The 225,478-nt window shown below is 41.9% G+C and overlaps 4 protein-coding genes across 5 annotated transcripts; 1 reads left to right on the plus strand and 3 right to left on the minus strand.

Moving 5' to 3' along the window:
* Nucleotides 1-396: 396 nt before the first annotated feature.
* On the minus strand, nucleotides 397-15,936 carry CYP4A11 (cytochrome P450 family 4 subfamily A member 11). Its single transcript, XM_012434764.3, has 12 exons — nucleotides 15,678-15,936; nucleotides 8,688-8,829; nucleotides 7,693-7,737; nucleotides 7,078-7,205; nucleotides 5,921-6,045; nucleotides 5,411-5,565; nucleotides 4,864-4,970; nucleotides 4,588-4,778; nucleotides 4,355-4,488; nucleotides 3,399-3,463; nucleotides 3,160-3,236; nucleotides 397-684 (listed from the first exon to the last, which is right to left on the minus strand). Exons 1-12 carry the CDS (start codon nucleotides 15,870-15,872, stop codon nucleotides 489-491), a joined length of 1,560 nt encoding a protein of 519 aa, XP_012290187.1. The 5' UTR covers nucleotides 15,873-15,936; the 3' UTR covers nucleotides 397-488.
* Nucleotides 9,919-117,375, plus strand: CYP4X1 (cytochrome P450 family 4 subfamily X member 1). 2 transcript variants are annotated; one of them, XM_064372312.1, is made up of 12 exons: nucleotides 9,919-9,932; nucleotides 91,397-91,538; nucleotides 92,717-92,761; nucleotides 94,539-94,666; nucleotides 97,099-97,226; nucleotides 97,310-97,464; nucleotides 99,209-99,315; nucleotides 99,888-100,078; nucleotides 112,803-112,936; nucleotides 114,881-114,945; nucleotides 116,054-116,136; nucleotides 116,631-117,375. In XM_064372312.1, exons 2-12 carry the CDS (start codon nucleotides 91,415-91,417, stop codon nucleotides 116,803-116,805), a joined length of 1,335 nt encoding a protein of 444 aa, XP_064228382.1. In that variant the 5' UTR covers nucleotides 9,919-9,932; nucleotides 91,397-91,414; the 3' UTR covers nucleotides 116,806-117,375. The 2 variants fall into 2 exon arrangements, with proteins under 2 accessions (XP_064228382.1, XP_012290190.1); XM_012434767.3 differs by lacking the exon at nucleotides 9,919-9,932 and adding an exon at nucleotides 85,385-85,710.
* Nucleotides 55,741-57,728, minus strand: LOC105705110 (polypyrimidine tract-binding protein 1-like). The gene is given in 2 exon segments (XM_012434766.3): nucleotides 55,741-56,648; nucleotides 56,712-57,728. Coding segments are annotated over 2 exon segments (1,620 nt in total). The 5' UTR covers nucleotides 57,613-57,728; the 3' UTR covers nucleotides 55,741-55,929.
* Nucleotides 117,376-143,711: 26,336 nt separating the features above from the next.
* On the minus strand, nucleotides 143,712-207,078 carry LOC105704950 (cytochrome P450 4A11-like). The gene is given in 20 exon segments (XM_064372153.1): nucleotides 143,712-143,907; nucleotides 152,493-152,569; nucleotides 152,701-152,765; nucleotides 153,622-153,755; nucleotides 153,857-153,917; nucleotides 153,920-154,046; nucleotides 154,133-154,243; nucleotides 154,682-154,832; nucleotides 155,199-155,296; nucleotides 155,299-155,325; nucleotides 158,547-158,674; nucleotides 159,169-159,213; nucleotides 159,953-160,094; nucleotides 161,507-161,623; nucleotides 161,625-161,874; nucleotides 170,877-171,071; nucleotides 171,437-171,558; nucleotides 199,543-199,670; nucleotides 205,679-205,723; nucleotides 206,949-207,078. Coding segments are annotated over 20 exon segments (2,343 nt in total). The 5' UTR covers nucleotides 207,073-207,078.
* Between the last annotated feature and the right edge of the window lie 18,400 nt (nucleotides 207,079-225,478).

A 225,478-nucleotide genomic window follows, 5' to 3' on the forward strand; every position in this document is an offset into this window, starting at 1 on the left:
CTGGAGCTGAAAAGCCAAGGGCAGGGCTCTCCCTGAGACCTTCTGGAGGGGTTTGGCCTTGTCCAGAACTTGTTTTCACCCAGTGAATCTCATTTCTGACTTAGACCTCCAGAACTGTAAGAGAATAAAAAGGCTTTATTTTAAACGACTGAGGTTATGATAGTTTATTACAGCAGCAGCAGGAAACTAACACAGGAACAGACAAGCAGGCAGGAAGGAGACAGGTTTACTTTCAGACAGTCTGGAGGGCAGGCAGGAGATTGGGAAGTGGGTGGAGATTCAGGGATGCAGGTCGATAGGAGACAGGTAGACAAGCAGGTAGGGAGCCTGGAGAAAGGTGAGTGAGAGAAAGGCAGACAGACTGGGGGACAGGAGGCAGGAGAGCAGGAAGGTGGGAAGAAGGGAAGGTGGGCAGATAGAAAGCAGGATATGGGCAGACAGGCAGGAGACAGAAGCAGGGGCGAGGAAGACAATGGCAGGTGAGGCCCTCAAAGCTGGTCCTTGTCCTTACAAGGGTTAGGGAGCCTCCTGAGATGCAGGTGGATTCCATTTTTGGATTTCAACACAATTCGTGGTGTGGGGATAGGGATCCTGGTGGGATCAGGCAGCAGCTCAAAGCGGAGCAGGGTCAGGGCCACGGCCACCTTCAGCTCATTCATGGCAAATTGTTTCCCAATGCAGTTCCTGGGCCAGGCAGAGGCAATGAATTGAGAAGTGATCTCAGGCCCCATTCTGATCTGAGTAGGTTTTGGCCCCTGGCCCCAGCCATGAGCTGGGCATTCAGTGTCCAACTTTATGTGTCCAGCCCTTGCACACTTACAGCCCATGCACACTTCTACGCCATCCTGGCTTCACACTCTCTCCGGCCTTGGACAGAGCCGTCTTCCTGGGCTAGCTCCTAACTCCTACCTCCCATCTCTGCTCTCAGCAGGCCTGAAACCCTCTAGCAAGAGAGAGCCTGGGCTCTAAGGCACAGAGTCTAATCACATGAATAGATAAAGAGTTAATCAACGGTTTGTTCACTCCTCCACAAACATTTCTTGTTCTCCAGTGTGGAGGCCACTTCAGGTCCTGTAAGGTGAGGGTGGGCCACACTCTCAGGTACTTCCCACGTAGTGGGACATACAGGGACCTGAATCCTCATGGGGGCCCCAATGGGTGGAGGAAGGGAGTCAGAAGGGCAATGGGCGGCTTCCTGGAGGGGCACTGGGTGGGTGGCCCTAGCTGTTGCCCTACTTGCCTCCCACTCCAGGGTTCAGGCTCCTGTCTAACCTCACTCCTCCATTCACCAGCCCCTGTAGCCTTCTAATTCTACTCCAGAAACCCTTTTTCCTTGCCCTTCCTCAGTCTACTCAGCTGTACTTTCTGGATTTCTGCTTCCCCTCTGTGCACACTGAAGCCACAGCCCAGCTCAGATGCTCCCATGCTCTTCGTCACAGTGGGAACAGCGTTCCAATACCCCAACTGGCAGTGAAGCCCTCCATGGGCTGGTGCCTCACCCACATTTTACCTGTCCAGCCCACATCCTAGCCCTGTTCATGTGGAGATGGCTGAGAATTTCCTCCCTTCACCTCTGTCTGCCACATTCTCAAGGCTAAGGCCAGAGCCCAGCTGCCTCTCACCCCTGCCAGTTGTGCCTTTTCCTCCCAGGTCCCCAGGCAGCATTTGTGATATATCCACGTACACTCACAGTCCAGTGCCTCAGACAGCACCAGGGACAGGGGCACTCAACAAGCTACTCAGTGAGTGAATGGATGAAAGGATGGATGATGGAGTGATGTGTGACTAGAGCACAGGATGTATTTCTGTACAACACAGTTTTCTATCTTTTATCTCTGTTTTCTCATATGTTTCACAGGACTTGACTCACAGAGGTAGGTTTAATAAATACTTTCATATTTGAATAATGTTATTTAAGTTTTAAAATGAATAAAATAGAATGGAATACACTGACAGTAGATATTAGTTCCGAGCTAGAAATGGAGCTTAGGAAGGCTCTCTGGTTCTCTAGTGACAGCAACATGAGCTGCAGGCAATGTTTAGGAGGACTTTCTTATGCTGAAATAGACAGACCAGTGCTGGAGAAGGAGTTTCAGGAGGAAACTTTTTCTTAAAACTTATTCTGTGTAAGTGGACTCATCATTTGAAGACGTCATATAATTATATGAAGAAGTCACGTGATTATTTCTTTGAACGAACCTTATTTCTACTAAGAATTTGTATCATTTTTGACTGTTTGTATGTCACAGGGTGATTCCTGAAGCCACGATGATTTCCACAGCAACCATTCTGGAGTTTTCCTCTCCAGCTCAACAGCTGTTTCAAGTGTGTTTTATATTTCACATACCAGGAGCCTTCAAATGTTGTGCATTACATAATAATTATTGGGCTTTTCTTTCCCAAACAGTGTACCATCCACATTTTTATGTTTTTGGCCAATATTGTGCTAAGTGGATTACTGGACTATGATTTAGAGATCCCAATGCATGTGTAGAATTTGCCAAATGGGGAAATAGTTGTAAATATGTGAACACTATATAATGCAGTAAAAATTTCATTGGGCAAGACAGAAAAATGTATGATGTGACATATATTGTTGTAAAACTTTTTCAAAGGGCTACGTTAACCTTTCCCTTTTGTGGCTTGAAAGGTAGGACTTGAAGGTCATCTGTATTATAAACAGATGCAAAGATTTCAATGATTCAACTCTATGGCAGACCAGTGAATTAAATAGGGAAGGTAGTGTGCTGCATTGGGGGTGTGTGGGGAGAGAGAAATCTACTGTTTACTATTCCTGATAACTGAGAAAAGCAAACACCTGAAGTTGAATATACTGGAGAATATCTGATTTTGATAATTCACATCCCTAAAGTGAGGAAAATACATGAATATACTGAAGTTTGTAACATGCACTGACACTGACTTTAGGCTGCTCATTTGAAGAAGCAGAGGGAGCAAAGTCTCCACGGGGTGCTCTGAAATGCACCTTCCTTTTGTACACGGAGACACCCACACCAGGTGCTTGACTTTCCCACAAATACCAACAATTAAGGGCACATCTGAAGATGCCACATATAAACATTGGGCTCACAAAGATCAGAGGTTTGACCAGAGGCTTCCCTGATTTCTCTATTCCAATTACCACACAGGATGTCTCACCTTGCTCCTCCTGAGAAGGGCAGGAAAGCGTGGCGGTGTTGAGCAGAACCCGGTGCAAAACGGGAAGGGTCAAACACCTGCAGAGAGAGCACCAGAGCCAGGACAGTTAAGGATCCAGCCCCTACTTGCCACCCATGAGGGAACGGGACTCCCAGATGGGGATTCCTCTCCAGGTGGAAGCAGGAGAAGGTGTTGGTCTTGATAAATCACCCCATTTCCTCCTCTCAGGGACTACATACCTCTGGGTTGGGCCACACTTTGGGGTTGTGGTGAAGGCCATAAATGGAAAGTACGACGCTGATACCTGTGGTGCAGGTTGAAAATAGAAGATTGATCACTCGCATGGGGTGGCCTGGTCCTTCAGCCAGCAGGGGCAAAAGAAAGCACAAAAGGCCTACTTTCCATGAATTGTCACTTTGACTGGGATGATTCTGCCATTATGCAGGTGGGTTAGGCTTGACTAAGCATGTGAGTTCAGATGATGAATAGAGAACCATTTATCCAGGAATGAGAAGAAAGAAAGAATGGGAGCATTACTCTTTGGAGTAAGTCAAGTGACATTTAACATTCATCAAATATCCTCCAAAGGTCATTGGAAAATATACATGAACTCACTCAATACTCACAACAACACTCCAAGAAAGACATTCTTTTATTCTGTTTTCAGGAGAGGTACTTGAGTCTCAGAGAGGCTGATTATCTTGTCTGTGTTCACACAACTAGGCTATGATAGGACTGGGACCAGACCTGGGGAGTTGAGCCTTCGTGGCCCCAGATCTGGTCATCAGCTGCTCTCTGCCATCAACCTGAGGGTTCCTCAGAGACTGAACAACAGCTGACCCATAAAATGAGATTCCTGATCAGCCTCCTTTGTGCTGACCCCATGAGAAAAGAAACATATCCCTCTCTGCCCTTGTCTGATTCCCTTTTCAGCCCTCCACATCTCAAGGAATAGAATTTTAGGGTTACTGTGAAGGCCACATTCACAGATTAACATTTATTTCTTAAACTTTTGGTAGGTTCAAGCTCTCAGCCAGACATTTCAAATTCTTCATTCTAAATACAAAATATGTTTTCAAATTTTTAAAAGAAAAGGGAGACCCAGAGATGTGCAGGACTCTGAAGCTCACATGGATTTCTGATCCTCCACACGTCCCTGTGGAGAGCTTATGTGAGTGGGTGGCAGAATTCATACCTTTGGGCAAGGAGCGCCCATCAGGGAAGGTGATGGGAGTGCTGAGGTCTCTGCTAACGCTTGTCACTGGTGGGTAGAGTCTAAGTGCCTCCTTGATGCACATGGTGGTATAGGGCATCTTGTCCAGGTGGTGCCTGAAACAAGCCCATCCTGAACATCAGCAAGGCCTGGGCAGACCAGGGGCTTCCCCTGCAGAGAAGGCAGGGAACCCCATCTCTTGATTCCTCACTCACCAGGTGATGGAGGCTCCATCCCCCAAGAGGCCCTGGATCTCCTCCCGGCACCTCTGCTGATGCTTGGGGTGTGTGGCCAGAGCATAGAGGATCCAGGAGATCCCACTGGCTGTGGTGTCGTGGCCCGCGAACATGAACGTGTCCACCTCAGCACGGAGATCCTTGTCTGACAAACTGTTCCCATTCTCCATCTGGGGAGGCCGTGGTGAAAGTGCAGGGCTGGTCTCTCGCTCTTTACTTCTGGGCAAAACTGAGGCCTCTCCTACACATACTCACTTTGGCTAACAGGAGGATGTCCAGGAAATCCAAGTGCCTCTTGTTTCTGACCTTCTCCAGCTCCCCCTGCTCCTTCAGGTGAGCCTTCCTCTGTTGGATCACTCGGTCTGTCCCAGAACAATGGTTACCATGCCGAGCTGAGACTGTCAGCAGCCCCCAGGAGGCCTAACTGCCCAACTGCCCCCATGTGGGTGCCTGGTAGATCTCAGTGGGAATGTGGGTGTGGGTTCGAGGTCAGGGGTGGAAACTCTAGTACTGTGTGAGGCAGGGCAGGCCTCCCCCAAGCGGCACAGCTCATGGAGCATCCACTTGAATGCTGTTTGGACAGGGTCTCATTCTGTTATCCCCACGTGGGGACATAGGCAAACCAAGGGACAGAATCTGGCCCCTCATATCTCAGTTCCCAGACCCTGATGAGAGAATTTCCCAGGCTGAGTGTATTCTAGCTTCTGGAGGGCTACTAAGGGGACTTCTCTGTCTGAGGAGTCAGGGCAGTTTCTTTTGCTTTGCCTGATAAAGGCTGGGAGACAAGAGGAGGAGATAGAACCTGTGTGCTGATGGGCGAGCTGGCAGGCGCGGTGTGACCAGCGGCCAGTAGTGGTCAGGCTGTAGATGGTGTCATTCTGGTGAAAGGCATTCCTCACACGGAAAAAAAACAGGTTGTTCAGGTCCATAATGGCCTGGATGTATGACTGAGAATCCCTGAGGGAGAGTATGAAGAAGAGACTGAGTAATGGGCCCATTACTTGGAGGTAGATTGGGGTCTGAGAGCAGACAGCCTCAAGTAACTGGGACAAGCAGGCTTGAGGCAATGTTTCTTCTGTCTTATAGCCCTATTATCCTCTGGCCTTTATCAGATGGCATGAACAACCAGGGTCCACCTGTGCTAGGAATTAAGTATCTGTTCCTGAGACTTTGGTCTGGACTGGAATTAGATCTTGGTCAGGGACTGAATCTACCTTTATGTGGAGGTGAGCCTTCATGCTGCCCCACCTGCCCCTCACGTATGTCCACTTGATAAGAACAAGGGCCCTGCAGCTAGAGGGTTATCACTGACCTGTCCAACTGAATGCTGCCCTGGTGGCTGAAGGCACACTTCATGATGGTGTCCAGGGTCATCAAGGAGACATGCTGAAAGACCTCCAGAGGGGAGTCCTGGCCAATGAGCTCTTCCCATTTGTCCTGTGGTGGGAGGGGGCATAGATCTTCTTAATCTCCAACAAGTGTTTTGCTAATAATGCCTGGCTTTTTCCTGTATCTGCAGATACCTTTTTTTTTTTTTTTTTTTTTTCCTGTAGCTTGCAGATATCTTGGTTGGGATTCCTCACTTTACAGAGCAGAGGTATTGTAGAAACCGGGACTGTAGAGCTACTGTTGGTAAACTGGTGCCTAATTCTCATACATCTTTAATACAACATTAAACAGGTCCTCTCACAATAGCATGAATTAAATACTGAATTTTGAGATTCAGTTAGGACACATGGTTGTGAAAATGTTGTTGCTGTTGTTCTGGCATAAATAATAGGGGGGCTCTTCAGTGTTCTGAGAGCTGAGCTAGTTCTGAGGGACTAGTAGGACACCAACCTTAGGGCAGAAAGTTTGAATGCCAAAGATAGCTAAGAGGCTAATATGGGCACCCTTTGTAGAGAAAAGAGGGACTTCAGTTCTTTTCCATTCATCAAAATTTGCTAGGCACAGTTAGGTGAGAAGTTGGAGTCCAGTTCAGAGATGATGCCATGGAAGGTATTGCTCTGAGAACAGACCTGGTGTTCATTTCCACTCAAGGGTGGCTCAAATCCATGCAGAAACCTGGGGGCCCAGGCCAGAGCCTTCGTGGGTGACATCTTGGCCTGTCCATGCTGCCACTGAAGCTGCCATTGCTCAGGCCAACCAACATAGGAAGTTTTGCTGTCCAATAAGACTGAATACTTTTCCAGTCCCTTGTGCTGAAGGTTCCAAAGTAGGAGGAGAAGAGCCTTGCATTCACCATGAATCTCTTTTCCTATGATGGTGAACAAAGTGATCCGATCTGATGCCTGTGTGTTCTCCTACCTTATACAATTCTGGGGAACTTTACTCTCACAGCAATGACATAAGAGTATTGTTACATGTGTCTATGTCTATGGCTGTCTGTGGAACACAGAGTTGTGAGTGGAATTGGTGACAGTGTGTGCTGTGAGTGGGCGTGGGGAGAGGAGAGAGACATGGACTCACCAGCATCACTCTCACAGAGTCTGCCATGAACTCCACATAGGGCTTCAGGATGTCATAGTGGAAGGCTGGGGTCAGCATCCGTCGATGCTGGAACCACGTCTGGCCATTCAGCAGGAGCAAGCCATACCCTAAGGTAGACATGAATGTGTGTCTGTGTGTGTGTCAGGGGCTGCACAAACCTAGGGATGACTGGTGACCATTTGGGAGACAGAAAGGTGCCTTCTTAGGGGAAGAAATAGCCATAAGAAGCCACATCATGGGCAAATGCAGGAAAAGGAGGTATATTTCAGGCATATGAATTTTCTAATTGAGCTGCTACATCCATGTGATTATAACAGCTGTGAGATAAAGATTGAAAAGTGTTGTGGGCAGATATAAAATAAAGGTGAGGCCAAGGATGTCTGGAGAGAAGGGAGAGTGAAATGGAAGAAGCTGAGACTGAAGAAGGTTTGCACCAACATTAGGAAAGGATGAGAGTCTTGATAGAAGAAGGAAATGAGGCTTGATTTGGGGCTGGGGTCGTGGTAGTGGTGGCCCCTAATCTGTTGTTCTCTGTGAGCCAAAGAGATAAACCTAACTAGGGAGTGGGATGCAGTCCTTGTTTGCTATACATACCAATCCATGGAGCCAGGAATCTGTAGGAACTATGACATTTCGGGTCTGAAAGGTAAGAAAGGACTTTATAAGAAACTATGAGCTACTAAGCAAGGCAGTCCCAGAGGCAGCCATCAGTTCTTGGTGTCTGTCAGGTGGCAGTTTGACCCATGTCACCTCCCACTTGACTCCCATCTCCTTCCATTTCTGTCCTGAAGGTCAGTATGGGCTTAGGAAGACACTCAGTGTTCCGGCATGGAAACACCCAGAGGGCTAGAAAGGTGAATTGGTGAGAAACATGGGCTGCATCTTCAATGATAATGAATAATACAGAGCCATGAGTTTTTCTACATTGATGTTTTCCTAGTCACCTTCTGACCAGGACAGGCAACAATTAGAGCTTCCAAACCCAAGTCAATGTGGGTATGAAATTTGTTTTACAGATCTGGGGCAATTTACATTTCAGAAAACCTCAATTTTCTTAATAGAGAAATAGAGAAAAGAATTGAAAATTGGCCGGGCGCGGTGGCTCAAGCCTGTAATCCCAGCACGTTGGGAGGCCGAGGCGGGTGGATCACGAGGTCAAGAGATCGAGACCATCCTGGTCAACATGGTGAAACCGCGTCTCTACTAATACAAAAAAAAACTAGCTGGGCATGGTGGCGCGTGCCTGTAATCCCAGCTACTCAGGAGGCTGAGGCAGGAGAATTGCCTGAACCCAGGAGGCGGAGGTTGCAGTGAGCCGAGATCGCGCCATTGCACTCCAGCATGGGTAACGAGCGAAACTCCGTCTCAAAAAAAAAAAAAAGAAAATTAAGCCCCACATATTGTTTTAAACATTCATTACTCAGTACATATTTTTGACTACAGCCTGGGCTTGGTGGGCTTGGTGGATGGTTGGGAGAGGTTTCAGATATCGATGTTTGAACAGCCACTCTCTTCAGGAATTTTACAGACCAAGAGGCATGTGTCAAGAGGGAAGAGACATTGCAGTTGGGATGAGGGTTTGATCTTACCTGATCTCATCAGAATCACCTTTATATAGTCAGGGTCATGGAGCTGGACACGAACTCTACTTCCCCATAGCCAATGAGGACAGGCACTTGGGAATGTCTCTGCCCATTTCTGAATCCGTTGTAGCTCCTGGTCCTGTGAATACTGTCAACAAAGGTAGACAGATGAACGCTTTCATTTAGTTCTAGTCTCCGCAGCAGGAGTGAAGGGCAGGGCAACCACAGGAGCCAGGTAGCAGAGGTTAGGGATTTAGGTCTGCTTCTGATGACCTGGGCTGTGATCCAGATTCTTTCTCTCTCCCCAGGACTTGACTTTAGGCCAAGAGGTATGAGCCCTCACTCAATACTTCCAGCAGAAATTTAAGTCAGCCATTGTCTTCATGTTGTGTAAACCCTCTGGAAGTCATAAATACAATAATTTCCGTGGGCAGTGTGTATAACTCATATCACTTGATAAGCAAATTTGTATAATAATTTAGTATATTTAGAGAATAAAATGAATTAATGTAAACATTTAAAATTACACAATAATTTTATATAATCATGCTTGTTATATTTTCAATATTATCTCAGTATTTATGGTAAGATATTTTTGTTAAGATAAAATAGCATTTGGGCAAGGTGGTGGAATAGGAACAGCTCTGGTTCACAGTTCCCAGCGAGAGCAATGCAGAAGATGAGTGATCTCCAAGTTTCCAACCAAGGTACTAGGTTCACCTCACTGGGACTGATTAGTCAGTGGGTGTAGCCTAAGGAGGGCAAACCAAAGCAGGGTGGGGTGTCACCTCCCCCAGGAAGTGCAAGGAGCCAGAGAACTCCATCTCCTAGTCAAGGGAAGCCATTAAGGACTTCTCTGGACACTCCAGCACTCCAGCTCAGATACTGCACTTTTCCCATTGTCTTCACAACCCACAGACCAGGAGATTCCCTCCAGTGCCTACAACACCAGTGTCCTGGGTTTCCAGCACAAAACTGACAGCTGTTTTAGCTACAGCAGTTTTTGTTTTTGTTTTTCTCATACCCCAGTGGTGCCTGGAATGCCAGCAAGACAGAACTGCCACTCCCCTGAGAAAAAGGGGGCTGAAGCCAGGGAGCCAAGTGATCTGGCTAGGTGGGTCCCACCCCTACGAAGACCAGCAAGCTAAGTCCACTGGCTTGAAATTCTCGCAGCCAGCACAGCAGTCTGAGCTCCACATGGGATGTTTGAGCTCTGAGTGAAGACGGGTGTCCACCATTACTGAGGCTCTGGTAAGTGGTTCTAAACTTGCTTGTGTAAACAAAGTCACGTGGAAGTTTATACAGCAATTGAGCATAGCCCACAGCAGCTCAGCAAGGCCTCTGCAGGCAGACTGTGATTAGACTCCCTTCTCGCTGGGCAGGGCATCTCTGAAAAAGGACAGCATCTAGTCAGGAACTTATAAAACCCCCACCTTCCTGGGACAGAGCACCTGGGAAAAGGGGTGGTTGTGGGTTCCACTTAAGCAGACTTAAACGTCCCTGCCCAACAGCTGTGAAGGGAGCAATGGATCTCCCAGCACAGCACTTGAGCTCTGATAAGGGACAGACTGCCTGCCCAAGTGGCTCCTTGACCCCTGTTTATCCTAAGAGACACCTCATACAGGAGAGCTCTGGCTGACATCTGGAGGTTAACCTTCTGTGGCGAAGCTACCAGAGGAAGGAACAGGCAGCAATCTTTGCTACTCTGCAGCCCCTGCAGGTGATTACTAACTAAAAAAGTCCAGGACCAGATGGGTTCACAGCCAAATTCTACCAGAGGTACAAAGGGGAGCTGGTACCATTCCTTCTGAAACGATTCCAAACAATACAAAAAGAGGAAATTCTCCCTAACTCGTTTTATGAGACCAACATCATCCAGATACCAAAACCTGGTAGAGACACAGCTAAAAAAGAAAATTTCAGGCTAATATCCACGATGAACATTGATGCGAAAATCTTCAACAAAATACTGGCAAACCAAATGCAATAGCACATCAAAAAGCTTATCCATCACGATCAAGTTGGCTTCATTCCAGGGATGCAAGGCTGCTTCAATGTATGCAAATCTATCAACATAATCCATCACATAAACAGAACCAAAGACAAAAACCACATGATTATCTCAATAGATGCAGAGAAGGCCTTTGACAAAATTCAACAGCCCTTTATGCTAAAAACTCTCAATAAACTAGGTATCAGTGGAACGTATCTCAAAGTAACGCAGCCAATATCATACTCAATGGGCAAAAAATGTAAACATTCCCTTTGAAAACTGGCACAAACAAGGATGCCCTCTCTCACCACTCCAATTCAACATAGTATTGGAAGTTCTGGCTAGGGCAATTAGACAAGAAAAAGAAATAAAGGGTATTCAAATAGGAAAGGAGGAAGTCAAATTGTTTCTATTTGCAGACGACAGGATTGTATACTTAGAAGACCCCATCGTCTCAGCCCCAAATCTCCTTAGGATGATAAGCAACTTCAGCAAAGTCTCAGGATACAAAATCAATATGCAAAAATCACAAGCATTCTTATACACCAATAATAGACAAACAGAGAGCCAAATCATGAGTGAACTCCCATTCACAATTGCTACAAAGAGAATAAAATACCTAGGAATACAACTAACAAGGGATGTGAAGGACCTCTTCAAGGAGAACTACAAACCACTGCTCAAGCAAATAAGAGAGGACACAAACAGATGGAAAATCATTCCATGCTCATGATTAGGAAGAATTAATATTGTGAAAACGGCCAAACTGCCCAAAGTAATTTATAGATTCAATACCATCCCCATTAAACTACTGTTGACTTTCTTCACAGAATTGGGAAAAAAAACCACCTTAAACTTCATATGGAACCAAAAGAGAGCCTGCATAGCCCAGACAATCCTAAGCAAAAAAAAACCAAACCAAAACAAAAACCAACAAAAAACAAAAAACAACAAAAAAAAAACAAAACAAAGCTGGAGGTATTGGGCTACCTGACTTTAAACTATACTACAAGGCTACAGTAATCAAAACAGCATGGTGCTGGTACCAAAACAGAGATATAGACCAATGGAACAGAATAATGACACACATCTACAACCATCTGATCTATGACAAACCTGACAAAAACAAGCAATGGGGAAAGGATTTCCGGAAAACTGGCTGGCTATATCCAGAAAGCTGAAATTGAATCCCTTCCTTACACCTTATACAAAAATTAACTCCAGGTGGATTAAAGATTTAAACATAGAACCTAACACCATACAAATCCTAGAAGAAAACCTAGGCAATACTATTCAGGACATAGGCATAGGCAAGGACTTCATGACTAAAATACCAAAATCAATGGCAACAAAAGCCAAAATAGGCAAATGGGATCTAATTAAACTTAAGAGCTTCTGCACAGCAAAAGAAACAATCAGCAGAGTGAACTGGCAACCAACAGAATGGGAAAAAATTTTGCAATCTACCCATCTGACAAAGGGCTAATAACCAGAATCTACAAAGAACTTGAACAAATTTAGAAGAAAAAAACAAACAACCTTATCAAAAAGTGGGCAAAGGATGTGAACAGACACTTTCCAAAGAAGACATTTATGCAACCAACACACATATGAAAAAAAGCTTATCATCACTGGTCATTAGAGAAATGCAAATCAAAACCACATTGAGATAGCATCTCATGCCTGTTAGAATGGCAATCATTAAAAAACCAGGAGACCACAGATGCTGGAGAGAATGTAGAAAAATAGGAATGCTTTTACGCTGTTGGTGGGAGTGTAAATTAGTTCAACTATGTGGAAGACAGTGTGGTGATTCCTCAAGGATCTAGAAATAGAAATACCATTTGACCCAGCAATCCCATTACTGGGTATATACCCAAAGGATTTTAAAATATTCTGTTATAAAGACACATGCACACGTATGTTTATTGTGGCACTGTTTACAATAGCAAAGACTTGGAACCAACCCAATTGTGCATCAAAGATAGACTGGATAAGGAAAATGTGGCACATATACACTATGGAATATGATGCAGCCACAAAAAAGGATGAGTTCATGTCCTTTGCAGGGACATGGATGAATCTGGAAACCATCATTCTCAGCAAATTGACACAAGAACAGAAAACCAAACACCAAACTTTCTCACTCATAAGTGGGTGCTGAACCATGAGAACACATGGACACAGGAAGGGGAACATCACACACTGGGGCTTGTCAGGGGGTTGGGGGGCTAGGGGAGGGATAGTGGGGGGTGGGGAGATTGTGGAGGGATAACATTAGGAGAAATACCTAATGTAAATGATGGGGGATGGATGCAGCAAACCACCAAGGCATGTGTATACCTATGTAACAAACTTGCACTTTCTGCATATGTACCCCAAACTTAAAAGTATAATAATAAAAAAATAAAATAGCATTTGGGATGTATATGGCTAAGTGAAAAAATTAACTAGAAAATTGTATGCATACTAGTATTCTACACGTTGAATACATAGAGATTTATGGGCAGAGTCTAGGTTTATGCATATGGCACTGGTGTTGAGCTATAATTTTGAGAGTTGGGTTTCTTATTCTCATTTTCACTTATCAATGAATTTTGAGCTCCCTGCTTCCTGCAGTCATCTTTGTAAACTCTTCGATGTGGATCACAAAGCCCTTGGCCTTCTTTCTTGCCTCCAGTCTTGCTGGCAATTCCACCATCACCCATTTGTTTCAGCTCCAATGCCTCTGCCACCGCTGCTGCTGATCCGCACACCAGCTACACCTGCTCACTCGTCTGGGCCCTGGCACGTGCTCTTTTCTCTACCTGGAATGCCCTTCCACTCTGCCCCAGCACAGCCACCTCTCCTCAGCTTTCAGGACTCAGCTTTCCTTTAATCTCATTTGGAACCCTCACAGACATTGGGTCCTAGTGATGGTCCAGGTAGCCAACTCTTCATTTCAACTGCTTCTAGTAACTCAAAGCAACCGTCTACCACATAAGTGTCTAAATGACATCCATATTCTCCAGCTCTGAGGCAGCTTGCCCTACAGTGGGGCAGGTTCCTTCATTCAGCACAGGCTTACTGCACACACACCATGTGCCAAGTGTGGTTCAGGCACTGTGTTAGGACACAGCTGTGTTCCTTACCTATGTGGAATTTTCAGTCTAGTTGTGCAGTAAAGAAGATTAGAGGTTGTGCAGTAGGAAATAATCAATAGTGAGATGGAAGGAAGGACAAGCATCTGGGGAAGCTTTGAAGAGGGGCCTAACTCAGAACTGAACATTCGAAAGCCGTTTCTCTCTGATTGATTGAGTCATCATTTACTGAGGGACTATCGGGTTACAAAGATAAATCAGAGATAGTCTCTGCCAGAAGAAGCCCACATTTATGACACTGCAGAAAAATAACTGAATCAAGTTAACACTACTCTGTCCTCTTGAGATGGATAGCCCATCGAAAAAACAGTTGGCCCTTCACTACTGGGAGACCCAGGAGGCCTTCTTGGAGGAGGCAGCTTGGTGCTGGACCTTGACAGATAGATATGAGTAAGAAGGTAATTTCAGGTAGCAAGCACAGTGTGATCAGAGGCCTACAGGTTGGAATGCATAGGCAGGTAGTGAGGTAGTGAGTAACATACGGTAAAGGAGGAGAGTGGGAAAGAGGGCAGAGTGGTATCAGGACCAGTCCATCTAGGACTTGAACATTTTCAGGTCCCCACATTGGTTCTGCTCTGCTGAGAACTGTGTTGCCTCCTTTGCTGAGAAACAACAGGCCTCAGCTCCCTAAAACCCCTATCTCCACTTAAGTGTGTTCAATTCATAGCACCTTGGTGAACCCCTCTCCATGCAGTCCCTTACCTTGCACTGTTCCTACTTGTCCCATTCCTCATCCAGGGATAGCAGTGCAGAGGGGATGGTCTGTGGCCCTCCTCAGCCCTCTTGCCGTTCCTTTCTCTTCTTCCTCTGTCCCTCTACACCTGCAGCATTCAATCTTTTGGCTTTTCTAGGCCACATTGGAAGAAAAAGAATTGTCTTGGGACACTAACACTAATGATAGCTGATGAGCTTTAAAAAATTGCAAAATAATCTCATAATGTTATTAAAAATTTTATGAATTTGTATTGGGTCAATTCAAAGCTATCCTGAGCTACATGCAGCTCCACAAGCCGTGGGTTGGATAAGCTTGCTCTGCACACCTGGGCTGACCATCAAGGTGTGCCAGGATTTTGCTGGGTGCTGGGACACAGGGAGGGGATTATATGCTCACCTCCAAGGAGCTCACAGTCCAGGTGTGTGGGAGGAGAGCCAGGAGGTCAACACATACTTTTCAACGTGCAACTTAGACACCAGTCCCCTCACCTAGAGGACATTGTGCAAGCTGTCCGCCTTGTGTGTACCCACAATTGTCAGGTTTCCTGGTCCTAAATCACCTGTTGTGGAAATTCCCTGAGTCTTGGGGAAACTTAGCTAATTGATCCCCTATACCAGCAGACCTCAGCCTCAGCCATCCACCCCAGCAGAGTGAGCTCTTTTTCTGCAATCTGACACCTTCTGAAATTCCTGCCTGCATTTGTCACAGACTGTGAACTCCTCACCACATGGATTTCTAAGATATGGGTATCTGTGCTCCCAGGCAAGCTCAGGACCAGAGAGGATGGCATTGAGTGACTGGGCAGGCAGCCTCTAGAAGCTTTGTTCTTTGAGAAAAGCTGAGGTTTATGGGGTAATCAGCCTGGAGACAATCAGGCATTGCCCTCCACATATAGGACTGCCAAGACACACTTGGTATCTGCAGAAGGAGGGAATGGGTGATAAAGCTGAGGACCAGCACGATGGGCTTCATGGGAGGAGTGAGCTCCTCCTGACTGGAACAAGCTGAGACCAGAGAGGTAGGCTGGGTGTTCCTTCGAGGGCACATGTTTGTTACAAAACAAGGCTTTTCTATATGAGCTTTGTGATCAGGGTCTTGGAGCCCCATCCCTCGTTGCCCTCCCACTCTCCCACTGAGTTCCTCCCTACCTCCTGGTTGTTCCCAAAGAGCCAGTGGGAGGGAGGGCACGGAAACTCCTGGAGGACTTTGAGCAGCCACTGCCTGTGCAGGTAGAACTGGGCTACCTTGATCAGCAGCAGAAGCAGGATGAGCAGGGAGGCCAATTGGAGGATCCCGGAGACATCACCCAGGAGTCTGCTAGGGCTCAGCACAGAGACACTCATGATGCAGCACCTTCTGGATCTCTGAGGAGCCCTACCTGTCCCTGACCACCCCTGTCCACCAGTGATCAAATCTGGGAGGATTGTCCCGCCCACTTGTGGGGAGAGTGAAGGGGGAGGGCAGAGTTTGGACTTCAGAGTTCAGAGTCAGTTGACATTGGATGATCCACCTAGGGGAACTGTGAGAGAAAAGCTTCAGCAGCTGTCAGTGGCAGTGGCCCTGCCACTACCACATTTCCCTGTCCACGTACCTCACAAATATTTAATGAGCATCTACTGTGTGCCAGGCAGTATGCTAGGTATGTGGGCACCACTGCAAGGAAAACAGACTTGAATGTTGACCTCAAGGAATTTGCATTCTGCTTTACTACATTGCAATAATGTTCATTCAGTAGCATTTTTTTGTTGCGTGTTCAAAGGAAATTCTCAACATGATATGTACATTTAAAGTTAAAGTAACCAAGTCCTGAATAATTACTCTTGTCTTATTGCAAATCTAATTTTATTTACCATAAAAACCTCTATCATCTGTATATTGGGTGAGGAGTGGGAATTATGTCTTTCTATTAACTGAATGATTATATGGACAAACAGATGCTAACATGGTAGTCCTTCAAGTACTTTATTTTATTCCACTGGGGAGACTGGTCTCATATCCATGGCATGATTTTTTTTTTCTCAATTCATATACATGACAATTTAAAAAATTTATACATAATGTTAGTTTTTTTTTTTCCCCTTTGATAGGTCTACCTTTTCTACCAGAGAAGATCCTACAGCAATTTTAGTCCTACTTCAGTCTAGTACTATAGCCACAGCAGAAGCACATTTGTGAATTCTCTTTCATCCTACAAAGAAAATAATTATACAATCAGAACTTTGTACTCTGTTTAGGCGCCCTGACGACCTTGTTTAGTACACTCTGTACTGAACAAAAATTAATATTTAAAAATGATTGCTGACTGGGTGAGGTGGCTCACACTTGTAATCCCAAAACTTTGGGAGGCCGAGGAGGGTGGATCACGAGGTCAAGAGTTCAAGACCAGCCTTGCTAAGATTGTAAAACCCCTTTCCCCATTGCTTATTTTTGTCGATTTTATTGAGGATCAGATGGCTGAAGGGGCATGGCTTTATTTTTGAGTTCTCTATTCTGTTCCCTTTGTCTATGCATCGGCTTTTGTACCAGTACTGTGCTGTTTTGGTAACCGTTTAGTATAGTTTGAAGTTGGGCAATACGATACCTCCATTTTGTTTTCTTTGTTTAGGGTGGCTTTGGCTATTTGGGCTATATGAACATTCTTTAAAGCTTTATTATTGTTGTCCTCTGGATTCATTATTCACACTTTAGGTGATGAGCAATATCTTTGAAAATAGAACTATTTAAACCTCTGTCTTTTATCATATTCTAACTAAATATAGAAAGACTTTCAGTAACAGGCATACCATTCCTGACCAGCCTCTATTCTGAAGAAAGGACAACAGAAAAAGGGCCAAACTTTTCAGTGTCACCATATGTTAAATAGATGACATGGTCTTAAACTAAATAATAAGCATTAAGTTAACCCCAACAGGACTTGTTAAGGTCTGGATTTGTGTCGAACTTAACATGAATTGCCCAAAAGGTTTTAAGGCATACACAGTTTTGAAAGGACCTAGTGTTATTGCTCTCTATAGACTGCTACAGCCAATTGCCAAAGCTTTCAAATGGTTTATTCAATACTTCACCATCAGCTTCCTCTATATTATTACTTATCATTGCATCGATCAATCTCTTACCTTGACATTAATAATATAATTCTTTTCCCTATGGCATATCCATTAATTAATATAAACCAAGGGACAGTATTTATTTTATCAGTATCAAGCCTAGACATATATTTCATGCTAAGAGGTGAATGATCTTCAAATTCAAAATATATTTTCTTCAATTAGGGCATGAGGAGCAACAGCACAATTTCATATGAAGTAAGTTTAGCAATCACTTTACTATCATTATATTAATAAGTATGTCCTTTACACTATCTATGCTTATAATTACCCAGTCATACTTATGATTATTTTTTACATCATCACCATTTATCATAAGGAGATTTATTTCAGCTTAGAAGAAACTACTTGAGTGCTCTAGTCGACTTAACTGAGGGAGAAACATAATTTGTGTCAGGCTTTAATGTTAAATATGCAGCAGGACTGTTTGCCTATTCTTATCCGAATAAGAAGAATACTTCTAAAAAAACTTTATTTTCAGGGTCATTTAATAATCTTTATATTCCAGAAATCACACAATTTATTTTTATTATTAAGGCTTTACTGCTAAAAGTTTTATTTCTATGAGTGTGGGCATAATACACACCATTTCATTATGGCCAACTCATACATGTCTTTTGAATGAAATTGTTACCACTAACCTTACCCCTATGTGTGTCATATGTGACATGTGTCAATTTTCATTATATCATCAACTATTCCATTACAAACATGAAAAAGAGTTTTAAGCTTATGATATATAGACGAGATTTTGCACTTGAACTGATACTGTAATGAACTGAGGCTTTTGGAAAGTTGGGATGAGGTAAATGCATTTTGATGGGGAGTGGCCATCTTTGAGGATCGGTAGGAAGATTATAGTATGCTGGATGATGGTGATATTAAGTTTAAATATCTAGAACCTCTAAAGGATATCTTATTTGGGAAGTGATGTGATGAAATTAAGGACTAAGATGGGGAGATTATCCTGAATTATCAAGGTGAGCTCTAAATGTAAGAGATATGACACACACAGGGAAGGCCATGCAAAGATGAGACAGAAAAAGATTTCAAGATGCTGGCCTTGAAAATGGGAGGGATCTAGCCATAAGCCTAGGAATGCTGGCAGCCAGCAGCGGCTGGGGAAGGCAGGTAATAGATTCTCCCCTAGAGCTCTGGAGGGAGGACAGCCCTGCTGACACTTTGGTTTCAGCCAGGATGTTGATTTTGGACTTCAGCCCTCCAGAACAGTGAGATAATGAATTTCTATTTTTATTTTCTCTCTGTCTCTCTGTCTCTCTGTCTCTCTCTCTCTCTCTCTCTCTCTCTCTCTCTCTGTGTGTGTCTCTCTCTCTGTCTCTCTCTCTGTCTTATAGACAGGGTCTTTTTTAAGTTGCTGAGCTGGTCTCAAATTCCTGGACTCAAACAGTCCTCCTGCTTCAGCTGTCAGAGTAGCTGGGACTACAGACTCACACCACTGTGCCTGGCTCTCATTTTAAATCACCACTTTTGTGGTAATTTGTTACAGGAGACCAAGAGTTATGGTAGTAGAGGTGAGGTGTGCTGTAATAAGTACCCACAAATATAGAATTGGGTTTGGAATTGAATAATAGGTAGAGATTGGAAGATTTTTGAAGTACATTGATAAGAAAAACACAGACTGCCTTAAATTCACTATTGGCAGATATATGGACATTAAAATCCTTCTCATGAGGGCTGCAAGGAAACCGAGAAGCATGGATGAAAAGGCTTCTATTGATTTGGAGAATACTTACATTATCATAACAGAATGTTAGTAGGAAAAGAAACATTAAAGGTTCTTCTGCTGAGGACTCATAAGGAAATGAGGAACATGTTATTTGAAACTGGAAGAAAGCAAATCCTTTTACCTATATTGGATATTACTTTCACAGCTCCAGAATTTTAGAGAAATTTTATCCAAGGATGGCTTATGCCCAGCGCCTCACAGGTACCCAAGTTAGATTACTTAGGAAATACAATAATACTTTTGAGCTTGGATATTTAGATGACATTTTGGAGTTGATGCTATAAAGAAGTGAGGCTTTTGAGTTGTTGGGAAGAGACGAATATATTTTACATGTGATTGGATGTGAGTCTTTGGGAAACAGAGGGCAGACTGTGGAAAGCTGAGTGGTGATTCCCAAAGATATCAGGTGCTAATTCCTGAAACTTGTCAATGTTATCTTATTAGAAAAATTGTCTTTGAGGATGTGATTATATTAAAGATTGTGAGACTGGGAGATTAACCTGGATTATCAAGGTGAGCCCTGAATGAAATAGTTTATTTCTCCTCATAAGAGGGAAAGAGGAGGATTTGACACATACATGGGTGAAGGCCATGTGGAGACAGAGCAGAGAGATATTTGAAGATGCTGACTTTGAAGAATAGAGTGATGTGGCTGCAAAGCAAGGAATGCCAGCAATCACCAGGACCAGAAGTGGAAGAGAATACATTTGCCCCTAGAGATTCCAGGGAGAGCGTAGTTCTATTACTACTTTCATTTCGGCCCTGTAAATCTGATTTCGGACTCTGGCCTCTAGAACTATGAGAGAATATGTTTCTATTGTTTTAATCCAACAACTTTCTGCTATTTTTTTTCACAATAGCCCTAGAAACCTAAAATGGGTGGGATAATAAACACTTCTCTGAGTATCTCATAGAATTATTTACTTATTCACTCATTTATTTATTGAAAAACAAAGGTTTTTTTTTTTAACCTCATGGTTCGGTACCTAAAGGCAGAAAAATAAATTATTGTATTAAAACATTATAGAGGGTTCACTGAAGGAATAAATGTGGGCTTGGGTCATTCAGAGAAAGAGAAAATAAGTAAAGAGGTGTTAAGGATAAATAGGAATTTACCAGTTGGTAAATACTAGAAAAAAAAAAAGCACTGGCAGATTCATGGAGATCATACATGAAAGAGCAGAAATGGGAAAGGCTTGTCTTCAAATTACCACTCCTCTCACTTTTTTTCATAATTATCTTTTCAAAGTCATACCAAAGGTCATCAGTTCAGAATGTAAATCAAAATAGATTTCAGAAAGAATTTTTTGGAAGTCAGCTCTCCAAGGGTCCCCATTTCCTCCTGCTCTCTAATCCATCCAAACTCTTATGCCCAACACCTTCCTCGTTTGCCCTACTCATGACAGGTGAATCATTACAGAACCCAGAGAGTTCAGAGTTCTTTTCTTTCTGCCTCAAATTCTGGGCTCCTATCCAAACCAAAGAGTAGGGACATGTAACCAGTCACACTCCATTCCATCTAACCTCCCCCAGTTCTGTGGCTACTTTCCATCACCCATCACTGCCTCCCTAACTGGGGACCGTTGGACTCTGACTCTTTCCCTACTTGGCTCAGCATCTGTTTTTCTCCCATAGCATGAGCAACAGTAGCTCTGAGGTCAGAGATTTTGGCTTTGAATTCTCGTTGTGCTTTTTATTCCCCCCTCCCTGAATTCTTAGTTTCTTTAAAGTTGGGCTCACAGTGTGGTAATGGCCAACATTTAGTGAGCACTTGTTATGTTCTGGCCATGAAGCAAAAACTTTACATGCTTTCTTAACAAAAACTGTACAAAAGAGATTTTTAAAAAATCTTTATACTCTAGGTGAGAAAGCTAAGGTGCAAACAACGTAGTGTCCTTTCCAGGATCCCCCAGTTGGTAAGAGGTGCAGCCAGGATTGTAACCCAGGCCATCGTGCTCCAGAGACTTCGCTGTTACTGATTCACGTAAACAAGGTCGTGATTAAGTTGAGCCTCCATTCCAGATGGCTGCCCCTAAACTTTCCAGGGGGCATTTAATGTTTGCTCTGTTTTATTCAGTGTTTCCAAATAGCAGGGAGTTGTGTCAGATATTAGCTACACATATTTGCAGAAATGTGAGGCTCAGTATCTGGTGCAGCTCCTGTGAGAAAGTGAATGGCAAACATGGGCTAGGTGTAGCATCAGCATTGAAAGCGATGTTTATGGAGAATGTTTAATGATATGAGTAAAGCATATGGGAAACTGATAAAAGCAGAATATAGAGCTGTTTGTAGACTGTGAGCATAACTCTCAGAAAAGTGTGCTTATGACTGTCAAGACTTAATAATAAGTATATATAATCCCATTTATTTATTTGTTTATTTAAAAAATTTTACTGATTTATTTTTGAGACAGAGTCTTGCTCTGTTGCCCAGGCTGGAATGAATGCAGTGGCATGGTCTCGGCTCACTGAAACCTCTACCTCCCAGGTTCAAGTGATTCTCCTGCCTCAGCCTCCCGAGTAGCTGGGATTACAGGTGCCTGCCACCATGCCCGGCTAATTTTTGTATTTTTAGTAGAGACTGAGTTTTACCATGTTGTCCAGGCTGGTCTCAAACTTCTGACCTCAGGTGATCCTCCTGCCTCAGCCTCCTAAAGTGCTGGGATTATAGGCAGGAGGCACCACGCCTGGCCTATCCCATTTACTTACTATTCAGATACCTCCACCAAAACTCCTGAAAGGTGGTAACTCAGCTGCTATGTCCTTTGCTTCCCATGGCATGAAGCAGGTGACTGTGTCTGTTGATGTTGGCCAGGAAATACCTACTGACTGAATCAATGAGTGACAGCTGGAAAGAGCAAAACTTTGAAATGGTTATGTCACCATCCTGAAGAGACTCAGTTCAGTTTTGAATGCAACATTGTGAAAATGAAATTGATATTTTTTGCTGCTGGATGTTTCCTGATTTGATGTTTAGGCAAAACCAAGGCAGAGGAGGGAAAAATTGATCCCTTTGGCAGCATCTTGAAGCAGTTATTCCTGTGGGTAGATCAGTCCAGGGGCTTGATTTCTGGGTTTTGATAAAGGTGCATTTGATGCTGATGTAACTTTACATTTCTTGTTTACCTTTAATCCTCTACAAAGACTGTATCTTCCGGGCACAAACCTTTAAAACTTAAATATTTGCTTGCTTTTCTAGTCTGATGGAAGGCACAAAAATATCATATTTAGTTTTAGCTGAGGACCTTCTGTATCATCACTTCCTACCTGGAACGAGAGGCAGAGGTGATTCTGAGAAAGGGAAGTTTTCTTACCTCAGTGCCTTGCACAGTGCCAGCATGCTGTTAAGCCTCAAAATGTCTCTTCTGTATTTGCTGAGTGCTTAACTGTGGCTAAGCACAATCACAGCTACTTCTTAACTTACTAGGTGTTGTTATTATTAACCTTATATTACAGACGGGTGAACTAAGCCCCCAGAGATGTTAAGTAACTTTCTCAAGGTTACAAAGAATGTGTCAGTGTCAGGATCATCATTTCAAATTTCTAACTTCAGTTTTGCTGACTATCATTTCCTTAGTATAATACTTTCTAGGTGCTTGGCACGGAGCAAAGTGATTTTAGCCATTATCCTTCTTCATTCTTATCATACCCTGATATGGAGCACATGTCACCATCCATGTGATCTCTCCAACCTCTTCTCAGGTGACTGTCTCACCATAGGGCAGCTCCTAAAATACACTATGATCTTTCCCACCCCAGAGCCTTTGTGCCTGCTCTTCCTCCTGCTGTGAACGTTCCTCCCTTGTGCTTCACACAGCCAGAGTCTCACCATCCTGTCTTGTTTATGACAAGAGGCCTTCCCAGATCACCCTATTTAAGCAGTTATTTCCTTTAGTGTCTCTCATAACACTGTCTTTATGCTCAGCACTCACTGCTGTCTGTGATTATTTTACTGAATTGTCTGTCTATTATCTGTATTTCCCATAGAATGAAAGGACAAATGATTTCTGTCTCTTTTCTGAGATGTCTAAAACAAAGCTCTCCACACATAGGTCCTCAATGGAAATTTTTTTTTTTTTTGAGACGGAGTCTTGCTGTCGCCAGGCTGGAGTGCAGTGGCGCAATCTCAGCTCACTACAACATCTACCTCCTGGGTTCAAGTGATTCTTTTGCCTCAGCCTCCTGAGTAGCTAGGACCACAGGCATGTGCCACCATGCCCAGCTATTTTTTGTATTTTTAGTAGAGACAGGGTTTCACCATGTTGGCCAGGATGGTCTCGATCTCTTGACCTCATGATCCGCTCGCCTCGGCCTCCCAAAGTGCTGGGATTACAGGTGTGAGCCACCGCACCCCGCAATGAAAATGTTTTAAACACAATAAAGCCATTTAGGAAAAAGCTGCAGCTGATAAACTGATTGGGGGAAAAGCTAAAAGCTTTTCCTTGAAAAACCACAAGATAAGGATGCCCAATCTCATCATTAGTATTCAACATAGTATTGGAAGCACTAGCTAGAGCAATTGGGCAAAAGTAGAAATAAGGGACATCCAGATTAGAAAGGAAGAAGTCAAATTGTCCTTGTTTGCAGATGACATAATAGTGTATATTGAAAAAACCCAAATGCTCTACCAAGAAAACAAACAACCTGTTAGAACCAATAAACAAATTCAGTAAAGTTGCACAATACAAATCAAAATACAAAACCTGTAGCATTTATATACACGAAGAATGAAGGAGTTGAAAATAAAACTAAAAAAGGACTCCCATTTAAAATAGCAACACAAAATACCTAAGAATAAATTTAACCAAGGAGGTAAAAAATATGTATACTGAAACTATAAAACATTGATAAAAGAAATTAAAGGGGACACACATAACAATGGAAAGGCATCTCATGTTCATGAACTGGAATAATTAATATTGTTAAAATGAGCATATTGCACAAAGTAATCTACAGAGTCAATACAATTCTTATCTTTGAAGATAAGTGACAATCTTCACAAAAATGGAAAAAAAATTCAGAAATTCAGAGAGAACCACAGAAGACCCCAAATAGTCAAAACAATGCTAAAGAAAAGAATAAAACTGGAGGCATCACACTATCAGACTTCAAAATGTATACAAAGCTATAATAACCAAAACAGCCTAGTCCTGGCATAAAAATAGACATAGAACAATGCAAGAGAATAGAGAACACAGAAATTAATTTACAGATCCATTGTCAGCTGATTTTTGACAAAGGTGCCAAGAACAGTCATTGGGAAAGTACACTCTCTTCAGTCAATAGTGCTGGGAAACTGGATATCCATAAGTAGTTGAATGAAAGTAGACCCCTGTTTCTCATCCCTATTTCTCATGCAAAAACCAACTCAAAATGGATTAATGACATAAATGTAAGACACTGAAACCATACAACTACTAGAATAAAATACGGTGGAAATGTTTCAGGACATTGGTCTGAGAAAAAAAATTTATGAATAAGACCTCAAAAGAAACGGTAACCAAAGGAAAAATGAACAAATGAGATTATATCAAACTAAGAATTTCTGCATATCAAAGAAATTCATCAACAAAATGAAGACAGCCAGGAGAAAATATTTGCAAACTTAATCAGACAGCAGATTAATATCTGTAGTATACAAGAAACTCAAACATCTCAACTCAGAAAAAAACTGATTAAAAATGAGCAAATGATCTGAACAGATATTTCTCAAAAGTGGACATATAAATGGTCAACAGGTGTATGAAAATATGCTCAACATCACTAATCATCAAGGAAATGTAAATCAAAACCACAATGACATATCATATCCCATGTGGGATGGTTGTTATAAAAAAGGCAAAACAACAACAATAAAACAATACTGGGAAGGATGCCAAAAAAAGGGAAACTCATATACATTGTTGGGGGGAATGTACGTAGTATGACCACTATGGAGAATAACATGGAGCTTCCTCAAAAACTTACAAACAGAACTCACATATGATCCAGCAATTTCCCTACTGGGTATTTATCAAAAGGAAAGAAAAGGAAAGAAAATCAGTGTACTGAAAGGATAACTGTACCTCCATGTTTATTGCAGCATGATTCACAATAGTCAACATATGAAATCAATCCAGCATCCAACGACAGATGACTGAAGAAAATGTAATATGTACACACAATGGAATACTATTCAGCCATAAAAAAAATAAAATGCTGTCATTGGTGACAACATGGAACTAGATAACATTATATTAATTGAAATAAGCCAGGAACAGAAACTGCATGTTGTCACCCTTATGCAGAGGCTAAAAATAGTTGATCTCATAGATGTAAAAGGTAGGGCAGAGGTTACTGGAGTCTGGGAAAGGAGGGGCAGTGAGGGATTTTTTAAAGGACACAAAATTTCAGCTAGAAAGGAGGAATAAGTTTTTGTGTTTATAGCACGGTAAGATGACTATAGCTAACAACAATATATATATTTTTTCAAATAGAGAGTATATTGAGTGTTCCTAACACAAAGAAATGACAAATGTTTGAGATGATGGCTATGCTAATTGCCAATGATCACTATACATTGTATGTATGAAAACATCATGATGTACCTCTAAATATGTGCAATTATTATGTGTCAATTTGAAAAATATTTTTTAAAATGTGTTGAATGACACAAGGGTGGAATTGAGGTGATTTTGCTATTGCACAACAAGCAACTATTACTTTTATAATAAAAATGCTTTAATGTGGACAAGAAAGTGCTTTCTGGCTGCAGTGCAGTAGAGAGTTGGTGGCAGGTGTGAGGTGGAAGCAGGTTGGCTAGTTTAGAGGTTGCTGAGCTAACCCCAGTGTACTTGGATTTAGAACAGTGGATGTGGGTCTGGAGTGGGCACTGAAACCAGAGCTTTTTAGAAGAGGGATGTACAGGAGCGGGGTGAGAAGCTCCCACAGACTGCCTGGGCAGTCTCCTCCCCTGCCCTCCCAGAGACTTTGGGCCTTGCTGGTGATACTGGATTCCTAAGTGACCTTGGCCTTCTGTCATCATTTCAGATCCAACAGATGGGGAGCTTGAACAAAGTGGTATCTGGGGCCCATCAGTTTTTCTACACTTACCCACTCTGGTTTGAACAGTTCATTGGCTTCCGAACCCAACTGTGCCAAAGCTGTGTATAGCCAAAGGGGTGAGGTGTTCTTGGGAGAGATGCTCTTCCTGAGGTCAAAGGGCTCAGGCTATGATGTGGGGAGGAGGCCTGGATATGTGTCCTATGCCTGGGCAGCTGAGGTCCCCACCCTGCTTATCAAGGTCCCTCCTCTGGCCCCTACTCTCTATTTGACCCAACCAACATCTTCACCTGCAGAGCCTCAGGCCCCAGTGGGTATGACTTCTTCCTCCAGTGGATTCGTGAGTGAGCACCTGCCTTTCTTGCTCTGCCCACCCCAGATTCTTGGTGCTGGGTGACTGGGACTCTGCCCTACCCTACTCAGTTGGTTATCCCATGAAATGGACAGCCTGGCCCCTTTGTGCCTTTTTTTAGGCTCAGCTGGCTTTTGGGGAGTCAAAAAAAAAAAAAAGCAGGAGAGCTTCTGACTAGCTGGCAGGGGACATGAACCCAGGTACTTTCTCTTGCCTGGTAGTCTTCTCCCCTGGATAGGCATCTCTTCCACTGGTCATGTTTCTCTGGTAAATCCCCAATTAAGACACATTTTGGTCCAAAGACTGGTTCTAGAAAGACTGAATCTTAGTAAGAGTTTTCTTTCTTTTTGAGATGGAGTTTTGCTCTTGTTGCCCAGGCTGGAGTGCAGTGGCCTGATTTCAGCTTACTGCAACCTCCACCTCCTGGGTTCAAGCAATTCTTCTGCCTCAGCATCTCAAGTAGCTGGGTTTACAGGTGCACACTACCACGCCTGGCTAATTTTTTGTATTTTTAAGTAGAGAAAGGGTTTCACCATGTTGGTCAGGCTGGTCTCAAACTTCTGATCTCACGTGATCCACCCGCCTTGGCTTCCCAAAGTGCTGAGATTACAGGCATAAGCTACCATGCCTGGCCAAGTATGAGTTTTCTGAATTGATCCTGGGTTTCCTGGAATTTGTTCCCAAATCTGACTGGTTAAAAAGTAAAGAATTACTCTGCTTTCAGTGGTAAAGTGGACACTGTTAGTCCATGGTATGATGTGTCAATAGAGGTTAGCAAAACATTACCATGGGATATGCCTTATCAAATGCCTTATGAAATGCAACCTTATAGAAGGAAAGCTTCTGGGTGACCATATATTTGATACTGTATAACATTATAGTGAAATTAGGGGGCATATTAAGATTGGCTGGCTATAAGCTCCAAATCACTGAAAAAAGAAAACAAAGATTGTCCGGTTTCTTTTAACTGTACTAGATAAAGTGGGGAAAGAAAAAGATGAGATCATCATTCAAATATCCAGCTCAAATGACACGTTAATGACCTGAAAGTTTCTGTGTTTGTCATGAAATAAACCTTTATGTTCTGTAACTGCAGACTGAGATATCCGAAAACTGAATCCAGACTCTAGGGCTACCAGTGTCTGAATTAAAATGCAAATTAAATTCTAAACCTTACAGGGTGTCTTCTATTAAAATGAGAGCATTGATTAAAAGTAATGGGAGCTTGAAATTTGGAATGACGACATTTGGGAAGATTCAAATGAAGCAGAAGATATAAAACCTCTAAATTCTGTTTAATCTTTTTTATCAATTGCTGAGTCTATCTTTTTCAGTTATGCATTTCAGATCCAGAGAAATAACTTCAGAAACAACTGCAGTTTGGTGGCAATACCTTGTAAGACTGGCATAAGGTTCTTCAGTAGGCTGTATATACTATCAATTAATGTCCAATATCTTGTACTGTTTCTTCCATAGCCAAGATTTATGTGTTCAGGAATCCAGGAATGGAAATAGGAATGGAACAACTCACCATTGCTGCTACTGATCCAATAGCAAAATTATTTTTTCTGTTCTACAAAATTGTCGTTTGTGTGCCTAGAGGTCTCAGTTATGAAGAGAGGAATGTTTCCACCCAGAGACACACCAATTATACTCTTGAAGTTAAGATTGCTCCCTAACCACTTTGGGCTTCTCATGTCTCTGAATCACAGAGAGCCATGATACTAACTGGGGTGATTGACACTATCTATGTAAAATTGGTAGGTCTTTTACCAATGAACTCAAGGAAGAGTATGCGTGGAATACAGGAGATACCACAGGGCATGTATTAGTAGTATAGTGCCCTGTGATTAAAGTAAATAGAAAAATATATCAATCCAATTGAGGCAGGACTACTAATGACCTAGATTCTGCAACACTGAAGGTTTGGGTCACTGTAGGAGGCAAAAAAGTATGACTGATTGAAATGCTTGCTGAAGGCAAAGAGCATAGGAACTGTGTTGTGGAGTAAAATATGTATAAATGAGAGCTGTGACCATGTGATCATTGATACAAACAAGGACTATAATTGTTATGATCATATTTTGTTAGGAATATATTTGTGTTTGTATTGATTTTTTCTTCTCTCTTTTATCCCATTCACAATTTTTATTTTTTATTGTTTTTATGTTTTTTCTTCAACTTTTAAGTTCAAAGGTACATGTGTAGAATGTGCGGGTTTGTTAGGGTAAACATGTGCCATGGTGGTTTGCTGCATGATCAGCCCATCACCTAGGTATTAAGTCCAGCATCCATTAACTATTCTTCCTAATGCTCTCCTTCCTCCCAACACCTCCCTGCCCCACCAACAGGACACAGTATGTGTTGTTCCCCACATGTCTATGTGTTCTCATCATTCAGCTCCAACTTATAAGTGAGAACATGCAGGTTTTTGTTTTTCTATTATTGAATTAGCTTGCTGAGGTTAATGGATTCTAATCTCATTCATGTCCCTGCAAAGGATATGATCTCATCCTTTTTATGGCTGCATAGTATTCCGTGATGTATACATACCACTGTCTCAGGATCCTTGGGGTGTCACTTTTCCAGCTGGAAATATTTATGGCCAGTGGCACTTTGTCCCGAGTTTTGCTTGGGCCTACTGGGCTTGTTCTGCACACTCAGTCTGGCAAGCTGTGCTCAGCTTGCACTACCACCCTGACTCCATCCCTGCCAGGGAAAAGCCAGGTGCAGAATGGTGAGGGGTGTGTGAGTGAGTATGGGGGTCTGGAAACTACACAGCTCCTGGGTATGATGGTTGTGGCAGGGTGAGCAGCTTCAGGCACCAGTACAGGTGCTGGCTCCATGTGAGGCTGTGACTGGACCAGGCATACCACAGGCAGCTTCTACTGCAGGCATTGGGGAATACAGTGGTGCATGGAAGCTTGGGGATGCCAGGAATCATGGAGCCCCAAAAAGGGTATCACAGCCCTGGCTCAGAGAGGCCCTAAATCTGGGCTCCCCAAAGGGCTGCAGCTCTTCTCTCTTCATCATCTGCAATGTGGCAAGTGGGGGTCATGTTTCAGCCATGTTTGTGTTACAGCTTTTTCAGTCTCACCATTTGGTGGGTCCCAAGCTCTTGTTCCATCTCTAGGAATCATGAGGTATGCTTACAACTAGAGAGTGAGCAAAGCAGAGGGAGCTTCATTGAGCAACAGAACAGCTCTCAGGAGAGACCCAAAGTGGGAAGCTCCTTTCTTCAGGCAGGTTGTCCCAACGACTGTCCAGCTCTCAGTGGAAAGGAGACCTGCAGTGAATAGCTCCTCTCTGTAGGCAGGCCATCCTGACTAGTGATGACTAGACATCCTGACTAGACACTGACTAGTGTCCAGCTCTCAACAGAGAGGAGACCCATAGTGGATAGCTCCTTTACACAGGCAGGTCATCCCAATGAGCTGAGGAGACCCAAAGTGGGTATCTCCTTCCCACAGCTCTTAGTCCCAACATTTGTCTGAGTCTGAGTGACTCCAAGGTTTTTGTGGGCTCAGAAGAGAGAAAGTGCATGCCAATTGGTCCATGGGTAGCCATGGGTGGGCCCCCAAAAATGCACCATAAGTTCTCACTCTGGGCCATGAACTCTACCTGGAATTGGCAGCCTGGCCCCCTGGCTTGAAGGTAGGGTTTTATCAGGACCCACCCATTTCTGTCCAAGAGTCTGCCTCCTGCTGTCATCAACATCCTGTCCATGGAGCCCAAGTTGTTTGTGCCAAAGGGTGCATGCAGGCCTGCACTGAGCCACCCTTTCCCACCCTTCAGCCTCCCTCCCATACTCACTGGCACCCAAAGTCCAGAGGGGGCCGAGGCAACAGGGGGCTGGCATGTCAGTGCCACCCTCAGCGCTTGTGCACCTGGCTGGGTTGCAGCAGCACCCAGGCTTGACCACAACTTTGCTCTGCACCAGAGTGGGCACTGGGAGTGGGGAGAGGTCAGACAGTGGAAGTAGGTACTTCCATACCTGTGAGGGTAGGAGTTTTCTGGGCCCATGAGAGCACAGTGATCCTCAGGTCTGGAGTCATGGTTGGGTGGCTGCAGCTGCATCTGGGAGCATGGAGCTCCCGCCCCACCAACTTGGTAAAGAGTGGGGCTTCCACCTGTTTCTGACTCCCACCAGACCTGCAGAGCTTACAACCCCAGCCATGCCTCCTTATGCTGCAGCTGGTGTTTTTGCTATGGCCAATCCAAATGAGCCACTGTTGACATCACATTTACTTTATTCAGTCTATCATTGATTGGCATTTAGGTTGATTCCATGTCTTTGCTATTGTAAAATAGAACTGCAATGAATATACATGTGCATGTATCTGTATAGTTGATTTATATTCCTTTGAGTATATACTCAGTAATGGGAATCCTGAGTCAAAGGCATTTTTGCCTCTAGGTCTTTGAGGAATTACCACACTCTCTTTCACAATGGTTGAACTAATTTATACTCTCACCAACAGTGTAAAACCATTCTTTTTTTCTCTGCAACGTTGCCAGCATCTTCTGTTTTTCTTTTTTTGACTATTTTTATGATAGCCATTCTGACTAGCATGAAATGGTACCTCATTGTGGTTTTGATTTTGATTTGTATTTTTCTAATGATCAGTGATGTTGAGCTTTTTTTTTTTTTTAGATATTTGTTGGACACATGTATATCCTCTTTTGAGAAGTGTCTGTTCATGTCCTTTGCTCAATTTTTAATGGGGTTGTTTTTTATTTCTTGTAAACTTAAGTTCCTTGTAGACTTTGGGTATCAGACCTTTGTCAGATGGATAGATTGCAAACATTTTCTTCATTCTGTAGGTTGTCTGTTCACTCTGATGATAGTTTATTTTGCTGTGTAGATGCTGTTTACTTTAATTAGATCCCAGTTGTCAATTTTTGCTTTTTTTGCAATTGCTTTTTGTGATTTCGTTATGAAATCTTTGCTCCTGCCTATGTCCTTAATGGCATTGCCTGGATTTTCTTCTGGGGTTTTTACAGTTTTGGGTTTTAGTCCTTTAATTCATCCTTAGTTAATTTCTGTATATGGTATAAGGAAGGGGTCCAGTTTCAATGTTATGCATATGGCTAGGCAGCTCTCCCAGCACCATTTATTAAATAGAAAGTCCTTTTCCCATTGCTTGTTTTTGTTAGGTTTATTGAAGATCAGACAGTTATAGATGTGTGGTCTCATTTCTGTGACATGGGATAGCCTTATGCCTCCAGCTTTGTTCTTTGTGCTTATAATTTTCTTGGCTATTTGGGCTCTTTCTTGGTTTCATATGAATTATTAGTGTTTTTATCTATTTAGTTTCTAGTGAAGAATGCCAATGATAGTTTAATGGGAACAGCATTGAATCTATAAATTACTTTGGAAAGTGTGGTCATTTTTATGATATTGATTCTTTCTATCAACGAACATGGAATGTTTTTCCATTTGTGTCCTTTCTGATATCTTTGAGCAGTGTTTTGTATTTCTCCTTGAAGAAGTTCTTCACTTCCCTTGTTAGCTGTATTCCTAGGTATTTTATTCTTTTTATAGTAATTGTGAATGAGAGTTCATTCATGATTTGGCTCTCTGCTTGCCTGTTGTTGGTGTATAGGAATGCTAGCAATTTTTGTGTATGGATTTTATACTCTGAGACTTTGCTAATGTTGTTTATCAGCTTAAGAAGCTTTGGGGCTGAGACAATGGGGTTTTCTAGATATAGGATCATGTCATCTGCAATCAAAGATAATATGACTTCCTCTCTTCCTATTTGAGTACCCTTTATTTCTTTCTCTTGCCTGATTGCCATGGCCAGAATTTCCAATACTATGTTGAATGGGAGTGGTGCAAGAGAGCATTCTTGTTTTGTGCTGGTTTTCAAGGGGAATGCTTCCAGCTTTTGCCTATTTAGTATGATATCATCTGTGGTTTTGTCATATATGGCTCTTATTATCATGAGTTATGTTCTTTCAATACCTAGTTTATCGAGAGTTTTTAACATGAAGGGGTGTTGAATTTTATTGAAGACCTTTTCTGCATCTATTGAGAAAATCATGTGGGTTTTGTCTTTAGTTCAATTTATGTGATGAATCACATTTATTGATTTGTGTATGTTGAACCAACCTTGCATCCTGGGGATCAACCAACTTGATTGCAGTAGATAAGCTTTTTGAGGTTCTGCTGGATCTGGTTTGCCAGAATTTTGTTGAGGATTTTTTAATCAGTATTCATCAAGGATATTGGCCTGAAGCTTTCTTATTTGTTGTATCTCTGCCAAGTTTTGGTATTAGGATGATGCCGGCCTCATACAATGAATTAGGGAGGAGTCTTTCTTGTTCTATTATTTATTTATTTTTTGGGGAATAATTTTGGTAGAAATGCTACCATCTGTTCTTTGTACTCTGGTAGAATTCAGCTTTGAATCTGTGTGGTCCTGGGCTTTTTTTGGTTGGTAGGTTATTCATTACTGCCTCAATTTCAGAACTCATTATTAGTCTATTAAAGAATTCAACTTCTTCCTGATTCAGTCTTTTGAGGGTGTATGTGTCCAAAAATTCATCTACTTATTCTAGATTTTCTAGTATATGTGCATAGGGGTGTTTATAGTATTCTCTGATGGTTGTTTGTATTTCTGTGGGGTCAGTGGTGATATCCCTTATCGGTTCTGATTGTTTATTTGATTCTTCTCTGTTATCTTCTTTATTAGTTTAGCTAGCAGTCTATCTATTTTATTAAGTTTTAAAAAACGCTTCCTGGATTCATTGATTTTCAAAGGGTTTTTTTGTAACTCTGTCTCTTTCAGTTCAGCTCTGATATTGGTTATTTCTTGTCCTTTGCTAGCTTTCAAGTGTGTTTGGTCTTGGTTCTCTAGTTCTTTCATTTGAAATGTTAGGTTTTTTTTTTTTTTTTTGAGACGGAGTTTCGCTCGTTACCCAGACTGGAGTGCAATGGCGCGATCTCGGCTCACCACAACATCCGCCTCCTGGGTTCAGGCAATTCTCCTGCCTCAGCCTCCTGAGTAGCTGGGATTACAGGCACGCACCACCGTGCCCAGCTATTTTTTTGTATTTTTAGTAGAGACAGGGTTTCACCATGTTGACCGGGATGATCTCGATCTCTTGACCTCATGATCCACCTGCCTTGGTCTCCCAAAGTGCTGGGATTACAGGTGTGAGCCACCGCGCCCGGCCTGGTTGTTAACTTGGTATCTTTCAGGCTTTTTGATGTAGGCATTTAGTGCTATGAATTTCCCTCTTAACACTGCTTTAGCTGTGTCCCAGAGATTCTGGTATGTTGTCTTTTTTTTTTCCCATTAGTTTCAAAGAACTTATTGATTTCTGCCTGGGTTTCATTATTTCTGGTATGTCTCTTTTTTTTCTCATTAGTTTCAAAGAACTTACTGATTTCTGCCTTGATTTTATTATTTACGCAAGAGTCATTCAGGAGCAGGTTGGTCAATTTTCATGTAGCTGTGTGGTTTTGGTGGATTTCTTAATCTTGAGTTCTAATTTGATTGCACATGGCCTAAGAGACTGTTTGTTATGATTTCGGTTCTTTTGCATTTACTGATGAGAGTTTTACTTTTGATTGTGTGATCAATTTTAGAGTAAGTGCCATGTGGTGAGGAAAAGAATGTATATTCTATTGTTTTTTGGTGGAGAGTTCTGTAGATATTTATCAGGTCCACTTTATCCAGAGTTGAGTTCAGGTTCTGAATGTCTTTGTTAATTTTCTGTCTCAGTAATCTGTTTAATAGTGTCAGTGGGGTGGTAAAGTCTCCAATTATTACTGTGTGGGAGTCTAAGTCTCTTTTTAGGTATATAAGAATTGGCTTTTTGAATCTGGGTGCTCCTGTATTAGGTGCATATATATTTAGGATAATTAGCTCTTCTTGTTGAATTCAACCCTTTATGCCCTCCCCCATTTTAAAAATCTTTTATTAGTCTTTGTTGGTTTAAAGTCTGTTTTGTCAGAAACTAGGAGCAACCCCTGCTTTTTTCTGTTTTGCATTTGCTTGATAATTTTTTCTCCATCCCTTTAATTTGAGGTTATGTGTGTCTTTGCATGTGAGATGAGTCTCTGAAAGGCAGCATACCAATGGATCTTGGCTCTTTATCCAGCTTTTCATTATGTATCTTTTTTTTTTTTTTTTCATTATGTATCTTTTAATTGGGGCATTTAGCCCATTTACATTTAAGGTTAGTATTGTTATGTGTGAATTTGTTTCTGTTATCATGATGCTAGCTGGTTATTTTGCAGACTTGTTTATGTAGTTGCTTCAGTGTCACTGGTCTGTATACTTCATTGTGTTTTTGCAGTGACTGATAATGGTTTTTCTTTTCCATATTTAGTGCTTTTTTTCAGAAGCTCTTGAAAGGCTGGCCTGGTGGTGATGAAGTAGCTCAGCCTTTGCTTGTCTGAAAAGAATCTTATTTCTCCTTCATTTATAAAGCTTAATTTAGCTGGATATGAAATTCTGGGTTGGAAGTTCTTTTCTTTAAGAATATTGAATATTAGTGCCCAATCTCTTCTGGCTTGTAGGGTTTCCACTAAGAGGTCTGCTTTTAGTCTGCTGGGCTCCCTTTGTAGGTAATCTGGTGTTTTTCTCTGGCTGCCATTAATATTTTTTCTTTCATTTCAACCTTGGAGCATCTGATGATTATGCATTTTGTGGTTGATCTTCTCATGGAGTATCTTACTAGGGTTCTGTCCATTTCCTGAATTCCAATGTTGGCCTGTTTTGCTAGGTTGGGATAGTTCTCCTGGATGATATCCTGAAGTATGTTTTTCAACTTGCTTCCATTTTCCCCATCCCTTTCCGGTATCCCAATCAGTCATAGGTTTGGTCTCTTTATATAATTCCATATTTCTTAGAGGTTTTGTTTATTCCTTTTCATTGTCTTTTCTCTATTCTTGTCTGCCTGTCTTATGTCAGAAAGATAGTTTTCAAGCTCTGAGATTATTTCTTCCACTTGGTCTACTCTGCTATTGATACTTGTGGTTGCATTGTGAAGTTCTTGTATGTGTTTTCAGCTCCATCAGGTTGGTTATGTTCCTTTCTAAACTGGAGATTCTGGTTATCAGCTCCTGTATTTTTTTATCATGATTCTTAGCTTCTTTTCATTGGGTTTCAACATGCTCCTTTAGCTCAGTGAAGTTTGTTTTTACTTATCTTCTGAAGCCTACTTCTGTCAGCCTCAGCCCAGTTCTGTGCCCTTGCTGGAGAGGTGTTGTGGTCATTTGTAGGAGAGGAGGCATTCTGGCTCTTTCAGTTTTCAGCATTTTTGCATTGATTCTTTCTTATTTTTTTGGGCTTATCTACCTACAATCTTTAAGGTTGCTGACCTTTGAATGGGATATTTGTGGGGTCTTTTTTGTTGATGTTGTTTTCTGTTTGTTTTTCTTTTAACAGTCAGGCCACCCTACTGTAGGGCTGCTAGAGTTTGCTGGGAGTCCACTCCAGACCCTAGTTGCCTCAGTGTGTCCCATACCTGGAGGTATCACAAGTGAAGGCTGTGAAACAGCAAAGATGGAGGCCAGCTCCTTCCTCTGGAAGCTCTGTCCTAGGAGGGTATTGACCTGTTGCTGGCCTGAATGCACCTGGAGACCCCTGTTGGGAGGTCTCAGTCAGGAAGAGCAAGATCAGGGACCAGTTTAAAGAAGCAGCCTGGCTGCTTTTTTGATGCAGCAGGTGTGCTGCATTGCAGGGGCAGGGAGGGGTGGTGGTGCTTCATCATCTGGACCATTTGTTTTCTCTATAGCTGAGGGGCTGGAATGCCCGAGTTGACCAAAGCACAGAAATAATGGCCACCCCTCCCCCCAGGAGCTCCATCCCAGGGAGAGGTCAGAGCTCCATCCATAGACCCCTGGCTGGAGTGGCTGAAGCCCCCACAAGGAAGTCTCACTTGGTGAGAAGGAATGGATCAGGGTTCTGCTTAAAGAAGCAGCCTGACCACAATCTGGCAAGGCAGCTGTGCTGTTTGTGGGAAACCCTTCCTTGTCTGGACCATTTGTATTCTCCAAAGCTGGCAGGCTGGAATAGCTGAGCCTACCAAACTGCAAAGATGGCTGCCACCCCTCCCCGCTCTTCTCAGGCAGATTCCAAGCCAGTGGATTTTAACATGTGAAATGCTGTGGAAATGGGGCCCACAGCAAGACAATGCTTGGCTCACCAGACTCAGCCCTCTTCCTAGGGATATGTGTGGATAAATTTTCTGCCTCTCCAAGGATCCCAGGGCTGGAGTATTAAAACTCCTGGGTTGCTGTGTGTGCCTGAGTGGCTGCTCTGCTGAGACTTTACACAGCTCTGTGTGTCTAACCCAAGGCCCTGGTGGCTTGGGCTCACTAGAGATCCCCTGTTCCATGGGCTGTAAAGATCCATGGGAGAAGTGTAATTTCCTGGATAGGGTGGCACAATCACTCACTGCTTCTCTTGGCTGGAGATTGGGGTTTCCTTGGCTCTGTGCCACTTCTGGGTGGGCCATTACCCTCCTCTTGCTTTTCTTCATTCTCTGTGGGCTGAATTGTTTGCCTAGTCAGTTCCGAGGCAAGAATCTGGATATTTCAGTTGAAGGCACTGAATTCACTTGCCCCTTTTCATTTCTCTCCACGAGTGCCATGGACCACAGCTGCTTCTAATCAGCCATCTTAGACCAAATCCCATTCACAATTTACATGGTATATTAATAAGTTAGCTTTAATATTCTCTCTTTAGAGAATCACAGTATTTAAGTTACGGAATATCAAAGATAAGAGTGGATGTCATCCAATGACTTTGCATTGCGTTCATGAGGGAAAGGTTAATGTACTTCCAACTGTATATGGGAGAGTTGGCAGAAGGATGACTTTGTCACAGTTTTTATTGGCAGATTAAGTAGGCCCAAGGGGATGTGTATAGATGACAAATTGATGAGGTATGAAATGTGATGTTTAGTTTTATATGTTAACTTGGACAGACTTTAATATGCTGTTATTTCAATTAAATACTATTCCAGATGTTGTGAAGAGATTTTGTGGTGTTAACATGTACAATCAGTTGACTTCAAGAAAAAGAGATGACTTTTGATATTTTACGTAGATTTAATTCAATCACTAATAGGCCTGTAGAGCAAAGCTCAAGGAGCTGAAAAATGGAAGAAAAGAGATTCTCCCTCGAGCCCCTCAATACCTTGGATTTGTAGCGAGAAAACCCAATTCGGATGTGTGACCTCCAGACATTTAAGACTATACATTTCTGTTGTTTTAAGTTACCGCGGTTGTGGTAGTTAATTACAGCACCAATAGGAAACTCATACAAGAGCAGAAAAGCAGTCAGAAGGAATAACAAAGAAATAGGGGCAGACAGGATGAAGGGCAGGCAGGGGTCTGTGATGCAGGTGGATAGGAGAACGGTAGAGCAACAGATACAAAGCCTAGAGAAGGGTGAGAGAAAGAAGGGCAGACAACATGGAATACAGTGTTGGGTGTCAGCCCCAACCTTGTACATGGGTGCCCTTAGTCCCAGTGGTGACAAGGGAGTGAGAAAAGAAATAAAGACAAAGACAAGAGTAGAGTTTCACAGTATGGGTCCGGGGACAAACGCAAGCTTGCAGGGACCACGCTGGCTCTGAGCTCTGGGCTCCAAGCACTTTTATTAGGTGCTTTATCTCATTAGTCTTGGGAGCTGTGGTGAGGGAAGGTAAGAAAGGTAAGCTAAAAGCTATTGTGTGGTAAGATAGCCAGGGGAGAGCTGTGTCTGTGCATTTGTGGTTCTTCTAAGAAATGCTAACTTAGGACACTGAGTTTTACCACTCATTGTTATCAAGGCGCATCTGCATAGAAGCACCACGGATAAGGTGCCACAAAGTCTGACCACATACAATGCATCAAGGGGCTTTTATGTCCCGAGCATTGTGGACACAGAGCAATCAGAGTTACTCCGTATTCTGAGAACCTAGGCAGAGCCTGTGGCATTCTGGTTATCTCTGCCCTGCAAGGCCTTCCTGTCTCACAAGCTCCCATCTGCCGTGAACAGAGGTCACATTCCTTCCCAGAGTTCTTGCACAAGCCCTCTTTAGGAGACCCTCTTGCAGACTCGATGTTGGGAAGAAATCATAGGACCAAAGCAGTCTTTCCTGCCTTGCAACCACACCACTGTGTTCCGTGGTTTTAAAGCGCTCTCAGATGGTCTTTACTATTGCCCTCCTGTTACTACTGGATTTTTGTTTTTACAAGCCTTAAACAATTTTTATTTTACTGCACCATTGTTTGGAGTTTTCTTAACTCAAAATTTGATCCATGGCACAAATCTTAGCATATAAAACACAAAGCAAGCTTGTAATCATTTAACTAGAAATAACATAGGTCTGCCCCAGCCATCTTGGCCCACAATACGGGAGGGAAGACAGCAGGTAGGTGGGAAGAGGGGAGGTGGGCAGATAGAAAGCAGAATGTGGGCAGATAGGCTGGAGACAGGAGCAGGGGTGAGGAAGACAGGATGGCAAGTGGAGACCCTCAGAGCTGGTCTTTGTCCCCATGAGGATTAGGGCACCTCCTGAGATGCAGGTGGATTCCATTTTTGGACTCCAGCAAAATTCATGGTATAGGGACAGGGATTCTGGTGGGATCAGGCAGCAGCTGAAAGTGGAGCAGGGTCAGGGTCATAGCCACCTTTAGCTCATCCATGGCAAATTGTTTCCCAATGCAGGTCCTGAGCCAGGCAGAGACAGTGAATTGATAAAAGGCCTAGTTCCCATTCTGAGCTGGGGACTCATGAATGGTTAATGGGTTAATCAATGTTTTGTTCATTCTTCCACAGTGTGTGCTTCTGCCGTGTGGAGGTCAAGTTCAGGTTACTGTAGGGTGAGGGTGGGCCACACACTCAAGTTTTCCCCATGCAGAGGGATGTAGAGGGACTGGGATCCTTAGGGAAGAACCCAGATGGGTGGGCAGGAGTGTCAGAAGGGCACTAGAAGTTTTCCTGGAGGGGCACTGAGTGGTTCTCAGCTGCTGCTTCCCGGTCTAGGGTTCAGCTTCTGCTTCCCCTCACTCCTTCAATACCAGTGCCTATAGCCTTATAATTCTACTCCAGAATTGTCCCTCCTTGTTGCCCATCAGTCTTTTTGCCTGACTCTCTGGTGTCCCTGCTTCCCCTTTCTTCACACTGAAGCCACATACCAGCTTAGACCCTCCTATGCTCTTCATTACAGCTGAGACAGTGTCCTAATGCCCCAGCTGGCAGCCAGCCCCCCATGGACTATTGCTTCACCCACCTCTTACCTGTGCAGCCCATTTCCCAACCCCATACATGTGGAGATGGCTGAGAACATCCTCCCTCCACCAATGCCTGCAACATCCTCAAGGCTAAGGCCAGGGCCCAGCTGCCTCTCACCCTCTGCTGGCTGTGTCTCTCCCTCCCCAGTTCCCCAAGGCAGCTTTATCCCTTATCCATGAACAGTCACAGTCCAGTGCCTACGATAGCACCATGAACACTCAACGAGGCACTCAGTGAGTGAGTGAGTGAAAGGATGGATGAGGGAGTGATTTGTGTCTGAAGCAAAGAACGTGTTTCTATATAACACATTTTGTCCTTGACTGTACTTAGAGGCAAGAACAGTACCTTCTATCTTTGTTTTCCTATTATGGTGTACAGGACTGTACCCTCAGACACAGGCTTAATAGATACTGTGACTTTTAAATGACATAATTTGGGTTTTGAAAATGAATCAAATAGATTGGAATACAGCGAGAGTATTAGTTCTGAGCTAGAAATTGTGCTGCTGAATACTCTTGGTATGGTTTGGATGTTGGTCCCCTCGAAATCTTATGTTGAAATGTGATTCCATTTTGGAGGTGGGTTGGGTGGGGGTTGATTGGATCATGGGGGCAGATCCCTCTTTATGGTTTAGCACCATACCACTAGTGATAAGTGAGTGAGTGCTCAGTTTGTTCACAGGGGATCTGGTTCTTTAAGAGAGTCTGAGACTTCCCTGCACTCTCTCTTGCCCCTGCTCCCAGCACGTGACATGCTGGCTCCCCTTCGCCTTTGCCATGAGTGAAAGCTTACTGAGGCCCTTACCAGAAGCAAATGTTGGCACCCTACTTCTTGTACAGCCTGACGAATCATGAGCCAAAATAAATATATTTTCTTTATAAATTATCCTTTATAGCAATGCAAGAGTGGTCTTTATAGCAGGTAATCCTTTATAGCAATGTGAGAGTGGTTTAATAGAACTATCCTGTCCTCTGGTGGCAGCAACCTGATTGACAGCTAATATTTTGGAGGAAGTACTCATTCAGGGATAAATCAATGCTGGGAAAGGACTTTCTGGAAGAACAATTTGCTTAAATCCTGTTTTGGGAAAGTACATTCATCATTGGAAGAATTCTCATAATTACTTTTTCTAAAAAACTTGTTTCTACTATTTACATTGTTTCTTGCATTTGTATTTGTCAGGATGATTCCTATAGTCTTTGAAGATTTCCACAGAAGTCATTATGGAGTATACCTGTCCAGTTTAACAGCTATATCATGTATCTTCTGTATTTCACGTACTAGGAGCCATTAAATGCTATGTACCATATCCTAAAAAGGCCTTTTTCCACAGTCAGTTTATTGTCATTTTAATGTTTTTGCTAACAATGTGCTAGGTGAAATACAGGACTATGGTACAGAGATTCTACTGAATGTACAGAACTTGCCAAATGGAAATGAAGACGTGATTATATGAACACTATTATGCAGTGAAAATATTGTTGGGCAAGAGAACCAAGCGTGTGCGACAACACACATGGGTTAAAACTTTCTGCAAAGGACTGTGTTAAGCATTCACTTTTATGACTCCAAAAGTAAGACTAGCAAGGTGTCTGAATTCTATGCAAATAGTTCAATGATTCAACTCTATGCAGACTGGTGAATTAAGTCAAAAGGTGGTGTGCTGCATTGAGAGTACGTGAGGGGAGAGAAAACAATTACTTAACATTTCTGAAAACTGAGAAAAGCAAACTGAAGTTGAATTCATTGTATAATATCTAATTCTGGCAAGTCACATTTCTAAAGTGAAGAAAACACTAGAATACAGTGAAATCTGGAAAAACCCACTGACAGTTAATGTTGGCTGGCCATTGGGAAAGAGGAGAGGGAGCAATGTCTCCATGGGGTTCTCTGAAATGCCACCTTTCTTTAGTCCAACAGACATTTACACAAGGTCTCCTTCTTACAAACAACAACATTCAAGGACAAAACTGAAGATGCCACATATGAACATAGGGTCCAGAGATTCTGCCTACTTCTCTACTCTGATTTCCATACAGGAAGACTCACCTTGATCCTACTGAGAATGTTACAATACTGAGTCTGTGTTAAAGAAAAATTTTGCTTGCTTGAGGATAATTGCTGCTTTAAGTTTATGGACTAATCATTAAAAGCAGCCTCAGAAAAGCAAGACCTGCAACAGTGGTAAAAGAGAAATGTGCTGCCCAGGAATTCTGGAGACAAGAAGACCAACAGTTTCAACCATCAGATAATAGTCTGGTGGCACCTGCAGAAGGTTATAAGATGCTAACCAAGACAGCAATAATTAAGTGCCTGCCTGACATTGCTCATGCAGCTGCTTCACAAGAATGCTTTGACTATTACTTACAGTTTTCCTAATTTCCCTTGAAACCCCTTGTGTGAAAGCACAACTCTTTTTTTTTTATTTTTTAAAAAAATTTTTGATGTTTATTGTATGTTTCTTAAAAAACTTTTATTTTAGGTTCAGGAGTGCATGTGCAGGTTTGTTATATAGGTAAACTGCATGTCACAGGGTTTTGGCATACAGATTATTTTGTCACCCAGATAAACAGCATTGTATTCAATAGGTAATTTGATCCTTAGCTCCCTCCCACTCTCCACCCTCAAGTAGGCCATGGTATTCATTCCCTTCTTTGTGTCCATGTGTACTCAATGTTTAGCTCCCACTTATAAGTGTGAATATGTGGTATTTGGTTTTCTGCTCCTGTGTTCTCTTAGGATAATGACTTGCAGCTCCATCCGTGTTGCTGCAAGGGAAATGATCTCATTCTTTTCCTGACTGCATAGTATTCCATGGTGTATATGCACCACATCTTCTTTATCTAGTCCACTGTTGATGGGTATTTAGTTTGATTGTATGTCTTTGCCATTGTCAATAGTGCTGTGATGAACATATGCATGCATGTGTCTTTATGAAAGAATGGTTTATATTTCTTTGGATATATACAAGTAATGGGATAGCTGGGTGGAATGGCAGTTCTATTTTAAATACTTTGAGATGTCTACAAACTGCTTTCCACAGTGGTTTAACTAATGTACATTCCTACCAGCACCGTATAAGCATTACCTTTTCTCTGCAACCTTTCCACCATCTGTTGCTTTTTGACATTTAAAAAAATAGCCATTCTGACTTGTGTGAGATGATCTTTCATTGCAGTTTTGATTTGCATTTCTCTAATAGTTAGTGATATGGAGTATTTTTTCATATTGTTGGTGCATGTATTTCTGTTTTTGAGAAGTGTCTGTCCAAGTCCTTTGCAGATTTTTTATCTCAGCACTATTTGTTGAATAGAAGGTCCTTTCCCCATTGCTTGTTTTGGTTGGCTTTGTTGCAGATAATATGGTTGTAGGTGTGAGGCTTTATTACTCGGTTATCTATTCTGTTCCATTGATCTATGTTTCTGCTTTTGTATCAGTACAATGCTGTTTTAATTACTGTAGCCTTGTAGTATAGTTTAAAGTCAGGTAGTGTGATGCCTCCAGCATTGTTCTTTTTACTTAGGATATCTTTGGATATTGGGCTCTTTTGTGGTTCCAAATGAATTTTAGAGTGATTGTTTCTAATTCTGTAAAAAATGTTGTTAGTAGTTTGATAGGAATAGCACTGAATCTGTATATTGCTTTGGGCAGTAGGACCATTTTAACAGTATTGATTCTTCATATCGATGAACTTGGAATGTTTTTCTATTTGTTTGAGTCATCTGTGATTGCTTTCAGTAGTGTTTTGTTATTCTTCTTGTACAGACCTTTTACCTCCCTGATTAGCTATATTCCTGGGTATTCTATTCTTGTGGCTATTGTGAATGGGATTGCATTTTTGATTTGGCTCTCAGCTTGGATGTTGCTGGTTTGTAGAATTGCTAGTGATTTTTATAGACTAATTTTGTATCCTGAAACTTTGCTGAAGTTATGAGATTTAGGAGCCTTTGGGCAGAGAGTATGCAGTTTTCTAGGTACAGAATCATAATCTGTGAAGAGAGGTAGTTTGACTTCTTCTTTTCCAATTTGGATGCCTTTTTATTTTTATTTTTGTCTGGTTGTTCTGGCTAGGATTTCCAGTACTATGTTGAATAGGTGTGGTGAGAGTGGGCATTCTTGTTTGCTTCTAATTCTCAAGTGGAATGCTTCCAGCTTTTCTCCATTTAGTATGATGCTGACTGTGGGTTTGTCCATATATGGTTCTTATTTTTTTAGGTATGTACCTTTGATATCTAGTCTGTTGAGGGTTTAACATAAAGGAATGTTGAATTTTATTGGAAACTTTTTTGAGATGATCTTTTTTTAAACAAATTTCTGTGTATATGATGAATCACATTTAATGGCTTGTGTATATTGAACCACCCTTGCATCCCAGGACCAAAGCATACTCAATAGTGGTGTGTTAGCTTTTGAATGTGCTGCTGGATTTATACCTCTGGTAGAATTCAGCTGTGAGTAAGTCTGGTCTAGAACTTTTTCTGGTTGGTGGATATTTTAGTACTGATTCAGTTTAATATCTTGATATTATTTTCTTCAGTGTAAATTTCTTCCTGGTTCAATCTTGGGTGGTAGTGTGTTTCCAGGGATGTATCAGTTTCTTCCAGGTTTTCTAGTTTGTGTGTGTACATGTGTTCATAATAGTCTCAGGGTTTTTGTTATTTCTGTGGGGTTAGTGGTAATGTACTCTTTGTCATTTCTGATTGTTTTGATTTGGATCATCTTCCTTTTGTCTATATTAGTCTAGCTAGTGGTCAATTGATCTTATTAATTCTTTCAGAAAACTAACTTTGGTTTCATTGATCTTTTATATGGTTTTTCTCACCTCCATTTCATTCAGTTCTTTGATTTTTGTTATTTTCTTCTGCTAGCTTTGGAATTGGTTTGCTCTTGTTTTTTAAGTTTCTCTAGGTGTTATGTTAGGTTGGTAATTTGAGATCTTTCTAACTTTTTCATGTGAGTGATTAGTGCCATAAACTTTTCTCTCAACATTGCTTTAGCTGTGTCCCAGAGATTCTTGTATGTTGTATTTTTGTTTTTTTTAGCTTGAAACAATTTCTTGATTTCTGTCTTAATTCATTGTGTGCCCAAATGTCATTCAGAAACAGATTGTTTAATTTCCATGTAATTGTATGATTTTGAGAGTTTTTTGGTGTTCACTTTTCTTTTTATTGCACTGTGGTCTGAGAATGTGGTTGGTATGACTTTGGTGCTTTTAGTTTTTAAGTTTGTTGAGAATTGTTTTATGTCCAAGTGTAGGGTCCATTTTAGAATATGTACCATGTGCAGAGGAGAAGAATGTACATTCTGTTTTTGTTGGGTGGAGTGTTCTGTAGATGTCTGTAAAGCCCATTCAGTCAAGTGTCAAGTTTAAGTCCTGAATATGTTTGTTAGTATTCTTCCTTGATAATCTGTCCAATATTGTCAGTGGGGTATTGAAGTGTCCCACCATTATTGTGCATATATTTAAATCTCTTCATAAGTCTCTGAGGTCTTGTTTTATGAATATAGATGCCTCAGTGTTGGGTGCATGTGTATTTAGGATAGTTAAATCTTCTTGTTGAATTGAACCTTTTATCATTATGTAATGCCATTTTTTGTCTCTTTGATCATTGTTGGTTTAATGTTTGTTTCATTCGAAATAAGAATAGCAACCCTTGTTCTTTTTTGTTTTCCATTTGCTTGATAGATTTTTCTCTGTCCCTTTTCTTTGAGCCAATAGATAGATATCCTTGCATGTGAGATGGGTCTCTTTAAGACATTCAGTTGGGTATATTGTCTCTGTGCTTTTTTAAATTTTAGTTTTTGTGGGTCTATATTTATGAAATACATGAGATGTTTTGATACAAGCATGTAGTACATAATAATTACATCACAGAGAATGAGGTATTTATCCCCCTTAAGCATTTATCCTTTGTATCATAAAAATTATATTATTTTAGATATTTGTATAGGTACAATGAAGTTATTATTAACTACAGTCATCCTCTTGTGCTCTCATTTTTAAGTTGGGTATTTAGCTTGTTTACATTCAAAGTTAATATTGATATGTGCAGATTTTTTTTTTTAATTTATTTTATATTTTTTATTGCATTTTAGGTTTTGGGGTACATGTGAAAAACATGCAAGGTTGTTGCATAGGTGCATACGTGGCAGTATGATTTGCTGCCTCCCTTCCCTTCACCTATATCTGGCATTTCTCCCCATGCTATCCCTCCCCAACTACCCACCCCCCTGCTATCCCCCCTCCCCCCAACAGACCCCCGTGTATAGTGCTCCCCTCCCTGTGTCCATGTGTTCTCCTTGTTCAACACCCGCCTATGAGTGAGAACATGTGGTGTTTGATTTTGTGTTCTTGTGTCAGTTTGCTGAGAATGATGTTTTCCAGGTTCATCCATGTCCCTACGAAGGATGTGAACTCCTCGTTTTTAATGGCTGCATAATATTCCATGGTGTATATGTGCCACATTTTTCCTGTCCAGTCTATCATCGATGGGCATTTGGGCTGGTTCCAGGTCTTTGCTATTGTAAACTGTGCTGCAATGAACATTCGTGTGCATGTGTCCTTATAGTAGAACGATTTATAATCCTCTGGATATATGCCCAGTAATGGGATTGCTGGGTCAAATGGAATTTCTATTTCTAGGTCCTTGAGGAATCGCCACACTGTTTTCCACAGTGGTTGAACTAATTTACACTCCCACCAACAGTGTAAAAGTGTTCCTATTTCTCCACATCCTCTCCAGCATCTGTTTTCTCCAGATTTTTTAATGATTGCCATTCTAACTGGCGTGAGATGGTATCTCAATGTAGTTTTGATTTGCATTTCTCTAATGACCAGTGATGATGAGCATTTTTTCATACGTTTGTTGGCCTCATGTATGTCTTCTTTTGTAAAGTATCTGTTCATATCCTTCGCCCATTTTTGAATGGGCTTGTTTGTTTTTTTCTTGTAAATCTTTTTTAGTTCATTGTAAATTCTGGATATCAGTCCTTTGTCAGACGGGTAGGCTGCAAAGATTTTTTCCCATTCTGTTGGTTGCCGATTCACTCTATTGACTGTTTCTTTTGCTGTGCAAAAGCTGTGGAGTTTGATTAGGTCCCATTTGTCTATTTTGGCTTTTGTTGCCAATGCTTTTGGTGTTTTGGTCATAAAGTCCTTGCCTACGCCTATGTCCTGAATGGTTTTGCCTATGTTTCCTTCTAGTGTTTTTATAGTGTTACGTCTTATGTTTAAGTCTTTAATCCATCTGGAGTCAATTTTAGTGTAAGGTGTCAGGAAGGGGTCCAGTTTCTGCTTTCTGCATATGGCTAGCCAGTTTTCCCAACACCACTTATTGAACAGGGAATCCTTTCCCCATTGCTTGTTTTTTTCAGGCTTGTCAAAGATCAGGTGGTTGTAGATATGTTGTGTCACCTCCGATGTCTCTGTTCTGTTCCATTGGTCTATATCTCTGTTTTGGTACCAGTACCATGCTGTTTTGATTACTGTAGCCTTGTAGTATTCCCTCTTTTTGGATTATTTGGAATAGTTTCAGTAGGAATGGTACCAGTTCCTCTTTGTATGTCTGGTAGAATTCGGCTGTGAAACCATCTGGGCCTGGGCTTTTTTTGGGTGGTAGGCTCTTAATTGCTGCCTCGACTTCAGACCTTGTTATTGGTCTATTCAGGGTTTCAACTTCTTCCTGGTTTAGGCATGGGAGGAGGCTACTGTCCAGGAATTTATCCATTTCTTTCAGGTTTTCTAATTTATGTGCATAGAGTTGTTTGTAATAATCTCTGATGATGGTTTGAATTTCTGTGGCATCTGTGGTGATATCCCCTTTATCATTTTTTATTGCATCTATTTGATTATTCTCTCTTTTCTTTTTTATTAGTCTGGCTAGTGGTCTGTCTATTTTGTTGATCTTTTCAAAAAACCAGCTCCTGGATTTATTGATTTTTTGTAGGGCTTTTCGTGTCTCTATCTCCTTCAATTCTGCTTTGATCTTAGTTATTTCTTGTCTTCTGCTAGGTTTTGAGTTTTTTTGATCTTGCTCCTCTAGCTCTTTCAATTTTGACGATAGGGTGTCAATTTTAGTTCTCTCCTTTCTTCTCATGTGGGCACTTATTGTTATATATTTTCCTCTAGAGACTGCTTTAAATGTGTCCCAGAGATTCTGGTATGTGGTGTCTTCATTCTCGTTGGTTTCGAAGAACATCTTTATTTCTGCCTTCATTTCAGTGTTTATCCAGTCAACATTCAGGAGAAAGTTGTTCAATTTCCATGAGGCTGTGCGATTCTGGGTTGGCTTCTGAATTCTGAGTTCTAACTTGATTGCACTGTGGTCTGAGAGACTGTTTGTTATGGTTTCCGTTCTTTTGCATTTGCTGAGGAGTGATTTACTTCCAATTATGTGGTCAATTTTAGAGTAGGTGTGATGTGGTGCTGAGAAGAATGTATATTCTGTGGATTTGGGGTGGAGAGTTCTGTAAATGTCTATTAGGTTTGCTTGTTCCAGGTCTGAGTTCAAGTCCTGGATATCCTTATTAATTTTCTGTCTCGTTGATCTGTCTAATATTGACAATGGTGTGTTGAAGTCTCCCACTATTAATGTGTGGGAGTCTAAGTCTCTTTGCAAGTCTTTAAGAACTTGCCTTATGTATCTGGGTGCTCCTGTATTAGGTGCATATATATTTAGGATCGTTAGCTCTTCTTGTTGCATTGATCCTTTTACCATTACGTAATGTCCTTCTTTGTCTCTTTTGATCTTTGTTGCTTTAAAGTCTATTTTATCAGAGATGAGAATTGCAACTCCTGCTTTTTTTTGCTCTCCATTTGCTTGGTAAATCTTCCTCCATCCCTTTATTTTGAGCCTTTGTGTATCCTTGCATGTGAGGTGGGTTTCCTGGATACAGCACACTGATGGGTTTTGACTTTTTATCCAATTTGCCAGTCTGTGTCTTTTGATTGGGGCATTTAGTCCATTTACATTTAGGGTTAATATTGTTATGTGTGAGTTTGATCCTGTCATTTTGATGCTAGCTGGCTGTTTTGCCCATTGGTTGATGCAGATTCTTCATTGTGTTGCTGCTCTTTACCATTTCGTGCATTTTTGGAGTGGCTGGTGCTGGTTGTTTTTTTCTATGTGTAGTGTCTCCTTCAGGAGCTCTTGTAAAGCTGGTCTGGTGGTGATGAAATCTGTGAGTACTTGCTTGTTCTCAAAGGATTTTATTTTTCCTTCACTTATGACGCTTAGTTTGGCTGGATATGAAATTCTGGGTTGAAAGTTCTTTTCTTTAAGGATGTTGAATATCGGCCCCCACTCTCTTCTGGCCTGTAGGGTTTCTGCTGAGAGATCTGCTGTGAGTCTGATGGGTTTCCCTTTGTGGGTAACCCTACCTTTCTCTCTGGCTGCCCTTAGTATTTTCTCCTTCATTTCAACCCTGGTGAATCTGATGATTATGTGCCTTGGGGTTGCTCTTCTAGAGGAATATCTTTGTGGTGTTCTCTGTATTTCCTGGACTTGAATATTGGCCTGCCTTGCTAGGTTGGGGAAGTTTTCCTGGATAATATCCTGAAGAGTATTTTCCAGCTTGGATGCATTCTCTTTGTCACATTCAGGTACACCTATCAAACGTAGATTAGGTCTTTTCCCGTAGTCCCATATTTCTTGTTGACTCTGTTCATTCCTTTTTACCTTGTTTTCTCTAATCTTCCCTTCTCGTTTTATTTCATTGAGTTGATCTTTGACTTCTGATAGCCTTTCTTCTGCTTGGTCAATTCTGCTGTTGAAACTTGTGCATGCTTCACGAAGTTCTCGTGTTGTGTTTTTCAGCTCCATCAATTCACTCATATTCCTCTCTAAGTTGTCCATTCTCGTTAGCATTTCATCAAGTCTTTTTTCAGTGTTCTTAGTTTCTTTGCATTGGGTTAGAACATGTTCTTTTAGCTCACAGAAGTTTCTTATTATCCATTTTCTGAAAGCTGATTCTGTCATTTCATCACACTCATTCTCCGTCCAGTCTTGTTCCCGTGCTGGTGAGGAGTTATGCTGCCTTGTAGGGGGAGAGGTGTTCTGGTTTTGGGTGTTTTCATCCTTTTTGCGTTGGTTTCTTCCCATCTTTGTGGATTTATCCACCTATCGACTTTGTAGTTGCTGTCTTTCTGATTTTGGTAATTTTAAGTGTGCAGCAGCTGAACTCATAAACCCCCTTTTCTTCTCCCCAGGTGTTCTGGCCCAGGGGGTTAGTGCTTTATGCTTTTCAGCTGTGTTGCTACCGTTTTCCCTGCCCACAAGGTGGCAGTCTAGTCACACTCAGCCTGCAGAGGCTTCGCTGAGCTGTTTTGGGCTTCGCCCAGCTTCCGTGTGAGCTTCCCTGCAGTCCTGTGGGTGTAGTTAGAACTGCTTCCGCTATGCTGGCCCGCCCCTGTAGTGACGGAGTCTCTGTAGTGGCGGGTTGTCTTGGTTACGGCAAATTGCCCCGGGAACTGCAGGGTGTTTCCCGATGGAGGATGCCCCTCCCCCACATAGCTGGACTGTCCCGGGTTCAGCCGTGTTTCCAGAGGGGCCCTCTTTGCCCGGTAATCTCTTGGCTTGCCTCCTTGCCACAGCTCCCCTTGCTGGCACAGAGGGGACACAGTCTTGTTCACTTTGCTCAAGGAGCCGCTGCTCCCCGCCCCCGGTGCAGGCCGAGCGGCTGCTCTGGTCCAACCAGCGGAGTTGGGAACCCGTGGAGCTTCTCCGCCTGTGAATCTCCTGGTCTGTGGGCAGTTAAAATCTGCTGCCCTGTGTGCCACTGCCTCAGCCGAAGCAGCGACTCTGAGATTCGTGGCGCTCCCTTGCCCGGGGTCTCCTGGCTTGGCTCCCTGCTTCAGCTCCCCTTGCTGGCTCAGAGGGAACTCTGTCTCTCTCGCTCTGCATAAGAAGCCACTGCCCCCTGCCCCAGGGCGTAGGCTGAGCGGCCACACCACTCAAACCAGCGGTGCTGGCGACCCGTGGGGCTTCTCCTGCTGTGAATCTCCTGGTCTGTGGGCAGTAAAAATTCGTCTGGAAATGCAGCGTCCACTCACCCTCTGCGCCTTCTCTCGGAGCTGCAATCCCGACTTCCTCCTAAGCGGCCATCTTGGATCCTCCGATATGTGCAGATTTGATCCTGTCATCACGTTGTTAGCTGGTTGTTATGTACACTTGCTATATATTTACTTTGTAGTATTATGGTCTATGTACTTAAGTGTGTTTCTATAGTGGCTGGTAATGGTCTTTCATTTCCATGTTTAGCACCCCCTTAGGACCTTTTGTAAGGCAGGTCTGGTGGTAATGAATTCCCTAAGCACTTACTTTCCTGAGAAGGATTTTATTTCTCTTTTGCTTATGAAGCTTAGTTTGGCTGGATATGAAATTCTCGATTGGGATTTCTTTTTGTTAAGGATGCTGAATATACACCCCAATTTCCTCTGGCTTGTAGATTTTTTGCTGAAAGATCCACTGTTAGCCTGATTAGTTCCCTTTGTGGATGACCTGCCCCTTCTTTCTAGCTGCATTTAATATTTCTCCTTTGTGTTGATCATGGATAATCTGATGACTTGGGGATGGTCATCTTTTATAATACCTTGCAGGGATTCTCTAAATTTCTTGAATTTGCATGGCAACCTCTCTAGTGAGGTTGGGGAAATTTTTTATGGATAATATTCTCAAATACGTTTTCTAACTTGCTTGTTCTCCTTCCCTGTCTTTCATGCATGCCAGTGAGTCATGGATTTGGTTTCTTTACATAATCCTATAGCTCTCTGATTTTGTTCATTTTAAAAAATTCTTTTTTCTTTTTGCCTGACAGTTAATTCTAAGAACTGGTCTTTAAGTTCTGAGATTATTTCTTCAGCTTGGTCTATTCTGCTGTTAATAATTCCAGTTGTGTATTGAAATTATTGTAGCATGCTTTTTCAGCTCTATTGGCTCAGTTTGGTTCTTTCTTAAAATGGTTACTTCATGTTTCATCTCTTGAATCATTTTACTGAATTTCTTTAATTCCTTGGAATGAATTTCAACTTTCTCCTGAATCTTGTTCTTTGGTACCATTCAGATTTTGAATTCTATGCCTGTCATTTCAGCCATTTCTTTCTAGTTAAGAACCATTGCTGGGGAGTTAGTGTGGTCATTTGGATGTAAGGAGACACTCTGTCTTCCAGAGTTGCCAGAGTTCTTGTGCTGGTTCTTTCTCACCTGTGTGGGCTGATGTTCTTTTAACTGTGAAGTAGTGTAGTCAGTTGGCTTTGTTTCTGGCTCTTTTCAGAGGGCCGAGGCTTTGTGCAGGCTCTTTATTTGTGGCAGAATTGTTCTTGGTTTCACAGAGGGGTATTAGGAAAGTATTTTTGGTGTTGAAGTTTGGGCTACATTCTAATAGTACTTAAGCATAATGGCCAGTAGGAAGGCTCTTGCTCAGCCATGTAGCTCCTATATATTTCCTCACATGTGCAGCTGTGTTCCTTCTCAGTCTTCTGAGGGTGTGGGCTTGCCTCCCACTCAGGTGCTGGCTATAGCTCTCAGCTTGGCACTCCTCGTATACACACTACAATCCTGGGGTGAGCAGAGGCTTTTTGTTCCCTCTCCAGCTTTGGGGCAGCAGAGATGGGGACTTTGGCAGTGGCGATGGCAAAGGACCTTTCACTTGCCTTTGGGGCTCCATCCCAGAGAATTGCATAGCTGCTGCCAATCAGAACGGTCAGACCAAGGTGGTGTGGTTGTGTTGCAGGTCTAAGCCTAGGGGCCCTGGGGACACATGGTGGGGTGGGGAGCCTGTGGGAAAGGCAGTCTGGCCTTTTCTTTATAGAGTGGCTATGGTGTGCTGGAAGGACAAGTAAAGCACTCAGGCTCTTTGTTCCTTCCCCATCCTGGTGGCAGCATGGGTTGGTACCACTGCAGTGGCAGTGGCAGAGGGCATATCTGTTGCCTCTGGCAACTCCACCCCAGAGAGACACAGAGCTAGTGCCTATGGAGGCATTCAGCTGGGGGTGGGGTGGTTGCATTGTGGATCCTAGCCAAGGCCCTGTCTAGTGAAGAGCAGGAAGTTGGGAGCTCACAGGGAAGAGAGACTGGGCTCCTCTTCATCTAGTGGTTGTGCCATATTAGAGGTGCCAGCAAAGTGATCAGGGTATTTTTTTCTTCTCCAGACAGAGGGCAGCAAGGACAGTTCCACTGCAGCTGCAATGGCAGAGAGCCTGTGGATCGTCTCTGAGATTTCCTCCCCCGAGAAAAGTAGAGCTGCGATTGACCGAAGTGCTCACGTCGGGGAAGGGTGGCTGTGCTGGGGACCCAGGTCTGGAAAACCTGCCCAGTGAGGAGTAGCAGGGGCAGGGACCTGCATGGAAAACTGTCTGGACACATTTCTGTAAGGCAGTTGCAGTATTCTCAAGGCCCATGATAGTCCTTAGACTTCTTGCTTCCTCCCAGCCAGAGGACAGTAGAGGTGGGGGCTGCAGCAGTGGCATAAATGGTGGGCATGACCATTACCTCTGGGAGCTCCAGCCCAGATAATGCAGAGCTGCCACTGGTCCGACTGCTGAGGTGGGGAGTGGGGTGGCTTCACTGGAGTCCACGTCAGTGGGCTTTGTTAGGTGAGGTATCGTGGATGCTATGCCTGCAGTCTGTCCACCCCTCAGCACTGTGGGTACAGCCTCTATCGTGGGGGTGTGCAAGAGAGCCTGGTTTTCCTGTTGGCAGAGCTACAGCAGCTGGTGGAGTAGTGCTCAGGAGTCCAAGGCCCTTGGGCTCCACACGGGCCTGAACAGTGGCTTTGCTGAGCAGCTATTGGTGTCAGTCTGGAGGACCAGGGGAGAAAATGTCAGTGGTGGGCTGTGTGTGTGTGGGGTTGTGGAGGTGGAGTGGAAGGGGTGGGTGGTGGGGAGGTGGGAGCATTTCTCGTGTTCAGGTTTGCAAAGGTCTATGGCAGAAGTATGAGTCCTGGGGCTCTTGTTCACTCACTGTTTCCCCAATGGGGAGCCTCCCTTGGTTCTGGGCCAATCTCCAATGGGCAGTTGTCCTATCTCACTCTTCTCTTCTCTCTGTGGGTTGCTTTCCTTCTTGATAAATCCCAATGTGTTCCTCCTGGACAATCCCACTGAGGAGCTAATGTGTAACTCCTCCCTGCCTTGCCTTAAAAATAATAAACCATGTTAATTGAGATAAAATAAAATTCATATGCCATGAAATCTATTCATTAGCTATCCAATGGTTTGATATCTATTAATTTAAACAATTAGTCACAAATACAGAACATAAAGTAGACACTTTAATTTAAATTGTACAATTCAGTGGCTTTAAGGAAATTCACAATGATTTAGAAACCTTATTACTACCTATTTCCAAAACATGTTCTTTGCTCCAACAGAAACCCTGTAACTATTGAGCAATGACTTCCCCAATCTGATTTCCCCTAGTACCTGGTTATATCTTTCTTTCTTTCTTTTTTTTTTTTGAGGATACAGAAGACGTTTATTCAAAGTCCAGGTACAGACTGGCCACCTGCCTCTACAGCGAGCGCAGGGCTACAGAGAAGGGGGGAGCTGGTTATAAAATGGTCTTCGTGGGTTCTCTCCGCATTGCGAGCTGGCGGGATGGCAATGGAACATGCGTGGGGTCCCTGAGGCCACGTGGTCAATACTGAGCCTGGAACTGCTGCTAGCAAAATATACATCTGCGTCTCCATAAAATACTGCGTCGCTGCCCCTCGTGCCTCACAACAGGTATAAAAAATTATAAATATTTACACCCTCGTTACTCCCTCCTTTACGGAAAGGGGGGATCCCGGGAGCCCCCGGGACAGGCCGCACAGGGGCAGGGGAAGAGCACAGCGAAGTGGAGACCAGCACCTGCCTTCCGGGTCCCAGTATCAGAGACAGGCAAAGGACAGAAATGAGACTTTGGTCCAAAATTTGAAGGAAAAAAACCCTGAAGAAGTTTGAGAGCAAGTTTTCTAGGCGACTGCAGGTGAAGGCGTGGTGTAAGGCAACCAGAGGCGATGCCAGAGGCGGCGGTGTGCCTGCCCCTTCCCTGAAGCTTGGGACCAAGATCGGACCAGAGCTCCCTGTACCTGACCTGCCAGGCGGCCCCGCCTGCTCTCTGGAAACTGGGTCCCACCTGTGACTTAATGACAAGGAATAAAATAAAACAGCATACAAGGTAATACCACGAGAAAGTTTAGATTACACTCATATCATTGTATCATCTTGCTATAAAAAGTTACTTAAAACTATTTCTTTTGCATATAAATGAAAAAAAGATTAGAATATTTGGTCAACTGGAAGTATTGCTAGGCTGCAAAGAATATAATACAGAGATTATGACGAAGCTCCTCAGCTGACAGCAGTGGTGGGCACCCTGGGCCAGCGCCTGGGGGGAGGGGAAGGTCCTGGGGGCAGGGCAGGCAAAATCACATCACTTGATTAGAGGGCCAGGGGGTTGGGGTGTGGCAGGCTGCTGCCACACCCCAGGCACATGATCCTGCAGGAGCCTCTGAAGTGTGACCCCTGCCCCTTGGGTCCCCAGGACGCCCAGGGTGGGTGTGTGGCCGCAGGAAGGCAGGTTTTTTTTTTTTTTTTTAAGGCACAAGGAAGCCGAGTCGTGGTCGGGGGGCCCACCCGTAGGCCCCATGCCCGATAGGCCCCACCAAGGCACAGCCCAAGGGTCTGGCCCAGGGTGTGGAGGGCTGGGAGCTCCTGCTGCCACAGTCACCAAGAGCCTGAGCTGTCACCTGTCACCACAAGGTTAGCAAGGTGAACTAGATTTAATTTTTTTAAAAACAGGTAAACTGATTTCTCTTTAAAAAAATAAAATCTCTGGTCTGTTAAGGTCACTTCAGCAGCTTTTTAAAGTGGCTTTTCTCTGGAATGATCGAAGTTGTCGCCAGGGGGCCCGGCCGTGGGGGGCCCGTGCCCCTAGATGGTGGACTTGGAGAAGGAGACCCGCAGGTGGTGGCTCTCCCCGAGGTCGTGGTTGTGCAGGTCGATGAGGGCCTGGACCGCCTCCTCCACGGAGCCCATCTGGATCAGTGCCATCTTGTGGTCCTTCTGGAAGAAATTGAATCCTTTGACAACACCCCCGTTGTTAGAGAAGAGGACCTTGAGATCTTCCTCGGACACTGAGGGCAGGATGTTGGAGAGGTGCAGGGTGGCTGAGGGCGGGAATATGTTCTGGAAGTTCTTGGAGCCTGGCTTCTTGAAGCGGTGCAGGGGCGAGTTGCCGTAGTCCTTGGTCAGGCCCTGGTCCTCCTGGCCCTCGCAGGGAAGCTGCACATTCTGGTGCTTGGAGAGTGTGATGCAGATGGGCTTCCCATGCAGCTTGTGCCCATTCAGGTGGCTCATGGCCAGCTGGGCCTGGTTGCCGTCCGCCATCTGCACCAGGGCATTCTCCTTCTTATTGAACAGGATCTTTATGTGCTGCACGTTGCCGTAGACGCCAAAAAGAAAAAAGAGGCTTTAGGGTGTGACTCTCTCCGGGTTGAGGTTGCTGACCAGCAGCACGGAATTTCCTGCCCCGGCCAGGCCCGGAATGGCGATTCGGCCCGCCGCCGCCGCCACTGCCACCACCACCGCCACCGAGGGGGTGGCCAGGGGGGCCAGGGCTCCGTGGACATTGGGAACGGAGAGGCCTACGGCTTGAGGAATGGCAAAGGTGGGAGGGAAACCAGCTCCTGCATACGGAGAGGCTGAGATTATACCAGGTGCACTGAAGGCCGAGGCCATGGTCTGGTCCAGCGTGGGCTGGCTGTCCCTGGAGGGCAGGTCCGGGCACGTGTAGTCCCGGCTCTTGTCATTGTTGTACTTGACGTTGAGGCTGGTGAGCTTGGAGAAGTCAATGCGCAGCGTGCAGCAGGCGTTGTAGATGTTCTGCCCCTCCAGAGACAGCTTGGTGTGCTGGGCGCTCACAGGGTCCGCGTTCTGCAGCAGGGCCTGGAACTGGTTGTTCTTGGTGAAGGTGATGATCTTCAACACCATGCTGAACTTGGAGAAAATCTGGTGCAGCATGTCTAGGGTCACCGGGTAGAAGAGGTTCTCCACGATGATCCTCAGCACGGGGCTCTGCCTGGCCATCACCATCCCTGCATCCACGACCACTGCTGAGGCAACCAAGGCCAGGTTCCCCGACTGGACCGAGTTCACGGCCTGCAGGGCCACCTGGGCGCATGCCTGGTTGGGAGAGCTGTCAGTCTTCAGCGCCTTGTGGTTGGAGAACTGGATGTAGATGGGCTGGCCGTGCAGCACGGGGGTCACAGAGGTGTAGTAGTTGACCATGGTGTTGGCAGCCTCCTCCGTGTTCATCTTGATGAAGGCCTGGTTTTTCCCCTTCAACATCAGGAGATTTGTGACCTTCCCGAAGGACAGCCCCAGGGAAATGACCTCCCCTTCGGTGACGTCGATGGGGAGCTTCCGAATGTGGATCACTCTGGAGGGGACGCCAGCACTTCTGCTGTCGCCTTTGAACTTCTTGCTGTCATTTCCATTTGCTGCAGAGGCTGAGTTGCTGCTCATGATAAATGGTCCGTTGGTGACACAAGTAGAGAAAAGCTCGTCAGATCCCCGCTTTGTACCAACTGCTATATCTGGGACAATGCCATCCATGGTACACAGAGCAGACCCGCGGGGGATGGAGTGGAGGCACCGGAATCATACCTGGTTATTTCTAATCAACTTTCTGTATCTATGAATTTGCCTATTCTTCTACCTATAACTGAACTTATTGTAATATTTGTCTTTTTATGTCTGGCTATTTTCACTTACATAGTGTTCTCAGGGTCATTCCTGCTGTAGTATGAATCAGAACTTCACTCCTGTTTGTGACTAAATAATATTGTACTGTATGTATGTAGGACATTCTGTGTACCCATTTGTCTGTCGATGGACACCTGAGTTCTTTCTGTCTTATGTCCATTGTAAATAATGGTGCCATGAACATTGGCTTACAAGTATCTGTTCAAATCCCTGTTTTCAGTTAGTTTGGTTATATAGCTAGGTGGGAATTTCTGGATACTATGATACTTGTGCTTTTATCTTTTCTGAAATCACAAATCTGTTTTCCAAATTGGTATGCCAATTTACATTCACTAGCAATTTGTAAGAGTTCCAATTTTTCACATTCTGTTAAATATTTGTTATTTTCCACTAAAAATAATCATAGACTTCCTAAAGGGTATGAAGTGGTATCTCATTGTGGGCTTCCTTCACATTTCCATAATGATGAATGAAGTTGAGCATATTTTCAGGAGCTTATTGACCATTTGCATGTCTTCTTCACAGAAGTGTCTGTTGTCATCATTTGCTGATTGTTGAATGTGGTTTTGTATTTTGCTGTTGAGTGGTGGAGTTCTTCATATATTCTCAATTGGATTGTGGATACATTCTGCCATTCTGTAGGCTGTCTTTTAGCTTTTTTATCTTTTTTTTTTTTTTACTTTATATATAGTGTAGATAAGGGTCTATCTTCATTATTTTATGTGTGAATATTCAGTGTCCCCCTCCTTGTCTAACTTCCTTGGTAATGCTCAGGTTTCCATCTCTCCCATCCAAATGAGACTTTCACTTTTACACTTCACCTCTCTTTTCACTCAGGTACTAGGGGTAGTAACGGGAGTGAGTGTCCAGTGTCCTGGGCTCTGTGAACATGGCCAGCATGAGCCTTATGCACCACCTGTTTCTGGGGGACCCGCTAACCATTGTGTTCAGGAGGTTTCCAACTCACTCTCCTGGCCCAATCTTCCCTCTACCTCCAACTCTAGCTGATCAATGAATGTTTAGATTCCCCCTTTATTAACTGGAAAAGAAGCCTATCATGGTACTAGAATGAGATGTCACATTTCATGCAAAGGAAGGTCTCTCTATGGCATCCAGGGCCCTGGGCTAGGAATGGGGAGGGATTGAAGGGACACCTGTGCTCAGATCCAGCAAGAGAAGCAAGATCTGGATTGAGAGAGGCTGATGCAGTCAGGGACACCAACCTAGTGAAGCTAATGGGAGTGTACGGGGGCCAGGTAATGAAGCAGGGCTGAGGGTGAAGAGCACCAGCCTCCAGGCAGTTGCCAAGTATGAACAGGGTTGAGGATGCTCCTGTTTCCTCAAGGTAGCCAGCCAGAGAGGCAGGGGACCACTTAGAGGCTGTGCTGTGGGGAGGAGCTGCTTGGAGTCTGACAGCCTCTTTTCCCACCTGGGCTCCTCCTAGTGCTTGCTGAACAACTGTGTACTCTGTAAGCTTCCTCAGGAGCATGCAGGTCTCATACATGAGGGAAGTAGACAGGTGCCTGGTGATGTGGGTAAAATGGCTGGCTGCCTTCTCAGTCTCATTTGAGCTGTGAAGAGCTTGGTGCCAGAGGCCCTCATGCCAGACCTCTAAGGCTTTCTTGCTAAGCCCACTGCAGCCCCACTATGGCTCGGATTGTGTCCTTGATCAAACTGCTGTTGGAAATTTTATCCCCAGTGTGACACCATTTGGAGATGCATCATAGTGTGGAGGTGTTTGGATCATGGGGATGAATCCTTCATAAATATATTATTGTCCCCTTCATACTTTGCAGGTGTAAGTGAGTTCTTGCTCTAAGTGGTTATATTCCCAGGAGAGTGGCTCTTGAAAATAGTGTGGCTTTCTTGGTGTCTCTCTCTTGTTTCCTCTCTCATCATGTGATCTGTGCACATGGCTGCTTCTCATTCTCTTTCTATCATGGGTGAAAGCAGCATGAGGACTATGCCAGATTCAACTGCCAAATCTTGGACCTTCCAGCCATCAGAATCATGAGCCAAATAAACCTCTTTTCTTTATCAATTACCCAACCTCAGGTATTCTCTTATAGCTAAAACAAAGCACACTAAGAGAAATCCTTAGCTCAGCCCTGCTCTGATTCATCTTGCATGAGGAAAGTGAAATCTTGAATGGGATAGAGACCTGGAATCTTTCCCCTATAGATGTGAGCTTCTCCCTCTGATCTCCTAGAGAAAACCTTTTAATCTAAACTACCAAGAAAACCTGAGGAGCTGAGCAGGATGTGGGCATCATGGGTCATAAGCATGCGATTGTATGAAGTGGGGTAAGCCGGGACACTCCTTTCTGGGGTCTTTACACCATGGGGCAGATACCAACTCTCTTTTTCCTACTCTGAAGAGACTTGTCTCCTGAGAGACTTATTTCCTCCCCCTTGGTGGCTTCTTTCTTTCTCCTTTTAAGTAAATACAGACACTCATGCACCTTGTGCACTTTATTTCATAAAGGAGTAAAGACAGAGGGGTTCTGTGAATAGCTACCATGAAGGACAAATATAGATAAACATATAGAATGACAATCAGATAGGAACTGTGCTAGGCTGAATCAAGACCCTAGATGATGTCCACATCCTAATGCATGGCATCCATTATTATGAGACTGCATATATCAAGATGGACTTTGAAGTGGAAAGTAATGGGTTTTGAGATGGTGAACTTATCCTGGATTATCTGAATGAACTAGATGGAACCACAAAGGTCTTTATTAGAAGGAAAGAGATATGAGGATAGTAAGAGAGAGATTTGAAAATGCCATTGGTTTCAAAGAGGAAGAGGAGCCAGTACCAAGGAATGCAAAAAAAAAAAAAAAAAAAAAAAAAGTCAGCTCTGGAGCTGAAAGGGCAAAGGGTAAGACTCTTTCCTAGAGCCCCTGAAAGGGGTTGACCCTGTCTGCAACTTTTCACCCACTGAAACCCATTTCTGACTTTGACTTACAGAAATGTAAGATAAAACATTTCTGTTATTTAAAATTACTAACGTTACAGTAGTTTATTTCAGTAGCAATAGAAAATGCCTACAATGTACAGACAAGTAGGCAGGATTTAGTCAGGTGTAGTGGCAGACAGGCTAGAGGGCAGGCGGAGACTGGGTGTTGGATGGAGAGCCAGTGATGCAGGTGGGTAGAAGACAGACAGATAAGCAGGGAGGGAGCCTGGAGAAAGGTGATTGAGAAATGGAAGACAGACTGGAAGACAGAAATAGGAGAGCAAACTGGTGAGAAGAAGGGCACATGGGCAGATCGAAAGCAGGAAGTGGGCAGACAGGCAGAAGACAGGAGCAGGGGTCAGGAAGACAGGATGGCAGATGGAGGACCTCAGAGCTGGTCCTTGTTCCCACAGGGGTTAGGGAGCCTTCTGAGATGCAGGTGGATCCCACTGCTGGACTCCAGCACAATTCGTGGCATGGGCATGGTGATGCTGGTGGGATCAGGCAGCAGCTCAAAGTGGAGCAGGGTCAGGGCCGTGGCCACCTTCAGCTGGTTCATGGCAAATTGTTTCCCAATGCAGTTCCTGGGCCAGGCAGAGACCGTAAATTGAAAAATGGCCTCAGGCCTCATTGTGAGCTAGGCAGGCTTTGGTCTCTGATCTCCACCCTTGAGCTGGGGATTTAGAGTCTTCCTCTATGTGCCTAGCCCCCAAATCCTTTCCTTAAAGGCCATGTGCACCTCTTGCCCAGGCCTTGATTCACTCTTTTTCTTGAGTTTAGATAGAGCCTGCCAGTCTTCCAAGGCTAGCTCTTAACTCCTACCTCTGCTCCGAGCAGGTCTGTGACCCTCTGTCAGGAGGACCATGGCTCTAAGGAAGAGTTTAATCACATGAATTGTTGTAGAGTTAATCAATGGTTTGTTCACTTTCCATGGTGTGTGGTTCCCCAGTGTAGAGCCTAGATCAGGTCACTGTGGGGTTGGAGAGGCTCATTCTCTGGCGCTGTCCATGCAGGGGTACACAGAAACCTGGATTCTTAGAGACCCGGATGAGTGGGAAAGAGGAGTCAGAAGGGTAATGGGGAGGCTTCCTGGAAGGGCACTGGGTAGGTGGTGCTCAGTTGTTGCCCCACCTTTTGCCCACTCCATGGTCCAGGCTCCTGGTTCCCCCTTACCATCTGTCCACCAGCACCTGTAGCCTTCTAATTCTACTCCAGAAATGTCCCTCCTTACCATCCCTCAGTCTTCTCACCTGGACTTTCTGGGTCCCTGCTTGCCCTCCCTCCACACTGAAGCCACAGACCAGCTCAGACTCTCCCACACTCTTCACAGTGGGGACAGCATCCCAAGTAGCAGCCAAGCCCTCCCTGGATTGTTGCCTCACCCAACTCTTACCTGTCCAGCCCACGTCCTAGCCCTGTTCATGTGGAGATGGCTGAGAATATCCTCTCTCCACCTCTGCCTGCCACATCCTCAAGGCTAAGTCCAGGGCCCACCTGCCTCTCACCCCCTTCCAGCTGTGCCTCTCCCACCTCAAGACCCCAGTTGGCATCTGTGCTTCATCCATAGTCAGTCCAGTGCCTAGGACAGTGCCAGGAACAGAAACACTCAAAGAGCCACTCAGTGACTAAGTGAAAGGATGGATGAGGGAGTGATGTGTGTCTGGAGCACAGAATATGTTTCTGTATAATACATTTTTATCCTTGACTATGAACTCCTAGAGGCAGGGACAGTACCTTTTTCCTGTTTTCCCATCATGCTGCACAGTGCCTAACCCACAGAGATAGGCTTAATAAATACTTCTATATTTGAATGAAGTTAATTAAGTTTTAAAAATGAATAAGATAGAATGGAATACACTGAGAGTTAATATTAGTTCTGGGCTAGACATGGAGCTTAGGAATGCTCTCCTGTCCTCTAGTGGTGGAAACATGATTAACAGCCAGTGTTTAGGAGGAAGTTCTCATCCTGGGATAAAGCAGTGCTGGAGAAGGACTTTCTGGAACGTTTGCTTAATGACCATTGTGTAAAAGTGGACTCAACATGGGAAGAATTCACATAATTACTCATTTAGAAAAACTGCTTTTCTACTAACAATTTACGTAATTCTTTGCATTAGCTTTTCATCGGATGCTTCCTGAAGCCCCTGAGGATTTCCACAGCAGTTACTTTGGAGTGTACATGTCCAATTCAACAGCTATTTCAAGTGTGTTTTGTAATCTACATACAGGAAGTCTTCAAATGTTATTTGTCATATACTCAAAAGAGGGCTTCCCTCAAAGTCAGGTTATTGTATTTAAGTGTGGTAAAAAACATATGTATAAGACTGTTTAGAGATAGTCTTTGCCCACAAGAGAAACAAGAAAAGATGTAAAATCAATACCGTAATATCACGATTAAAAGAACTAGAGGAGCAAGCTCAAACCAATTCAAAAGCTAGCAGAAGACAAGAAATAACTGAGATCAGAGCAGATCTGAAGAAGATAGAGACACAAAAAACCCTTCAAAAAATCAATAAATCCGGTTGCAGGTTTTTTTGAAAAGGTCCACAAAATAGATAGACCTCTAGCCAGTCTAATAAAAAAGAACAGAGAGAATAATCAAATGGATGCAATAAAAATGATAAAGGGGATATCACTGCCAATCCCACAGAAATACAAACCACCATCAGAGATTACAAACACCTCTATGCATATAAACCAGTAAATCTAGAAGAAATGGATAAATTTCCAGACTCTTACACCCTTCCTTCCTAAACCAGGAAGAAGTTGAATCCCTGAATAGAACAATAACAAGGTCCGAAATTGGGGCAGCAATTAATAGCCTACTAACCAAAAAAAGTCCAGGACCAGATGGGTTCACAGCTGAATTCTACCAGAGGTACAAAGAGGAGCTGGTAGCATTCCTTCTGAAGCTATTCCAAACAATACAAAAAGAGGGAATCTTCCCCAACTCATTTTATGAGATCAAAATCATCATGATACCAAAACCTGGCAGAGACACAACTAAAAAAGAAAATTTCAGGCTAATATCCATGATGAACATTGATGTGAAAATCCTCAATAAAATACTGGCAAACCAAATCCAACAGCATGTTAAAAAGCAGAAATCACAAACATTCCTATATGCCAATAACAGACAAACAGAGCCAAATCAAGAGCGAACTCCCATTCACAATTGCTACAAAGAGAACAAAATACCTAGGAATACAACTAACAAAGGATGTAAAGGACCTCCTCAAGGAGAACTATAAACCACTGCTCAAGGAAATAAGAGAGGACACAAACAGATGGAAAAACATTCCATGCTCATAATTAGGAAGAATCAGTATTGTGAAAATGGCCATCCTGCCCAAAGTAATTTAGAGATTCAATGCTATCCCCATTAAGCTACCAATGACCTTCTTCACAGAACTGGAGAAAAACACCTTAAACTTCATATGGAACCAAAAGAGAGACCCCATAGCCAAGTCAATTCTAAGCCAAAAAAAAAAAGCAGGAGCCATCACACTACCGGACTTCAAACTATACTACAAGGCTACAGTAATCAAAACAGTATGGTACTGGTACCAAAACAGAGATATAGACCAATGGAACAGAACAGAGGCCTTGGAAGCAACACCACACATCTACAACCATCTGATCTTTGACAAACCTGACAAAAACAAGCAATGGGGAAAGGAATCCCTGTTCAATAAGTGGTGTTGGGAAAACTGGCTAGCCATGTGCAGAAAGCAGAAACTGGACCCCTTCCAGACACCTTACACTAAAATTAACTCCAGATGTATTAAAGTCTTAAACATAAGACCTAACACCATAAAAACCCTAGAAGAAAACCTAGGCAAAACCATCCAGGACATAGGCATAGGCAAGGACCCCATGACTAAAACACCAAAAGCAATGTCAACAAAAGCCAAAATAGACAAATGGGATCTGATTAAACTCCAGAGCTTCTGCACAGCAAAAGAAACAATCACTAGAGTGAACCAGCAACCAACAGAATCAGAAAAAATTTTTGCAATCTGTCTATCTGACAAAGGGCTAATATCCAGAATCTACAAATAACTAAAAGAGATTTACAAGAAAAAAAAACAAACAAATCCATTCAAAAGTGGGCAAAGGATATGAACAGACACTTTTCAAAAGAAGACATATATAAGGACAACAAACATGAAAAAAGCTCATCATCACTGGTCATTAGAGAAATGCAAATCAAAACCACCTTGAGATACCCTCTCCTACCAGTTAGAATGGGGATCATAAAAAAATCTGGAGACAACAGATGCTGGAGAGGATGTGGAGAGATAGGAATACTTTTACATTGTTAGTGGGAGTGTAAATTAGTTCAACTATTGTGTAAGATAGTGTGTCCATTCCTCAAGGATCTAGAAATAGAAATTCCATTTGACCCAGCAATCCCATTACTGGGTATATACCCAAAGGATTATAAATAATTCTATTTTAAAGACACATGTGCACGTATGTTCACTGTGGCACTGTTTGCAATAGCAAAGACCTGGAACCAATTTAAATGGCCATCAATGATAGACTGGACAAGGAAAATGTGGCACATAAACACCACGGAATACTATGCAGTCATAAAAAAGGATGAGTTTGTGTCCTTTGTAGGGAAATGGATGAATCTGGAAACCATCATTCTCAGCAAACTGACACAAGAACAGAAAATCAAACACTGCATGTTCTCACTCATAGGCAGGTATTGAACAATGAGAACAGATGGACACAGGGAGGGGAGCATCACACACTGGGGTCCGTTGGGGGGTGGCTAGGGGAAGGACAGTGAGGGGTGGGGAGGTTGGGGAGGGATAACATGAGGAGAAATGCCAGATATAGGTGATGGGGCAGATGGAGGTAGCAAACCACCTTGCCGTGTATGTATCTATGTAACAATCCTGCATGATCTGAACGTGTACCTCAGAACCTAAAGTACAATTAAAAATAAATAAATAAATAAATGCAAAAAAAAAGCTTATCTGTCATGATAAGTCAGCTTCATCCCTAGAATGCAAGGCTGGTTCAATATACGCAAATTTATAAACGTAATCCCATCACATAAACAGATCATTATCTCAATAGATGCTGAGAAGGCCTTTGACACAATTTAACAGCCTTTATGCTAAAAACTCTCAATAAACTAGGTATCGATGGAAACTATCTCAAAGTAGTAAGAGCTATTTATGACAAACCCACAGCCAATATCATACTGAATGGGCAAAAACTGGAAGCATTTCCCCTGAAAACTGGCACAAGACAAGGATGACCTCTCTCACCTCTCACCACTCCTATTCAATATAGTATTGGAAATTCTTGCTGGGGCAATCAGGCAAGAGAAAGAAATAAAGGGCATTCAATTAGGAAAAGAGGAAGTCAAATTGTCTCTGTTTGTAGATGACATGATTGTATATTTAGAAAATCCCATTGTCTCAGCCCAAAATCTCCTTATGCTGATAAGTGCCTTCAGCAAAGTCTCAGGTTACAAAATCAATTTGCAAAAATCAGAAGCATTCCTATACAACAATAACAAACAGAGAGCCAAATCATGAGTACCTAACTGAAGAGTACCTAATAATGTAAATTCATCCTCCTAAAGTGAGAAAAACACAAGAATACCCTGAGTTTGAAAGCCCCACTGACAGTGAATGTTTGCTAACCATTGGGATAGAGCAGAGGGAACAAAGTCTCTCTGGTGTGCCCTGAAGTGACACTTGTGTTTTGTACACAGAGACATCAGAACCATGTCTCCTTCCCACAAACACTAAAATTTAAGGGTATAGCTGAAGGTGTCACATATGGAAGTTGGGGTCACAAATATCAGGTGTGTGCCCAGAGTCTCCCCTATTTTCCCACCTCCTTAACCACCCAGAACACCTCACCTTGATCTTCTTGAGAAGGGCAGGAAAGTGTGGCTGTGTCAAGCGCAATCTGCATCAAAGTGGGAAGGGTCAAATATCTGCAGAGAGAGCCCCAGGCCCATGGCAGGTATGGACCCAGTTCCTGGGCCAGGCAGAGACAATGAATTGAGATGTGGCTTCAGGCCCCATTCTGCACTGGGCAGGCTTTGGCCTGTAAGCGCCAGTCTGAAGCTGAGTAATCAGAGTTCACCTTCATTTGCCCAAACCTTGGTTCACACTTTCCCCTGACCTTGGACAGACCCCACCAGTCTTGCTCTTAACTCCTACCTCTGCTCTCAGCAGGCCTGAACCACTCTGTCAGAACAGGGCCTAGGCTCTAAGGCACAGAATCTAATCACATAAATGAATAAAGAGTTTGTTATTGGTTTGTTCACTCCTCCACAAACATTTCTGGTTCCCCAGTGTGGAGGCCAGTTCAGGTCACTGTGGGATATGACCTGAGAATAGGGTCCTCAGGTGTTCCCTTTGTAGGGGGACACACGGGGACCCAGATCCTCAGAGCTAGGCCAAGGCGGGTATGGGAGGGGAATTGAAGGGACATTGGAGAGGCTTCCTAGAGGGGCACTGGGCTTTCTAATTCTACTCCAGAAATGTTCCTTTGTCATCCCTTAGTCTTCCTGCTTCTACTTTCTGGATCCCTGCTTCTCCTTCCTCCACACCGAAGCCACAGCCCAGCTCAGACCCTCCCATGCTCTTCATCACAGTAGGGACAGCATCCCAATACCTCAGCTGGAAGCCAAACTCTCCATGGGCTGTTGCCTCACCCACTTCTTACCTGTCCAGCCTACACCCTAACCCTCTTCATGTGGACATGGATGAAAACATCCTCCTTCCACCTCTGCCTTCCACATCCTCAAGGCTAAGGCCAGGGCCCAACTGCCTCCTCACCCTCTACCAGCTGTGCTTCTCCCTCTCTAGGCATTTAGGAAACATTCATGATTTACTTATGAACAGTTACAGTTCAGTGCCTAGGACAGTGCCAGGAGGAGAGACACTCAAGGAGCCATTCATTTAGTGACTGAGTGAGTGAAAGAACAGATGAGGGAGCGATGTTTCTGGAGCACAGGATGTATTTCTGTACAACACATTTTTGTCCTTGTCTGTGAACTCTTCAAGGCAAGGATAGTACCTGTTATCTCTCTTTTCCCATCATGCTGCATAGGACTTGACCCACAGAGGTAGGCTTAATAAATACTTTTAAATTTGAATGAAGTTACCTAGGTTTTGAAAAAGGAATAAAATAGAATGGAATACAGTGAGAGTAATTATTAGTTCTGAGCTAGAAATCGAGCTTTGGGATGCTCTCCTGTCCTCTAGTGGCAGCAACATGATTGGCAGCCAAAGTTTAAGGGGAGGTTCTCATCCTGGGATAAACCAATGCCTGAAAATTACTGTCCATAGGAACAATTTGCTTGATGTCTGTCCTGTGAAATTGGATTCATCATTAGGGAATTTACAGAATTATTTATTTAGAAAAACCTTATTTCTACTATTACATCCTTTTTTGCATTTTTACTTCAAAGGACCATTCCTGTAGCCTTTGAGAATATCTAAAGGACCCATTTTGGAGTGTACGTGTCCAGCTGAATAGCTCATTCAAACGTGTTTTATGTTTTACACACAGGAACCTTCAAATGCTATGTGTTACATGCCAAAAAGGGAGTTTTCCTCAAACACGTTTACTGTTCTCATTTTTATGTTTCTACCAATATTGCGATATGTGGACTATGGGACTGTGCTAAAGAGATCCCACTAGATCTAAACAATTTTGTTGAATTAGAAAGTAGATATAAATATGTGAACATTATAATGCAGTGGACATTTTTTTTTGGCAGGACAGTAAAATGTGTGAGAGAATACACCTGGGTATAAAACTTTCTGCAAAAGCCTGTCTTACCTTTCACTGATTTGACCTGAAAGGTGGGACTAAGAAGGCCCTTCAATTTTAAGTAGACGCAAATATTTCAGTTTTTCTACATGGCATACTGGTGAACTAAGGAGAAAATGTGGTGTGCTGCATTGACAATGTGCAAGAAAAGAGAAATCACAATATTTTGAAAACTGAGAAAAGCAGGGAGCCCTAACAAGATGGCTGAATAGGAACAGCTTCGGTCTGCAGCTCCCAGCAAGATTGACACAGAAAGTGGGTGATTTCTGCATGTCCAACTGAGGTACTCGGTTCATCTCACTGGGACTGGTTAAACAGTGGGTGCAGCCCACAAGCTGAAGCAGGGTGGGGTGTTGCCTCATCCAGGAAGTGCAAGGCGTTGGAGGATTTCTCTCCCATAGCCAAGGGAAGCCATGAGAGAATGTACTGGTAAGAATGGTGCATTCTGGCCCAGATACTGTGCTTTTTCGATGGTCTTGACAACCAGCAGACCAGGAGATTCCCTCTGGTGCCCACATCACCAGGGCCCTGGGTTTCAAGCACAAAACTGGGTGCTGTTTGGGCAGACACTGAGCTAGTGGCAGGAGTTTTTTTTTCATACCCCATGGCACCTGGAATGCCAGCAAAACAGAACCCTTCACTCCCCCTGGAAGCAGAGCTGAAGCCAGGGAGCCAAGTGGTCTGGCTTGGCCAGTCTGACTGCCACGGAGCCCAGCAAACTAAGATCCACTGCCTTGAAATTCTTGCTGCTAGCACAGCAGTCTGAGGTCAAACTGGGATGATTGAGCTTGGCTGGGGGAGGGGTGTCCACCATTGCTGAGGCTTGAGTAGGTTTTTCCCTCACTGTGTAAACAAAGCCACCAGGCAGTTCAAACTGGGCACAGCCCTCCACAGCTTAGCAAGGCCTTTGCAGCCAAACTGCCTGTCTAGATTCCTCCTCCTTGGGCAGGGCATCTCTGAAAAAGATGCAGCTGCTCCAGTCAGAAACTTAGAGATTAAACCCCCATCTCCCTGGGACAGGGCACCTGGGTGAAGGGGTAACTGTGGGCACAGCTTTAGCAGACTTAAACATCCCTGCCTGACAGCTCTGAAGGGAGCAGCAAATCTCCCAGCACAGCATTCTATCTCTGATAAGGAATAGAATGCCTCCTCAAATGAGTCCCTGACCCTCCTGTATATCCTGACTGGGAGATACCTCCCAGTAGAAGCTGACAGACACCTCATACAGGAGAGCTCTGGCTGGCATCTGGTGGGTGCCACTCTGGGACAAAGCATCCAGAGGATGGAACAGGCAGCAATTTTTTCTGTTCTGCAGCCTCCACTGGTGATACCCAGGCAAACAGCTCTGTGGTGGACCTCCAGCAAATTCCACCAGAGCTACAGCAGAGGGGCCAGACTGTTAGAATAAAAAGTAACAAACAGAAAGGAATAGCATAAATGTCAATAAAAAGGTGGTCCACTTAGAAACCCCATCTGATGGTCATCAATATCAAAGACCAAAGGTAGATAAATCCACAAAGATGGGGAGAAACCAGCACAAAAAGGCTGAAAATTTCAAAAATTAGAACACCTCTTCTCCTCCAAAGGATCACAACTCCTCGCCAGCAAGGGAGCAAAACTGGATGGAGAATGAGTTTGACAAATTGACAGAAGTAGGCTTCAGAAGGTGGGTAATAACAAACTCATCCAAGGTAAAGGAACACGTTCTTACCCAATGAAAGGAGGCTAAGTACCTTGAAAAAAGACGAGAGGAATTGCTAACTGGAATAACCAGTTTAGAGAAGAGCATAAATGACCTGATGAAGCTGAAAAACATGGCACGAGAACTTTGTGAAGCATACACAAGTTTTAATAGCCAAATTGATCAAGCAGAAGAAAGAATATCAGAGATTGAAGATCAACTCAATGAAATAAAGTGAGAAGACAAATTAGAAAAAAAGGGGGACCTCTTCAAGGAGAACTACAAACCACTGCTTAAGGAAATAAGAGAGGACACAAACAAGTGGAAAAACATTCCATGCTTATGGATAGAAAGAATCAATATCATGAAAATGGCCATACTGCCCAAAGTAATCTATATATTCAATGCTATCTCCATCAAGCTACCATTGACTTTTCTTCACAGAATTGGAAAAAACCAACTCAAATTTCATATTAAAACCAAAAAAGAGCCCACATAACCAAGACAATCCTAAGCAAAAAGAACAAAGCTGGAGGCATCATACTTCCTTACTTCAAACTATACTACAAGTCTACAGTAACCAAAACAGTATGGTACTGGTACCAAAACAGCTATATAGACCAATAGAACAGAACAGAAACCTCAGAAATAACACCACACATCTACAACCATCTGATCTTTGACAAACCTGACAAAAACAAGCAATGGGGAAAGGATTCTCTATTTAATAAATGTTGTTGGGAAAACTGGCTAGCCATATGCAGAAAGCTGAAACTGGACCCCTTCCTTACACCTTATATAAAAATTAACTCAAGATGGATTAAAGACTTAAATATAAAACCAAAAACCACAAAAACCCTAGAAGACAATCTAGGCAATACCATTCAGGACATAGGCACGGGCAAAGACCTAATGACTAAAATACCAAAAGCAATTGCAACAAAAGACAAAATTGACTAATGGAATCTAATTAAACTAAAGAGCTTCTGCACAGCAAAAGAAACTATCATCAGAGTAAACAGGCAACCTACAGAATGGGAGAAAACTTTTGCAAGCTACCCAGCCGATAAAGATCTAATATGCAGGATCTACAAGAAACTTAAACAAATTTACAAGAAAAAAAAACAACCCCATCAAAAAGTGGGAAAAGGATATGAATGCACACTTCTCAAAAGAAGACATTTATGCAGCCAACAGACATATGTAAAAATGCTCATCACTGATCGATCATTAGAGAAATGAAAATCCAAACCACAATGAGATACCATCTCACGCCAGTTAGAATGGCAGTTATTAAAAAGTCAGGAAACAACAGATGCCGGCGAGACTGTGGAGAAATAGGAATGCTTTTATACTGTTGGTAGGAGTGTAAATTAGTTCAATCATTGTGGAAGATAGTGTGGTGAATCCTCAAGGATTGACAACCAGAAATACCATTTGATCGAGCAATCCCATTACTGAGTAAATACCCAAAGAATTATAAATCATTCTACTACAAAGACACATGCACCCATATGTTTGTTGCAGCTCTATTTGCAATAGTAAAGACTTGGAACCAACCCAAATGCCCCTCAATGATAGACTGGATAAAGAAAATTTGGCACATGTACACCGTGGAATACTATGCAGCTATAGGGAAAAAAAAAGAATGGATTCATGTCCTTTGCAGGGACATGGGTGAAACTGGAAGTCATCATTCTCAGCAAACTAATGCAGGAACGAAAAAGCAAACACTGCATGTTCTCACTCATAAGTGTGAGTTGAACAAGAAGAACACATGGACACAGGGAGGGGAACATCAAACACTGGAGCTTGTTGGAGGGTCAGGGGAGAGACAAAGGTATGCAGTGAATAAGAGCACAAGTTTTGGAGTCAGACCTGAGGCAGAATCTTGGATAGCATTTCTTGCTGTATCCAAGAGGGAAAGCATTAGGCCAAATACCTAATGAATTCTTAAAACCTAGGTTTAAAACCTAGATGACAGGTTGATAGGTGCAGCAAAGCACCATGGGACATATATACCTACGTAACAAACCTGCATGTTATGCACATGTACCCCAGAACTTACAGTAAAATTTAAAAAAATAACTTGTGCAAAGATTCTAGACTGGGCACTATGATGCATACCCAGTTTTGAGAAAGTTCTGGCAAAAAAGGCCTGGCATAGATTTGAAATAATACACATGCCAGTCCGTTTGCAACAGCTGCCAAGAGCCCACTGAGACTAGGCACTAGGGGTTTTTAGCTTATTTGTCCTTATTTGTGAAGTGAGACTTACACGGCCGTGCATTTCACAGGGTGGTCTGGAGGACTGAGAGATAAAATATATGCAAAAGTGACATATTAAGTAAGCTCTTATAGTTTCCACTTCCTGGTACTCAGGAGTGAGTTTTGAAAAAATTACAAGTCTAAGAGTCAATTTGCCCAAAGACCCATTGTATCTAATAAAAAAATCCATGGCTTAGTCTTCCTACTTATTTCTATACGTTTAAACATTTTTTGCTATATTTTGTTGTTGTTGTTTTTCTGTAGCAGCACATACATAAGTAGTTACCAGCTTTCAGCTTCATTCTAGGGGAAAGGCCACCATACCATTTTCTCAATGATAGGCTGTGGTGGCTGGTTCATTCAGGGTGTGTCGTTTGTTTGTTTGCTTGTTTCTAAAGTGAAAGCAAGTTTATTAGGAAAGTAAAGGAATAAAGAATGGGTACTCAACAGGCAAAGCAGACTCAAGGGATGCTGGCTGCCATAAATTTTGGCAAATTTATGACTCACTATATATGTGTGCATAATGTCAGGAAGTGGTAGGGGAGAGGTCTTAGGATGCATTGGAGGCACCATGTGATACAGAAGACAGACTTTGGGAGCCACATATCACCAAGGTCAAGTTACTTCATTTCTCAGGCTTCAACTTGCTCATTTGTAAAGTGAAAACAGTGAGGTCTACTTGGGAGAATGGAGATAGCATATGTAATGTGCCTGGCACATAGTAAGAGTTCAGTGTTATTTGGTATTATTACTATTCCAGATAGGAGTCTAACTTGGCAGAAGCTGTCTGTTACACCATAAGTTACATTACTTATGTGATGCTCAAACACAATCATTCTTTTTGAAATGCACCCAAGTTGGGCAAATATGAGAATTGCTTAAGGCATTTGACTTACTATTGAGTAAGTTAATAGTTTAACTTATTATGCAAAATAACAATTTTGCATAATAAGTAACTTGGGTTACTTGAGCTCTACTCGAGCTCTAAGGATTAGACTGCCTCCTCAAGTGGGTCTGTGACCCCCATGTCTCCTGACTGGAAGATATTTCCCAGCAGAGGCTGACAGCACGTCATGCAGGAGAGCTCTGGCTGGCACGTGGCAGGTGCCCTTCTGGGAAGAAGCTTCCAGAGGAAGGGACAGGCAGCAATCTTTGCTGTTCTGCAGTCTCTGCTAGTGATACCCAGGCCAACAGAGTCTGGAGTTGACCTCCAGAAAACTCCAGCAGACCTGCAGCAGAGGGGCCTGACTGTTAGAAGGAGAACTAAAAAACAGAAAGTAAAATCATCAATACAAACAAAAAGGATGTCCACTCAGAAACCCCATTCAAGGGCACCAATATCAAAGACCAAAGGTAGATAAATCCATGAAGGTGGGGAGAAGCCAGTGAAAAAAAAGTCTGAAAATTCCAAAATCAGAATGCCTCTTCTCCTCCAAAGGATCATATCTCCTGACCAGCAAGGGAACAAAACTGGACAGGGAATGAGTTTGATGAATTGACAGAAGTAGGCTTCAGAAGGTGGGAAATAACAAACTCCTCCAAGCTAAAAGAGCATGTTCTAACCCATTGCAAGGAAGCTAAGAACCTTGAAAAAAGGTTAGAGGAATGATAACTAGAATATCCAGTTTATAGAAGAAAATAAAAGAACTGATGGAGTGGAAAAACACAGCATGAGAACTTAGTGAAGCATACACAAGTATTAATAGCCAAATCGATCAAGCAGAAGACAGGATGTCAAAGACTGAAGATCAACTTAATGAAATAAAGTGTGAAGACAAGATTTGAGAAAGAAGAATATAAACGAATGAGCAAGCCTCCAGTAAACATGGGACTATGTGAAAAGACCAAACCTACATTTGATTGGTGCACCTGAAAGTGATGGGGAGGATGAAACCAAGTTGGAAGACACTCTTAAGGATATTATTTAGGAGAACTTCCCCAACCTAGCAAGACAGGACAACATTCAAGTTCAGGAAATACAGAGAACACCACAAAGATACTCCTCAAGAAGAGCAACCCCAAGACACATAGTCATCAGATTTGCCAAGGTTGAAATGAAGGAAAAAAATGTTAAGGGCATCCAGAGAGGAGGGTTGGGTTACCCTCAAGGGAAGCTCATCAGACTAACAATGAATCTCTCTACAGAAACCCTACAAGCCAGAAGAGAGAGGGGGCCAATATTCAACATTCTTAAATAAAGAGAATTTTCAACCCAGAATTTCATATACTGCCCAACTAAGTTTCCTAAGTTAAGGAGGAATAAAATCCTTTCCAGACAAGCAAATGCTGAGAAATTTTGTTACCACCAGGCCTGCCTTACAAGAGCTCCTGAAAGAAGCATTAAACATGGAAAAGAACAATCGGTACCAGCCACTGCAAAAGCATACCAAATTGTAAAACCATTGACACTATGAAAACAATGAGTCAACTAACAAACAAAATAACCAGCTAGCATTATACTGACAGGATCAAATTTACACATAACAATATTAACCTTAAATGCAAATGGGCTAAATGCCCCAATTAAAAGACACAGACTAGCAAATTGAATAAAGAGTCAAGACCCATCAGTGTGCAATATTCAGGAGACCCATGTAACATGCAAAGACACACATAGGCTCAAAATAAAGGGATGGAGGAAGATTTACCAAGCCAATGGAAAGCAAGAAAAAAAAAGTAGAGGTTGCAATCCTAGACTCTAATAAAACAGACTTCAAACCAACAAAAATCAAAAGAGACAAATAAGGGCATTATATATGCTAAAGGGATCAGTGCGACAAGAAGAGCTAACTATCCTAAATATATATGCACCCAATACAGGAGCACCAGATTCATAAAGCAAGTTCTTAGAGACCTACAAAGAGACTTAGACTCCCAAAAAATGATAGTGGGAGATTTTAACACCGCACTGTCAACATTAGATAGATTATCAAGACAGAAAAGTGACAAGGATATTCAGGACTTGAACTCAGCTCTGGACCAAGTGGACCTACTAGACATCTACGGAACTATCTACCCCAAATCAACCAACTATACAGTCTTAGCATCATGTCACACTTATTCTAAAATTGACTAAATAATTGGAAGTAAAACACTCCTCAGCAAATGCAAAAGAACAGAAATCATAACAAACAGTCTCTCAGACCACAGGGTGATCAAATTTGAATTTAGGATTAAGAAACTCACTCAATCCCACACAACTACATGGAAACTAAACCACCTACTCCTGAATGGCTACTGGGTAAATAATTAAATTGAAGCAGAAATAAAGAAGCTTTTTGAAACCAATGAAAACAAAGACACAGTATATCAGAATCTCTGGGAAACAGCTAAAGCAGTGTTTAGAGGGAAATGTATAGCACTAAATGCTCACAAGAGAAAGCAAGAAAGATCTCAAATCAATACCCTAACATTACGATTTAAAGAACTAGAGAAGCAAGAGCAAACAAATTCAAAAGCTAGCAGAAGACAAGAAATAACTTAGATTAGAGCAGAACGGAAGGAGATAGAGACACAAAAAAAGCTCTAAAAAAAAAAAATCAATGAATCCAGGAGCTGGTTTTTTTGAAAAGATCAACAAAACAGATAGACTGCTAGCCAGACTAATAAAGAAGAAAAGAGAGAAGAATCAAATAGATGCAATAAAAAATGATAAAGGGGATATCACCACTGATCCCACAGAAATACAAATTACCATCAGAGAATACTATAAACACCTATAAACAAACAAACTAGAAAATCTAGAAAAAATGGATAAATTCCTGGACACATGCACCCTCCCAAGTCTAAACCAGGAAGAAGTCAAATCCCTGAATAGACCAGTCACAAGTTCTGAAATTGAGGCAGTAATTAACAGCCTACCAACCAAAAGAAGTCCAGGACCAGATGGATTTACAGCTGAATTCTACCAAAGGTACAAAGAGTAGCTGGTACCATTCCTTCTGAAACTACTCCAAGCAATAGAAAAAGAGGGAATCCTCCCTAACTCATTTTATGAAGCCAGTATCATCCTGGTACCAAAACCTGGCAGAGACACAACAACAACAACAAATTTCAGACCAATATTTCTGATGAATATTGATGCAAAAATCCTCAATAAGATACCAGCAAACCGAAACCTTATCCACCACAATCTAGTCAGCTTCATCTCTGGGATGCAGTGGTGTTTCAACATACTCGAATCAATAAATGTAATCCATCATGTAAATAGAACCAATGACAAAAAACACGATTATCTCAATAGATGCAGAAAAGGCCTTCCATAAAATTCAACCACCCTTCATGCTAAAAAATCTCAAGAAACTAGGTATTGATGGAACATATCTCAAAATAATAAGAGCTGTTTATAACAAACCCACAGCCAATATCATACTGAAAGGACAAAAGCTGGAGCATTCCCTTTGAAAACCAGCACTAGACAAGGATGCCCTCTCTCTTCACTCCTATTCAACGTAGTATTGGAAGTTCTGGCCAAGGCAATCAGGCAAGAGAAAGAAATAAAGGGTATCAGATAGGAAAAGCGGAAGTCAAATTGTCTCTGTTTGCAGGTGACAAGATTGTATATTTAGAAAACCCCATTGTCTCACCACAAAATCCCCTTAAGCAGATAATCAACTTCAGCAAAGTCTCAGGATACAAAATCAATGTGCAAAAATCATATGCATTCCTATTCCTCAATAATAGACAAACAGCCAAATCATGAGTGAACTCCCATTCACAATTGCTACAAAGAGAATAAAATACCTAGGAATACAACTTACAAGGGATGTGAAGAACCTCTTCAAGGAGAACTACAAACCACTGCTCAAGGAAATAAGAGAGGACAAAACAAATGGAAAAACATTCTATGCTCATGGATAGTAAGAATCAATATCGTGAAAATGACAATACTGCCCAAAGTAATTTATAGATTCAGTGCTATCCCAATCAAGCTACCATTGTCTTTCTTCATATAATTGGAAAAAACTTCTTTAAATTTCATATGGATCCAAAAAGATCCCACATAGCCAAGACAATCTAAACAAAACAAACAAAAAACAAAACAAACCATTAACAACAAAACAAAGCTGAAGGCATCACCCTACTTGACTTCAAAGTATACTACAAGGCTACAGTAACCAAAACAGCATGGTACTGGTACCAAAACAGATATATAGACCAATGGAACAGAACAGAGGCCTCAGAAATAACACCACACACCTTTAACCATCTGATCTTTGACAAACTTGATAAAACCAGCAATGAAAAAAGATTCCCTGTTTAATAAATGGTGTTGGAAATACTGGCTAGCCATCTGTGGAAAACTGAAACTGGATCCCTTCATTACACCTTATTCAAAAATTAACTTATGATGGATTAAAGACTTAAACATAAGACCTAAAATTATAAAAACCCTAGAAGAAAACCTAGGCAATACCATTCAGAACATAGGCATAGGCAAAGACTTAATGACTAAAACACCAAAAGCAATGGCAACAAAAGCCAAAAGTGACAAATGGGACCTGATCAAACTAAAGAGCTTCTGCACAGCAAAATAAACTATCATCAGAGTGAACATGCAACCTACAGAAAGGGAGAAAATTTTTGCAATCTATCCATCTGACAAAGGGCTAATATCCAAAATCTACAAATAACCTCAACAAATTTACAAGAAAAAAATCAAACAATCCTATCAAATAGTGTGCAAGACACTTCTCAAAAGAAGACATTTATGCAGTCAACAAACATACGGAAAAGGCTCATCATCATTGGTCATTAGAGAAATGCAAATCAAACCATAATGAGATATCATCTCACACCAGTTAGAATGGCTATCATTAAAAAGTCAAAAAGCAACAGATGCTGGAGAGGATGTGGAGAAATAGGAAAGCTTTTACACTGCTGGTGGGAGTATAGATTAGTTCAGTCATTGTGGAAGACAGTGTGGAGATTCCTCAAGGATCTAGAACTAGAAATACCGTTTGACCCAGCAATTCTATTATTGAGTAAATACCCAAAGAATTATAAATTATTTTACTATAAAGACACATGCACACATGTGTTTATTGCAGCACTATTCACAATAGAAAAGACTTGGAACCAACCCAAATGCCCATCAACGATATAGACTGGATAAAGAAAATTTGGCACATACACACCATGGAATGCTATGCAGCCATAAAAAAGGATGAGTTCACGTCCTTTGCAGGGACATGGATGAAGCTGGAAACCATCATTTTCAGCAAACTAACACAAGAACAGAAAACCAAACACTGCACAGTTTAAGTGGGAATTGGACAATGAGAACACATGGACACAGGGAGGGGAACATCACACACCAGGGCCTGTCGGGGTCGGGGGGCAAGGGGAGAGAGAGCATTAGGAGAAATACCTAATGAAGATAATGGGTTGATGGGTGCAGCAAACCACCATGGCACATATATACATATGTAACAAACCTGCATGTTCTGCACATGTACCCCAGAGCTTAAAGTATAATTAAATGAACAAATAAATAAATAAAAGGGACACAATTTTAGAAAGAACATTTTCCCACAATATATTTTATTGGAAAATACCCAAATAAATATTTAATATTTGATTTAATATAACTTTAGATTCTAAATTATGATGTTTGAGTTTTGATCCCATTACATTTACCTGATTTTTAAATTTATTTGTTTACTTAGATTATTTATGAAAACTGTGATAGCCCTTATTTAAGGTTATGAAACTGCCATTGCAAAATTAACTGAAACAGTGAAAAAGTTCTGACCTAACTGACTTCATCTTTCTTCTAATCTCTAAGAAGTTCTTGTTCATTAACTTAGTTTATATTTAGCTTTGAAACAAAGATGATAACAGTCATTTCCCAGAGCAAACCTCCTTCATGCCTGTGGACTAGACTGTCAAAAGCCACAAGGTTAGAAGTTATGGCATTTTACTAAATAATTTCAATTGTAGCTATGTTTATTAAACCAATATTAATGTTTTATCTAATAAAAATCACACAAGCAAAATTTATTCTGTTTGGGGCTGAGTTTATGGTTTTGTAACTTCTATGCCAAATATTGACACCTTTAGTATTTGGTATAGATAAGCCTAAAGTTTCTTGACCAATAAATGCAAACAAAAATGTACGCTGGCAGTTCTATTATTCTATTGAGACATTTCTATTATTACTTTACCAATACTTTTAAAGTCATCTTATTTATTAAAAATTTTACTTAAGTCACATAAACTCGAAAAAGCATTTGACTAGTCTTTTTTTCTGTTAAAGTATTTGATTTAAGCACTTTTAATTTTCCTTAAGCCAATTAATTAGAGCATTTTATAGTATCAGTAGTGAAACATTGTGTACACAACACATAAATACATAGACATATTAGGCATACCAATAGAAGTACATTTTATAGATTCTTAAGACCTCATTTTTCTTATTTTAGCCTTGCAAACTCTTGATAACCTGGTTTATTACCTAAAGTTTTCAGCTAAATAGTTCTAAATCTGCATATTGAAGAAAACAACTCGTAGGTGAAAAACAGATGTCAAGATTTACATCTCAAGGTACAGGGAGAAAAAGCCTGCTGGTGCTAGAGGAAGATTAAAGGTGGATGCCAGATCAAACATAAAATCATAGAAATCTGTTATCAGACTGTATAAGGAGACCACTTTTATTTAGACAGAGGCTGCCTATCTTTTAATTCTGGGCAGAGCCCACACTGAATCTTGGGTTTTCAAAAAAAAAAATTACTATGAGACTAGACCATGTGATGCTTTTACAGGATACTACATTTTTTTTTTCAAACAAAGACTTTTCTAAGTGTCTAAATGACAACTTTTTAAAAAACAAATCCAAGAGTAACCTCTGTTGCAACAGTTATTAATGAAAAAAACATAATTCAGGCAACTGAAAAAAACAAAAACATGAAGCCCTTTTAATACAAACACACGCAGGTGCGTGCGCGCGACACACACACACATCTTAGATGCTAGCTTTTAATTAAGCTGACTTTTAACCATTGAGCTCCTTTAAAAAATTCTCTTTCCTTCACAGAGGGCTCCCAGCATGGATGGACCTGACACCTCCCATATTCAAGTTTACATGGTACCAAAAGCAACAAGGCAGATACACAAAGTGGACACATTTCAGACAAACACAAGGAGGAGAGCATTCAGGCAAAACAAACTCAAAATCTGATAAGATCAGATTTGGAAACCTGATCTTATCCAAAATGCAAAGTGTGTGTATGAGCAAGTCTTATTGCTCCCCTGGCAGTACCAGACAAATGGCTTAACAAGCCCATACAGAAAAGCAATAGGCTGCTGGCATACAATCCAGTTAACTCACTCTTTGAGTCTGTCCACTCCTGATCTCCATTCTTCCCATATAGTGGCAGGGACATGCAATTTTGCACATAGGACAACCCTCAGGAGGAATTCCTGGGAAAATCTCACCCAGCAGCTGCTGGGAACCTCCTGAAGACTGTCTCATCACAAGCTGCTGAGTGTTGAAAACACCACCATCCTGGTGGCTCCTGGCTGGCTCACCAAATTTGTTCCCAGACCAAACCAAGTGTCAGACTGCTTATTCTTACAGCCCAATAATGAGATGCAGATGAACTGCGGAGGGAGAGAGTTTTTATTTTTGTAACTGGTTATAGGGAGAAGGCCTAGGAAATATCAAATTCAAAATTACAAAGTTTTTTTCAGAGCTTACATACCTTCTTAGCTATTTGTCTATGTGTAAGTGTGCATTTATCTAAAGACATACTTGATTAACTTCATTTATAACTAGGATCTGAGTTTGAAGACCTTCCTTTGGAGCTTCTGTAAATTTACTTAATCTAAATGGGTCCAGGTTCTGGGGTGATTACCCTTATCTTGTCTCCTGTTAAATCATGGAGGTTTGGGAAGTTTCTTCAGACCCCCCAATAAACTTGTTTGTGGCAGCCTGGAGAGTTTCTTCAGACTCTCAATAAAACTTGTTTAATCCTAAATGAGTCCTGATAAGAATTCCTTCATTATCTTGTCATGCTTTGCCAGAAAGGCCTAGGCAAAACTCTTGGTGGGCTTTTGTTACATTCCAGTCTTTGTATAAAGGCACTGGCTCTATCAGTTTCTAATATTTAACGTCACCATTCAGTCAGTACTGAAACAGTTGTTATGGAGGCCTGTATTAGTGAGACCTGGCCTGCCACACACTGTATCACCCCAGTCCAGGTCACCATCCTATCTTATCTGAATATTGCAATAGCATCAGACCTGGTCTCCCTAGTTCCAGTCTTATCACTACCTTCCCCATCCCAATTTATTCTCATAAATGTTAAGGTCTCAGAACCTAGAGGTAGACTGCCTAGATTCAAATCTTGACACCATTTTTTACTCTCTGATGTCCTTGGGCAAGTTGCATAATCTGTGTCTCAGTTTTTATATAGGTAAAATGTGATATTGGTATCATCTACCTTGATTATTCTGAGGAGGAAATAACTAAGTACATGTAAATTACTTTAGAATAGTACTTGGCACTTACTGAGAATACAAGAAATATTTAGCTGTCATTATATTTCAGGTAGCTTTCAGAATAATCTACTACTTAACTATTTCATTTTCCACCTTAAATCCTTTCGGTGGATTCCCATGGCCTTAAGTAAAGTCTAAATTTCTCAACTGGGCCTACCAAGCTCTCATGGTTTGACTTTCACCCTATATGTGTTCTTAGCACCCATCCTTCTCACTGACACTTGAAGCTCCAGCCACGCTAAATAACTCCTACAATCCAGTTAGCTCAGGCCATTTTATGCTCTGTTCATGCACTTTTCCACCGTATAGAATGCCCTTTCCCACCTTGTCCACCTAGAGATACTTTCTGACGTTTTAAGATACAGCTTCACTAGACCCTAAGCCACATGAAGGCAGGGCCATGTTGATTTTGTTCAAGGCCACAACTCCAGTACTGAGGGCGATGCATGGCACATGGTCAGTTCACAATAAATATTCACTCAGTAAATGAATGAATGAATGAATAAAAGCATCTCCTCAGCTATAAAACTTTTCCCACATTTTCTCCTCACCTGCATCCCCCCTAGCCTGGACGGATTGCGTTACTCTCTTTTGTCTGGCATGGATGTCAGCATCACTTTCTGTGAGAGCTACCTTAAGAGTACTTAAGTGACCCTTGTCTCCCCAGCGCATAGAGCTCCCAGCATGTGCCCAGCACAGGGTCTGGGACACAGTAAATGTTCACCCATGTTTACTAACTGGGCACATGAGCAAATCAGAGAGCCGTAAATCTGTGGAATCCCACACTGGTGGGCTGCAATGCTATCCTGGGATATAGCTCCACAAACTTTTAGATTTTTCTCCCCATGGTTCCATGTTCTTCAAATGCATTTATTATTAAGTAATAATATACTTCTATATTTTAATGGATCAAAGATACATGTTGCCATACTGAATTATTATAATTTCAGTCAAAGGTTACTTACCTTGCACTGCCCTGTTTGTAGACAAATATATGGTTTTCTTTGGGGTATGTGTAGGATTGAAGCAGCTTCTCAATGGCCTTCATTTCTTGTCTCTTGTGTCTGACATGGAAGGAGCCATCAGATGAGCACTGGGAGAGGCACAGGCCTCCTTCTGGGAGTCTCACGGGGCTTATTTTCATCTAGAGGCACCACTATCCACGTTGATGGAATATTTTTTGGTGTCTCTGATTCCCTGTACTGTAGCCAAGAAAATTCAATTCAGTGGACATTTGTGCAGGAATGCCAAAAAAAAAAAAAAAAAAAAAAAGGAAGGAGGCACTGCTCTGTTTTTGGTCTCCAGAATCATATTATTTGAGTTGTAGCAAGTTTTAAAACCAGTCTTTGGCCAGAATAATTTTCCAAATTCCTTCCTCTCCCATTAGCATGCCCTGTTGGAGTAGATTACAGAACTTCATTCTCCACCAGGGGCAGCAAAAACACAAGCAATAGCAAGGCTGTTTTCTACCACGTGGAATGGAGGTTGTGGGGAAAACCCACCTCTCACAGCCTGGTGGACTGAGGCAAAAAGTGGCAGAGGCTGGGTGGTCAAGAGAGTATCTAATTTTTCCCCTCTAGGCTAAAATCCTGGGATTGGGGTTTAGCTAGAGTGAAGGGAAAGTTGAGAGCACCGGGGATTTTACCTTGTGTCTTTTCATGGAGAAACCAGAGTGAAAATGGCAGTGAAGCAGAGAAGGCCTGAACTTCAAGCCTCTTTCAACCCCTTCAAGCCTCTCTAAGCTCCTAGATATAATGCAAAAAGTGTGCTGGACAGAGGCAACTGGACATGGAGCAGAGGGGTAACTGCATGGAACTGTCTAAACCTCAGAGGGAGTCACACCACCAGCAAGAACCTGGGTGGGCCTAGGTGAGCCAAGGGGTTCCCAGGCTCTGACCCTGCCAAGAGAACTCACTAGAAGGTCACCAACCACACCTACTATTCCTTAGTCACACGAAGAACCCAGGGACCAGACCAGGCAAGATATCACAACCAGCTGGGACCCCGAGGCAGAGCCTGGATCTGAGGTCTTCAGCCCTATCACTATGTGAACATATGAGGGCCACCACCATACAACCTGCATGATTTGGGGAAGGAACAGGGCATAGAGGAATAATATGAAAAGCTGAAATGCCATACATTATCCAGAAGAAACTGTGTACACCAGAGGATTCTGAGACCCAGTCAAATAACTACATCTAGTTGAGGGTTGGAGTTAGGTAGGAAGTCTGTGGAAGAAGCAGCTGTGTGTGGCTTAATGGAACATGCAAGGGGCCAGGATGAGCTTGGTCCTGATGAAGTCACCACCCCTGGAGCCTGTCTTAATCACTTACCTGCCAAATAAAATGTGGCTCCAGAGAGTGGAGTATAGGCTTAAGGAATGGGGCCGGGGCTGGGGGTAGGGGGTGGTGGTAGGTGGGAGAGGGACAGTGATAGGGAGAACAGAAAATTGTAGTAGAGATTGGGTTTACTGTTCAGGGCTGTCAATCAACACCTCACATATGCCTGTCTTAGCCTAAATCAATGAATAAATGAATAAAATGTGGGCAATACCTATAAAGATTGCTGGGGCAGGGAGGTGGGGGGAGAGAGCAGCTTGGGAAGTCAGGCCTGTTAGATCCTAGTTCACCACCTGGTAGGTTATAAATACTAAAACCATCACTTTCAAATTATTTTTACTACATTTTTCTGTTATCTGTGCTTGAGTTTATTTATGTCTCTGGCATCTAGGGTCAGCCCTTCAGGGGCATGGAACCCGAGCAGCCACACCAGGCTCTGAACCCAGAAGGGCATATGCTTGGTTTAATGTTCTGTCGTCTTAGAATTGTTAATAAAGTTTTTATCCCACATTTTCATTTTGCACTGAGATTCATAAATTATGTAGCAGGCCCTGACTATAGCTGTATAGTAGAATTAGTATCTAGTGGTAATATTATATATATAATATATAGTAGAACTGGGCATACCTTCCCCATTCAAGTGTTCAGTGCCTGGCATGGGCAGCTTGAACTAGCTCATGGTGGGTGTTGGTACACGCTGGGAATCAGGGTGGGAACCAGTTGTAAAGCATTTACTTGCACACCACTAGACGGGCCACAGGATAAAGGAATAATGATGGTACACCTCCCCCTACCTCTGCCCCTGGGAATTTTGATAGAATTTCAGAATGCAAAAGAAAGCCTTTTGCATAGTCATTTACTAATTTGTGTTAAGGAAGAAAAACAATGACCTCAGATTTGGCATTATTTTACAATATAAATTCAGATCCCATGACTGAAAACTGTCCGCCTTAAAAGATGACGCTCCCCGAACCAAGCGTGCGCGCCTTGGTAACCGGCTAGAAATCCTGTAGGCGCGCCTGCCTCCTTTCTCCAGGCCTGAGCTGCCCCTCCCACTGCCCTTCCTCCTTCCCACAAGGCAGGAGCTTCGCGAGGGCTCAGAGACGGGGTGGGCTGCGCGACCCTGCGCCAGCTCTAGGCGAGAGAAAGCGCACCCTCTCCTGCGCCCCTGGAGACCGCGGGCGTTCGGGGCTGCGCAGAGCCATGGAATTTTCCTGGCTGGAGACGCGCTGGGCGCGGCCCTTTTACCTGGCCTTCGTGTTCTGCCTGGCCCTGGGGCTGTTCCAGGCCATTAAGCTCTACCTGCGGAGGCAGCGGCTGCTGCGGGACCTGCGCCCCTTCCCAACGCCCCCCACCCACTGGTTCTTTGGGCACCAGAAGGTAGATGGGAGGGAAGAGGCGGGAGGAGGAGGGAGGAAGGGGCGGAGGAGGATGCCGCAGAGGAGCCGGCCTGGCAGAGAGGTGGCTGCTTCCTTCCGTCCCTGGGGACCCTGACGGTTGCACTGGCCTCTCCATCCTGGCCTATGGCTCTCAGCATCCTTTTTCCTTGCTGTGGACACTTGCTTTCCCGCAGCCCCAAAGGAAAGGGTCACTAAAGAGGAAGCTTTGGGGGCTGGGAGAGAGCTATTTCAAGAACCTGAATATGGAAAAAAAGTGTGGTGTAACTCAGGTCCGTCTCTCATTGTTTCACCAAGCCTTCCACATGTGTTGCTTTAAAAATAGCATGTTATTCTAAATAATTTATTAATTTTAGGAAATATGCAAAATCGGTCACAATCATTGGCACCCTTAGTCCATTTTAACCAGAGAAAGTTTTCTTTTCCTAAGATTCTTGTGAGGTAAGGAGCAGCCCCCGCCAGCCACTCAAGAAATACTGATTGATGGAAAGTTCTAAAGTAAAGGGAGACTGTTAGCTTTGGTCACTCCCGCTTTTTAAATTCACTCCCACTCCTAATTGAGGTTTTTATTCATTTAGCTGACTCTGAGTGGCAGTTGGTGATAGGTACTAAGATTACAAAGAGAAGACAAGTCCCTTCCCTGCACCTCCCAAGTCAGGTGCAGACAGGCCACAAAGAAAATGACAGCACAAGGCAATGGGTGCTTTACTAGAGGCCTAGAGACAAGGGAATGTCAGAGGAAAGTGTACGTCTCCGTCTAGAAGAGGAAGGAAAGTCTGTGAAGGGCCGAGCATTGTCTTAAAGGATGGTTGGGTGGTGTGGGGAAGACATTCCAGCAGAGCTACTAAATGATCCTTTGGTTTCCCCACTTTCTAGTCTTTCTTACCTAAAGCAACCACTTTCAACTCTTTTGTCTGTTTTTTCTGGTATTTAAATCCTTACTTGTAAAATAATATTACTGTATTGCATCTAGTAATTTAATAAGTTTAGACATCTGCTGTGGTTTAGATATGGTTTGTTTGTCCCCACCAAACCTCGTGTTGAAATTTGATTCCCAATGTTGGAGGTGGGGTCTGATGGGAGACCTTTGGGTCATTGGGATGGATCCCTCATGAACATCTTGGTGCAACTGTCTCCTTCTTAATTTCTCACTCTGTTAGTCTCTCTTCACCCCCCAGAACTGATTGTTGAGAAGATCCTGCCACCTCCTCCCCTCTCTCTCTTCCTCTCTTCTTACCATATGATCTCTACACACAACCACTCCTGTTCACTTCCACCATGGGTGGAAGCAGTCTGAGGTTCTCCTCACATGCAGATGCCAGTGCCATGCTTCCTGTACAACCTGGAGAATTGTAACCCAAATAATCCTCTTTATGAATTATCCAGCCTCAGGTATTCCTTTATAGCAACACAAATGTACTAAAACAACATCAATCTATGAAGTTCTTTATGACAGGCAATCACTTACACCTCATCTTCCACTGTCCCAATAACTACATTTTTTTGTTTTTTAGTTAAATAGAAAAACTAGTATTTGTATTATGCAAATGTTATTTACTGCTGATCTAAATGGTCCTTTTCATTTTATTTCTTTTCTCATAGAACTTTTCCCCCACCCCACAGTATTGTTAACTTCCTCCTTTCCTAATCTGCTTCAGTTTTCAATAACTGTTGCTATTTTTTTTCCAAATGCTCTAATGGATCTGTCAAACACATCTAAATAGTATTTCCAAATATCCAAACATGCCAAATAATCTGTCCGTTTTTCTGGAGATATTTTTCCCACAGACCTCTTCTCCTGTTCCGGTCAGGACTGATTGCTCTTTAAGCGTAGTTTGCAGATGTTATTCTAGGACTTCCCAATGATGCTGTCCTGTGTTATATATCTCTACTGTCTCGTGGATACTATGTCATCTGTTGTTTCCATTGAATTGTTTTGGCATCCTTGTCAAAAATCAATTGACCATAAATGTCAAGGTCTATTTCTGAATCTTCAATTCTAATCCATTGATCTCTATGTCTATCCTCATGGACATAGAGAGTAGAGGGATGGTTACCAGAGGCTGGGAGGGTACCAGGGAGCTGGGGGAGTGGGCAGTTTAATGGTTATAGTCAATGCTAACTGTATATTTTTAAATAACTTAGAGTGTAATGGGATTGTTTGCAATTTAATGGATAAATGTTTGAGGAGGTGGGTACCCCATTCTTCATGATGTGCCTATTTTACGTTGCATGTCTGTATCAAAAACATCTCATTTACTCCATAAATATATACACCTACTATATATTCACAAAAATTAAAAATTATAAATAAATAAATGATATGTCTATCCTTATGCTAGTACCACAGTGCCTTACTGTTGCTTTGTAGTAAGCTTTGGAATCAGGAAGTTTGAGTCTCCCTACTTTGTTCTTTTCCAAGATTATTTTGGCTATTTGGGATCCTTGAGTTTCCATGCAAATTTTAGAATCAGTCTATCAATTTCTGCAAGGAAACCAGCCAGGGTTCTGCTAGGGACAGCACTGAATCTGTAGATCAGTTTGGGGATTATTGCCATCTTAACAATATTAGGTCTTCTGGTCCATGAACACAGAAAGCCTTTCCATTTATTTAGGTCATCTTTAATTATTTTAAATAATGTTTTGCATTTTTCAAAGTATACATTTTGCATTTCTTTTGTTAAATTTATTCCCATTTTATTCTTTTTGAAGGTATTGTGTCTTAATTTCATTTCAGATTATTTATTGCATTCATAGTGTTTTAGAGTCCATATTCCCTCTTGACTGTCACTGTTACTTTTTCTGCTTTCAAAAGGTTTCTATCAGAATGTGGCAGATTAGAGATGACTGACATATCAAACTGTCTAATATTACCAAACCTGTCCATTTATTCAGATCAGGGTCCTTCTGGTGATTTGCCATGCAGGAAGTCACAAGGAAACCTAGTCTCTAAGGCTCAAAAGGTGAAACTATTTTACATAGGCAGTAACATTTTATTGTTACATAATAACTGTACATATTTATGGAGTACCTGTGGTATTTTGATACATGCATACTATGTGCAGTGATCACATCAGGGTCTTTAGGGTATTCATCACTTCTAACATTTATTATTTCTTTGTGTTTGGAACATTTCAAATCTTCAAGCTTTTCAGAAATATGCAATAAATTATTGTTAACAGTGCTATTGAACACTGGAACTTAGTCCTTCTATCTAAAGACCGTAGCATTTAAAGTATAGTCATAAGGTTACAGAAGGATAAAGTGTGTGCAGGGAAAATTCCCTGTAAGATAAGAAATCTCATTTCTCACTCTTAGTAATACAGATCTTCTCACTATGCTTCAAACATGCCAAAGATATTCCTCCCTCAGAGCTTTGAACATGCACGTCTGTGGTTATATTGCTCTCCCTGCAAATTGTTCAGGCCTTTGAACAAAAGTTACTTTCTGAAAGAGGCTTGCCCTGACCACTCGGACTAAAACAGAACCTCTAGTACTCTCTGTCTCCAACCCTCATTTTATTATCTTGGCCCTTATCACTCTCGGACTCTATACTGTGTACACCTTTGCTTGTTCATTGATTATCCACCGCCAACTAAAGTATAAAATCTGTGAGAGGGAGGGTCTTTGTCTGCCACTATAAACCCAGTGAATGGTACAGTTCATGATGCATAATCAGTGCTCAATAAATCCTTTGTTGAATGCATAAATATATTAGTTGCTAAGAAAATTCGTTTATTCAGAGATCAATTTACTACATAAATAGGCCAGGTGGTTTGATATTTATTCAATAGGTCACTGAATCCCAGCCAGCATGTGGGACCTAGGATGTATATATGCAAGTGTGTGTGTGTGTGTGTGTGTGTATGTGTGTACTTGGATGTAATGCAAAGAACATCTATGTAGCTAAGTAGTATAAAGCACTTGGGCTCCAGAGTTAAACTGGAGTTTGAATCCTCACTACTGGTCGCCAGTTATACACCCGTCGACACATCATTTAACCTAGTCTGTAGCGTTCAATTTCCTCATCTGTAACATAGGGATTGTAATTATATCTCCTTCATAGGGTTCTTGAAGTAAATATTAAATAACATAAAACATGAAAAGCATTTTGCAGCACTTAGTTCATAGCAGTGCTTGATAAAAGTTAGCTGTTACTATCTGGGGGGCACTATGCATTTTCTGAACATTTCTGAACAATGTTTACTAAATATATGTAGTACCCATTTTCAAGTATATTTAGATGCTTCTCTGGGGATGAAGAAGTATAAATTAAATATAGTACGGGATTCACAATAGTTTTCTGTCCTTTTTGTCTAGTCAGGAGTTACAAAAAGTATAATGAAATTCTTCCTGTGGCTGGAGTGTCTATGAACATTTTTGACCTGAACAATTGTCATATTAGTTTATCATTTCCAGGAGGGCAGAGGCCTTAACTTTCCTATATTTCTCTGTATCTTTACCACCTGGTACATGTGATAGACCCTCAATAAATACTTGTTTGTTTGTAGTTTGTGAATGAATAAATGAAAAAATATTCACATTGTTGAAAACCACTACTCTGGATAGTCAATGGGCGCTTGTCACTGGCTTGGCTATGGCAACATTAGCAAAACAGAGTGCAATATTTTAGAAACTAGATTTCAAGAGTCTCGACCTTTCAGTGGCCTTAACTATCCAGAGAACACTTCATGGGTTAAAATTGGTAAATGATAACAGAGAAAAAGGGGAGCCAGAGTTGTCCACCTCTCCTGAGGATGAGAACAAACAATCATGCAGCAGATACCATGTGATTGCTCACATGACGAAAAATCTGGCAGCCTTAGGATTACTTTGTAGCTGGGGACTCCCACCACCATGCTCAAGTGTATAGATGTGCACACCAAAACACACACATGCAGGTGCCCTCCACTTTACACAAGAAGCAAATGTAAATGAATCTTGTTTTCCGTGATTTAGAGAAACGATTCAGGTGAGCCATTACTATTCTGTTTCTAAAAGGAAAAGTCCTTCTCTGATGGTAGTATTTGCACTCTCATTTGTAAATGTTGAAAGCTAAAAGTTTTGTATTTGAGTTGACTTTAAGCTTCACACATCTGTGTAAATGGGCCTTCTGTTGGTGGGGAGAGAATTTGGATTTTCCTTGTAGATAGAGTTGGCAGTTTTTTAGAGAGAAGCATTTACTACTAAGTCATGAGAAAGAATCACTGATGCATTATTAGAGAGAGGAACAGGGAGAAGAAATGGTGAGTTGGATGTAGGGTCACGCCACATTTAGTAACTGTTAGTTTCCCACTTAGGAAATACATCTTTTTTAGCTTCCAGATCCCACTCCAATCTGAGTGTGTGATGTTGGCAAATGGGGCAGAGAGTGTGACTCGGCTCACTCTCCATTGGGATGGGAGTTCACAGTAAATGTCATTCAACAGTGACTTGGTCTGGGGGTACAGCCTATATTAATATTGAGAAGATAAATACACTAACTTTGTTTAGAGAATTATCCCCCAAGCGTAGAAGTCCCAAATAAAGCACATTATGTCACTTCCAGAAAAGTCTCAGGCTCCTCTGCTTTTGTGACCTTCTCAGGCCCTGATCTCAGCTTGTGTCTGTAAGAGGGGACAGGTCCAGCCTGGCTGGCTCTCTAATTACTTTTACTTTTTTCACTGCAGTTTATTCAGGATGATAACATGGAGAAGCTTGAGGAAATTATTGAAAAATACCCTCGTGCCTTCCCTTTGTGGATTGGGCCTTTTCAGGCATTTTTCTATATCTGTGACCCAGACTATGCAAAGACATTTCTGAACAGAACAGGTAAGAAGAGGGGCAAATCTCTGGGACCTATTCCTCCTAGAAGTGAAATGCACAAAACCCCACAGGCAATATTCCAAAGCGAAGTTTAGTTTTGGGTCTTTAAGAGACACAGGAACAAGTGTGGAGAGGTGACAGGTTTCCTGCTAATACTGAAGGCGATTCCCATGTCCTCCCCAGTCCGTTGTCTTGTTCAGGACTGCATGGGCACGTTGATGTTAGTGTAACCTAAAGCCCAGCTGGCATTACCAGACTTGCCAGGCAAGGGTTCCCTTGGCTTCTCTGGGCTTTATGACTTCAGTGTCAGCAACAGTTCCCACTCCTACCCCTGATCTGGAGGATCAGTCTCAAGAGGTTGGGGAATCAGCAGTAACTCCACTTCTGCTGGTTCAGTATGTAAGCCTGAATGCTAGATCATTAATTTACCCATCAAACCTCTTGATTATGATCCAAACTTTAGTTTTCCTCACGTGTTTCTCAACTATGTCCCGTTTTCAGGTATGAGTCATCTACCTCCCCGACCCAATCCTTGTTTAAGGCTTTCATTGTGGATTATTTTATACCATAATACTAAAATGTCTAGTTTTTTCCCTGTCAACTTTGTAAAATGAGGTTTTTATATTCCAGTCTTTCCTGTGCCATTGTATCCACCACTCCCAATAAAACCTAATAAAAGAAAAGAGCTTTGCCCTGACTATCTCCATGTTTCCAGTCCCCTGCTCTGATTTGTCTCATGTTCACCTGTTAAGGACAAGAACAGTAGAATGCCTCCACTTTGGGGTTCACTAAAACACCAAGAGGCATTGGCATCTCAGTACCTGGTGTCTGCTCTGATCCTTAATTTGCCTTCCATAAAGGATATATGTTGTCTCAGCTATGGTTATGGAAACATTGCAACCCTTGGGCAAACTCTTTTTCTGTTGAAGGAAGTGTAAACAAGGGAAGAATCAGGGTTTCTGTACTTGTTTGCCTCATAGGGCTTGCTGTTCTCTGAAACTGGACCAAAACTAACACAAGTCTTTCCCCAGGCTGCCAAAGGCAGCAGGAAGTAAGCCCTGGGCTCTCTTTTGCTCACTATTTGTGGTTAGTGCAGGAAAATGCAGAAAAACTGTCACCAATGTGAACTGATAATAAATGCTCCCTCTAATGATGTCTTTTGTTTGCTCTGTTTGACTCTGCAGACCCCAAGTCCCAGTACGTACAGAAATTCTTATCTCCGCTTATTGGTATGTATGTGCAAATGGGAGTTATAACCCACTCTCATTCAAAGTCCCCTTTCCATAGTAGAGCATGCCCAAGGAACTCAAATCTGAATTCAGAAGCATTAAGAGTATAAGGTAGAGCAACACTGAAAGTTATCTAGGGGAAAGATTCAAGGGGAGCTCTAAAGTCAACACAACACCACTTCCCAGGAAGCTTCTTCATCCATTTCTCTCCCCTAGAGTCATATTCTCAAGGCAGCAGATATGTGAATCTGTCCCCTCTCTCTTTAAAACTACAATATCGACCTGGCACAGTGGCTCATACCTTTGAGCCACGGTTATCCCAGCACTTTGGGAGGCCGAGGCAGGAGGATCACTTGAGGTCAGGAGTTTGAGACCAGCGAGGGCAACATGGGAAAACCCTGTCTGTAGTAAAAATACAAAAATTAGCCAGGCATAGTGGCACGTGCCTGTAGTCCCACTGCTTGGGAGTCTCAGGCACGAGAATCACTTGAACCCGGGAGGCAGAGGTTGCAGTAAGCCTAGATAGCACTACTGCACTCCAGATTAGGTGACAAAGCAAAACTCTGTCCACCCCCAGCACACACACACATACACCCCCAAACTGCAGTCTCTCCATCTCTATTCTTGTTTTCTTTATCCTTCTCTCATGTTTTCTTGGATGTTTTCCTTTCTTTTTGGAGTTCCCTTATTTCCACATGCAAATCAGTAAAATTTTGCTCTAGAGATTGGCGATATTCTGCCAGCAGATAAATTAAGCTCTTTAATCACATAATTGGTATTTATGTTAGACAAAACATGAATTAAAGAAAAGAATATAGGCTTGTATTAGGAACCAGTTAGATTTGAATCTTGCCCCCTCCTGCACGGACTAGTTAAATAGCATCTTGGGGAAGTCATTTACTCTCTCCATGTCTCAGTTTCCTCATCTTTGACAATAAGGATGAGAGTCACATTGCGGGGCTGTTATGAGAATTAAATGAAATACATATTTTTAGCAGTAAATGTAACAGCCAACATTGTACAAGTGACAGATCATGCATCACGGGTCTGGCATGTTGTAAGCACTCAGTGAGTGGTATCGATTATGTACTAATAAACTTTGAAGTCCTTTAAAGCCAAATCCTAATGATCAGTCTGGCAATAGAAGATTGTGAAGCATTAGCCTTGATAAGTATTTCCACGCAGTATCATTGACAGACCAGGGCTCAAAGGGGGAGTATCAGGGGACAGAGTGGATGTTCTTGTCACAAGTTCCTTGTGAATTTATGCTCATCATATAGTTTATGGATTGGTTTGGAGTGGAAAGGAAAGGAATTCATTTGCTGTGTTTCTAGTGTGAGCTAGGGAGTAGGTTGGCTACCTTATATATTCACTTTCAGTTAATCTGCACAGCAACACAGGGAAATAGGTATTTAGTATCATAGTTCATTGTTGAGAAAACTAAACCTCAGGAAGGTTAAGTCACTTATTCAGTTACTACATAGGTAGTAACTGGTGATTTCAGGATTAACCTTCTCATCTTGTCAGGCTTTGAAACTTAATAGACTTTGAAACTCTTTCTCACAATATTAAATACATCCATCCCAGAAGTAAGCTTCTAAATTCACCTTGATCTGTTAAGATGCATTGTATTTTAATATGAGCACTACTTTGATGTTCCACTATTTCATGACTGCCTGTGGGTCATGGTTACTCCATGCTGCCTGTGTTCCTCATCTCTCCTTCTTCATCTCATCTAATGAAATAGCATAAGATTTTCTGCCTTTTATTTCTCAAGGAAAAGGACTAGTGTCTCTAGACGGACCCAAGTGGTTCCAGCATCGTCGCCTACTAACTCCTGCATTCCATTTTAACATCCTGAAAGCATACATCGAGGTGATGGCTCATTCTGTGAAAACGATGCTGGTAAGTGAAGGGGGAAAGTGCTCTGGTGCCTTGCTAAATGCTCCCGGCAATGGACAGTATTAGGTATATTTTGTGGACCATGAAAATAAAAAACCAGTTTCTAAAAACCAATGTACAAGTACTCATTGAGCAATAGGTGTCTGTAAAAACTTGTTATGTTCTTTGGGTGATAATATTAATAAAAAGAAGATCTGGTCCTCTGTCATAGATATGTTTTGAGATTTTATGGCAGTAAATCGAGTACCAAATGGTGACAGTTAGATAGTAAGTGCTATAGGTTTGTTTCATGGAGCACAGGTCTGTACAAACCTACCCCAAAGTCTGAGGAAACTGAGAGGCTGAAGAAAAAGGCTGACAGTTTCTTATAAAGAAACATTTAATAGAGGCTTTCAAAGAAAAACCATGGCTGTTTCACACAGTGATGAGACAAGATGATGGATCCCTGAACCATTACCCTCCAGACCCAGGAATTGTAGACCATGGGGAGGGGCACACGTGCTTCAGAGGAAATTATTAATAGTAAGAATTTGCCCTAAGGGCAAGATTTATGGTAAGTACATGCTCTGATGCAACAAACAGTAGATCAACTGGAAATCTCAGAGCATTCCCAGAACTAGAGTTAATTGGAAGTCAAGATGGCAGATTAGCTTCCAAGATGGAGCTGCATTAACCTCCACAAGGTGACAGGGAAAGATGGCAGGAGGAGCTATAACAGCTTCAGATTCAGCGGAAACTCAAATCAAGCTGGACTTGAATATGTAGACAGTATGGATGAGAGTATTCAAGGCAGAGTGAGTCAGCATGAAAAAGGTTTGGAGATTATCATGGACTTGCCCAATGGCTATAAAGGACCAAGCAAAAGAGAATGTCTGTATTAAAGCTGCAGATATGAATTTCTTCTTGTAAATGGTAGAGGATCATTAGGCCCTGACCTGCACCTTTCAAGGAAGCGTAAGGACATTGTAGAGAAACATTCCTGTGAGTGGTCTCTGATTTATAAATAAGTTCTATTCCAAAACTCTAAATTTACAGTGGTTTTAATTTTTAAATCATATTTCTTTTGAAATCAGACAAGTAATTCACTAATGCAGTTTCATCATAAACACTTCAAACACCACAAACAAAGGCAAAGTTGTCCTCCCACTTCGTGTGCAAACCCATCCCTGTTCCCATGCAAACCACTATTACCAGCTCGATGACTGGGTTCTCAGCCAAACTCACAGAAGCAGTTTGAACCCAAAGTCGGCCAGGATTGTGGTAAAAACAGTAGTATGAGTTCTCAAGGCAGAGACCCAGAGACTGTGCGGCGCAAGCTAGCGAGAGAGGAGAGCAACTTTTTCTGATTCTAGTGCTGTTCAGCTGCAGCACAATTTCAAACCCTCCTGTGATTGCATTGGAGTTTTCTCTCCATTTCTTGGGCCACTTTCTTCTCCACTCATTTCTCAGCCACATATTTCTCTGGGATTTTTCTCACAACTTCCTTCCTCTGCTGAATCATTCCAGAGTTTCTCAAGCATGGAAGCCTCCTGCTTGCTCTCATTTCTTCTAAATTCACCATTTGTTCTCAGTAAAACTTACATAGCCGAGATAAAGGCTCTTTGACTAAACAATTGGCACTTGGTGAAAAGTTTTTAAAATTCTCTTTGCCTTTGTGGTTGGTTGCCAAGTTCCTGAAATTTTAAAAGTTCAGGTTGACCGATAGATCTTAAGCTAGGTGCTAGGTGCTTAAGATCTCTCAGTCAACCTGAACTTTTACAATTTCAATTTATTTTAAATTTTACACAAAGTATGATTATTATGGCAAATATTCAACCAGGGACTTTGTCACAATTTTAAAATGTCAGACAATGCATTTCGAGCAGTATGAGTAGGTCTGTTTGTGCGGAAGTTAAGCCAGGTCGGGCTTCACTGGGAGCCAGCTCCCTGTAGCAGCTCTTCTCCATACTTGCTCTCTGTTTACCACTTTTGAATCCAAAATGTTTTTGAAAATGTTCCAAGATTATTTTAAAGGTGGTTATGGTGGTTGAGAGCAGTGGCAGGGCATCTAGCAAGTTTGGAATTGAAGATGGAAGAAGCCCTGGGGTAAACCCCTTGTTATTATGGGTCTTGTACTAATGATTATCTGTTTTAATGGAACTCTGGTCTACATGAAAGCAGAGTTATGGTAATAATTGAAAAGTCACAAGTGCTTAACTCAGCCATTTACCATATATGCAGTTTTCTCCATGCTCCTTCTCACTCTGCTGGGCATGTTTTTCCCTTCCTCATGCCCTGTGTAAGCATATGGTTTATTCACTCATGTGACCTTTGGTTCCTGCTGGGTCAGGGTTGTCTCCCTTGGATCATAAAGGCAAGGCTAGGCAGGAGCCTTCAAATGAAGGCAGTTTGGTCATGGTGGTGGTGATGGTGTTGATCTTGACCTCCTATGCCAGGATAAGTGGGAGAAGATTTGCAGCCCTCAGGACACAGCCGTGGAGGTTTATAAGCACATCAACTTGATGTCTCTGGATATAATCATGAAATGTGCTTTCAGCAAAGAGACCAACTGCCAGACAAACAGGTCAGTGGTGGGAGAGCAAAAAACATATTTCCTCCCATTTTCTAAGTTGTTTATTGACATATTATCTCAACTTTCTCTTCTAGCACCCATGATCCTTATGAAAAAGCCATATTTGAAGTCAGCAGAATCGTATTTCACCGCTTGTACAGTTTCTTGCATCACAGTGACATAATTTTCAAACTCAGCCCTCAGGGCCACCGCTTCCAGAAGTTAAACCAAGTGCTATATCAGTACACAGGTATTTGTTGGGTCTGGGTTGCCCACATCCATTCACTGTCATGATTGTACTGTGTCTGTCTAGAGGGATAAACCTTAATATAAGAGAAAGAATATTTGTTGTTAATGGACCTTTATATAGACACTTCTCCGAAGAAATTTGACTGAGTCCTTTAGAAGACTTTGCTTCAACCATAGCAGTAAGTCTTACCAGAATTTTTGTATACTATAGCATATAGTATATACTATTTACTATATACTAAGTATACAGTATATACTATTTACTACATACTAAGTACATAGTATATAGTAAATAGTATATAGTATGTACTAAGTATACTTATTCAAAACTTTAAAGTAAAACCTTTTCCTTTTTTTTTTTTTTATTGAGATGGCATTTCTTTCTGTCGCCCAGGCTGGAGTGCAGTGGTGCAATCTCAGCTCACTGCAACCTCTGCCTTCTGGGTTCAAGCATTTCTCCTACCTCAGTCTTCTGAGTAGCTGGGATTACAGCAGCCACCACCACACCTGGCTAACTTTTGAAAATTATTTATTTTTATGTAGTCAAATTTATCAATATTTTATTTTATTGCATCTGAATTTTTAGTAATCACAAAAAGCCATTCTCTATTCCAGGGTTTCTCAACCCTCGGCACTAATGGCCTCTTGGATTAGATAAGTCCTTGTCAAGACCTGTGCATTGTAGGATGTTTAGCTACATCCCTGACATCTACCCACTCGATGTAGTAGAGCTCTGATGGCTGTGGCAACCAAAAATAACTCCAGATATTACTGAATGTCCCCAGGGCCAAAGTTGCCCCCAGTTAAGAACCACTGCCCCATACCCAGGTTGTAGAGAAAATTATTTATGTTTTCTTGTGGTACTTGTATGATTTCATTCTTTTTGCATTTAGATCAGAGATCTAAATTCCATTTACAGTTTATTCCTATATATGGTGTGAGGTATTGATCTAATTTTTCCAAATGGTTATCCAGTTGTCCCATCATCATTATTTAAAAGTTTATCTTTTCAAGTGATTCAAAATAATCATCTTTATCACATTCTAAGTGGACATTTGTACTTGTATCTATTTTGGATAAGAGTATATTTGGATATTCTTCTGTATTCCATTGGTCTATCTACCAATGTACTAAAATCACACTGTTTTAATTAAGGAGATTTTGTGGATGTTTTTCAACTTTAATAGACTTTATTTTTAGAAAAGTTTTAGGTTTGCAGGAAAATTGGGCAGAAAGTACAGAGAGTTCTCCTGTGACCCACGTGACAAACCTGTGCATGCACCCTTGTGTCTAAAATAAAAGTTGAAAATTTAAAAATAGCAAATAAATATTACCTCTGTTCCAAAGTTTTGTTTTTTTCTTTCAGCTCCTTCAATTATAAATATATTGGCATTTCTTTGCCTGTTTTCTATTTTATTTCATTTTATTTAATAACTTTTTCATGAAAATAAAATATTAGACTGAGGAAGTAAATAATGATGGGTCACTTGCATCTAAACTTGAAATCATCTTAATTTTATTGTCCACATACTGATAGAAACTATGGTTTTGGTCTGTGTTATTTATCTTTGGAGCTTTGATCAAAAGTCCCTTTGATGGGGAAAATAAACCATCTGTGAAAATAAGACCTATTTAAACATCTGGAAATCAGGCAAGATTTGAATCTATACATTAACCATGGGTTACTTTATAATTTATTTGACTTTGCTATCACTTTGGTAATTGGAAATTATTTTTCTACCCAGATACAATAATCCAGGATAGAAAGAAATCCCTCCAGACTGGGGTAAAGCAAGATAACACTCAGAAGAGGAAGTACCAGGATTTTCTGGATATTGTCCTTTCTGCCAAGGTAAATCATCTAAATTTCTAAGCCTGCTCAAGTGACCAGTTAATTATGTTAGTAGGTGGGTAAGTAGGAATGGGATGGGGAGACAAAAATAAAACCGATTGATTAAATTTAACCATACTCTGAATTGATGAGTGGCTTCATGCAGTTTGAGACAAAAAATTCTGCAATTCTGTCTCTAGAGGAAGGTCAGTAAAGACTAAATGAAGGATTTGACAAGATGTGGGGATGGTCGTATGGATACATGGATTTCAGGGGATCATGAAAAAATTGTCACATGGATAAACATATAAAATTATGATGATAAGGTCCTGGGAAATCTGGGAGTTTGAAGAGAATTTCTAGGCCCTGCTGATTGAAGGCCCTCTTTGCAAGGCCTGCTTTTCTTATCTAACCTTGGTTCTCCTTTATACTTTGGGCAGAATATGGCTTATACCACATATTGGTAGAACTGAATTAAAATTTAAGCCCCTATTTGAAACTCTGATTTTTCCCCTAAAATCATTATTGTGTTCATATCTCCAAACATTTATAAACTGATGCTTTATTTAAAATATCTGTATTATATTTCCTAGGATGAAAATGGTAGCAGCTTCTCAGACACTGATGTACACTCTGAAGTCAGCACGTTCTTGTTGGCAGGACATGACTCTGTGGCAGCAAGCATCTCCTGGGTCCTTTACTGCCTGGCTCTGAACCCTGAGCATCAAGAGAGATGCCGGGAGGAGGTCAGGGGCATCCTGGGGGATGGGTCTTCTATTACCTGGTAAGAGCTGTACCCCTAAATTTTTCATCCTAGTTTTCCCCCTGAGATTTTGCTTTATTTTTTGCCCTGGTACCTTAGTGACCCTAGTGCCTCAGGATATGTGTAGGTGGAAACAGACGAAGTAGGCTACTTTTCCGTTCTTTCTGAAAAGAGCTCAAAATTATTCTCTTGTCTTTTGAAAAAAAAGTTTATTCATCCGTAAATTGTCTGTCATCAATTTTCTAGTCAATGGTGTGTGAAACATCTTATTTCTTTACTTCACCTTGGCTCTGATGCATTGGAAGTGAGGACTTGGTCCCTATGCTGGCACTTAGAACTTAAGCAATAAGGTTCAAGTGGAGCTTCTCTTCTGAGAGAGCTGAATGATTAGCTGCATTATTTAAGGTTCATTGTAGACACCTTCTCCCATCCTCTTACCACTAATTTTATTCCTCAGGATTGGTTTTAGACTTCAAACATAATATTAGGTGATATATACTATAGTTGAGTTTATCAAATATGTACTGAGGACATTTAAAATACTGAGACATTTTCTTAATGACTACGATTTATCATGGGCCCTGTCCTCGATGGTCTAATATAGGAGACAGGAGATAGACCTCCATATTGCAGTGCAGCATGGCAAGTCATTGATAGAGATATGTGCTGGCTAACACGAAGACAGGCACCTACCCTGGCATGGGAGCTCAAGGAGACTTCCTTGGGTATATGACACTTAACCTGACTATTACAGGATGAGTAAGAGTTAGCCAGGTGGAAAATGTCATCTCTATTTTGCTAGACTTTAAGCATATCTTGATGTTAATAAAGCCCAGGTTATGCTGTTTGCAAAGATAAAATATATTCCTGACATAATCTGGTCAAAGGGACAGAAAAATATAAATGCTATGAACAACTCAGCTGCATGACCAGATAAAAAACGCCATATTTCATATGCAAAAGTCAGCTCAATTGGAACATTGGTAAAACCAAATTTGCCATTATAAAGGTGTAGTAGAGATCTCATTTTATAAGGAAATAGAAGTTTTCTCCTAGCGTAAACTAAAGGTTTAATCTATATAGCACAAAATACAATGTTGAGCAATTATTTTTTATTTTTTTAAGTGACAAAAATTGTGCATATATGTGTTATGTATGTGTGTATACATGGTGTACAATATATTTTTATTTTATTTTATTTATTTATTTTTTTTATTGCATTTTAGGTTTTGGGGTACATGTGAAAAACATGCAAGGTTGTTGCATAGGTGCATACGTGGCAGTGTGATATGCTGCCTCCCTCCCCTCCACCTATATCTGGCATTTTTCCCCATGCTATCCCTCCCCAACCCCCCACACCCGCGCTGTCCCCCCCTCCCCCCAACAGACCCCTGTGTATAGTGCTCCCCTCCCTGTGTCCATGTGTTCTCCTTGTTCAACACCCGCCTATGAGTGAGAACATGTGGTGTTTGATTTTGTGCTCTTGTGTCAGTTTGCTGAGAATGATGGTTTCCATGTTCATCCATGTCCCTACAAAGGACGTGAACTCCTCGTTTTTAATGGCTGCATAATATTCCATGGTGTATATATGCCACATTTTTCCTGTCCAGTCTATCATCGATGGGCATTTGGGTTGGTTCCAGGTCTTTGCTATTGTAAACTGTGCTGCAATGAACATTCGTGTGCATGTGTCCTTATAGTAGAACGATTTATAATCCTTTGGATATATGCCCAGTAATGGGATTGCTGGGTCAAATAGAATTTCTATTTCTAGGTCCTTGAGGAATCGCCACACTGTTTTCCACAGTGGTTGAACTAATTTACACTCCCACCAACAGTGTAAAAGTGTTCCTATTACTCCACATCCTCTCCAGCATCTGTTGTCTCCAGATTTTTTAATGATCGCCATTCTAACTGGCGTGAGATGGTATCTCAATGTAGTTTTGATTTGCATTTCTCTAATGACCAGCGATGATGAGCATTTTTTCATATGTTTGTTGGCCTCATGTATGTCTTCTTTTGTAAAGTATCTGTTCATATCCTTCACCCATTTTTGAATGGGCTTGTTTGTTTTCTTCTTGTAAATCTGTTTTAGTTCGTTGTAAATTCTGGATATCAGCCCTTTGTCAGATGGGTAGGCTGCAAAAATTTTTTCCCATTCTGTTCGTTGCCAATTCACTCTATTGACTGTTTCTTTCGCCGTGCAGAAGCTGTGGAGTTTGATTAGGTCCCATTTGGCTTTTGCTGCCAATGCTTTTGGTGTTTTGGTCATATAGTCCTTGCCTACGCCTATGTCCTGAATGGTTTTGCCTAGGTTTCCTTCTAGGGTTTTTATGGTGTTAGGTCTTATGTTTAAGTCTTTAATCCATCTGGAGTCAATTTTAGTGTAAGGTGTCAGGAAGGGGTTGAGTTTCTGCTTTCTGCATATGGCTAGCCAGTTTTCCCAACACCACTTATTGAACAGGGAATCCTTTCCCCATTGCTTGTTTTTTTCAGGTTTGTCAAAGATCGGGTGGTTGTAGATATGTTGTGTCGCCTCCGACGCCTCTGTTCTGTTCCATTGGTCTATATCTCTGTTTTGGTACCAGTACCATGCTGTTTTGATTACTGTAGCCTTGTAGTATAGTTTGAAGTCCGGTAGTGTGATGCCTCCCGCTTTGTTCTTTTTGCTTAGAATTGACTTGGCTATGCGGGCTCTCTTTTGGTTCCATATGAAGTTTAAGGTGGTTTTTTCCAGTTCTCTGAGGAAGGTCATTGGTAGCTTGATGGGGATAGCGTTGAATCTGTAAATTACTTTGGGCAGTATGGCCATTTTCACGATATTGATTCTTCCTAACCATGAACATGGAATGTTTCTCCATCTGTTTGTGTCCTCTCTTATTTCGTTGAGCAGTGATTTGTAGTTCTCCTTGAAGAGGTCCTTTACGTTCCTTGTTAGTTGTATTCCTAGGTATTTTATTCTCTTTGCACCAATTGTGAATGGCAATTCGTTCTTGATTTGGCTCTCTTCAAGTCTGTTATTGGTGTAAAGTAATGCTTGTGATTTTTGCACATTGATTTTGTATCCTGAGACTGCGGAAGTTGCTTATCAGTTTCAGGAGATTTTGGGCTGAGACGATGGGGTCTTCTAGATATACAATCATGTCGTCTGCAAATAGAGACAATTTGATTTCCTCCTTTCCTAACTGAATACCCTTTATTTCTTTTTCTTTCCTGATTGCTCTGGCTAGAACTTCCAGTACTATATTGAATAGGAGTGGTGAGAGAGGGCATTCTTGTCTAGTGCCAGATTTCAAAGGGAATGCTTCCAGTTTTTGCCCATTCAGTATGATATTGGCTGTCGGTTTGTCATAAATAGCTTTTATTATTTTGAGATACATTCCATCGATACCTAGTTTATTTAGAGAGTTTTTAGCATAAAGGGCTGTTGAATTTTGTCGAAGGCCTTCTCTGCATCAATTAAGATAATCATGTGGTTTTTGTTTTTGGTTCTGTTTATGTGGTGAATTACATTTATAGACTTGCGTATATTGAACCAGCCTTGCATCCCCGGGATGAATCCTACTTGATCATGGTGGATAAGCTTTTTGATGTGCTGTTGTAATCGGCTTGCCAGTATTTTATTGAAGATTTTTGCATCTATGTTCATCATGGATATTGGCCTGTAGTTTTCTTTTTTTGTTGAGTCCCTGCTGGGTTTTGGTATTAGGATGATGTTGGTCTCATAAAATGATTTGGGAAGGATTCCCTCTTTTTGGATTATTTGGAATAGTTTCAGTAGGAGTGGTACCAGCTCCTCTTTGTATGTCTGGTAGAATTCGGCTGTGAACCCATCAGGGCCTGGGCTTTTTTTGGGTGGTAGGCTCTTAATTGCTGCCTCGACTTCAGCCCTTGTTATTGGTCTATTCAGGGTTTCGACTTCTTCCTGGTTTAGGCATGGGAGGAGGCTACTGTCCAGGAATTTATCCATTTCTTCCAGGTTTTCTAATTTATGTGCATAGAGTTGTTTGTAATAATCTCTGATGATGGTTTGAATTTCTGTGGAATCTGTGGTGATATCCCCTTTATCATTTTTTATTGCATCTATTTGGTTATTCTCTCTTTTCTTTTTTATTAGTCTGGCTAGTGGTCTGTCTATTTTGTTGATCCTTTCAAAAAACCAGCTCCTGGATTTATTGATTTTTTGAAGGGGTTTTCGTGTCTCTATCTCCTTCAATTCTGCTTTGATCTTAGTTATTTCTTGTCTTCTGCTAGGTTTTGAGTTTTTTTGATCTTGCTCCTCTAGCTCTTTCAATTTTGACGATAGGGTGTCAATTTTAGTTCTTTCCTTTCTTCTCATGTGAGCACTTATTGCTATATATTTTCCTGTAGAGACTGCTTTAAATGTGTCCCAGAGATTCTGGTATGTGGTGTCTTCGTTCTCGTTGGTTTCAAAGAACATCTTTATTTCTGCCTTCATTTCAGTGTTTATCCAGTCAACATTCAGGAGAAAGTTGTTCATTTTCCATGAGACTGTGCAGTTCTGGGTTGGCTTCTGAATTCTGAGTTCTAACTTGATTGCACTGTGGTCTGAGAGACTGTTTGTTATGGTTTCCGTTCTTTTGCATTTGCTGAGGAGTGATTTACTTCCAATTATGTGGTCAATTTTAGAGTAGGTGTGATGTGGTGCTGAGAAGAATGTATATTCTGTGGATTTGGGCTGGAGAGTTCTGTAAATGTCTATTAGGTTTGCTTGTTCCAGGTCTGAGTTCAAGTCCTGGATATCCTTATTAATTTTCTGTCTCGTTGATCTGTCTAATATTGACAAAGGTTTGTTGAAGTCTCCCACTATTATTGTGTGGGAGTCTAAGTCTCTTTGCAAGTCTTTAAGAACTTGCCTTATGTATCTGGGTGCTCCTGTATTAGGTGCATATATATTTAGGATCGTTAGCTCTTCTTGTTGCATTGATCCTTTTACCATTATGTAATGTCCTTCTTTGTCTCTTTTGATCTTTGTTGCTTTAAAGTCTATTTTATCAGAGATGAGAATTGCAACTCCTGCTTTTTTTTGCTCTCCATTTGCTTGGTAAATCTTCCTCCATCCCTTTATTTTGAGCCTTTGTGTATCCTTGCATGTGAGGTGGGTTTCCTGGATACAGCACACTGATGGGTTTTGGCTTTTTATCCAATTTGCCAGTCTGTGTCTTTTGATTGGGGCATTTAGTCCATTTACATTTAGGGTTAATATTGTTATGTGTGAGTTTGATCCTGTCATTTTGATGCTAGCTGGCTGTTTTGCCCATTGGTTGATGCAGATTCTTCATTGTGTTGCTGCTCTTTACCATTTCGTGCGTTTTTGGAGTGACTGGTGCTGGTTGTTTTTTTCTATGTGTAGTGTCTCCTTCAGGAGCTCTTGTAAAGCTGGTCTGGTGGTGATGAAATCTGTGAGTACTTGCTTGTTCACAAAGGATTTTATTTTTCCTTCACTTATGAAGCTTAGTTTGGCTGGACATGAAATTCTGGGTTGAAAGTTCTTTTCTTTAAGGATGTTGAATATCGGCCCCCACTCTCTTCTGGCCTGTAGGGTTTCTGCTGAGAGATCTGCTGTAAGTCTGATGGGTTTCCCTTTGTGGGTAACCCAACCTTTCTCTCTGGCTGCCCTTAGTATTTTCTCCTTCATTTCAACCCTGGTGAATCTGATGATTATGTGCCTTGGGGTTGCTCTTCTAGAGGAATATCTTTGTGGTGTTCTCTGTATTTCCTGGACTTGAATATTGGCCTGCCTTGCTAGGTTGGGGAAGTTTTCCTGGATAATATCCTGAAGAGTATATTCCAGCTTGGATGCATTCTCTTCGTCACATTCAGGTACACCTGTCAAACGTAGGTTAGGTCTTTTCACGTAGTCCCATATTTCTTGGAGACTTTGTTCATTCCTTTTTACCCTTTTTTCTCTAATCTTGCCTTCTCGTTTTATTTCATTGAGTTGATCTTCGACCTCTGATATCCTTTCTTCTGCTTGATCAATTCTGCTGTTGAAACTTGTGCATGCTTCGTGAAGTTCTCGTGTTGTGTTTTTCAGCTCCATCAATTCACTCATATTCCTCTCTAAGTTGTCCATTCTCGTTAGCATTTCATCAAGTCTTTTTTCAAGGTTCTTAGTTTCTTTGCATTGGGTTAGAACATGTTCTTTTAGCTCACAGAAGTTTCTTATTATCCATTTTCTGAAAGCTGATTCTGTCATTTCATCACACTCATTCTCCGTCCAGTCTTGTTCCCATGCTGGTGAGGAGTTATGCTCCCTTGTAGGAGGAGAGGTGTTCTGGTTTTGGGTGTTTTCATCCTTTTTGCGCTGGTTTCTTCCCATCTTTGTGGATTTATCCGCCTATTGACTTTGTAGTTGCTGTCTTTCCGATTTTGGTAATTTTAAGTCTGCAGCAGCTGAACTCATAAACCCCCTTTTCTTCCCCCCAGGTGTTCTGGCCCAGGGAGTTTGGGCTTTATGATTTTCAGCTGTGTTGCTACCGTTTTCCCTGCCCACAAAGTGGCAGTCTAGTCACACTCAGCCTGCAGAGGCTTCGCTGAGCTGCTGTGGGCTCCGCCCAGCTTCCGTGTGAGCTTCCCTGCAGTCCTGTTTATATGGGTGTAGTTAGAACTGCTTCCGCTATGCTGGCCTGCCCCTGTAGTGACGGAGTCTCTGTAGTGGCGGGTTGTCTTGGTTACGGCAAATTGCCCTGGGAACTGCAGGGTGTTTCCCGATGGAGGACGCCCCTTCCCCACAGAGCTGCACCGTCCCGGGTTCAGCCGTGTTTCCAGTGGCGCCCTCTTTGCCCGGGAATCTCTTGGCTTGACTCCCTGCCTCAGCTCCCCTTGCTGGCCCAGAGGGGACACAGTCTCGTTCACTTTGCTCAAGGAGCTGCTGCTCCCTGCCCCCGGTGCAGGCCGAGTGGCTGCTCCTGTCCAACCAGCAGCACTGGGAACCCGTGGAGCTTCTTCGCCTGTGAATCTCCTGGTCTGTGGGCAGTTAAAATTCGCTGCCCTGTGTGCCGCTGCATCAGCTGAAGCAGCGGCACTGAGATTCGTGGCGCACCCTTGCCCAGGAGTCTCCTGGCTTGACTCCCTGCTTCAGCTCCCCTTGCTGGCTCAGAGGGAACTCTGTCTCTCTCGCTCTGCATAAGAAGCCGCTGCCCCCCGCCCCAGGGCGTAGGCTGAGCCGCCACACCGCTCAAACCAGCGGCGCTGGCGACCCGTGGGGCTTCTCCTCCTGTGAATCTCCTGGTCTGTGGGCAGTAAAAATCCGTCTGGAAATGTGGCGTCCACTCACCCTCTGCACCTTCTCTTGGAGCTGCAATCCCGACTTCCTCCTAAGCAGCCATCTTGGATCAAATCCACAATATGATATTTTGATATATGTATACATTGTAGAATGACTAAATCTATCAATGGACATGTCCATTAACTCATACTTATCATTTTTTTGTGGTGAGGACATTTAAAATTTACCCTCTTAGCAATTTTCAAGTATACAAATTGTTATTAATTCCAATCACATATTGTTCAATGCATCTCCTAAACTTATTCCTCCTGTCTGACTGAAATTTTGTATATTTTGACTAATTCCCTGTAATCCCCCATTCTCCCATGGCCCCTGGTAACTGCTATTCTACTCTCCGCTTCTATGAGTTTGATGTTGTAGATTCCACATGTGAGATTATGTGGAATTGTCTTTCTGTGCCTGGTTTATTTCACTTAGCATAATGTCCTCCAAATTCATCTCTGTTGTCATAAATGATAAGATATCCATCTTTTCTATGGTGAATTAGTATTCCATTATTTATATATATATATCACATTTTTTAAATTTTTAATTATACTTTAAGTTCTGAGATACATGTGCAGAACATGTGGGTTTGTTACATAGGTATACACATGCCATGGTGGTTTGCTGCACCCATCAATCTGTCATCTACATTAGGTATTTCTCCTAATGCTATCCCTCCCCTAGCCCCTCACCTCCCAACAGGCCCCAGTGTGTGATAATCCCCTCCCTGTGTCCATGTGTTCTCATTATTCAACTCCCACTTATGAGTGAGAATATGCGGTGTTTGGTTATCTATTCTTGTGTTATTTTGCTGAGATTGATAGTTTCCAGCTTCATCCATGTCCCTACAAAGGACATGAACTCGTCCTGTTTTATGGCAGCATAGTATTCCATGGTGTATATGTGCCACATTTTCTTTATCCAGTCTATCATTGATGGGCATTTGGGTTGGTTCCAAGTCTTTGCTATTGTGAACAGTGCTGCAGTAAGCATATGTGTGCATGTGTCTTTATACTAGAATGATTTGTAATCCTTTGGGTATATACCCAGTAATGGGACTGCTGGGTCAAATGGTTTTAGATTTTGAGAAATCACCACACTATCTTCCACAATGCTTTAACTAATTTACACTACCACCAACAACATAAAAGTGTTCCTATTTTTTGCTGTGCAGAAGCTTTTTTGTTTAATTAGGTCCCATTTGTCAATTTTGGCTTGTGTTGCCATTGCTTTTGATGTTTTAGTTATGAAGTCTTTTCCCATGCCTACGTCCTGAATGATATTGCCTAGGTTTTCTTCTAGGGTTTTTATGATTTTAGGTCTTATGTTTAATCCATCTTGAGTTAATTTTTGTGTAAGGTTTAAAGGAGTGGTCCAGTTTCAGTTTTCTGCTAGCCAGTTTTCCCAGTACCATTTATTGAATAGGAAATCCTTTCTGCATTGCTTGTTTTTGTCAGGTTAATCAAAGATCAGATGGTTGTAGATGTGTGGCATTATGTCTGAGGCCTCTGTTCTCTTCTATTGGTCTATATATCTGTTTTGATGCCAGTACCATGCTATTTTGGTTACTGTAGCCTTATAGTATAGTTTGAAGTCACGTAGCTTGATGCCTTCAGCTTTGTTCTTTTTGCTTAGAATTATCTTGGCTATACAGGCTCTTTTTTGGTTCCATATGAAATTTAAAGTAGTTTTCTCTAATTCTGTGAAGAAAGTCAGTGGTAGCTTGATGGGGATAGCACTGAATCTATAAATTACTTTTGGCAGTATGGCCATTTTCACAATATTGATTCTCTATACTAGAGATAGAAGTAATTAACATACCACCACTACATTATTAGGGTATTCTAAATTGACTATGTATTTACCTTTTCCAGTGAGATTTTTATTTTCAATTTTCATGTTGTTAATTAGTATTCTTTTATTTCAAGTTGGAGAATTCACATCAGCATTTTTTATAAGGTGAGTCTAGTAGTAATGAACACCCTCAACTTTTGTTTATCTGGAGATGTTTTCATCTCTCCTTCGTTTTGAAAGATAACTTTGCCAGATACGGTATTCTTGGTTAGCAGGTTTTTTCTTTTTCTTCAGCTTTTTGAATGTCTCATTCTACTCCCTCCTAGCTTGCAAGATTTCTTCTGATAATTCTTCTCATAACCTTGTTGTCATCTCTTGTATTTGATGAGTCCCTTCTCTTACTGCTTTCTAGATTCTTTCTTTGTCTTTCATTTACTTTTGACAATTTGATATAATGTGCCTCCATTTATTTTCATTTGGTTTGGTCTTAACTTAGAGTCCTTTGATCTTCATAAACCTGAATGTTCATATCTCTCCCAATATTTGGAACATTTTCAGCTGGTGTTTTTAAAATAATATTTCTTCAACTTTCTTTCTTCTTCTGTAATCCCTATAATTTGTATATTTGTATGCTTGATGGTATCCCGTAAGTCCCTTAGGTTTTCTTTATTTTATTCTTTTTTGTTGTTGTTTCTTTGATTGATAATTTCAAATGACTTGTCTTTGAGTTCACTGATTCTTTCTTCTTCATGACTGAGTCAGCTGTTTAAGGTCTTTACTGAGTTATTCAGTTCTGTCATTGTATTTGTCAAAATTCAACCCCCCACACATGCACCTTCCAGTGATGTCAGTGGATCAGCCTGCTGGGTCACTGACAGGTGTGTCTCCCCACCAGTTCCTTTGTGGGCAGGACTACTCTCAAGTCACAGCTGAGAAGGGCTAACACTGCTTTTCAGGGACATTTCAGAATCTGATTTGGGGCCAAGGTTTTCAAGTCTACGTTGGGGACACAGACAGGCATGTCGCCCAGCAGGTTTCTGGCCAGGTAAAACTGCTCAAACCATAGTTGAGAGGAGCTTGGGCTAAGATGAAGTGCTGTTTCAGGGCCTACTGGGGGACCAGGGTTGGCAAGTCCGACCAGGTTGTATGGGGAAATGTGTCTCTCCCTCTGGGTTCTTGTGTGAGCAGGACAGATCGCAGACCACAGCTGAGGTGCTGGAACTAAATTAGAGGGGCATTTCTGAATCCAAAGCTGAGATCAAGGTGGGCAGACCTGTCTCCTGAGGCACTGATGTGCTTGAATCCTGCTGAGCCCCTTGGTCAATGGTTACAGTAGTAGGACCAAGTCCAAACAGGGCTATAACTGAGCCTGGAGGGGACAGTGCCATTTCAGGGTCTGGAGCAAGATCAGAGTTGGAAGGTCTCCCACCTGAGTACAGTTCTGCCCTCTCAAAATCCCTCTTAGGCTCCACGGGGGTTTCAGGTACTCCTACCTAAATCCCAAGGCTCCCACAAAGGCACTTTGTAAATAGCTATGAAATTATTATACCTGTAGGGGGATCCAAGTGGGGGACCTCCTCTTCTCTTGTCTTGCTAAGTAATCACTTTTAGTCATTCGTTAAATTTGTAAACATTGTATATCACATTCCAACATGAATTAGATATTTTAATGTTGATTAGCGTAGATATTTATACAACTCAAATATTGACTTTTCTCATTCTCATTTGGCTTAAATGTGAAAACAATTTTAAAAAGTCTTTTCTAGGGGAGAAAACAAAAGTCCAGAAGATTTATTAGCTATATTTCATTTTAATGAGAGAATGGCAATAATATTATAGAGAAAAAAATATTTTTACTTGATAATATGTACTTATAGCTCTGTTTAATGAAATTTACATGTGGCATTCTGATAATTTATAGTTCTTTTAGACAGGTAATAAAACTACACCACAAAGAGAAATTTCTGAGAAAGCCAGAAAGTTGTTCAACTTCCCTTTTGGCTCCTTATCAGCTCATTTCTGTGTTAGGTTAAAATTTCTCTCTTCTTTTTGTTCCATGATTGAAACGAACAAAATTTTTTAAAATTATGCAAAGTGCCAGCATAAGCAGAATTACTCTTTTTTTAATCCTGAGCTTGAGGAAGAAAGAAATGAAAATTAAAATCTCACATTACCTAATGGCCAAAGCCTGCATTCAAAATAAGTAATCAGAAAAACATATAAAAACAGGAAGACAAACAGACTAAATATAGGCCATCATTTTATTGAACCAATCTGACTAGCTAGGATGCAAATAAAAAAAAAACTTTATTCTTCTTCCACTTATAAACTTTAAACTTGCTTTGTGGAGCAAGTTCTTTTTATCTCTGGGGCAAAATCCTGAGTAAGTCTCATAGAGTTCTCATTCTTTTAAATCATAAGAACAGTCTTATGTCCGTCATTAAACTATCTAGCCCAGTGTAGTAATGAAACTTTCAAGTACATATCCACTAGGAGCTTTTCTTTCCATTCCAGCTTGGTACTTCTTTGGGTCTAGAAGCCAGAAGTGGACAAGGGGTTTATGCTTGACTTATTCTTATTGATCCCCAATACCCAGTAGCTGCTGTTTCTTTTTTTTTTTTTTTTTTTTTTTGAGACGGAGTCTCGCTCTTGTTACCCAGGCTGGAGTGCAATGGCGCGATCTCGGCTCACCGCAACCTCCGCCTCCTGGGTTCAGGCAATTCTCCTGCCTCAGCCTCCTGAGTAGCTGGGATTACAGGCACGCGCCACCGTGCCCAGCTAATTTTTTTGTATTAGTAGAGACGGGGTTTCACAGTAGCTGCTGTTTCTAACTCTTCCAGGAATGGTTTTAGGAGGAAACGGGATAAAAAGTAAAGGGCTGGTTCTGTTGTGATCATGCCAAAGGGCTTGGTGGATATACCTGCTTCCCTTTCTCTCAAGGGGATGCTCCCTTTCTTGGAGACTCTCTCACTGGAACTTTCCAGTGGTAATCCAAGGGACAAGAGAATTTTTGTCCTTAGGCAGTCTTTTTCAAGCTGGTTCCAGAGCTCTCCCTCTTGCCAATTCATTGGTTCAAGGACATAGTTGCACATCCTTGCCTTGCCTCTGCTGCTCTCCTCTGCCTCTCTGTCTCTTCTGAGTTACAGCCTTTCACATCAGCACTGTATTCCCCAAACTCCAAGGGGCACAAGTCAGATCATCTAAGTGATCTCTTGAAACCTCTTGTTGTTTAAGATGGGAGAAGCACCCTTCCTTCTCCATGGTACTCTGGCATTCCCACAATACTTTAAATAGTTTTTCTCTCAAAATTCTTAAGCTTCTCCTCTTCAATCCTTAGCCATTTTTATGTATTATTACTTCATATGATGAGCTAAGAGTTGCAAAACTGGGTTTCAGAACTCTCTATAGCAAATGTTTTACTGGTAGTTTAGCAGCTCAGTTTATAGTAAGGATATATGATACACCTTTTTGGTTCCTCTGACTCTGGGACCTCAGCTCATCCTGAGGCAGAGAGTCCCATTTTAACATTCTGTTACATACACCAGTTGCAAAATGGATTTAACCTCAGGGTGATAATTACCAGGAATAAACATAAAACAGAAAAAAATAAACTGGTTATGATATCTGAGTCCCTTCCCTCCCTCATCCTCACAGGGACCAGCTGGGTGAAATGTCGTACACCACAATGTGCATCAAGGAGACATTCCGATTGATTCCTGCAGTCCCGTCCATTTCCAGAGATCTCAGCAAGCCACTTACCTTCCCAGATGGATGCACATTGCCTGCAGGTCTTTACATTTTTTTTCTAAGCATTTCCTAGAGGCTGTGGGATCTTGGGGACCACAGTGACAATGGCTAGTGAGTCTCTTAGCACTTGGTGAAGTTAAAAGATAATGCTAACATGTGGTTTAGGTTTAATCACCTATGAGGAGCTCAGAGGATAATGCTTTGATCAGATGTGAATTTCAATGAATAACCAGTTACACCAAAGGTAAGCCCAGAATCCATGTCTCTGGAATCCCAGCCCAGGGTCTCTTCCATTGTGGGACGACATTTCTAAAATAATCTTTGTTTGACTGACTTTGAGACTCAGCTGAAACTTTATGGAAAATGAGCACCACTATCTTCATCTGAAAGACCAATGGGGATCTTTGGCCTCATCATCTTAATATCACCCTTATAAATGTGCAACATTTAATAGTTATATAGAGTCTTCAAACCCATTATCTCATTTTTCCCTTTGGAATGTGATGTTAACATACACTTATACAGTGATTTACAGTTTTCTAAACACTTTTAAATACTTTTGATGTGACCAAAAATCCAGAGGGGGCCCCAATGTGTACATGAGGTTAACTGATGTGAGCAGAGCTAGAACTCGTGCAGAGGCCCTGAATCTAGAGCCTAGAGCTCTTCAGAACAACACAGGTTTCTGAGCAGGGCTTATAGGAAGCAGAGGGGTCATGTGAGACATATTTTCACTTATCTGATTCAATGTTCTATTAATTCATGTCTTACAAGCCAACAGGATTGCCTGTAGCAAACACCTACAGCCTGTTACTGTAACTTTGCTGACAAACCCAGAACTAATTTACTAGAATTATTTCTGGAAACCAAGTAATCCTTAAATTCTCTCTCCTTTGTTTTCTATATTTTTTATCCTCAAACAACATGGATATTTGCCAGAATTCTACACTTTCCATATATGAACAGCACCAATGGAAATGTGTCACCAGATCTTCATATCTGCACGATGGAATAATAGTTCTGTGCTTTTTTTTTTTTTGAGACAGAATCTTGCTCTGTTGCCCAGGCTGGGGTGCAATGCTTGATCTCTGCTCACTGCAACGTCCACCTCCCAGGTTCAAGCAATTCTCCTGCCTCAGCCTCTTGAGTAGCTGAACTAACAGGCATACGCCACCAAGCTCTGCTAATTTTTGTATTTTTAGTAGAGATTGGGTTTCACCATGTTGGCCAGGCTGGACTCAAGCTCCTGACCTTGACACCAGCCCGCCTCGGCCTCCCAAAGTGCTGGGATTACAGGTGTGAACCACTGCACCTTGCCCATTCTGTTTATACCCAAACTGTCTCCAGGAGGTGCTTAACAGTCCATTAACAGGTATTTAGGCCAGGCACAGTGACTGACACCTATTATCCCAATATTTTGTGAGGACAAGGTGGGGGGATTGCATGAGTTTAGGAGTCTGAGACTAACTAGCCTGGGCAATATAGTGAGACCCTGTCTTTACAAAAAAAGAAAAAAGTATATAGCCAGGCATGGTGTTGCATGCATGTATTCCTGCCTGTTTGGGGGACTGAGGCAGGAGGATCACTTGAGTTCAGAAGTTCAAGGTTACTGTGAGCTATTCTCACACCACTGCTCTCCAGCCTGAGTGACAGAGCCAGACCCTGACTCCAAATAAAAACAAATATTTAAGTAATTTCCAAACATAGCAGAAAACATAAGCATGGTTTATTACTTTAATATGACACCAACAGCTACTTAAGACAGAATCATGAATTAAGTAAATTGTTGTGTGGAAAGCTAAGGTGCCAGCCCAAGCTGTGTCTTCATATGAGTTCCTCACTGATGTCATCAGCTACAGCAGGCAGAGGATTGTCAGGCGCTAGCTCTTCCCTTCAAGAAGATAAGTCTTGTTTAAGGGCAGTGTGACAGTAGCCCACAACTTGCTCTTTCTCCTGCAATCTCTTTTACTTCCCTCCTTTCTCAGGGATCACTGTGGTTCTTAGTATTTGGGGTCTTCACCACAACCCTGCTGTCTGGAAAAACCCAAAGGTATGATTCTCTCTTATACATAAATACTTCCAAGGACTAATGCCGTGCAAGTCACTTTTTGGTAGCTAAGCACACAACTGGCTATATAATTAAGGTAAATGACACAAAGCAAACAAAAATAAACATAAAAGCCAAAAGAAACGTACAACTCTTCTGTGTTCTTGAAACACTCTTGACATGTATCAGTGATTTCTTTTAAGTAAGCCACTAAGGTTTAAGATCTATTACATGTAATAGGAAGCTGGAATATATGTCTCTGTAACAATTGGCCACATAATCATTTTGGCTTGATTTCTAAATGGATGCACATCCATTTCTAGGTGGATGTATCTCCATAGTGAAAATAGTACCACTTGCCATAGTATTTTGGTTTCCCTGGGTATCAGACAAGTCAGTTTGGAGGCTGTGAGGTAGGCAGATCTGAAGGTACAATGCCCAGTGTAGTATCCACAGGACACATACGGCTACCGAGCAAATGAAATGTGGCCAACTGGAATTGAGTTGTGCCCTAAGTGTAAACTACGCATTGGAGTTTGAAGACATAGTACCCTAAAAAAAAGTGAAACATTTCCTTTTTTCCTTTTAGTTATTATTTATATTGGTTACAGTTTGCAATGATAATTTTGGTTAAAAAAAAAAACTATTAGGATTTATTTCATTTTTGTTTTTTGTTTTTTTTTTGAGACGGAGTCTCACTCTGTTGCCAGGCTAGAGTGCAGTAGCATGATCTCAGCTCACTGCAACCTCCACCTCCTGAGTTCAAGCAATTCTCCTGGCCTCAGCCTCCCGTGTAGCTGGGACTACAGGTGCGTGCACCATGCCCAGCTAATTTTTGTATTTTTAGTAGAAATGGAGTTTCACCATGTTGGCCAGAGAGTCTTAATCTCTTGACCTTGTGATCCACCTGCCTTGGCCTCCCAAAATTCTGGGATTCCGGGTGTGAGCCACTGCAATCAGCAAATTTCACCTTTTAAAAATGTGGCCACCAGAACATTTTTAATTACACATATAGTTCACATTATATTTCTATTGATCAGTGCTAGGTAGTAGGTGAAGAAATGTGTTCATGATGTTTGGGGATGGTGGTGGGGTTGTCCTCTCATTTCAGGTCTTTGACCCTCTGAGGTTCTCTAAGGAGAATTCTGATCTGAGACACCCCTATGCCTACTTACCATTCTCAGCTGGATCAAGGTGAGAACAATTTGAAGTTGCTGAAAGTACCCAAAGATGTTTACTTGAGAATAGCTTACTCTTTTCACTCCTCAGCTCTATACATTCTTCCAGGGAACCATAGATCTTGGTGCCTATTTAAGCCCTAGAGGATCAGTTACTTTTACAAAGGACAGTCCTATTCTCTATCACATCCTGTTTGGCCATGTCTCAAAAGCAATCCCACAATGTAAGCTACTGCTCATAGGCTCAATGCAGTCCACCTTCAAAACAAGAGAAATAATTTCATGAGTAACTCCAACTGCCACCTTGTGATAGGGAAGGCATCATGTTGGAGGCTTCCAGCCCACATTCTCACAGTGAACAATTTAAGTCTAGAGTTCAAAAGTTTCAATGGCATTTGGTGGAAAAATGTCACTTTACTGTGTACTTGAGACTTCTTGTGCTAGTATTTTACTATAGTCAGAAGAAACATCATTTCTTCAAGTATCACTTTCTTTTCCTCTTGTCTGCAGGAACTGCATTGGGCAACAGTTCGCCATGATTGAGTTAAAGGTGACCATTGCCTTGATTCTGCTGCACTTCAGAGTGACTCCAGACCCCACCAGGCCTCTTACTTTCTCCAACCATTTTATCCTCAAACCCAAGAATGGGATGTATTTGCACCTGAAGAAACTCCCTGAATGTTAGATCTCAGGGTACAATGATTAAATATACTTTGCTTTTAAGTTAAATTTGCAGCTAATGGTTCAAGCAGCTAGAAAAGAATCAATGTATAGTGGGAGGATTGGAGGTTGGTGGGATAGGGGTCTCTGTGAAGCTATACATGATCCAAAATTATTTCTAGGTACACAGTGTTTCAGCTAGATCTGTTTCTACATGACTTTGGGAGATTTTCAGATCTATTCTGTTAGACTTTCACTACTATTAATGCTATGTACCAATAGAATTTCATCTATTTTCTGTTGCTTTTAGAAATAGTTTTCAGAATTATGCAAGTAATAAGTGCATGTATTCTCACTGTCAAAAATTCCCAACTAGAAAAGCATGTAGAATAAAAATTTTAAATCTCACTTCACATTCCATAGCTGACATTCCATGCCCTGACCAATCCCACTGCTTTTCCTAAAAGCAGAATCGTTAGGTGTGCATTCTTTCAGACTTTTTCCTGTAGACATGTAGCAATGTATTCTTATAGATGTGATCATACCTATATTATTATCGGTTTTTTCACTTAATAAAAATTTACCCTATTTCTTATCATGGCTTCATGGCATTCTATCATATGAATGTACTATAATTTATTTAACTATTTTCCTTATTGGGTATTTAAGTTATTTATAATTTTAAAAACATGTTTGTTGGCCATTTATGTTTATCTTCATTTTGTTCTCTGTGATTTTTGTGCACACTGTCTATGTTTATTTTTCTATGGAATTGTCTTTTTCTTATTGATTTCTTAAAAGTTTTTATGGGCCGGGTGCGGTGGCTCAAGCCTGTAATCCCAGCACTTTGGGAGGCCGAGGCGGGTGGATCACGAGGTCAAGAGATCGAGACCATCTGGTCAACATGGTGAAACCCCGTCTCTACTAATACAAAAAAAAAATTAGCTGGGCACGGTGGCGCGTGTCTGTAATCCCAGCTACTCAGGAGGCTGAGGCAGGAGAATTGCCTGAACCCAGGAGGCGGAGGTTGCGGTGAGCTGAGATCGCGCCATTGCACTCCAGGCTGGGTATCAAGAGCGAAACTCCGTCTCAAAAAAAAAAAAAAAAAAAAAAAAAGTTTTTATGTATTGTGGATAATAATCCTTTATGATTTTTTCCCATTCTGTTACTTTTTATAAAAACTGTATTTATGATGTCTTTTACCATGTAGAACCTTTTAAATTATCATGAAATAAGGTATTTACATTTTTTAAAGTTTCTGGGTTTTGAACATTGGATAAGAAAGCCTTTTTTTGGAATATTATATATTCTACATATTTTCCTGGTGCTAATCATGTACAGCCTAAATGGAAATGTCTTCATGATTTCCAGATTCATCATTCATTTGAGCCTAATCAGAAATTTAGACTTGTTTTTAAGTGCAGAAGAAGGCCTTTGAAGGGCTTTCATCAGAGGTGAGATATGAGGTGAATTACATTTTAAGAAAGTTTTACATTCATTATATGGAGAGTAAGTAAGTGCATTAGAAGGGGCAAGAATGGGGAAGCAGGGAGACCAGTTAGGAAGCTATTGCAATGTACAGAGGAGAGACAGTGGTGGTTTGGCAAGAGTGAAGTTGAAGGAAAATGAACGTGAGATGGATTTGGGTGGCATATGGTAGAGTAGATAGGACTCTTTAATTGATTGGAAATAGTGGGTTAGGCATTGGGGAAAATCTAAGATTATGAAGACTAACCAAGGATGTCCTATTTGGTCATAGGAAAAATTTTGAAAACACTTGTGACTGGTTTGCTCTCACCATGTATCCATCAATACTTGCCTTGCTGGACATTTTGATTATGATTAAATTCTATAGTAAAAGCTGTGTAGGCAACTGAGGCGTCTAATAAGGAGAGAGGCTTACTTTGAAAGAGAAGGTAGCTTGTGAGGCCAAAAATTCCCTTCACCACATAGAAGAGCACCATACTTGGTTTAATAAAACTCATATCCTGCCAAGAGTTATAAGAAGATAGAGAGGATTTAGTTCTCAAAGGTAGTGGCCCCAAGTGCCCCATATAAAAACATCTGGAAGAGTCCAAATGACTGATATAGATACTATTTTCCTGTTGCCTTCTCTGTGTCCATATGCAGTATTGGAGAAGGTCACTGTATTAGTTCATTTTCACACCACTATAAAGATAATACCTGAGACTGGGTTATTTATAAAGAAAAGAAGTTAAATTGACTCACAGTTCTGCATGACTTGGGCAGCCTCAAGAAACTTAAAACCATGGCAGAAGGGGAAGCAGGAACATCTTACATGGTGGTAGGGGACAGCGCTAGCATTTTAAGAAGGAACTGTCAAACACTTATAAAACCCTTGGGTCTCCTGGGAACTCACTCACTGTCACAAGCACAGCATGGAGGAAACCATCCCCACACGATCCAGTCACCTCCCTCCCTCCCTCCACACATGGAGATTATAGGTCCCTCCCTCAACACATGGGGATTACAATTCGAGATGAGATTTGGGTGGGGATACAGGGCCAAATCATGTTAATCACCATTAGTTGGGGGCAGTTTTCCCTGTCCACCAGTTTAATTTGTAACCTATGGCCAGTGCTTCAGCATGGAGTAGGGCTAAGTGGGAGCCTACGGCTCCTGTGATCATGTGTGCTTGGTGCATTCTAGAACTTACAGCAGTAATTATATTTGTGGTGAGCCTTGCCATTTTCTTTATAAATTAACTGAGATGGCCTGCTGGAAATTTGAATGACTCTTGATTACTGAACTGTAAATGATGTGATACCCTTTCTGGTCATTACTGTCCTTTATACTGTTTCTATTTTAAGGGACATAACCCAGTCCATGTTTAAATGATAGGCTGTTTGCAGCAAAGATGACTCAACGTCCCTTCAAAGTCATTTCTCCACTCCTACAGAAATAGAAGTGTTAGCTGAGCTCATGGTTGCCAGGTACAGACCATATTTCCCAGCCTCTCTTTCAATGAGATGTGTCATGTGACTAGATTTTGAGCATAACTGTGAGCGGAAGTGATGTGTACAACATCCAGCTAATATCTCCAAAAGGAAAAGTGCATACTTTCCCTTTTTCTTTTATCTCCTTCCCATTTTCATAAAGGTGACTGTGGTAGCAGGAGGTAGAGCAGCTATCTTAGATCATTAACTGAAAGCTGTATGTTGAAAAGAGCAGAACAACAGAGTAGAGAAGGAGCCTAGGTGCCAGGATGACCTTGTAGAGCAAACTACTTGACTACCTCTGGACCACCTAACTTCTCAAGACTTTTATGTAAGAGACAAATTATCTTGTTGAAACTGCTTTATTCAGAAACTTTTTGTTAAAATCAGCTGTTACTGGGGCTTTCCTTTCATTTTCTATCTTTCCAGATAATCAAGATCAGTTTGCTTTTACTTGGTACAAACAATATATTTCTACTCTTTGTTTCAGAGCTGTTGAAAATGACAATGAAAAATTGCTGGACAGTACCTATATTGTTATTGATTTTTTTCACTTAATAAAAGTTCACCTCATTCCTTATGGTTTCATGATATTCTGTAATATAAATGTACTATAATTTATTTAACTATTTTCCTTATTTAATAATTATTTATAATTTTAAAAACATTTGTTGGCCATTTATGTTTATCTTTGCATAGTTCTCTGTGATTTGTCTGTACACTATCTATGTTTGTTTTTCTATGGAGTTGTCTTTTTCTTACCAATTCTTATGAGTTATTATTACTGTGGATAATAATCCTTGGTTATAACTATTATTTGTGTTTTTTTCCCCATTCTGTTACTTATTATAAAAACTGTTAAGAGGTACATGAGAAAAGAAAGGAGTAGCTTTCATTACCAAATATCTAGTTGTAAGCCAGGAATGGACAGAATGGGCAAGCATCTTGAAGGAGCCACATGGGCTTGGACAAAACACTGTCACTTTCTCTTCTTCCTCCCTCAACTGGGAGGTGACACACAAGTTAAAAAAAAGAGGGCTTAGTTTCTTAAACACTCACCTTAAACTTTTTCCGTAAAGGATAATATGCCTAACCAAGTTGCCAGTTATATCAAGTATCATTTTTATTTTTTACATTTTCTGAATCATAGACATTTTTACAAATAGGAAGATTATCATGGATCTTCTCCAGAAACTTATACATGCTCCAAGCACCAACAATGTGTCTATGATTTCACGGCGTTAGTCAATCATGAACCCATGTCTAGACCCAACAGACAGCCCTTCCTCTGTCTAAATATTAAGAACTTCAGCCTCTCTTATTTCCTTGAGCAGTGGTTTGTAGTTCTCCTTGAAGAGGTCCTTTACATCCCTTGTTAGTTGTATTCCTAGGTATTTTATTCTCTTTGTAGCAATTGTGACTGAGAGTTCACTTATGATTTGGCTCTGTCTGTTATTGGTCTGTAGGAATGCTTGTGATTTTTGCACATTGATTTTGTATCCTGAGACTTTGCTGAAACAAACAAATGGAAAAACTTTCCATGCTCATGGACAGGAAGAATCAATATAATGAAAATGGCCAAATCGCTCAAAGTAATTTATAGATTCAATGCTATCCCCATGAAACTACCATTGACCTACTTCACAGAACTGGAAAAAACACCTTAAACTTCATATGGAACCAAAAAGAGCCCGCACAACCAAGACAATCCTAAGCTAAAAGAACAAAGCTGGAGGCATCATGCTACCTAACTTCAAACTATGCTACAAGGCTATGGTAATCAAAACAGCATGGTGCTGGTACCAAAACAGAGATATAGACCAATATAACAGAACAGAGTCCTTGGAAGTAACGTCACGCATCTATAATCATCTGATCTTTGACAAACCTGACAAAAACAAGCAATGAGGAGAGGATTCCCTGTTTAATAAATGGTGTTGGGAAAACTGGATAGCCACGTGCAGAAAGCTGAAACTGGACCCCTCCTTTACACCTTATAGAAAAATTAACTCCAGATGAATTAAAGATTTAAACATAAGACCTAACATCATAAAAGCCCTAGAAGAAAACCTAGGCAATACCATTCAGGACATAGGCATAGGCAAAACTACTTCATGACTAAAACACCAAGAGCAATGGCAATAAAAGCCAAAATAGACAAATGGGATCTCATTAAACTAAAGAACTTCTGCACAGCAAAAGAAACAATCATTAGAGTGAACTGGCAACCAACAGAATGGGAGAAAATTTTTGCAATCTACTCATCTGACAAAGGGCTAATATCCAGAATCTACAAAGAACTTAAACAAATTTACAAGAGAAAAACAACCCCATCAAAAAGTGGGCAAAGGATATGAACAGACACTTTTCAAAAGAAGACATTTATCCAGCCAACAAACATATGAAAAAAATGCTCATCATCACTGGTCATTAGTCAAAACCACATTGAGATATCATCTCACACCAGTTAGAATGGCGATCATTAAAAACTCAGGAGACAACAAATGCTGGAGAGGGTGTGGAGAAATAGGAATGCTTTTACACTGTTGATGGGAGTGTAAATTAGTCAACCATTCTGGAAGTCAGTGTGGCAATTCCTCAAGGATATAGAAATAGAAATACCATTTGACCCAATAATCCCATTACTGGGTATATATCCAAAGGATTATAAATCATTCTATTTTAAAGACACATGGACATGTATGTTCATTGTGGCACTGTTTACAATAGCAAAGACCTGGAACCAACCCAAATGCCTATCAATGATAGACTGGACAGGGAAAATGTGGCACATATACATCATGGAATACTATGCAGCCATAAAAAACGATGAGTTTGTGTCCTTTGTAGAGACATGGATGAACCTGGAAACCATCATTCTCAGCAAATTGACACAGGAACAGAAAATCAAACACTGTATGTTCTCACTTATAGGCGGGTGTTGAACAATGAGAACACATGGACACAGGGAGGGGAGCATCACACACTGGGGTCTCTTGTGGGGGACTAGGGGAGGGACAGTGGGGGGTAGGGAGTTGGGGAGGGATAACATGGGGTGAAATGCCAGATATAGGTGATGGGGGGATGGAGGCAGCAAACCACACTGCCATGTATGTACCTATGCAACAATCCTGCATGTTCTTCACATGTACCCCAGAACCTGAAGTGCAATAAATAAAATATATATATTAAAAAAAAAGACTTGCACAAACAAACTATAAAACATTGCTGAAAAAATGAAATAAGACACAAACAAATAAAAACATATCCCATGTTTAAACATTGTCAGGCTTAATATTGTTAAAATGTCAACACTACCCAAAATGATCTACAGGTTCAATGCAATCCTTATCAAAATCCCAGTGGCAGACTTCCACCAAGATGGCCGGATAGGAACAACTCTGGAACGCAGTTCCCAGTGAGAGCAACGCAGAAGGTGAGTGATCTCTGCATTTCCAACTGAGGTACCAGGTTCATCTTCATGGAACTGGTTGGACAGTGCGTGTCACCCAAGGAGGGCAAACCAAGGCAGGGTGGGGAACTGCCTCACCAGGAAGTACCCAGGCCAGAGGACCACACCTCTACCCAACAGAGGCCATCAGGGAGTTTTCTGGCCACTCTGGCACTCCAGTTTAGATACTGCACTTCTCCCATGGTCTTTACAGCCCACAAACCAGTAGATTCTCACTGGGCCAACAAGCGCTGCAGGTTTTGCAGCCAGTGTCATGGGTTTCCATCACAAATCTGGGTGGCTGTTTTAGCTGGTGCCTGGAACACCTGTGAGACAGAACCACCCACTCCCCTGAAAAAGAAGGGGGTTGAAGGCAGGGAAAAAAGTGATCTGGCTTGGCAGGTCCCACCCCCACAAAGACCAGCACACTGAAACCCACTGGCATGAGAGTTTCATGGCCAGCACAGCAGTTTGAGCTCTACCCAGGACAGTTGAGGTTAGTGGGGGAAGGGCGTCCACCATTACTGAGGCAGTCTACCATTACCAAGGCAGTTCTACCCTTACCTGTGTAAACAAAATTACAAGAAAGTTTACACAGCAGCTGAGTGGAGCCCATGGCAACTCAGCAATACCTCTGCAGGCCGACTGTGACTAGACTCCCTCCTTGCTGGGCAGAGCATCGCTGAAAGAAGGCAGCAGCTCATCAGGGACTTATAAATAAAGCCCCACCTTCCTGAGACAGAGTACCTGGGAAAAGAAGTGGTTGTGAATTCCACTTCAGCAGACTTAAACATCCCTGCCCAGCAGCTCTGAAGGGAGCAATGGAGCTCGAGCACAGCACTTGAGTTCTGATAAGGGATAGACTGCCTCCTAAATTGGCTCTGTGACTCCAATATATCAAAAAAGACCTTTTATACAGGAGAGCTCTGGCTGACATCTGGCGGGTACCTTTCTGGGATGAAGCTACCAGAGGAAGAAACAGGGAGCAATCCTTGCTGTTCTGCAGCCCCAGCAAGCAGGGTCTGGACTGAACCTCCAGCAGTCTTGCAGCAGAAGGGCCTGACTGTTATAAAAAAAAAAAATTAAAAAACAAAAAAATAGCTTCAACATCAACAGAAAGGATGTCCACTCAGAGACTCCATCCGAAAGTCACCAACTTCAAAGACCAAAGGTAAATAAACCCATGAAGTTGGAAAGAAACCAGTGCAAAAAGGATGAAATCACCAAAAACCAGAACACCTCTCCTCCTCCAAAGGATCACAACTTTTCACCAGTAAGGGAACAAAACTGAATAGAGAATGAGTTTGGTGAGTTGACAGAAGCAGGCTTCAGAAGATGGGCAATAACAAACTTATCTGAGAAAAAGGAACATGTTCTAACCCCAATGCAAAGAAACTAAGAACCCTGAAAAAAGGTTAGACAAAATGGTAACTAGAATAACCAGCTTAAAGAAGAATATAAAGGACTTGATGGAGCTGAAAAAAACAGTACGAAAACGTGGCAAAGCATACATATACAAGTTTTAATAGCCAAACTGACCAAGCAGAAGAAAGAATATCAGAGATTGAAGATCAACTCAATAAAATAAAATGAGAAGGCAAAATTAGAGAAAAAAGAGTTAAAAGAAATGAACAAAGCCTCCAAGAAATATGGGATTATGTGAATAGAACTAATCTATGTTTGTTTGGTGTACCAGAATGTGAAAAGGAGAATGAATCCAAGCTGATAAACACTCTTTTGGATATTATCCAGGAGAACTTTCCCAACCTAGCAAGGCAGGCCAACATTCAAATCCAGGAAATAACAGAGAACACCACAAAGAGATTCCTCAAGAAGAGCAACCCCAAGACACATAATCATCAGATTCAACAGGGTTCAAATGAAAGATAAAATGCTAGGGGCAGCCAGAGAGAAAGGTCAGGTCACCCACAAAGGGAAGCCCATCAGACTCACAGTGGGTCTCTTGGCAGAAACCCTACAAGCCAGAAGAGCGTAGGGGCCAATATTCAATATCCTTAAAGAAAGGAACTTTCAACCCAGAATTTCATATCCAGCCAAACTAAGCTTCATAAGTGGAGGAGAAATAAAATCCTTTATGGACAAGCAATTGCTAAGAGATTTCGTCACCACTAGGCCTGCCTTGCAGGAGCTCCTGAAGGAAGGATTAAACATAGAAAGGAACAACCAGTATGAGCCACTGCAAAAATACAGCAAATGGTAAAGGCCATCAACACAATGAAGAAACTGTCTCAACTAATGGGCAAAACAACCCTTTAGTATCTAAATGGTAGAATCAAATCCACATGCCCTTAACACTATTAACATTAAATGTAAATGGGCCAAATGCCCCAATCAAAAGACACAGACTGGCAAATTGGATAAAAAGTCAAGACCCATCAGTGTCCTGTATTCAGGAGACCCATCTCACGTGCAAAGACACACATAGGCTCAAAATAAAGGAATGGAGGAAATTTACCAAGCGAATGGAGAGCAAAAAAATAGGAGGGGATGCAATCCTAGTCTCTGATAAAACAGACTTTAAATCAACAAAGATCAAAGAGACAAAGAAGGGCATTATATAATGGTAAAGGGATCAATGAAGCAAGAAGAGCTAACTATCCTAAATATATATGAACCCAATACAGGAGCACACAGATACATAAAGTAATTTCTTAATGACCTACAAAGAGACTTAGACTCCCACACAATAATAGTGGGAGACTTCAATACTCCACTGTCAATATTAGGCAAGTCAGACAGAAAATTCATAAGGATATCCAGGACTTGAACTCAGATCTGGACCAAGTGGACTTAATAGACATCTACAGAACTCTCCACCCCAAATCCACAGAATATACATTCTTCTCAGCACCACATCACACTTACTCTAAAATCGACCACATAATTGGAAGTAAATCACTCCTCAGCAAATGCAAAATAATGGAAATCCTAACAAATAGTCTCTGAGACCACAGTGCAATCAAATTAGAACTCAGGATTAAGAAACTCACTCAAAACCACACAACTACATGGAAACTAAACAACCTGCTCCTGAATGACTACTGGGTAAATAATGAAATTAAGGCAGAAATAAAAATGTTCTTCCAAAACAATGAGAATGAAGACACAATGTACCAGAGTCTCTGCTACACATTTAAAGCAGTGTCTAGAGGGAAATTTATAGCACTAAACACCAACATGAGAAACAAGGAAAGATCTAAAATTGACACCCTAAGGTCACAATTAAAAGAACTAGAGGACAAAGATAACAAATTCAAAAGCTAGCAGAAGACAAAAAATAACTAAGGTAAGAGCAGAACTGAAGGAGATAGAGACAAAAAATCCCTTCAAATAATCAATAAATGCAGGAGCTGGTTTTTTTAAAGGATCAACAAAATAAATAGACCATTAGCCAGACTAATAAAAAAGAAAGAGAGAATAATCAAATGGATGCAATAAAAAATGATAAAGGGGATATCACTGCTGATTCCACAGAAATACAAACTACCATCAGAGATTACTACGAACAACTCTATGCACATAAACCAGTAAACCTGGAAGAAATGGACGAATTCCTGGACACTTACACCCTCCCAAGACTAAACCAGGAAAAAGTTTAATCCCCAAATAGAACAATAACAAGGTCTGAAATTCAGGCAGCAATTAATAGCCTACCAATCAAAAAAAGTCCAGGTTCAGACAGGTTCACAGCCAAATTCTACCAGATGTTCAAAGAGGAGCTGGTACCATTCCTTCTGAAACTATTCCAAACAATACAAAAAGAGGAAATCCTCCCTAACTCATTTTATGAGAACAATATCATCCTGATACCAAAACCTGGCAGAGACACAACTAAAAAAGAAAATTTCAGGCCAATATCCATGATGAACATCAATGCAAAAATCTTCAATAAAATCTGGCAAACCGAGTCCAACAGCACATCAAAAAGCTTATCCATCAAGATCAAGTAGGCTTTATCCCAGGGATGCAAGACTGGTTCAACATATGCAAATCTATAAACGTAATTCATCACATAAACATAACCAAAGACAGAAACTGCATGATTATCTCAATAGATGCAGGGAAGACCTTCAACAAAATTCAACAGCCCTTTATGCTAAAAACTCTCAATAAATAAGGTATCAATGGAACATATCTCAAACTAATAAAAGCTATTTATGACAAACCCACAGCCAATATCATACTGAATGGGCAAAAACTGGAAACATTCCCTTTGAAAACTGGCACTAGACAAGGATGCCATCTCACACCATTCCTATTCAACATAGTATTGGAAATTCTAGCCAGAACAACAGGCAAGAAAAAAAGGGGGGAGGTGGTATTCAATTAGGAAAAGACAAAGTCAAATTGTCTCTATTTGCAGATGACATAACTGTATATTTAGAAGACCCCATCGTCTCAGCCAAAAATTTCCTGAAACTGATAAGCAACTTCAACAAAGTCTCAGGATATGAAATCAATGTGCAAAAAATCACAAGCATCCTATACACCAATAACAGACAAACAGAGAGCCAAAAACCATTCACAATTGCTACAAAGAGAATAAAATACCAAGAAATACAACTAACAAGGGATGTGAAAGATCTCTTCAAGGTGAACTACAAATCACTGCTCAAGGAAATAAGAGAAAACACAAACAGATGGAAAAACATTTCATGCTCATTGTTAGGAAGAATCAATATCATGAAAATGGCCATACTACCCAAAGTAATTTATAGATTCAATGCTATCTCCATCAAGCTACCAGTGACCTTCTTCACAAAACTGGAAAAAAACCACCTTAAAATTCATATGGAACCAAAAAAGAGCCCACATAGCCAAGACAATTCTAAACAAAAAGAACAAAGCTGGAGCCATCATGCTACCTAACTTCAAACTATGCTCCAAGACTACAGTAATCAAAACAGCATGGTTCTAGTACCAAAATAGAGATATAGACCAATGGAACAGAACAGAGGCCTTGGAAGTAACACCACACATCTGCAACCATCTGATCTTTGACAAACCTGACAAAAACCAGCAATGAGGAAAAGATTCCCTGTTTAATAAATGGTGTTGGGAAAACTGGCTAGCCATGTGCAGAAAGCTGAAACTGGACCCCTCCCTTACACCTTATACAAAAATTAACTCCAGATGAATTAAAGATTTAAACATAAGACCTAACACCATAAAAACCCTAGAAGAAAACCTAGGCAATACCATTCAGGACATAGGCATAGGCAAAACTACTTCATGACTAAAACACCAAGAGCAATGGCAATAAAAGCCAAAATAGACAAATGGGATCTCATTAAACTAAAGAACTTCTGCACAGCAAAGGAAATAATCATAGAGTGAACTGGCAACCAATAGAATGGGAGAAAATTTTTGCAAGCTACCCATCTGACAAAGGGCTAATATCCAGAATCTACAAATAACTTAAACAAATTTACAAGAAAAAAAACAACCCCATCAAAAAGTTGGCAAAGGATATGAACAGACACTATTCAAATGAAGACATTTATAACAAACATATGAAAAAATGCTCATCATCACTGGTCATGAGAGAAATGCAAATCAAAACCACATTGAGATACCATCTCATGCCAGTTAGAATGGCAATCATTAAAAAATCTGGAGACAACAGATGCTGGAGAGGATGTGGAGAGATAGGAATGCATTTACACTGTTGGTGAGAGTGTAAATTACTTCAACCATTGTGGAAGACAGTGTGGTGATTCCTCAAGGATCTAGAAATAGAAATACCATTATATGGCACATATACACCATGGAATACTATGCAGCCATAAAAAAGGATGAGTTCATGTTCTTTGCAGGGACATGGATGAAACTGGAAACCACCATTTTCAGCAAATTGACACAAGAACAGAAAACCAAACACCACATGTTCTCACTTACAAGTGGGAGTTGAACAATGAGAACACATGGACACAGGGAGGGGAACTTCACACACTGGGGTCTGTTGGGGGGTGGGGGAAGAGATAGCAGGGGGTAGGGAGACTGGGGAGGGATAACATTAGGAGAAATACCTGATGAAGGTGATGGGAGGATGGATGCAGCAAACCACCATGGCATGTGTATGCCTATGCAACAATTCTGCAAGATCTGCACATGTACCCTAGAACTTAAAGTAATAATAAAAAAAAGAAATTAAATTCATAAAAAGAAAACCCCAATGGCATTTTTTGTGGAAGTAGAAAATCTCATTTTAAAATCCATATCAAATCTCAAGGGACCCTGAATAGCCAAAACAATCTTTAAAATTAACAAACCGGCTGGGCGCGGTGGCTCAAGCCTGTAATCCCAGCACTTTGGGAGGCCGAGGCGGGTGGATCACGAGGTCAAGAGATCGAGACCATCCTGGTCAACATGGTGAAACCCCGTCTCTACTAATACAAAAAATTAGTTGGGCATAGTGGCGTGTGCCTGTAATCCCAGCTACTCAGGAGGCTGAAGCAGGAGAATTGCCTGAACCCAGGAGGCGGAGGTTGCGGTGAGCCGAGATCGCGCCATTGCACTCCAGCCTGGGTAACGAGTGAAACTCTGTCTCAAAATAAATAAATAAATAAATAAATAAATAAATAACCTGGGGGAATGCTGGCAAGATGGCCAAATAAGAACAGCTCTGATCTGCAGCTCCCAGCAAGATCGATGAAGAAGGCAGGTGATTTCTGCATTTCCAACTGAGGTGCCTTGTTCATCTCATTGGAACTGGTTGGACAGTGGACGCAGCCCAAGGAGGGCGAGGCAAAGCAGGGTGGGGCATTTCCTCACCCAGAAAGTGCAAGGGGTTGGGGAACTACCTCTCACTCTGGCCCAGATACTGCACTTTTCCCATGGTCTTCACAACCAACAGACCAGGACATTCCCTCTGGTGCCTATGCCACCAGGGTCCTGGGTTTCAAGCACAAAACAGGGCAGCCATTTGGGAAAACACTGAGCTAGTGGTGGAGGATTTGTTTTCATACCCAAGTGGCATCTGGAACACCAGAAGACAAAACCGTTCACTCCCTTGAGAAGGAGGCTGAAGCCAGGGATCCAAGTGTTCTGGCTCAGAGTGTCCTACCCCCACACAGCCCAGCAAGCTAAGATTCACTGGCTTGAAATTCTTGCTGCCAGCACAGCAGTCTGAGCTTGATCTGGGATGCTTGACCTTGGTAGGGGGAGGGGCATCCAACATTACTGAGGCTTGAGTAGGCGATTTTACTCTCACAGTGTAAACAAAGCCTCCAGGAAGTTCAAACTGGGTGGAGCCCACTGCAGCTCAGCAAGGACACTGTGGCCAGACTGCCTCTCTAGATTTCTTCCTCTCTGGCCAGGACATCTCTGATAAAAAGGCAGCAGCCCCAGTCAGGGACTTATAGATAAAACTTCCATCTCCCCTGGGACAGAGCACTGGCAAAAGGAGTAGTTGTGGGCACAGCTTCAGCTGACTTAAATGTCCCTGCCTGACAACTCTGAAGAGAGAAGCAGGTTCCCCTGCACAGCATTTGAGCTCTGAGAAGAGAAAGCCTGACTCATCAAGTGGGTTTCTGACTCCCATATATCCTGACTGGGAGACACTTCCCAGTAGAAACCAACAGACACCTCATACAGAAGAGCGCTGACTGCTGGCATCTGGTGGGTGCCCCTCTGGGATGAAGCTTCCAGAGGAAGGAACAGGCAGCAATCTTTGTGGTTCTGCAGCCTCTGCCAGTGATACCTGTAAGGCTGGTTGCCTCATCGGGAGCACGGACGCACACCCCCGCCCTTTTTTTCAAAAGCTCGGACAAGCCCGGACAAGCTCAGGCAAGCTCAGACATGCTCAGGCTTGTTCCCTTCTCCCATGCTCACACAGCCTGACCTTCCCTTAAAAGAGCCCAGTATGCAAACAAGGTGCGGTAACCCTAGCCTCTTGCTAACCAATAGCAGCCGAGTCCTAACAACCAATAGCAGCTGAGTCTTAACAACCAATAGCAGCAGAGTAATTCCAACCAACAACAAGCCAAGTCCTAGGTAAAGGCTTGTAACTTACCCAATAGCAGTCCTGCTCTCCCACAACCAATCCAGCTCCCTCACTCCGTATAAAACCCCACGTCTGAGAGGAGTCCGTGCGACTTCTCCGGCCCCTCCTGTTGGACTGCAGAACCTCACCTGGGAGCCTGAATAAATTCCTTTGCATTGGATTATTTTCATGCTGGCCTCAGTTTCTTCATTTTATCCTCGGCGAGAACAGACCTTACAATACCCAGGCAAAAAGGGTCTGGAGGGGACCTCCAACAAACTCCAGCAGACCTGCAGCAAAGGGGCCTGTTAGAAGGAAAACTAACAAACAAACAAACAAATAGTATCAGCATCAACAAAAAGAATATCCACTTACAGTCCCCATTCAAAGGTCACTGACCTCAAAGACCAAAGGTAGATAAATCCATGAAGATGGAAAGAAACCAGCACAAAAAGGCTGAAAATTTCAAAAATTAGAATGCCTCTTCTCCTCCAAAGGATCACAACTCCTTGGCAGCAAGAGAACAAAACTGGACAGAGAACGAGTTTGACAAATTGGCAGAAGTAAGCTTCAGAAGGTGGGTAATAACAAACTTGTAAGGTCGGTCGCCTCGCCGGGAGCTCGGACACACCCCACCCCTCGCCAGGAGCTTGGAAAAGAAGCCCTGCCAGGACGTACCTGATAGCATTTTGTCCCGTCCGGGCCCCACTCACCACCTAGTATTTTGTCCCGTCCGGGCCCCCCTCCCCTTGGGCTCAACCAATCAAACATCTCCACTCCCTATAAAACCCCACATCTGAGAGGAGTCCATGCAACTTCTCCAGCCCCTCCTGTCAGACCGCAGAACGTCGCCCGGGAGCTGAATAAATTCGCATTGGATCTTCTTGTACTGGCCTCAGTTTCTTCTTTTTAAACTCAGCAAGAACCTAAGAACCCTTACAAAACTCCTCCAAGCTAAAGAAGCATGTTCTAACCCAATGCAAGTAAGCTAAGAACCTTGAAAAAAAGGTTCGATGAATGTTAACTAGAATAACCAATTTACAGAAGAACATAACTGTTGAGAAATATCTAGTTTATGAATATTAATGAATGCTGAGTGTGTAATAGAAGATATTGTTTGCTAGGAAGAATGATGGCAAGTAAAATCTAGCCGACCCCCTCCCCAAGTGGAAAACCACTCAGGGCATTCCAATGTGGCAGGACAATGTATAAATACCATATACCAGTTAAAAGAATTCTTTGAGATATCTGACCCTACTCCCTGGCTCCCTCCTGGAGAATACCTTTTTCATTTGTCTGTAGTCAGTGGTAAGTGGGTAACAGCTGCCTACTTGGTATATTTTTGAGTTATGAGAAAATACAGAACACCTGTTTGTTAATAATAATCACCTGTTAAGAGAGAATAAATACGTAGATCAGAACCTGCTCAGGCCTTCAGCCTGGAATGCTGTCAGCCCCTGAGGTTCTCAGTTTGCAAGGCTGCTGACCGCCCAGATAGACCCACTTTGTTGTTCTATCTAGGTATCTGCCTCACATTGCCTTCAGCACCACCTGGGTGGGGTCTCTCCAGCTGAGCTGATACTCAGTACATAAGTGACCTGATGGAGCTGAAAAACACAGCACGAGAACTTCATGAAGCATTCACAGATATCAATAGCCAAATCCATCAAGCAAAAGAAAGGATATCAAAGACTGAAGATCAACTCAATGAAATAAAGCAAGAAGACAAGATTAGAGAAAAAAAGAGTGAAAAGAAATGAGCAAAGCCTTCAAGAAATATGGGACTAAGTGAAAAAAACAAATCTACATTTGATTGGCATACCTGAAAGTGACAGGAAGAATGGAACCAAGTTGGAAAACACTCTTCAGGATATTATCCAGAACTTCCCCAACATAGCAAGGCAGGCCAACATTCAAATTCAGGAAATAAAGAGGATGCCACAAAAATACTCCTTGGGAAGAGCAACTTCAAGACACATAATTGTCATATTCACCAAGGTTGAAATGAAGGAAAAAATGGTAGGGCAGCCAGAGAAAGATCGAGTTACCCACAAAGGGAAGCCCATCAGACTCACAGTGGATCTCTCTGTGGAAACCCTACAAGCCAGAAGAAAGTTAGGGCCAATATTCAACATACTTAAAAAAAAAAAAAAGAATTTTCAATCCAGAATTTCATATACAGGCAAACCAAGCTTCATAAGCAAAGGAGAAATAAAACCCTTTACAGACAAGCAAATGCTGAGAGATTTTTGTCATCACCAGATCTGCCTTACAAGAGCTTCTGAAGGAAGCACTGAACATGGAAAGGAACAACTGGTACCAGCCACTAAAAAAAATACCAAATTATAAAGACTATCAATGCTATGAAAAAACTGCATCAACTACCAGGCAAAATAACTGGCTAGCATCATAATGACAGAATCAAATTCACACATAACATTATTAATCTTAAATGTAAATGGGCTAAACACCACAATTAAAAAGATACAGACTAGCAAATTTGATAAAGATTCAAGAAACATTGGTGTGCTGTATTCAGGAGACCCATCTCACGTGCAAAGGCACACATAGGCTAAAAATAAAGGGAAGGAGAAAGATTTGCCAAGCAAATGGGAAGAAAAAAAAAAGCAGGGGTTGCAATCCTAGTCTCCGATAAAACAGACTTTAAACCAACAAAGATCAAAAGAGACAAAGAAGGGCGTTACATAATGGTAAAGGGATCAATGCAACAAGAAGAGCTAACTATCCTAAATATGTGTAAACCCAATACAGGAGCACCCAGATTTATAAAGAAAGTTCTTAACTACCTACAATAGACTTAGACTTCCACAAAAAAATATTGGGAGACTTTAACACTTCGCTGTCAATATTAGACAAATCAATGAGACAGAATATTAACGAGGATATCCAGGACTTGAACTCAGCTCTCGACCAAGCGGGCCTAATAGACATCTACAGAACTCTCTATCCCAAATCAACAGTATATACATTCCTCTTAGCACCACATCGCACTTATTCTAAAATTGACCACATAATTGGAAGTAAAACTCTCCTCAGCAAATGCAAAAGAAAGGAAATCAAAACAAACAGTCTCTCAGACCACAGTGCAATCAAGAATTCACTTAAAACTGCGCAAGTACACGGAAACTGAAAAACCTGCTCCTGAATGACTACTGGGTAAATAACGAAATTAGGGCAGAAATAAAGATGTTATTTGAAACCAATGAGAACAAAAACACAATGTACCAGAATCTCTGGGACACATTTAAAGTAGTGTGTAGAGGGAAATTTATAGCACTGAATGCCCAACAGAGAAAGCCAAAAAGGTCTAAAATCAACACCCTAATGTCACAATTAAAAGAACTAGAGAAGCAAGAACAAACATATTCAAAAGCTAGCAGAAGACAAGAAATAACTTAGATTAGAGCAGAACTGAAGGAGATAGAGACAAGAAAAACCCTTCAAAAAAATCAATGAATCTGGGGGCTGATTTTTTCTAAAAGATCAACAAAATAGATCAATCGCTAGCCTGAACAAAGAAGAAAAGAGAGAAGAGTCAAATAGATGCAATAAAAATGACAAAGGGGATATCACCAATGATCCCACAGAAATAAATACTATCATCAAAGAATGCTATAAATACCCCTAAATAGATAAACTATAAAATTTAGAAAAAATGGATAAATTCCTGGACACATACACCCTTCCAAGACTAAATCAGGAAGAAGTCAAATCCCTGAATGATAGTTTCTTTTGCTGTGCAGAAGCTCTTAATTAGATGCCACTTGTCTATTTTGGCTTTTGTTGCCATTACTTTTGGCTTTTTAGTCATAAACTCCTTGCCTATGCTTATGTTCTGAATGGTATTGCCTAGATTATCTTCTAGGATTTTTTATGGTGTTGGATCTTATGTTTAAATCTTTAATCCATCTGGAGTTAATTTTTATATAAGGTATAAGAAAGGGATCCAGTTTCAGCTTTCTGCATATGGCTAGCCGGTTTTCCCAACACCATTTATTAAATAGGGAATCCTTTCCCCATTGCTTGTGTTTGTCAGTTTTGTCAAAGATCAGATGGTTGTAGATGTGTGGCATTACTTCTGTTCTGTTCCATTGGTCTATTAGGTCTGCTTGGTCCAGATCCGAGTTCAAGTCCTGAATATCCTTGTTAATTTTCTGTCTAATATTGATAGTGGAGTGTTAAAGTCTCCCACTATTATTGTGTGGGAGTCTAAGTCTCTTTGTTCAAAATAGACAAAGAAGGGCATTACATAATAGTAAAGGGATCAATGCAACAAGAAGTGCTAACTATCCTAAATACATATGCACCCAATACAGGAGCACCCAGATATATAAAGCAAGTTCTTATTAATTCTTTCAGAGAAATAACTTTTGGTTTCATTGATCTTTTGTATGTTTTTCTCACCTCCATTTCATTCAGTTCTCTGATTTTTGTTATGACTTTTCTTCTGCAATCTTTGGAATTAGTTTGCTCTTGTTTTTCAAGTTTCTCTAGGTGTTATATTAGGTTGGCAATTTGAGATCTTTCTAATTTTTTCAAGTGAGTGATTAATGTCATACACTTTCCTTTCAACACTGCTTTAGCTGTGTCCCAGAGATTCTCATATGTTGTATTTTTGTTTTCATTAGCTACAAACCATTTCTTGATTTCTGTCTTGATTCACTGTTTACCCAAATGTCATTTAGGAGCAGACTGTTTAATTTCAATGTAATTGTATGATTTTGAGGAATCTTTTTGGTATTCACTTCTATTTTTATTGCACTGTGGTCTGAGAATGTGGTTGGTATGACTTTGGTTTGTTTTCTTAAAAATTTGTTGAGAATTGCTTTATGGCCAAGTGTAGGGTTCATTTTAGAGTATGTGTCATGTGCAGAGGAGAAGAATGTACATTCTGTTCTTGTTACATGGAGTATTCTGTAGATGTCTCTAAAGCCCATTTGGTCAAGTGTCAAGTTTAAGTCCTGAATATCTTTGTGAGTATTCTCCCTTGATGATATGTCCAATATTGTTAGTGGGATGTTGAAATACCCCACCATTGTTGTGTGTTTATTTAAGTCTCTTCATAAGTCTCTAAGATCTTGTTTTATGAATATAGGTGCTCCAGTGTTGGGTGCACGTATATTTATGATAGTTAAATCTTCTTGCTGAATTAAGCCCTTTATCATTATGTAATGCCCTTTTTTGTTTTTTTTGATCATTGCTGGTTTAATGTCTGTTTCATTTGAAATAAGAATAGCAATCCCTGTTCTGTTTTCCATTTTCTTACAGATCTTTCTCCATCCCTTTTCTTTGAGCCTATGGATATCCTTGCATGTGAGATGGGTCTCTTGAAGATGACATAGAGTTGGGTCTTGCTTTTTTAAATAAAACTTGCCACTCTGTGCCTTTTTTAATTTTTGTGGGTATATAGGGTATATATCTATGAGGTACATGAGATGTTTTGATACAAGCATGTAGTGTGTAATAATTACATCATGGAGAATGAGGTATTTATCCCCTCAAGCATTTATCCTTTGTATCATAAAAATCAATTATATTTTAGGTATTTTTAAATGTACAATTCAGTTATTTTTACTGCAGTTATCCTCTTGTGCCTTCATTTTTACATTTTTAAGTTGGGTATTTAGCCTGTTTACATTCAAGGTTAATATTGATATATGCAGATTTGATCCTGTCATCATGTTGTTAGCTGGTTGTTATGTACACTTGCTATGTATCTGCTTCATAATGTTGTGGTCTATGTACTTAAGTGTGTTTCTGTAGTGGCTGGTAATGGTCTTTCATTTCCATGTTTAGCAACCCCTTAGGACCTTCTGTAAGGCAGATCTGGTGGTAACGAATTCCTTAAGCACTTACTTTCCTGAGAAGGACTTTCTCTTTTGCTTATGAAGCTTAGTTTGGCTGCCTATGAAAGTCTTGGTTGGAATTTTTTCTTTAAGCATTCTGAAAATAATCCCAATCTCCTCTGGCTTATGGATTTTCTGCTGAAAGGTCCACTGCTAGCCTGATTAGGTTCCCATTGAGGATGACTTGCCCCTTCTTTCTAACTGCATTTAATAATTTTTGTATGTGTTGACTGTGGATAATCTGATGACTTATGTGTCTTGGGGATGGTTATCTTTTACAGTATCCTGCAGGGATTCTCTAAATTTCTTGAATTTGCATGGCAACCTCTCTAGTATGTTGGAGAAATTTTTATGGACAATATTCTCAAATATGTCTTCCAAGTTGCTCTCTCTCCTTGTCTTTCATACTCACCAGTGAGTCATAGATTTGGTCTCCTTGTAAAATCCTATGTCTCTAATTTTGTTCACTTAAAAAATTCTTTTTTCTTTATTTTTGTTTGACTGAGTTAATTCTAAGAACTTGGTCTGTTCTGCTGTTAATAATTCCAATTGTGTGATGAAATTATTGTAGTACGTTTTTTCAGCTCTATTGGCTCAGTTTGGTTCTTTCTTAAAATGCCTATTTTACCTTTCATCTCTTGAATCATTTTAATGAATTCCTTGATTCCTTAGAATGAGTTTCAACTTCCTCCTGAATCTTGATCTTTGATACCAACCAGATTTTGAATTCTATGCCTGTCATTTCAGCCATTTCTTTCTACTTAAGAACCACTGCTGAGGAGTTAGTGTGGTCATTTGGATGTAAGGAGACACTCTGGCTTCCAGAGTTGCTAGAGTTCTTGTGCTGGTTCTTTCTCATCTGTGTGGGCTGATGTTCTTTTAACTGTGAAGTAGTGTAGTCAGTTGGCTTTGTTTCTGGCTCTTTTCAGAGGACCAAGGCTTTGTGCAGGCTCTTTATTTGTGGCAGAATTGTTGTTGTCCTTGGTCTCACAGGGGGGTATATTAGGAAAGCATTTTTGGTGTTGAAGTTTGGGCTGCATTCCAGTAATGGCACTTATGCATAATGGCCAGTAGGAAGGCTCTTGCTCAGCCATGTGGCTCCTATATATTTCCTCACATGTGCAGCTGTGTTCCTTCTCAGTCTTCTGAGGGTGTGGGCTTGCCTCCCACTAAAGTGCTGGCTATAGCTCTCAGTTTGGCACTCCTGGGCTGCACATTACAACCCTGGGGTGAGCTCAGGTTTTTTGTTCCCTCCCCAGCTTGGGGGCAGCAGGGACGGGGACCTTGGCAGTGGCCATGGCAAAGGACCTTTCACTTGTCTCTGGGGCTCCATCCCAGAGAATTGCATAGCTGCTGACAATTGGAATGATCACCACAATGTGGGGTAGCTGTGTTGCAGGTCTAAGCCTTGGGGCCCTGCCTGAGGACACCTGGTGGTGTGGGGAGCTGGTGGGAAAGGAAGTCTGGCCTTTTATCTATAGGATGGCTATGGTGTGCTGGAAGGACAAGTAAAGCACTCAGGCTCTTTGTTCCTTCCCCAGCCTGGTGGCAGCATGAGTTGGTACCACTGCAGTGGCAGTGGCAGAGGGCACGTCTGTTGCCTCTGGCAACTCCACCCCAGAGAGACACAGAGCTAGTGCCTATGGAGGCATTCAGCTGGGGTTGGGGTGGTTGCATTGTGGATCCTAGCCAAGGCCCTGTCTAGTGAAGAGCAGGAAGTTGGGAGCTCACAGGGAAGAGAGACTGGGCTCCTCTTCATCTAGTGGTTGTGCCATATTAGAGGTGCCAGCAAAGTGATCAGGGTATTTTTTTCTTCTCCAGACAGAGGGCAGCAAGGACAGTTCCACTGCAGCTGCAATGGCAGAGAGCCTGTGGATCGTCTCTGAGATTTCCTCCCCCGAGAAAAGTAGAGCTGCGATTGACCGAAGTGCTCACGTCGGGGAAGGGTGGCTGTGCTGGGGACCCAGGTCTGGAAAACCTGCCCAGTGAGGAGTAGCAGGGGCAGGGACCTGCATGGAAAACTGTCTGGACACATTTCTGTAAGGCAGTTGCAGTGTTCTCAAGGCCCATGACCGTCCTTAGGCTTCTTGCTTTCTCCCAGCCAGAGGGCAGTAGAGGCAGGGGCTGCAGCAGTGGCATAAATGGTGGGCATGACCATTACCTCTGGGAGCTCCAACCCAGATAATGCAGAGTTGCTACTGGTCCAAGTGCTGAGGTGGGGGGTGGGGTAGCTTCACTTGGGTCCCAGGTCAGTGGAGTTTGTTTGACAAGGTATAGTGGATGCTATGCCTGCAGTCTGTCCACCCCCAGCACTGTGGGTACAGCCTCTATCCTGGGGGTGTGCAAGAGAGCCTGGCCTGTCTTGTTGGCAGTTACATCAGCTGATGCAGGAGTGTTCAGGAGTCCAAGGCCCTTGGGTTCCACATGGGCCTGAGCAGCGGCTCTGCCAAGCAACTTTTGGTGTCAGTCTGGAGGCCCAGAGGAGAGAAGGTTGGCGGTGGGGTGGGGTGGGGGGTGGAGGGTATGGAATTTCCTGTGCCCAGGTTTGCAAAGTCTAAGTCAGAAGTGTGAGCGAGTCCCAGGGAATCTTGTTCATTCACTGTTTCCCCAATGGGGAGACTCCCTGGGTTCCACGCCAATTCCCAGTGGGCAGCTGTCCTGTCTCACTCTTCTCTTTTTTCTGTGGGTTGGTTTTCTTGATGAATCCTAACGTGCCCTCCTGGACAATCCCACTGAAGAGCTAGTGTTCACCTCCTCCCTGCCCTGCCTTAAAAAAAAAAAGTTAATTGAGATAAAATAAAATTTATATGCCATGAAATCTAATTCATTAGCTATTCAATGGTTTGATGTATATTAATTTTAAGAAGTTAGTTACAAATACAGAACATAAAAGTAGACACTTTAATTTAAATTGTACATTTAATGAAATTCATGATGATTTAGAAAGCTCATTACTACCTATTTCCAAAACATTTTCTTCACTCCAGCAGAAACTCTGTAACTATTAAGCAATACTTCCCCAATCTGACTTCCCCCAGTCCCTGGTAATTTCTAATCGACTTTCTGTATCTATGAATTTGCTTATTCTTCTACCTATAAGTGAACTTACTGTAATATTTGTCCTTTTATGTCTGGCTGTTTTCACTTAGCATACATACTGTTCTCAAGGTCATACCTGCTGTAGTATGAATCAGAACTTCACTCCTGTTTGTGATTAAATAATATCACATTGTGTGTATATGGGACATTCTGTGTACCCATTCGTCTTTTGATGGACAGCTGAGTTCTTTCTGTCTTACATCTGTTGTGAATAATGGTGTCATGAACATTGGCTTACAAGTATCCGTTCGAATCCTTGTTTTCAATTAGTTTGGTTATATAGCCAGGTGGGAATTTCTGGATACTATGGTACTTGTGCTTTTATCTTTTTCAGGAATCACAAATCTGTTTTCCAAATTGGTATGCCAATTTACATTCACCGGCAATTTGTTAAGAGTTCTAATTTTTCCACATTCTGTTAAATATTCGTTGTTTTCCACTAAAAAGAATTATAGACTTCCTAAAGAAGTGGTATCTCATCATGGGCTTCCTTCACATTTCCATAATGATGAATGAAGTTGAGCATCTTTTCAGGAGCTTATTGACCATTTGCATATCTTATTCACAGAAATGTCTATTGTAGTCATTTACTGATTGTTGAATGCAGTTTTGTATTTTGGTGTTGAGTGGTGTTCTTCATATATTCTCATTTGGATTGCAAATACATTCTGCCATTCTGTAGGCTGTCTTTTAGCTTTTCTATCCTTTTTTCTTTAAACTTTATATATGGTTTAGGTAAGGGTCTACCTTCATTATTTTATGTGTGGATGTTCAGTGCCCCCCTCCTTGTCCACCTTTCCTATCTCCTTGGTAATGCTCAGGTTTCCATGTCTCCCATCCAAATGAGACTTTCACTTTTATGCTTCACCTCTCTTTTCACCCAGGTACTAGGGGTAGTAATGGGAGTGAGTGCCCAGTGTCCTGGGCTCTGTGAACATGGCCAGCATGAGCCTTGTGCACCACCTGACTCTGGGGGACCCACTAACCATTATGTACAGGAGGTTTTCAACTCACTCTCCTGGCCCAATCTTCCCTCTACCTCCAACCCTAACTGATCACCAACTGTTCAGATTTTCCCTTTCCTGCCTCTTCTCAGAGCATGACTGAACTATCCCATTAACCCAGGAGCCCAGGAGACTTAGAGAGAGGTCCTGGCTACAGGTACCAACTAGGAGAGAAGCCCATTAGGGTACCAGACTGAGATGTCACATCTCAGGCAGAGGAAGGTCTGTCTATGGCATCCAGGGCCCTGGGCTAGGAATGGAGAAGGGTTGAAAGGACACCTATGCTCAGATCAAGCACGAGAAGCAAGGTCTGGATTGAGAAAGCCTGGTGCAATCAGGAACACCTGCTACCCAGGCCTGGATTCACTCTTCCTTGACCAAGTGGAGCTGGTGGGAGTGCATGAGGGCCAAGTGGTGAAACAGGGCTAAGGAGCACCAGTATCCAGGCAGTCATCAAGTATGAACAGCGTTGAGGATGCTCCTGCTCCCCCAAGGTAGCCAGCCCAAGAAGTAGAGGACCACTGAGAGGCTGTGCTGTGGGGAGGAGCTGCTTGGAGTCTGACAGCCTCTTTGCCTACCTGGGCTCCTTCTAGTGCTTGCTGAACAGCTGTGTACTCTGTGAGCCTCCTCAGGAGCATGCAGGTCTCATATATTAAGGAAGTTGACAGGTGTCTGGTGATGTTGCTGGGATGGCTGCCTTTTCAGTCTCATTCAAGCTGTGAAGAGCTGGGTGCCAGAGGCCCTCATGCGAGACTAGGCCTCTGAGGCTTTCCTGCTAAGTCCACTGTAACCCACTATGGCTGGGATTGTGTCCTTGATCAAATTCCTTTTGGAAATTTCATCCCCAGTGTGACAAATTTGGAGATGCATCATAATGAGGAGGTGTTTGAATCATGGGTTGGATCCTTCATAAATATATTATTGTCCCCCTCATACTTTGCAGGTGTGAGTGACTTCCTGCTCTAAGTGGTACAGTTATATTTCCAGGACAGTGACTCCTGAAAATAGTGTGTCTCTCTTTGTGTCTCTCTTTCTTGGTGTCTCTCTCTTGTTTCATCTCTCATCATGTGATCTGTGTGCATGGCTGCTTCTCATTCTCTTTCTATCATGGGTGAAAGCAGCATAGGACTACACAAGATTCAGCTGCCATATCTTGGACCTTCCAGCCATCAGAATCATGAGTCAAATAAACCTCTTTTCTTTATTAATTACCCAACCTCAGGTATTCTCTTAGAGCAAAACCAAACACACTAAGAGAAATCCTTAGCTCAGCCCTGCTATGATTCATCTTGCATAAGGAAAGCTAAATCTTGAATGGAATAGAGGCCTGGAATCTTTCCCCTATAGATGTGAGCTTCTCCCTCTGAGCTCCTTGAGAAAACCCCTTTATCTAAACTGTCAAGAAAGCCTCAGGAGCTGGGCAGGTTGTGGCCATCATGGGTCACAGGCATGCAATTGTATGAAGCAGAATAAGCCAGGTCAATTCCATCTGGGATCCTTGCACCACAGAGCAAATATTAACACGTTTTTTCCTACTCTGAAGAGACTTGTCCCCACTATATTTCCTCCCCCTTGGTGTCTTCTCTCCTCTGTCAATTTCCTTTTAAGTAAATGCAGACACTACATACACCTTGTGTACTTTATTCTATAGGGGAGTGAAGGCAGAGAGGTTCTGTGAATAGCAATCAGATTGCCAGCTACCATGCAGGACAAATATAGATAAACATATAGAATGACAATCAGATAGGAACTGTGCTAGGCTGAATCAAGACCCTAGATGATGTCCACATCCTAATACATGGCATCCATTATTATGAGACTGCATATATCAAGATGGACTTTGAAGTGGAAAGTAATGGGTTTTGAGATGGTGAACTTATCCTGGATTATCTGAATGAACTAGATGGAACCACAAAGGTCTTTATTAGAAGGAAAGAGATGTGAGGATAGTAGGAGAGAGATTTGAAAATGCCGTTGGTTTCAAAGAGGAAGAGGGGCCGGTACCAAGGAATGCAAAAAAAAAAAAAAAAAAAAAAAAAAAAAAAAAAGAGGCAGCTCTGGAGCTGAAAGGGCAAAGGGTAAGACTCTTCCCTAGATGCCCCAAAAGGGGTTGGCCCTGTCTGCAACTTGTTTTCACCCACTGAAACCCATTTCTGACTTTGACTTACAGAATTGTAAGATAAAACATTTCTGTTACTTAAAATTACTAAGGTTACAGTAGTTTATTTCAGTAGCAATAGAAAATGCCTACAATGTACAGACAAGTGGGCAGGAGTTAGTCAGGTGTAGCGGCAGACAGGCTAGAGGGCAGGCAGGCGACTGGGTGTTGGATGGAGAGCCAGTGATGCAGGTGGGTAGGAGACAGACAGACAAGCAGGGAAGGAGCCTGGAGAAAGGTGATTGAGAAATGGAAGACAGACTGGAAGACAGAAATAGGACAGCAAACAGGTGAGAAGAAGGACATGTGGGCAGATCGAAAGCAGGAAGTGGGCAGACAGGCAGAAGACAGGAGTAGGGATCAGGAAGACAGGATGGCAGATGGAGAACCTCAGAGCTGGTCCTTGTTCCCACAGGGGTTAGGGAGGCTTCTGAGATGCAGGTGGATCCCATTCCTGGACTCTAGCACAATTCGTGGCATGAGGATCAGGATACTGGTGGGATCAGGCAGCAGCTCAAAGCTGAGCAGGGTCAGGGCCGTGGCCACCTTCAGCTGGTTCATGGCAAATTGTTTCCCAATGCAGTTCCTGGGCCAGGCAGAGACCGTAAATTGAAAAATGGCCTCAGGCCTCATTGTGAGCTAGGCAGGCTTTGGTCTCTGATCTCCACCCTTGAGCTGGGGATTTAGAGTCTTCCTCTATGTGCCTAGCCCCCAAATCCTTTCCTTAAAGGCCACATGCACCTCTACCCAGACCTTGAATTATTCTTTTTCTTGAGTTTAGACAGAGCCTGCCAGTCTTCCGAGGCTAGCTCTTAACTCCTACCTCTGCTCTGAGCAGGGCTGTGACCCTCTGTCAGGAGGACCACGGCTCTAAGGCACAGAGTTTAATCACATGAATTGTTGTAGAGTTAATCAATGGTTTGTTCACTCTTCCACGGTGTGTGGTTCCCCAGTGTAGAGCCTAGATCAGGTCACTGTGGGGTTGGAGAGGCACATTCTCTGACACTTTCCATACAGGGGTACACAGAGACCTGGATTCTTAAAGAGAGACCCAGATGAGTGGGAAAGAGGAGTCAGAAGGGTAATGGGGAGGCTTCCTGGGAGGGCACTGGGTAGGTGGTCCTCAGTTTTTGCCCCACTTTCCTCCAACTCCATGGTCCAGGCTTGCCTTCCCTTACCCATCTGTCCACCAGCATGTGTAGCCTTCTAATTCTATTCCAGAAATGTCCCTCCTTACTGTAAGGCCGGTAGCCTCACCGGGAGCTCAGACACGCCCACCCACCTCCACACCCAGAAACTATGTCACCACTCCACGCCCGGCACCAAGCTGTGCACTCAGCACCTAGTCCACTGTTGGAAAACCCTGCCAAAATTCAAAAGAAGCCCCGCCAGAACCTGCCCAATAGCATTTTGTCCCGTCCAGGTCCCACTCCCCCTGGGTGGCCCACTCACTGGAAATCTCACCTACCTGCCAATAGCAGCTCGTCACATCCACGTCCTGCTCTCCCACAATCAATCAAACGCCTCCACTCCCTATAAAACCCCACATCTGAGAGGAGTCCGCGCGACTTCTCCGGCCCCTCCTGTCGGACTGCAGAACCTCGCCCAGGAGCCGATTAAATTTCTTTATTCCAATAACTGGCCTCAGTTGCCTCATTTGAACCTCGCTTGCTTCATTCAAACCTTACAAGTGGTGCCGGAAACCCGGGAGGAGTTGTAAGACCCCTCTGGGGAAGCCGACTCCTCCACCCGAAGCCAGACCAGGGAGCCGCTCCGCCATGAGGTAAGATTTCTGCTGCCCATAGCCTCTCCCACCACCTGCTCCAAGGACTCCCTGTCTGTAATCGTGGCCGCGTCAGGGACTCCTTTCTGCCATGGGCCCGGGGCCCCAGCTTCCAGACAAGGGCCCAGGGCCCCAGCTCCGTTCCAAGGACCTGAGTGTAGAGGAGACATCCCTACACTCTTGTCTTCTCCCCATAAGGGGTATCTCAGGGTCAGGAATCTGAGGAAGACGTCCCCACCTTCCTGAACCCTCCGGTGCTTGGGGGCGCGACGCTGAGTCACCCTTCCGATCATCTCTGCAGCAACGGCAGAAGCTTGGGTAGTCAAGAGCCCCGTTTGCAAACCCGGGCCCTGCCCAGGAGCAGGACCAGACCCCCGGCTTGCACCACTAAAACGTCAGTAACTGTACTTTCAGTTTCTCTTCCTAACCTCAGCACAAGTGAGTGGGTAAGTGAGTAAATTCTAAGCAGCAAATCCAGATTCGGCTGTATTCTCGGCTCCTGTTTCTGCTCCTATCTCCTAACTCTCTCTCTCTCCCTCCCTCTCTCTCTCTCTCTCTCTCTCTCAAAATGGCAGCCATTTCCCACTCTTAACTCTCTCTCTCTCTCAAGATGGTGGCCATTTCCCACTTCTAACTCTCTCTCAAGACGGCGGCCATTTCCCGCTTCTAACTCTCTATCTCCCTCTCTCTCTCTCTCTCTCTCTAAAGGCCGTTTCTTGCTTTATGGAGTAACTGTACCTTCAGTTTCTCTTCCTAACCCCGATGCAAGTGAGTGAGTGAGTTTATGTGTAGTCCCACAGCCTAACAGCTACAGGGCTTGTGAGGGCCTCAACCTGCAGTTCCACGAGGACATCGTAAGGCATAACGGTGATTCACCTCAGGATGGAAAGTTCTAATGTGACCAGTCCTGGGTATTATATGGGTACACCTTAGCCAAGATGCCCTGAAACATCTCTTCGGGGATGTGACTGGGAAGGCATCAGACTGGTCTCCCATCTGGGGGGCACTCATCCATTGTCCGTCAATCCTGTATGTGGTTCTGTCTTTATTGTAAATTAGTGATCTATGGGTAATCAGGAGTCCCGCCTAGACCCCAAGTTGCCATTGGGATGTCTAGTCCAAAATCTACCCAAACTGGGCCTCTCCATAAAAAAGAAAAGTCTGCTCTTCCTCTCCACTGTGGCCTGGCCACAGTACGCTCTGGACAACCAGTCTAAGTGGCCTCCAGAGGGCACACTCGACTTCAATGTTCTGACAGATTTAGATAACTTTTGCCAAAAAAATGGCAAGTGGTCAGAAGTCCCCTATGTCCAGGCCTTCTGGTATCTGCGATCCCGACCTGCCCTCTGCTCTTCTTGTTCCTCCGCCCAGGTCCTGTTAGCCAAAACCCCGCCTTTGCCCTCAGCCCCGCCCGGCTCTGCACTCTCCGAAAACCCAGAAGACCTGTCCTGCGCCACCCACTTTACCAACCCTCCTCCTTATGCGGGGCCTCAATTCCCTCTTCCTTCTTCTCCTTCTCCTCCCCAAAGCCCTAATATGATTTCCCCCGTCAGTGCTCGTACCTGCTCTCATGACCCCCCACTCCTCTGCCCTTTGCATGAGGTAGCCAGGGCCGAGGGAGTTGTACAAGTGCATGTTCCATTTTCTCTCTCTGACCTATCGGCTATCAAGAAGTGCCTAGGGTCTTTCTCCACTAACCCAACTGCCTACACCAAAGAGTTCCGCTATCTTACCCAGGCATATGACCTAACCTGGCATGACACATATGTAATCCTATCCTCCACCCTCACCCCAGATGAGCGGGACTGGATTCTTACAGCAGCCTGGGCATACGCTGATCAGGTACACCTAACTAACAACCAGATGCCTGTGGGGGCAGCAGTAGTCCCCGAAGCCGACCCAGACTGGAATTATCAAATGGGTCAAGATGGCCGCCGCTGCAGAGACCAAATGCTACAATGCCTCCTAGCAGGCATGCAAAGCACAGCTCAAAAAGTAGTTAATTATGATAAGCTGAGGGAACTAACTCAGGGCCCTACTGAAAACCCCGCCGCCTTTCTCGACCGACTAACTAATGCTATGATCCTCCATACCTGGCTGGATCCAGCCTCTTTAGCAGGGGCTACAGTTCTAGCCACCCATTTCATCTCTCAGTCAGTGGCTGATATTAGAAAGAAACTTAAAAAGGCTGAGGAGGGCCCCCAAACGCCCATACAAGACCTGGTAAACATGGCATTTAAAGTTTTTAATGGCCGAGAGGAAAAGGCTGAGGCAACCTGACAGGCCTACCTACAGCAAAAGGTAAGCCTCCAAACCCAAGCTCTTGTGGCAGCCCTGAGGCTGGCAGCCCACCAGGCACCTGGTGTGTGGGGGGGGTCCATTGAAACACACCAAGAACTCCGGAGATGCTCCACCTGGGCACTGCTTCAAGTGCGGTCAGGAAGGACACTGGGCACATCAGTGTCCATGTCCCCGACCACCTACCAAGCCCTGCCTGGACTGCAAGTGGCTGGGACATTGGCGTGATGAGTGCCTGTCCCGGACTACAGGCTCACCCCCCACACTTCTATGTGGAGGGCAGGCTGGTCCGCAGGAAGCAATCCCATCGCTTGAACTCCTTGGCCTTCTGGACGACTGACACAGCCCGGACTTGAGGACCCCCATCACCCTTGCCAAGCCCAGGGTAATGCTGCAGGTAGCGGGTAAGTCCACTTCCTTCTTAATGGACATGGGGGCTGCCTATTCTGTATTGCCTTCCTACTCAGGACCTAGCATACCTTCCCAGGTTTCAGTCATGGGGGTTGACGGCAAGCCTGCTTAGCTTAACTGAACCCATCCTTTAGCCTGTGTCCTCAAGGGACACCCCTTTTTCCGCTTTTTTTAAAATTATACCCTCATGCCCAGTCCCCTTTTAGGATGAGATATTCTCCAGACTGTGGGGGCCACTCTCTAACTCACTGACCCCCCACACTCGAGCCCTCACCTCCTACTGCCACTCCTAACTGATGCCACATTCTGCCCTAACTCCTCACACTACTTATTCCCACCAGTTCCTCTTGTAACACTCCTATCTTGCTGGTCCAAAAGTCATCCGGCAACTACTGCCTGGTTCAGGACCTGCGCCTTATCAATAAGGCAGTGGTACCCCTCCACCTTGTAGTCCCCAATCCATACACCCTATTATCAAACATTCCCTCCACTACCTCTCATTTTATAGTTCTTAACTTTAAGAATGCCTTCTTTACCATTCCCCTTCACCTTAAATCCTACTTTCTCTTTGCCCTCACCTGGACTGATCCTAACACCAACCTGTCACAATGGCCTACCTGAATGGTCCCGCCTCGGAAGTTCCAGGTCAGCCCTCACCTTTTGGGCAGGCCTTGGCATACAACCTTAACTTCTGCCCCTCCAGCCCTGTCACCTTCTCCGCCTGCCGCTGCAACCTGCCTGGATAATCACCCACCGTTCGCTTAATCTCCAATATCACGCCACTCCAGCAATCACTAGCTCTAGGCAGACTGCCATGGCCCATCATCACCAGCTAATAAAATGACCGCTGGAACGTTGAAGTGCCTGGCAAACTGTATGTAGACTATACTGGAGATACCCCCAGGGGACATGGCTAATATTCCGGTCCTATACCCACGTAGTTCCTGAAGGAATAGAACAACTCAGCTTGGTAGGCCATACCATCCTACAGAATGAAGCCACCCTGACTAACCAATTAAAACCCTCAGAAAGCACTTCCCGACCTTTCTCCTGGTTAACTCTAGTACAGCAGGGAGCTGACATGTTAAACTTAACCAAGGCCATAAATTTCACCAAGTGCTTTTTATGTGCCTCTCTCAACAACCCCCCCTTAGCCACAGTTCCCCTCCGGTCCAGGTTCAATCTGTCACAGTCACCTACAGGGCCTGGCACCACCCTGACGGGTATCCCTTTGTTTGAAGAGCACTCTCAAAATCTCTCTTTCTGCTATGGGATGGCCAGCAATTCCAACCCCATCTGCAACACCACAGTAAAAGTAAAATCCTCCCTCTATGCACCTCCAGGAGGATACTTCTGATGTAATAGAACCTTAACCAAAGCCATTAATGCCTCCTTCCCCTTCCCTGACATCCCTGTCACTTTAGTCCTGCAGTTAGAAGTATATGGACAGACTGAATTCCTATCCTTCCTTCCACCTTCCCCTAATCACCGAAACAGATGAGCAGTCTTCCTCCCAATGGTCGTTTGTCTCTCTCTAGCATCCTCTCTAGTGGCGGTTGGGCTAGGAGGTAGCACCCTAGGCTACAGTGTCACTTCAGCCACTCAACTACAGGACAAGCTCCGTGTGGCTATTGAAGCATCAGCCACCTCCCTGGCCTCCCTTCAGTGACAAATCACATCACTGGTCCAGGTAACTCTCCAGAACCAATGGGCCCTTGACCTGCTAATGGCAGAAAAAGGAGGTACCTGTCTGTTTCTTCAGGAACAGTGCTGCTACTATATCAATGAAACAGGCCTTGTAGAAGAGAAGTCAATGCTCTCTATTGCCTCCAGGAAGATCTCCGCAAAAAGCAAAATACATCAGTCTCACCTTCTCAACTGGTGGCAATTCCCCATACTTACCTGGTTAACCCCCATCATCACTCCCATTATCGTAATTTGTCTTCTGCTAATGCTAGCCCCTTTTTTCCTCAGGTTTTTACAGGCTCGCATAAGGGAAATTTCCAGGGTTGCTGTAAACCAAATGCTGCTTCACCCCTACATCCGACTCCCAATCGAGGCACCAGCCAATTGACCCCCTTACTCCACCCCTATTCTGCAGGAAGTAGCCAGAAAGAAGCAGCGTCCTATATCATCAAAAGGGTTGGAATGTAAGGTCAGTCGCCTCGCCAGGAGCTCAGACACGCCCACCCCCTCCGGGAGCTTGGACACGCCCACCCCCCTCCACGCCTAGAAACTAGAGACCCAGATGAGTGGGAAAGAGGAGTCATAAGGGTAATGGGGAGGCTTCCTGGGAGGGCACTGGGTAGGTGGTCCTCAGTTTTTGCCCCACTTTCCTCCAACTCCATGGTCCAGGCTTGCCTCCCCTTACCCATCTGTCCACCAGCATGTGTAGCCTTCTAATTCTATTCCAGAAATGTCCCTCCTTACTGTAAGGCCGGTAGCCTCGCCGGGAGCTCAGACACGCCCACTCACCTCCACACCTAGAAACTATGTCACCACTCCACGCCCGGCACCAAGCTGTGCACTCAGCACCTACTCCGCTGTTGGAAAATCCCGCCAAAATTCAAAAGAAGCCCTGCCAGAACCTGCCCAACAGCATTTTGTCCCTTCCAGGTCCCACTCCCCCTGGGCAGCCCACTCACCGGAAATCCCGCCTACCTACCAATAGCAGCTTGTCACGTCCACGTCCTGCTCTCCCACAATCAATCAAATGCCTCCACTCCCTATAAAACCCCACATCTGAGAGGAGTCCGCGCGACTTCTCTGGCCCCTCCTGTCGGACCACAGAACCTTGCCCAGGAGCCAGTTAAATTTCTTTATTCCAATAACTGGCCTCAGTTGCCTCATTTGAACCTCGCTTGCTTCATTCAAACCTTACACTTACTGTCCCTCAGTCTTCTCACCTGGACTTTCTGGGTCCCTGCTTGCCCTCCTTCCACACTGAAGCCACAGACCAGCTCAGACTCTCCCACACTCCACAGGGAGGACAGTATCCCAGGTAGCAACCAAGCCCTCCCTGGGTTGTTGCCTCACCCAACTCTTACCTGTCCAGCCCACGTCCTAGCCCTGTTCATGTGAGATGGCTGAAAATATCCTCTCTCCACCTCTGCCTGCCACATCCTCAAGGCTAAGTCCAGGGTCCACCTGCCTCTCACCCCCTTCCAGCTGTGCCTCTCCCACCTCAAGACCCCAGTTGGCATCTGTGCTCCATCCATAAAGAGTCAGTCCAGTGCCTAGGACAGTGCCAGCAACAGAAACACTCAAAGAGCCACTCAGTGACTACGTGAAAGGATGGATGAGGGAGAAATGTGTGTCTGGAGCACAGAATATGTTTCTGTATAATACATTTTTATCCTTGACTATGAACTCCTAGAGGCAGGGACAGTACCTTTTTCCTGTTTTCCCATCATGCTGCACAGGGCCTAACCCACAGAGATAATCTTAATACTTGTATATTTGAATGAAGTTAATTAAGTTTCAAAAATGAATAAAATAGAATGGAATACACTGAGAGTTAATATTAGTTCTGGGCTAGACATGGAGCTTAGGAATGCTCTCCTGTCCTCTAGTGGTGGCAACATGATTGACAGCCAGTGTTTAGGAGGAAGTTCTCATCCTGGGATAAAGCAGTGCTGGAGAAGGACTTTCTGGAACATTTGCTTAATGACCATTGTCTGAAAGTGGACTCACCATCGGGAGAATTCACATAATTACTCATTTAGAAAAAACTGCTTTTCTACTAACAATTTACATAGTTCTTCGCATTAGCTTTTCATCGGATGCTTCCTGCAGCCCCTGAGGATTTCCACATCAGTTATTTTGGAGTGTACATGTCCAACTCAACAGCTATTTCAAGTGCATTTCATAATCTACACACAGAAAGTCTTCAAATGTTTTTTGTCATATACTCGAAAGAGGGCTTCCCTCAAAGTCAGGTTATTGTCCTCATTTTTATGTGTTTGCCAACATTTTGCTATGTGGGCTGTGGGATCATGCTATAGAGAATCCATTGCACAAAAACAATTTTGCCAAATGGGAAAGGGGACATAAATATGTGAACATTGTAACACAGTGAGCATTCGTTGGACAAGACAGCAAAATGTTTGAACAGCACATATGGGTATTAAACTTTCTGCAAAGGGCTGTCTTAACCTTTCACTTGTTTGGCTTGTAAGAGAGGACTAGCAAGGCACCTTAATTCTAAATATATGCAAAGATTTCAGTGTTTTCACATAACAGATTAGTGAGCTAAGTAGAAATGGTGATGTGCTGCACTGGCAATATATAGGGAGAGAGAAATCAACTTTAATATCTCTGAAAATTGAGAAATGCTAATATATAAAATTAGTTTTACCAAAAAAGTCTAGTATTGAAAATTCATACTCCTAAAATGAGGAAAACACCAGAATACATGGAAGTTCAGAACACACACTATCAGTGAATTTTGGCTGGACATTGGAAAAGGCAGAGGGAGGCAAAGTCGCCGTGCTGCGCCCTGAAATGCAGTTTTTGTTTTGTTCACAGAGACATCAGCATCAGGCTTCCTTCCCACAAACACCAGCATCCAAGGGTATAGGTGAAGATGCCACATATGAATTAGGGAGCATAAGCATCAGCTGTGTGCCCAGAGCCTCCCCTGTTTCTCCACCTCCATTACCAGTGTTAGGGTGCCTCACCTTGATCCTCCAGAGAAGGGCAGGAAAGCGTGGCTGTGTTGAGCAGAACCCGGGGCAAAGTGGGAAGGGTCAAACACCTGCAAAGACAGCACCAAGGCAGGGCAGATAGGAGTCCAGCCCCCGCTATCTACCCATAAGGGGACAGGATCCCCAGAAGTATAAGTAGGAGAAGGTGTTGAGAGATCATCTTTCTCCAAGGTCTCTTTACCTCTGGGTTTGACCACACCCTTGGGTTGTGGTGAAGGCCATAAATGGAAAGGCTGACCTTCAATCCTATAGGGAGGGTGTAGAAGAGAGAGAGAAGATGGATTATACCCATGAGGTGGCCTGGTCCCTCTGGCAGCAGGGAACAAGTGTTGCCTCAAATCACTTTGAGCAGGATGATATGGGGGCTGGGCTCAAAGAATGAGTAGAAAACCATGAATCCAGGGATGAGAAGCAAGAAAGCATTGGTATTTTACTGTCTGTAGTAAGTGCAGTGGGAAGCTACCTTCATCAAATGCCTCCAAGGTTCACTGGGGAATATACATGACTCACTCAATACCCACAGCAACCATCCAAAGACATTCCTTTATTCCCAAATTTCAGAGGCGCTACCTCAGTCTCACAGGCTGATTGTCTTGTCTATGGTTATACAGCTAGAATATGACAGGACTGAGACCAGACCCATTGGGGGTTGAGCCTCGGTGACCTCTGTCTGCTATAGGATATGGACATCAGTAGCTCTCTGCCATCAACCTGAGGGCTCCTCAAAAACTGGACAACAGCTGACCCATGACATGTGATTCCTGATCTGCCCCATTTGCCTTAACCCCATCAATAAAGAACCACATCTCCCTGCTCCCCTGTCTGATTCTTTCTAGAATTTCTGATTCTCATGAAATGGAATTTTGGGGCTTTCATTCCCAAGGCTACATTCAGAGGCTGACATTTATTTATCAGACATTTTGTGGTTCAAGCTCTTTGCCAAGCATTTCAAATTTTTCATCCTAACTATAAAGTATGTTTCATTTTCTGACAAGGAATGAGAGACGCGGAGAGGTTTGCACATGCTGAAGCACAGGTGCATTTTTGACCCTCCACATCTCCCTGTGGAAAGCTTCGGTGAGTGGATGGGGGAAGTTCATACCTTTGGGCAAGGAGTGCCCATCAGGGAAGGTAATGGGAGTTCTGAGCTCTCTGCCAATGCTTGGCACTGGTGGGTAGAGTCTCAGTGCCTCCTTGATGCACATGGTAGTGTAGGGCATCTTGTCCAGGTGGTTCCTGAAATAAAGCCCATCCTGAAGAGGGGCAGGGCCTGGGAAGACCAGGGGATTATCCCTACAGAGAGGGCGGGACTCCCCATCTGTTAATTCCTCACTCACCAGGTGATGGAGACTCTATCCCCCAGGAGGCTCTGGATCTCCTCCCGGCACATCTGCTGATCCTTGGGTGTATGGCCAGAGCATAGATGATCCAGGAGATGCTGCTGGCTGTGGTGACGTGTCCTCCAAACATAAATGTGTCCACCTCAGCACGGAGGTCCTTGTCTGACAAGCTGCTGCCATTCTCCATCTGGGGAGGCCAAGGTGAGAGTTCAGGATTGGTCTCTTGCTCTGTGCTTTTGGGAAAAGTCTCTGGCCTCTCCTACACACACTCACTTTGGCCAAAAGGAGGATGTCCAGGAAATCCAAATCCCTCTTTCTCCTGACCTTCTCCAGCTCCCGCTCCTCCTGCAGGCGAGCCTTCCTCAGTTGGATCACTCGATCTGTTCCAGAACAGTGGTTACTTTACAGGCTGAGCATGCCAGCAGCCCCCAGGAGTCCCAGCTGTTCACCTGCCCCCATGTGGGTGCCTGGTAGATTTCAGCATGAGTGTGGGTGTGGGTGCATGATCAGGAGTAAGAGCTCTACCACAGTGTGAGGCAGGGCAGGCCTCTCCACAGTGGCATAACTCACAGAGCCTCTGTTTGAATGCTGCTTAGATGGGGTCTCACGTAACCATCCCCATGTGGGGACACAGATAAATGCCTGCACCGTGCCTGCCCCTAACATCTCAGCTCCCAGCCTCTGCTCCACAGAAATCTCCATCATGGGTGTGTCTCAGTTTCTGCAGGGGCAACAGGGGGCCTGGCTCTGTGATGAGACAGGGCAGCCTCCTTTAGCTGTGCTTAGTGAAGGGAGGAGACAAGAAGAGGAGACAGAAGCTGTGTGCTGATGGACAAGTTGGCAGGTGCAGTGGTTTGAGCAGCCGGTAGGGGTCAGGTTGTAGATTGTGTCATTCTGATGAAAGATATTGCTCATGTGGGAAATAAACAGCTTTTTGAGGTCCCCAATGGCCTGGATGTAGGATTGGATATCCCTGAAGGAAAGGATGCAGAAGAGACCAAAGTAAAAGAAGTAAAAGAGGCCTTTGATTAGGAGGCAGTGTGGAATCTGGATAGAGATAGCTTCAAACACTGGGGACAGATATCACTGAGGTACTTGTTTCTTCTGTCTTAGAGCTCTGTGATCCTGAGGTTTTTATAAGATATTGTGAACAGCCAGGGTCTACCTGTGCTAGGGATGAGGAATCTGTAGCTGAAGAATGTTTTGGTCTGGTCTGGAATTAGAGCTTTCATAGTCTGAGTCTTTCTTCCTGTGGAAGTGAGCCCCCAAGGTGCCCCACTTGCCTCTCAGGTACATCCATGCAGTTGATAAGAACATGACCTGGGGGGTTATCACTGACCGGTCCAACTGGACGGTACCCTGGTAACTGAAGGCACACTTCGTGATGGTGTCCAGGGTCATCAAGGAGACATGCTGAGAGACCTCCAGAGGGGATTCTCCTGGCCAATGAGCTCCTCCCATTTGTCCTGTGGTGGGAGGGGGTATGGACCTTCTTAATCCCCCAGAATTATTTTGCTAATATAGCTCGGCTCTTCCCTTTCCTCCAGATATCATGGTTGGGATCCCTCACTTTAAGAACAGCTATAGTGTCGAAATTGGTATTGTGAATCAATAGGTGTAAACCAATATCCATTTTTCAAAGTTTTAATACAGCATTAACCATATCTGCTCACAAGAGTCTGAATTAAGTTTTGCATTCTTAGATTCAGCGCCGAAATCTGAGCAATCCACTGCGCCAGCCAAAACAGTGGTGTTTTGACTTGACTAGAAACATTTTTTATTATTTCTTATGAATAAATAATAGGAGTACTCTTCAGTGTTCTGAAAACTGAGATTGTTCTGAGGGACTGATTGCACCTCAACTTTAGGGGGAAAAGTGTCAAAGCAGAGAGAGATCCAAGATGGCTGATCACTAGCAGCTCGAGCTCGTAGCTCCCAGTGAAAGCGCAGAGAACGAGAGGATGCCACACTTTCAGACGAATATTTTTGCTCACAGACCAAGAGATTCCCAGCGGAGGAGCCCCACTGGTCGCCAGGGCGACTCTTGTGGCCGGCGGGGCAGTTTTGCTGGCAGCTTTGCGCAGCAGCTCTTGGTGCAGAGTCCGGAGATTCCCGGGCAGAAAAGCACCATCAATCTTAACACCACTGTTTTGGCTGGCGCAGTGGATTGCTCAGATTTCGGCGCTGGGAATCAACAAGTGATGTCCGCTCAGAGACCTAGTTAGAAAGTCAGTAATTACAAAGATGACAGAGGGATAAATATACAATGAAGGGGAGAAACAAGCCTAAAAAGGCAGAGAATACTCAAAATCAGAATGCCTCTCCCTCTACAGGGGATCGCAATTCCTCATCAGTAATGGAACAAGGCTTAATGGAGAACGAGTGTGGTCCAATAACAGAAGCAGGTTTCAAAAGGTGGGTGATAAGAAACTTCTGTGAATTAAAAGAACTTGTTCTAACCCAATGCAAAGAAACTAAGAACCTTGAAAAATGGTTTGACGAAATGTTAATGAGAATGGACAATTTAGAGAGGAATATAAGTGAATTGATGGAGCTGAAAAACACAACACGAGAACTTTGTGAAGTATGCACAAGTTTAAATAGTCGAATTGATTAAGCAGAAGAAAGGATATCAGAAGTCGAGGACCAGCTCAGTGAAATGAAACGAGAAGACAAGATTGGAGAAAAAAGGATGAAAAGGAATGAGCAAAGTCTCCAGGAAATATGGGACTATGTGAAAAGACCTAATTTACGTTTGATAGGTGTACCTGAATGTGACAAAGAGAATGAATCCAAGTTGGAAAATACTCTTCAGGATATCATTCAGGAAAATTTTCCCAACCTAGCAAGGCAGGGTAATAGTCAACTCCAGGTAATACAGAGAACACCACAAAGATATTCTTCAAGAAGACCAACCCCAAGGCCAGATTTATTAGGGTTGAAATGAAGGAGAAAATACTAAGGGCAGCCAGAGAGAAAGGTCAGGTTACCCATAAAGGGAAACCTATCAGACTTACAGCAGATCTCTCAGCAGAAACCCTACAAGCCAGAAAAGAGTGGGGACTAATATTTAACATCCTTAAAGAAAAGAACTTTCAACCCAGAATTTCCTATCCAGCCAAACTAAGCTTTATGAGCGAAGGAAAAATTAAATCTTTTGCGAACAAACAAGTACTTAGAGAGTTCACCACCACCAGGCCTGCTTTACAAGAGCTTCTGAAAGAAGCACTATACATATAAAGGAACAACCGATGTCAGCCTTTCCAAAAATATATCAAAAAGCAAAGAGCATTAACACAATGAAAAACTTACACTAATTAATGGGCAAAACAGCCAGCTAGCATCAAATGCCAGTATTAAACATATATATTCTAATTGGATAAAAAGCCAAAACCCACTGGTATGCTGCATCCAGACCCATCTCACGTGCAATGATACACAAAGACTCAAAACAAAGAGAAGGAGGAAGATTTACCAACCAGAGGGTAAAAATAAACAAATAACCAAAAAACAGGAGATGCAATTCTCGCCTCTGATAAAGTAGACTTTAAAGCAACAAAGATCAAAAGAGACAAAGAAGGACATTACATAATGGCAAAAAGATCAATCTAACAAGAAGAGCTAACGATTCTATAGATCAACGAGACAGAAAATTAACAAGGACATCCAGGACTTGAACTCAGACCTGGAACAAGTAAACTTAATAAACATTTATGGAACTCTCCACTTCAAATACACAAAAGATACATTACCACCTCACACCTATTCCAAAAGTGACTACATAATTGGAAGTAAATCACTCCTCAGTAATCGCATAGCATTTCATAGGTTTAAATGAAATATTGATTGGCTGCTCGTTTGTTATTTTCTTCCCTTATTCCTTCCTGTTTACATCAAGTATAATTATTGGTATAAAAGAGGTTTTCAATACCCATTACTAAACTGCATTCTAGCCTGGGCAAGAAAGCAATACTCCCATTCTCTCTCTCTCTCTTTCTCTTCCTTTTTCTTCCCCTTCTTCATTCTTTTTTTTTTTTCTTTCTTTCTTTCAAAAAAAAAATGTCAAAGCAAAAGGAAGTCTACGAGGCCCATTTAAGTGCCTAATGAAAGAAGCACATCAGGGACTTCAATTAATTTTCATTCGTCAAACATTTGCTGGGCACAGTTGAGTGAGAAATCAGAGTTCTGATAGGAGGGAAGGGTATGGCGGGTATGGCAGGTCTGGCTTTGAGAATGAAGATCTGGTGTCCATTTCACTGCACGCATGGCTCAAATCCATGGAGAAAACTCTGCGTCCCAGTCCAGAGCCTCATTGAGTGACAGACTGGCCTGTCTATCCTGACACTGGAGCTGCCATTGTCAAGGCCATTCAGGGGTAGTGTGTCCTGCTGTCCAGCAGGATTGACCATCTCTCCAGTCCCCTATGCCGAAGATTTCAAAGTGGGAGGCACAATCTATCCACTATGATTCTTGTTTCCTGTGACAATAAGCAATGTGTGGATTCAACTAAATGCCTGGGTGCTCCGCTATCACATCACTTTTGGGGAGTCCTATTCTCACAGTAATGGTCTGAGAGTGTTATTCTGTGTAGCTGTGTCTATGGCTGTCTGTGGGACACAGAGCTGAGAGTTAAATTGGTGAGAGTGTGCTGTGAGTGGATGTCTGGAGGGGAGAAAGACGGACTCACCAGCATCACGTGTACGGAGTCCACCATGAGACCCCCGTAAGGCTTCAGGATGTTATAATGGAAGGCTGGGGTCAGCATCCGCTGGTGCTGGCACCACTTCTGCCCATTCAGCAGGGGCAAACCATACACTGGGCCAAGAGATGGGTGTGTGTATGTGTCGGGGGGGTGGGTGGGAGGTGGGATGAAAGGAATCTCTGGAGAAAGAGAGAAGGCAGTTCCTGAGGAGAGAAAACCTAGAAGGTACTTCAGGGGCTATGGCAGGGAAAGCAGGTGCATTTCAGGTGTGGAAATGTCCTAATTGGGCAGATACATCCCTGGGATTATGACAGCTGTAAGATGAAGGTTGAAAAGTGTTGTGGGCAGATGTTAAATAAATACCAGGCTGAGGATGTCTGGAGAGAACTGAGAAGTGAAGTGGAAGAAGCTGAGTCTCAGGAGGGCTCACACCAGCATTAGCAAAAGTGAGGGTCTTGTTATATGTAAAAAGGAACGTGAAACTGGATTAGGGATGGGGACCATGACAGTGGTGGCCCCTCACCTGTTGTTCTCTATGAGCCAAAGAGATTGCTCTTAGCAAATCTACCCGGGCAGTAGATGGCGGTCCTAGTTTACATGCACATACCAATACAGGGAGCCAGGAGTCTGGAGATCTCTGTAACTTTGGGGTCTGAAAGACAAGAAAAGTCTTTACAGGAAACTGGGAACTACTAAATTTGGCATCCCCAGAGGGGATCTATCAGACTACGGGCTTCTATCAGTTGGTATCTGTCTGTTGGCAGTTTGACCTGTGTCATTTCCCACTTGTCTCCTGTCCCTTTCCATGTCTGCCATGAAGGCCAACGTGGGCTCAGGAAGTCAGATTCAGTGTTCTTGCAGCAGAAAACCCACAGACCTAGGAAGGAGTTGGTGAGAAACATAGGCAATGTCCTCCAGGCCAGAGAGTAAGACAGAGACTTTGGTGGTGGCTTAGTCTGTCAATGATGCAGGACTGGAAGCAATTATAGTTACCAAATCCATGTCATATTTCATTGATAAGTGAAAATGAGAATAAGAAACCCAAATCTCAAAATTAGAGATCAACACCTGTGCCATATGCATATACCCAAATGTCTATAAGACGTGTGGCAATGTTCATTTCAGATTAACTCTATTAGATTAAAATAGCAAGAAAGAACAGAAAAAAAAAAAAAAAGAAACCAGCAAATCTAGCCCCACATAGTTGTTTTAAACATTCATTACTCAGTAAATAATTTCGGCTGTAGCCTGGACTGTGGACTTTGTGGATGGTTGGGACAGGGTTTAAATATTAATGTTTGAACTGTCGCTTTCTACTGGGATTTTACAGACTCAGGGGCCTGTATCAGCAGGGAAGAGCTGATTGAATCAAGATAAAATTTCAACCTCACCTGATCTCCCCAGAATCACCTTCATGTAGTCAGGGTCATAGAGTTGGACACGAACTTTGTCTCCCCATAGCCAACGAGGACAGGCATTTGGCAATGTCTCCACCCATTTCCGAATCTGTTGTAGCTCCTGGTCCTGTTGGAACTGTCAATGAGTGTAGACAGATGAACGCTTTCATTTAGTTCTTCTAGTCTGTGCAGTGGGAGTGAACCGCAGAGCAGGACAACCACAGAGACCTTGTAGTTCCGGATCTACCGGGACAAGTCAGGAATTTGGACTGTTTCTGATGATCTAGGCTCTGATCCAGATTCTTGCTCCTCTCCCCAAAACTTGACCTCAGGTCAGATTCTGTCTGTCTGCTGTGTAGAGCTATGGGGTCAATGCTGCCTTCAGAAACTTAAGTCAGCCATTGTATTCACACTGTGTAAAATCTGTGGAAGTCATAAACACAACAATTTCCATGGGCAATGTGCATAACTTGTATCATTCGGTAAGCAGATTTGTAAAGTAATTTAGTATATTTAGAGAATAAAATGAATTAATGTAAACATTCAAATTACACAATAATTTAATATAATCATACTTGTTATATTTTCAAAATTTCCCAGCATACATGTAAGTATTTGTTAAGATAAAACTAGCATTTGGAATGTGTATGACTAAGTGAAAAATGATTAACTATAAAATTGTGTGCATAATAGTATTCTACATGCTGAATATGTACAGATTTATGGGCAGAGTCTAGGTACATGCATATGGCACTGGTGTTGATCTATGATTTTGAGATTTGGGTTTCTTATTCTCATTTTCACTTATCAATGAATTTTGAGCTCCCTGCTGCCTAGAGTCAGCTTTCTAAACTCTTTGATGTGTATCACAAAACTCTTGGCTTTCTGGCTTCAACTTTTGCCTCCAGCCTTGCTGACAATTCCACCATCACCCATTTGTTTCAGCTCCAATGCTGCTGCCGCCGCTGCTGCTGATTCATGCACCAGCTACACCTGCTCACTCGTCTGGGCCCTGGCATGTGCTCTTTTCTCTACCTGGAATGCCCTTCCACTCTGCCACAGCGCAGCCACCTCTCCTCAGCTTTCAGGACTCAGCTTTCTTTTAATCTCATCTAGAACACTCATAGACACTGGATTCTAGTGATGGTCCATGTAGCCAACTCTTCTTTATTTCAACTGCTTCTAGTAACAAAGCAACTGTCTACCACGTTAAGTATCTAATCTCTGCCCACCTCCTTCTGACAACCATATTTTCCAGCACTGAGGCAGCTTGCCCTACAGTGGGGCAGGTGCCTTCATTCAGCACAGGCTTACTGCACACATACCATGTGCCAAGTGTGGTTCAGCAACTGCATTAGGACACAGCTATGATCCTTACCTGTGTGGAATTTCCAGTCTTGTTGGGGAGTAAGGAAGATTAGAGGTTGTGCAGTAGGGGATCATTAATATTGAGTTGAAAGGAAGAACAAGCATCTGTGGACTGATTAACAAGTACCTTAGAGCCCCTGCCCAGCCTGACTTCCCACTCTCCTGTCAACTCCTTCCTACCTCCTGGCCATGCCCAAAGAGCCAGTAGGAAGGATGAGACGGGAACTGCTGGACGGCTTTCAGCAGCCACTGCCAATGCAGGCAGAACTGGGCTGCCTTGAGCAGCAGTAGAAGCAGGCACAGCAAGAAGATCACTCACTTGAAGGAGCCCAGAGATGCTGTCTGGGAATCTGGTGAGGATCGGCACAGGTACACCCATGGTGCTGCACCTGCTGGATCTCTGAGTGTACCTGTCTGTCCCTGACTGCCCCTCCCGACCTGTGCTCAAATTCTGGGAGGGTTGTCCCGCCCACCTTTGGGGAGGGTTAAAGGGGGAGGGCAGAGCTTGGATCTCAGAGTTCAGAGTTGACTGGGTGTGGAGGATCCACCTGGGGAAATAGTGAGAGGAAAGCTTCAACTGTCAGTGGTAATGACCACCGGTAATGGTTGCTTTGTCAACCTCAAGTGAACTAGTCTTACGAATAGTTACTATTGACATGAATTAACCCTGCCTGGCATTTTTAGAAATCTCTACCTAAGCATTCTCTAAAGCTTTGTTATTCTTATGCTCTGAATACATTATTCATGTTTTAAATGATAAACAATATCTTTAAAAAATAGGACTACTTAAAACTCTTTTACTACAGCCTCACTATATCTTTTTTTTTCAAATTTTATTTTAGATACAAGAGGAGCATACGCAGCTTTGCTACATGGGTATATGGTACCCAGGTAGTGAGCATAGTACTCAATAAGCAGTTTTTCAACCCATATCCTCCTCCCTGCCTCCCTTGTCTAACAGTCTATAGTAGCTATCATTCCCATGTCTATGTCCCTGTATGTTCAATGTTCAGATCCCGCTTACAAGGGATAATATGTGCTATTTGGTTTTCTGTTCTTGCATTTATTTTCTTAAGATTATGGCCTCTAGCTCCATCCACATGGCTGCAAAATACATAATTTTATTCTTTCTATGGCTGTATAGTATTCCATGGTATGCATGCACCACGTTTTCTTTATCTAATCCACAATCGATAGGCTTCTAGGTTGATTCTATGTCTTCGCTATTGTGAAGAATGTGGCGATGAACATGGGAGTGCATATTTTTTAGTATAATGATCTATTTTCATTTCACTGTTATACTTCCTGCTTGTTTCTTTCTTGCTTTCTTGCTTACTTAGGATTGCTTTTGCTACTCAGGCTCTTTTTAGTTTCCATATACATTTCAGAATTACTTTTTCTAATTCTGGAAGAATGGCATTGGTAGTTTGATAGGAACACCATTGGATTTGTAAATTGCCTTGGGCAGTATGGCCACTTTAATGATATTGATTCTTCCAATTCATCAGCATGGAATGTTTTTCCACGTACTTGTGTTGTCTTTGATTTCTTTCAGCAGTGTTTTGTAGCTCTCTTTGTAGAGATCTTTCATTTCCTTGGTTAGCTGTATTCCTAGGTATTTCATTTTCTTTGTGGCTATTTTGAATGGGAGTGTGTTCTTGATTTGACTCTCAACCTGAACATTATTGGTGTATAGAATAATCTGAAAATGGCTAGATTGTGGTTGTTTTGGGTAATGTGGTATGGAGGTGGAAGAGCTTTTAGTTAAGTAAGAAGCTATATAAACTAACAAAGATGCTAAAATAAAAGTCTCTTTCTGAAGTATTCCATGTCTTTTGGACCCTTTCCAGGAACTGTCAACTATTGATCAAAAAAGTCAAGGCATCATATGTTGCTTCTGTGGTCATTATTCCACGATGCTTAGACTACTCGAATTCATAAACTTGGGAAGAATCTTTGAGCAAATTTTTTCAACTGTTTGTATTACTTCAGTATATTCATGGGAATTCCAATGGATTTTTGTGTTTGATATATGGTATCCAGTTTGCATAGTATCTACTTCTTTGTAATCCAACTGCTGTTAAGAATGATGTACTTTAAAGAAAAAGAGAAAACTGCATCACAGTCCCATTCTCCAGTGTCCACGCAATGAATTACCGAGCATTTGGGAAGCAGCATCAAGTGTATTACAGGCATGATGTGAAACTGTGGATCTTTGACCTGTGATCAAAATTGAACCATTGTGCAGTTTGGCTTCTATTTGCTTCCAAATATGTAGAATTTTTGTTGACGATTAATTTGCAAGACTAACTTTAAGAGTGTAACAGTTTTGAAGAAAACATTGAATGTTTTTCAAATGAAGGGGCTTATAGAATGTTACAATGTTATTAATATAATTTGGCTTTTGTTATGCAAATTGTTAACACCAGCTATTAAAATATATTTTCGTAGGAAAAAAAAGAAATGCTCCTGATTTTTGTACATAGATTTTGTTTTTATTTATTTTTTTATTATACTTTAAGTTCTGGGGTACACGTGCAGACCTTGCAGGATTGTTACATAGGTATACACATGCCACGGTGGTTTGCTGCCTACATTAGGTTTTTCTCCTAATGTTATCCCTCCCCAATTTCCCCACCCCCTGCTATCCCTCTCCTAGCCTCCCAAACCCCAACAGATCCAAGTGTGTGATGTTCCCCTCCCTGTGTCCATGTGTTCTCATTGTTCAACACCTGCCTATGAGTGAGAATATGCAGTGTTTGGTTTTTGGTTTTTGGTTCTTGTGTCAGTTTGCTGAGAATGATGGTTTCCAGATTCATCCCTGTCCCTGCAAAGGACATGAATTAACCCTGCCTGGCATTTTTAGAAATCTCTACCTAAGCATTCTCTAAAGCTTTGTTATTCTTATGCTCTGAATACATTATTCATGTTTTAAATGATAAACAATATCTTTAAAAAATAGGACTACTTAAAACTCTTTTACTACAGCCTCACTATATATATCTTTTTATAGGACATGAACTCATCCTTTTTATGGTTGCATAGTATTCCATGGTGTATATGTGCCACATTTTCTTTATTCAGTCCATCCTTGATGGGCACTTGGGTTGGTTCCATTTTGTATCCGGAAATGTCGCTGAAATTGTTTGTCATTTCCAGGAGCCTCGTGACAGAGTCTTTAGGGTTTTGTAAGTATAGAATCATATTGTCAGCAAAGATAGTTTGAACTCTTCTTTTTCTATTTGGATGCTTTTACTTCGTTTTTTTTTTTTTTTTTGCCTGACTTCTCTGGCTAGGACTTCCAGTTCTATGTTAAGAGTTGTGAGAAGGAGTTTCCTTGTCTTGTTCCAGTTCACTGGCAATGGTTCCACCTTTTTTTTTGTTTGTTTGAAACAGTCTTGCTTTGTCATCCAGGCTGAAGTGCAGTGGCATGATCTTGGCTCACTGCAACCTCCACCTCCTGGGTTCAAGTGAGTCTCCTGCCTCAGTGTCCTGAATAGCTGGGATTACAGGTGCATGCCACCACACCTGGCTAATTTTTGTATTTTTAGTAAAGACAGAGTTTCAGCATGTTGGTTAGGCTGGTCTTGAACTCCTGACCTCATGATCCACCTACCTCAGCCTCCCAAAGTGCTGGGATTACAGGCGTGAGCCACCGTGCCCAGCCAGTTCCACCTTTTGCCCATTTAGTATGATGTTTGCATGGTTCATCATAGATGGCTGTTATTATTTTGAGGCATATTCTTTGAATGCATAGTCTGTTGAGGGTTTTTGTCATGAAGGGATGTTGGATTTTATCAGAAGCCTTTATGTGTCTATTAAGATGACCGTCATATGGTCGCTTTCAATTCTGTTTATGTGGTAGATCACTTTTATTGATTTATATATTTGAGCCACCTTGCAACCCAGAAGTACAGTCTACTTGATCATGATGAATGAACTCTTGATGTATTGCTGGATTCGGTTTGCTAATATTTTGTTGAGGATTTTTACATTTACATTCACCAGTGACATTGGTCTGAAGTTTTCTTTCTTTGTTATGTCTTTGCCCTCTCTAAATATCGAAAGCCTTGCAATAACAAGTTTACCATTCCTGACTGGCTTCTGTTTTAAAGAAAAGACACCAGAAACAACGCCAAGTTTTCAAAATCACTTTATATTAAATGGATGAAATAATCTTAACCCAAATAATAAATACTAACTTTACCCCAAATAGAGCTGGTTAAGATGATGGTTGGTTATTTGTGTAAGACTTAGACATTTGTGATAATAGGTACAACTCTTGTTCTTACCAATATGTTGATTGTTATTCAACTATTATTAGTTATTTCTATTTAATTAACCATACCATTCTTAATATTGATTTTACACAAAATTTTAAGACATATACAAATTTGAGAAAGACCTACTGCTAGTTCCCCGTATGGACTGCTGCAACTAAATACAAATGCTGTCAATTGTTTCTTCAGGAATCATAATATTAGCTTCCTCTATATTATTATTTATCGTTGTGTCAGTCTAGTCTCTTGCCTTACATTAACAATGTTGATTCTCTTGCCTCTGCCATCTCCATTAATCAATATAAGCTTAGGGACACTGTTTACTTTATCAGTATCAAGCTTAGCTGCATGCTCCATGCTAAGATCCAGATGAGCTTCAAATTTAAGTTATTCCATCTTAAATTGGGGCATGAGGAGCAGCCACACAATTTCATATGAAGTAAGTTTAGCAATCACTTTCCTATCAGTTATATTAATAAGTGGGTCATTTACACTATCAACTCTTACAGTTACCCAGGAATAGTTATGATTAATTTTTTTTCTCATGGTCACTTACCATAATATGATTTATTTCAACTTTAAAAGAAATTACTTGAATACTCTCGTAGACTTAACTGAAGGAGAAACATAATGTGTATTGGGCTTTAATATGAAATATGCAGCAGGGTTACTTGCCTATTCTTCTTACCTGAGTATGCTGACATCATTATGATAAATAGTCCTACAACAATTTCATTTTAGAAGGATTTTATAATGTGTATATTCCAGAAACTTAAACAATTAACTTTTTTAATTGTTTAAGACTTTACTGCTTGCAATTGTATTCCTTTGAGTATGAGTATCACACCCACTGCTTTACTATGGCCAACTCATACATCTCCTATGAAAGGCTTTACAACCACTAACCTTAGCTCTATATATGTAACATGTTTCAATCTCCATTTATCATCTATCCCACCACAAACATAAAAAAAAAGTTTCTCTCATATTAAGCTAATGATATTTAGATAAGATTTTTCACTTAAATTGATACTGTAATGGGTTGAGGTCTTTTGAATGTTGGTATGGGGCAAATATATTTTCCATGGGGAAGACTATACTATAGTGGGAAAGATAATGGCCCCAAAAGATACTGAGTTCTAATTACTACAACGTGTAAATGCTATATTATTTGAGAAAGGTCTTTGCAAATGTGATTAAGTTAAGGCTCAAGATGAGGAGATTATCCTGGATTATTAAGGTGGGCCCTAAATACAGAAGAAGATATGACACAAACAGGGATGGCTAAGAGAAGACGGGGCAGAGAGAGATTTGAAGATGCTGACCCTTGAAGATTGGAGGGATGCAGCCATAAGCCACAGAATGCTGGCAGCCAGCAGAGGCTGGAGGAGGCAGGGAATGGATTCTTCCCTGGAAGTCTAGAGGGAGCACATTGCTGCTGACACTTTGGTTTCAGCCAAGACAGTGATTTTGGGCTTCAGGCCTTTAGAACTGTGAAATAATAAATGTCTTTTCTTCTCTTTTCTTCTCCTACAGACAATGTATTCTCTATGTTGCCGAGGCTGTTTTTAAACTCTTGGGTCCAAACAATCCTCCTGCCTCAGCCTCCTGAGTAGCTGGGACTAAAAGCATGGGTCATTGCACCCAGCTCTGTCACGTTAGATCACTATGTTTGTGGTCATTTGTTACAGAAGCTGTGGGTAGTAGAGATGAGGTGTGTAAAAAAGTACCTAAAAATGTACAAGCAGCTTTGGAATTGAGGAGTAGATACAGACTGGAAGAATTTTGAAGTGCATGATAGAGAAAGTCTACACTGTCTAAACACACTATTGGTAGATATAGGGACGTTGAAATGCTTCCAATGAGGGCTCTGAGGGAAGAGAGCAGCATGGAGGGAAAAGCTTATATGGTTTTGTTACAGATAGTAAGGCATGAGCAGGGCAGGAGAGGGCTCTCCCCAACCCACTAGGAATGGCAGGTGGTGGTTCAACAATTATCACATTGCCTCTCTAAAAATGATAATTCGGCAGCCAGTGCCTCGGTGCCAGAGAGAGACAATCTCCTGATAATCCACAGCTATTAACATTAAAGTGTTAATTGAAAGCAGATGCCAGGGAGAAGAACCTTCCTGGGCATGTGCACTCAGAGACAAATTGGCAAAGTATGATCTTCCAGGTACACACCACTAGAAAAAGAAATAAAGCCTCAGATGGGCATGTGTACAACTTCCTAAACACACTGCGTGTGCTCAGTTCCCAAGGGTAAGGAGGGCACCGCACATGCAGGCAGCACCCCCCAAGGGAAGAATCATGGGAAAGATGTGAGTTTATGAAGTTCTAAGATGAAGGTTCAATGTGCTCTTTGACCTTCAGGTGCCCACTTGACTCTCTTCCAAGAGAATGTTCCTTTCTTTCCTGTTCTAAGGCCTTTTAAAAATAAACTTACACTCCTGCTACAAGACTTTTCTTGGTCTCTTTTTCTGCTTTATGCCCCTTGGTCAAATTCTTTCTTCTGAGGAGGCAAAAACTGAAGTTGCTGCAGACACATGTGATATACTGCTGGTAACTCGGGGTAACTTGGATACCTGTAACCGGTAATCATATCTCAGAATAGAATGTTAGTAGAAATAGGAACATTAAAGGTGCTTCTGTTGGGGACTCAGAAGAAAATGAAAGACATGTTGGTGGAAACTAGAAGAAAGCAACTCTTTATCTAGATTGTTCTAACTTTTACAACTCCAGTCCATGACATGATGTGGCAGGAGAGATAAGCAAAATATCACCATTGGATACTACTCATCAAATACCTAAATGCCTTATGAAAGGCAACCTCATAGAAGACAAGGTTCTGGGTAAGCATGTATCTGATACCTTATAATATTTTAGTCAAATTAAGGAGGATTTTAGGATTGAATGGTTGCTTCTAACCACACTGGAGAAAATGGGGAAAGAAAATGATGAGATCAGGGATTCAAATTCCCAACTCAAACTATGCAGACCCTACCAGTGTCTGAATTAAAATGCAAATTAAATTCTAAACCTTGCAGGATGCCTTCTATTAAAATGAGAACACTGATTGAAAGTAATGAGAGCTTGAAAATTGGAATGGGGACATATGGGAAGATACCAATCAAGCTGGGGATAACAAACCTCTCAATTCTGCTGAGATTTATTTGCCAGTTGCTGAGTATATCTATTCCAGTTATGCATTTTGGAACCACAGAAATAACTTCAGGAACAATAACAGCTAGGGGTCAATACCTTGTAGAGCTGGGGTAAGGTTCTCTAGGAGGTTATAAATGTTATGAATTAATGTCCAATATAGGGTACTGTTTCTCCCATAGCCAAGGTTTATGGGTTCAGAATTCCAGAAAGTAGCTCATGCCATGATGTGGCAACAGAGGAAATGAAAATATCAGCACTGGATAGTACTAATCAAATGCCTTTAAATAGGCAACACTGCAAAAGGAAAGCTTCTGGGTGACCACGAAATGGGAATGGCCCTACTAGTATTACCCTTAGTGATCCAATAGAAAAAATTTTGATTTCCGTCTTATGGTGTTTCTCTGTGTGCCTAGAGGTCTCAGTTTCACAGGGAGAAATGCTTTCACCCAGAGAGACCCAAATTATACTCTTGAATTTGATATATATGAAATATAGGAGATACTATAGGGCGTGTCTGAGTACTATTGTGTCCTATAATTAAAGTAAATGGAAAAATACAACAATTCAAATCAGGCAGGACTATTAATGGTCTAGACTCTGCAACAAGGAAGGTTTGGGTCACTCTAGTAGGCAAAGGGAATATGGAATGTGTAGTGGAAGAAAGTAGTTCTAAATGACAGTTGTGACCATGTAATCACTGATACAAACAAGGACTCTAATTGTTATGATTGTTTCTTAACTATTTTGTTATGAATATGTTTGGGAGCTGTAGCACCGTGTGAGGCAGGGCAAGTCTCAGTGGCACACACCATGGACCTTCCCTCTCTTATCGCATTCACATCCAACATAAGATATATTAATAATAGTTAATTTTACATCACAGTATTTAAGTTACAGAATTATAGAGGAGAAAAGCAAACATCAACCAATGACTATGCATTGTCCTGGTGAGGAAAAGATTAATGTGTTTTCAATTGTATGTTGGACAGTTGGCAAAAGTATGACATTGTTATAGTTTAAATTTGCATACTAATTAGGCTTACGTGGATATGTATGTATAGGTGCCAAGTTGCTAAGAGTAAAATATGACATTTAGTTTTATATGTCAACTTGGATGGACTGTTTTACCTACCTATTCAATTAAATACTACCCAAGATGTTGCCGTGAAGAGATTTGTAGTTGTGGTTAACATCGACAATCAGGTGACTTCAAGTAAAGGACAATATCCTTGATAATCTATGTGAACCTAATCCAATTACTAAAAACCTGGAGAACAAAGCTCAAGGAACTACAAAATTGGAGAAGAGAAAAGAGATTTTCTCTAGAACTCCTGCAATACCTTGGATCTGCACCAGGAAAACCCAATTCAGATAACTGACCTCAAGAACTGTAAGACTCTTAAGTTTCTGTTGTTTTAAGCCACTCATGTTGTGGTACTATATTACGGTGCCAGTAGAAAACTCATATAGGACAGACAAGCAGTCAGAAGGAAGATAGGTCTACAGGCAGACAGGCTGGAGGGCAGGAAGAAGATAAGGATTTGAGTGGACAGTCAGGAATGCAGGTGGGTAGGACACAATTAGATAAGTAGGTAGGGACCCTAGAGAAAGATGAAAGAGAGAAGAGAAGACAGACTAGAGGACAGTAGACAGAAGCACAGGCAGGAGGGAAGAAGGGCAGGTAAGCAGAAGTGGGATGTGGGCAGTCAGGCAGGGGATGGGAGCAGGGGACGGGAATACGGGATGCTAGGTGGAGGCCCTCAGAGCCAGTCCTTGTCCCCACAAGGGTTAGACAGCCTCCTGCAACTCAGAGGCAGAGGTTGCAGCTTGAAAGCTGGTAGGAAGGAATCTCATTCAACCATCTCCATGGAGGGGCCCAGGCAAAACCCTGCACAGCATCTGGCCCCTAATATCTCAGCTTCCAATACCTGCCCTGCCTCACACAGTGCTACGGCTCCCATCCCTGACCACACGCCGACACCCACACTCATGCTGAACTCTACTGGTGGCTCAGATGGGGAAAGTAAAGTCCCCAGCCTGAGTGTCTTTCAGCTCCTGTATTTGCACCTTCTGCCTGAGGGTCAGGGCAGGCTCCTTTAGCTGTACCTGGAAAAGGGTGGGTGATAAATGGCGGAGATAGAACCTGTGTGCTGATGGGCGAGCTGGCAGGTGTGGTGTGTCCAGTGGGCAGCAGGGGTCAGGCTGTAGATGGTGTCATTCTGGTGAAAGGCATTTCTCATAAGAGGAAAAATCCCCAGGTTGTTCAGATCCCCAGTGGCCTGGATGTTGGACTGAGAATTCCTGAAAGATAGGGTGCAGAAGAAACAAGAGTCTGGACTGCCTCTGACTTGGAGGTGGAGTGTTGTCTGGGTGGAGATGGCCTCAAGTTGTGGGAGCAGGCAACTCTGAGGCCTTTGTCATTTCTGTATTATATCCCTTGAGTCTCAGACATTTATAAGAAGGCATGAACAGTCTGGTTATATGTAAGCTAGGATTCAGGGGTCTGTGTCTGAGTCATGGTTTGTTCTGGTTTGGAATGGAGCTTGGTCAATAGCTGCATCATCCTTCATGGGGAGGGGGGCCTCCAAACTGCCCCACAAACCCTTCAGGTACATCCATTCTAGTTGGATAAAGAAGGACCCTGACCTTGAAGGGTTATCACTGACCTGTCCAGCTGAAGGCTGCCCTGGTGGCTGAAGGCACACTTCATTATGGTGTCCAGGGTCATCAAGATGTGCTGAAAGACCTCCAGAAGGAAGTCTTGGCTGATGAGCTCCTCCCATTTGTCCTGTGGTGGGAGGGGACATGGACCTCCTGAATTTTCTCAGAAGTCCTTTGTTAATAAGGCTTAGCTTTTCCCTGTGTCTGAGATTTCCTGTTCAGATCCTTCTCTAATTGCAGAGAAGATGCATTATAACATATTAAGTGGAAATCAAGTGTTTGTAAAATGACATCTGTACTCTTAAAAATTGTATTGCAAAATTAAAACTAGCTTCTCATATGATCAGAATTAACTTTTGGATATTGTTAACCTGTGTAATCATTTGGTTGATGAGAAATGTATATATATATATATTTTAGAGGATAAAAACTAGGACTCTTCAGTGTTCTGAAAGCAGAAGTAGACCTGAGCAATCGTGGAAACCTCAGCATTAGGGAGCAAATATATCAAGGCAACAGAAGCCTAAGAGGACAGTATGGGCAGTCCTAGTGTAGGGACGTGGGGCCCTTCAATTCTTTTTCATTCAACAAACAACTGCTGGGTAGAGTTAGGTAAGAAATGAGAGAGTCCTGATGGTATGGTAGGTCTGGCTCTGATAATGTAGATCTGGTGTCTATTTCACTCCTTACATGGCTCAAATCCATGCAGAAGCTCTGGGCCCCAGGTCAGAGCCTGGGTTGCTGATATCCGGACCTATGCACCCTGCCACTGAAGCTGCCATTGCTCAGGCCAGCCAGGGGAAGGGCATCCTGCTGTCCAGCATAATCGACCACTCTTCCAGGTTATTGTGCTAGATATTTCAAAGTGGGAGGAGAGGGACTCATGTTGTTCCATGTGGCTGTGCCTATGGCTGTCTGTGGGACAGAGGATTGAGAGTGAAATTGGTGAGAGTGTGTGCTGTGAGTGGGTGTGTGGAGGAGAGAGAGACATGGACTTACAGGCATCACTGGCACGGAGTCTGCTGTGAGCCCCACATAGGGCTTTAGAATGTCACAGTGGAAGACGGGTCAGCTTCTGCCAGTTCTAGAACCAGGTGTCTCTATTCAACAGGAGCAAACCTTACCTTAGTATGGAAATGGATGTGTATATGTGGGGTGGGGTAGGGGTAGGGAGGTGAGATCCCAGGGACTAATGGACACAATTTGGGTGGGAAGAGAAGGTGGTTCTTGCAGGGAGAAAATCCAGAAGATACATCATGAGCAAAGATTTAAAAAAAAGTCACGTGCATTTCAAACGTGACTTTGCTAATTGGGTGTGTACATCCATATGATTGTGACAGCTGTGAGATAAAGGTTGAAGAGGAGTTAGGGAAGGTCAAGGAAGGACTTACATAAGTGTCAGCCTGACCATGTCTGGAGAGAACTCAGAAGTGAAGTGGAGGAAACTGAGCCTCGGGAGGGCTCACACCAGCATTAGGAAAGGGGAACGTCTTGGCAGAAGAAGGGCGATAAGGCTTGATTTAGGGATAGGGTCATGACAGTGGTGGTGTTCACCTGTTGTTCTCTGTGAACCTAGAGACAGCACTTGGCAAACCTAACTGGCAAGAGGACTAAAGACCTTGTTTACAGCTATGTTCCAATCCAGGGATCCAGGAATCTGTAGGGACCACTAACCTTTGGGTCACAAAGTTGAGGAAAGGCTTTAATAGGATCCTGGGAACTGCCAAATAAAGTAGCCCTGGAGGCAATTGTGGTTTAGACCATGAGCTGCTATCAGTTCTTGGTGGCTGTCAATTGGCAGTTTGTCCTGTGTCACCTTTCACTTGCCTCCCATTCTCTTCCATCTCTGTCCTGAAGGTCAATGTGAGCTCAGGCAGTCAGACTCAGTATTCCAAGAGCAGAACACCCAGAAGGCTAGGAAGCTGAATCGCTGAAAAATATAGGCTGAGTCTTCAATGACAATGAATGAGACAAGAGTCATGGGTTTTTCCACATTGGTGGTGGTTTAGTCAACCATGGCCTAGGACAGGCAACAAGTAGAGGTTCCAAATCCAAGTCAGTGTAGATACAAAATTTGTTTTATGGATCTGGGGAAATTTACATTTCTGATCACCTCAATTTGTTTAAAAAAGAGAAAGAGAAGAAAATCAAGAAATACAGTGCAAACAACAATTTTAAATGCTCAGAACTAAGTAAATATTGTTGGACATATGCTGGGTTGCAACCTGAGGGAATGATTGGTAAAATGTTTAGAGCCAATGGCTGAACTGACACATTCTTCTGAAATTTTGCAGACTCGAGGGCATGCACCCAACGGGAAAGGGCTGCTGCAGCCAGGAAGGGGTTTCAGGATCACCTGATCCCCCCATGATCGTCTTCATGTAGTTAGTCATGGAGTTGGAAGTGGGCTCTGCTCCGCCATAGCCAATGAGGACAGGTCCTTGGGACTCTCTTTACCTATTTCAAATTTGTTTTAGTTTTTGGTCATTTTGGAGCTGTCATGAAGGGAAAGACAGATCAATGAAGACATTTGCTTAGTTCTAGTCATTGGAATGGAGGGAAGGGCAAGTCGACTTCAGGGATATTATTTTGGATCTATCTGCATAAGTTAGGTACTTGGAACCACTTTCATGGCCTGGGCAGTGATTGAATCTTTTTCTGTCTCCCCAGGACTTTCCCTGAGCCAGATTCTGTGCCCCTGTTGGGTAAACTGTATAGCTCAGAGAAGCTACAGGTATCAGAAACCTCAATTCCCTGCAATCTCCTTCTCCTTTTCTCTGTGTTCGATCCACATCCCCTTGGTAAGTGCCTCTCCATGTGGCCCCCTACCTTGATTTGTGCCCCCACTTAGTGCTGACAGTTAACTGGGGGTTGGACACTGTCTTTTCACCCCTTACTGTCCCTGGAGCTTCCCCTTTTCCTGCTTCCTTTGTCTCTCCACACACTTATGCTGATCATCCCACTATGCCAGGCTCTTGCTGGGTGCTGGAGCACAAGGTGGGAGTGATAATCTCTGCTCCAGGAATTCAGAGTTCCAGTGTGTGGGAGGAGAGCCAGGAAGTCAGCACGCATTGTTCAATGGTGCAATTTCAATATAAGTAAACTTCAGTGGCTGGATATCATTCAGGTCATCCTCATGAGGATCCACGTCCTCTTCACATGTACCCATTTGGGTTTCAGCTCCAAAATAACTCGCTCTTGTTCTAGAAATTCCTTCAGTCTCAAGCAAAGGGAGCCAATTTATCCCTACACCTGACCTCACCCATCTAGGTCATAAGAATGAACTCTTTTCTTGCAGCCTGACACGTCCTGACATTTCTGCTGAAGGTTTTCATCGACCATGACCTCCACAGGGCAGGGATTCCTCAGATGGGTTCCCATGCTTCTGGGAAAGTTTGGGGCCAGGCAGAGAGGATGGCATTGAGTGCTTGAGCAGGGAAACATCTAGAAGTCTTGTTCCTTGAGAACAATTCAGGCTGTTGGGGATGCTCAGCCTGGAGAAGAGGAGACTCAGGAACAAGCAGGTGTCACCCTCCATGGGCAATAAACGGTACAACACACTTCAGATCTGCAGAAGAAGGGCTTAGGTGACAGAGCTGAGGACCAGAAGGGTGCAAATCTTGGGAAGAGTGAGCTCCCCTTGGCTGGGATGAGCTAGGACTGTAGAGGTAGTTTGGACATGCCTTTGAGGCCATGTGCTCTTCACACAAGGCTTTTGCCTATGACGGCTGGCCAGGCTCTCAGAGCCCAACCCTCCTTGGCCCCCGACTCCTCTGTCCAGCTTCTTACTACCTCCTGTTGTGCCCAAAGAGTTAGAGGGAGGGAGAGAACAGGAACTGCTGGAGAGCCTTGATTTATGCCCATCGCCCCCTTAGTGCTGACAGTGTCGGCAGCAGTTAGAGCAGGGCTGACTTGAGCAGCAAGAGAAGCAGGCCCAGCAGTGAGTCTGCTTGGAGGACCCTGAGATGCTAAACCTGGAAGAAAACCTAAGCAATACCATTCAGGACATAGGCATGAAAAAAAGACTTTATGAGGCCGGGCGCGGTGGCTCATGCCTGTAATCTCAGCACTTTGGGAGACCGAGGCGGGTGGATCACGAGGTCAAGAGATCGAGACCATCCTGGTCAACATGGTGAAACCCCGTCTCTACTAAAAATACAAAAAATTAGCTGGGCATGGTGGCACGTGCCTGTAATCCCAGCAACTCAGGAGGCTGAAGCAGGAGAATTGCCTGAACCCAGGAGGCGGAGGTTGCGGTGAGCCGAGATCGTGCCACTGCACTCCAGCCTGGGTAACAAGAGCGAAACTCCATCTCAAAAAAAAAAAAAAAAAAAAAAGACTTTATGACTAAAACACCAAAAGCAATGGCAACAAAAACCAAAATTGACAAATGGGATCTAATTAAATTTAAGAGCTTCTGCACAGCCAAAGAAACTGTCATCACAGTGAACATGTAACCTACAGAATGGGAGAAAATTTTAATAATCTACCGATCTGACAAAGGGCTAATAACCAGAATCTACAAAGAACTTCAAGAAATTTACAAGAAAAAAACAACCCCATCAAAAAGTGGGCAAAGGATATGAACAGACACTTCTCAAAAGACATTTATGTAATTAACAAACTTATGAAAAAAAGCTCATCGTCACTGGTCATTAGAGAAATGCAAATCAAACCACAATGAGATACCATTGTAGGTTTTATTTATTTATTTTTAATTGCATTTTAGGTTTTGGGGTACATGTGAAAAACATGCAAGGTTGTTGCATAGGTGCACACGTGTCAGTGTGATCTGCTGCCTTCCTCCCCTTCACCTATATCTGGCATTTCTCCCCATGCTATCCCTCCCCAACTCCCCACCCCCCGCTGTCCCCTCCACTCCCCCACAACAGACCCCAGTGTATAGTGCTCCCCTCCCTGTGTCCATGTGTTCCCATTGTTCAATACCCATCTATGAGTGAGAACATGCGATGTTTGGTTTTGTGTTCTTGTGTCAGTTTGCTGAGAATGATGGTTTCCAGGTTTATCCATGTCCCTACAAAGGATGCGAACTCATCGTTTTTGATGGCTGCATAATATTCCATGCTGTATATGTGCCACATTTTTCCTGTCCAGTCTATCATCGATGGGCATTTGGGTTGGTTCCAGGTCTTTGCTATTGTAAACTGTGCTGCAATGAACATTCGTGTGCATGTGTCCTTATAGTAGAACGATTTATAATCCTTTGGATATATACCCAGTAATGGGATTGCTGGGTCAAATGGAATTTCTATTTCTAGGTCCTTGAGGAATCACCACACTGTCTTCCACAATGGTTGAACTAATTTACACTCCACCAACAGTGTAAAAGTGTTCCTATTTCTCCACATCCTCTCCAGCATCTGTTTTCTCCAGATTTTTTAATGATCGCCATTCTAACTGGCGTGAGATGGTATCTCAATGTAGTTTTGATTTGCATTTCTCTAATGACCAGTGATGATGAGCATTTTTTCATATGCTTGTTGGCCTCATGTATGCCTCCTTTTGTAAAGTATCTGTTCATATCCTTCACCAATTTTTGAATGGGCTTGTTTGTTTTTTTCTTGTAAATCTGTTTTAGTTCGTTGTAAATTCGGGATATCAGCCCTTTGTCAGATGGGTAGGCTGCAAAAATTTTTTCCCATTCTGTTCATTGCCGATTCACTCTAATGACTGTTTCTTTCACTGTGCAGAAGCTGTGGAGTTTGATTAGGTCCCATTTGGCTTTTGTTGCCAATGCTTTTGGTGTTTTGGTCATATAGTCCTTGCCTACGCCTGTGTCCTGAATGGTTTTGCCTAGGTTTCCTTCTAGGGTTTTTATGGTGTTAGGTCTTATGTTTAAGTCTTTAATCCATCTGGAGTCAATTTTAGTGTAAGGTGTCAGGAAGGGGTCGAGTTTCTGCTTTCTGCATATGGCTAACCAGTTTTCCCAACACCACTTATTGAACAGGGAATCCTTTCCCCATTGCTTGTTTTTATCAGGTTTGTCAAAGATCGGATGATTGTAGATATGTTGTGTCGCCTCCGGCGCCTCCGTTCTGCTCCATTGGTCTATATCTCTGTTTTGGTACCAGTACCATGCTGTTTTGATTACTGTAGCCTTGTAGTATAGTTTGATGCCCGGTAGTGTGATGCCTCCAGCTTTGTTCTTTTTGCTTAGAATTGACTTGGCTATGGGGGCTCTCTTTTGGTTCCATATGAAGTTTAAGGTGGTTTTTTCCAGTTCTCTGAGGAAGGTCATTGGTAGCTTGATGGGGATAGCGTTGAATCTGTAAATTACTTTGGGCAGTATGGCCATTTTCATGATATTGATTCTTCCTAACCATGAACATGGAATGTTTCTCCATCTGTTTGTGTCCTCTCTTATTTCGTTGAGCAGTGGTTTGTAGTACTCCTTGAAGAGGTCCTTTACGTTCCTTGTTAGTTGTATTCCTAGGTATTTTATTCTCTTTGTAGCAATTGTGAATGGCAGTTCGTTCTTGATTTGGCTCTCTTTAAGTCTGTTATTGGTGTATAGGAATGCTTGTGATTTTTGCACATTGATTTTGTATCCTGAGACTTTACTGAAGTTGCTTATCAGTTTCAGGAGATTTTGGGCTGAGACGATGGGGTCTTCTAGATATACAATCATGTCGTCTGCAAATAAAGACAATTTGACTTCCTCCTTTCCTAATTGAATACACTTTATTTCTTTTTCTTTCCTGATTGCTCTGGCTAGAACTTCCAGTACTATATTGAATAGGAGTGGTGAGAGAGGGCATCCTTGTCTAGTGCCAGATTTCAAAGGGAATGCTTCCAGTTTTTGCCCATTCAGTATGATATTGGCTGTTGGTTTGTCATAAATAGCTTTTATTATTTTGAGATACGTTCCATCAATACCTAGCTTATTGAGAGTTTTTAGCATAAAGGGCTGTTGAATTTTGTCAAAGGCCTTCTCTGCATCAATTGAGATAATCATGTGGTTTTTGTCTTTGGTTCTGTTTATGTGGTGAATTACGTTTATAGACTTGTGGATGTTGAACCAGCCTTGCATCCCTGGGATGAATCCTACTTGATCATGGTGGATAAGATTTTTGATGTGCTGTTGTAATCGGCTTGCCAGTATTTTATTGAAGATTTTTGCATCTATGTTCATCATGGATATTGGCCTGTAGTTTTCTTTTCTTGTTGAGTCTCTGCCGGGTTTTGGTATTAGGATGATGTTGGTCTCATAAAATGATTTGGGAAGGATTCCTTCTTTTTGGATTATTTGGAATAATTTCAGAAGGAATGGTACCAGTTCCTCTTTGTATGTCTGGTAGAATTCGGCTGTGAACCCATCTGGACCTGGGATTTTTTGGGTGATAGGCTCTTAATTGCTGCCTCGACTTCAGACTTTGTTATTGGTCTATTCAGGGTTTTGACTTCTTCCTGGTTTAGGCTTGGGAGGAGGCAACCGTCCAGGAATTTATCCATTTCTTCCAGGTTTTCTAGTTTATGTGCATAGAGTTGTTTGTAATAATCTCTGATGATGGTTTGAATTTCTGTGGAATCTGTGGTGATATCCCCTTTATCATTTTTTATTGCATCTATTTGGTTATTCTCTCTTTTCTTTTTTATTATTCTGACTAGTGGTCTGTCTATTTTGTTGATCCTTTCAAAAAACCAGATCCTGGATTTATTGATTTTTTGTAGGGTTTTTCGTGTCTCTATCTCCTTCAATTCTGCTTTGATCTTAGTTATTTCTTGTCTTCTGCTAGGTTTTGAGTTTTTTTGATCTTGCTCCTCTAGCTCTTTCAATTTTGATGATAGGGTGTCAATTTTAGATCTCTCCTTTCTTCTCATGTGGGCACTTATTGCTATATATTTTCCTCTAGAGACTGCTTTAAATGTGTCCCAGAGATTCTGGTATGTGGTGTCGTCCTTCTCATTGGTTTCGAAGAACATCTTTATTTCTGCCTTCATTTCAGTGTTTATCCAGTCAACATTCAGGAGAAAGTTGTTCATTTTCCATGAAACTGTGCAGTTCTGGGTTGGTTTCTGAATTCTGAGTTCTAACTTGATTGCACTGTGGTCTGAGAGACTGTTTGTTATGGTTTCCGTTCTTTTGCATTTGCTGAGGAGTGATTTACTTCCAATTATGTGGTCAATTTTAGAGTAGGTGTGATGTGGTGCTGAGAAGAATGTATATTCTGTGGATTTGAGGTGGAGAGTTCTGTAAATGTCTATTAGGTTTGCTTGTTCCAGGTCTGAGTTCAAGTCCTGGATATCCTTGTTAATTTTCTGTGTTGTTGATCTGTCTAACATTGACAATGGTGTGTTGAAGTCTCCCACTATTATTGTGTGGGAGTCTAAGTCTCTTTGTAAGTCTTTAAGAACTTTCCTTATATATTTGGGTGCTCCTGTATTAGGTGCATATATATTTAGGATCGTTAGCTCTTCTTGTTGCATTGATCCTTTTACCATTACGTAATGTCCTTCTTTGTCTCTTTTGATCTTTGTTGCTTTAAAGTCTATTTAATCAGAGATGAGATTTGCAACTCCTGCTTTTTTTTGATCTCCATTTGCTTGGTAAATCTTCCTCCATCCCTTTATTTTGAGCCTTTGTGTGTCCTTGCATGTGAGATGGGTTTCCTGGATACAGCACACTGATGGGTTTTGGCTTTTTATCCAATTTGCCAGTCTGTGTCTTTTGATTGGGGCATATAGTCCGTTTACATTTAGGGTTAATATTTTTATGTGTGAATTTGATCCTGTCATTTTGATGCTAGCTGGCTGTTTGGCCCATTGATTGATGCAGATTCTTCATAGTGTTGATGCTCTTTACCATTTCGTTTGTTTTTGGAGTGGCTGGTTCTGGTTGTTCTTTTCTATGTGTAGTGCCTCCTTCAGGAGCTCTTGTAAAGCCAGTGTGGTGGTGATGAAGTCTCTGAGTACTTGCTTGTTCACAAAGGATTTTATTTTTCCTTCACTTATGAAGCTTAGATTGGCTGGATATGAAATTCTGGGTTGAAAGTTCTTTTCTTTAAGGATGTTGAATATTGGCCACCACTCTCTTCTGGCTTGTAGGGTTTCTGCTGAGAGATCTGCTGTGAGTCTGATGGGCTTCCCTTTGTGGGTAACCCGACCTTTCTCTCTGGCTGCCCTTAATATTTTTTCCTTCATTTCAACCCTGGTGAATCTGATGATTATGTGTCTTGGGGTTGCTCTTCTAGAGGAATATATTTGTGGTGTTCTCTGTATTTCCGGGACTTGAATATTGGCCTGCCTTGCTAGGTTGGGGAAGTTTTCCTGGATAATATCCTGAAGAATATTTTCCAGCTTGGATGCATTCTCTCCGTCACATTCGGGTACACCTATCAAATGTAGATTAGGTCTTTTCACATAGTCCCATATTTCTTGTTGACTTTGTTCATTCCTTTTTACCCTGTTTTCTCTAATCTTGCCTTCTTGTTTTATTTCATTGAGTTGATCTTCGACCTCTGATATCCTTTCTTCTGCTTGGTCAATTCAGCTGTTGAAACTTGTGCATGCTTCACAAAGTTCTCATGTTGTGTTTTTCAGCTCCATCAATTCACTCATATTCCTCTCTAAGTTGTCCATTCTCGTTAGCATTTCGTCAAGTCTTTTTTCAAGATTCTTAGTTTCTTTGCATTGGGTTAGAACATGTTCTTTTAGCTCACGGAAATTTCTTATTATCCACTTTCTGAAAGCTGATTCTGTCATTTCATCACACTCATTCTCCATCCAGTCTTGTTCCCTAGCTGGTGAGGAGTTGTGATCCCTTGTAGGAGGAGAGGTGTTCTGGTTTCGGGTGTTTTCATCCTTTTTGTGCTGGTTTCTTCCCATCTTTCTGGATTTATCCACCTGTCGACTTTGCTGTCTTTCTGATTTTGGTAATTTTAAGTCTGCAGCAGCAGAACTCATAAACCCCCTTTTCTTCTCCCCAGGTGTTCTGTCCCAGGGAGTTAGGGTTTTATGATTTTCTGCTGTGCTGCTGCTATTTTCCCTGCCCACAAGGTGGCAGCCTAGTCACACTCAGCCTGCAGAGGCTTTGCTGAGCTGCTGTGGGCTCAGCCCAGCTTCCGTGTGAACTTCCCTGCAGTCCTGTTTATATGGGTATAGTTAGAACTGCTTCCGCTATGTTGGCCTGCCCCTGTAGTGATGGAGTCTCTGTAGTGGCGGGTTGCCTTGGCTACAGCAGATTGCCCTGGGAACTGCAGGGTGCCTCTGTAATGGAGGACGCCCCTCCTCCACAGAGCTGGACCATCCCGGGTTCAGTTGTGTTTGCCGTGGCACTTTTTTTGCCTGGAAATCTCCTGGCTTGGCTCCCTGTTTCAGCTCCCTTTGCTGGCTAAGAGGGGACACCGTGTCGTCTGCTCTGCCCCAGGAGCCGCTGCTTGGCTGAAGCCATGGCTCTGAGATTCGTGGCACTTTTTTGCCCGGGAATCTCCTGGCCTGGCTCCCCATTTCAGCTCCCCTTGCTGGCTTAGAGGGGACTCAGTCTCGCTCACTCTGCACAGGGAGCCGCTGCACCAGGGCGCAGGCCAAGCGGCCACGCCGGTGAAACCAGCGGCACTCACGACCCATGGGGCTCCTCCACCTGTGAATCTCCTGGTCTGTGGGCAGTAAAAATCCGTCTGGAAATGCGGCGTCCACTCACCCTCTGCGCTTTCTCTCGGAGCTGCAATCCCGAGTTCCTCCTAACCGGCCATCTTGGATCTCCTCTCTCCCATTGTAGGTTTTAAGAATGCATTAGGTATTTGTTCTAATGCTCTTCCTCCTCTTGCCTCCCCACTCTCCAACAGGCCTCAGTGTGTGATATTCCCCTCCCTGTGTTCATATGTTCTCCTGTTCAACTCATACTTATGAGTGAGAATATGCAATGTTTACTTTTTTGTTTCTGTGTTAGTTTGCTGAGAATAATGGCTTCCAGCTTCATCCATATCCCTGCAAAGGAAATGAACCCGTTCTTTTTTTCCTGTGGTTACATAGTATTCTGTAGTGCATATGTGCCAAATTTTCTTTATCCAGTCTAACACTGATGGACATTTGGGTTGGTTCCAAGTCTTTCCTCTTGTAAATAGTGCTGCAATAAACATACACATGCATGTGTCTTTATAGTAGAATAATTTATAATCCTTTGTATATATACCCAGTAATGGGATTACTGGGTCAAATGGTATTTCTGGTTGTAGATCCCTGAGGAATCATCAAACTGTCTTCCACAATGAGTGAACTAATTTACACTCCCACCAACAGTGTAAAAATGTTCCTATTTCTCCACATCCTCTCCAGCATCTGTTGTCTCCTGAGTTTTTAATGATCACCATTCTAATGGGTGAGATGGTATCTCATTGTGGTTTTAATTTACCTATCTCTAATGACAGTGATGATGAGCTTTTCCCCTTATGTTTGTTGGCTGCATAAAGGTCTTTTGATAAGTGTTTGTTCATATCCTTCTCCCACTTTTTATGGGGTTGTTTGTTTTTTTCTTTTAAATTTGTGTAAGTTACTTGTAGATCTTGCATATTAGATTTTTATCAGCTGGGTAGCTTGCAGAAGTTTTTACCCATTCTGTAGGTTGCCTATGCACTCTAATAATAGTTTCTTTTTCTGTGCAGAAGTTATTTAATTTAATTAGATTCCATAGGTCAATTTTGTCTTTTGTCGCCATTGCTTTTGGTGTTATAGTCATGAGATATTTGCCCTTGCCTGTGTCCTTAATGGTATTGCCTAGGTTTTCTTCTAGGGTTTTTATGGTTTTGGATTTTACATTTAAGTCTTTATTCCATCGTGAGTTAATTTTTGTATGAGGTGTAAGGAAGGGGTTCAGTTTCAGTTTTCTGCAAATGGCTGGCCAGTTTTCTGTATATGACTGGCCAGTTTTCCCAATACCATTTATTAAATATGGAATCATTTCACCATTGCTTGTTTTTGTCAGGTTTCTCAAAGATCAGATGGTTGTAGATGTGTGGGAGTGTAAAATAGTAGTTTATTTTTCCTTATTTGTGAAATGAGGTTTACACTGCCCTGAATTTTACAGAATGGTCTGGAGAACTGAGATATAAAATACATGTAAAAGTGACATATTAAGTAAGCTCTTATAGTTTCCAATTCCTGGTACTCAGGAGTGAGTTTGTAAAAAATTACAAGTCTAAGCGTCAATTTGCCCAAAGACCCATTGTATCTAACAAAAAATAAAGCTTTTTGCTTAGTCTTCCTACTTATTTCTATACATTTAAACATTTTTTTTCCTGTGTTTTGTGTTTGCTGTTGTTCTATAGCAGAACATAAATATGTAGTTACCAGTTTTCAGCTTCATTCTAGGGGAAAGGCCACCATACCATTTTCTCAATGGTAGGCTGTTGTGGCTGGCTTAGTTGGAGTTTGTCATTGTTTGTTTTTTTTTTTTAAGTGAAAGAAAGTTTATTAGGAAAGTAAAGGAATAAAGAATGGCTACTGAATAGGCAATGCAGCCCCAAGGGCTTCTGGTTGCCATAAATTTTGGCAAATTTATGACTCACTATATATGTGTGCATAATGTCAGGAAGTGGTAGGGGAGAGATCTTAGGATGCATTGGAGGCACCATGTGATACAGAAGACAGACTTTGGGAGCCACATATGACCAAGGTCAAGTTACTTCATTTCTCAGGCTTCAACTTGTTTTTTTGTAAAGTGGAAATAGTGAGGCCGACTTGGGAGAATGGAGATAGCATATGTAATGTGCCTGGCACATAGTAAGAGTTCAGTCTTATTTGATATTATTATTATTCCAGATAAGAGTCTAACTTGGCAGAAGTTGATGTGTCTGTTACACCATAAGCTACATTACTTATGTGATGCTCAAACAAAATTATTCTTTTTGAAATGCACCCAAATTGGACAAATATGAGAATTCTTCTCCACATCCTCTCCAGCATCTGTTGTCTCCTGATTTTTAATGATTGCCATTCTAACTGGTGTGAGATGGTATCTCAATGTGGTTTTGATTTGTGTTTCTCTAATGACCAGTGATAAGGAGCTTTTTCTCATATGTTTGTTGGCTGCATAAATGTCTTCTTTTGAGAAGTGTCTATTCATATCATTCACCCACTTTTTGATGGAGTTGTTTGGTTTTTTCTTGTACATTTGTTTAAGTTCTTTGTATCTGGATATTAGCCCTTTGTCAGATGGGCAGATTGCAAAAATTTTTTCCCATTCTGTTGGTTGCTGGTTTACTCTAATGATGGTTTCTTTTGCTATACAGAGGAAACCATCATTCTCAGCAAACTGACACAAGAACAGAAAACCAAACATGGCATGTTCTCATCACTCATAAATGGTTGTTGAACAATGGGAACATATGGGCACAGGGAGGGAAACATCACACACCAGGGCCTGTTGAGGGGGGCTAGGGGAGGGATAGCAGGGGGTGGGGGGATAGGGAAGGGACAGCATTAGGAAAAATACCTGAAGTAGAAGATGGGGTGATGGATACAGCAAACCATCATGGTACATGTATATCTATGTAACAAACCTGTACGTTCTGCACATGTACCCCAGAAATAAAAGTATAATGAAAAAAGAAAAAATAATAATTAAGGCATTTGACTTCCTATTGAAGAAGTTAATAGTTTAACTTATTATGCAAAATAACTCTTTAATCTGATGTTAAGCAAATAAACTCTTTCATTAGTTGGGGAAGTGTGAAGTTTAAATGAATGTATTGACCTCAATTAATTAATTAAGAGGTGGAATCTACTCTGTTGCCCAGGCTGGAGTGCAGTGGCACAATCTCACCTCACTGCAACCTCTGCTTCCTAGTTCAAGCAATTCTCCTGCCTCAGCCTCCCAATTAGCTGGAATTACAGGCACCTGCCACCATGTCTGGCTAATTTTTGTGTTTTTGGTAGAGATGGGGTTTCACCAGTTGGCCAGGCTAGTCTCATACTCCTGACCTTAGGTGATCTGCCCACCTCAGCCTCCCAAAGTGCTGGGATTACAGGTGTGAGCAACCACACCTGGCCCTCAATGTCCTCTTAAATTTAATAATTTTGAGTTGGCCAATTTATATTTAATATGCTTCTTTTCCATCTCCTCTGGAGGCTCACACTTCTCCACCCAACATTTTTAAAACTGGGTGGAAAAGTATGAGCCTTTAGAGGAGATGGAACAGAGTAACACTTTGGATATATTTAAGGTTTCACTGTCCTGTCCTTCAAAGGAACTGGAAGACCAGCACAGCTGGTATAGCCTATAGGTCACATGGAGAAAGGAAAAATGACCTTGGAATTCTCAGTCTGGAGAGAAGGAGCTTAGGGGTAGTCTGTTTTTTTGTTTTTTGTTTTGTTTTGTTTTTTATTTCATTTTCTTATCTGTAAGATATTACTAAATACAGATAACTCATATGGGCTCCTGTAGTTGTAGCAATGAATCCACTTTACCATGACACTGCTTTCCATATCTATCTGTCCTCTCCACCAGACTGTGTGCTGGCCTACCTTTGATCCATTTTTGTGTCCTGGTATTGCCCAGCATTGGCAGAGGGACAGAGCAGCACAGTGAGAGTAAGGAATGGCTCTATGCTTCCTTACTGAAACTTTCCATTCTCTTACCTCCAGGCTACTTACTGGAGAAAACGATGCAACCATGTGCCAGTGACCTATTGCATGGAACCTGCTATGCAAATTCTACTAGTTTCTAAGTCTTTTAACACCTGGCTTGCCAATGCCCCCCAGCAATAACCATAGCAGCTGTTCTGAATCTCTGCTCTATTCAGCCATTTAATATCTTCCCTGCCCCTGCCATGGCAGAAGATGCTTCAGGATTCTCTAAAAAATAAAGCTAGGTTATCCAGCATCAGAGATATAATCTTCCTGTTTCCTCCTCCCACTCTTTCTATTTTGCTTATGTGTTTGTCTTCCCGGTTGAACCACTTCAAAACCCAAACTACTGTGTCAATTAGGGGCAGAAAGAAGTGATCACTTCCCAACCTTGATGCTTCCATAAAAATATCTAGAACTACTCAGGAGGCTGAGGTGGGAGGATCACTTGAGCCTAAGAGGTTGAAACTTCAATGAGCTGTGATAGCACCACTGTACTTCAGCCCTGGTGACACAATAAGACTGTCTAAAGAAAAATGTCTAGGACTGACTATAAAGTTTCTGTGCCTTGTCCCTTCTGGATCATCCATTCTATTCAATGCCCCATTTATCCCCTTCAGCCTCCCTGGCCATGTGTTTTCTCTCTTATTGGCCCTCTCTCAGCACCTTCTATCCTTCCTATTAGTGCCACTTCCTTGAGGAACAAGCAACAGGCTCCCTGTCTTGGGAATAACTATTATTTTACTTTACTCATCTTCTATTTACCTACCTTCCTACCCTCTACCTTCTACTTATTCTCTTAATAGACAAAAATCTTGACCTGGGATGTCTCCATTTCTTCATTGCCACTTGCTTTGTAGGTCATTAGTCTACATTTCTTACCCTGCTATTTCTAAAATCTCCCTAACCCCCGGTATATCTCCTTAGTTCAAGTGAATTAAATAATTGTTTATAAAACATGTATTGTCTGCCGAGCTCAAAGATGGGCTCCAGGCAAATTCAAGAAATGAAACATTGGGAGAAATGCCTGATGTAGGTGATGGGGGAATGGAGGCAGCAAACCACCATGGTATGTGTGTACCTATGCAACAATCCTGCAAGATCTGCACATGTACTCCAGAACTTAAAGTACAATTAAAAAAAAAAAGAAACAAATGATTAAACAAAAAAAAAAAACGTTTAAACCATCATAGTTTTAAAGTCAAATTAGAAAGATAAGCTGAATATGCAAAGAGATACAGGAGGAAGCTGTACAGGATTTCTTTTTTATTCTTTTTTTAAATTTTTCTGGCCATATGGTAGGTGTATATGTTTATGGGATACATGAAATGTTTTGATACAGGCATGCAATGCATAATAATCACATCAGGTAAAATGGAATTTATTCCTTGTGTTACAAATAATCCAATTATGCTCTTATTTTTAAAAGTACAATTAAATTGTTATTGACTATAGTCACCCTGTTGTGCTATTAAATACTAGGTCTTATTTATTCTTCATTTTTCTGTTCCCACAATCCCCCCAACTGGTAATCATCCTTCTATTCTCTAGCTCCATGACTTTCATTGTTTTGATTTTTAAAATCCCACAAGTGAGAACATGTGATGCTTGTCTTTCTGTGCCTGACTTATTTCCCTTAACATAATAACCCCCAGTTCTATTCACATTGTTGCAAATGACAAGATGTCATTTATTATGGCTGAATAATACTCCATTGTGTATTTATACCACATTTTCTTTATCTATTCATCTGTTGATGGACATTAACGTTGCTTCCAAATTTTGGTTATTGTAAGCAGTGCTGCAACAAACATGGAGTGCAGATATCTCTTTGATATACTGATTTCCTTTCTTTAGGGTATGTATCCTGCAGTGGGATTGCTGGATCATAGGGTAGCTTTATTTTTAGTTTGTTGTTGTTGATGTTGTTGTTTTGTTTTTTGTTTTTTGAGGAAACTCCAAACCATTTTCCTAGAATTTCTGATTGTGGAATGAGTGACAAATGAAAACAGGGAATGAAGTGTCAAATGAGAGGCATAAAAACAAAGACTTTAATTTTTCATCAAATAGATCCCTGTAGACTGGTGGTTAAAGAAATATTTGAGAAAGAGATAAAAAGTGTTTTTGAGGAACACTTTGAGAAGAGCAAAAGACACACAAGACAGGGGATGGAGATGGGGGTGGGATTGGGGAAGACGGATTCTTGTTGCCTTTCCTATCTCAGTGAATAGAAACTGTGAATAGAAAATATCCTGGGACCCCAAATCACTAAGCTAAAGGGAAAATTCAAGCTGGGAATTGCTTAGGGCAAACCTGCCTCCCATTCTATTCAAAGTCATCACTTTGCTCAGTGAGATAAATGCATATCTGATTGCCTCCTTTGGAAAGGCTAGTCAGAAACTTAAAAGAATGCAACCATTTGTCTCTGACCTACCTGTGACCTAGAAGCCCCCTCCCTGTGGCAAGTTGTCCCACCTTTCCAGACCAAACCAATGTTCACTTTAGATATGTTGATTGATGTCTCATGTATCAAATGTATCAAATGTATAAAACCAAGATGTGTTCTGATGACCTTGGACGCATGTCATCAGTACCTCCTGAGGGTGTGTCATGGGCACCCATCCTCATCCTTGGTAAATTAACTTTCTAAATTAATTGAGGCCTGTCTCAAATTTTGGGGGTTCACAAAACATAGGAATTGTCCTAGACGTTCCTACTATGCCTGCATCCAATCACCAACCCTCACCAAAAATAAACCCCAATCTCTCTCTCATTCATTCTTGCTTGTCTGTACCACTCTTCCTGGACCAAATTGAGGATCAGGCTGCTTATGCTTGTGGCTCAATAATGAGATGCAGATGAACTGGGGAGGAAGAGAGTTTTTATTTCTGTAACTGGTTACGGGGAGAAGGCCTGGGAAATATCACCAGACAAACTCAAAATTATAAAGTTTTTTCAAAGCTTATATTCCTTCTATAAAACTCTTGGTGGGCTTTTGTTACATCCCAGCCTTTGTGTAAGGGCACTGACTCTATCAGTTTTTAATACTTAACCATTCAGTCAGTGCTGAAACAGTTGTTACAGAGGCCTGTGTTAATGAGACCTGACCTGCCACAATCTCCACTGTCAATTTGTGCATGATTTCTATCATGCTTGTATATTTAATCATGAGAATTTTAGTGAAATGGGGCATAGTAATCTTTCTGGCTACTTTCTGCTGAGAGGGAGTTATCATTGTGGGGCACCAAATGCAGTGTTGGAGTGGAAGAGGTTGATCCGTTCCAAGTAGTACTCTGTTTCTGGGGCTTAGAGGTAACACCTGCTGACACATAACAATATATGACAGCAACACATATAAATAGGTTGTTGCTGTTTTCTTCTGAAGTTTAAGTTGTCTAGTCCTTAGTTTGCAGGGCTTTATGAAAGCATGGTTTAGGTTTCAGTGAGTTCCAGTTAGGAAAAATGGGGAAAAAGGAAAAAATTAAAAACATTATTTTGGAGACTTGTAGCCAGAAAAATCAGAATTCTATCCAAACTGCAGAAAATAAAATTGAAAAAATATTAGAGAAGACTAAAAGCAAACAATAAGTGTATTATAGTTTTGAAACATAATTTTTTTCTTTCCAGTTTCCCATTTTTACTGAGGAAAAATTATGCTAAGACTGGTTTGCTTTATTGTACTTGGCCTATTTGTATAATGTGCATCAAGAATAATTTTTTTCCATAAGTTCTTTTGAAATTGGCTTTGATGAAACTCTGTTCCATAGAAGAAATCTTAGATAAGACTTTTTAGTGCTAAGCCGTGGTGTTGGTTTGTACCCTTATATACCTATGAGTTAAGTAGATTCCTCTCCTCTTGGGGTTCCAAGATAACTTGGGGCTCCTGGACCTGTTAGAAAGTGACATTCTTTACTTACCACAGGTCAGAAACCCAATAAAGGGATTGGGGAGATAAGGTATGAGGCATTTCCTCTAGGGGCTTTTATTAGCTTTACAAGTGAAATTTGATTTCTTAAGGGAAAGTATGCCATTACAATCAAAGCTTTGGTAAAATAACAGTTTCCCCAATTGTGCCTGTTGCAAAAGAAAACAGATTCTTATTGCCTTATGCAAATAACTATAATTAAAAATGCTCACAAAAGGTTTTCATATTTTGGAGGAATCAGGTAAAGAGAAACAAATATGCTCCAAATTTTGCTCACAGTGGTATACTTTTCTTAATTGTTAAAGCTGTTAATAGCTCAAAAGAAAAGTTTCCTTGACTCTGAAAAGCAAAACAAAGGATCAACAGTGTTTTAAGCAAAAAGTCAAAAAGATCACTTCAGTATTTTATTTAATTTATGCAGTTAATTACTGTTCTGCTTGACATCAATGAACATTTTATCTCTTCAAGAGTTCTAAACATTTTCCCTCTATTCTGATGTCACAATCTCCAAAGTTATCAGAAACCTGCATTCAACAGCACCTGTTAGAGCTTTATTGCTGATTATAAAACCACCTTCTAAAGAAGTCCTAGACAAGACAACAATTGTTTATGGATGACAACAAGTTTTAGGTTAGCCATAGTTAAAGACACAATTGACAAGGAAATCTGTTACCTCTGTGGCACACAATAATTTAACATAACAAGTATATTATTGCTGATAATGTACACTAAGATTTAGCAGAATTATATGTTTCCCATAATTTGGAACACATACCAATAACATATTTATACATAGACAGCTCCCAAAAGCCAAACACCATTTTATATTTGACAATGCTTCCTATATACTTTTTATACCAAATAAGCCTAATTTTGCTTTTACATTAGGGAAATATTAATGTTAAGCCCAATTTTTAATAAAACCTTAAAGGTATATTTACCCAGATTTAATGGTTGACCATAAGGTAAGATTTTCATAAATCTTTTATAATCCTTTACAAAACACTTTTGTTAAAGAGTGGATTAATGCTCAAAGAGAAACCTGTTGTGCTTTTATTTTAATTTTTATTTTATGGAAAAACAAATTAATACCACTTTAACATTAGCCAATATGTTTACAAACAAAATTTTTTTACAATTAATTTTCTCATAAACCTTCTGCAACTTGCTTCAATCTTTAGTTTTATTTTTATCTAACTTAAAACAATCCTTTAACCTTTTAATTTAGGCAAAAGTCTACATTCCAACACCTTCTTTTAATCTTTTTACCAAAAGTATACCTTTGAAAAGTATACTTTTGGTAAAAAAAAAAAAAAAAAAAAAAAAAAGTATAGTTTTGAAAAGTATACTTTCCTTACACAACTTGTATGCAAAAGGTTTTTTTCAGTAATCTCAAGTAAATGTTACATGGTTAACTCTTAGCAATCTTTACTTTTGGTGAAAACTTTGGTAAGTTTGGGATTTTAATTATGTACTAGGTGTGGAGCCTAGGACCCAAACAAGAGTGCACATAAGGTGTGACTCTTTCTAGCATCTAACTCAATGTGTCTAAGGTCTTACCTAGCCATAAAGCAGGCAAGTTATACAGTTAAGAGTTATAGTGGCATATCATGAGGCATTTAGGAGGCCTAATTACCTTTAAATTGTACAACAATTTTACATAAATTCCCTTTCATAAATTATTTTGTGACTTACACAGATCATCTATGACATGCTTGGACTTTTTGACTAATTCTAACCATCCCTCTTTCTAAAACAACCTGTCATTTTATTCTAGGACTAAATTTACCATACAAGATTCTCTTTCACATAAAATTATTTTTCTTTAAGCTTTTTTACTAAAAATATCTTTTTTCTAAATAACTTTCTTTATATCTCTCTTATGTCCTGGTTCCTTTTACCTTGTTTTACATACATATACACTTTAAATAAGCTTTGAATTAGACAAAAATTATTTACCTTTAAAAAGAAAGACAATTAGCACTGTGGGCCCTCCTATCCTCACATAGTTGATGTCAAAGTTAAGTGAGACAAGACCTGGCAAGATGACAAAATAGGAACATCTGCAGCTCCCAGCAAGATCAATGCAGAAGGCAGGTGATTTCTCCATTTTCAACTGAGGTACCTGGCTCATCTCACTGAGACTGGTTAGACAGTGGGTGCAGCCCATGGAGGGTGAGCTGAAGCAGGGTGGGGAATCACCTAACCCAGAAAGCACAAGGGGTTGGGGAACTCTCTCCCCTAGCCAAGGTAAGCCATGAGGGACTATGGCATAAGGAATGGTGAACCCCAGCCCAGATACTACAGTTTTACCACAGTCTTCGCTACCTAAAGACCAGGAGATTCCCTTGGGTGCCTATGCCACCAGGGCCCTGGGTTTCAAGCCAAGGGCAGACACCAAGCTAGCTGCAGTTTTTTTTTTTCCATACCACAGTGGCACCTGGAAGGCCAACAACACAGAACCATTCACCCTTCTGGAAAGGGGATTGAAGCCAGGGAGCCAAGTGGTCTAGTTCAATGGATCCCACTGCCATAGAACCCAGGGAGCCAAGTGGTCTAGTTCAATGGATCCCACTGCCATAGAACCCAGTGAGCTAAGATCCACTGGCTTGAAATTCTCACTGCCAGCACAAGCAGTCTGAAATTGACTTGGGACACTCTCATGCTTAGTGGGGAGAGGGGTATCTGCCATTACTGAGGCTCCAGTAGGTGATTTTCCCCTCACAGTGTAAATAAAGCCACCAGGAAGTTGCAACTGGGCAGAGCCCTCCACAGCTCAGCAAAGCTGTTGTAGCCAGACTGTCTCTCTAGATTCCTGCTCTCTGGGCAGGGCATATCTGAAAAAAAGGCAGCATCCCCAGTCAGGGGCTTATAGATAAAATTTCCATTTCCCTGGGACAGAAAACCTGGGGTAAGTGGCAGCTGTGGGCACAGCTTCAGCATACTTAAATGCCCCTGCCTGCCAGGTCTGTGCAGTGGATCTCGCAACACAGCCCTCGAGCTCTGCTAAGGGTTAGACTAACTCCTCAAGTGGGTCCCTGACCCCATGTCTCCTCACTGGAAGACACCTCCAAGCAGAGACTGACAGACACCTCATATAGGAGAGCTCCAGCTGGCATCTGGCCAATGTACCTTTGAGAGGAAGCTTCCAGATGAAGGAACAGGCAGCAATCTTTGCTGTTCTGTAGTCTCTGCTGGTAATACCCAGGTAAACAGAGTCTGGAGTGGACCTCTATCAAACTCCAGCAGACGTGCAACAGAAGGGCCTGACTGTTAGAAGGAGAACTAAAAAACAGAAAGTAAAACCATTTACGTAAACAAAAAGTATGTTCATTCAGAAACTCCATTCAAAGGCCACCAATATCAAAGACCAAAGGAAGATAAATCCACAAAGATGGGGAGAAACCAGTGCAAAAAGTCTAAACATTCCAAAACAAGAATGCCTTTTCTCCTCCAAAGGATTACAACTCCTTGCCAGCAAAGGACTAAAACTGGATGGAGAATAAGTCTGACAAATTGACAGAAGTAGACTTCAGAAAGTAGGTAATAAGAAATTCCTCTGAGCTAAAGGAGCATGTTCTAACACAATGCAAGGAAGCTAAGAAACTTGAAAACAGGTTAGAGGAATTGCTAACTATAACCACTTTACAGAAGAAAATCAATGACCTGATGGAATGGGAAGACACATCACAAGAACTTCATGAAGCATACAGAAGTATTAATAGCTGAACTGATCAAGTGGAATAAAGGATATCATAGACTGAAGATCAACTTAATGAAGTAAAGAATGAAGACAGGATTAGAGAAAGAATAATGAAAAGAATGAGCAAACCCTCAAATAAATATGGGACCATGTGAAAAGACCAAACCAAAGTTTCATCGGTGTAACTGCAAGTGACAGAGAGAATGAAACCAAGTTGGAAAATACTCTTCAGGATATTATCCGGGAGAACTTCCCCAACCTAGCAAGACAGGATAACATTCAAATTCAGGAAATACAGAGACAACCACAAAGATACTTCTCAAAAAGAGCAACCACAAGACACATAATCATCAGATTCACTAAGGTTGAAAAGAAGAAAAAAATGTTAAGGGCAGCCAGAGAGAAAGGTAGGGTTACCCACAAAGGGAAACCAATCAGACTAATAACAAATCTCTCTGCTGAAACCATACAAGCCAGAAAAAAGTGGGAGCCAATATTCAACATTTTTAAAGAAAAGAATTTTCAATGCAGAATTTCATATCCAGTCTAACTATGCTTCATAAATGAAGGAGAAATAAAATCCTATATGGACAAGCAATTGCTGAGAGATTTCATCACCACCAGGCCTGCCCTACAAGAGCTCCTGAAGGAAGCACTAAACATGGAAAGGAACAACCAGTATCAGCAACTGCAAAAATATACCAAATGGTAAAGACCATCAACACAATGAAGAAACTGCATCAACTAATGGGCAAAACAACCAGCTAGTATCGAAATGGCAGGATCAAATTCACACATAACAATATTAACCTTAAATGTAAATCAGCTAAGTGCCCCAATTGAAAGACCCTGACTGGAAAATTTAGACCCATCTGTGTGCTGTATTCAGAAGACCCATCTCACGTGCAAAGACATATATAGGTGCAAAATAAAGGGATGGAGGAAGATTTACCAAGCAAATGGAGAGCAAAAAAAAAAAAAAAAAAGCAGAGTTTGCAATCCTAGTCTCTGATAAAACAGACTTTAAACAAACAAAGAGCAAAAGAAACAAAGAAGGACATTACATACTGTTAAAGGGATCAATACAACAAGAAGAGCTAACTATCCTAAATATATATGCAACCAGTACAGGAGAACCCAGATACATAAAGCAAGTTCTTAATGACCTACAAAGAGACTTAGACTCCCATAAAATAATAGTGAGAGACTTAAACACTCTACTATCAATATAAGAGAGATCAATGAGACAGAAAATTAACAAAGATATCAAGGACTTGAACACACATCTGGACCAAGTGGACCTAATAGACATATACAGAACTCTCCTCTCCAAATCCACAGAACATACATTCTTCTCAGCACCATATCGCACTTATTCTAAAATTGACCACACAATTGGAAGTAAAACACTCCTCAGCAAATGCAAAAGAACAGAAATCATAACAGTCTCTCAGACCACAGTGCAATCAAATTAGAACTCAGGCTTAAGAAACTCACTCAAAACTGCACAACTAAATGGAAATTGAACAACCTGCTCCTGAATGACTACTAGAAAATAATGAAATAAAGGCAGAAATACAGAAGTTCTTCAAAAACAAATGTGAACGAAGACAACACACCAGAATCACTGGGAAACACTTAAAGCAGTGTCTAGAGGAAAATTCACACCACTAAAGGCCCACACGAGAAAAGAGGAAAGATCTGAAATCGACACCCTAATGTCACAATTAAAAGAACTAGAGGAGCAAGATCAAACAAATTCAAAAGCTACAGAAGACAAGAAATAACTAAGATAAGAGCAGAACTGAAAGAGATAGACACACAAAAAGACCCTTCAAAAAAAGCAATAAATCCAGGAGCTGGTTTTTTTGAAAAGATCAACAAAATAGATAGACCAATAACCAGACTAATAAAAAAGAAAAGAGAGAAGAATCTAATAGATGCAATAAAAAATAATAAAGAGGATATCACCACTGATTTCACAGAAATACAAACTACCATCAGAGATTACTACAAGCACCTCTATGCAGATAAAACACTAAATCTGGAAGAAATTGATAAATTCCTGGACACTTACACCCTCCCAAGACTAAACCAGGAAGAAGTTGAATTGCTGAATAGACTGATAACACAGTCTGAAATGGAAGCAGCAATTAATACCCTACCAACCAAAACAAACTCCAGGAACAGACAGGTTCACAGCCGAATTCTGCCAGAGGTACAAACAGGAGCTGGTACCAATCCTTCTGAAACTATTTCAAACAATACAAAAAGAGGGAATCTTCCCTAACTCATTTTATTAGACCAGCATCATCCTGATACCAAAACCTGGCAGAGACACAACTAAAAAAGAAAATTTCAGGCCAATATCAATGATGAACATTGATGTAAAAATCCTCAATAAAATACTGGCAAACAGAATCCAACAGCACATCAAAAACCTTATCCATCATGATCAAGTCAGCTTCATCCCTGGGATGCAAGGCTGGTTCAACATCCACAATTCTACAAACATAATTCATCACACAAATAGCACCAAAGAAAAAAAACCACATGACCATCTCAATAGATGGAGAGAAGGCCTTCAACAAAATTCAACAGTCCTTTATGCTAAAAACTCTCATAAACCAGGTATCGATGAAACATATCTCAAAATAATAAAAGCTATTTATGACAAACCCACAGCCAATATCATAATGAATAGGCAAAAACTGGAAGCATTCCCTTTGGAAACTGACACAAGACAAGGATGCCCTCTCTTACCACTCCTATTCAACATGGTATTGGAAGTTCTGGCCAGAGCAATCAGGCAAGAAAAAGAAATAAAGCGTATTCAGTCAGGAAAAGAGAAAGTCAAATTGTCTCTATTTGCAGATGACACGATTGTATATTTAGAAGATCCCATTGTCTCAGCCCAAAATCTCCTTAAGATGATAAGCAACTTCAGCAAAGTCTAAGGATACAAAATCAATGTGCAAAAATCACAAACATTCCTATACATGAATAACAGACAAACAGAGAGCCAAATCATGAGTGAATTGCCATTCACAATTGCTATAAAGAGAATAAAATACCTAGGCTAGTTAGTCTCAGACTCCTAACCTCAAGCAATCCTCCCACCTTGGTCTCACAAAATATTAGGATGATAGGCATTACCCACTGTGCCTGGCCTAAAAACCTGTTAATAGACTATTAAGCACCTCCTAGAGACAGTCTGTGTATAAAAGCACAGAACTGGCCAGACACAGTGGCTCATTCCTGTAATCCCAGCACTTTGAGAGGCCAAGGTGGGCTGGTCTCCAGGTCAGGAGCTCAAGACTAGCCTGGCCAACATGGTGAAACCCATCTCTACTAAAAATATAAAAACTAGCCGGGCATGGTGGCATATGCCTGTGATGTCAGCTACTCAGGAGGCTGAGGCAGAAGAATTGCTTGAACCCGGGAGGCAGAGGTTGCAGTGAGATGAGATCACACCAATGCACTACAGCCTGGGTGACAGAGCAAGATTCCATCTTGGAAAAAAAAAAAGCAGAGAACTTTGATTCCATCATGCAGATCCAATGACACATTTCCATTGGTGCTGTTCATATAAGGAAAGTGGAGAATGGCAAATGTCCATGTGGTTTGGGAATAAACAAAGAACAAAACAAAGGAAAGAGAATTTGAAGATTACTTGGTTTCCAGAAATAATTCTCGTAAATTAGTTCTGGGTCTGTCAGCAAAGTTACAGTAACAGGCTGTGGGTGTTTGCTACAGGCAATCCTGTTGGCTTGTTTCCTAAGACATGAATTAATAGAACATTGAATCAGATAAGTGAAAATATGTCTCACATGACCCCTCTGCTTCCTATAAGCCCTGCTCAGAAACCTGTGTTGTTCTGAAGAGCTCTAGGCTCTAGACTCAGGGCCTCTGCACAAGTTCTAGCTCTGCTCACATCAGTTAACCTCATCTACACATTGGGGCTCCCTCTGGATTTTTGGCCACATCAAAAGTATTTAAAAGTGTTTAGTAAACTAAATCATTGTATAAAGGTCTGTTAACATAGCATTCTAGAGGAAAAATGAGATAATGGGTTTGAAGGCTCTATATAAACTATTGAATGTTGCACATTTATATAAGGGTGATATGATGACGAAGCCAAAGACCTCCCTTGGTTTTTAGACAAAGATAATAGTGCTCATTTTCCATGAAGTTTTAACTGGGTCTCAAACTCAGCCAAAGATTATCTTAGAAATGACGTCCCACAATGGAAGAGACCCTGGGCTGGGATTCCAGAGACATGGATTTTGGACTTCGCTTTGTTGCAACTGACTATGTGCCTTTGGAAAAGTCAGTGAAATTCACATCTGATCAAAGGATTATCCTCTGAGCGCCTCATAAGTGATTAAACCTCAGCCACATGTTAGCATTATCTTTTGACTTCTCCAAGTTTAAGAGACTCACTAATCTTTGTCACTCAGGTCCCCAAGATCCCACAGCCTCTAGGAACTGCTTAGGAAAAGAATGTAAAGACCTGCAGGCAATGTGCATCCATCTGGGAAGGTAAGTGGCTTGCTGAGATCTCTGGAAATGGATGGGAATGCAGGAATTAATCGGAATGTCTCCTTGATACACATTGTGGTGTACAACATCCCTCCCAGCTGGTCCCTATGAGGATGAGGGAGGGAAGGGACTCAGATATCCTATCCAGTTTAATATTTTTCTGTTTTCTGTTTGTCCCTGGTAATTATTACCCTCAGATTAAAGTCATTTTGCCACTGATGTATGTAACAGAGTGTTAAAATGGGACCCTCTACCTTAGGATGAACTGAGGTCCCAGAGTCAGAGGAACCAAAGAGATATATCATATATCCTTAGTATAAAGTAAGCTGCTAAACTACCAGTAAAACATTTGCTAGGGAAATTTCTGAAAACCAGTTTTTCAACTCTTAGCTCATTACATAAAGTAATAATGAATAAAAATGGCTAAGGATTGAAGAGGAGAGGCTTAAGAATTTTGAGAGAAAAAATTCTTTAAAGTGTTGATGGAATGCCAGAGTGCTGTGGAGAAGGAAGGGTGCTTCCCCCATCTTAAACAACGAGAGGCTTCAGGAGGATCACTTACAAGTTCTGACTTGTGCTCCTTGGAGTTTGAGAAGTACAGGACTGATCAAGTCCAAATTGATTTGAGTTTCCTCTGAATCTGAAGCTGTTATAGCTGTTCTTGCCATCTTTCCCTGTCATCTTGTGGAGTTAACGAAACTCCATCTTGGAAGGTAAGCTGCCATCTTGACTTCCGATTAACTCTAGTTCTGGGAATGCTCTGAGATTTCCAGTTGATCTATTGTTCCTTGTGTAAGAGCATGTACTTACCACAAATCTTGCCTTTAGGGCAAATTCTTACTATTAATAATTTCCTCTGAAGCATGTGTGCCCCTCCCATGGTCTATAATTCCTGGGTCTGGAAGGCAGTGGTTCAGGGATCCATCATTTTGTCTCACCACTGCATAAAACAGCCATGGTTTTTGTCTGAAAACCTCTACTAAATGTTTCTTTATAAGAAACTGTCAGCCTTTTCCTTCAACCTCTCAGTTTTCTCAGACTTTGGGGTAGGTTTGTACAGAACTGCCCTCCATGAAACACACCTATAGCACTTACTGTCACCATTTGGTACTTGATTTACTGCTGTAAAATCTCAAAACATATCTATAACAGAGGACCAGATCTTCTTTCTATTACTATTATCACCCAAAGAACATAACAAAATTTTACAGACACCTATTGCTCAATGAGTACTTGTACATTGGTTAAGTTTTTAGAAACTGATTTTTTATTTTCATGGTCCACAAAACATATACCTAATACTGTCCATTGCCGGGAGCATTTTGCAAGGCACCAGAGCACTTTCCCCCTTCACTTACCAGCATCGTTTTCACAGAATGAGCCATCACCTCGATGTATGCTTTCAGGATGTTAAAATGGAATGCAGGAGTTAGTAGGCGACGATGCTGGAACCACTTGGGTCCGTCTAGAGACACTAGTCCTTTTCCTTGAGAAATAAAAGGCAGAAAACCTTATGCTATTTCATTAGATGAGATGAAGAAGGAGAGATGAGGAACACAGGCAGCATGGAGTAACCATGACCCACAGGCAGTCATGAAATAGTGGAACATCAAAGTAGTGCTCATATTAAAATACAATGCATCTTAATAGATCAAGGTGAATTTAGAAGCTTACTTCTGGGATGGATGTATTTAATATTGTGAGAAAGAGTTTCAAAGTCTAATAAGTTTCAAAGGCTGACAAGATGAGAAGGTTAATCCTGAAATCACCAGTTACTACCTACGTAGTAATTGAATAAGTGAGTTAACCTTTTTGAAGTTTAGTTTTCTCAACAATGAACTATGATTCTAAATACCTATTTCTGTGTGTTGCTGTGTAGATTAACTAAAAATGAATATATAAGGTAGCCAACCTACTCCCTAGCTCACACTAGAAACACAGCAAATGAATTCCTTTCCTTTCCACTACAAACCAATCCATAAACTACATGAGGAACATAAACTCACAAGAAATTAGACAAGAGCATCCACTCTGTCCTGATAGTCCCTTCTTGAGCCCTGGTCTGTGAATGATACTGCGTGGAAATACTTATCAAGGCTAATGCTTCACAATCACCTATTGCCAGACTTGCTGAGTGTATGATGGATTATATTGTTTGCTAGCAGTGACAGCAAGGAAAACTGAGCCACCCTCCCCACAAGTGGAAAACTTCTCAGGGTGTTCTAAAGCAGTAAACAGTATGTGTGTATCACACACCATGTTAAACTAGTTCTTTAAGCACAGGATATGTGACCCTGCCCCTGTGGCTCCACCATGGAGGATGCTTTCTAATTAGTCTTTGATCAGTGCTAAGCAGGCACCAGCTGCCTGTCTAGTTTATTTTTGTTCTACGAGAAAACACAGAATACCTGACTGTTAATAATAATCACCCGTTCAGAGAGAATAAATATGTGGGTCAGAGTCTGCTCAAGGCTCTCAGCTCAGAACGCTGTTAGCCCTGAGGCCCTCAGCTTGGAAGACTCTTACCCCTGATAGTCCCACTTTGCACTCTATCTTTGTGTCCACTTCTTAATTTCTTCAGCGCTGCCTGGGTTGGGGTTTCTACGGTCGAGCTGGTCTCGGTAAGTGGCACCCAGACATGGGACTCAAACCTGGGACAAAGTGTCACCGGAGTAACAGAGAAAGGAGAAGCTAAGCTGAAGGTATCCTGAGAACTCTTTAAAAAAATCTCCCAGGTAAGTTAGGGGGAGCTCGGAAGTATCCTGGAAACTCTTGAAAGAATCTCCCAGGTGAGTTGGGGGAGCCCTGAAGTATCCCAAGAACTTTAAAAAAAAAAAAAGTCTTCCAGGGTAAGTTGGGGGAGCTTGAAAGTAGCCTGAGAACTCTTGAAGAAATCTCCCAGAGTGGGCTGGGGGATCTCATAAGTATCAGGGTAACAATGGGACAAGGATCAGGCAAATGCAAGGTTTATTTGATGTGGTCTGTTTGGGCTTTAGTGTGTTTTGCCTTACAGCCATTTCAGACGGAAAATGAGGAAGAAGATTTAGGAGAGGAAGGGAGTTTGATGAAGTATGAAGAGAACCTATAGAGAAAAAGGATGAAAAGTCAAATGAGAAAAAGGTGTGTCCATCAGCCCCTCCTCAGTATCTTGCTGTGGGATGGCCATATCCTCTCAATATTTCTACCTCAAAAGTTAAAACAGCTGCTTATGTTGCCATGCGTACTCCTAGTACTACAGTAATGGGTTCCATTCAGGCAGGAATTCAACAAGCAAGAAAAGAGGGAGATTTAGAAGCATGGCAATTTCCAGTTGTCATACACCCTCATGATCAGTGGGGACAAGTTCAGGCTGCTTTTGAGCCCTTTCCTTTCAAATTGCTGAAGGAATTTAAACAGGCAATTAGCCAAGATGGGCCACGGTCTCCATTTGTGCTAGGAAGAAGAACATAGCTACCTCTTACCAGTTTATTCCTATGGACTGGGATACTTTAACCAGAACTTGTTTATCTCTCTCTCAAATTTTACAATATAAGACCTGGTGGACTGATGAAGCCAACATTCAGCTAATATAAATGCTAATGTTCAACTGCCAATTAATATGGCCATGGAACAGCTCACAGGAACTGGTATATGGGCTCCTTTATATGCACAAGCTACTATGGCTAATCTAGTCATAGAGTAGATTAACTGTGGTTTAAGAACTTGGGAGAAAATTACATCAGGAAGTGGAAAAAAAATCCTTCTTTCAGAGCTGTTAAGCAGGAGCTGAAAGAGCCATATGCTGTCTTTATAGCTCAATTGCAGGAAGCTGTAAGAAAGGCTACATCAGACACAGGCTCAGGATATTGTGTTATGCTTACTAGTGTTTGACAATGCTAATTCTGAATACCAGGCTGCTTTACAGTCACTTAAAGGGATGCTGAACAGTCCCACAATTTTCCAAACTTATGTAGGTCAAGCTATCGAGCCTACTAGAAGGAATTTTTCTCTGTTACATTGTTCATTACGTGGGTGGTGTTCTTTGTGCTGCACCAAACAGAACTTCTGATAAAGTGTTGTGATCATCTTAAAGAATCTATCCAATGTGCTGAGTTACTAATAGCTCCAGATAAGATACAAACTATGACTCCTTATTCATAGTTAGGCACCTTGGTGAATAACACTACTATTATACCCCAAAAAGTGTCTATCAAGAGAGATAAATTGAAAATTTTAAATGATTTCCAAAAATAACTTGGGGATATCAACTGGATACGACCTACTTTAGGCATTCCAACTTATGCTATGAGCAATTTATTCTCTATTCTCCAAGGAAACCCTAGTTTAAATAGTCCTCAAGAATTAACTAAAGAAGCTGAAGCAGAATTACAGTTAATTGAAGAATAAATACACAAAACCCAGGTGAAAAGGATTAATGCTGATGAGGCTTTAGAACTGCTGATTTTCTCTATTCAACATTCTCCAACAGGTGTTATTATCCAAAATCAGGACTTAGTGGAATGGTTATTTTTACCTCACAATAGTGTTCGTACTCTTACTCTTTATTTAGATCAGATTGCAACTATGATTGGAATAAGATGATCCCGAATTGTGAAGCTCCATGGATTTGACCCTAAAAGAATAATAGTACCTCTTCCAAAAATTCAAATTCATCAAGTATATATTAACAGCATTGTGTGGCAAACACATTTGGCAAATTTTATGGGCATTATAGATAGTCATTATCCAAAAAAAACTTTGCCATTATCAAAGTTGACCCATTGGATCTTACCAGAAATTACTAAGCCTGATCCTATTGAAGGAGAAGAAAATGTTTTTACAGATAGATCTAGCAATGGTAAGCCTTCTTATTCAGGATCTGAGAGTAAAGTCATTCAAACCTTTTGTACATTGGCCCAAAAAGCAGAATTGGTTGCTGTAATTGAAGTAGTATATCCACTAACAAAAATTTGGGAAAAAGGTAACGTAACGACATGGGGCAGAGAATTTGCTTGCATCTCTTCAGATCCAAATAAACAACTGGTGTGGGTACCATGCAGACATTTAAAGCTTTCACAGATGGTTGAGGAAAACCTGAAGCAAGCAGGACAGCCTGTTACTATGAGTAACTTGATAGTAGCTATGATGGTGGTTATCACCATTATAGTGAGCATTCCTGGAGTTGGGGCAGAAGTAAAAGAAAATTTCACATGTTGGGCATATATTCCTTTCCCTCCTTTATTGCAGCCCATGACTTGGTTACATCCCCCAGTAGATGTAAATGGGGGATTAGTAGGACCATGACCAAAGATGGTATGGCCGATGATAGGAGCTGAATAAAAAGAACTTTGTACTTATGGCCCTAAAACCAATAGATCTGGGAAGGAAAATAAAATAGAAGACCAGCCTCTAATTCTTATTCATTAGAATTTATAAGGAATAAAGCTCTTTGGGTTCAGAGCTGTGTTAAACCCTCCTTATGTTTTGGTGATGGGAAAGTTATAGATTGACTTTATTAACTCAAAAGTGTATCGAGACTGAACACAATTGAGAAAGAATAAAATGTCACCTGGAAGGACATGCTGAAGACCTATCACTGGATACAGGAAAATTAAGATAACAGGTTTTTCAGGCTTCTCAATCTCATCTGACTTCAATTCCAGGCTACGAGGTGCTTGACAGAGCTGCTGATGGACTGGCAGCCCTAAATTCAGTGACTTGGGGGGTGAAAACACTTGGAGGATCTATGATTGCTGTTGTGATTGTGTTATTGATTTGTCTTGCTTCTCTTTGCGTTAAGTCTGCAGGTGTGGATCCCGAATCCTCCAAGCGATAGTTCACCAAGATAAAGCTGTGCTTACTTACCTAGCTTTGCAAAAACAAGAAGTGGGACACGCTGAGTGTATGATGGACTATACTGTTTGCTGAGAGTGACAGCAAGGAAAACTGAGGCACCGCCCCCACTTCAAGTGGAAAACTGCTCAGGGTGTATGAAAGCAGTAAATGGTATGTGTGTATCATACATCAGTTAACCTAGTTCTTTAAGCACAGGATATGTGACCCTGCCCCTGTGGCTCCCCCATGGAGGATGCTTTCTAGTTTGTCTTTGATCAATGGTAAGCAGGCACCAGCTGCTTGCCTAGTTTATTCTTGTTCTATGAGAAAACACAGAATACTTGACTGTTAATAATAATCAGCTGTTCAGAAAGAGTAACTATGTGGGTCAGAGTCTGCTCAAGGCTTTCAACCTGGAATGCTGTTAGCCCTGAAGCTCTCAGCTCAGAAGGCTGTTACCCCTGATAGTCCCACTTTGCACTCTATCTTTGTATCTGCTTCTTAATTCCTTCAGCACCAACTGAGTTGGGGTCTCTATGGCCAAGCTGGTCTCAGTACAGACTGATCATTAGGATTTGGCTTTAATAGGACTTTCAAGTTCATTAGTACATAATCGATACCACTCACTGAGTGCTTACAAAATGCCAGGCTTGTGATGCATGATCTGTCACTTGTACAATGTTGGCTGTTACATTTACTGCTAAAAATATGTATTTCATTTAATCCTCATAACAGCCCTGCAATGTGACTCTCATCCTTACTGTCAAAGATGAGGAAACTGAGACATGGAGAGAGTAAATGACTTCCCCAAGATGCTATTTAACTAGTCCGTGCAGGAGGGGGCAAGATTCAAATCTGACTGGTTCCTAATACAAGCCTATATTCTTTAATTCATGTTTTGTCTAACATAAATACCAATTATGTGAATAAAGAGCTTAACTTATCTGTTGGCAGAATATCGCAAATCTCTAGAGCAAAATTTTACTGATTTGCATGTGGAAATAAGGGAACTCCAAAAAGAAAGGAAAACATCCAAGAAAACATGAGAGAAGGATAAAGAAAACAAGAATAGGGATGGAGAGACTGCAGTTTGGGGGTGTATGTGTGTGTGTGCTGGGGGTGGACAGAGTTTTACTTTGTCACCCAGACTGGAATGCAGTGGCACTATTTAGGCTTACCGCAACCTCCGCCTCCTGGGTTCAAGTGTTTCTCGTGCCTCAGCCTCCTGAGTAGTGGGACTACAGGCATGTGCCACTAAGCCCAGCTAATTTTTGTATTTTTACTACAGACAGGGCTTTACCATGTTGGCCTCGCTGGTCTCAAACTCCTGACCTCAAGTCATCCTCCTGTCTCAGCCTCCCAAAGTGCTGGGATTATAGGCATGAGCCACTGTGCTGGACCGAGATTGCAGTTTTAAAGCGAGAGGGGACAGATTCACATATCTGCTGCCTTGAGAATATGACTCTGGGGGAGAGAAATGGATGAAGAAGCTTCCTGGGAAGTGGTGTTGTGTTGACTTTAGAGCTCCCCTTGAATCTTTCTCCTAGATAACTTTCAGTGTTGCTCTACCTTATACTCTTAATGCTTTTGAATTCAGATTTGAGTTCCTTGGGCATGCTCTACTATGGAAAGGGGATTTTGAATGAGAGTGGGTTATAACTCCCATTTGCACATACATACCAATAAGCGGAGATAAGAATTTCTGTACGTACTGGGACTTGGGGTCTGCAGAGTCAAACAGAGTAAACAAAAGACATCATTAGAGGGAGCATTCATTATTAGTTCACGTTGGTGACAGTTTTTCTTCATTTTCCTGCACTAACCACAAATGGTGAGCAAAAGAGAGCCCAGGGCTTACTTCCTGCTGCCTTTGGCAGCCTGGGGAAAGACTTGTGTTAGTTTTGGTCCAGTTTCAGAGAACAGCAAGCCCTATGAGGCAAACAAGTACAGAAACCCTGATTCTTTCCTTGTTTACACTTCCTTCAACAGCAAAAGAGTTTGCCCAAGGGTTGCAATGTTTCCATAACCATAGCTGAGACAACATATATCCTTTATGGAAAGCAAATTAAGGATCAGAGCAGACACCAGGTACCGAGATGCCAATGCCTCTTGGTGTTTTAGTGAACCCCAAAGTGGAGGCATTCTACTGTTCTTGTCCTTAACAGGTGAACATGAGACAAATCAGAGCAGGGGACTGGAAACATGGAGATAGTCAGGGCTCTTTTCTTTTATTAGGTTTTATTGGGAGTGGTGGATACAATGGCACAGGAAAGACTGGAATATAAAAACCTTCATTTTACAAAATTGACAGGGGAAAAACTAGACATTTTAATATTATGGTATAAAATAATCCACAATGAAAGCCTTAAACAAGGATTGGGTGGGGGAGGTAGATGACTGATACCTGAAAAGGGGACATAGTTGAGAAACACGTCAGGAAAACTAAAGTTTGGATCACAATCGAGAGGTTTGATGGGTAAATTAATGATCTAGCATTGAGGCTTACATACTGAACCAGCAGAAATGGAGTTACTGCTGATTCCCCACCCTCTTGAGACTGATCATCGAGACCAGGGGTAGGAGTGGGAAGTGCTGCTGACACTGAAGTCATAAAACCCAGAGAGGCCAAGTAATTGGCCTGGTAAGGATATGTGACCCTGTCCCGTAAGGGGGCAAGGATATGTGACCCATTACCTGGCAAGCCTGGTAATGCCAGCTGGGCTTTAGGTTACACTAACATCAACGTGCCCATGCAGTCCTGAACAAGACGGGACTGGGGAGGACATGGGAATCGCCTTCAGTATTAGCAGGAAACCTGTCACCTCTCCACACTTGTTCCTGTGTCTCTTAAAGACCCAAAACTAAACTTCGCTTTGGAATATTGCCTGTGGGGTTTTGTGCATTTCACTTCTAGGAGGAATAGGTCCCAGAGATTTGCCCCTCTTCTTACCTGTTCTGTTCAGAAATGTCTTTGCATAGTCTGGGTCACAGATATAGAAAAATGCCTGAAAAGGCCCAATCCACAAAGGGAAGGCACGAGGGTATTTTTCAATAATTTCCTCAAGCTTCTCCATGTTATCATCCTGAATAAACTGCAGTGAAAAAAGTAAAAGTAATTAGAGAGCCAGCCAGGCTGGACCTGTCCCCTCTTACAGACACAAGCTGAGATCAGGGCCTGAGAAGGTCACAAAAGCAGAGGAGCCTGAGACTTTTCTGGAAGTGACATAATGTGCTTTATTTGGGACTTCTACGCTTGGGGGATAATTCTCTAAACAAAGTTAGTGTATTTATCTTCTCAATATTAATATAGGCTGTACCCCCAGACCAAGTCACTGTTGAATGACATTTACTGTGAACTCCCATCCCAATGGAGAGTGAGCCGAGTCACACTCTCTGCCCCATTTGCCAACATCACACACTCAGATTGGAGTGGGATCTGGAAGCTAAAAAAGATGTATTTCCTAAGTGGGAAACTAACAGTTACTAAATGTGGCGTGACCCTACATCCAGCTCACCATTTCTTCTCCCTGTTCCTCTCACTAATAATGCATCAGTGATTCTTTCTCATGACTTAGTAGTAAATGCTTCTCTCTAAAAAACTGCCAACTCTATCTACAAAGAAAATCCAAATTCTCTCCCCACCAACAGAAGGCCCATTTACACAGATGTGTGAAGCTTAAAGCCAACTCAAATACAAAACTTAGCTTTCAACATTTACAAATGAGAGTGCAAATACTACCATCAGAGAAGGACTTTTCCTTTTAGAAACAGAATAGTAATGGCTCACCTGAATCGTTTCTCTAAATCACGGAAAACAAGATTCATTTACATTTGCTTCTTGTGTAAAGTGGAGGGCACCTGCATGTGTGTGTTTTGGTGTGCACATCTATACACTTGAGCATGGTGGTGGGAGTCCCCAGCCACAAAGTAATCCTAAGGCTGCCAGATCTTTCGTCATGTGAGCAATCACATGGTATCTGCTGCATGATTGTTTGTTCTCATCCTCAGGAGAGGTGGACAACTCTGGCTCCCCTTTTTCTCTGTTATCGTTTACCAATTTTAACCCATGAAGTGTTCTCTGGATAGTTCAAGGCCACTGAAAGGATGAGATCCTTGAAATCTAGTTTCTAAAATACTGCACTCTTCTTTGTTAATGTTGCCATAATTGAGCAAGTGATAAGTACCCACTGACTATCCAGAGTAATGGTTTTCAACAATGTGAATATTTTACTTTATTCATTCACAAACAACAAACAAACAGGTATTCATTGAGTGTATATCACATGTACCAGATGGTAGAGATACAGAGAAAAATTTTCACAGACACTCCAGTTAAATGAAAGTATTTTATTATACATTCTGTAACTCCTGACTAGACAAAAAGGACAGAAACTACTGTGAATCCTGAACTATATTTAATTTATATTTCTTCATCTTCAGAGCAGCATCTAAATATACTTGAAAATGGGTACTACAGGGGAGGATCCAATTTGGCCAAATAGGAACAGCTCTGCATTGCAATTCCCAGCAAAAACGCAGAGGGTGAGTGATTACTGCATTTCCAAATGAATTTTTACTCCCCACAGACCAGGAGATTCCCAGTCAGAAAAGTGACACAACTCTCCTGTGCTGCTGTTTCAGCCAGCACAGCAAGTCTCTGCACAAAAACTCACACAAATCTGGGTGCCATTTCAACTGGTGAATGGAATGCCTGGGAGACAGGGTTGCCTGTTCAACTGAAGAGAAGGGGGCTGAAACAGGGATCCAGGTGATCTGGCTCCAGAGAGTGGAACCTAGGCTTAAGGAATGGGGTTGGGGAAGGTTGAGGAGGGACAGTGATAGGGAGAACAGGGAATTAGAAGAAATGGATAAATTCCTGGACACTTACACCCTCCCAAGCCTAAACCAGGAAGAAGTTGAAACCCTGAATAGACCAATGAAAAGGACTGAAGTTGAGGCAGCAATTAATAGCTTACCAACCAAAAAAAGCCCAGGTCCAGATGGGTTCACAGCCGAATTCTACCAGACATACAAAGAGGTTTACTGTTCAGGGCTGTCAATCAACACCTCACAAATGCCTGTCTTAGCCTAAATAAATGAATAAATGAATGAAATCTGGGCAATGTCAATAAAGATTGCTGGAGCAGGGAAGTGGGGGGAGAGAGCAGCTTGGGAAGTCAGGCCTGTTAGATCCTAGTTCACCACCTGGTAAGTTATAAATACTAACACCATCACTTTCAAATTATTTGACAGGGTCTCAGAATCCTCTGGCTTACACCATTTCTTCTGGGTAACTCATGGCATTTCAGCTTTTCATATTATCTCTCTATGCCCTGTTCCTTCCCCAAATCATGAGGGCTGTATGGTGGCCCTCATATAATTACATTGTCATAGGGCTGAAGACCTCTGCTCTCGGGGTCCCAGCCAGTTTCAGCTTTGTGATATCTTGCCTGGTCTGGTCCCTGGGTTCTTCATGCAACTCAGAAATAGTAGGCGTGGTTGGTGATCTTCTAGTGAGTTCTCTTGGCAGGGTCAGAATCTGGAAACCCCTTGGCTCACCTAGGCCCACCCAGGTTCTTGCTGGTGGTTTGACTCCCTCTGAGGCTTGGACAGTTCCATGCAGTTACCCCTCTGCTCCATGTCCAGTTGCCTCTGTCCAGCACCATTCCATGTGTTTCCATGGGTAACAAAGGAACTCTGGAACTTTTTTTTTAAGTTTTCTTTTCTTTTAAATGGTACTTTATGTTCTGGGGTAAATGTGCAGATGGTTTGCTGCCTCCATCCCTCCATTACCTACATCTGGCATTTCTCCCCATGTTATCGCTCCCTGACCTCCTCCCTGCCCCTCGCTGTGCCTCCCTTGGCACCCCCCAACATACCTCAGTATGTGATGCTCCCCTTCCTGTGTCCATGTGTTCTCATTGTTCAACATCCACCTATGAGTGAGAACACGCAGTGTTTCATTTTCTGTTCTTGTGTCAGTTTGCTGAGAATGATAGTTTCCAGATTCATCCATGTCCCTACAAAGGACGCAAACTCATCGTTTTTTATGACTGCATTCCATGGTGTATATGTGCCACATTTTCCTTGTCCAGTCTATCGTTGATGGGCATTTGGGTTGGTTCCAGGTCTTGGCTATTGTAAACAGTGCCACTATGAACATATGTGCGCATGTGTCTTAATAATAGAACAATTTAAAATCCTTTGCGTATATACCCAGTAATGGGATTGCTGGGCCAAATGGAATTTCTATTTCTAGGTCCTTGAGGAATCGCCACACTGTCTTCCACAATGGTTGAACTAGTTTACACTCCCACCAACAGTGTAAAAGTGTTGCTATTTCTCCACATCCTCTCCAGCATCTGTTGTCTCCAGATTTTTTAATGATCGCCATTCTAACTCAATTGGTATCTCAATGTGGTTTTGATTTGCATTTCTCTAATAATCAGTGATGATGAGCATTTTTTGATATATTTGTTGGCCTCATATACGTCTTCTTTTGAAAAGTGTCTGTTCATATCCTTTGCCCACTTTTGGATGGGTTTGTTTGTTTTTTTTCTTGTAAATATGCTTTAGTTCTTTGTAGATTCTGGATATTAGCCCTGTCTCAGATGGGTAGATTGCAAACATTTTTTCCCATTCTGTTGGTTGCTGGTTCACTCTAATGATTGTTTCTTTTGCTGTACAAAAGGTCTGGAGTTTAATTAGGTCCCATTTGTCTATTTTGGCTTTTGTTGCCATTGCTTTTGGTGTTTTAGTCATGAAGTCCTTGCCTATGCCTATGTCCTGAATGGTTTTGCCTGGGTTTTCTTCTAGGGTTTTTATGGTGTTAGGTCTCATGTTTAGGTCTTTAATCCATCTGGAGTTAATTTTAGTGTAAGGTGTCAGGAAGGGGTCCAGTTTCTGCTTTCTGCACACTGCTAGCCAGTTTTCCCAACACCATTTATTAAACAGGGAATCCTTTCCCCATTGCTTGTTTTTGTCAGGTTTGTCAAAGATCAGATGGTTGTAGATGTGTGTTGTTGCCTCCAAGGCCTCTGTTCTGTTCCATTGGTCTGTATCTCTGTTTTGGTACCAGTACTATGCTGTTTTGATTACTGTAGCCTTGTAGTAAGTTTGAAATCAGGTAGCGTGATGCCTCCAGATTTGTTCTCTTTGCTTAGGATTGTTTTGGCTATGTGAGCTCTTTTTCATTTCCATAGGAAGTTTAAGGTGGATTTTTCCAGTTCTGTGAAGAAGGTCATTAGTAGCTTGATAGGGATAGCATTGAATCTATAAATTACTTTGGGCAATATGGCCATTTTCACGATATTGATTCTTCCTAACCATGAGCATGGAATGCTTCTCTGTCTGTGTCCTCTCTTATTTGGTTGAGCAGTGATTTGTAGTTCTCCTTGAAGAGATCCTTTACATCCTTTGTAAGTTGTATTTCTAGGTATTTTATTCTCTTTGTAGCAATTGTGAATGGCAGTTTGTTCTTGATTTGGCTCTCTGTTAGTCTATTATTGGTGTATAGAAATGCTTGTGATTTCTGCACATTGATTTTGTATCCTGAGACTTTGCTGAAGTTGCTTCTCAGTTTAAGGAGATTTTGGGCTGAGATGATAAGGTCTTCTAAATATTCAATCAAGTCGTCTGCAAATAGAGACAATTTGACTTCCTCCTTTCCTAATTGAATACCCTTTTTTTTTTCTTTCCTAATTGCTCCAACTAAAACTTCCAATACTATATTGAATAGGAGTGGTGAGAGAGGGCATCCTTGTCTAGTGCTAGATTTCAAAGGGAATGCTACTAGTTTTTGCCCATTCAGTATGATATTGGCTGTGGGTTTTTCATCAATAGCTTTTATTATTTTGAGATACATTCCATCGATACTAAGTTTATTGAGAGTTTTTAGCATAAAGAGCTGCTGAATTTTGTCAAAGGCCTTCTCTGCATCTATTGAGATAATCATGTGGTTTTTGTCATTTGTTCTGTTTATGTGGTGGATTACATTTATAGACTTGCATATGTTGAACCAGCCTTGCATCCCTGGGATGAAGCCTACTTCATCATGATGGATAAGCTTTTTGATGTGCTGTTGCAATCGGTTTGCCAGTATCTTATTGAGGATTTTTGCATTGATGTTCATCATGGATATTGGCCTGAAGTTTTCTTTTTGTGTTGAGTCTCTGCCAGGTTTTGGTATCAGGATGATGTTGGTCTCATAAAATGATTTGAAAAGGATTCCCTCTTTTTGTATTGTTTGGAATAGTTTCAGAAGGAATGGTACCAGTTCCTCTTTGTATGTCTGGTAGAATTCAGCTGTGAACCCGTCTGGACTGCACTTTTTCTGGTTGGTAGGCTATTAATTGCTGCCTCAACTTCAGCCCTTGTTATTGCTCTGTTCAAGGTTTCAACTTCTTCCTTGTTTAGGCTGTGGAGGGTGCAAGTGTCCAGGAATTTATCCATATCTTCCAGTTTTACTGGTTTATGTGCATAGAGTTGTTTGTAGTAATCTCTGATGGTAGTTTGTATTTCGTGGAATCGGTGGTGATATCCCATTTTTCATTTTTTATTGCATCTATTTGATTCTTCTTCCTTTTCTTTTTTTATTAATATGGCTAGTGGTCTATTTTGTTGATCTTTTCAAAAAATCAGCTCCTGGATTTATTGATTTTTTGAAGGGTTTTTTGTGTCTCTATCTCCTTCAGTTCTGCTCTGATCTTAGCTATTTCTTATCTTCTGCTAGTTTCTTAGTTTTTTTGATCTTGCTCCTTTAGCTCTTTCAATTTTGATGATAGGGTGTTGATTTTAGATCTTTCCTTGCTTCTCTGTTGGGCATTTATTGCTATAAATTTCCCTCTAGACACTACTTTAAATGTAAACCAGAGATTCTGGTACATTGTGTCTTCGTTCTCGTTGGTTTCACAGAACATCTTTATTTCTGCCTTCATTTCATTGTTTATCCAGTTTACATTCAGGAGCAGGTTGTTTAGTTTCCATGAAGTCATGTGGTTCTGAGTTAGTTTCTTAATTCTGTGTTCTAATTTGATTGCACTGTGGTCTGAGAGACTGTTTATTATGATATTCATTGTTCTGCATTTGCTGAGGAGTAATTTACTTCCAATTATGTGGTCAATTTTAGAGTAGGTGCAATGCAGTGCTGAGAAGAATGTATATTCTGTGGATTTGAGGTGGAGAGTTCTGTAAATGTCTATTGTATCTGCTTGATCCAGATCTGAGTTCAAGTCTGGATATCCTTGTTAATTTTCTGTCTTGTTGATCTGTCTAATATTGGCAGTGGAGTGTTAAAGTCTCCCAATATTATTGTGTGGGAGTCTAAGTCTCTTTGTAGGTCATTAAGAACTTGCTTTATGTATCTGGGTGCTCTTGTATTGGGTGCATATTTAGGATCATTAGCTCTTCTTGATACATTGATCCTTTTACCATTATGTAATGCCCTTCTTTGTCTCTTTTGATCTTTGTTGGTTTAAAGTCCATTTTAACAGAAACTAGGATTGCAATTCCTGCTTTTTTTGGCTCTCCATTTGCTTGATAAATCTTCCTCCATCCCTTTATTTTTACCCGATGTGTGTCCTTGCATGTGAGATGGGTTTCCTGAATACAGCATACCAATGGGTCTTGACTTTTTATCCAATTTGCCAGTCCGTGTCTTTTGATTGGGGCATTTAGCCCATTTACACATAAGGTTAATATTGTTATGTGTGAATTTGATCCTGCCATTTTGATGATAGCTGGATGTTTTGCCCATTAGTTGACACATTTTCTTCATCGTGTCAATGGTCTTTACCATTTGGTATGTTTTTGGAGTGGCTGGTATTGATTGTTCCTTTCCTTGTTCAGTGCTTCTTTCAGGAGCTCTCGTAAGGCAGGCCTGCTGGTGACAAAATCTCTCAGCAATTGCTTGTCCATAAAGGACTTTTTTTCTCCTTAGCTTATGAAGCTTAGTTTGGCTGGATATGAAATTCTAGGTTGAAAGTTCTTTTCTTTAAGGATGTTGAATATTGGCCCCCAATCTCATCTGGCTTGTAGGGTTTCTATGAGAGATCCACTGTGAGTCTTATGGGCTTCCCTTTGTGGGCAACCTGATCTTTCTCTCTGGCTGGCCTTAGCATTTTTTCCTTCATTTCAACCCTGGTGAATCTGATGATTATGTGCTTTGGAGTTGCTCTTCTTGAGGAATATCTTTGTGGTGTTCTCTGTATTTCCTGGACTTGAATGGTGGCCTGCCTTGCTAGGTTGGGGAAGTTCTTCTCGATAATATCCTGAAAAGTGTTTCCCAGCTTGGATTCATTCTCTCCGTCACATTCAGGTATACCTATCAAATGTAGATTAGGTCTTTTCACATAATCCCATATTTGTTGAAGGCTTTGTTCATTTCTTTTCACTCTTTTTTCTCTATTCTTGCCTTCTCATTTTATTTCATTGAGTTGATCTTCAATCTCTGATATCCTTTCTTCTGCTTGGTCGATTCAGCTATTGAAACTTGTGTATGCTTCGTGAAGTTCTCGTGCTGTGTTTTTCAGCTCCATCATTTATAGTCTTTTCTAAGCTGTTTATTCTAGTTATCATCTCATCTAACCTTTTTTCCAAGTTCTTAGGTTCTTTGCACTGGGTTAGCACATTTTCTTCTAGCTCAGAGAAATTTGTTATTACCCACCTTCTGAAGCCTGTTTCTGTCAATTCATCAAATTCATTCTCCAACCATCTTTGATCCCTAGCTGGTGAGGAGTTGTGATCCCTTGGAGGAGAAGAGGCATTCTGGTTTTCAGTGTTTTCATCCTTTTTGCGCTGGTTTCTTGCTGTCTTTGTGGATTTATCTACCTGTGGTCTTTGTAGTTGGTGACTTTTGGATGGGGTCTCTGAGTGGATGTCCTTTTTGTTGATGTTGAAGCTATTTCTTTCTGTTTCTTAGTTTTCCTTCTAACAGTCAGGCCCCTCTGCTGCAGGACTGCTGGAGGTCCACTCCAGGTCCTGCTTGCCTTGGGATCACCCACGGGGGATGCAGAACAGTAAGGGTTGCTGCTGGTTTCTTCTTCTGTTATCTTTGTCCCAGAAGGGTACCCGCCAGATGTCAGCCTGAGTTCTCCTTTATGAGATGTCTCCTTGGGTATATGGGGGTCAGGGAGCTGCTTGAGGAGACAGTCTGTCCCTTATAGGAGCTCAAGTGCTGTGCTGGGAGCTCTGTTATTCCATGCAGAGCTGCTGGGCAGGTACCTTTAAGTCTGCTGCAGCTGAACTCACAACCTCTTCTTTTCCCAGGTGCTCTGACCTAGGAAGGTCAGCTTTATTTATAAGTTCCTGAAGTGCTGCTGCCTTTTTTCAGAGATGCCCTGCCCCACATGGAGTAGTCTAGTCACAGTCTGCCAGCATAGGAATCGCTGAGCTGCCTCAGGCTCTGCCCAGCTGCTGTGTGAACTGCCTTGGTATTGGCAGACTGCTTCAGTAGTGGCAGACGCCCTTCCCTCCACTGGGCTGGACCGTCCCAGATCCAGCTTTGCTTGCTGTGAAACTCTCAATCCAGAGTGTTACAGATTGCTTGTTTTGTGGGGGTGGTACCTGCCAAGCCAGATTGCCTGGCTCCCTGTCTCAGCCCCTTTGTTTTCAGTTGAATGGGTGGCTCTGTCTCCCAGGTGTTCCAGGTGCCAGTTGAAACAGCCACCCAGATTTGTATGAGTTTCTATGTGCCAACCTGTGGAACCAGGCGTGCTGAAAACCCACGTTGCTTTTTGGCCCAGGAATCTCCTGGTCTGTGGGCAGTGAAAACTTGTTTGGAAATGTGGTCAGCACTCACCCTCTGTGTTGTTCTTGCTGGGAACTGCACTCTGGAGCCATTCCTATTTGGCCATCTTGGATCCTCCCCTGTCCTATAATAGATTTCTATGATTTTATGTTTGATCTGACATCCATCTTTAATCTCACTCTAGCACCAGCAGACTTTTTCTCCCTGTACTTTAAGATGTAAATCTTGCCATCTAATTTTTCACCTAAGAGTTGTTTCCTTCAATGTGCAGATTTAGGGCTATTTAGCTGAAAACTGCCAAGGTAATAAACCAGGTTAACAAGAGTTTGCAAGGCTAAGTAAGAAAAAGGAGGTATTAAGAATCTATAAAAAGTGCTTCTATGTTGTGTACACAATGTTTCACTACTGAAAATATTAAAAAGCTCTAATTAATTGGCTTAAGGAAAATTAAAAGCACTTAAATCAAATACTTAACAGAAAAAAAGACTAGTCAAGTGCTTTTTCAAGTTTATGTGACTTAAGCAAAGTCTTTAATAAATAAGCTGACTTTAAAAGTATTGGTAAAGTAATAATAGAAATGTCTCAAGAATTGCCAGCATATATTTTTGTTTGCATTTATTGACCAAGAAACCTCCTACTCATCCCTGCCAAATACTATAAGGTATCAAAATTTGGCATAGAGGTTACAAAATTATAAATTCAGCCCCAAACAGAATGATCTTTGCTTGTGTAATTTTAAATAGATAAAACATGAATATTGGTTTAATAAGTGTATCTACATATTATATTATTTAGTAAAATGCCATAACTCCTAATCTTGTGGCTTTTGGCAGTCTAGTCCACAGGCATGAAGGAGGTTTGTTCTGGGAAAGGACTGTTATCCTTGTTTCAAAGCAAAATATAAACTAAGTTAATGAACAATAACTTCTTGGAGGTTAGAAGCAAGATGAAGTCAGTTAGGTCAGAACTTTTTCACAGTCTCAGTTATCATTTTGCAATGGCAGTTTCATAACTTTAAATAGTGGCTATCACAATTTTCATAAATAATCTAAGTAAACAAATAAATTAAATAATTAAATAAATGTAATGGGATACTCATGAACTTGTCATAATTTAGAATCTAAAGTTATATTAAATTAAATAATAAGTATTTATTTTGATATTTTCCAATAGGCCCTGGTGTCTGTTGTTCCCTCTTTGTGTCTATATATACTCAATGTTTAGCTCCCACTTGTAAGTGAAAACATGAGGTATTCTCTTTTCTGCTCCTATGTTAGTCTGCTTAGGATAATGGCCTTCAGCTCTATCCATGTTGCTGCAAAGGACATGACCTCATTCTTGTGTTTGGCTGCATAGTATTCCATGCCATATATGTACCACATTTTTTATCTAGTCTACTACTGAAGACCTCCGCAGGTGGTAGTCAGTGTCTCAGGTGGTGACCTTGACGTGATACCTGTCACAGCAGGCACTCGAACGTGGAGCAAACTGAAGTGATCATCGCTGTGAAGAAAGAATCACAGACCACTTAAGACTGGAAAGTAAAGAGGACCTTGCGATCCGGTCAAGTAGTTGTAAGTCATTCATACCCACTGGGGATTGCCAAACTCGGGGAGGCATTGTTTCAGGCTAGGGATTAATGATGGGACAACAGTTATCAGCGCAGCAGCAGCAGCAGCATATGAAAGTATTGAAAAAGGTGCTTGGTGCTAGTGGGGCCTCTGTCTCACAACATCAATTAAGAGAGTTAAAATAAACTATTGTCTTTAAAAATCCTTGGTTCCCAGCAGAGGGCACGTTAGATCTAGATGTCTGGGAAAAAATGGGAAGAAATCTAAAACAAATTATGTTCAAGGGAAACAGGTCACTGTAACATCTCTAACATCATGGGCCTTAGTGAGAGTGGCTCTAGTCCCATTGTACATAGAAGAGCCCAATGAGGAGAAGGAGAAGGAGCCACTATCCACCTTACCACCTCCAGCCTCTTCCTCAGCCCAGCTATCATTGGGTACAGATAATAAGGAGGAAACAGAAGTTTTGCCTGAGCCCCCTCCTCCAATGAGTAAGAAAAAAGATAAGAGAGGCCCACAGTTATGGGTTCTTGTCTTAAACAAGCAGCCTTGCAGGGTAAACTCCTGGCCTGCCTAGTAATTGAAGATTGGCAAGGGAATCAGATGCATGAACCCATCTCTTTCAGCACTTATAAAGAGCTAAGAAAAATTGTTAAGGAAAACGGAGCCACTAGCCCATTTATGAAAGGAATGATTGAGGTTTTAGTGAAAAACTTCCAAATGACCCCATGGGACTGGTCAATGCTAGCTGAAACCATTTTGGAGCCAGCCAGTATCTCCTCTGGAGGGCAGAATATGATGAGTTGTGTGAGCAAAAAGCCAAAAACAAAAGGAATCAGGTGGCAGGAAAAGATGTAACAGCTGCTATGCTCCAGGGGAAGGGTTCCCATGCCTAAGTACAACAATAACTTGATTTTGATCCCCAGGCCTATAATCAAGTTTCTTCATGTGCCCTTATGGCCTGGGACTGAATTCCCCAGAATGGAATCCAGCAGGGGTCTTTTGTAAATGTTCATCAAGGACCTCAGGAGCCATTTGTAGAATTTATTGATCATTTAACCCAGGAAACTAAAAGACAGACTGAAATTTGTCACAATCAGGCTGTGGATATTTTATTGCAATTGGCTTATGAAAATGCTAATGTGGGTTGCCAGCAAGCAATGCAGGCAGTCAGAGGAAAGGCAGCCAGCCACAGTCAGGGAACTTATAAAAGCATGCCAACTAGTAGGAACAGAGACACACAAAGACAAAGTATTGGCTATGGCATTAAGGCCTCCTAGAATGAAAAGGGAGGGAAATTCTAATTGCTTTCCATGTGGAGAGCCAGGTCATATGAGAAGGGACTGCCCAAAGAATAGAGACCAAGGTAAATCAATCAGAGAAAGAACCCCCTTCTATATGTCCCCAATGTAAAAGGGTGAGGTATTGGGCAAATCAATGCAGATCTAAATTTGATAGAAGTGGCAACCCCATAGGTAATCAGAGAGGAAACTTCATGAGGAGTCATCCTTAGGCCTCGCTTTAAATTGGGGCAATGCCAGCAGCTTTCCTCAGCCAGATGGAAAGTCCACAGTCCTCTCTCTCAGAGCAACCACCACTAGAAGCACAGGCTGAACTTACTCTACCCAAACTAATTAGTGTTAAAAGAAGGAGAGGACCCCAAAGAGTTGCTGCTGGGATCTGGGGCCACTGCCTCTGGGAACAGTGGGATTAATCCTAGGACAGTCTAGTCTATCCAGTAAAGGAATTAAGGTGCTCACTGGGGTTATTGATAGTGATTATCAAGATGAAATGTTAGCGATGATGGAATGTAAAGGTCTGCATATTCTTCCCCGTGGATCAAAGGTAGCTCAGCTACTGATTTTATCATCCTGGGTTCCTAGTGTCCAAGGAAAAGAAAGGGGTAAGGGAAGTTTTGGAAGCACAGGAGTATATTGAAACCAAGTAACCCCTGATCAGAGACCCACGATTACCTTAAAAATTGAAAATAAAAATTTTACTCTCTTATTGGACACAGGGGTGGATATTTCAATTATCAGTGATCAAAACTGGCCCAAAACATGGCCTCATGTCACTCAGGAGCAAAAGATTGTTGGCATTGGGGAAGGACACACAACAAAGCAGAGCACATGCCCTGTAACATGCTTTGATCCGGAAAGGAGAAAGGCAGTTATACAACCTCTGATTATGCCCATCGCTGTTAATCTTTGGGGATGGGCTCTATTAGCCCAATGGGGGGGTCACTCTGCAGACCCCTTTCTAGTAATGGCCACTGTTGTTATTCTTCACCTACCCCCGACGTGGCTCTCTCAAGATCCTACCTAGGTAGAATAGTGGCCTCTGAGGGGAAAGAAATTACCGAGATCCCATGAATTAGTAAATGAAAAATTACAGGCTGGACATATTGAACCTTCAACTAGCCCTTGGAACTTGCTCATTTTTATCATTCCTAAAAAATCTGGCAAGTGGAGACCTTTGCATGACTTAAAGGACTGTTAATACTAAATTGCAACCTATGGGACCTCTGCAACCCGGGCTCCCATCCCCCGTGATGATTCCTCAGGACTGGCCTATAATTGTTATTGACCTAATTTCAATTTTTATATGATTCCTCTAGCAAAACAGGACAGGGAAAAATTTGTGTTTACACTACGAACTATTAATAATAAAAGGCCAGCTTGCCAATTTCATTGGAAGGTGCTTCCTCAGGGAATACTGAACAGTTCTACCATGTGTCAGGGTTATGCAGATCAAGCTTGACTTCCCAGTAGAAATGAATTTCCCAAGATTTGCAAGATTATTCATTTTATGGATGATATTTTACTGGCAGCCCCAATGAAGCCTGTTTTTTTTTTTTAAGTTGTATTCCTCTATTTTAAAGAATACACAGTTAAGAGGTTTAATCATTGCACCTGAGAAAGTACAAATATCCTCTCCCTGGAAATATCTTGGATACATGTTGTCTTCTCAGTCAGTAAGACCTCAAAAGGTTAAATTAAATCCCAGCAACTTACATACACTGAATGATTATCAAAAATTATTGGGGGACATTAATTGGATTTTTCCCGTCTTAGGCATTCCTACTTATAGTATAGAGCCTATTTTCTATCCTAAAAGGTGGTTACAGCCCTGGATTCTCCCAGATGTTTAACCCCTGCAGCTAAAAGAGAGATTGAAGAAATAGAACAGGCCATTTCTCATAGGCAACTAGATCACATAAACCCAAGCTTCTCAGTCCAGCTGTTTATTCTTCCCACTAAACACTCCCCTACAGTGTTAATAGGACAAATGGTCCCAGGACTATGCTTTCTAGAATGGGTTTTTTGCTCACATACCAGTACTAAAGCTGTCTCCCTATAATCACTTAATTAGTAAAGTAATTCATTCAGGGTGCAGACAATGCAGTCAGCTGCTAGGTTATGATCCTGATATCATCAGGATTCCTTTAAGTAAAAGGCAATTCAAGGCAGTTTTGCCCCTGTTGTTAGATCTGCAAACAGCATTATCCGATTACATGGGGCAAATAGAAAATGCTTTTCCTGCTGATAAGCTCCTTCAGTTCTTATCTTGTACTCCTGTAATTATTCCCTACAGAGGTAGTTTACTCCCCCATACCTAATGCTTTGACACTCTTTACTGATGGGTCAAGTAAACAAGGAAAGGTAGCTATCTGGTGGAGACCTCAATCTGGGTTTACTAGCACTCAGAGAGCTAAGATTGGAGCCCTGATTCTGGCCCTGGAAATGTTTTCCACTCAGCCCATAAATACTGTAAGTGACTCTGCATACTGCACTTATGTGTTACAAAATCTTGAAACAGCTTTGATTCAGTCTAATCTTGAGCCTACCCTATGTGCTCTTCTTCTTTGACTTCAGCAATTGTTAGATCAGTGCACACATCCTATTTTTATCACACATATTCGAGCCCACAGCTCACTGCCTGGTTCGTTGGCTTATAGCAATGAACAAGCAGACTTACAAGTAACAACGTCCCTGCTTGTCCAAGCCACCCAATCACATCAATTTTTCCATCAAAATTGGAGAAACTTGACTAAGCAATTTCAACTTACTCAGAGACTGGCTAAGCAAATTATCCTACAATGCCCAGACTGCCAGCTGACAGGCACATCCCCTCCTTCAACAGGAGTTAACCCTAGGGGACTAGAACCTAATCAGTTATGACAAACAAATGTTACACACATCTCTGAATTCAGAAAATTTAAATATGTACATGTGTCCATTGATACCAACACTCATTTAATTAGTGCACATGCTCTGCCTGGAGAATCAATTCAATATGTCATTAAACATCTTCTTTTAATTTTTGCATTCATGGGATGGCCAACAAAAATTAAAACCCATAATGGTCCAGCCTATACCAGCTCACCCATTAAAAAATTTTGTCACACATGGAATATCCAACATTTCACCAGCATCCCGTATAACCCCCAAGGTCAAGCAATAGTAGAATGGACCCACTTCACCCTTAAAAATATACTCAAAAAACAGAGAAGGAGGAATATAGGAAAAGACTCTGCAACACCATTGGCACAAGTCCTATTTACACTTAATTTTCTGAATTTAGATGACGAATTTCAATCAGCTGTAGAAAAGCACTTTGTTAAAACCCCTCAAGACATAAAACCTATGGTTTTATGGAATTATATGAACAGTAATAAATGGCATAGTCCAAGTAAGTTATTAACATGGGGTAGAGGGTATGCTTGTGTTCAAATCCCCTCAGGTCCTCTTTGGATTCCAGCAGGATGCATCAAAGCATACCATGGCATGGCTAGGACCCAACCCAATACCATAGATGCAGAAGGGGACTCTGCAGGACCCACCACCCCAGACAATGTGGCTTCCATGGACAACTCAAGCCCCAGATGTCACCTGAGGAATGCTGAAGAGGACAACTCAGGAGGCTGAGCAAGTCCTACTCTGGACACAAACACCATTTACTCCAGATAAATGACTTCTTGCTATGCTTTCTGTTGTGCATTGCAACTGATGTAAGGTATTAATCCTTTTTTTTGCTTTTGCTTTGTCAGCAACCTGCATCTGCTATACTCTACTGGGCTCATAGATTAGACCCACCTTTCTTTCAGCCTGTCACTTGGGCAGACACCCTTTCCAGCCTATAAGAAAGTGACTGCTTGACTGGGAGGGATAGAGTTGGGGTCCCTCAATAATGGCACACATTGGACTAAGGTGTCAGATAACGCTACAATATTACTCCACTATTCTTTCACTGTGTGTAAGTTATAAAAGCCCTATACCTTACTGTGTACCAGCCCAAAAGTAAGTATGGCTACATCATGGCAAAGGAGATACCTAGACATTCTTAGTGGCAGGCAGCCTCAAACTAGGCAATACAATATAATCCATGCCACTTTTCCAAACATTCCCTCCTGTGCAGAAGAACTAAGCTGGGAAAGTAAAGGATTTCACTTTAACTGGGAGGTCTGTCACCATAAACACACCCGTAGCCTCCAGGTAGGCAATTATAAAATCTTAGACTGGAGCCCCCATGGCTGACTGCAAAGCAGCCTTACTAATATCTTCATCCATCATAGCATTAATCACAGTATCATAGGCACATCTCATTCTCCTGTACTTTGGGCCGATAGGGGAATGGGATATCCCAGACCCTGAGTAAAGTCCATGCCACCCCTAGGCACCTTATGGCACCTAGGACATCTCAGCACCTCTCTTAACACCTGGCATGGGACATATCATAATTCCAGTCACAACTATACCATAACTTTTATTCATAATTACACTGAGCAATGCCTGATTTGCACTACCCATCCATATGTTTTCCTCATGGGAACTAACATTTCCATTACACCCCAAGACAGGTGCAGGGACAGGCTTGTTTTGCCTCATGTATCACTAATCACAATATATCTAATTTAAATATCACTAGTGTCATGGTTTTAAGGAGAGAATCTGAAGCATTCCTACCAGTGAATTTAACACATGATTGACAAGATTCCTCTGCCCTTGCCACTTTAGAATGCACTCTGTCCCAGGTAAGAAACAAAAGATTCATAGTTACACTTATAGCTTTTGTAGTCTCAGACATAGTCATCCTGGCTACAGCCATCATTGCAGTGTCATCTATTACTGAGTCAGTACAAATGGCTGCTTTTGTGGATAATCTGGCAAAGAATCTGTCAAATGAACTTCTCTAACAGCAAGGTATAAACCAGAAGATTCTTGCTTGTCTGCAAGCCCTTGAGGCTGCTGTGGAATATGTGGTGAGAGACAGGATGCTCTGGCATTTTGGCAGCAATTAAGCTGTGACTAGGAACATAAACACATTTGTGTTATTTCTCTGCCATGGAATCAATCAGAACATGGTTGGGATGAGGTAAAACAACACCTCCGGGGAACCTTTCAAGCCAACTTAACAGCAGACATAAAGCAAATTAAAACTAAAATTCTAGAATCCCTTCATACTATAGATCTACACACCAACAAACAGCCATATGGAAAGGTGTGCAAGATCATCTCTCCTGGTTAGACCCCCATTTCTGGGAGTCACTCTTTGACTAGAAAAGACTGTTTCTAATTGTACTCATAATTGTCTTATGTTATTCATTAATCCTAGGATGCAAAGCTGGAATAAAAGCAAGGACCACCTCACCTGACAGTCCCATAGCTGAACGAATCAGTGGCTGGCAGGCAACAAAGCCTGATATTGTTGAAAAAGAAGGGGGAAATATTGAGAATCACTCAGAGTGGCTGGCAAAATATTAAAGAAATATTAGGAAAAGTTATAGATTAGTCTCAAACCTTTTAGAAGGCCAAAAGGTTTTATTGGGACAGACTGAAGGCAGCAGGTCCATTAAGTTAGGGAGAAGGTGGGACGATAAGAGGCTTTCCCATTTTAAGTCTGTTTACCCCACATCCCTTTGTCTCTACTCTGTTTATGCATGTAAACTTTGTGCTGGATGGTCCTCTCAGGGGGAGATCAAAAGGGAATTACCCATTAATTGTGTTTAGTCAGGGTTTGCAACCTAAAGCTTTTATCATTCATAAAACCACTCTTTTAACCGTGTTAATTATCCACAAGTGTGTTAACTTAGAACCTCTGTTGTAAAACTGACTGAATAAATATAACCATGGAGAGGGAGTCTTGGTCGATTGGCTGCATTTTGCCCTCTGAAAGCAGCTGATAACCATCCCTAGCCTACTTGAATCACTGTAATAGTGTGAGAGTACATTCATTCATCCGTCATTGAGTCAGGGTCTGCAGGCCAGACCTCCACAGGTGGTGGTCAATGTCTCAATTATTTATCTTTCATGACAAGTAGATTCACTGTGCCACTCTGATTTTTGAAGTTATTTAATTGAATACAGATACACATCTTCATAGTATTGTACTTGCCCAACTTATAAAAGCCAGTGAAAGATAAAAGCTAATGTAATACAATATAATTCAAATCATCAGAAATATTTACAAATTAATCTAAACTACAAATAGAACAATTTTGCAAGTATGGTTTTTGAAACATTGCCTGAGTTTCATGAGAACAAAGTAATAAAAGATACTAGTATATTTGGCCAATAAATTTTATTAGCTATTTTATATTTACATAATATTTTTACATATCCCAATGCCTTCATAATTAATTCTCAGATATTTTTGCCTAAACCCTGAGGTTAACATTTTACATAAAGCAGACTAAGTTGCAGTAATAGAAGGTTAGATGCAAATAGCCAGATAGTTAAATGAAAAACAAACAGTTCATTTTATATTTTGTGGTTGAATATGTAATCAAGGCAAAATGAAATACAAAGTTACTTTCTTTGTGTCCTGAAGTCACTTAGAGCCTATCTGAATTTGGCAGATAGTTTTATAAAATATAAATGGGAGATCAGCCATTCATTTCTAGTTGGACCCATGTGAAAACAATAATTTGCAACAAGCTGGCCAATAATTTGCTAACTCTGCCCATGTGATCTCCTAGAATTTGGCTACATAAATATCATGTCTGATTTTGACATACCTGCTGTACTTCTCAATTTTCATGTCTAAACATCACCTGCTTGCATGTGGGAAAACCCCAAAGGCTTTCACACTGCGTATGAGAAGAACCTGATGAAAGAGCATTTACTATCCCTAAGTTAGGTAGCCAAGACACTTGGGACAGAA

Source organism: Aotus nancymaae, unplaced genomic scaffold (genome assembly GCF_030222135.1).
Source record: "Aotus nancymaae isolate 86718 unplaced genomic scaffold, 86718_ANA_hifiasm-v0.15.2.pri h1tg000007l, whole genome shotgun sequence".
Taxonomy (NCBI): Eukaryota; Metazoa; Chordata; class Mammalia; order Primates; family Aotidae; genus Aotus; species Aotus nancymaae.

Coding starts and splice junctions, on each gene's coding strand:
- CYP4A11 (XM_012434764.3), bottom strand. CDS start 15,872: ATGAGTGTCTCTGTGCTGAGCCCTAGCAGACTCCTGGGTGATGTCTCC. Junction 7,738..8,687: donor GGTGATTCTGATGAGATCAG/GTAAGATCAAAC, acceptor CTTACCTTTCAG/ACCCGAAATGTCATAGTTCC. Junction 4,489..4,587: donor GATGGAGCCTCCATCACCTG/GTGAGTGAGGAA, acceptor GGCTTGTTTCAG/GCACCACCTGGACAAGATGC.
- CYP4X1 (XM_012434767.3), top strand. CDS start 85,534: ATGGAATTTTCCTGGCTGGAGACGCGCTGGGCGCGGCCCTTTTACCTG. Junction 91,539..92,716: donor GACATTTCTGAACAGAACAG/GTAAGAAGAGGG, acceptor TTGACTCTGCAG/ACCCCAAGTCCCAGTACGTA. Junction 94,667..97,098: donor ATTCTGTGAAAACGATGCTG/GTAAGTGAAGGG, acceptor CTCCTATGCCAG/GATAAGTGGGAGAAGATTTG.